At 40.1% G+C, this 288,358-nt stretch overlaps 4 protein-coding genes and 1 non-coding gene across 15 annotated transcripts; 3 read left to right on the top strand and 2 right to left on the bottom strand.

The window, feature by feature from the left end:
- Window positions 1-26,675: 26,675 nt before the first annotated feature.
- On the top strand, window positions 26,676-85,353 carry LOC106834224 (trophinin). The gene is given in 17 exon segments (XM_070501749.1): window positions 26,676-26,732; window positions 33,691-33,996; window positions 70,996-71,338; window positions 71,341-72,090; window positions 72,093-72,181; window positions 72,848-72,949; window positions 73,065-73,131; window positions 73,392-73,471; window positions 74,000-74,051; window positions 74,054-74,090; window positions 74,802-74,881; window positions 74,975-75,017; window positions 75,431-75,493; window positions 82,851-82,900; window positions 82,903-82,964; window positions 83,760-84,735; window positions 84,738-85,353. Coding segments are annotated over 17 exon segments (3,618 nt in total). The 3' UTR covers window positions 85,199-85,353.
- Window positions 82,483-82,616, top strand: LOC123282783 (small nucleolar RNA SNORA11). The gene has a single exon (XR_006523021.1). It is a non-coding gene; the product is annotated as a small nucleolar RNA SNORA11 (small nucleolar RNA).
- Window positions 85,354-85,523: 170 nt separating the features above from the next.
- PFKFB1 (6-phosphofructo-2-kinase/fructose-2,6-biphosphatase 1) lies at window positions 85,524-160,165 on the bottom strand. 9 transcript variants are annotated; one of them, XM_070502884.1, is made up of 15 exons: window positions 159,930-160,165; window positions 114,564-114,729; window positions 113,906-114,031; window positions 110,435-110,528; window positions 109,142-109,208; window positions 108,160-108,234; window positions 107,324-107,380; window positions 105,193-105,314; window positions 100,891-101,098; window positions 97,914-98,060; window positions 93,956-94,060; window positions 90,726-90,855; window positions 87,995-88,057; window positions 87,067-87,131; window positions 85,524-86,750 (listed from the first exon to the last, which is right to left on the bottom strand). In XM_070502884.1, exons 2-15 carry the CDS (start codon window positions 114,691-114,693, stop codon window positions 86,691-86,693), a joined length of 1,449 nt encoding a protein of 482 aa, XP_070358985.1. In that variant the 5' UTR covers window positions 114,694-114,729; window positions 159,930-160,165; the 3' UTR covers window positions 85,524-86,690. The 9 variants fall into 9 exon arrangements, with proteins under 9 accessions (XP_070358985.1, XP_044619286.1, XP_070358988.1 ...); XM_044763351.2 differs by lacking the exon at window positions 114,564-114,729 and adding an exon at window positions 155,599-155,788 and having other exon boundaries at window positions 159,930-160,162; XM_070502887.1 differs by lacking the exon at window positions 110,435-110,528 and having other exon boundaries at window positions 159,930-160,164.
- A 1,643-nt stretch (window positions 160,166-161,808) lies between these two features.
- Window positions 161,809-169,494, top strand: APEX2 (apurinic/apyrimidinic endodeoxyribonuclease 2). 3 transcript variants are annotated; one of them, XM_070502537.1, is made up of 6 exons: window positions 161,814-162,090; window positions 163,112-163,195; window positions 163,917-164,097; window positions 164,656-164,802; window positions 165,522-165,591; window positions 168,205-169,494. In XM_070502537.1, exons 1-6 carry the CDS (start codon window positions 161,937-161,939, stop codon window positions 169,105-169,107), a joined length of 1,539 nt encoding a protein of 512 aa, XP_070358638.1. In that variant the 5' UTR covers window positions 161,814-161,936; the 3' UTR covers window positions 169,108-169,494. The 3 variants fall into 3 exon arrangements, with proteins under 3 accessions (XP_070358641.1, XP_070358638.1, XP_070358640.1); XM_070502540.1 differs by lacking the exon at window positions 163,917-164,097 and having other exon boundaries at window positions 161,809-162,090; XM_070502539.1 differs by lacking the exons at window positions 163,112-163,195; window positions 163,917-164,097 and having other exon boundaries at window positions 161,854-162,090.
- A 959-nt stretch (window positions 169,495-170,453) lies between these two features.
- Window positions 170,454-194,015, bottom strand: ALAS2 (5'-aminolevulinate synthase 2). Its single transcript, XM_070502336.1, has 11 exons — window positions 193,884-194,015; window positions 188,663-188,858; window positions 187,884-188,006; window positions 186,708-186,818; window positions 184,085-184,307; window positions 183,341-183,525; window positions 180,316-180,495; window positions 177,400-177,564; window positions 176,579-176,847; window positions 175,083-175,245; window positions 170,454-170,744 (listed from the first exon to the last, which is right to left on the bottom strand). Exons 2-11 carry the CDS (start codon window positions 188,841-188,843, stop codon window positions 170,581-170,583), a joined length of 1,764 nt encoding a protein of 587 aa, XP_070358437.1. The 5' UTR covers window positions 188,844-188,858; window positions 193,884-194,015; the 3' UTR covers window positions 170,454-170,580.
- Window positions 194,016-288,358: the final 94,343 nt, after the last annotated feature.

The raw sequence follows: 288,358 nt of genomic DNA on the forward strand, positions 1-288,358 counted from the left end.
AGCCTAATCATCCCTTTTGCCCTCCCCCCTCCCCCTTTCCCAATGGTAACCACCAATACAATCTCCAATGCTATGTGTGTTTTTTTGTCGTTTTTATCTTCTACTTATGAGTGAGATCATATGGTATTTGACTTTCTCCCTCTGACTTATTTCACTCAGCATAATACCCTCAAAGTCCATCCATGTTGTCACAAAGGGCTGGATTTCGTCATTTCTTATGGCTGAGTAGTAGTCCATCGTGTATAAATCCCACATCTTCTTTATCCATGTGTCCCTTGATGGGCACCTAGGGTGCTTCCAAGTCTTGGCTATTGTGTATAATGCTGCAATGAACATAGGGGTGCAAGTATCTTTATGCCTTTGTGTTTTCAAGTTCTTTGGATAAATACCCAGCAGTGGGATAGCTGGATCATGTGGTAGATCTATTCTTAATTTTCTCAGGATACTCCATACTGCTTTCCATAGTGGCTGCACAAGTTTTCACTGCCACCAGCAGTGAACAAGGGTTCCCTTCTCTCCACATCCTCTCCAACCCTTGTTGTTTCCTGTCTTGTTAAGTATAGCCATTCTGACCAGAGTGAGGTGATACCTCACTGTAGTTTTGATTTGCATTTCCCCAATAGCTAATGATGTTGAGCATCTTTTCATATGCCTGTTGGCCATCCGTATATCTTCTTTGGAGAAATCTCTGTTCAGATCTTTTGCCCATTTTCTAATTGGATTGTTGGTTTTGTTGTTGTTGAGCTATATGAGTTCTTTGTATATTTTGGATATTAACCCCTTATCTGATATATGGTTTGCAAATATCTTCTCCCAATTGTTAGGTTGTCTTTTCATTTTGTTGATGGTTTCCTTTGCTGTGCAGCAGCTTTTTAGTTTGATGTAGTCCCATTTGTTCATTTTTTCTTTTGTTTCCCTTGCCGGCTCAGACATGGGACTTGAAAATATGCTGCTCAGACCAATTTCATGGAGCGTACTGCCTATGTTTTCTTCTAGAAGACTCATGGCTTCGGGTCTTACATTCAAGTCTTTAATCCATTTTGAATTGATTTTTGTGCATGGTGTAAGGGAGTGGTATACTTTAATTCTTTTGCATGTGGCTGTCCAGTTTTGCCAACACCATTTATTGAAGAGACTCTCCTTTCTCCATCGTATCCTCTTGGCTCCCTTGTCGAATATTAGCTGTCCAAAAACGTGTGGGTTTACTTCTGGGCTCTCGATTCTGTTCCATTGATCTGTGTGTCTGTTTTTGTGCCAGTACCATGCTGTTTTGGTTGCTATGGCTTTATAGTATATTTTGAAATGAGGGAGTGTGATCCCTCCAGCTTTGTTCTTTTTTCTCAGGAATCCTTTGGCTATTCGGGGTCTTTTGTTGTTCCATATAAATTTTGGGATTCTTTGTTCTATTTCTGTAAAAAATGTTGTTGGAACTTTGATAGGGATTGCATTGAATCTATAGATTGCTTTAGGAAGTATGGACATTTTAACGATGTTAATTCTTCCAATCCAAGAGCACGGAATATCTTTCCATTTCTTTGTGTCTTCTTCAGTTTCTTTCAACAATGTTTTATAGTTTTCGGTGTACAGGTCTTTCACCTCTTTGGCTGACTTTATTCCTAGGTATTTTATTCTGTTTCTTGCAATTGTAAATGGGATTGTATTCTTAATTTCTCTTTCTGCTACGTCATTGTTAGTGTCTAGAAATGCAACTGATTTTTGTACATTGATTTTATATCCCGTGACTTGACTGTATTCCTTTATTATTTCTAAAACGTTTTTAGTGGACTCTTTAGGGTTTTCTAGATATAAAATCATGTTGTCTGCAAAGAGTGACAGTTTCACTTCTTGTTTTCCAATGTGAATCCCATTTATTTTTTTCTTGCTTGATTGCTCTGGCTAGGACTTCCAATACTATGTTAAATAAGAGTGGTGACAGTGGGCATCCTTGTCAGGTTCTTGTTCTTAGAGAGATACCTTTCAGTTTTTCTCCATTGAGAATGATATTTGCTGTGGGTTTGTCATATATGGTGTTTATTATGTTGAGGTATTTTCCTTCCATACTCATTTTATTTAGAGTTTTTATCATAAATGGATGCTGTATCTTGTCAAATGCTTTCTCTACATCTATTGAGATGATCATGTGATTTTTATTCTTCATTTTGTTAATGTGGTGTATCACATTGATCGATTTGCGGATGTTGAACCATCCCTGCATCCCTGGAATGAAACCCACTTGATCATGATGTATGATCTTTTTGATGTATTGTTGTATTCGATTTGGTAGTATTTTGTTGAGGATTTTTGCATCAATGTTCATCAGTGATATTGGCCTGTAATTTTCTTTTTTTGTGTTGTCCTTGCCTGGTTTTGGAATCAGGATAGTATTGGCTTCGTAGAAGGAGTTAGGAAGCCTCCCCTCCTCTTCAATTTTTTGGAAGAGTTTCAGAAGAATAGGTATGAAGTCTTCTTTGAATGTTTGGTAGAATTCACCAGGGAAGCCATCTTTATTTTTTTGGAGGTTTTTGATTGCCATTTCGATCTCCTTACCAGTGATCTGTCTATTCAGATTTTCTACATCTTCTTGGTCCAGATTTGGAAGGTTGTATGTTTCTAATAATTTATCCATTTCTTCTAGATTATCCAATTTGTTGGCGTACAGCTTTTCATAGTATTGTCTTATAATGTTTTCTATTTGTGAGGTGTCCGTTGTAATCTCTCCTCTTTCATTTCTGATTTTATTTACTTTAGCCTTCTCTCTTTTTTTCTTGGTGAGTCTAGCTAAGGGTTTGTCAATTTTGTTTATCTTTTCAAAGAACTAGCTCTTGGTTTCATTCATTTTTTCTATTGTTTTTGTAGTCTCTACTTCGTTTATTTCTGCTGTGATTTTTATTATTTCCTTCCTTCTGCTGATTTTGGGTTTTGTTTGTTGTTCTTTTCCCAGTACCTTTAGGTGTGCTTTTAGATTGTCTATTTGGGATTTTTCTTGTTTGTTGAGGTAGGCCTGAATTGCTGTAAACTTCCCTCGTAGAACCTCTTTTGCTGTATGCCACAGATTTTGGCATGTCGTGTTTTCATTTTCATTTGTCTCCAGGAAGTTTTTGATTTCTCCTTTGATTTCTTCATTTACCCAATCATTGTTCAGTAGCATTTTGTTCAATCTCCACATTTTTGTGGCTTTTCTGTTTTTCTTTCTGTAGTTGATTTCCAGTTTCATACCTTTGTGGTCAGAAAAGATGCATGGTATTATTTCGATCTTCTTAAATTTATTGAGACTTGTTTTGTGGCCTAATATGTGATCAATCCTGGAGACTTTCCATGGGCATTTGAAAAGAATGTGTATTCTGTGATTTTTGGATGGAATGTTCTGTATATATCTACTAAATCCATCTGTTCTAATGTGTCCTTTAAGGCCAGTGTATCCGTATTGATCTTCTGCTTGGATGAACTATCCAGTGGTGTAAGTGGAGTGTTAAAGTCCCCTACTATTATTGTGTTACTGTCTATTTCTCCTCTTAAGTCTGTTAATAATCACTTGATATATTTAGATGCTCCTATGTTGTTTGCATAGATATTTATAAGTGTTATATTTTCTTGTTGGATTGTTCCCTGTATCATTATGTAGTGCCCGTCTTTGTCTCTTATTACAGTTTTTGATTTAAAGTCTATTTTCTCTGGTATAAGTGTTACTACCCCCACTTTCTTTTCTTTGCCATTTTCATGGAATATCTTTTCCCATCCTTTCACTTTCAGTTTGTGAGTGTCTTTAGGTCTGAAGTGTGTCTCTTGTATGTGGCATATACATGGGTCTTGCTTTTTTATCCAATTGGCCATCGTATGGCATTTGATTGGAGCAGTTAGTCCATTGACATTTAAAGTAGCTATTGATAAATATGTATTTATTGCCATTTTGTCACTTTTTTTTTCTGGGTGTTTTAGCAGTTCTTCTCTGTTCCTGTCTTTTTCTCTTGCTCTCTTCCCTTGTGGTTTGATGGCTATCTTTAGTAATATGTTTGATTTCTTTTGTCTTACTTTTTTTCCTGCTTTTCATAGGTTTCTGATTTGTGGTTACCATGAGGATCCTACTTAATATACTATGCATATAGCAGTCTATATTGAGTTGATAGACTCTTTAGCTTGACCTCTTTCTAAAAGCTCTACTTTTTCACTCCCCTCCTACCACATTTTATGTTTTTCACATCATATATTGTCTATTGTTAGTGTGTGTCTATCCATTACCCTCTTATCATTGAAATAGGTGACTTTAGTACATTTGTCTTTTAACCTTCCTATTATCTTCACAGGTAGTTGATCTGTTGCCTTTACTATACTTTTACCTTACAAGTGATTTTATTGCCTGTTTTTTGTTGTTGTTGTTGTTTTGTGTTTTTTTGATAATTTTTTATCTCTATTTGTGGTCATTGCTTTCCCACTTAAATAAGTCCCTTCAGCATTTCTTGTAGAACTGGTTTCTTGGTGATAAACTCCTTTAATTTTTGCTTGTGTGGGAAGCTCTTTATCTCTCCCTCCATTCTGAATGACAACCTTGATGGATAGAGTATTCTTGGTTGTAGGTTTTTTCCTTTTAGTACTTTAAATATGTCGTGCCATTCTCTTCTCACCTGTAGGGTCTCAACTGAGAAGTCCACTGATAGCCTGATGGGCTTCCCTTTATATGTCACTTGTGGCCTTTCTCTTGCTGCTTTTAGGATTCTCTCTTTGTCTTTAATTTTGGACATTCTGATTATAATATGTCTTGGTGTGGACCTCTTTGGGCTTCTCTTGTTTGGAGATCTCTGTGTTTCCTGAACTTGGATGTCTGTTTCCTTCCTCAGGTTAGGAAAATTTTCCTCTATTATTTCTACAAATAAATTTTCTGCCCCTTTGTCTCTCTCTTCCCCTTCTGGGACCCATATAATACGAATGTTAGCATGCTTGATATTGTCCCCGAGTTCCCTTACACTGTTCTCATTCTGTCTAATTCTTTTTTCTCTTTTCTGTTCTGCTTGTGTGATTTCCTCTAGTCTGTCGTCTAGCTCGCTGATCCGTTCTTCTGCTTCCTCTACTCTGCTATTGAGTCCCTCTAGTGAATTTCTCATTTCGAGTATTGTATACTTCATTTCTGATTTTTTTTTATATCTTCCAGTTCTTTGCTGATGTGCTCACTGTGTTCATCCATTCTTCTCCGCATATCTGTGAGCATCCTTGTGACATTTTGTTTGAATTCTTTGTCGAGTAGGTTGCTAGTTTCTGTTTCACTTAGTCCTTTTTCTGGGGTTTTGTACTGTTCCCTTGCTTGGAAAGTATTCCTTTGTCTCCTCATTATGCCTCTTTCTCTGTGCTATTTTCTTTGTATTAGGTGAGTCAGCTATGTCTCCTGATGATGGAGAAGTGGCCTTATGTATGAGATGTCTTATGAGGCTCACCAGCGTGCTTCCCACTCATCACCAGTCCATAAGAACAAGGAGTGACCACTTTGTGGGCTACTTGTGTCCTTCTGCTGTGGCAGGGTTGCTCTTACTGCAGGTACCCAGGGAGTCTGATCTTTCCTTCCCTGGCCAGCTGTTTGTAAATCCGGTTCTGGGAGCCTCAGTACTGTTGGCTACAAAGTCTATCAGCACACTCTTATTGCAGTTGTCCTCTTAATTGAGTTGGTACCCAGTGTAGCTGGTTGCTAGGCTCAGGGGCATACAGTTGTGATAGGCCTCCGGCCAGCAAGGCCGTTGTCAGTTCTCTTAGGAGTGCAGCTGAGTGGGGCTAGCCTTTGGCATGGGGGCACTCAATTGTTTCAGGCTTTGGAAGGTGGGGCTGATCATTTTTACAGCTATATGTGAAGCACAAGACTTCTGCCACTGATAAGCCTCACTCCCCACAGGACCACATACACTGTGAACACAGTCCTGGTCTGTGCACACTTCTCAACCCCCTGGAACATACCCCAATGCCACACTCCAGAGGCCCCCTTGTCTCCCCCAGTGCCTCCCACAGTTCCCCTGGTCCTCACACAGGCCCTGCCCCACAGAGGCAGACACCCTTGCCTGCCTGTAGAGGATCAAGGCACCCAGTCAATGCAGGCTGATGAGTAGCCTGAGGGCTTGCTGTTAGGTGGGGCCAGTCCTTAGGGCAGGTTGCCTGCCCTTGCTGAACTGGATTAAATCTGTGCTCTAGTGGATGTGGCAGACCCCTGGGCTAACAGCCCAAGGGATGCACCTTAATAGCCCCCACCAGTGTTGGTATCAGCACGCCTGGACCAGCTCAGAACAATGGCCCCCACCAATGTCTCAGTCTCCAGAGAGGTCCCTCCTCTCACCAAGATGCCCCCAGAGCCCACCAGGTGAGTCTCATTTCACCAAAGGACTGTCAGCCTTCTCTCTGGTGATTTTAGGTTGCTGCAATGAGTGAGTTTGTCCGTGGGCCCTTTAAGACCCGGGTCTTTTCAGCTTTCTGCCAATAGCTTTTCTGGGGGTATCCTCGCTGCAGTTAATAGCCAGCAAAGCCAGACCGTAAGACCCCCACCTCAGTTGGGCTGAGTCCAAAGGATGCTTATAGCAGTATTGCCCCCTCTCTGGACCTCACTCCTCCAGGGAGGGCTCATAACTTAGGGTGTCTCCTGCCTGGCCAGCTGAGAATCTCTGCTGCTCCCAAAGGTGGCTTTTTTCCTCTCTGGCCAGAATTCCTGCCTCTTCTGCCTTCTTCAGGACTGTCCCTTGTCGTGGGCATTCTTTTTATCCAGTTTTCAGTTTTCAATCCAGGGTAATTCTTCCAAAACTTGTTGTAACCTGGTTGTGTTCATGGGAGGAGGCGAGTTCAACATCTGCTCACACCGCCATCTTGATGAGATCTCCTCTAATGTCTTGTTGAATTTGAGTTGCTAATATTTTGTTGAGGATTTTTGCATCTATATTCATCAGTGATACTGGTCTGTAATTTTCCTTTTTTGTGTTGTCTTGTCTGGTTCTGATATCAGGGTAGCATTGGCCTAGTAGAATGAGTTAGGAAGTGTCCTCTCCTCTTCAATATTTCAGAATATTTTGAGAAGGATAGGTATTAAATCTTCTTTGAATGTTTGATTGAATTCTCCAGAAAAGCCATCTGGTTCTGGACTTTTGCTTTTTGGAAGGTTTTTCTTTTCCTCTTTCCCCTCCCTCCCTTTTTTTTTTTTTTTTTGAGGAAGATTAGCCCTGAGCTAACTGCTGCCAATCCTCCTCTTTTTGCTGAGGAAGACTGGCCCTGAGCTAACATCTGTGCCCATCTTTCTCTACTTTATATGTGGGATGCCTACCACAGCATGGCGTGCCAAGCAGTGCCATCTCTGCACCTGGGATCTGAACTGATGTACCCTGGGCTGCCGAAGCGGAACATACGCACTTAACTGCTGTGCCACTAGGCCAGCACCCTGGGAGGTTTTTGATTACTCTTTCACTCTCTTCGCTTGTGATTGGTCTGTTCAAATTCTCTATTTCTTCTTGATTTAGTGGTGGGAGGTTATATGATTCTAAGAATTTATCCATTTCTTCTAGATTATCCAGTTTGTTGGCATATAGCTTTTCATAGTTTTATCTTATAATCCTTTATTTTTCTGTGGTGTCCATTGTAATTTATCCTCTTTCATTTCTGACTTTATTTATATGAGTCTTCTTTTTTTTTTTCTTAGTGAGTCTGGTAAGGGTTTTCTATTTTGTTTATCTTCTCAAATAACCAGTTCTTAGTTTCATTGATTCTTTCTGTTGTTTGTCAGTCTGTATTTCATTTATTTTTACTCTGATTTTTATTATTTTCTCCTTCTACTGACTTTGGGCTTTGTTTGTTCTTCTTTTTATAGTTCCTTTAGATGTATTTTAAGATTGCTCATTTGAGATTTTTCTTGTTTGTTGTGGTAGGCCTGTATTGCTATAAATTTCCCTCTTAGTACTGTTTTTGATGCATCCCTTAAAAGTTGGTATGTTGTGTTTTCTTTTTCATTTGTCTCCAGGTATTTTTTGATTTCTCCTTTGATGTCTTCATTGAGCCAATGGTTCTTTCGTAGCATGTTGTTTAGTCTCCACATATTTGTGACTGTCCAAGCTTTTTTCTTGCAGTTGATTTCCAGTTTCATAGCATTATGGTCAGAAAAGATGCTTGACATGACTTCAGTCTTCTTAAATTTATTGAAGCTTGCCTTCTTTCCCAGCATATGGTCTATCTTTGAGAATGTTCCACGTGCACTTGAGAAGAATGTGTATTCTGCTGTTTTTGGATAGAATGTTCTATATATATCTATTAAGTCCATCTGATCTAGTGTTTCATTAAGGCTGATGTTTTCTTGTTGACTTTCTGTCTGGATGATCTATCCATAGACATAAGTGGGGTGTTCAGGTCCCCCACTATTATTGCGTTGCTGTCAATTTCTCCATTTAATTTTATTAGTAGTTGCTTTATATACTGTGGTGCTCCCGTGTTATGTGCATATATATTAATAGATGTTATGTCTTCTTGGTGGAATGTCCCTTTTATCATTGTATAGTGCCTGTCTTTGTCTTTCATTGTCTTTTTTATCTTGAAGACTGCTTTGTCTAAGTACGGATACACCCACTTTCTTTTGCTTGCTGTTTGCTTGGAACATCATCTTCCATTACTTCACTTTGAGCCTGTTTACTTTTAGAGCTGAGATGTATTTCCTGGAGGCAGCATATTGTTGGGTCTTGTTTTTTAATCCATCCAGCCATTCTGTGTCTTTTGATTGGTGAATCCGATCCATTTACATTTGGAGTGATTATTGATATATGAAGGCTTAGTATTGCCCTTTCATTCCTTGTTTTCTGGTTTTTCTTTATTTCCATTGTTTCTTTTTCCTTGTATTTCTGTCTGCCATTTCAGTTTGGTGGATTTCTATTGTGGTTTTCTCAGTTTTCTCTTTATTTGCTCTGATTTTGTTTTGTGGTTACCATGAGATTTGTATTAAAGATCTCCATAGTTGAGATAGTCCTTTTTCTGATAATCTCTTATCTCCATTAGCATATGCATGTTCCAACCCTTTTTTCTTCCCCTTCTACGTTTTTGTTGTCACAAATTATTTGTCTTGTGAGTTTGTGGTCAGACTGAAGTGTTTATAACTATTTTTTGTGCTTTCTTTCCCTTTATCTTTTATGTTATAATTGTTTGCTAAGCTATTCTGATATAGAGCTCCAATTTTCTGATTTTGTCTATCTCCTTGCTCGAAGCTTTGTAAACCTTTGTCCTTTTTTTTTTTTTTTTTTTGCTGAAGGAGATTTTCTCTGAGCTAACATCTGTTGCCAATCTTCCTCTTTTTTGTGTGTGAGCCACCACCACAGCATGGCCACTGACAAATGAGAGGTGTAGGTCTGCACTGGGAACTGAACCAAGGCCACTGAAGCAGAGCATGCTGAACTTAGTCACTAGGTCGTTGGGGCAGGCTCTAAACTTTTGCTTTTTTGTTTCAGATAGGAAGACTCCCTTCAACATTTCTTGTAAGGCAGCTCTAGTGGCAATGAACTCCCTCAGCTTTTGTTTGTCTGGGAGAGCTTTTATTTCTCCTACATATCTGAAGGATATTTTCACTGGATAGAGTAATCTTGGCAGCAAGCTTTCGTTTTTCAGTATTTTGAATATATCATTCCACTCTCTCCTAGCCTGTAAGGTGTCTGCTGAGAGATCTGCTGAAAGCCTGCTAGGGGTTTCTTTGTAGGTTATTTTCTTCCATCTTGCTGCCCATAAGAGTTTTTCTTTGTCATTGACTTTTGTCAGTTTTAATATTATATGCTTTGGAGAAGGTCTTTCTGCATTGATGTAATTAGAAGTTCTATTAGCTTCTTGTAGCTGCATTTCCTGTTCTTTCCCCAGGTTTGGGAAGTTCTCAGCTATTATTTGAACAAGCTCTCTGCTCCTTTCTCCTTCTCTTCTCCCTCTGGGATACCTATAATCCTTATGTCACTTTTCCTAATTGAGTCAGATATTTCCCAAAGATATTTCTTCTTTTTTAAAAATCTTGGTTCTCTCCCCTTCCACTTGAATCATTTTATCTTTTTATCTTTGTAGTCATTAATTCTCTCCTCCATAAGGTCTGCCCTATTTTTTTACGCTATCTACATTATTTTTTTGTCACATTAATTGTGTCCTTCATCTCCAGAATTTCTGTTTGGTTTTATTTTAGATCTTCAATCTCTTTGGTGAAGTATTACTTCTGTTCATTAATTTTATTCATGAGCTCACTGAACTGTCTTTCTGAGTTTGCTTGTAGCTCATTGAGTTTCTTCATGACTGCTATTTTGAATTTTCTGTCAGTTAAATTGTAAACTTCTGTGACTTCAGATTTGATTTCTGGAGATTTGTCATTTTCTTTCTGTTCTGCAGTGTTACTGTAGTTCCTCATGGCGTTTGATGAATTGATCCTCTGTGGAGCATTTGTGGTCATAATTGCATTCTCCTGTTTGGGTAAGGCTTTGGTTGCTTTGTTTCTGGTCACCTGGGTCTCGTGTTCCTCCACTGGCTCTCCATGGGCACAGATGCTGTTGTCTTGTGAACCACCTGTGTTGCTGTTCCCCAGTTGTCTGGTGGTGAGGGTTGCACCACTGTCAGGGGTGCTGGGTTCAAGGGTGTCACTGTCTCTGGTGGGGGCCTAGGGACCTGGAGACTTGTATGCAGCCCCTGCTGCTGGTGGAGTGGGTGTTTGGCATGCCTCCACTGGTGGCTGGATACTCCCACCCTGTATGTTCACAGTTGTGTTGATCAGGCTGCTGCCCCTGCTGCTGCTCCACTGACTGAAGCCTGGGTTCACAGAAGCCCACTGGGAGCCTAGTGACAGGGAAGATGGCTGGTGTGGGTATGGACTGGTAGCCTGGGTTCATAGAAGCCTGTTGGGAGCCTGGGGTCACAGGAGCCTACTGAGGCTGTGGCAGCAAGCCAGAGGCCTGGGTTTTCAAGAGATCTGTGGGAGGCTGGAGCTAAGGAAGCCACCTAAAGCACACAAACTTCCTGGGGTCACTGGAACCAACAGGCATAGGGGTGAGCTGAGGTCTTGGGTTGCAGGAGCCCACCAGGAGCCTGGTGCCATGAGAGCCACCTGGGGCCACTGGAGCCAGCAGGAATCAGGGTGAGCTAGGGCCTGTATTCACAGGAGCTTGTTGGGAGCCTGGTGCTGTGGAAGCTGTCTGGGTGCATGAATGTTGCCTAGGGTTGCTGGAATTGAAAGGCACTAGGATGAGCTGCATGCCTGGGTTCATGAGAGCCCACTAGGACCCTGGTGCCACAGGAGCTGCCTGGGGCTAGTGGAATCAGCAGGTCCCAGGGTGAGGTGGGCACCTGTGTTCACAGGAGCCTGCCAGGAACCTGGGGCCATGGCAGCTGTCTGGGGCCTCTGGAGCTGGCAGGCACTGGGTTTAGATGGTGGCTTGGGTTCACAAGGTGCTGAGGAAGCTGCCTGGGGCCATGTGGGCTACCTGGAGCTGACAGTCACCAGGGTGAGTGAGGGGCCTGATTTTGTAGGAGCCCACTGGAAGCCTGGTGTCACAGGAGCTGTCTAAGGCCACAGGAAACTCCTAGGGCCACTGGAGCTGCCAGGCACAGGGGTAAGATAGAGGCCTGAGTTCTCAGAAACCTGCAGGGATCCTGGTGCCAAGGTCATTGCCTGAGACCACAGGAGCCAGCAGGCACTGGGGTGAACTGGGTGCCTGGATTCCTGGGAGCTTGCAGGGAGCCTAGCACTATTGAAACCAGCAGATGCTGAGGTGAGCCAGGGGCCTGTATTCATAGGAGCCTGCCAGAAGCCTGGTGCCAAGGTCACCAGCTAGGGCTGCAGGCACTGCCTGGGGTTGATGGAGCTGCCTGGGGCTGCTGGAGCTGGCAGACACCGGGCAAGCTGGGGGCTTGGATTCTGGGAGTCTGCCAGGAACTTGGTGTTACAGGAGCTGCCTGGGGCTTCTGGAACTGGCAAGCACTGGAGTGAGACATAGGCCAAGGTTCCCAGGAAAGTGTGGGGAACCTGGTTCCATGGGATCTATCGGAGTTTGCCAGAGCCAGTAAGTACCTGGGTGAACCAAGGGCCTTGGTTTGTGGGAGCCCACTGGAAGCCCTGCTGTGGAAGCTGCTTGGGCAGCGAGAGCTTCCTGGGACCAGTGGTGTAGGCAGGTGCTGAAGTGAGCCAGGGTCTAGATTCATGGGAACCAGCTTGGAGCCATCTGGGTGCATGAGAGTTTGCCTGGTGCTGGGGCGGGCCAGCTCTGGTGTCCACAGTGAAGTGGTGCACTCACTTTACTCTGCTTTTCCTACGGGGAAGGTTTCTCTGTCTGTACTGGTATGCCCACGCTTGGGGTAGGGTTGATGGGGTTAGTGTGAATCTACCTTTGCTATCATCCTCAATGTATCTTATTTCTGTGCTTCACCCAGGTGTTGTAATCCCTCCCCTTATCCTTGGCTCTTGTGAAGGCACTTTTGTGTGCAGACGGTTGTTCAAATCAATGTTTCTGGAGGGGAACAAGTGGTAGAAATTCCTATGCTGCTGCTTTGCTGACATCACTACTCCAATTCCCCATTCTGCTTTTATCTTACCTATTTCTTTATATCAAAGTAAGGTTTTTGCAGACAGTATATATTTTGGTCTATTTAAAAAAATCCAACCTGGCAAAGTTTGTCTTATAATTGGTGTACTTAGACCATTTGCATGTTTACTAGTCTTGTTCCTGATCTCAGGGGGAAAGGATTCAGTCTTTGACTATCATGTATAATGTTAGCTGTGGACTTTCCATAGATGCCTTTTATAACGTTGAGGAAATTCCCTTCTATTCTTAGTTAATTTAGTAGTTTTAGTTGTGAAAGAGTATTGGATTTCATCAAATGCTTTTTTTATGTCTATTGAGGTGATGGTTTTTATTTTTGCTTTTATTATATTAGTATGAAGTATTAATTGATTATCGGATGATAAATCAACCTTGCATTCTTGGGGTAAATCTCACTTGGTCAGGGTGTATAATTCTGGTTTTTTTTTTTTTTTTTGCTTGAGGAAGATTAGCCCTGAGCTAACATCTGTGTCAATCTTCCTCTATTTTTTGTATGTGGGGTGCCACCACAGCATGGCTGATGAGTGGAGTAGGTCCGCACCTGAGATCCAAACTCATTAACCTGGGCCACGGAAGCAGAGCACATGGAACTTTAACCACTCGGCCACAGTGCCAGCCCCTATAATTCTTTTTATATGCTGCTGCATTTGGTTTGCTAGTATTTTACTGAGGATTTTTGCATTCATATTCATAAGAAATATTGGTCTGTAGTTTTCTTCTGATGTCTTTGTCTAGTTTTGGTATTAGAATAATACTGGCCTCATAGAATGAGTTGTAGTGGTCCTTCCTCTTCTATTTTTTTTTGGAAAAGCTTAGGAAATATTGATAGTACTTCTTTTAAAAATGCTTGATAAAATTCAGTGGTGAAGCCATGTTGGCCTGGAATCTTTTGTGGGTATTTTTTCATTTATTAGTTCAATCTCTTGGCTTGTTATATGTTGATTTAAATTGTCTATTTCCTCTTGATTCAATTTCAGTAGTTTATGTCTTGGTAGTAATTTATTCATTTTATCTAAATTATCTAATTTATTGGCATATAATAGTTCATTGCATTCCTTTATAATCCTTTTTATTTCTGTAATATTGGTAGCAATGTCATCTCTTTCATTTATTATTCTAGTAATTCGATGCTTCTCTCATTTTGTCTTGATCAATCTAGCTAAAGGATTGTCAATTTTGTTGACTTTTTCAGAGAACTAGGTTTTGGTTTCATTGATTTTTACGTGCTGTTTTATTATTCTCTACTTTATTAATTTCTGCTCTAATCATTATTATTTCCTTCCTTCTCCTTGCTTTAGGTTTAGTTTACTCTTCTTTTTCCAGTACCTTAGTTAAGCCAGAAAGTTAGGTTATTGATTTGAGGTCTTTCTTCTTTCTTGATATGGGCATGGATAGCTATAATTCTCCCTCTGAGGACTACTTTAGCTGCATGCCATGTTTTGGTGTGTGGTTTCTTCATTTTCGTTCACCTCCAATATTTTCTGATTTCCTTTTGATTTCTTCTTTGACTCACTGGTTACTTAAAACTGTGTTTTTTGATGTTCACATATTTATATGTTCCCCTTTTTTCTTTCTGTTAATAGGCTTTTAATTGCATTCCATTGTGGTTGGAGAATATGCTTTGTATTATTTCTGTCCTTCTAAATCTATTGAGATTTGTTTTATGGAGTAGCTATGGCCTATCCTGGAGAATGTTCCATGGGCACTTGAGAAGAAAGTATATTCTGTTGTTTTGGGTGGAATGTTCTATAGATATCTGCTAGGTCTCATCAGCTTATAGTAATGTTTGCATCTTCTTCCCTTTTCTGTCTGGTTATTCTATCAATTACTGAAAGTGGGGATTGAAGTTTCTAGCTGTTATTGTAGAACCATCTGTTATTCCTTTCATTTATATCAGTTTTTGCTTCATATATTTTAGTGCTTTGTTGTTAGGTGTGTAAATGTTTATAATATTATATCTTCCAAATGAATCGACCATTTTATTATTATAAAATGTTCCTCTCTATTTCTAGCAACATTTTTTAATTTTAATGTCTATTTTGTCTGATATTAGTATAGTCATTCCGACTTTCCTGTGGTTGCTCTTTGCATTATATATCTATCTCTATTTCTATCCTTTTACTTACTTTGAATCTAAAATGTCTCCTGGGGACAACATATAGTTGGATCTTAATTTTTTATCCTATCTGGCAATCTCTGCCTTTTGAATGGTTTGTTTAATTAATTCACTTTAATGTTATTATTGGTATATTTGGATTTACACCTGCCATTTTGCTTTTTGTGTTCTATGTCTCATGTCATTTTGGTTCCTTCATTCCTCCTTCATTATTATCTTTTGCATTAGGTGAATGTGTCCTAATAAAGCATTTAAATTTCTTTAGTTCTTTCTTTCACTATCTATTTTTGAGGGGTTTTTTTTTATTAGTGGTTGCACTAGGGTTTACCATGTGCATTTTATCAGAATCAGCTTCAGATTTATGTTTATTTAATTCCAATAAAATATAGAACCTTACTCCTATATAGCTCTATTTCCTTTTTCCCCTCTTCATGGTATTATTGTCACACATATTATATCTATTAATGTTACAAACCAAACAATACATTGTTATCGTTTACTTTATATAATTTTATATGTTTCAGTGAAGCTAAGAAAAGAAGAGCAAGCATATATTATAGCTTTTGTTATATTAGCCTTCTTATTTATCATTTCTGGTTATCTTTGTTCTTGTGGATTTGAGTTACCATCTGGAGTCATTTCTGTAGCCCAGTACAATTTTGCTCTCACTCACTTCTTTTGTGCTATTTTTGGCAAATATATTACAGTCCTATATGTTATTAGCCCAACAATACATTATGTACATATTATTTATACAATTAATTTTAAAGTTGATTAAGAGAAGAAAGGAGAAAAAGTATTTTATGTGTGATGTAGTCCCATTTACTTTTGCTTTTGTTGCCGTTGTGTGAGGAGATATATCCAAAAAAATACTGCTAAGACCAATGTCAAAGAATTTACTGCCCATTTTCCTCCAGAAGTTTTATGGTTTTAGGTCTTGCATTTAAGTTTTTAATCCATTTTGAGTTTATTTTTGTCTGTTGTGTAGTAAATGGTCCAGTTTCACTCTTTTGCATGTAGCTATCCTGTTTTCCCAACATCATTTATTGAAGAGACTGTCTTGTTCCCATTGTATATTCTTGCCTCCTTTGACATAGATTAATTGACCATATAAGGGAGCATTTATTTCTGGGATGTCTGTTCTTTTCCATTGATCTATTTGTTTTTGTGCCAGAACCATACAGTTTTGAATACTATAGCTTTGTAGTATAGTTTGAAATCAGGGAGTGTGATTCCTCCACCTTGTTCTTCTTTCTCAAGATTGCTTTAACTATTCAGTGTCTTTTGTGGTTCCATACAAGTTTTAGAATGATTTGTTCCAGTTCTTTGAAAAATGTCATTGGTATTTTGATAGGAGTTGCATTGAATCTCTAGACTGCTTTGGGTAATATGAACATTTTAACAATATTAATTCTTCCAATCCAAGAGCATGGTATATCTTTCCATTTATTTGTATCATCTTCAGTTTCTTTCATCAATGTCTTAAAGTTTTCAGAGTACAGATCTTTCACCTCCCTGGTTAAGTCTATTCCTAGTATTTTATTCTTTTTGATGCAACTGTAAATGGGATTGTTTTGTTAATTACTCTTTCAGATAGTTTGTTATTAGTGTATAGAAATGCAACAGATTTCTGTATATTGATTTTGTATCCTGGAATTTTACTGAATTCATTTATTAGTTCTAATATTTTCTTGGTAGAGTCTTCAGGGTTTTCTATATATAGCATCATATCCTCTGCAAATAGTGACAGTTTTACTTCTTCATTTCCACTTTGGATGCCTTTTATTTCTTTTTCTTGTCTTATTATTATAGCTAGGACTTCCAATACTGTGTTGAATAAAAGTGGTGAATGTGGGCATCCTTGTCTTGTACTTGATCTTAGAGGAAAAGCTTTCAGCTTTTCACCATTGAGTGCGATGTTAGCTGAGGGTTTGTTATATATTACCTTTATTATGTTGAGGTTCATTCCCTCTATACCCACTTTTTGAGAATTTTTATCATAAGTGGTTCTTGAATTTTGCCAAATACTTTTTCTACATCAATTGAGATCATCATACAATTTTTGTCCTTCATTTTGTTAATGTGGTGTGTTACATTGATTGATTTGTGGATGTTGAACCCTCCATCCTTGGAATAAATCCCACTTGATCATGGTGTGTGATCCTTTTAATGTATTGTTGAATTCAGTTAACTAATATTTTGTTGATGATTTTTGCATCTATGTTCATCAGTGATATTGGCCTGTAATTTTTTTTTTTTTGTAGTGTTTTTTCTGGTTTTGTTTTCAGGGTAATGCTGGCCTTGTAGAACTAGTTTGGAAGCATTCCTTCCTCTTCAATTTTTTGGAGTAGTTTGAGAAGGATAGATCTCATCTCTTCTTTAAATATTTGGTAGAATTCACCTGTGAAGTCATCTGGTCTTGGTCTTCTGTTTGTTGGGAGTTTTTGATTACTGACTCAATTTCATTGCTAGTAGTCAGTTTATTCAGATTTTCTATTTCTTTCTGATTCAGTCTTGGGAGATTGTATGTTTATAGGAATTTATCCATTTCTTCTAGGTTGTCCAATTTGTTGACATATAATTTTTTTGCAGTAATCTCTCATGATACTTTGTATTTCTGTGGTATCAGTTGTAGCTTATCCTCTTTAATTTCTGATTTTATTTATTTGGGCCTTCTTTTTTTCTTGATGAGTCTGGGTAAAGGTCTATCAATTTTGTTTCTCTTTTCAAAGAACCAACTCTGAGTTTCATTGATCTTTATTTATTTTTTTAGTTTCTCTTTCATTTATTTTTGCTCTGAACTTTATTATTTCTTCCCTAATACTAACTTTGGGCTTTGTTTATTCTTCTTCTAATTCGTTTAGGTGTAAATTTAGATTGTTTATTTGAGATTTTTCTTGTTTCCTGAGATAGGCCTCTATTGCTGTAAGCTTCCCTCTTAGAACTGCTTTTGCTGTGTCCCATAGATTTTGGAACATTGTGTTGCCATTTTCATTTGTCTTAAGGGTTTCTTTAATTTCCTCTTTAATTTCTTCATTGATCCATTGGTTGTTTAGTAGCATGTTGTTTAGCCTCCATGTGTTTGTGTTTTTTCCAGTTTTCTTCTTGTAATTGATGTTTAGTTTCGTATTGTTGTGATTGGAAAAGATGCTTGATATTTCAATCTTCTTAAATTTGTTGAGACATTTTTTGTGGCCTAACATGTTATCTATCCTGGAGAATGTTCCATGTGCACTTGAAAAGAATGTGTATTCTGCTGTTTTTGATGGAATATTCTTTATATATCTATTAAGTCCATCTCGTCTAATGTGTCATTTAAGGCTGATATTTCCTTATTGGTTTTCTGTCTAGATGATCTATCCATTGCTATAAGTGGGGGGTTAAAGTCCTCTACTATTATTGCGTGACTGTAAATTTCTCCTTTTATGCCTGTTAATATTTGGTTTATATATTTAGGTGCTTCTATAGTGGGTGCTTAGATATTTACAAGTGTTATATCTTCTTCTTGTATTGATTCCTTTATTATTAAGCAATACCCTTCTTTGTCTCTTGTTATACACTTTGTTTTAAAGTCTATTTTTCTGATACAAGTATTGCTATCCCAAATTTCTTTTTGTTTCTATTTTCATGGAGTATCTTTTTTCATTCCTTCACTTTCTCTCTGTGTCTTTAGATCTGAAGTAAGTCTCTTGTAGGCAGCATATATATGAATCTTGTTTTTTTAATCCATCCAGTCTTCTGATTGGTGATTTTAGTCTATTTACATTTCAAGTAATTATTGATAGGTATGTACTTATTGCTATTCTGTTAATTGCTTTCTGGTTATTTTTGTTGTTCTTTCCCTTTTCCTTTCTTCTCTTCCTCTCTTCCCTTGCGATTTGGTGACTTTTTTAGTGTTATTTTTTTATTCTTTTCTCTTTAATTTTTCTGTAGCTATTATGGGTTTTTGGTTTGTTGTTATCATGAAGTTTATTTATAACAACTTACGTATATAACACTCTATTTTAAAAAGCTAGTCCCATCCGAGGTTGCCTGCCAGGTGAGGCAGGGCCAAAGCCACTTTGGAGGGGTGCCAGTCCCACCTAAGGCTTCCTGCCATGTGTGATGGGGCAAGAGCTGCTTTGTTGGAGGGGTGCCACTCCTGGCCGAGGCCATGTGCTGGGTGGGTGGAGTAGGAGCTGCTTTGGAGGGGCACTGGCCAGGGTGGATCCTCAAGAGAACATTGGAATGAGGCAAATGGTGCTAGCAAGGTAGATGGAGAGTGTCAGAAATGGTGCTCACCAGTGCTGGGTCTGCTAGGTAGCAGGAGAGTGAAAAAAATGGAACCTTCCAGCACTTCTGCCCTCAGAGAAAGTTTCAACAGATCCCAGCCCCTCTGGCACATGCCCTAAAATTAGACAATGAATCTCCTTCATGTATGACCCAGGAGCTTTCCAAACTGCTGCTTCTGTGCTGGGACTCAGAGTGAGTAAGTTTGTGTGTACACCCTGTAAGAGTTGAATCTCAGTTTCCTATAGGTCTCCAGCTCTCCTGTATGTAAACCATGCTGGTTTTCAAAGCCAGACATTATAGGTGCTTGTCTTCCCAGTGCTACTCCCCCAGGCTAGGGAGCCTGATGTGGAGCTCAAACCTGTTGTTCATCCAGGAAGACCTCTGTAGTTGTGATATCCTTCCTGCCTGTGAGTCACCATGTTGGGGGTATGGGTCCTGCCTAGACTATGTGTCCATCCCTCCTACCCATCTCTATATGGCTTTTCCTTTGTGTCTTTAGTTGTGGAAAATCTGTTCTGTTAGTCTTCAGGTTGTTCTCAGCAATAGTTGTTCTATATGTAGGTTGTAGTTTTGGTGTGTCCATGGGAGGAGGTAAGCTAAGAATCTTCCTGTTTTTATATTTAAAGTGGATTTGTAGTAGACAACATATAGTTGGTTCTTGTTTCTTGATCCACTGACAATCTCTGTCTTTTGATTGATGCATTTAGACCACTGATGTTCAAGGTGATTATTAATATAGTTGGATTAACATCTACCACATCTGTTACTGTTTTCTATTTGTTGCCTTTGTTCTGTGTTTCAATTTTTGTCTTCCACTCTTTTTCTACCTTTCATGGTTTTAACTGAGTATTTTATATGATTCTATTTTTTCTCCTTTCTTAGTCTATAAGTTACACTTTTTAAAAAAACATTTTTAGTGGTTGCCCTAGAGTTTGCAATATAGATTTACAACTAATCCAAATCCACATTCAAATAACACTGTACCACTTCACAGGTAGTGGGAGTAGCTTGTAACAACAAAATAATCCTAATTCCTCACTCCTGTCCCTTGTATCATTGATTTCATTCATTTCACTTATACACAGCATACATATATAAGTAAGCATACATAATCAAATATGTCATTGCTGTTATTATTTTGAACAAATTATTATCTGTGAGATCAATTAAGAATAATAAAAGTTTTTATTTTACCTTCATTATCCCTTCTCCAATGCTCTTCCTTTCTTTTTGCAGATCTAAGTTTCTGATGTTTATGATTTTTCTTCTCTCTGAAGAACTTTTAACATTTTTTACAAGGAAGGCCTTCTGGCAGCAAATTCCCTCAATTTTTGTTTCTCTGAGAAAAAACCTTTATTTCTCTTTCATCTTTGAAAGACAATTTCTTAGGATGCAGAATTCTAGGTTGGTAGGTTTTTTCCCCCTCAACTGTTATTTTACTCTACTCTCTTCTTGCTTGCATGATTTCTGATGTAACTCTTATTTTTGCTGTTATATATATAAGGTATTTTTTTCCTCTGGTTTCTTTTAAAATTTCTTATTTATCTTTGATCATTGTTTTAAATTCCTGGTATGATAAATCCAGTATCCCTGCCATGTCTTGTTCAGGTGCTTGTTCTATCTCTTCAGATTGTGCTCTTTGCCTTCTTGGTAAGCCTTGTAATTTTTCATTGATAGGTGGACATGATGTACTGGGCAAAAGGAAGAGCTGTAAATAGGCCTTTAGTGATGTGATCACATGTGGGGGTAGAGAAAGCATTCTATAGTCCTATGATTATGTCTCAGTCTTTTAGAGCCTATGCTTCTAGACTGTGAACTCCACAACTGTTTCTTATTTTTTTCTCCTGCCTTAAGTGGGACAGGATAGCTAGAGTTGGCTGGAGTTGGGTATTTTCTTTCTCCCACATGGAAGGCTAGAGCTGACTAATGTTAGGCTCTGTTAATACCCCAGGAACTTAGGCTCTGGTTAATTAGCTTCCCCTGGGGGGAAGACCTCATTAAGAAGAACAGAGTGCTTTATCATATTTCAAAATGGTTCCTTTCTCTGTCCCCTGCCAGAAACGTAAGGGAATTTTTATCCAATATTTACTGTGAGAACCTGGACAAGCTCTTGGAAGTAGATCTCACAAAATTGTGGGGTCTCCCCTATGACTGGGTCCTCTTGGAGATTTTAACTCTCAGAGTTGCCCACACTGAGCATCTAGCAATCCATCAATTGAAGTTCAAGTTTTCCTACCCTGGGACTAGCTCCTGTGGCAGTTACCACTTGTGAGTGTCTGCTTTAGTAAGCTGTGACTCCTTATATTCACCTATCTCATCAATCTTGGGGACAGAGGTTTGCCTTGTGTCCTCCTCTTATGGATCCTAGAAGAATTGTTGATTTTTCAGTCTGTTCAGCTTTTTACTTGTTTTTAGGATGGAGTGGCAACTTTCAACCTCCTTACATGCAGAACTGGAGCTCAGAAGTACCCCACTTTGTGTAGATCTGTAACTCCATATGGTATCATTTTTCTTGTGCCCAAAGAATGATCTTTAACATTTATTGTAGTGAACATCTGCTGGTGTTGAATTATTTCAATTATCATATGCCTGAAAATGTCTTGATTCATCTTCATTTTTGAAAGACATTTTCACGGAGTATAGAATTCTAGGTTGACGGTATTTTTCTTTTAGTGCTGTTAGTATGTTGCTCCACTATCTTATTGCTTGCAATGTTTCTCATGAGAACTATGCTGTAGTCTTTATCTTTGTTTCTCTGTATATATCCTTTTTCTTTGGCTGCTTTTAAGATTTTCTCTTTATCATTGGTTTTGAACAATTTGATCATGATTACTTCAGTGTAGTTTCTTCATCTTTCTTGTGCTAATGTGCTTGGGGTTTGTAAGATTCTTGAAACTTTAGATTTATAGTTTTCATCAAATTTGGAAAAATTTTGTGTATTACTCCTTCAAATGTTTTCCCTGTGCCCTCCTCTTCCTTCTACTCTCCAAGAACTCAGATTACTTGTGTATTAGGCCATTTAAAGTGTCCCAAAGCTTAATCGTTCTTTGTCCATTTCTTTAAAATACCTTTTTTCTTTGTTTCATTTTGTTTTAACTTTATTGATCTTCTCACTGCAATGTTTAATCGGCCAGCAATCTTATTCAATGTATCTTCCACGTGACACATAGTTATCATCTCTAGAAGTTCTTTTTGGTTATTTTGTATACCTTTTACATGTCTAATTGATTTTTTAACATATGGAATATGGTTACAATAGCTATTTTAATGTCTTTGTTAATTGCAACATATTTGACAGTTTGGAATCAGTTTCCATTGATCGATTTTTCTCTTCATTGTTGCTCCGTATGCTCCTTCTTTGCATGCCTGAAAATTTTTTATCAGTTCTGAGACATTGTAAATTTTACCTTGTTGAGTGCTGATTGTTTTTGTATTTCTATATATATCTTTTTTCTTTGTTCTGGCACACAGTTAAGTTACTAGGAAACTGTTTAATCCTTTCAGTTCTTGCTTTTATGTTTTGTTAGGCAGGACTGGAGCAGTTCTCAGTCAGTCTCAGATAATTATTCCCAAATATTGAGGCAAATCCTTTCTGTGTACTCTAACCAATGCCTCATGGGTCATAAGATTTTACAGATGGCTGATAGGGACAGACACTTTTCCACTTTTGCTGAGTCTCAGGTATTCTTCCCTTCAAAATTTTGAAGTTATTCTTTCCCTGGCCTCCGATAGCTTCCTCACATGCATGCACTGATCAGCACTCAACTGAATACTTGAGGAGAACCCTCTGTGCAGGTCTCTGGAGTTTTTACTCTGTGCAGCTCTCTCATCTTCTTACTCTGTTCTGTGAACTCTATCTGCCTTGGCCTCATTCACTTTCAGTTCCATCTTCTCAACTTAGGGAGTCTTGTGGGTTCCACCTGAGATCTACCTCCCTGTGCCTCAAGGTAGTAAGCTGGGGCAATTGCAGATCTCACCTTATTTGTTACCCATTTCTCAGGCATCATTATCCTTTGTTCCCTGATATCCAGGATCTTCAAATCAGTTGTTTCATAAATTTTGTCCTTATTTTGGTTTCTTAAATATGAGAGAGTAAATTCAGTTCTTGTTCCTACATCTCTTCCAGAAGCAGCAATTGTGAGCATGTACTCTTAAGCCCTAAGCTATAAATAGCAATTACCTCTAGCCCTTTCTCCTTAAAAGTTAAAAACAGAGGATAGATCCAATTCTGTGGGGATAAAACAGAATGAAGACCTCTGAGAGGAAGGAATCCAAGAAAATGTTTGTAATCAGGGGCTTCAGAGAAAATTGGGGCTCTGTTTGCCCCTAAGCTTCCTGACAGCTATAGCAGGAAGGGGAGGGGAGCAGAATTCCCAAGTTTCCATTTTCTGTAAAGTAGGAGGCATAGAGACTAAATAGACTAAAATGTCTAAATGGACTGAAATTACAGAGGAGTTGGTCTTGTGGCCAGTTAAACAAACATCCAGGATCAGGAATTCATCTGCGATTTCATGAGGTGCTAAAAGGCTTATTCCCACATGTGATTCTGAGAGTTAGAAGGCAGCAGGGGAAGAGAACACATGAAATTCCATCCCAGAGGAGAACCTTGCTAGACTGCAATTTCCCACAGCAGTAAGGAATCCATGTCTGGATCTCTCCACAACACATACCACATGGCCTTTCTGGGAGGAGACCCAGGCTCCTGGTCGACCTGGGAATGTGACACTCCTCCAGAGACTGGGCCCCAGGACAGATGGCAAGTGAGCCAGGGTGAGGTCTTGAGTGAGGGTCAGACCACCAGAGCCTGGGAGCTGAGGGGAGGCCTGGGTCTGTCAGGCTGGGCTGGAAGAGGCAGAGCATGAGGAGGTGGTTGTAGGGTTTCAGGAGGAGCATGGCATTGGGGCAAGTGGAAGGGCATTGTAGGCAGGAGGAGCAGCAGTTGGTGCGGGGGTTATTTCTCACCCTCACCAGATATTGCCCCTTTTGAGGTCCCTTTACCTGGTTTCCTGTCTGGAAAGCCCTCTGTCTTAGTCCATTTGGGCTGCTATAATAAAATACCACAGACTGGGTACCTTATAAACAACAGAAATTTATTTCGCACAGTTCTGGAGGTTGGATGTCCAAAATCAAGGTGCTGGTATGGTCGCCTTCTGGTGAGGGCTTTCTTTCTGGTTCATAGCTGGTGTCTTCTCTCTGTGTCTTCATATGGTGGGAGCAGAGATTCCCGTGGGGTCTCTTTTATAAGGCACTAACCCCATTCATGAGGGCTCCACCCTCATGACTTAAGCACCTCCCAAAGGACCCACCTCTTAGTATTGTCATCTTTGGGGATTAGGACTTCAACATATGAATTTTGGGTAGACAAAATATTCAGACCAAAATACCATCCATGCTACCCCACCCTGTCCATACAGGTGAAGCTGACTTGCTCCCATCCACCAAGATTGAAAAGTGAAAAGCCAATATCTGTATCATCTTCTACTCATCACTGCAAGGCCAGTCTGCCTTCTCTAGCTCAAGCATCATGGCAGACTTTATGATCCAATATAATGTGACCATGGAGGACATCATTGGACATGTGAAGATAAGGGGGCCTAGTAAGTAGAAAGATAATGGGCTTTGGAATTGACGTTTGTTTTTCTACTTCCTAGCTGTGTAAGAGTAGCTAAATTCCTTTATCTCTTTAAGATTCAATTTGCTCTGATAATTGACTTGTTAAGAAGTTTGAGTTGATGTGGGAAACCCCTTCTCTGCCCCGCCTCAAATATTTCTGTAGGAAACTCTGGGTATTTTTCTGCTCCCTAATCTCACAAGTGAGTGGAGCACATGACATTAAAAGAAAGCAGAAATAGCTACATTAGTGTTAGATAAAGTGAAATTTAAGTTTGAATTCCCTAAATAAGATAGAGAGGGTCATCAATAATACAAGCCATTGTTCCTGAAGGAGTCATAGCACATAGGAGCTAAATACCTACCATCAAAATGATTAGAGTGGGAAATGGAAACATATTTATAATAGAGATTTCAATTCTCTTATTGTTTCAAAATGAAGCATGATCAGTAGAAAAAAGTTAAAAGAGTAATTAAATAAAACCTTAAAAATTGAATATATGTATATATATTTATACACTTTTCGGATAGAAGATATTGATTTTTTCCTCCATATAGCCAAGAAACATGCCATCAAACAGTTCCTGAGCTTTCATACTCTGTGTTTGTCCTCTGTTTTGTGATTTTGGGACTGCAAGGTTAGTCAAACCTAGCTTCATGCCTTGAATCAGCTAACAGTCTTTTAGAAAGCAGATGTGGGAACAAATAACGGTAAGAAATTGGTCTAGATGTTATGTAGACATATGTACCAACTTATTGGAACGCAAAGAAAGGAGAGGTTATTTTCACTTCTGCTGATGGTGGGGCACCAGCAACGGGAGGACAGGAAAAGCTTCATAGAGAAAGGAATACTTGAATTGAAACATAAAACGTAAATGGGACCTCACCTTCATCAGGTGGACAAGGTGTGGGGAAAGACGGTTCTAGCCAGAGGGGATGGTATGTGTAGAAATATAAGGGTATGAAACACCCTGGAACGTAGGAAGAAAGCATTTCATTCACTCAGAAGTGAAGGAAGCCTCCCCTTTAAAGTGCACTGCCACTAGGTGGCAGTAGGAGCCTTAGTCTTGTCTTCTGGGGCATGGATGTGGTTACTTAGAAATTTGTTATTTTTTTCCACTTAAAACTATTTCTAAACTTACCTATATTAATAGAACAAAACCAAGTCCACCAACTTAGGGGTTTAAGAAATGTTACTTTCTTTTTTTTCTAACACTTATCTTTTCTTTTTCATCTCCATCACACCAGAATGGTAGAAACTTGATTTCAGCTATTTAAGGACTCCTTCACCTTTGACCCTCCACTTTTCACCAGGGTTGTATTTATGCTCTAGAGGGAGGATGCAGATTTAGGTATCTAATACTCTATGCTTTTATATATCCATATTGAGATATATTCTTGTGTGGCCTCTGGTAATTTGTCCATGCCAGTCAGTGATAGATCTTCCTTGTTATGATCACAAAATCACTTCAACTTTCTTGCCTGGGAAATATTTCATTGCTTTTGCACTGCTCTTGACTACAGAAAATTATGAGCAGGTCTATTTGCCTAGATACTACACAGACCTTTCTTCTTTCTTCTTGCAAACTGTGATACACCAGGGAATTCTGGGACTTTGCCAGGTACCTGTCCTCTACACTAGGGAGGGAAAACACCATTTAATTCTCTTTTTCAATATTCAGACTAATCTAGGAGTTCTGGAGTCTCAGCCCATGTTTTAGCAAGCTATAGGCTCCGTTCTCAAAGTTTACAGTGGTATCTAAGCTTTATTTGCTTTATCTTTGAGACTTTCCCCCTCTTTTTATATTAAGAAAATTCAATCTAGTCTGAAAGGAGAAACTGACTCTGACTGTTCACTTAGGATTCTGGAAGAGTTTGCCTTATGGCCAGATCAAGGATTTTCAAAGTCAAAAGCCAAGAACTGATTTTTCTATTTTCTTACTTTGGCGATGACTTCATGCCCCAGATGCAGTGAAGGCAGCATGCCTTCTAAAGGTGGGTGTGTCTAAATAGGGGTATGTATTTGGGTGATACAAAGAGGGGTGGAAGAGAGAAGTAAAGGTTTAGAATGGCCATTGAGGGGACTATGAGAGATTGCTGAGCAGCGACTCGCCTATACATTCTCGGACATGATCGTGGGGCCCAAGGAAAGGCTGGGACCATGGAGTTGGAGTCACTCCAAGCAGGTGAGTGATTTTACCAGAACGCTCCTCAGTTTCCTAGGCATGTGATCATAGGGGGCTAGCTGGGGAACTAGTCCAGGCTTGGCTGTTGCTGGGGATTTCCCAAGCCCATGGGGAGTATTGCTAAAACTATTAGACTGGGGACACAGAAGAATATAATGTATTTATCTTCAAAATAATGAGCCATTTTTAGATTCAGACTGCTTGTTATTTATATAGACAACAAAAGGAAGAGTAGCTAAAAGTGCCATTTTCCTAGGTCCTCATCTCACGAACTAAAAATGATGACAACAAAATAAAAGAGGCAGATGACTGCAGTGTGAGTTGTGGATACCTAAGTGCTGAGGAGCCAACTCTAAACTTCAGCTAAGTGGTTTTATATTCTTCAGCTTTATTCTGAAGGAGATGAGACAGGAAGCCCCATACCTCATCAGAACCCAGGAGCCAATGAGAAATTGTCTTATGACAGTCTCTTAGGGGAGATAGGCAGGAAAGTTGGAGATGGCCTTATGGAAGTTTGTCATAGGCCTCCCATCAGCTTATGTTATTGGGGGACCAAAGGCGTTTAACCAAGATTCAGATTAGCTGCTGTTGAAGCCTTTGCCTACATGGCCAATGTAGATACATGCAAGGTGGCTAGTGTGCCATGGCAGAGACTTTTCTACTGTCTTCTCATTTTCCCTTTCCCCCTGAGAAAGGAGAAAGTGTGTCCAGCCTTGTGATCAGAGAGTGCCTGAAGAGAAGAGAGGGATAAGGTGGTTACCCCAGAAAAGAATGTGCTTTATGCTTCAGGGGAGCACAGACCCTCAGCAAGCTTTCCTAGATTGAGCTGACACTTGTCCTGGGGACCCTCCTAGTCCTCCCCTTCCCTCAAGCCCCAAGCTCTGCAGAGGGAGAGATGGAGTATGGGAAAAAGAGGTGAGCAGCCAATCACATCCCTGACAGCCCAAGGCATCTGCACTTGGTCTAACCAATCATCTCTGAACAAACAGCTCACTCAGTCTTTGCTTCCTTCTGTCCTCCCTTCTTTGCCCAGCAACAACAGAAAGGAGGTTTAAGAAGGAGAGGGAGGCCCTGCAAACTCCCAACTTCTGGCTGAGAATGGAACAAGGCTCTAGGCTCACTTTATAGAGGAAGGAACACATATACTGGTAGCTCCCGGAGTTCACTATCACTGTGATTAAATATCTATGAAAACATTCCAGTGTATTCCTGAGCCTGATATCTTACAGGATAGAGGTGAAGGGGAGCAAAATATGCCATTTCAAAATATGCTACTTGGGCATATTAATTATTGTGAATTAAAGTTACTGGAGAGACAGCTGGTGTAAGAAGGACACTCTGATCCTCCTTCCTCCCCCTGAAATCTCCCGTGTGAAGGGACCCTCTCTGTACTAGGAAGGTAGAAGGCAGCCTTATCACCAGGAGTAGAGAATTTAGGGCCAAGACAGCTGTATAAACAAAACCTGTTACTTCTTCACTAATTTACTACCTCGAGTCCAAACCCATTTGTCTTGTCAATTCTTCACAAATTTACTCTGTCTTTGTCTAAAAGGTATAAAAGCTTCCTACTTTGGTCACTTCTTTGAGTCTTATATTTTTATGGGGCTCCTTTACATATAAAATTAAATTTGTTTTGATCCTGTTAATCTGTTTTATGTCAATTTAATTATTAGGCCTATGAAAGAAGCTAGAAGGGAAGAAGGAAAAATTTTTCTTCCCCTACAGGGTAAGGAATGTCTGGGAAAGTGAAGGCTACAAGAAATCTATATCAAATGTCTGGTGGTCTCAACTTAGCCTGAGAAACAAGAGTCTGTGATTGGAGAGGGAGATATTGAGTTCCCAGCTCTAGCCCCTGTCCCACCTCCTCAGAAATCACAACCCCTCCCGTTACTACAATGACCTGGACATATGGTCTCTTTCCGCCACTGTAACCTGAGCCTGGATTTATAATGGAGGACATGAGTGTTCAGGTGATGAGATAGTCATCCATGGTCAGATTGACTGGTTTGTTCAGTTGGCACCACTAGGCTATCAGGGACAATAAAACCTTCTCTTGTACCACAGAGATAGCTTCTGAAAAACTATTTAGCTCCTGGGCAACAAAGTACCAGAATAGAAGCCTGGACACAGGACTAGGAAAATGCTTTTCAGGTTAATGTGGGGAAAAAGAAACCAATTGAAATTCTAGACTGTATGATTGTGTGGACCTTGCTATTATGGCAGGAGGTCCTCCAAATTATCCATGAGAGAAAATTTCTTTCACTACCAAAACATAATAGGACTGGCTGTAGTAGGGATCCTGCTGTAGTAGCATCCTGGCTGTAGTAGGGAAGGATCCCTGGCCAGCTTTGGCATTTACTGTGGACAAACAGGAGGAGGATCAAGCAAACCTTGCTGAAGTTTGTGCTGTTCAAATTAGTGTTGATACATCAACTCCAATACCACCTCTGTATCCAGACTTGCCCTTTTCAAGAGCAAACAGAAGTAGGCCAAAGGCCAGGGTCGCTTCTTCCCTAAGAGGGACTGAAGGCCTTGTTCACTGGTCAAGGTGTATTGGGGACTTGTTGGCAACGAAGGTTGCCAAACCTTTTCACCTCTTTTGGATGCTGGGACACAAGTCACTCTGGTGCTGGGCAGCACCCATGGACATATTTGAAAAGTTACTTTAACTGGATTTGGAAATAACTCTCAGATGGTACAACTGACTGATGTAATTTGTGAGTGGACCCTTTTGGGCCAGTACATAGTCACATGGTTGTAACTGATACTGCTGAATGCATTGTGGGAATATATGTGTTAAGTATGTGTAATATTTGTCTTGCTTATAAGGGACATTCCCAGTGGGGTAAATCTCACAATTAGAACAGTGGTAGTGGGACAAGTATGCAACCGGGAGCCCACCTGGCTCCCCTAGCCCAGCCATGTGGTATCAGTAGAACAGTATAGGATACGAGAGAAAGGGAAAGGGGTAGAAAGGAAGATCTCTGTCCTGATTAAAGAGGTAGTATAAACAGGAGCGTTTAAAGAAACTATCCCACAAGCTGTATAGACTACCTTTCCACTTGGGCCAGTCAACCGTAAGGAGCCTTTTGTGCTACAAGTATCAGTGGTTGACAATTATACAAACTGGAAACTGTGAAAGAAAGATGTGGCCACTAGACAACAAGTTTTACACACAGGGCTTGCCTGATATGAACACCTGGTATACCCCATTTGAGAGACTATTACTGGCTTGTTATTGGACACTGGTAGACTCTGAGAGACTAACAAAGTGACAGCAGAGTCGTTACATCCTGCTATCCCTACCATGGGATGGGTCAGAAATGAGAACACCAACAAAGTGGATATTGCCCAACAAACATCCACTATTAAATGGAAGTGATATATTTACAGGAAAAGTAAGCTAGGCATTTTACATGTTACATGAAAAAGTGGCTGGCTTCCCTCCAGATGAGGCCGTCTCAGATGTGGGGGCTGTGCTACCACCTTAGGCTTCTTGGGGGCTTCAGTAAACCTCACTCTACCTTTTTTCCTTGCACTCCCATCCCTGGGAAACAGGGTTACTGGAATTTTTGAGCAGCAAAGAAGAATTGCAGGAGGAGGGCTGAGTGATTCTAAGTAGTGCTTCTATGGCTGGTCAGCTATGCTTGTTGGATTTGGGCAATTATGGATAATGATTATAATGATCATAAATATGAAGTTACCACTCCTAAGGTTGTCCTCATGGCATGGCCCATGTGTCAGGGAGTAGATGTTCTAGGAATGTATGAAGAATATAAAAAAGAAAACCGCTGAGCCACATAGGCACAAGATCAGGGATATGATTTAAGACATTGAGGGGACTGGAAAAATGGTGAAATGATTGCTGCAGGAACTGGTCATACTGATAATGTGGCTGTGGAAAGAGAACAACCGTGGATGGTAGGGAGAGAATACCTTTGACCCTGGATGGTCAAGGGTGGGGAGAGAGACCATTAATTCTCTCTTTCTCTCTCTCTTTCTCAGTTCTTGTCCACTGAGCATCTGGCCAATTGACCCCAGGCTGCATTCATTACTCACAACTTAACTTCTGACCAAGAAAAAAATCTTGAACTAAGAACTCTCAGGAAGTTCACAATATCTGCTGACTCCAGAAAGGAACAGTCTCCACTTGAAACAACAGAACAAGATTGACATTCTGGACACTGATCTGATTCCCTTTAGCCTTATCCTGTTATTGTTGGACACTTTTGCTTATTTTTCACAGACTCCTTATTGTTTTAAACTCTGTAGCCTGATTGATAATGGACAATTTTAATCCCCAGGACTTACTGACAGTCATTCAAGGTGGGGTAGGTGTTATTTCCAACACTTCTTGCTGCACCCGGATGACATATTTAACAGACTTGGCTCTGGAAGGGGAGCCTCACTGTGGTCTATCCTCCAAGTAGGCGTGATAACCTTCTGAGAGTCATAATGGGGTGGCCTATGTTGCTAAAATGAATTCTTAGATGCATATGAGAAAGGTTGGAAGATAGAGTCATAGAGGAGCTGTTCTGTCTTGGTGCCCTGATGATCTTACCTTTATTTGCACAGGCCATACAGGCAAAGGCTTGAACCATAGCTTAGGAATCTTGACTGAATACCTTGTGATCCTCCCAGAACATGAGATGATGGAGACCTACAACTTCTACAAGATCATCTCCTATTTGCCTCTCTGTCTCTCCTGGGAGGTTGTAATGAGAGAGTTTTTTTTCTTTTATCGCCTCTGGGGTTCTGAAGAGGTATAAGGCTTTCTGCTTCATTCCCTTAAAAATAGAGCTTCGGAATATGAACCAATTAGCTGTAGTCTTGAGTTGGCTTCTCAGCACTGGGATATCCCACAACTCATGTTCCAGTCATCTGGCCCCTTTGTTTTGATGTCATCCTTTTTGGTGTGTGGGACAATGACTATGAGAGCTGGAAACTTTGGCTACTCCTCTTCCATTTGCTGTTTGTATAAGAAATAAACTGTGTAAATCTTGAAGTAGCTCATTCTATCTACTGGCCAAATCAGTCAGGACTTTGCTTTAGTTCTGTCCTGACTTGTGTGTGCATGGCAAGAGATTTTAAGGGAATCTCTGCTCTCTTGGTCATCATGTACACAGCACCAAAGGATTAGGGGCCCCTCAAGGATTGACAGGTGGTTCTTTATCAGATTATACCATACCAGTATTTTCTCCAGCTATTGCTGGCTTTTGTATGTCCTTGTCTTGGACCGCCAGCACTGTATATTTACATCCTGGTGAGATGTTGCACACCTACAGCCTTTAAGTTCTGCATAACTTTCAGTTGGAGATAGCCAAGTAAGTTTGCGAATGACAGATCTAGCCTATTCACCTCAGCAGAGAAGTAAGGAAATAGAATCTGGAAGTTATACATGATAGCAGAGGAACTCATCCACCTCACAAGAACATTGTGAGATCATATACAACGAATGCAAAATACCTGGTACAAAATAACAACAGAATGACAATAACAAGAAACATTTGAACCAGCAATTCCTATGAACCAGCAATTCCATTCCTAAGTCCATGCAATAGAAATGTGTTCACATGTGCCTCAGAGAAAACCATAGCGAGAAGAATACCATAGCAGTATTATTTTGTAAAAGCAGAGAGCAATCCAAATGTCCATTAACACTAGAATGGGTACATACAATGTGGTATATTCATATAATTGAATACTATATGGCAATGAAAATGAACAACCAGGACTATATGCAACAACATAGGTAAACCTCATAAATGTAAGGTTGAATGAAAGAAGCCAAAGATAAAAGAGCACATACTGCATTATTTCATTTATGTGAAGTGCAAGAAGAGGCAAGATTAATCTATGCTGTTAGACAGCAGGGTAGTGGTCAACGTGGGGTGGGGAGATAGTGCTTGGGAGAGAAAATGAGGGGTTTCCTTGGATGGTGGTAATGTTCACTTTTTTTACCTCAGTAGTGGTTTCATGGGTTCAATTTGTAAAAATTCATTGAATTGTACGTATATGATTCTGTGCACTTTTCCATATGTATATTTCAATAAAATGTTTATTAAAGGTAGTAGCTAAAATTCATTGAGCATTTACTAACTTCCTAAGCAAAAATTTGTAGTGGGAGATCATGTGTATTGCATATCTATGATGAGCAAGAGACTTTGCAGACTGCTTCGCATAAATAATTTCATGTAGTTTTCAAATTTCCCCAGGAATTTCAAATCCTACTGGTGTTCAAATCTCTAAGAATTATAAGGTCTGCTCTGGGGTATGTAAGGTTTGTGGTGTATGTACAGTTTAAAGATTTTTAAGATCTTTAATAATATCACGTATCCAAATACATATTTCTGCAGGAATAATGCATATGTGAGAGCAAATTAAACCCAGCTTGCAATTTCTATAATTTTTAAAAAATAAACTTTTTATTTTGAGATAATTTTACATTTATACAAAACTTGCAAAGATATATTACTGTGGTATGTTTGTCAAAATTAAGAAATCAACATTGGTACACAATGTTTTTTATTGAAGTATAATTGACATATACTATTATATTAGTTTCAAGTGTACTCATTAATGATTCAATGTTTGTATATATTACAAAATGATCACCACAATAAGTCTAGTTAACAGCCTAGTTTAACATACACAATTAAGAATTTTTTTTTCTTGTCATGAGAACTTTTAAGATCTACTCTCTTAGCAACTTTCAAATATGCAATACAGTTTTATTACTATTGTCATTATGCTGTACATTACATCCCCATGACTTATTTATTTCATAACATGAAGGTTGTACCTTTTGATTCCCTTCAGCCATTTTGCCTACCCTCGCCCCTCACCTTTGACAACCACCAATCTGTTCTCTGTATCTATGAGATCAATTTTTTTCTTAAGATTTTGCATGTAAGTAAGATCATGTGGTATTTGTCTTTGTCTGACTTATTTCACTTAGCATTATGTATACACTCAACGCTGGGCACAGGAGGACCTGCTGGAGGAGCAGAAGGACGGGGCCCGGGCAGCAGCCGTGGCTGACAAGAAGAAAGGCCTCATGGGGCCACTGACTGAACTGGACACTAAAGATGTGGATGCCCTGCTGAAGAAGTCTGAGGCCCAGCATGAGCAGCCAGAAGATGGGTGCCCCTTTGGTGCTCTGACGCAGCGCCTCCTGCAGGCCCTGGTGGAGGAAAATATCATTTCCCCAATGGAGGACTCTCCTATTCCCGACATGTCTGGGAAAGAATCGCGGGCTGATGGCGCAAGCACCTCTCAAGGTCTAACCATGTTGTCACAAAAGGCAGGATTTCCTTTTTTTATGGCTAAATAATATTCCATTGTATATATGCACCGCCTTTTCTTTATCCATTCATCCATCCATGGATGCTTAGGTTCTTTCCATATCTTGGCTATTGTAAATAATGATGCAATGAACATCAGGATGCATGTATCTTTTTGGTTTAGTATTTTCATTTTCTTCAGATAAATACCCAGAAGTGGAATTGGTGGACCATATGGTAGTTCTATTTTTAATTTTTAGAAGAACCTCCATGCTATTTTCCATAGTGGCTGCTCCAATTTACATTCTCACCAATAGTGAGCAAGAGTCCCCTTTTCTCAGCATCCTCACCAAGACTTATTTCTTGTCTTCTTGATAATAGGCCATTCTAACAGGTGTGAGGTGATATCTCATTGTGGTTTTGATTTGCATTTCCTGAATGATTAGTGATGTTGAGCATCTTTTCATGTATCTGTTGGCCATCTGTATGTCTTCATTGGAAAAATGTCTATTCAGATCCTCTGCCCATTTTTTAATTGTATTTTTTGTTTTTTTGCTATTGGGTTGTATGAGTTCTTTGTATACGTTGGATATTAACTCCTTGTCAGATATATTATTTGCAATATTTTCTCCCATTCAGTAGGTTGCCTTTTCATTTCGTTGATGGTTTTCTTTGCTGTGAAGAAGCTTTTTAGTTGATGTAGTCCCACTTGCTTATTATTCCATTTGTTGCCTTTGCTTTTGTTGTCAAATCCCAAAATTCATTGCCAGCACTGAGATCAAGGAGCTTACTGTCTATGTTTCCTTCTAGGAATTTTATGCTTTCAGGTCTTACATTCTAGTCTTTAATCCATTTTGAGTTAATTTTTGTGTGTGGTGTAAGATAGTGGTCCGGTTTCATTCTTTTGGATGTTGCTGTCTAGATTTCCCACCATCATTTATTGAAGAGACTGTTCTTTCCCCATTGTATATACTTGGCTCCTTTGTTGTAAATTAATTGACCTTATATGAATAGGTTTATTGGCTCTTTATTCAGTTGCATTGATTTATGTGTCTATTTTTATACCATACCAATACCATACTGCTTTTATTACTATAGCTTTGTAATATACTCTGGAATCAGGGAGCATGATGCCTCCAGCTTTGTTCTTCTTCCTCAAGATTGCTTCAGCTATTCAGGGTCTTTTGTTGTTTCATACAAATTTCAGAGTTATTTGTTCTACTTCTGTGAAAAATGCTATTGGAATTTTAATAGGAATTGTGTCAAATTTATGGATTTCTTTGGGTAGTATGGCCATTTTAATAATGTTAATTCTTCCAATCCATAAGTGTGGAATATTTTTCCATTTATTTGTGTCTTCTTTAATTTCTTTCATCAATGTCTTATAGCTTCCAGTGTACAGATCTTTCATCTTTTTGGTTAAATTTATTCCTAGGTATTTTATTCTTTTTGATACAATTGTAAATGAGATTGTTTTCTTAATTTCTTTTTCTGATAGTTTGTTATTAGTGTATAGAAATGCAACAGATTTTTATATATTGATTTTTGTATCCTGGAATGTTACTGAATTCATTTAGTAGTTATAACATTTCTTGTGGAGTCTTTAGAGTTTTCTATATGTAATGTCATGCCACCTGCAAATAGTGACAACTTTATTCTTCCTTTCTGATTTGGATGACTTTTATTTCTTTTTCTTGCCTAATTACTCTGGCTAAGACTTCCAATACTATGTTGCGTATAAGTGGCAAGAGTGGACATCCTTGTCATCTTCCTGATCTTAGAGGAAACGCTCACCTTTTCACCACTGAGTATGATGTCAGCAGTGGGCTTGTCACATATGGCCTTTATTATATTGAAGTTTGTTCCCTCTATATGTGATTTGTTGAGAGTTTTTATCATAAGTGGATGTTAAAATTTGTCAAATGTGTTTTCTGCATCTATTGAATGAACATATGATTTTCATCCTTCATTTTGTTAATGTGGTTTATCTCAATGATTGATTTGCATACGTTAAATCATCCTTACATCTCTAGAATAAATATCACTTGGTCATGGTGTCTGATCCTTTTAATGTAATATTGAATTCAATTTGCTAACATTTTGTAGAGGATTTTTGGATGTATGTTCATCAGGAATATTAGCCAGTAATTTTCTTTTCTTGTGGCATGCTTGTCTGGTTTTGGTTTCAGTGTAATACTGGCCTCATAAAATGAGTTTGTAAGTGTTCCCCCTCTTCTATTTTTTGGAAGAGTTTGAGAAGGATTGGCATTAATTCTTTAGATGTTTGGTGGAATTCACCAGTGAAGCTGTCTGGTTCAGGACTTTTGTTGGGAGGTTTTTTGATTACTAATTCAATCTCCTTACTATTAATAAGTCTGTTCAGATTTTCTATTTCTTCGTCATTTAGTCTTGGAAGGTTGTATGTTTCCAGGAATTTATCCATTTCTTCTAGGTTGTCCAATTTGTTGGTGTATAATTGTTCATTGTAGTCTCTTATGATCCTTTGTATTTCTGTAGTATCAGTTGTAATGTCTCCTCTTTTATTTCTGATTTTATTTATTTGAGTACTCTCTTTTTTTCTTGGCGAGTCTTGCTAAAGGTTTATCAATTTTGTTTGTCTCTTTGAAGAACCAGCTCTTAGTTTCACTGATCTTGTCTAATGTCGTTTTAGTCTCTATTTCATATATTTCTGCTCTGGTCTTTATTGTTTCCTTCCTTCTGATAACTTTGGTATTTTTTTTATTCTTCCTTTTCTAATTCCTTGAAGTGTAAAGTTAGATTGTTTATTTGAAATGTTTCTTGCTTCCTTTTTTTTTAATTTTTATTTTTTTTTGGATGTACATCATATTTCAAATTCTGGATACATTACATCATGTTCACCATCTGAACACTAATTATAGTGTATCCCCTCACATGTGACCCTAATCACCCCTTTTGCCCCTTCCCCAATGGTAGCCACCAGTCCAATCTCCAATGCTATGTGTTTTGTGGGTTTTTTTTTTGTCGTTTTTATCTTCTACTTATGAGTGAGATCATATGGTATTTGACTTTCTCCCTCTGACTTATTTCACTCAGCATAATACCTTCAAGGTCCATCCATGTTGTCACAAATGGCTGGATTTCGTCATTTCTTACGGCTGAGTAGTAGTCCATCGTGTGTAAATACCACATCTTCTTTATCCATGTGTCCCTTGATGGGCACCTAGGTTGCTTCCAAGTCTTGGCTATTGTGTATAATGCCGCAATGAACATAGGGGTGCAAGTATCTTTATGCCTTTGTCTTTTCAAGTTCTTTGGATAAATACCCAGCAGTGGAATAGCTGGATCATATAGTAGATCAATTCTTAATTTTCTGAGGATACTCCATACTGCTTTCCATAGTAGCTGCACCAGTTTGCACTGCCACCATCAGTGAACAAGCGTCCCCTTCTCTCCACACCATCTCCAACATTTGTTGTTTCCTGTCTTGTTAATTATAGCCATTCTGAGCGGAGTGAGGTGATCCCTCATTGTAGTTTTGATTTCCATTTCCCTGATAGCTAATGATGTTGAGCATCTTTTCATGTGCCTGTTGGCCATCTGTATTTCTTCTTTGGAGAAATCTCTGTTCAGATCTTTTGCCCATTTTCTAATTGGATTGTTGGGTTTTTTTGTGCTTGAGCTGTATGAGTTCTTTGTATATTTTGGATATTAACCCCTTATCTGATATATGGTTTCCAAATATCTTCTCCCAATTGTTAGGTTGTCTTTTCATTTTGTTGATGGTTTCCTTTGCTGTGAAGAAACTTTTTAGTTTGATGTAGTCCCATTTGTTCATTTTTTCTTTTGTTTCCCTTGCCGGGTCAGACATGGGACTTGAAAATATGCTGCTCAGACCAGTGTCATAGAGCGTACTGCCTATGGTTTCTTCCAGAAGTCTCATGGTTTCGGGTCTTACATTCAAGTCTTTAATCCATTTTGAGTTGATTTTTGTGCATGGTGTAAGGGAATGGTCTACTTTCATTCCTTTGCATGTGGCTGTCCAGTTTTGCCAACACCTTTTATTGAAGAGACTCTCCTTTCTCCATCGTATGCTCTTGGCTCCCTTGTTGAATATTAGCTGTCCATAAATGTGTGGGTTTACTTCTGGGCTCTCAGTTTTGTTCCATTGATCTGTGTGTCTGTTTTTGTGCCAATGCCATGCTGTTTTGGTTACTATGGCTTTGTAGTATAATTTGAAATCAGGGAGTGTGATACCTCCAGCTTTGTTCTTGTTTCTCAGGAATCCTTTGGCTATTCAGGGTCTTTTGTTGTTTCTTGCTTCTTGATGTATGCGTTTATAGCTACAAACTTCCGTCTTAGAACTGCTTTTGCTGCATCCCATAAGTTTTGATATATTGCATTTCCCTTTTCATTTGTCTCCAGATATTTTTGATTTCTCTTTTTACTTCTTCTTTGACCTATTGATCGTTCAGTAGCATGTTTTGTAACCTCCACATATGTGTGAATTTTCCAGTTTTCTTCTTATAATTGATTTCTAGTTTTACACCATTGTGGTTGGAAAAGGTGCATGATATGATTTCAATATTCTTAAATTTATTAAGACTTTTTTTGTGGCTTAACATATGATCTATCTTGGAGAATGTTCCATGTGCACATGAGAAGAATGTGTATTCTGTTGCTTTTGGTAGGAATGTTCTGTATATATCTGTTAGGTCCTCCTAGTCTAAAGTGTCATTTAAGGCTGGCATTTCATTATTGACTTTCTGTCTTGATGATCTATCCATTGATGTAAGTGGGGTATTAAAGTCCCCACTGGATGTCATCAAGATGGCGGAGTAAGCAGACTCTGAACTCATCTCTTCTCACAAACACAACCAGGTTAAGAGTATTGTTGGAAAAATTACCCCAGATAGAAAGGTGGATAAAAAGAGCCACCACAACAAGTGATAGCCCTGACTAAGGCAGAAGAGGCAGAAATTCCCGCTGGAGAGGAAAAAAATCCACATTTGGGAGCAGCAGAGCTTCTCACCTGGCCACGCAGGAGACATCCTAAGCTACGCAGCCCTCTCTCAAAGAGTGAGGTCCAGAGCAGGAGCTGATACTGCTATAAGCATCCTTCAGACTCAGCCCAGCTGAGATGGGAGTCTTACTGTCTGGCTTTGCTGGCTATTAACTGCAGCGAGGATACCCCCGGAAAAGCTATCAGCCGAAAGCCAAAAAGACCCAGGTCTTAAAGGGCCCACGCACAAACTCATTCATTGCAGCAACCTAAAATCACCAGAGAGAAGGCTGATAGTCCTTTGTGGAAACGAGACTCACCTGGTGGGTTCTGGGGGCATCCTGGTGAGAGGAGGGACCTCTCCGGAGACTGAGACATTGGTGGGGGCCATTGTTCTGAACTGGTCCAGACATGCTGACACAGACCCTGGTGGGCACCATTGAGGTTCATCCCTTGGCCTGTTAGCCCAGGGGTCTGCCATGCCCACTAGAGCACAGATTGAATCCAGTTCAGCCAGAGCAGGCAACCCACCCTAGGGACTGGCCCCACCTAACAGCAAGCCCTCAGGCTACTTTTCAGCCTGCATTGACTGTGTGCCTTGATCCTCTACAGGCAGGCAAGGGTGTCTGCCTCTGTGGGGTAGGACATGTGTGAGGACCAGGGCAACTGTAGGGGGCACTGGTGGAGAAGTGGGGGCCTCTGCAGTGCCGTGTCAGGGTACACTCCAGGGGGTTGAGAAGTGTGCATGGACCAGGACTGTGTTGGATGGTGTGTGTGGTCCTGTAAGGGGTGAGGCTTATCAGCAACAGAAGACCTGTGCTTCACAAATAGCCATAAAAAGGATCAGCCCCACCTTCCAAAGCCTGAAATAATTGAGTGCTCCTGAGGCTAGGGCCAGCCACACGCAGCAGCACTCCTAAGAGAACTGACAACAGCCTTGTAGGCCTGAGGCCTACAGTAACTGCAAGCCCCGGAGCCTAGCAACCGGCTACACTGGGTACCAACCCAAGTAAGAGGAAAAATGCAATAGGAGTTTTCTGATAGACTTTGTAGCCAATGGTGCTGAAGCTCCTCAAACCAGATTTACAAAGAACTGGCCAGGGTAGGAAAGACTAGACTCCCTGTGTACCCACAGTGGGAGCAACCCTGCCAGAGCAGAAGGACACAAGTAGCCCACAAAGGGGTCACTCCTGGATCTTCTGAACTGTTGACGAGTGGGAAGCACACTGCTGGGCCTCATAAGGCATCTCATACATAAGACCACTTCTCCATCATCAGGAGACATAGTTGACTCAATTAATACATAGAAATAAGCACAGAGAAAGAGGAAGAATGAGGAGACCAAGGAATACTTTCCAAGCAAGGGAACAGAACAAAACCCCAGAAAAAAGGGCTAAATAAAACAGAAAAAAGTGATGTACTTGACAAAGAGTTCAAACAAAATGTCATGAGGATGCTCACCGATATTGGGAGAAGACTGGATGAACAAAGTGAGCACATCTGCAAAGAACTGGAAGATATAAAACAAAACAATTGGAAATGAAGAATACAATACTGGAAATGAAAATTTCACTAGAGGGACTCAATAGTAGAGCAGAGGATGCAGAAGAACGGATCAGCGAGTTAGACGAAAGACTAGAGGAAATCACCCAAGCAGAATGGAAAAAAGAAAAAACAATTAGACAGACGAGAACAGTCTAAGGGAACTCTGGGACAATATCAAGTGTGCTAACATTCGGATTATAGGTGTCCCAGAAGGAGAAGAGAGAGACAAAGGGGCAGAAAATTTATTTGTAGAAATAATAGAGGAAAATTTTTCTAACCTGACGAAGGAAACAGACATCCAAATTCAGAAAGCACAGAGAGCTCCAAACAAGATAAGCCCAAAGAGGCCCACACCAAGACATATTATAATTAAGATGTCCAAAATTAAAGACAAAGAGAGAATCCTAAAAGCAGCAAGAGAAATGCCACAAGTGACATACAAAGGGAAGCCCATCAAGCTATCAGTGGACTTCTCAACCAAGACCCTACAGGTGAGAAGAGTATTACATGACATATTTAAAGTGCTAAAAGGAAAACACCTACAGCCAAGAATACTCTATCTATGAAGGTTATCATTCAGAATGGAAGGAGAGATAAAGAGCTTTCCAGACAAACAAAAATTAAAGGAGCACAAGGACCCACAATGAAGAATATACAACTATGTACCGGGGGCTTTGGGGAGAAAAAGGAAAAAAATAAAATCTTTAAAAAAAAATTAAAGGAGTGCATCACAAAGAAACTAGTTCTACAAGAAATGCTGAAGGGACTTAATTAAGTGGGAAAGACATGACCAAAAATAGAGATAAAGAAAAATTATCATAAAACCAAAACAACAACCAAAAACAGGCAATAAAATCACTTGTAAAGATAAAAATATAGTAAAGGTAGCAGATCAACTACCTGTGAAGATAATAGGAAGGTTAAAAGACAAATGTACTAAAATCACCTATTTCAATGATAAGAGGGTAATGGATAGACACACACTAACAATAGACTATATATGATTTGAAAAACATAAAATGTGGGAGGAGGGAAGTGAAAAAGTAGAGGTTTTAATAAGAGGTCAAGCTGAAGAGTCTATAAGCACAAGGTAGACTGTTATATACGTAGAATATTGAATAGGATCCTCATGGTAATCACAAATCAGAAACCTATAACCAGCAAGAAAAAAACTAAGACAGAAATCAAACATATTACTAAAGATAGCCATCAAAACTCAAGGGAAGAGAGCAAGAGAAAAAGACAGGAACAGAGAAGAACTACTAAAACACCCAGAGAAAAAAGAGTAACAAAATGGCAATAAATACATATTTATCAATAGGTACTTTAAACGTCAATGGACTAAATGCTCCAATCAAAAGGCGTAGGGTGGCCAATTGGAAAAAAAAACAAGACCCATGTATATGCCACATACAAGAGACACAGTTCAGACCTAAAGGCACTCACAAACTGAAAGTGAAAGGATGGGAAAAGATATTCCATGCAAATGGCAAAGAAAAGAAAGCAGGGGTAGCAATACTTATATCAGACAAAATAGACATTATAACAAAAACTATAACAAGAGACAAAGACAGACACTACATAATGATAAAGGGAACAATCCAACAAGAAAATATAACACTTGTAAATATCTATGTACCCAACATAGGAGAACCTACATATATAAAGCAATTATTACCAGACATAAAAGGAGAAATAGACAGAAACACAATAATAGTAGGGGACTTTAACACTCCACTTACACCAATGGATAGATCATCCAAACAGAAGATCAATAAGGAAACACTGGCCTTAAAGGACACATTCGACCAAATGGACTTAGTAGATATATACAGAACATTGCATCCAAAAACCACAGAATACACATTCTTTTCAAATGCCCATGGAATATTCTCCAGGATTAATCACGTATTAGGCCACAAAACAAGTCTCAATAAATTTAAGAAAATCGAAATTATAGCATGCATCTTTTCTAACCACAAAGGTATGAAACCAGAAATCAACTACAGGAAGAAAACCAGAAAACCCACAAAAACGTGGAGACTAAACAAAATGCTACTGAACAACGATTGGGTAAATGAAGAAATCAAAGGAGAAATCAAAAAAATTCCTGGAGACAAATGAAAATGAAAATATGACAAGCCATAATCTGTGGGATACAGCAAAAGCAGTTCTAAGAGGGAAGTTTATAGCAATTCAGGCCTACCTCAACAAACAAGAAAAATCCCAAATAAACAATCTAACAATGCATCTAAAGTTACTGGAATAAGAAGAACAAACAAAGCCCAAAATCAGCAGAAGGAAGGAAATAATAAAAATGAGAGCAGAAATAAATGAAACAGAGACTAAAAAACCAATAGCACAAAATTAATGAAACCAAGAGCTGGTTCTTTGAAAAGATAAACAAAATTGACAAACCCTTAGCTAGACTCACCAAGAAAAAAAGAGAGAAGGCTCAAATAAATAAAATCAGAAATGAAAGAGGAGAGATTACAACGGACACCTCACAAATACAAAAGATTATAAGAGAATACTATGAAAAGCTATACGCCAACAAATTGGATAATCTAGAAGAAATGGATAAATTCTTAGAAACATACAACCTTCCAAAACTGGACCAAGAAGAAGTAGAAAATTTGAATAGACCAGTAAGGAGGTCGAAACAGCCATCAAAAACCTCCCAAAAATAAAAGCTCAGGACCAGATGGCTTCCCTGGTGAATTCTACCAAACATTCAAAGCAGACTTCATACCTATCCTTCTGAAACTCTTCCAAAAAACTGAAGAGGAGGGGAGGATTCCTGACATTCTACGAAGCCAACGTTATCCTGTTAATGAAACCAGACAAGGACAACACAAAAAAAGAAAATTACAGGCCAATATCACTGGGCAACATCAATGCAAAAATCCTCAAGAAAATACTAGCAAATCGAATACAACAATACATTAAAAAGATCATACATCATGATCAAGTGGGTTTCATTCCAGGGATGCAGGGATGGTTCAACATCCGCAAATCTATCAACATGATACACCACATTAACAAAATGAAGAATAAAATCACATGATCATCTCAATAGATACAGAGAATGCATTTGACAAGATACAGCATCCATTTATGATAAAAACTCTAAATAAAATGGGTATAGAAGGAAAATACCTCAACATAATAAAGGCCATATATGACAAACCCACAGCAAATATCATTCTCAATGGAGAAAAACATAAAGGTATCCCTCTAAGAACAGGAACCTGACAAGGATCCCCACTGTCACCACTCTTATTTAACATAGTATTGGAAGTCCTCACCAGAGAAATCCGGGAAGAAAAAGAAATAAATGGGATCCGCATTGGAAAAGAAGAAGTGAAACTGTCACTCTTTGCAGACCACATGATTTTATATATAGAAAACTCTAAAGAATCCATTAAAAAACTTTTAGAAACACTAAAGGAATACAGTCAAGTCACAGGATACAAAATCAACGTAGAAAAATTGGTTGCATTTCTATACACTAACAACGAAGTAGCAGAAAGAGAAATTAAGAATACAATCTCATTTCTGAGGATACTCCATACTGCTTTCCATAGTGGCTGCACCAATTTGCACTCCCACCAGCAGTGTACAAGGGTTCCCATCTCTCCACATCCTCTCCAACATTTGTTGTTTCCTGTGTTGTTATTATAGCCATTCTGACCGGAGTGAGGTGATACCTCATTGTAGTTTTGATTTGCATTTCCCTGATAGCTAATGATCCAGCTATCCCACTGCTGGGTATTTATCCAAAGAACTTGATAATGCAAAGGCATAAAGATACCTGCACCCCTATGTTCATTGCAGCATCATACACAATAGCTAAGACTTGGAAGCAACCTAGGTGCCCATCAAGGGACGAATGGATAAAGAAGATGTGGTATACATACACAAGGGAATACTACTCAGCCATAAGAAATGATGAAATCCAGCCATTTGTGACAACATGGATGGACCGTGAGGGTATCAGGCTGAGTGAAATAAGTCAGAGGGGAAAGTCAAATACCGTATGACCTCACTCATAGGTAGAAGATAAAAACAACGACAAACAAACACATAGCAACAGATTGGATTGGTGGTTACCATAAGGGAAGGCAGGAGGGCAAAATGGGTGGTTAGGCTCACATGTGAGGGGATGGACTGTAGTTAGTTTTTGGGTGGTGAACATGATGTAATCTACACAGAATTCGAAATATATTATCATGTACATCCGGAAGCTATATAATGTTATAATCCAATGTTACTGCAATTAAAAATAATAGTAATAAATTCGCCTACTATTATTGTATTGCTGTCTATATCTCCCTTTAGATCTGTTAATATTTGCTCTATATATTTAGGTACTCCTACGTTGGGTGGATAAATATTTCCAAATGTTATATCCTCTTGTTGTATTCCCCCCCGCCTTCATTATGTATTGGTCTTCTTTGTCTCTTATTTAGCTGTTGTCTTCAAGTCTGTTTTGTCTGAGATAAGTATAGCTATCCCAGATTTTTTTCAGTTTCCATTTCGTGGAATATCTTTTTCCATCCCTTCTCTTTCAGGCTTGGTGTGTCCTTATATCTGAAGTGTGTCTCTTATAGGCAGCATATAGATGGGTCTTGTTTTTCTTATCCATTCAGCCACACTGTGTCTTTCGATTATAGAATTTAGTCCATTTACACTTAAAGTTATTATTGAAAGGTATATATTTATTGCCATTTTGTTACTTGTTTTCTGTTTTGTAATCCCTCTGCTTTCTTCTTTTCTTGCTCTCTTTTTTTGTGATTTGATAATTTTCTGTGGTGGTATGCTTAGATTCTTTTCTGTTTATCTTTTGTATATCTACTATAGGTGTTTGTTTTGTGGTTACCCTGAGGCTTACATAAAACAAGTTATATTTATAACTTTCTATTTTAAATTTTTAACAGCTTAAGTTTGAATGCATTCTAAAGCTCTATATTTTTACTCCCCTGCTCATTTTATGTTTTTCATGTCACAATTTACATCTTTTTCTCTTGTGTATCCCTTAGCAAATTATTGTAGTTATCAGATTTTTTTACTACTTTTGTGTTTTAACTTTTATATTAGCTTAACAAGTGATTAACCTACCACCTTTACAACATTAGATTATTCCGAATTTTATTATTTGTTTACTGTTACCAATGAAATTTATACTTTAATATGTTTTCCTATTACTAATTACCACCCTTTCATCTCAGGTTACATAAGTCCCTTTAACATTTCCTGTAAGGCCAGTCTAGTGGTGATGAACTCTTAGCTTTTGCATGTCTGGAAAACTCTTTATTTCCTTTTCAATTTTGAATGACAACATTGCTGGATAAAGTATTCTTGTTTGGCAGTTTTTATCTTTGAGCACTTTGAATATATTGTACTACTCACTTCTGGCCTGCAAAGTTTCTGATGAAAAACTTGCTGATAATCTTATGGGGGTTCCTTTATATGTAACAAGTTGTTTTTCTCTTGCTGTTTTTAGGATTCTTTCCTTGTCTTTAACTTTTGACACCTTAATTATAATGTGTCTTGGTGTAGGTTTCTTTGGGGTCATCTTATTTAGAACTCTCTGGACTTCCTGGATCTGGATGACTGTTTCCTTCCCCAGGTTATGGAAGTTTTCAACCATTCGTTTTTCAAGCAAGGTGTCTGCCCATTTCTCTCTCTCTTTTCCTTCTGGGACTCCTATAATGAGAATATTGATCCACTTGGGGTTATGCTATAAATCCCTTAAACTATCTTAACTTTTTTTCATTCTTTTTTCTTTGTCTGCTCTGATTGGTTGAATTCTACTGTCCTATCCTTGAGTTTACTGATCCTTTTTTCTGCTTCATCTAGTCTGCTATTGAACCTCTCTGGTGTATTTTTTTGGTCAGTTATTATATTCTTCATCTTTGTGACTTCTATTTGGTATTTTCCATTATTTTCTATCTTTTTGCTGTTTCTTCATCCTTTCTTCTCTTGAGCTCAGTGAGCATGATTATGACCATTATTTCAAACTCTTCCTCAGGTAAATTACTTATCTCCATTGCATTAAAGTCTTTTTTTTCTGAGGTTTTATCTTGTTATTTCATTGGGAACATATTCCTTTGTTTCTTCATTTTCCTTAACTCTCTGTGTTGGTTTCTATGCATTAAATAAAGCAGTCACATCTCCCAGTCTTGAAGGAGTGGCTTTGTGTAGGAGATGAACCTAACTGCTCACCCCTACCTTAACTCTTATTTGTCTCTCAAGCCTTTGTGATTGTCCAAACAGCCTACTTTATTTTTCGTGGCTCCCAGTATTTGAGGGTGTGCCAAGACCTGTTAGTGTCCCAAAGACAAGGATCTCACTCAACACCTAAACTCAGGCTGATTTGAAGCCAGACCATCAGGCAGCAAATGTACCTCTTTCAGGGGAATACTGGGAGATGGGCATTTCTATCTGCTCCCTCTGCAGTGAGCCATGGAATGATAGCCAGCTAGGAACTGTTTCTTTCTTTGCTGCCATTGCATTGAACTCATGAACACAAGCCCTGCTGGCCACCAGAGCTAGGTGATCAAGGTTCTTCCCCTGGGTGGCAGGCACAAAAACTGGGGCACCAGATGCATGTACAAGCTCCCCTCTTGGAGTTACTGGTGACTAGAGCATGACAGAGGGAGAGCATGAAGCTAGCTCTTGCCCTCTGAAGTTTTTGGAGAGGATAATAGTTGGTCTTTATATGTGTTTCATTAGAAGTTTGCCCCTCAGGCTGCAGCTATAAAGATAAACTAATAGACCACTTTCACAGAGACTGGGAACCTTAGTCTGTTGCTTCTCTGCTGTGCCCTGGGGGCGACAGATGGTTAGAAACTCTGTCTCCATTTGTTCAGTCCTGTGGGAGCCATGAGCATAAGCCCCACTAGCCACCAGAGACAGGCAATCTAGAGGTGTCCCCTGGGTGGCAGCTGCAAAAATCAGGGCATCAGATGAGGGTACAAGCTTCTTTCTTGGAGATACCAGTAAGCTGGAGCAAGGCAGAGGAAGAGTGCAAATATAGTGCCTGCTAGCCTCCACTTTTGGAGAGTATTTCAGTAGGCCCTTAGATGTGTGTTATATTAGATGCCTGTCCCTCAGGCCAATGCTTTAAGATTAAGCAAATAAGCCTCTTTCACAAAAAGTCTGGGTGTTCTTTAGTCAGCTACCTCTGCTGTGGCTCCTGGAGCAGGTAAGTCTGGGCACGGTAGCCCTAAAAGAACTTTGTCAAGTTTGCTATAGCCTTATGGGTCTCATGAATACAAGCCCTGTTGACTTTCGAAGCTGGACATTTTGGGGGCTTATCTCTCATGTGCAGATTTTAAAAGTTAGGATGTCCAATGTGGGCTTCAAACCCTTTGCTCCTGAGGGAGAATCTTAGGATTTTGTGTTCCCTCCTGATTGTGGGTCACCTTGCCAGAGGTCAAGTTTATGGCAAGATTGTGTTTCAGCCTCTTCTACTCACTTTGATGTGGGTTTTTTTCTCGTTTGCCCAGTATGTAGGAGTTGCTCAGCTAGATTTCGTTTTTTTTCAGAGGAAATTGTTTCACACATAGCTGTAGATTTGGTGTGTCTGGGGGAAGAGGTGAGTTCAGGGTCTTTTCTACACTGCAATCTTGAACTGGAACCAATGCCATAGATTTTTGTGGACACTATCAAGTTGAGGAAATTCTTCTTTATTGCTAATTTGTCAAGACTTTTTGTAATGAATAGATGTTCAATTTTATCAAATTTTTTTATTATGAATAGATATCATGTTTTCTTCTTCAGCCTGTTGACATGGTGGAATACACAAATTGATCTTTGAATGATGAACCAGACTCATATACTTGGAATAAATCCCCACTTGATCATTGTGTATAATTCTTTCTATACATTGCTGGATTCAATTTGCTAATATTTTGTTGAGAATTTTTGAATCAATGCTCATGAAATATATTGGTCTGTAGGATGTTTTTTGTCTAGTTTTGTTATCAGGGTAATACTAGCTTTGTAAAGTGAGGGGGAAATGTTCTCTCCTTTATATTTTCTGGAAGAGATGTGTAAAATTACTGTGAATTGTCCTTTAATGTTTGGTAGAATTTTCCAGTAAAATTATCTTGGCTTTGAGAATTCTTTTTTGGGAACTTTTCAAATGCTTTAATGGTAATAGGACTATTGATATGGTCTATTTCACCTTAGTTGAGTTGTGGTAGCTTGTGGTTTTAGGACTTCTTCCATTTCTTCTAGATTATCAAAGATATAAGTTGATCATAGTATTCCTTTGTTATCTTTTTAATGGCTACAAGATTATATATGTATAAAAGTGATATGTAATTAAATGGATGCTGAATCTTGTCAAATGCTTTCTCTTTGTCTACTGAGATGATCATGTGATTTTTATTCTTCATTTTGTTAATGTGGTGTATCATGTTAATTGATTGGTGGATATTGAACCATCCTTGCATCCCTCAACTAAATCCCACTTGATCATGGTGTATGATCCTTTTAATGTATTAATGTATTCAATTTGCTAATATTTTCTTGAGAATTTTTGCATCTGCATTCATCAGCAATTTTGGCCTATAATTGTCTTTTTTTGTGTTGTCCTTCTCTGGTTTTGGTATCAGGGTAATGTTGGCCTCATAAAATGTTAGAAAGTGTTCTTTCTCTTCAACTTTTTGGAAGAGTATGAGAAGTATAGGTATTAAATCTTTTTTGAATGTTTGATAGAATTCACCAGGGAAGCAACCTTGTCCTGGGCTTTTGTTTTTGGGGATATTTTTAATGATTGTTTCAGTCTCCTTACTATTGATCAATCTATTCAGATTCTCTATTTCTTCTTGATTCAGTTTTTGGAGTTTGTATAAGTCTGAGAATGTATCCATTTCTTCTAGGTATCCAATTTGTTGTTGTACAGCTTTTCATAGTATTCTCCTATAATCCTTTGTATTTCTGTGTTACCCATTGTAATTTCACCTCTTTCATTTCTGATTTTATTTATTTGACCCTTCTGTCTTATTTTTTAGGGAGTCTGGCTAAGGGTGTGTCAATTTTGTTTATCTTCTCAAAGAACCAGCTCTTTGTATCATTGATCTTTTCTTTTATCTTTTTAGTCTCTATTTTATTTATTTCTTCTCTGATTTTTATCATTTACTTTCTTCTACTGACTTTGGGCTTTGTTCTTATTTTTCTAGTTCCTTTAGGTGTAGTATTAGATTGTTTATTTGAGATTTTTCTTGTTTGTTCAGTAGGCCTGTATTGTTATAAACTTCCCTCTTTGTACTACTTTTGCTGCATCCCATAGGTTTTGGTATGTTATGTCTCCGTTTTCATTTGTCTCCAGGTATTTTTAAATTTTTCCTTTGATTTCTCCATTGATCCAATAGTCGTTCAGCAGTATGTTGTTCAGTCTCCACATATTTGTGACTTTTCCAGCTTTCTTCTTGTAGTTGATTTCTAGTTTCATGCTATTGTGGTCAGAAATGATGCTTGATAAGATTTTGATCTGTTTAAACTTATTGAGACTTGTCTTGTTTTTTAACATATGGTCTTTGAAAATGTTTGTTTGCACTTGAGAAGAATGTGTATTCTGCTACTTTGGATGGAATGTTGTACATATATCATATAAGTCTATCTGGTCTAATGTTTCATTTAAGGGCAACATTTCCTTGTGGACTTTCCATATGGGTGATCTATCCGTTGATGTAAGTGGGGTATTAAAGTCCCCTATTATTATTGTGTTGCTGTCAATTTCTCCCTTTGGGCCTGTTAATTGCTTTATATATTTTGCTGCTCTTATGTTAGGTGCATATATATTACTAAATGTTATGTCTTCTTGGTGGATTATCCCCTTTATCATTATATAATGTCCATCTTTGTCTCTTGTTATCTTTTTTTGGTTTGAAGTCTGTTTTGTTTGATATAAGTATGGCTACACCCACTTTTTCTTGGTTGCCATGTGCTTTGAATATCATCTCCCATCCCTTCACTTTGAGCATATGTTTGTCTTTAGAGCTGAGATGAGTCTCATGGGGGGAGCATTTGTTGGGTCTTGTTTTTTAATCCATCCAGCTACTCTGTGAATTTTGATTGGTGAATTCAATCCATTTATGTTTAGAGTGATTATTCATAAATGAGGACTTAATACTGCCATTTTATGTTTTACTTTCTGGTTGCTCTATGTTTCCATTGATTCTTTTTCCTTGTGTTTCTGTCTGCCATTTCAGTTTGGTAGTTTCCTTGGTATTTTTCTTAGTTTCCTCTTTTTTTATGTTTCATGTCTCTGCTCTGAGTTTTTGTTTTGTGGTTACCATGGGTTTGGGAAAAAGGTCTTATACATAAGACAGTCCTTTTTCTGCTGATGGCATCTTATCTCCATTTGCCTATGCAGGTTCCATCCTTAATCTTTTCCACTTTTGTGTTTTTGTTGTCACAAATTATCCCTTTTTGTATTGTGAGTTCATTAGCAAGTTGAAATGGTTATAGTTATTTTTAATGCTTCATTCCCCTTTAGCCTGTATATTATGATTGTGTTTACAAAACTGTACTGATTTAGATTGCAATTTTCAGATTCTGTCTGTCTATTTATCACCTTTCTCAAAACTTTCTGTACCTTTGCCTTTTTGTTTCAGGCACAAGAGCTCCTTTCAACATTTCTTTCAAGGCAAGTATACGGGCAATTAACTCCTTCAGCTTTTGTTTGTCTAGGAAATCCTTTATTTCTCTTTCATATCTGAAAGATAACTTTGCTGGATAGAATATTCTTGGCTGACTGTTTCTTAATTTTTATTTTTTACTGCAGTAACATTGGATTATAACACTATATAATTTCAGAAGTACACCATAATATACTTCAAATTCTGGGTAGATTACATCATGTTCACCACCCAAAGACTAATTAAAATCCATCACCACACGTGTGTCTAATCCCTCCTTTTGCCATCACCCCTACCCTCTTCCCCTATAGTGACCACCAATCCACTCTATGTTGCTATGTGTTCGTTTGTCATTGTTTTTTTCTTCTACATATGAGTGAGATCATATGGTATTTGACTTTCTCCTTCTGACTTATTTCACTTAGCATAATACCATCAAGGTCCATCCATGTTGTCACAAATGGCTGGATTTCATAATTTCTTATGGCTGAGGAGTATTTCATTATGTATATATACCACATCTTTCTTATCCATTTCTCCCATCATGGGCACCTAGGTTGCTTCCAAGTCTTGGTTATTGTGTATAATGATGCGATGAACATAGGGGTGCATGTATCTTTATTTGTTTGTGTTTTCCAGATCTTTGGATAAATACCCAGCAGTGGAATAGCTGGATCATATGGAAAATCTATTCTTAAGGTTCTGAGGATACTCCATACTGTGGTCCATAGTGGCTGCACCAGTTTGCACTCCCACCAGCAGTGTACGAGGGTTCCCTTCTCTCCATATCGTCTCCAACACTTGTTACTTCCTGCCTTGTTAATTATAGCCTTTCTGACGGGAGTGAGGTGATACTTCGTTGTAGTTTTAATTTGCATTTCCCTGATAACTAATGATGTTGAACATCTTTTCTTTTTTTTATATAATTTATTTTTTTAATTGAGTTAATGATAGGTTACAATCTTGTAAAATTTCAGTTGTACATTAATGTTTGTCATTCGTGTTGTAGGTGCACCACTTCACCCTTTGTGCCCACCCCCCACCCCACCTTTCCCCTGGTATCCACTAAACTGTTCTCTTAGTCCACATTTTTAAATTCCTCATATGAGTGGAGTCATACACAGATTATCCTTCTCTCACTGGCTTATTTCACTTAACATAATTCCCTCAAGGTCCATCCATGTTATTGCAAATGGAATGATTTTGTTCTGTTTTACGGCTGAGTACTATTCCATTGTATATATCTACCACATCTTCTTTATCCATTCGTCTGTTGATGGGCACTTAGGTTGCTTCCATGTCTTGGATATTGTAAATAATGCTGCAGTGAACATTGGGGTACATAGGACTTTTGGGATTGCTGACTTCAAGCTCTTTGGATAAATACCCAGTAGTGGGATGGCTGGATCGTATGGTAGTTCTATTTTTAGTTTTTTGAGGAATCTCCATACTGTTTTCCATAGTGGCTGCACCAGTTTGCATTCCCACCAGCAGTGTATGAGGGTTCCTTATTCTCCACAACCTCTCCAACATTTGTTACTATTAGTTTTAGATATTTTTGTCATTCTAATGGGTGTAAGGTGATATCTTCGTGTAGTTTTGATTTGCATTTCCCTGATGCTCAGCGATGATGAGCATCTTTTCATGTGCCTATTGGCCATCCGTATAGCTTCTTTGGAGAAATGTCTGTTCATGTCTCCAGCCCATTTTTTGAATGGGTTGTTTGATTTTTTGTTGTTGAGTTGTGAGAGTTCTTTATATATTATGGATATTAAGCCTTTGTCAGATATATGACTTGCAAATACTTTTTCCCAGTTAGTGGGTTGGTTTTTGCTTCAATCTTGTTTTCATTTGCCTTGAAGAAGCTCTTTAGTCTGATGAAGTCCCATTTGTTTATTCTTTCTATTGTTTCCCTTCTCTGAGAAGACATGGTGTCCAAAAAGATCCTTTTAATACTGATGTCAAAGAGTGTACTGCCTACCTTTTCTTCCGGAAGCCTTATGGTTTCAGGTCTCACCTTTAGGTCTTTGATCCATTTTGAGTTTATTTTGGTGAATGGTGAAAAAGAATGGTCAATTTTCATTCTTTTACATGTGGCTTTCTAGTTTTCCCAGCACCATTTGTTGAAAAGACTTTCTTTTCTCCATTGTATGCCCTCAGCTCCTTTGTCGAAGATAAGGTGTCCATAGATGTGTGGTTTCATTTCTGGGCTTTCAATTCTGTTCCATTGATCTGTGCACCTGTTTTTGTACCAGTACCATGCTGTTTTGATTACTGTAGCTTTGTAGTATGTTTTGAAGTCAGGGATTGTGATGCCTCCCGTTTTGTTCTTTTTTCTCAGGATTGCTTTAGAAATTTGTGGTCTTTTGTTGCCCCATATGAATTTTAGGATTCTTTGTTCTAATTCTGTAAAGAACGTCATTGGGATTCTGATTGGGATGGCGTTGAATCTGTAGATTGCTTTAGGTAGAAAGGACATTTTAACTATGTTTATTCTTCCAATCCATGTACATGGAATGTCTTTCCATCTCCTTATGTCATCATCCAATTCTCTCAGAAAGGCCTTGTAATTTTCATTATATAGGCCCTTCACTTCCTTAGTTAAATTTACCCTAAGGTATTTTATTCTTTTTGTTGCGATTGTGAATGGTATTGTGTTCTTGAGTTCTTTTTCTGTTAGTTCATTATTAGAGTATAGAAATGCTACTGATTTATGCAAATTGATTTTGTACCCTGCAGCTTTGCTGTAGTTGTTGATTACTTCTAAGAGTTTTCCAATGGATTCTTTGGGGTTTTCTATATATAAGATCATGTCGTCTGCAAACAGCGAGAGTTTCACTTCTTCCCTCCCTATTTGGATTCCTTTTATTCCTTTTTCTTGCCTGATTGCTCTGGCCAGGACCTCCAGTACTATGTTAAATAAGAGTGGTGATAGAGGGCATCTTTGTCTAGTTCCTGTTTTCAGGGGGATGGCGTTCAGTTTTTGCCCATGGAGTATGATGTTGGCTATGGGTTTGTCATATATGGCGTTTATTATGTTGAGGTAGTTTCCTTCTAAGCCCATTTTGTTCAGAGTTTTTATCATAAATGGCTGTTGGATCTTGCCAAATGCCTTCTCTGCATCTGTTGAGATGATCATGTGGTTTTTATTCCTCAGTTTGTTGATGTGGTGTATCACGTTGATTGATTTGCGGATGTTGAACCATCCCTGTGTCCCTGGTATGAATCCCACCTGATCATGATGTATGATCCTTTTGATGAATTGCTGAATTCTGGTTGCCAAAATTTTGTTTAGAATTTTTGCATGTATGTTCATCAGTGATATTGGCCTGTAGTTCTCTTTTTTCGTGGTGTCCTTGTCAGGTTTTGGTATCAGCGTGATGTTGGCCTCATAGAATGTGTTAGGAAGTGTTCCATCTTCCCTAATTTTTTGGAATAGCTTGAAAAGGATAGGTATTAAATCCTCTCTGAAAGTTTGGTAGAATTCTCCAGGAAAGCCATCTGGTCCTGGGGTTTTATTCTTTGGGAAGTTTTTGATTGGTGTTTCAATCTCTTTCCTTGTGATTGGTCTGTTCAAATTGTCTGCCTCTTCTTGAGTGAGCTTTGGGAGATTGTAGGAGTCCAAGAATGTATCCATTTCCTCTACGTTATCCATTCTGTTGGCATATAGTTTTTTGTAGTATTCTCTTATAATCTGTTGTATTTCTGCAGAGTCTGTTGTTATTTCTCCTCTTTCATTTCTGATTTTGTTTATTTGAGCTTTCTCCCTTCCCTTTTTTTCTTTGTAAGTCTGGCTAGTGGTTTGTGAATTTTATTTATTTTCTCAAAAAATCAGCTCTTTGTTTCATTGATCCTTTCTACTGCCTTTTTTGTTTCAATAGTATTTATTTCTGCTCTGATTTTTATTATTTCTTTCCTTCTGCTGACTTTGGGCTTTATTTGTTCTTTTTTCTCTAGTTCAGTTAGGTGTACTTTAAGATTGCTTATTTGGGATTTTTCTTGTTTGTTAAGATGTGCCTGTATTGCGATGAATTTTCCTCTTAATACAGCTTTTGCTGTATCCCACATGAGTTGGTATGGCATGCTATCATTTTCATTTGTTTCCAGGTATTTTTTGATTCCTTCTTTAATTTCTTCAATGATCCATTGCTTGTTCATTAGTGTGTTGTTTAGTCTCCACATCTTTGTGCCTTTCTCAGCTTTTTTCTTGTAATTAATTTCTAGCCTTATAGCACTATGATCAGAGAAGATGCTTGTCATTATTTCAATTTTTTTAAATTTGTAGAGGCTTACCTTGTTTCCCAACATATGGTCTATCCTTGAGAATGTTCCATATGCACTTGAGAAGAATGTGTATTCAGCTCTTTTAGGGTGAAGTGATCTATATATGTCTATTGAGTCCAATTGTTTTAGTTTTTCATTTAGCTCCACTATTTCCTTGTTGATTTTCTGTCTGGATGATCTGTCCATTGATGTGAGTGGGGTGTTGAGGTCCCCTACTATTATTGTGTTGGTTTTGACATCTTCCTTTAGGTCTTTTAATAGTTGGTTTATGAATCTTGGTGCTCCTGTGTTGGGTGCATAGATATTTATAAGTGTTATTTCTTCTTGATGAAGTGTCCCTTTGATCATTATATATTGTCCCTCTGTGTTTCTCTTTACCTGTCTTATTTTGAAATCCACTTGGTCTGATATAAGAATTGCAACCCCTGCCTTTTTTTGCTTGCTATTAGCTTGAAGTATTGTCCTCCACCCCTTCACCCTGAGTCTGTGTTTGTCCTTGGGGCTGAGGTGTGTTTCTTGGAGGCAACAAATTGTTGGATCGTGTTCCTTAATCCATTTTGCCACTCTGTGTCTTTTTATTGGAGAGTTCAATCCGTTTACATTGAGAGTGATTATTGATGCATGTGGACTTAATGCCTTCAATCTGTCACTCATTATCTTGTTTTCCTGCATTTCTTTTCCTGTGTGCTTTAGACTACCCATTTAATACTGCAATTTCTTATGCTGGGTTTCTTAGATTTTTCCTTATTTATGATTTGTGACTCTGTTCTGTACTTTATTTTAGTGTCTACCTTGAAGTTTGTATTTAGAATCTCGTGTATAATATAGTCTACTCTCTGGTGGTCTCTTACTTACTTGACCAATATTAATTTAAACCCTTTGCTCTTCCCCTCCTAAATAATTATTTTCATTTCTTATTCCAACTCATGTTATGAATTTGTAGTTAGAGTGATAAGATCGTCCTTGCTTTGGTAGTTTCCTTACCTTTACCCTAATGCTATAGTTGAATATTTGCTATCCTGTTCTGGTTCTATCCATTGGTCTCCCTAGTCTGTGGATTGTGACCCCTTTCTCCCTTTTTTCTTTTTTCAGGTATGAGAGCCTTCTTGAGGATTTCTTGTAGTGGAGGGCTTTTAGTTACAAATTCCCTTAACTTTTGTTTGTCTGGAAAAGATTTAATTTCTCCTTCATATCTGAAGGTAATTCTTGCTGGATAGAGTATTCTTGCCTGAAGATTTTTATCTTTTAAAGCTTTGAATATGTCACTCCATTCTCTCCTAGCTTATAAGGTTTCTGTAGAGAAATCCGCTGACAGTCTGATAGGGGCTCCTTTATAGGTTATTCTCTTCTTTTTTCTTACTTCCCTGAGTATTCTTTCCTTATCTTTCCTTCTTGCCAATTTTACTACTATGTGCCTTGCAGTAGGTCTTTTTACATTGACAAATCTAGGAGATCTGAAAGCTTCCTCTACACACATTTCTCCGTCAATCCCTAGATTTGGGAAGTTCTCTTCAATAATTTCATTAAGCACACTTTCTGCTCCATTTTCCTTTTGTACATTCTCGGGAATTCCTATGATCCTTATATTCTTACTCCTCATTGAATCCACTATCTCTCAGAGATTTTCCTAGTTTTTTTAATTCTTAGTTCTCTTTCTTCGTCTGTCTGGAGCCATTTAGCCTGTCTATCTTCAATTATGTTAATTTGCTCTTCTATGGTGTCTACACGGGCATTCAGGGAATCTGTATTCTGTTTTATCTGGTCCATTGTGTTTTTCATCTTTAGTAATTCTGTTTAATTCTTCTTTATGATTTCAATCTCTTTTGTGAAGTAACTCCAGAACTCGGCTTGTTTCTCTATCTTTCTCTCTACCTCATTGAGATTTTTGATTATAGCTGCTCTGAACTCATTATCACTTAGTTTACCTAATTCCAAGTCCTCAGGACTTAATTCTATGTTTTTATTGTTTTCCTTCTGGTCTGTGGCTTTTATAAATTGCTGGATGGTAGAGGAGCGGTTTTTTTGCATGGTGGTAGAATTCGGTTGCAGTTACAGCCTGTCGCCACTAGATGGGGGGGTCAAGAACCACATGTTGTGAGCTCTCCACCTTCGGGCAAGATGGCTGCGCCCAGTGGCTTCGCCGGCAGGGAGGGGCTGCTATTCTTGCCCACCCATCTGGATTCAAATCAGTTCTGTTCTCTGGTCTCCCGAGGCCCTGGGTTTATGGGGTCCCTGCAGACAGAAGCTTTCACCCCATCAGCGGGTTTCCACTGAACCAGCAGCAGGAGTCCTGGATGATCCCCCGGTCACGCAGTCCCTCCCCCACTCCTTCCCAACCCACGCAGCAGTGATTGCAGACTCTAGGGGAGGAAGCGATGTTCTCTCCTACCGTTCCAGCACCTCCAAGGCCGTAAGTAAGATTTATGATCTCCGCCTTCTTGGTATTGTAGGTATCTAACATGTTGGCATTAGATTTATTCTCTGAAATTCAGTTTTTCCAATCCTTTGTTGTATTTTGGAGGGGAGAGAATCCCGGGTCAGCTCACCCTGCCATTTTGCTCCGCCCCTCTCTGAACATCTTTTCATGTGCCTTTTGGCCATCCATATATCTTTGGAGCAATCTGGGTTCAGATCTTTTTCCCATTTTTTAATTGGATTGTTGGGTTTTTTGTGGTTGAGCTGTATTAGTTCTTTGTATATTTTGGATATTCATCCCCTATCTGATATATGGTTTGCAAATATCTTCTCCCAATTGTTAGGTTGTCTTTTCATTTTGTTGATAATTTCCCTTGCTGTGCAGAAGCTTGTTAGTTTCATGTAGTCCCATTTGTTCATTTTTCCTTTTGTTCCCCTTGCCCATTCAGACATGGTACTTGAATATATGCCACTAAGACCGATGTCAAAGAGCGTACTGCCTATGTTTTCTTCTAGAAGTTTCATGGTTTTGGGTCTTACATTCAAGTCTTTAATCCATTTTGAGTTGATTTTTGTGCATGGTGTAAGATAATGGTCTACTTTCATTCTTTTGCATGTGGCTGTCCAGTTCTCCCAACACCATTTATTGAAGAGATTCTCCTTTCTCCATCGTATGCTCTTGGCTCCCTTGTCGAATATTAGCTGTCCATAAATGTGTGGGTTTACTTCTGGGCTCTCGATTCTGTTCCATTGATCTGTGTGTCTGTTTTTGTGCCAGTACCATGCTGTTTTAGTTTCTATGGCTTTGCAGTATATTTTGAAATCGGGGAGTGTGATACCTCTAGCTTTGTTCTTTTTCCTCAGGATTCCTTTGGGTATTCAGGGTCTTTTGTTGTTCCATATAAATTTTAGGATTCTTTGTTCTATTTCTGTAAAAACTGTGGTTGGAACTTTGAGAGGGATTGCGTTGAATCTATAGATAGCTTTAGGAAGTATGGACATTTTAAGTATGTCAGTTCTTCCAGTCCAAGAGCACAGGATATCTTTCCATTTCTTTGTATCTTCTTCAATTTCTTTCAACAATGTTTTATAGTTTTTGGTGTACAGCTCTTTCACCTCTTTGGTTAAGTTTATTCCTAGGTATTTTATTCTTTTTGTTGCAATAGTAAATGGGTTTGTATTCTTAATTTCTCTTTTGGCTACTTTGTTGTTAGTGTATAGAAATGCAACCCATTTTTGTATGTTGATTTTGTATCCTGCAACTTGACTGTATTCACTTATTATTTCTAAAAGTTTTTCTGAGGATTCTTTAGGGTTGTCTACATATAAATCAGGTCGTCTGTGAATAATGACTGTTTCAGTTCTTCTTTTCTAATTTGGATCCCATTTATTTCTTTTTCTTTTCTGATTGCTCTGGCTAGGACTTCCAACACTATGTTAAATAAGAGTGGTGAAAGTGGGCATCCTTGTCTGGTTCCTGTTCTTAGAGGGATAGCTTTTAGTTTTTCTCCTTTGAGTATGATATTTGCTGTGGGTTTGCCGTATATGGCCTTTGATATGTTGAGGCATTTTCCTTCTACACCCATTTAATTTAGAGTTTTTATCATAAATGGATGCTGTATCTTGTTAAATGCTTTCTCTGCATCTATTGAGATGATCATGTGATTTTTATTCTTCATTTTGTTAATGTGGTGTATCACATTGATAGATTTGCAGATGTTGAAACATCCCTGCATCCCTAGAATAAAACCCACTTTAATCATCATGTATGATCTTTTTAATGTATTGTTGTATTCGATTTGCTAGTATTTTGCTGAGGATTTTTGCAGCGATGTTCATCAGTGATATTAGCCTGTAATTTTCTTTTTTGTGTTGTCCTTGTCTGGTTTTGGTATCAGGATAATGCTGGCTTCATAGAATGAGTTAGGAAGCCTCCCCTCCTCTTCAATTTTTAGGAAGAGTTTGAGAAGGATAGATACTAAGCCTTCTTTGAGTGTTTGATAGAATTCACCAGGGAAGCCACCTGGTTCTGGACTTTTATTTTGGGGGGGGGGTTGATTAGTATTTCAATCTCCTTACTGGTGATTGGTCTATTCAAATTCTGTACTTCTTCTCGGTCCAGTTTTGGAAGGTTATATTTTTCTAAGAATTTATCCATTTCTTCCAGATTATCCAATTTGTTGGTGTATAGCTTTTCATAGCATTCGCTTATTATCTTTTGTATTTCTGAGGTGTCCATTGTAATTTCTCCACTTTCATTTGTGATTTTATTTATTTGAGCCTTCTCTCTTTTTTCTTGGTGAGTCTAGCTAAGGGTTTTGTTAATTTTGTTTATCTTTACAAAGAACCAACTCTTAGTTTCTTTAATTTTTTCTATTGTATTTTTAGTCTCTATTTTGTTTATTTCTGCTCTGATCTTTATTATTTCCTTCCTTCTGCTGATTTCGGGCTTTGTTTGTTGTTCTTTTTCCACTTCTTTTAGATGCACTGTTAGATCGTTTATTTGTAATTTTTCTTGTTTCTTGAGGTAGGCATGAATTGCCATAAACTTCCCTCGTAGAACCGCTTTTGCGATGTGCCACAGATTTTGGCATGTCGTGTTTTCATTTTCATTTGTCTCCAGGAATTTTTTGATTTCTCCTTTGATTTCTTCATTGACCCAATCATTGTTCAGTAGCATTTTGTTTAATCTCCACATTTTTGTGGCTTTCTTCCTGTAGTTGACTTCTAGTTTCATACTTTTGTGGTCAGAAGGGATACATGGTATTATTTCAATCTCCTTAACTTTATTGAGACCTGTTTTGTGGCCTAATATGTGATCAATCCTGGAGAATGTTCCATGTGCATTTGAAAAGAATGTGTATTCTGTTGTTTTTGGATGGAATGTTCTATATATGTATCTACTAAGTCCATCTGGTCAAATGTGTCTTTTGTGGCCAGTCTTTCCTTATTGATCTTCTGTTTGAATGATCCATCCATTGGTGTAAGCAGAGTGTTAAAGTCTCCTACTATTATTGTGTTACTGTTTCTTCTTTTATGTCTGTGAATAATTGCTTTACATATTTAGGTGCTCCTATGTTGGGTGCATAGACGTTTACAAGTGTTATATCTTCCTGGTGGTTTGTTCCCTTTATCATTGTGTAGTGCCCTTCTTTGTCTCTTATTATTATTATTATTATTATTACAATTTTTGTTTCAATGTCTTTTTTGTCTGATATAAGTATTGCTACCCCTGCTTTCTTTTCTTTGCCATTTGCATGGAATATCTTTTCCCATCCTTTCACTGTCAGTTTGTGAGTGTCTTTAAGTCTGAAGTGTGTCTCTCGTATGCAGCATATACATGGGTCTTGTTTTTTTTTTTCCAATTGGCCACCCTACGCCTTTTGATTGGAGCATTTAGTCCATTGACATTTAAAGTTGCTATTGATAAATACGTATTTATTGCCATTTTGTTACTTTTTTTTCTGGTTGTTTTAGTAGTTCTTCTCTGTTCCTGTCTTTTTCTCCTGCTTTCTTCCCTTGTGGTTTGATGGCTTTCTTTAGTAATATGCTTGATTTCTTTCATCTTACTGATTTGTTTACTTATTATAAGTTTCTGGTTTGTGATTACCATGAGGATTCTATACAATATTCTATGCAGATAGCACTCTATATTGAGCTTATAGACTCTTTAGCTTGACCTCTTCCTAAAAGCTCTGCTTTTTCACTCCCCTCCTACCCCATTTTATGTTTTTAAAATCATATCTAATCTCTTATTTTGTTTCTGTCTATCCATTACCCTCTTATCATTTAAATAGGTGATTTTAGTACTGTTATCTTTTAACCTTCATGTTATCTTCATAGGTGATTGTCTACTACCTTTACAATATTTTTACCTTTACCAGGGTGTTTATTGCCTGGTTCTTTTTTGGGGGGTGATAATTTTCTTATCCCTATTTGTGGTCATGTCTTTCCCACTTAAATAAGTTCCTTCAGCATTTCTTGTAGAACTGGTTTCTTGGTTATAAGCTCCTTTAATTTTTGCTTGTCTGGACAGCTCTTTATCTTTCCTTCCATTCTGAATGACAACCTTGATGGATAGAGTATTCTTGGCTGTAGGTTTTTTCCTTTCAGCACTTTAAATATGTCAAGCCATTCTCTTCTAGCCTATAGGGTTTGGGCTGAGAAGTCTGCTGATAGTCTTATGGGATTTCCTTTGTATGTAACTTGTGGCCTTTCTCTTGCTGCTTTTAGGATTCTCTTTATCTTTAATTTTGGACATTTTAATTATAATGTGTCTTGGTGTGGGTCTCTTTGGGCTTATCTTGTTTGGAGCTCTCTGTGCTTCCTATACTTGGATGCTGTCTTCCTTCCTTAGGTTAGGAAAGTTTTCAGCTATTATTTCTTCAAATAGATTCTCTTCCCCTTTGTCTCTCTCTTCTCCTTCTGAGACACCTATAATCCAAATGTTAGCATGCTTGATGTTGTCCCAGAGTTCCCTTAGACTGTTCTCATTCTACCTCTTTTTTCTTTTATCTGTTCAGCTCGGATGATTTCCTCTAGTCTTTCTTCTCATTCACTGATCCATTCTTCTGTATCATCTACTCTGCTATTGAGCGCGTCTAGTGAATTTTTCATTTACAGTATTGTGTTCTTTGTTTCTGATTGGTTCTTTTTTATATTTTCCAATTCTTTGTTGACATTCTCACTGTGTTCATCCAGTCTTCTCCCAATATCTGTGAGCATCCTTATGACTTTTTGTTTGAACTCTTTGTCAGGTTGATTACTTATTTCTGTTTCATTTAGTTCTTTTTCTGGGGTTTTGTCTTGTTCCCTTGCTTGGAATCTATTCCTTTGTTTCCTCATTATGCCTCTTTCTCTGTGCTTATATCTGTGTACTACATGAGTCAGCTATGTCTCCTGACCTTGGAGGAGTGGCCGTATATAAGCAATGCCTTTTGAGGCCCAGCAGTGTGCTTCCCTTTCATCACCAGTCCAAATGATTCATCCATGACCCCTTTGTGGGCTACTTGTGTCCTTCTGCTGCAGCAGGGCTGCTCTTAATGCAGGTATCCAGGGAGTCCAGTCTTTCCCTCCCTGGCCAGCTGTTTGTAAATCTGGTTCGGGGAGCCTCAGCACCATTGCCTACAACACCTAATAGCACACTCCTGTTGCAGTTTTCCTGTTAATTGGGTAGGTACCCAGTGTAGCTGGTTGCTAGGCTCTGGGGCTTACAGTTGCTGTAGGCCTCAGGCCTGCAACGCTGTTGTCAGTTCTCTTAGGAATGCAGCTCAGTTGGGCTGGCCCTAGGCATGGGAACACCCAATTGTTTCAGGCTTTGGAAAGTGGAGCCAATCCCTTTTATGGCTATTTGTGAAGCACAGGTCTTCTGCTGCTGCTAAGCCCCACTCTCCACAGGTACACACACACTGTCAACACAGTCCTGGTCTGTGCACACTTCCTGACCCCCTGAAGCATACTCCAATGCCCCACCGTAGAGGCCCTCACCTCTCCACCAATGCCTCCCACAGTTCACCTGGTCCTCACACAGGCCCTGTCCCACAGAGGTGGACACACTCACCTTCCTGTAGAGGATCAAAGCACCCAGTCCATGCAGGCCAACAAGTAGCCTGAGGGCTTACTGTTGGGTGGGGCCAGTCTATAGGGTGGGCTGCATGCCCTACCTGAACTGGATTAAATCTGCACTCTTGTGGGTGTGGCAGACCCCAGGGCTAACAGGCCAGGGAAAGAACTTCAATGGCGTCTGCCAGCATCTGTGTCAGCACGCTTGTATTAGGTGACAACAATGGCCACCACCAATGTCTCAGTCACCAGAGAGGTCTCACCTCTCACCAAGATGCACCCAGAGCCTACCATGTGAGTCTCTTTGCACCGAAGGACTGTCAGCCTTCTTTATGGTGATTTTAGGTTGTTATCTGAGATGGGTGAATATTTGTGTGGGCCCTTTAAGACTCAGGTGTCCGGCATCCTTCCAATAACTTTTCTTGGGGGATTCCCTGCTGCAGTTAGTAGCCAGCGAAACCAGATAGTAAGACCCTCATCTCAGTTGTGCTGTCTGAAGTATGCTTATTGCAGTGATGGGCCCCTGCTCAGGAACTCACTCCTCCAGGGAGTGCTGCGTACCTTAGGGTGGCTCCTACCTGGCCAGCTGTGAAGCTCCATTGATTGTGAAGGTGGCTTTTTTTCTCTCTAGAAGGAATTTCTGCCTCTTCTGCCTCCATCAGGACTGTCCCTTGTTGTGGGGGTTCTTTTTATCCAGTTTTCAGTTTTCTCTCCTGGATGATTTTTCCAAAAATAATTGTAACCTGGTTGTGTTCGTGGGAGGAGGTGAGTTCAGTGTCTGCCTATGCCACTATCTTGACAAGATCCTCTGACTGACAGTTTTTATCTTTCAACATTTTGAATATATCATTCCACTCCCTCCTGGCCTATAGAGTTTCTGCCAAGAAAGCTGCTGATATCCTAATGGGGGTTCCCTTGTAAGTTATTGTTTTTTTCCCCCAACTGCGTTTAATATTCTTTGTCACCGACTTTTGACAATTTTATTATCAAGTTCTTGGAGAAGGTCTTTTTGCATTGAAATAATTGGGTCTTCTGTTAGCTTCATGAACTCCTATACCCAGTTCATTACCCACGTTTGTGAAGTTCTCAATCTCTCACGTTTTAGAGTTTAAATCTCTCTGATAATGCATTACTTGTGTTCATTGGTTTTATTCCTGAGCTCAATGATCTGTGCTTCTCAGTTTTCTTGTAGCTATTGAGCTTCTTCATGACAGCCATTTTGAATTCTTTATCAGACCACAGTCTTCCATGACTTTATTATTGGTTTCTGGAGAATTATTTTCTTTTTGCGATGCTATTTTACTGTGGCTTTTCATGGTGCTTGCTGAGTTGTTTCTCTGCTGGCACGTTTGTCGTAGCAAATACTTGTCTTATTTAGGTATAACTTTGCTTGTTTTGATTCATACTTTTCAACCGATTGAAGATTAGAGGCCTTCCTTTTGTTTTTTAGTAGGTGGTCCTATAGTGCTAGTTTTATTATTTCTCTTTCCTGAGCTGTCTCTGGCTATCTTTGAGGATAAGCATCCTCCAGCCTCCATGACCTCTATTCAGGGTGTCCTGCCAGGCACTCTTGTTGTCACCTCCTATGTCTCTAGGGGTCACTGATGCCTGACTCTTGCCAGTGTTGCTGCAGTCATTGGCTTCACTGCCAGGGGTACAGAGATGGCTGACACATTAGTCATGTCACCTGGGTCAGAAACTCTGCTGCTATGGCAAGGGGAGGCCGAAGGGGAGGAGGGAGCCATGGCAGTTCTTGGGGGGCACTGCCTCTGCTGTTTCTTGTTACCTTGTGGCCTCAGGCACTGCTGCAGTTGGGATGTTAGAGCCATGTGCATGCCCCTGCTGCTGCTATCAGGCTCTGAGCCTTGACCAGGGCCTCAGAATCACAGAGCATTGCCTCTGCTGTTGGCTCTGCTCCCCATAGCTGCAGGTGCCACCAAAGTTGGCTGGCTGGAGTGCACACATGCTTCTACTGTTGCTTACCATGTTCTCTGCCTGGCTTAGCCACTACGACTAGGAGTCCAGGATCCTGGGCACCACCTCTGCTCTTCCTCTATTTCACCTCCTCTATATGCTCCAATCCACCCACCTTCATATCTAACAATTTGCGGATCTCGGGTGTGTTGGGACACCACAGCTTTTGTTGGGTTATGGATGTTTTACTCTCTGTAGACCAAGGGATACTTTCATGCCTCCATGATGATGATGTCTCTCTCTATATATCTTAGAATTAGTTTGTCTAGTTTCCCCTTCAAAAAAAATTCTTGCTGGGATTTTAGCTGAGATGGCACTCAATTTATAGATAAATCTGGGAGATAGTGAAATTTTTATAGTGTTAAATCATCTTATCCATAAATGTGATTTATCTCTCCATGTGCTCAGGTCATCAGGTCTTTTTATAGAATATTAGGCTTTATTATAAAATATTTAAGATGCATTAATGTGCAGATTATAACATAACAAACACTTGTCAACACACTATCCATACCTATCAAATCCTAACTTTTTTTAAGGCTTACAGAGGTCATATTACAAAATATTTAACAATTTGTACGGTATGGACACCAACTAACGAGAAAGATCCCTGGCTACCAGTTTCTTTCACCTCAATGCCTACCAAGCTTTGCTTGATTTATATATATTTTAAATACATATAATATTTTAGATAGATTTAAAGATACTTGTGTACCTTTTTCCAAAACCCATTGCCCCTTCCTTCCCTATGCATATTTTATATTGTTACTATATACGTATTTATCCATAAATAATGTATAGTGTAGTTTTGCATGTTTTCAAACTTCGTATCAATGGTATGCTACTAAACATACCAGTAGGTAAATATCCATTGTGATACATATTTTAACTGTTGTATAGTATCCCGTTGAAAGAATATGCCACAATTTACTTATCAAATTGCCTGTTTCTTTTTTAAATTTTGGGTAGCCTTCTAATTCTGTCCTATTACAAAGAATGCTGCAATAAACATTGATTTTCATGGATCCTTAGGAATCCATGATGCTCTTGGATACTACCTAGTAGTGGAATTTTGGATTATAGGTTATACTCATCTGTAATTTTACTAGATAAGATAGTGGCACAACTGTGTGTACCCCCACATATATTGAATGATAGTGTCTATATTCTAACACTCTCCCAACCATTATGGACTATCAACCTTTCTTTTTTTAGATTTTTAGGATTTTTTAGTTTTTACTAACTTGATAGAGAAAAGTGGTATCTTATTTTATGGTAATTTGAATTTCCATAATTATATGCTTATTGGTTTTCATTCTAGCCAGTCTCAAATTCAGCTTATTCCTTTTTCACAGAAACTTTTTTGAGGGGCCCTAGATGTAGCCAACACACCCTGATACTTTATAATTTTCTAACTGTCTCCTCTGCTGCAGTCTCTACCTGTAACAAGTTGGTACCAAGTTCTGTATAGGTATGCTTTTGGATGCAAACAAGAGAAAATCCATCCACACTGAAATAAATGGAATGGGTTATATCATGTATTAGGAAAGTTTAAGGATAGCACTGGATGTAGGCATGGGTTAATGCAAAAACTCAAAAAATGACAATGTGAGAAAAAAGGAAATAAAGGGAGGAGAGAGGCAATAAATGGCTGAAGAGGAAGTGAAGAAGAAGAGGTAATATAATATTTCACACTTATTCCTACTCTGAAGCAGGATGAGTTCTAGGGTGTCAGAGTTGACCAGGTCTGCATGATGGGGCCCCAAGGAGCTCACAATCCAGCAGGTAGGACTGAGAGTAAACCAGTAAACAGAGAGCTCCAACCCAGTTTGTTAAGTGCTCTGACAGAGCCATGCAAAGAAGTAAGGAGGAAGGAAGAACTAATTAAACTTGGGGTGATCTGAGGTGGTTTCTTGGAGAAAGTAGCACTTGAACCAGTCCTTTTAGGGAGGCGGGCCTTTCACAGTCAGGAGAGAGGCATGGACATGGGGAACAAAGACACCCCAGGCAGAGGACCAGCTTGAGCAAAGGTATGACGTTGGCAGAAGGCAGAACATGTTTGGGGGATGATGAGTCACCCACTGTGACTGAGGCCTGGGGGACTGGCAGGGGCTGGTTGTGGAGGGCCTTGAATGACAGGCAATGGAGCTTGGATTTAAACCTGCAGGCTGTTTAAATGTAAACTTGGAGGCTGTAGGTATGGTCAGCTTTGTGCTTTGAAATATGACTCTGAGGGCCTCTGTGAGAAGGGACTGGAGTGGAGCAGATGGGAAGCAGACTCATCAGAGCAGAGACCCATCCACCCCTGTCCCATGTGCCCCTACACTCAGCAAAGGCTCCTCAGAGCCTGCAGTCCTCCGTGAGAACTGTTCCCTCTCCTCTCTTCTGCCAATGTTCTACTCCTCCCGCAGGACCTGGATCAAACATACTCTATCTGGAAGCTTTAACTCCCTTCCAGTTAGTGATTTTCCCCATGAGCCCTCTCAGCAGGCTGCTCTGGGATTCCTAGGTAACATAGGTATTAGGCATCCCAGCAAGATGGAGATCTCTTCAAGGACAGGGTGTGAACTCACCCATTTTCGCATGTCCAATGCCTAGCATGGATTGTGGCACATGGGAAACCATTGGCAAACTCTTCACCAGTGAATTAGAGAAAGAGAAAGTACATGAAAGGAAAGAAGAAATGAGAGAAAGAGAAGAGAAGCCTTGGAGAGAAGGAGGGGGGGGGGAAGAGAGATAGGGTGTTGGGATGGGCAAGAGAAAGGAGGGGAAGAGAACGGAGAAATGGAGAGTACAGGGCCATTGTGGGGCTCTTTTCTCTTCCCATCAGTAGAGCCGAGAAGCAGACCTGTCACAGTGAGTGTCAGGCTTTGGAATCAACCGGATGTGGGTTTATATCCTGTTCCATCACTTACTGGCCACATGCCTTTCAACAAGGCACTTCACCTCTTGGGCATTAATTTCATCAACTGTGAAATGATGATAGTACTAGTTCCTCCTTCATGGGTGTCTTAGAACTTAAGAATGGCTGTGAGTTTTCTTGGAGGACAGGCATCCTATCTTACTTGTCTTTCTTTGTCCATCATCCAGCAACGGCCTTGGCACGGCTGTGTGCTCAACAAATCATTAACAAGCGACTACATAAATCAGTGCCCAAGGAGAACTGTTTTCTGCACTGGGGAGCAGTGCTCCATTTCACAAGACAGAGTCTAAGTACTTGCTCAGTGCACCAGTAAAAGAGAAACATGGGCCCAATAAAATTTTTCAGATAAGTTGATATTCTTCAAAAGCATCAATATAGTCATCAGGGGATAAACAAAAACCTGTGGTAGACTTTCTTACATTTGCTGTTTTTATTCTGAATTACGTATGATGTGGGGGCACCCTATCTTTTAGTGTTTAGAGCCTCTAAATGTCTTGATCTGATCATACTGGAGAGACAGAAATGAACGTGACCCAGTCCCCTGCCCCCAGACCAGCTCCTGGGGAGAGAGACCCAGACATACACGGCAACAACACACTATGTAATTAGTGTTGGCATGGGGGGGGCAGTAGGGAGAGCTGGCTTGGGAGCTCAGAGAAGCACAGTCCTCCTAGGAGGAACAGAGGAATCAAATAGAAACGGGGATACAGGGTGGGGGAATTGAGAAATCAAATGGAGAATAGAAGGGAATGATAGCTGCATAAGGGGTAGTAAGCAGAAAAAAGACCACATTGAGGAGAATGGAAAGTTGGAAGGAGGGAGCTGGGGAGGAGGTTGACAAGCTGGGAGGGAGACCCCTCTGGAGGCGGAAAGGAGGCAGGACCACTTCTGGCCATGGAGAGGGAGCGGACAGGCTCAGATCTAAGGAGAGGTTTGGAGAGAGTGGAAGCTTTCTGGACTTGGGAGGACGAGGTGAACTCAGGTATCCAGCTGTAGAGAATACCCTGTGGGGGTCTCTAGACTGGGGCTTCAACGTGCTTGACTCCACATGCCCCTAGGGTTTGAAGAAAACCTGTTAGGGTTTCGGGAGTTAACTATATGGAAGTGGTCGGGTTTAGAGGTGCCTGGACCTGGTTCGTTGGGGAGAAAGGAAGGGGCAGAATCCCCTTCAGAGCACAAGCGGGAGAGAACTGGACTCGGTTGGGGCCGCAGAAAGGAGGGATGTCGACCTGGTGGGACCCCAGAAAGAAGAGAGTGAAAAATTCAGGCACTAGAAAGAAAGGAGTAGGACAGAGCTCGAGAGGTAGAGAGGCGATGGCAGGACTCCGTTAGGCTGCAAAAAGGGGTCAGGACTTGGTTTGGACCACAGAAAGCAGGGATCAGCACCCGAAGAAAGGAAGGGGCAGAATACCTTTTGAACAGCTGTAATGTCCCAGCTCAGAGCGGAGAAAAGAAGGGCTAAGACCCAGTTGATTCTAGTTTAAAAAAAGAAGGGACAGCACCAGGTAGGGTTCAGGAACAAGGAGTACACAAAAGCGTAATACCGTTTATTTGTGGGTGGGGTACCCACGGTGCAGAAAGGGCGGGACCGGTCACTCGCAGACATGGAAGTCGGGGAGCGGTGTTGAGGAAGCGGTGGTGCAAGGACGGTACTTCAGAGCAGAGGGAGGGGGCGTATTAAGGCAAGAGGAAGTGCAGAGAAGTACTGCAGAGCAGAAGGAAGGGGCGTATCGGGAAGGGGCGGTGCGTGGTTGTACTGCCAGGAAGAAGTGGGCGATGTTGGGGAAGGGGCGGTGCGAAGAGATACTGCAGAGCGGAGGGAGGGGGCTGATGTTGGGGGAAGGGTTGGACCAAGATGTGATGCAGTTAGAGTGGGCCAGGGGTGGGGCCCAGATGTTCTACTGCTTTGGGAGCATTGGTCGTTTGTGCAATTGAGGTGGCCAGAGTGTGCAGCACACCAAAATCATGCGAACCTAGTGCCTGAGATGGGGGCGCCCGGGTTGGTGCGCATGCGCAATGCGCACTATCGAGTTGCAGTAGGGGGCGTGTGAGGGTAAAGGGGCGGGGTCGTAGAACTGACTTGTGGTTTCTTGGAGGCAAAAGAAGCTAAGGTTTGGAAACCAGACCGTCTGTGTTTCTAGATGTGAGAACCCAGTAGGTGAAGAGTTTGGGGCCCAAGGTTAGATGGGATCCTCCCTCTAGGATAGGCGGGATGTCTAATGAATCTCCTCCTCCCTGTCATTCTCCCTTAACTCAGGCCCCTTCCTCTCAGGCTCAGCTGTTACTCTGCCTCTCAGAAAAATGGATAGGAAAAGTGAATACGGTTATAGAATGCCTGCGTTCCAGGTGAGGCCTCTCTGCATTCCTGCCAGGCCATCTACCCCGTCCTGAGTTCACTTACTACTCTTGATTCCTCTACCACTCTGTAGTTGGGTAATTCCCTGCCTAACCTGTCTCACTCCTCCCCTGCATGGGAGAGGAGGAGGAGAGGAAAACCTACCCTACTCTGTCTCCTCCTCCCTGCCTCTTCCCTCACCCTCCCCTTCAATCAATCATTGCTCAGAGTAACGGGAGGCCTTCTGGAAAGGGTGGGCTGTAGGGAGGCCAGATGGCTCAGCAGATCATAATCCTAAGTGTGTAGAGCCCTCTGCCTCCCCCTGGGAGCCTAGGGCTTCACTTCCCTCCAGATGTCCAGGCAGAAACCACAGAAGAGGACAGTGTCTTGCTGATGCATACCCTCTTTGCGGCAACCAAGGAACCCCTGGCCATGGACCCACCAGCTGCCAACCAGCCAAAGAAAAGCAAAACCAAGAAGGCTTCTGTTAAGGCTATTACTAAGACCATAACTGCTGCCCATCCAGTTCCATCTGCCAATGCAATTACCATGAACAAACTTAAAATAACTTTGCAGGTTTAAAAACTGCCGATCATCCCCCAGATCAACCAGGCTTCAGCTACCACTGAGACAGCCAAAACTCAGGCTTCTTCACTGCTCAGCCTAAGAAAGCCAACAAGACAAAAAGAGTTACCGCTAAGGTAGCCCAAAGCTCCCAATCTCCAGCTGGCAGTGAGAGTGTCACTACACAGATCAAGTCACCCTTGCAGGCCCTAAACCTACCAGTCATCCCACATATTATCCAAGCTCCAGCTGCCAGTGAATCAGCAAATTCCCAGGCCTTGATAGCCTATACCAAGCCTAAGAAAGCTTCCAAGTTTAAGAAGGCTGCCAATAAGGCCATAGCTACTGCCACTGAGATGTCGTTGGTTCTAACCATCACCCACATAGCTACTACCCAAGGCCAAATTGCCAATGAGATAGCCAACACCCAGTCCACAGCAGCCTCCATACGAACTAAGAAAGCCTCCAAAGCCAAAAAGGCAAATGTTAAGGGTGCACCTACTGATACTGAGCTGCTAGAGACCCCAAAGTCTGCTGAGACAGCTACCAGGCAGATTGAGGCCTCAGCAATAACGATCTGGCCCCAAAAATTCAAGGGCGAGAAGGCTGCCAATAAGGGCCCAAATTCTGCCTATGAGATCTGTGAGGCCCCACCTACCACTCAAATGGTCACAAACCAAGGCCTAGCAGCCACCCTCTGGGTCAGGAGAGGGTCCAGGGCTCAGAAGGCTGCCACTAAGGGCCAGGCAGTTGAAAGGCAGCCTCAAATTGTTGACCAAGGGGCCCAGGTCAAGATGGGCATCTGTCAGACCAACATAAGTGCCCTTGAGACTCAGGTTTTGCTGATGTCCAGGCCCTAGCAGATGACTGCCTGGCTCAGTTGAGTCTGGAGCCCACAAACAGGACCTGGGTCAAGAGGAACTGAAAGGTGAGATCTCTGACATCACCATCCTTAACTTTGCACTTCTTTTCCATCCCTATCCTCCTAGTTTGTTCATGTGTTCTGTAAAAGTTTACTGAGCCTTTTTACTCTGAGCCAGTCCCTATGTTCAGATAGGCTGTGACAGATGCTGAGAAGAATGTGATGTAGAACTCCCTGGCAGTTCACAAATTGATGGGGAAATAAGACAGCCATACACTTCGCTACAATCTGGATATAACTCAACTTGCATTTACACGGTAGTTACCATGAGCCAGGCTTTGTTTTGGGTACAATCACACAGGTTATGTCTTTATGTTTTGAAAGTAACTCTTACCAGCTAGGGATCATTTGTTCCAGTTTTACAGATAAGAAAACTGAGTTCTAGAGAGATGAAGTGACTTGTTCAAGGGGTACAGCCAGAAGAATCAATGAGGGCCAAAAGAAAAGAAGGAACCCCAGGCCCTGCCCTTACATTGCTTCTGTCCTGGTAGGGAAATTAAACTCCTGCCTAGAAGACAGTGAAAGACAAGTTTAGGGCTCAGGGTGGCCAATGGTAAGGTCAGGACCCACACAGGGAGGGTTTAGGGGACTTTCAGAAGGAGGCAGGGTAAGGAGACAGAGTCATCTCTTTAACCTGGTGACTCTGGACCTTCCTTATTTCTGATGATGCAGTCCAAACATCTGAAAGGGGATGAGAGAGGTGGCAGTAATTAGAGGAGGATCCTGTGGGGCTGGAGGCCTCCGCCACCCCGAGATGTGGCCATTTTGCAAGAAAAGGTAAGAATCCAGTGCTGCCCAGTCTCTTCTCTTCTTCACCTGTCCTCTTCTCTGTGATCCTTTCAAGTTTTCTGTAAACTTATTAAGATCTCCCCATGTATTCCTCTTCTCCCGGGCAAATAAGTTGGTGAAATACCTGTTGGTTAAGGACGAGACAGAGATCCCCATCAAGTGCTCAGGTAGAGTCATAGCAATCCTCTTGCCTGAGCTCTCTTCTTCATTCCTTTTTCCCTCATGCCCTGAGGATAGCCATTTATCTTTATGGCCTCCTCATTGTCTCACATGTCTTCCTCTGCCCTCCTCACACCCTGCCATAGCTGGCACCTCCCATTAACGCTGTTCAGGACTCAGAATGTACTGACTCCACAGGGCTGGCAAAAGGGCTGCTGCTCTGTGGCCCCTGCTCAGCCCAGCTGCTCCCACGTCTGCTTTCCTGCAGACATGCTGAAGGATTTCATCCAAGAATATGATGAATATTTCCCAGAGATCGTTGAACGAGCAAGCTACGCTCTGGAGAAGGTGAAGAGGCAGCTCTGGGGCATGGGCACAATGGGGATGCCTTGAATTGAACAAAGGTGTACATGTCCCTTCTTGGGGGAACACAGAGACTCACTCATCTAATCCCGTCTCTGTGCAGATGAGCATATGGTGGCCCAGGGAGGAGTACAGACTAGCCCAGGGTCACAGAGCAAGTCAGGGGTAAAAGCACAGCTTGGACCCAAGCCGTCCGACTTAGTTCCGGCTTCTGTCCACTGCTGGACACGTCCTGTAATGTATTTCAGATGCTCACCTCTCCCTTCCATTCCCCATTCTCTGTCTCCCTAGGTTCCCACTAATCATGAAGATGATGTTGATAACAATAGTACATTTGTTACCTGTTTGCTGTGTGCTGGCCACTTAGCTAAGTGCTTTACATGCATTATCTCACTGATTTCACTCACACACACACACACCCCTAGGTACACGGGGAACTGTGGGATGCTCAGGAAGCTCACTGTTGCCTAAGCTGAATTTTGTGATCTCATAGGCTATTGTTTTACTTGGCAGATGTTTCAAGTCAATCTGAAAGAAATTGATAAGCAAAGTAGCTTGTATATTCTCTCAGCACTCAAGAATCCTCTGCCGGCGTACTGGGAACGTAAGCTGGGAAAGGGCTGGGGTGGGAGGGAGGCTTCTGCTCTTTTCCATGGTACTACCCCATCCCTGTTCTCTCTCCCCACATCCCCTTAGAGAGCCAGGAAAGACGGCCTATAAAGCTCCTGTTGCAGCTCCCGACTGTAGTTGGAGCCCTGCACACAATGGTGGTACCTGATTTATGATTGGCTGAAAGGCATAGAAGCCTGAGGTGGGGCATTCCTACTGTCAGGTTTTCTGTTTCTCTAGAAGTTTCCCAGACAACCTGTTGTTGCTTGTCTCTTCCTACTAGCCTTGGTTGAGTGGTTCTCAAGGGAGGGCTTTCTGGTGTGGGTGTATCATGATGCTCAAAGGGCAGGGGCATCAGTACCTAGAATTCTGTGCCTAGAATTCTCTTGGGGCTGAGGGATGTGGGAGAGAAAGAAGGGAGTCACATTGACTAAGTGCCTGGGTTGTACCAGGTTGAGAGAATTCTTCCATTCTCTTGGCAACCCAGGGAGGGGAGGATGTGATTTTCCCATTCTACTGAATAGGAGGCTGAGGCTCAAGAGTCTACGTGCTTTGCCCAGGGTCACATAGAGCTTGAAGCATAGACTGGGCAGAAGTCTCCCTTATCTGAGGAATCTGGAGAGGCCAGTCTACTGAAGCTGGCTGGTGTGTCTTTTGCAGATAGCTACTGGATGTAAACCTTCTCTGTGTCCTAATATTCCCCTAGGACCAAGGACACACTCAAACTAGGTCTCCTCATGGTGCTTCTTAGCATCATCTTCATGAATGGAAATCGGTCCAGTGAGGGTGAGTGGCTGGGTGCACAGCTGAGTGGGTGGCCATGGTCAGAATTCCATGTGTTCATTTTCTGTCCCTGTCTCCTCTTGCCTCCCCTTGCAGCTGTCATCTGGGAGGTGCTGCACAAGTTGGGGCTGCGCCCTGGGTATGATTGGGCTCTCTCTGCACTTGCTGTCCATGTTCTCCTTTGGCAAGAGAGGATGGTCTCAGGATTGCATCAGCCCAGTGGTCTGGTGGAGTGGGCGGGAGTGCTGGACTGGGTAGAGGGCCCAGAGTTCTGACCTGGTGGATGGGGAAATGGTCCTGAACTCTCTGCTCCCTGTCTCACCTATGCCCTCTGTCTGTTCTCAGCTGAGATATAAGATTGACCTTCAGGGCATCTTTAACAAAGAACCACCGGCCTCAACCATTTGTTTCTAGTGGCCATGTGTTCACTTTTTCCTGGCTTCGTTGAGATAGTCTCATGTGCTAGAGAGGTTTCTTCCACGTAGGGGAATACGTCTGCCCTCATCTGGGAACTTCTGACATCTACCCATTCATTAATTTTCCCGTTGTCAGGGTGAGGCACTCACCCTTTGGGGAAGTAAGGACGCTCATCACAGATGAGTTTGCGAAGCAGAAGTAAGTGGTGTTTTGGGGCTTTGTCAGGCCCTGAAGTGTTTTGGGTGTGCTGGTCTGGTTCTAAAAGTAGTTACTCAGCCCTTTTCTTTTTTTCCCATTTATTTGTGTATTTTTGGATGTACATCATAATATATTTTGAATTCTGTGTAGATTACATTATGTTCACCACCCAAAAACTAATTATACTCCATCCCCTTACATGTGAGCTTAATCACCCCTCCCTGTTGCCCTCCTCCCCCCTTCCCCTATGGTAACCACCAATTCAATCTCCAATGCTATGTGTTTGTTTGTCATTGTTTTTATCTTTACTTGTGAGTGAGATCGTATGGTATTTGACTTTCTCCCTCTGGCTTATTTCACTCAGCAAAATAGCCTCAAGGTCCATCCATGTTGTCACAAATGGCTGGATTTCATCATTTCTTACGGCTGAGTAGCAGTCCGTCGTGTATAAATACCACATCTTCTTTATCCATTCGTCCCTTGATGGGCACCTAGGTTGCTTCCAAGTCTTGGCTATTGTGTATAATGCTGCAATGAACATAGGGGTGCAAGTATCCTTATGCCTTTGTGTTTTCAAGTTCTTTGGATAAATACCCAGCAGTGGGATAGCTAGATCATATGATAGATCTATCCTTAATTTTCTGAGGATACTCCATACTGCTTTCCATAGTGGTTGCACCAGTTTGCAATCCCATCAGCAGTGAACAAGGGTTCCCTTCTCTCCCCATCCTCTCCAACATTTGTTGTTTCCTGTCTTGTTAATTATAGCCATTGTGACTGGAGTGAGGTGATAACCTCATTGTAGTTTTAATTTGCATTTCCCTGATAGCTAATGATGCTGAACATCTTTTCATATGCCTGTTGGCCATCCGTATATCTTCTTTGGGGAAATCTCTGTTCAGATCTTTTGCCCATTTTCTAATTGGATTGTTGGGTTTTTTTGTGGTTGAGCTGTGTGAGTTCTTTGCATATGTTGGATATTAACCCATTATCTGATATATGGTTTGAAAATATCTTCTCCCAATTGTTAGGTTGTCTTTTTGTTTTGTTGCTGGTTTCCTTTGCTGTGCAGAAGTTTTTTAGTTTGATGTAGTCCCATTTGTTCAGTTTTTCTTTTGTTTCCCTTGCAGGGTCAGACATGGGACTTGAAAATATGCTGCTCAGACCGATGTCAAAGAGCATACTGCATATGTTTTTTTCTAGAAGTTTCACGGTTTGGGGTCTTACGTTCAAGTCTTTAATCCACTTTGAGTTGATTTTTGTGCATGGTGTAAGGTAATGGTCTACTTTCATTCTTTTGCATGTGGCTGTCCAGTTTTGCCAACACCATTTATTGAAGAGACTCTCCTTTCTCCATCGTATGCTCTTGGCTCCCTTGTCGAATATTAGCCGTCCATAAATGTGTGGGTTTACTTCTGGGCTCTCAATTCTGTTCCATTGATCTGTGTGTCTGTTTTTGTGCCAGCACCATGCTGTTTTGGTTACTATGGCTTTGTAGTATATTTTGAAATCAGGGAGTGTGATCCCTCCAGCTTTGTTCTTTTTTCTCAGGAATCCTTTGGCTATTTGGGGTCTTTCGTTGTTCCATATAAATTTTAGGATTCTTTGTTCTATTTCTGTGAAAAATGTTGTTGGAACTTTGGTAGGGATTGCGTTCAATCTATAGATTGCTTTAGGAAGTATGGACATTTTAACTATGTGAATTCTTCTAATCCAAGAGCACAGAACAGCGTTCCATTTCTTTGTGTCTTCTTCATTTCTTTCAACAATGTTTTATAGTTTTTGGTGTACAGATCTTTCACCTCTTTGGTTAAATTTATTCCTAGGTATTTTATTCTTTTTGTTGCAATTGTAAATGGGATAGTATTCTTAAATTTCTCTTTCTGCTACTTCGTTGTTAGTGTATAAAAACGTAACCGCCTTTTGCACGTTGATTTTGTATCCCGTGACTTGACTGTATTCCTTTATTGTTTCTAAAGGTTTTTTAGTGGAATCTTTAGGGTTTTCTAGATATAAAATCATGTCATCTGCAAAGAGTGACAGTTTCACTTCTTGTTTTCCAATGTGGATCCCATTTATTTCTTTTTCTTCCCTGATTTCTCTGGCGAGGACTTCCAATACCATGTTAAATAAGAGTGGTAACAGTGGGCATCCTTGTCTGTTTCCTGTTCTATGAGGGATAGCTTTCAGTTTTTCTCCTCTGAGAATTATATTAGCTGTGGGTTTGTCATATATGGCCTGTATTATGTTGAGGCATTTTCCTTCTATACTCATTTTATTTAGAGTTTTTATCATAAATGGATGCTGTATCTTGTCAAATGCTTTCTCTTTGTCTACTGAGATGATCATGTGATTTTTATTCTTCATTTTGTTAATGTGGTGTATCACATTGATAGATTTGCAGATGTTGAACCGTCCCTGCATCCCTGGAATGAAACCCACTTGATCATGATGTATGATCTTTTTAATGTATTGCTGTATTCGATTTGCTAGTATTTTCTTGAGGATTTTTGCATCAATGTTCAACAGTGATATTGACCTGTAATTTTCTTTTTTTGTGTTGTCCTTGTCTGGTTTTCAGTATCAGGATAATGTTGGCTTCATAGAATGAATTAGGAAGCCTCTCCTCCTCTTCAATTTTTTAGAAGAGTTTGAGAAGGATAGGTATTAAATCTCCTTTGAATGTTTTGTAGAATTCACCAGGGAAGCCATCTGGTCCTGGACTTTTATTTTTTGGGAGGTTTTTGATTTCTGTTTCGATCTCCTTACTGGTGATCGGTCTATTCAAATTTTCTACTTCTTCTTGGTCCAGTTTTGGAAGGTTGTATGTTTCTAAGAATCTATCTATTTCTGCTAGATTATCCAATTTGTTGGCATATAGCTTTTCATAGTATTCTCTTATAATCTTTTCTATTTCTGAGGTGTCCGTTGTAATTTCTCCTCTTTCATTTCTGATTTTATTTATTTGAGCCTTCACTCAAAGTGAATCTAGAAAGTGAGTCTAGCTAAGGGTTTTGCTAATTCTTGTTTGTTGAGGAAGGCCTGAATTGCTGTAAACTTCCCTCTTAGAACGGCTTTTGCTGCATTCCGCAGATTTTGGCATGTCGTGTTTTCATTTTCATTTGTCTCCAGGAATTTTTTGATTTCTTCTTTGATTTCTTCATTGACCCAATTGTTCTTCAGTAGCATTTTGTTTAATCTCCACATTTTTTTGGCTCTTCTAGTTTTCTTCCTGTAGTTGATTTCTAGTTTCATACCTTTGTGGTCAGAAAAGATGCAGGGTATTATTTTGATCTTCTTAAATTTATTGAGACTTGTTTTGTGGCCTAATATGTGATCATTCCTGCAGACTTTCTATGGGCATTTGAAAAGAATGTGTATTCTGTGGTTTTTGGTTGGAATGTTCTGTATATATCTACTAAGTCCATCTGGTCGAATGTGTCCTTTAAGGCCAGTGTTTCCTTATTGATCTTCTGATTGGATGAACTATCCATTGGTGAAAGTGGAGTGTTAAAGTCCCCTACTATTATTGTGTTGCTGTCTGTTTTTCCTATGTCTGTTAATAATTGCTTTATATATTTAGGTGCTCCTATGTTGGGTGCATAGATATTTACAAGTGTTATATTTTCTTGTTGGGTTGTTGCCTTTATCATTATATAGTGCCCGTCTTTGTCTCTTGTTACAGTTTTTGTTGTAAAGTCTATTTTGTCTAATATATGTATTGCTACCCCTGCTTTCTTTTCCTTGCTATTTGCATGGAACATCTTTTTCCATCCTTTCACTTTCAGTTTGAGTGTCTTTAGGTCTGAAGTTTGTCTCTTGTATGCAGCATATACATGGGTCTTCCTTTTTTATCCAATTGGCCACCCTATGGCATTGGATTGGAGCATTTAGACCATTGACATTTAAAATAGGTATTGATAAATATGTATTTATTGCCATTTTGTCACTTTTTTTTCTGGGTGTTTTAGCAGTTCTTCTCTGTTCCTTTCTTTGTCTCTTGCTCTCTTCCCTTGTGGTTTGATGGCTATCTTTAGTAATATGTTTGATTTCTTTTGTCTTATTTTTTTTCTTGCTTGTTATAGGTTTCTGATTTGTGATTACCATGAGGATCCTATTTAATATACTATGCATATAACAGTCTATATTGAGTTGATAGACTCTTTAGCTTGACCTTTTTCTAAAAGCTCTACTTTTTCACTCCCCTCCTCCCACATTATATGTTTTTCAAACCATATATAGTCTCATCTTTAGTGTGTGTCTATCCATTACCCTCTTATCATTGAAATAGGTGACTTTAGTACATTTGTCTTTTAACCTTCCTATTATCTTCACAGGTAGTTGATCTGTTGCCTTTACTATATTTTTACCTTACAAGTGATTTTATTGCTTGGTTTTTTGTTTTTGTTGTTTTGTGTTTTTTTGATAATGTTTTTATCTCTATTTGTGGTCATTGCTTTCTCACTTAAATAAGTCCCTTCAGCATTTCTCGTAGAACTGGTTTCTTGTTGATAAACTCCTTTAATTTTTGCTTGTCTGGGAAGCATGTTCTCTCTCCTTCCATTCTCAATGATGACCTTGATGGACAGAGTATTCTTGGCTGTAGGTTTTTTCCTTTTAGCACTTTAAATACATAGTGCCATTCTCTTCTCGCCTGTAGGGTCTCAACTGAGAAGTCCGCTGATAGCCTGGTGGGCTTCCCTTTATGTGTCACTTGTGGCCTTTCTCTTGCTGCTTTTAGGATTCTCTCTTTGTCTTTAATTTTGGACATTTTAATTATAATATGTCTTGGTGTGGGCCTCTTTGGGCTTATCTTGTTTGGAGCTCTCTGTGCTTCCTGAACTTGGATGTCTGTTTCCTTCCACAGGTTAGGAAAATTTTCATCTATTATTTCTACAAATAAATTTTCTGCCCCTTTGTCTCTCTCTTCTTCTTCTGGGACACCTATAATCTGAATACTGGCACCCTTGATATTGTCCCAGAGTTCCCTTAGACTGTTTTCATTCTGTCTAATACTTTTTTATCTTTTCTGTTCTGCTTGGGTGATTTCCTCTAGTCTTTTGTCTAGCTCACTGATCCATTCTTCTGCTTCCTCTGCTCTGCTAAATTCTAGTGAATTTCTCATTTCCAATATTGTATTCTTCATTTCTGACTGTTTTTTTCATATCTTCCAGTTCTCTGCTGATGTGCTCACTTTGTTCATCCATCTTTCTCCCCATATCTGTGCGCATCCTCATGATATTTTGTTTGAACTCTTTATCGAGTAGGTCACTAGTTTCTGTTTCATTTAGTCCTTTTTCTGGGGTTTTGTCCTGTTCCCTTGCTTGGAAAGTATTCCTTTGTCTCCTCATTATGCCTCTTTCTCTGTGCTTATTTCTATGTATTAGGTGAGTGGGCTATGTCCTCTGAAGTTGGAGGAGTGGCCTTATGTATGAGATGCCTTATGAGGCCCAGCAGTGTGCTTCCCTCTCATCACCAGACCATAAGAACCAGGAGTGACCTCTTTGTGCACTACTTGTGTTCTTCTGCTGTGGCAGGGTTGCTCCCACTGCAGGTACCCAGGGAGTCTAGTCTTTCCTTCCCTGGCCAGCTGTTTGTAAATCCGGTTTGGGGAGCCTCAGCACTGTTTGCTACAAAGACTATCAGCACACTCCTATTGCAGTTTTCCTCTTACTTGGGTTGGTACCCAGTATAGCCGGTTGCTAGGTTCAGGGGCGTACAGTTGTGATAGGCCTCAGGCCTACAAGGCTGTTGTCAGTTCTCTTAGGAGTGCTGCTGAGTGGGGCTGGCCCTAGGCCCGAGGGCCCTCAATTGTTTCAGGCTTTGGAAGATGGGGCAATCCTTTTTATGGCTATTTGTGAAGCATTTGTCTTCTGCCACTGATAAGCCTCACCCCCCCACAGGACCACATACACTGTCAACACAGTCCTGGTCATGCACACTTGTCAAACCCCTGGAGCATACCCTGACACCACACTGCAGGGGCTCCCACTTCTCCACCAGTGCTTCCCACATTTCACCTGGTCCTCACACAGGCCCTGCCCCACAGAGGCAGATACCCTTGCATGCCTGTAGAGGATCAAGGCACCCAGTCAATGCAGGCTGAAGAGTAGCCTGAGAGCTTGCCCTTAGGTGGGGTCAGACCCTAGGGCGGGTTGTCTGCCCTGGCTGAACTGGATTCAATCTGTGCTCTAGTGGGCATGGCAGACCCCTGGGCTAAGAGGCCAAGGGATGAACCTCAGTGGCACCCACGGGGGTCTGTGTCAGCACACCTGGACCAGCTCAGATCAATGGCCCCCACCAATGTCTCAGTCTCTGGAGAGGTGCCTCCTCTCACCAAGATGCCCCCAGAGCCCACCAGGTGAGTCTCGTTTCACTGAAGGACTGTCAGCCTTCTCTCTGGTGATTTTAGGTTGCTGCAATGAGTGAGTGGGCCCTTTAAGACCCAGGTCTTTTCTGCTTTTGTCTGATAGCTTTTCTGGGGGTGTCCCCATTGCAGTCAATAGCCAGCAAAGCCAGACAGTAAGACCCCCGTCTCAGTTTGGCTGAATCTGAAGTATGCTTATAGCAGTATCGCCCCGTCTCTGGACCTAACTCCTCCAGGGAGGACTGCGTACCTTAGGGTGTCTCCCGCCTGGCCAGTTGAGAATCTCTGCTGCTCCCAAAGGTGGGTTTTTCCTCTCTTGCAGGAACTACTGCCTCTTCTGCCTTCGTCAGGACTGTCCCTTGTTGTGCAGGTTCTTTTTATCCAGTTTTCAGTTTTCAATCCAGAGTAATTTTTCCAAAAATTGTTGTAACTTGGCTGTGTTTGTAGGAGGAGGCGAGTTCAATGTCTCTCACACCGCCATCTTGACAAGATCCTTCAGCCCTTTTCTTATACTAGCTTTAGAAGTATGGGTATCCTGTGCCCTAGAACTGAGTTCTGTTCACAATTCCCATGGGTGGACCATTCTAGGGCTGGGCCAGACCAAATACAAGACCCTTGCTATGCGGTGTGCTCAGAGCAGAGTGCCTGAAGACTGGCTCCTATGTTTAAAACACACCCAACAGAAACTTGGGTTTACTCCTCACGGGTGGCAGGATACTTTGGCCTTCCTGTGACATGACATCATGACCTATACTTGCCTCCCCTCTGGCACCAAGTGACTGCTTTGCACAGGGCCAGTGGGAAATTGCTCAATATTGCAGGCCAAGACCATGAACTGTGTTTGGGAGTGAGTCTGGGGAAAGAAGGTCTTGGAAATCTTTCTCAAGGAGCTGAGTTTAGTATTTGTTTGGAGGAGTCTGCCACCTGGTGCTCGGTGCTTAGACAACAGGTTTGCTTGGTTAGAAGCAAGTTTCATTTCCTTTCTCCAAGGTACCTGGAGTACAAGAGGCTTCCCAGTAGCAGACCACCTGAATATGAGTTCTCTGGGGCTTGCGCTCCTATCATGAGACTAGCAAGACGAAAGTCCTCAAGTTTGCGTGCAAGGTAATAGGAGAGCTGCCCTGACTTGGCGTATTAAAGATACGGGATGCCCCTGGCTGGAGCAGGCTATGTGCAGGGATGGGCAGGTACAGAGCAGCCTGCACTTCATATATAAATTTATGGAACTTTATTTATGTTCCAGAATGCTGCTGGACTTAAAGTTTACATTGTTTCATTCATTCTTCTTACTTTGTATTAGTCTGCTCAGACTGCCATAACAAAAATACCATAGACTGGGCAGCTTAAACAACAAAAATTTATTTTCTCACATTCCTGGAGGCTAGAAGTTCAAGATCGAGGTCCAGCAGGGTCAGTTTCTGGTGAAGCCTCTCTTCCTGGCTTGCACACGATGTCTTCTTGCTCTGTCCTCACATGGTGGAGAGAGAGCTTCTTTTTATAAAGACACTAATCCTATTGGATCAGGGCCCCACCATTATGACCTCATTTAACTTTACCTCCATTTAGGCCCTATCTCTAAATACAGTCACAGTGGGGGTTGGTGCCTCAACATATGAATTTAGGAGGAACAAAAGCATTTAACCCATAACATACTCTCTTATTTCCCATATTATAGATGAAGACACTTAGGCTTAGTGAGGTTAAGTAACTTGTCCAAGGTCACTCAGCACCTAAGTTGTCAGAGCTGAAATCAAATCTCAGGACTGGCCCATGATAGAGCCCCAGTAACTAAGAATTTTAAAAAATACTGCTATTAGTTTTATATAAAGCCCATAGTATGTACTTAATACATAATTACAAATGTTATTTTCTTTATAATGATTATTGTTTCCATTTCAGGTGCAGAAGAAAGACCCCAAGGACTGGGCAAGAGCCCAAATGAGGATTGGAGAGGAAGCTGTGGCTGGGCCCTGGAATTAGGATGACATGGATATCGACTGCCTAACAAGGGAAGAGTTAGGTGATGATGCTCAGTCCTGGAGCAGATTTTCATTTGAAATTCAGGCCGGAGCCCAAGAAAATGCAGATGCCAGCACCAACGTCGACTTCAGCCAAGGAGATAGTATCAGGGCTAGCTTCACTGATGGTGCTAGTATTAGCTTCAGTAGTGCACCCAGCCCCAGTGGTGGCTTTGGTGGTAGAGCTGGCATTAACTTTGGTGGCACACCCAGCAGCAGTGCCAGCTTCAGTAGTACAGCCAGCATTTCTTTTGGTGGCACACCCAGCACTAGCACTAGTTTAAGTGGTGGAGCCAGCTGTAGCTCCAGTGGTACAGCCAGTACTAGCTCTAGTTTCAGCAGAGAAGCTAGCATTAGCTTTGGTGGCATACCTTGTACCAGTGCCAGCTTTGGTGGTGGGGTCAGTTCTAGTTTCAGTGGCCTGCTCAATACCGGTACCAGTTTCATTGGTGGAGCTAGCTCTGGCTTTGGAGGCACATTCAGCACCACTGCTGGCTTCAGTGGTACACTCATTACCAGCACCAGCTTTGGCAGTGCACTCAGCACCAGTGCAGTCTTTAGTGGTGCACTTAGCACCAGCACTGGTTTTGGTGGCACACTCAGCACTAGTGTCTACTTTGGAGGCTATCCCAGCTCTGGTGCCAGCTTTGGTGGCACACTCAGTGCCAGTATCTGCTTTGGTGGCCCTCCTAGCACTGGCACCTGCTTTAGTGGTGCTACCAGTGCCAGTTTTGGTGATGGACCCAGCACCAGTGCTGGTTTCAGCTTTGGCAATGGGCTAAGCACCAATGCTGGATTTGGTGGTGGACTGAGCACAAGTCTTGGCTTTGGTGGTGGACTAGGCACCAGTGCTGGCTTTGTGGTGGACTGAGCACCAGTGCTGGCTTTGGTGATGGACTGAGCACCAGCGCTGGCTTTGGTGGCAGACTGATTTCTGGTGATGGCTTTGGTGGTAGACTGGGCACCAATGCTGGCTTTGGCAGCACACTTGGCCCCAGTGTTGGTTTTAATGGTGGCCTCAGCATCAGTGATGGCTTTAGCGGTGGGCCTAACACCAGCTTCAATGGAGGAATGAGCACCATAATTGGCTTTGGCAGTGGTTCCAACACCAGCACTGGCTTTACTGGCGAACCTAGCACCAGCACCAGCTTCAATGGTGGACCCAGTTCTATTGTTGGCTTCGGCAGTGGACTGAGCACCAGTGCTGGCTTCAGCTGTGGACCAAGCAGTGGTGCTGGCTTTGGCAATGGACCGAGCAACGGTGCTGGCTTTGGTGGTGGAGCCACCAGCCTTGGTGCCTGTAGCTTCTCCTATGGCTAGTGAGGTTTTAGATAATTACAACATTTCCACAGCCAAGGCCCATGGGGGTGGGTATAAGATCTGGGAGATGTTAAAGAAACCCCAAGGCAGGAGGGCAAGGTGGGGAAATGAGGACAATGAAGGAAGTATGAGAAAATAGTATATTTGGTGCCAAAATGTGTTACTGTTTGGTGTTTTTTTTTCAGGCTTATTACCCATGTTTACAGATACCACTAATAAATTACAGCAGTCCTTTCCATGGAGCCAAGGTACATCCCTGGAATCTTTGTCTATGCAGCAGTCTAAGCAGATACTACCAGCTGAGATTGACATGCTATGAAAAATCTGTTTGCCAATCCTGCTTTATTGTTTGCTTTTTGTGTGCTGTTGTATTTTGGTATCAGAGTTACATTAAATTTGCAAAATGAATTGGAGCTTTTTTCTGTCTTTTAATGTGCTTGGGTTGTTGTGAGTGACATTTTGGGTTCATAGAAGAGCTAGATATCAGCATAGCTTTTTACAGAAGGTGGGCTCAAGCCTGAGGCTAAAAAGGCAAGTATGACTTCAATAGGATAGAGACCAGGGGAAAGCATGGCAGACAAGGGGTAATAGCTTGAGCAAAGATATAGAAGGGGAACGCCTTGAACAGAAGGTGAGGGAGGGTTCTGGACAGTAAGAATAGATTCATTTTGAGATGTTTGTGTAAGAATGGAGGATAGAAAGGAAGGTAACTAGAGGTAGACATGGGAACAAGGGAGTTTTCTTGAGATAGAAGAGAGAAACCTGAGCGTGTTGCATAGACTGTGGGGGCAAAAGCTAATAGAGGGCAGGGGACAGATATGGAATAGTCAGGAATTGACTGAAGTAGCCCATCCCTGAGAAGGTGGGACGGGATGGATGCCAGAGAATACAGAGTGACCCTGACTTTGAACAGGATTTAAGGGTGGCTGTGGAAACAGATAAATGTAGATTTACTTCAAGCAGTGATCAGCACCTCTGTAGCAGATGCAAACAAAAAAGGTGATGTGGATTAGACAAGGTTTGGGTCTTGCTGAGTGGTTATGATGGAAGGACAAAGGAACAAAGATAGTAAGCGTATGAGTCTCTTCACCACTGGGTCACTGGTACCTGCTCATAGTAGGTGTATGGAGAGTGGCTAAAGAGATGGAACATAGGATCCAAGCTGGCTAGGGATGGAAGAACAATGAGGAGGAAGAGTGCTGATGGATTGGGAGATAATGGAGGAATCAGTAAGTAGGCAGTAAGAGAAGTCTTTATTGATCAGAGAATAGGAATTAAGAAAGAAAAATTTTCATATAGAGCTAGACTGCACTCCTTGATTATAGCTAAAAATTGAAACCTGTTTTGGAGCTGCTGAGGGCCCCTTCACTGGAAGCAGGGCTCTTCCAGTGAGGCCAAGTCTAGAGTCTTCTCAGGGTAGGAGAAGAGCAAGGATAGGAGCTCCTAAAGGTAGAAGACAGTGAGGAGAGGCAGTTTAACTCTTGGAAAGGCCTCAGTAGTGGTCAGGGACAGTGTCCAGGGCTTCCTCAGGTTCTCGGGTGATGTCCACATTCTGAGAGGAGAAAGCCCAGGATTAATAGGAAGAAGGCAGTAATGTGGATCCCCAGCCCTTCCCCTGCCTCTTGCCCTCTCGGCTTCTCAGGCAAGTCTCGGGGGAATCAGTCTGAGGCCTTTTCAACAGGGGTTACTCTAGCCCTGCACCTCTATGGTGCCTTGCTTGGGTCTGGGCTCCAGTTCCACATTTCTGGGTGCTGATTATTCTACCTATTGGTGCACAACACCCAAGCTCTATGGGACTGGAGCGGCCTTTCTGTGGGGAAGGGTGCTTTTACCATGTGCCAGCTTAGGTCACGGAGTCCCTCACCTACCTCAGGCTTCTCCCGGTGTGTGTTTACAGCCTCCACGTTCAGGTAAATGGACTCCACTTTGCAGCCTTTGAAATGAACAACGCATCCATCCATAAGCCCCCAAGGTAAGCCCAGGTCTTCCCTGAGGTGTCATTTCCTCCCTCACCCATCACCACCCACACTCCCCTCCACACTGTGTGCAGATTGTGACTTCCCTGTAGGGAGGGGAATTTAGACCAGCTGCGTGATGTGTGGGGTAGACACCAGGTCTCAGGGGAGCCAAGGGGGTGTTCTGCCAGCTCTGCCCCTAACAGTCTGAGTTCTCTGAGCCTCAGTTGCTCGGTCGGGAATGGGAAGGAGATGAGAAGAGATGATCTCTGGGGCCTCGCCCAAGTCTTGTGGTCTGTGAGATAGCAAACTAATCTATATAATAATGATGGAGCCCTGTGGATCCTCTGGGCTATGTTAGGTGCTGAAGTGGTGGAAGAGTCCTGGGGCCACTGCCTTAGGGTGATCAGTTCCAGGTAAACTTTATTTATAGGACAATGGCGACACCAGAGGTGTGGAAGGACAGAAGGGAGTTCTGAGGAACCAATGGCCCAAGAGAGAGTCTGAACTGCCCAGGCTGGTCTTTGAGCCCTTCCTTCAATTTGGCCCCAACCTACACTTATTCCTCTGGTCCCCTTTGGGGATCTCTCCTCCTAGAGCTTGCCACTCTATGCTCAGTGCTCTAGTAGAGACAAAGAAAGTTGGGGCCAGGCTTCAGATTTAGAGGTCATCCTCATCCTTCCCCATTCTCATCTTACTACCACCAGTTCCACCTCTACCAGGACACCCAATTACGTACCCAGAGAAACTCCCCCAGGTCTTTGCTGGGCAAATGGTAGGCACTGGAGGCTTGCTCATGGCCTCTATGTTCCTTTCCCCAGATGGGGGAGGGGGCACTCACCATAAGCCACAGGTGTGAGTTTGAGCACTGTGTGCAGAGGGCACTTGAGATATGGCAGCTCATCTGGAAAGGAGGAGAAAGCAGCCTTCAGAGACAGGGTGCTGGGGAGGGCACCACCTCCCCAGGCCTCCAGGCTTGCAGCACTCTCCCCGCCCATCTCTCCTTCCCCATGGTCTTCCTCACCAGGGACCCACTCCCCCACACTCTGCAGGGGGCAGTGCTGAGAGCAAGGTGGGCAGGGAGGAAGAGAGCAGAGAGGTGGCCTTGGGAGCAGGGAGGGAGGAGGGCCCTGGGGAATGCAGGCAGACTGTGGGTGCCCCAGGGGGTTAGTCTGGTCACCTAGGAGGCGGCCTGCCTCCTCACTCACAGGGCAGACGTGACACCGAGGCAGGCCTCCCTCCCGCCCCCAGCCTCGGGCCTTCCACAGGCTCCCCGACCACAAAGGCTCACACTGCGTCTCAGCAAGTGTTTTTCGAGACCCTACTATGCGCCAGGGCCCTTGGATGAGGTGTGCCTGCACCTTGGCAGCTCCCACAGCTTTCTCCCCAGCCCGGGCCTGCACTCTCTGACTCCTCTCACGCTTGTTGATGGACAAGCATTCCTCGATTCACTTGTTTCTAGTTATTGACTATTATGCATAAAGTGGTTCTAAATATTCATGTACAATTTCTTGTACCGGCCTAGTTGTTATTAGCCAGACAGCTCTGGGGTGAGTGGCACCCTCTCAGAGGCCTGTACCATGGATAAGGACACTGAGGCTCCAAGACCCTTGTTGTAAGCCACACAGCCAGAAAGTGGCTGCGCTGGTCCTTGAGCCCAGGACCCTTTGAGGTCAAACGTGTGCTCTGCCCACTGCAGTCAGCTGCCACTGCCTTCGAGGGCCTCACGGTGTCGTGGGGGCGACACACCCACCTGTCACCCCTCTCTGCAGAAGCCCACCCTCCTGCCCACCCAGTCTGCCCCTACGGCTCCCCATCTCCCTTCATGGAGCCAGAACCCCACCCCTCACGGCTTCGCTGCCCCTGAGGCTTATCCTAGGCTTTTAGGACCTGCCACCACTCTCCCAGGCTCCTGAGACATCAGGTTTGGCGGTATCCTGGGCATCCCTCCTGCTCCTCCTCCTCGTCTTTGTCATCATCGTGGTCAGGTCCTGGGCCTGGCGCTCTTGGTGCACCGTTTCCTTCCATCCTCACCGATACCCTGCGGGGGTTACTGCTGCTCACTGCACACGTGATGGAACACTCAGAGAAGGGAAGCGACTCGCCTGAGGTCTCTGGCCCAGCTCTGCCACCACCTGGACAAGTGACCTAGGCCCCGCCTTTTACTCTCTGGCCCTCAGTGCTCCCATCTCTCGCAGCACAGGATTGGACTAGATGTACTCGGAGGGGGCCCTGTGGGTCTGTATTCTTAGTCACATCATCTCTCTGGGCCTCAGTTTCCTCACCCGAGTAACAGGAGTAGGAGCAAATGCCCAGCCCTGCCTGGCCCTGTTCCCCGGGCAGCTGTGAGCAGCTGGAGTGGCCTGTGCACGAAAGCGGGTAAGACGTGGGTAAAGCAGTGTGCAAACGGGAGGTGCATGTGCCCCCCACGCAGCCCAGGTGTGTCTGAGAGGGGAGGGCCTCTGAAATGCACCTGAGATCAACGCCTCTCACTGCCCCTCTGAGCCCCGTGACCTTGGGGAGGTCGCTTCACCTCTGAGAACCTCCATTTCCTCATCTGCTCAGTTGGGGTTACAGGGCCCACCTCGCAGTTTCAAGAAAGACAGCATCGTGCAGTTGAGACGCGGACGGTATCAGAAATGCAGCGAGGACCCCAGCCCAACCCCCAGCACCTTTTCGCAGTGAGGAGGCTCAGGACCAGGCAGAGGGAATGACTTGTCCAACGTCAAGGTCTCGAGTTCCCTGGGTCCCAAATCTGGATGAGTCCATGTTACAAGTGCTCTTTTTTCTTTTTTGAAACCAGCATTGTACAACAGATCCAAGTCTGCAGGACATTGTCCCCTTCACATATGACTTCGCACTGTCCTCACACACCCTCACAGTCTCCCGGAGACGCCAACGCTTCAGCGTCCACATCAGAAATGGACTCTCGCACCTCAAGGTGACACAGCAGTCCCTTGCCAGGCCACCTGCCCTAGTATGTGGTTCAGCATATGTAGTCAGTATATAGATACTCTGTAAATTACATCTAGATTTTTTTACAAAAAGAAATTACCATTTAAAAAATTTTAAATGGAAACATCACTATCTTGGGGAAATAATCCCTACAGCAAAGACAGAAATCTATAATTAGGATCACGAGGCCATGAAAGGTCCCATTACCATCTGGTGACTGCACGCTTCGGAGAAATACTGGCTCAGCTTTTTCAGGTTGAGGCAGACTGTTAAGGTCGGCTTTGTAAACATTAGCTCAGAATAAATACTAATACTAATAACAGTGGCTAACACTTATATAGCCCATACTATGTGTGCTGAACTGTTCTAAGCTCTTTACACATGTTGAATTTAAACTTTAGCACTATTCTCCCCATTTTACAGATGAGGAAACTGAGGCCAGAGAGGTTAAAGCAATTTCCCAAAGCTAGTATGTGACAGAGCAAGAACTGGAACTCAGGAATCCTTGTTCTAGATACTGTGCTCTCAGCTACTAAGATATAGACCACCAATTGCTTGTGTCAAGATCTTAAATCACATCCAGTGCCCCACAACAGGAACAGAGAGGAGAGTGGTACCTGAACTCTTATCCAGGAAGTAGGCCAGGAGGCACCGCATGACAGCCTGGTGGCAGATCACCAGTACATTTTCCTGCCGTTCTAGCTCCATTATAACTGGCTCCAGACGCTGAACCAGATCCTCATAGGACTAAAAGTGAGAGAAATGCTTGGGTAAGAAAGGGAGATGAGGCACATTTGCCCAGAGGAGAATTCTAGGCTGGGAATCAGGAAAATTTCATTCTGGCACCAGTTCAGTTGTTGACTCAGAAGTATGACCTTGGGCAACACACTTTCTTTTTTGGGTCTTAGTTTCTCATCTATTAAATGGGGTCAATCAATATAGTGGACTAGATAACAACAGCAATAATAAAACTTCCCACTAAAAAAAATTCCTAGTAAAGGTATATAAAATAAATGTCTGTACTGCTGACCTTTCAAGAAGATGAATGGAACATTATAAATATAAGGTTCCAAAATGGAGAACAACTTGGAAAAAAAGAGTAATCTGTGGATGTAGAAGCCACAACTTCCCTGAGGACATTTGCCAATCACAGTATCCAAGAGGCTTGAGTTTTTGAAACCTTATAGAGACAGGAGACAAGGCTTTAGGTGTGTACAAAGTAGCGAGTTGAGACTGAGAGTCTCACATAAATCTGAGATCATCAAAGGGTTACATCATCAGTAAAAGTGTAGGTTAGAAAAAAGCATATCCACAGGCAAAGGGAAATAATAAGAACATGTATCTGTCTCTGCTTGACTCTTGGTGGAAAAAAAATAGGAAAAGCCTCCTGTAAGAATGTATAACTACAAGCCTGAGAGTTTAATAAAAATTGATTTCAAGTCATTAGTTCCCAGTAGTGTCTGGAAGAAGCAAATAGAAATTCTCTCAACTCAGGCTACATGGAATTCTCACAGATAAATTTTTGCCACACTGAAGCTCACATAACATGCAAGGAAAATAAACTACCATGAGTGAAAATAAGCAGAAACAACAAGAGGAGAATCCTAAAAACTTAAAATAAAGGATCCACAATATAAAATAAACATATTTGAAATTTTTAAAGAAATAAAGCATGGAATAAAAAATGTAATGAAGAGACAAGATGCTATCAAATATATGATGTAGATTTGAAAAAGAACTAAAATTTTCTAGAAACAAAAAAATATATTCATTAAAATTGAAAACCCAATGGACAGAATAAATAGCAGATTAGATACAATTTAAGAAATAGCAATTTGGAAGATAGAGCCGAAGAAATTACTCAGAATGCAGCAAAGAGATTGAAAATAAGAAGAAGTTAGGAGACATAAAGGATAGAGACAGGATTAAAACACATCCAATTGTATTTCCAGAAGAAGATAACAGACAGAATGTGAGAGAAGAATAAAGATATAATGTCTCAGAGTTTTGTAAAATTGATGAAGAATCCCAATCCTCAGATTCAGGAAACCCAGCTAATCCCAGTCAAGACAAATGAAATGAAATTAATATTTAGACGTATCAGAGTGGACCTTAAAAGCAATAAAGATACAAAGACCTTAAAATCAGTCAGAGAGAAAAGAAACAGCAATTAGACAGGAGACTTAGCCACATTAGAAGCCAGAAGACAGTGGGGGTAATATCTTCAAAGTGAGAGAAAAAACTGTCAACCTAGAGTTTTATACCAAGCCAAGTATCATCTAGGACTGAGCCCCCTCAAGAAACTTTTAGACAAAAAGAAAGGTGAGTTTACTACCAACAGATCCTCACTAAAGAAACTTGTAAAGGAAGATGGAAATTGAACTCAGAAGGAAAACCTGAGATACAAGGAGAAAGAATGATCAAAGGAATTGGCAAAGATATGGTTAAATCTAAATAAACACTGAGTGTATACAATAATAAGTTTAATAATAGCAATAAAAATGTATTTGGGGATTAAAACACAAGGTTGAACTAAAATATAAAACAACAATCAACATGTAAGGGGAAAATGACCAGAGTTTTAAAGTTCTTAAATTGTTTTAGGGCGAGGGTAGAGATATTGATTTTATATTTTGTTAATCATGCATATTAAAATGTTAAGAGTAACCTCTAAAAAAGAAACAGAGTACATAGCTCAAATATAGATGTCAAACTCTATAAATTCTAAAGAAGGAAGGAAAAGAGAAAAAGAAATTAGGCATAGAGAGCTCAAAACAAGAGAAAAGAAATAAGCTCAAATAAATCAGCAATTACAATAAATATATCAAGTTTACCCATTCAAAGGACATATATTTTCAGTTTGTATTGAAAACAACAAAAGCCAACTATAGGCTGTTTACAAGAGACACAAAACAAAAATACACAGAGCAGTTGAATGTAAATGGGCAGATAAAGATGAACTAGGCAAATACTAACCAGAAGAAATGTTGTATAGCTATATTAATATAAGAAAAAGTACACGTTTGGGCAAAAGCAGTATTAGGGGAAAAGAGGTTTGCTCACTACGTAATAACAAAATATACAATTCACTAAGAAGATATAATTGCTTTAAATTTGTATCTCTCTAATAACATAGCCTCAAAATATACAAAGGAAAATGAAAGCAAATTCAGACTGACTTTATAATGTCATTCTGAGGATGAAGACAAAAATGTGAAAGTGCTTTGTAACACAAGATAGCTGTTGTTTTATCTTCCTTGATGTCCTGCTTTTCTGTCAATTATTCCCAGGAATTTGTATCAGAAATGGAGCGTGACTAATAAATACTCTAAAATGTGGAACTGACTAAATAGAGGTTGGGTTGAAAGCAATGAGGCTTCACCTCATATGGGGATAGGGAACTGATGGCCTTGTTCATGCGGTGGCGAAGAAGTTGGTTAAACTATTAGTCATTGAGGCTTGGAACTCCAACGTACTGCCCAGAGAGGCTGGAGCTTTAGACAATTTGGAAATAAAACATCAGGAAATTTGAGTATGTTGAACTATTTTAAGTGCCTTTAGTGAGAGGATACCAGAGACAAAGTCTAGAATAAAGTAAGCCCTTCCAGAAACAAAGGAAACAAGCACGCAAGTATGCATCTTTTAAAAAAAGAGGAATCTGTTGCTTATAGCCATGAATCTGAGACAGCCAAGGGCCAGATAATCATGTTCCTTGTGGGATGGCAGCTGCTGCAAAATATGCTTTACCCTGTTTCTAAAGCTGTCTAGGAAACTATGGAATCCTGGAGATTGGAATGGAGATACTGGGGAGGAGTCTTAGGAGGCGGGCCACCCCTCCAAACCTTACCTCTCCCTTGGGATAGCGGTAGCGATATTTATCTTGGTCTCGTAGTGCAAATTCTTCAGGATAGTGTTCCTGAATTTCTTCATAGGTCATTTCCTCACAGACACCCTGAGAAAATCATTTGGGAACAAAAGTTATCATAGTTCTGAGGCCAATGATTGTGGAACAGTAGCACATGAGCACCTGGTTTCCTGTGAACACAGCCCTAGGTTTATGCCTGTTGTCTGAGTCTGTATGTGTTTGTGTGCATGAAGCGTGTGACTGTGTGTATGTGAGAGTGAGTGAATGTGTACAGGCGTGTTCAAGCTGAATGTATAGTGGGTATCTGTGGTGTTTCTCTATGATTATCCCAATAGGTTTGTAGATGTACATTGTACATATAAGTATTTTTATAAATATGTGGGTTTAAGGGTTTGTGACTGTGTTTGCATGTATGTGGGTACACATCATAAGATGTGTACCTATGGTATGTTTAAAGATCTGTGCCTTGTATTTGTGTATTTGTCTAGGCATATGTAGTGTGTTTGTGTGAGTGTGTGTGTACAGGGTGTCTGAGCATCTGAGGATGTGCCCATGCGGGTATCTCTGTGGTTTGTCTCTCCATGTGGGTCTTAGTGTGTCTGTGGCATGTCTATCTGTGGGTGTGCATATTCCTGACTATGTCTCTAGTGTATATGTGAGTATCTGTGTGCCTATGTCTGAGGTCTGTGTGAATTTGTGGTAATATGCTTAGGGCTATGTGTCTGCATGCATGTCCGTGGTATTCCTCTCTGTGTCCATGTGATGTAGATATATGCAAAAACTGCATGTGTGTCTATGGTGAGTGTGTCCTTATGTATCTCTGGTCTGTCTGTCTGTAAGTGTGTATGTGTGTATCATGTGGATGTGATTGGTAGATGTGTTTGAGAGGGAGCCTGTGTCTGACTAGTGGGTCCATGTGTCCATGAAGTCTGCGAGTGTAAGCATACTTGTAGTGGGTGTCTGTGACTGTGTATGCAAGTGCATATGTGTGTGCACATCCTCGGCAGTGCTGTCCCATTTTATATCATTTTCCAACCCTTCTGCCCCTGCTTTGCTCCAGGACCCCTGGCAGATAAAGAAACAGGTATCCACAAACATCTCAGAAGGCAAGAATTAGTAAATTCCTAACGGTTTCAGAGTGGGCCTTTGTGAGCTACACTCTTTTCACCTAAAGAAGGAATTGAGGGCTCAGAGAATGAGTTCCTCGGGAGGACATGAGAGCTTCCCATGTCCACTGAGAAATCCCCATAAGTGAGGTGGCTGCTGGCAGGGATGAGATGTGATGTTGTGTTTATACAACTTCCTTCTGGTTGTGTGGATTCCAATTAGACGTTCCTTTAGGGGGAGCAGCAGGCTCTGGTTGTTGTCTTTTGAGCCATCTACCAGGCTTCCCTTAGGGGTGAGGTTCACCATTGCCCCAGCCCAAAAACAGCTCTGCAGTGTCAAACATCTCCAACTGACGCTGCCCATGGGAGAAAGTGCATCCTACTGGATACATAAGTTCTTTCCAGATTGGCTTTGACTTTCTATTCTGAGGCATTCTGGGGGCCTGTTGTCTGTGGAAATGGCTACTGACTCCTTACTGACTTAAGGCAAATTGCCTAACTTCTTTGAATTTTATTTTCCTCATCTGCAAAATGAGGAGAATCACAACTACCTCACAAAATTGCAAACTACCTCATAAGAGTGTTTTTAATATTAGAGATAATATATGTAGAACAAACTAGTACAGGATGTACAAGGCACCTTTTAAAGACTTAGTCAATGGACCTAATTATTAGTATATTATTGATCATGAAAAATAAACCAGAAACTTAGGCATCACTCTAAATTCTTGCTTCTTCCTCATCTACCCCCTCATAGCTGATTCCTGAGATTCCACCTCCTAAATTTCTCTCAAATCGATTCCTTTTTCCTCCCTCTCCATGTCCACTGCTACAACCTTAGCAGTTCTACAAATATACAATACTCTCTTTGCTTATGCTGCCCTCTCAGCCTGACATACCATTTCTGATCCTCTCTACCTGGCTCACTGTTCCTCAACCCTTAGGCTTCAGCTAGGCATCATTTCCTTCTGGCAGATCATGGCTGTGTCAGATGCCCTGCATCAACATCTGTGTGTGCACAGTCTAGCCTATCAGAGCCTGTGTCGCACACGCTGTTTTGTATTCCTCTATGCTGGTTAGCCTGAAAATTCACTGAAGACGGGAACCAATCTCCATCTCTAGCACCACCCCAGAGCCTGAACAAAGTAGGTAACCAATAAATGTTTAAACCACATGTGGGCCAGAAAAAAACAGTAACTGAACTCTTATGATGAAGAGTTTACATATTTGCTTGCATGTATTTTATAGGAAATATATATGTGACATGTAGAACAATGCTGTATATCCCTTTTCTAAAAAGGTAGTTAAGTACATATGTATGTATGTACACACACACATACTTCTCTGTATTTATAGAAGTATATCTAGCAAGCAAGTTAACCTACCTATACGCAAGTTATCTACACCTGTGGTGAAGCTTTTACTTTGGAGTCTAACAATCACAACCTGTGGGCTGCTACTGATGTCAGTGTACCTATAGTGCAGATGAGACAATGGAGAGGAAACAACGCCTTCTCAAAGAACTCATGGGAAAACCTGATCCTGAAAAGAGACCACCATGTCATGAGGGACAGATGAAATATTCTCCAAGTCCTTCTTTGTTCCATCTCCAATGTAACTGCTCTGGTCCATCACACCCTCACATCCTGCTTGGACTAATGCAGCCATCTCCACACTGGTCTACATGCCCATTATGACCCTCTTCCCACCTAGTCTTCACACATGGCCAGAATGGTCTTTTTTAAAAAAAAGTGTGTGGGGGGGGGCGGGCCCGTGGCCAAGTGGTTAAGTTCGTGTGCTCTGCTTTGGTGGCCCAGTGTTTTGCCGGTTTGGATCCTGGGCGCGGACCTAGCACCACTCATCAAGCAGTGTCCCACTTTAAATCTTTAAAAAATAAATGTTAATCACATTCAGGCCACTCCTTCTTAACTTAGACCACATCAGTGGCTTCTGATTTTTTTTTTAAGATTGGCACCTGAGCTAACAACTGTTGCCAATCTTTTTTTTTTCCTGCTTTTTCTCCCCAAGTCCCCCCCAGTACTTAGTTGTATATTTTAGTTGTGGGTCCTTCTAATTGTAGCATGCGGGACACCGCCTCAAAGTGGCCAGACGAGCAGTGCCATGTCTGTGCCCAGGATCCAAAGCAGCAAAACCCTGGGCCGCCGAAGCGGAGCACGCAAACTTAACCACTCAGCCATGGGGCCAGCCCCAGTGGCTTCTGATTTTTAAGGCAGCATCCAAATCCTTCAACATGAACTATAAAGTCCTATGAGCTGCCTTCCTTTCCAACCTCATCTCCCTTTTCTCTAGACCTCACAATCACTGTCTCAGCCTGTCTGCTACTCTTGCCTCAGTTCCCTGAACATGCCATGCTCTCTTGTTACCTCTGGGCCTTCGTATGAGCTTTTCCCTGTTCTTGGAACTAAATTTATTCCCTCACTTCAAGTCCATTTTGCCTGCTTCTTATCTAATCTCCAGCTTCATCCAGAAAACTTTCCAGATAAACCTCCCACCACAAAGTCTTGCCAGGAGCACCCTCACCTTCTGAGCCTCTATAGTCCCTTGTACTTTCCCCATCACAACACTTTGTCACATGAGATGCAATGTCTCATTTACTGTCTGCCTTTGGGTTCCATGAGGGCAGAGACCTTGTCTGTTCTGGCCTTCACTAGATCCCAAAGCCACAGAATAGTATCTGGTACAGAGCTGGTTGTTGAGAAACGTTTGTTGAATTGATTAGGTTCCCCATAGGAACCAGAGCAGAGGCAAGCAAGACAACAAGCCCAGGGTCAAGTCCCACCACCCACCAGGAAATCCATCCCCCTCCATCTCACCGCATCAATCTCATTCAGGGCCTTCCACTGCTCATACGGGACACCCAAGGCCTCAGCTGTCTGGATAGTCCTCTTCATGTGGCTGGTCCACACCTTCAGAGAGCTGATGCCCTGGGACTGAATGAAATTGGCCAGGGCATAGGCATACTGGAGAGTAGGAGTGCAAAGGATGAGAGGAGGGGAGAAAGAGAGATAAAACAAGACAGGGTGGCCATGAGAACAAGCTCAGATCTGCTACAAATGGTGGAACGATGATGAACAAACAAGAGTGCAGGGTTTAAATGTTTCCAATTTATGAAAAGTCATACTCTTGCCCATCTGACTAAAGATCAAGGTAATAGAAAAGAGTATGTGTGTTTATATGTGTATATGTTTGCCCCTGTGTGTGTGTGTGTGTGTGTGTGTGTATTATTGCTTGCTCACTGAACCTCTTATTTGGTTATTCATTCATTCAAACAGCCCACCTCTAACATTATGGAGCTTGGGACAAGAGTACAAACGGAGGCACTCCACCCATAGTCCACCTCCATTCTCTTCCCTTTTCTGCCCCCATCCTGCACTCCGAGGTGCCTTGAGTACATGTTTGTGGATAATGTAATCACATGACTAAGTTCTGTCCATACCATATCTCTACAGACCCCCATGATCCACAAACAGTGACCTCTTGGCCACCCTTTCTTCTAGGGGTGAACCCCTGTGATGTGGCCTGCTCTCAGGTGGACAGACTCTGGGGATAAGCCCATACAGACACTGGAAGCAGACTCCAGGTCACAAGGGCAGGGAACCCTAGGGTTCTGAGTATTGAGAGTGTGATCTAGAAGTGAGGGGGTGGGATTTGGGGGACATTTCTCTTTGACCCTATGAATTATCATTGCTTGAGCAGGGGTCCTGGTACCCAGGTTCTAAGGGCATTCAAAAATGTACAGAGTGTGTATGGCCATATGCTGGATACCGAGGTGGCCTGTTCTCAAGACACAGCCAGACCAGTGAGGGAAACAATGACAGTGCTAAGAGGAGCCAGAAAAGGCTGGAGGATGAGCAAGTGATTTGCTCTTCTTCTACATAGAGCCATGTTATTTACCACAGATGGTGTGTGAGGAATATCTGCACAAATGTGTAGATACAGGCACGCTATTTTATGTACAAACACAGACATTTCATACACACATTCTAATTATGGATTATGAGTCAGCAGTCAGTGTGAGCACCAGTTATGATGAGCGCGAGTGCTCTGGTGGAAGGAACCCTTGACTAAGAGGTAGGCAAGAGGGGTTAAACTGCCCCAGCTCCTTTACATGGTCCCTCTGTATCCCGGGACAAGCCCTTGCCCCTCTCTGGCCCCATCTCCTGCCTGTAAGATGCGAACAGCATTAGCTCACCCAGCCTGGTCTCTCTGAATGTCACGTTAGATAGCGGATGGAGAGCACCCAGAGTGCTCCCTGGCACAAAGTAGGTGAGAGCTATTTTGATTGATTGTGGGTTACAGTCAGTGGGAAAGTGCTTTGTAAACCATGCATGTTGCACTGTGCTCATGAGTGTGAAGGTTGGAGCCAGGCATGAGTGTGTAAATGTGCACATTTGTGTGCAAGGGAGGCCTGCCATGTGGAGATGGCCACATTTTCAAACTGGCCACTGAGCTGTGCGGGCAGGGCTGTGACCAGCCCCAACGGGGAGACCCCTGGCTGCAGGTGGTGCCATGGGGAGGGGGTCACACCTCCAGCGGCCTCTGACCCTGCTCTGAGGAGCAAGAGAAGTGGAAGTCAGAGGTCAGAGTCCACCCCGAGAGCAGGCTGCCAGTCTGAAGGTAACAGAAAGGGAGCCACAAGAACCGGGCCTTCCAGCGGGCTGCCTTGCCTGGAACTCCACCACCTCCGCAGTGGGGGATGCTGAGGGGCATCAGGAAGGCCTGGTTTTCAGTCCTGGCTCTGTCCTTTACCGGCTGTGTGACCTGGGGCCACCTTCTCCTCCTGTCTTGGCCTCAGCTTCCCCATCCATAAATTGGTGACGGTAATACCCACCCCTCAGAGCTATTGTGAAGATTAAATGAGGCACACATGTGGAAGCAGATGGTGCCATGACTGTGCACAGATGTCCAATAAATGAGGGTGCTCCTTCCCGCCTGCACCCCATTTCCCACTTGTCTCACTGCAAGCCATCCTCCCAGAAAGAACAATACCTGTACTAACAAGCCCAGGCACAGGGCCAAACACAGGGGAAAATGTGTCCCTTTGTTTAGCCAGGACCCACAATGTGCAGGTTACTATGTTTGGCTGAAGAGAAGAGACCCATGCCATAGAGTCAGAGAGGGACCAGAACTGGGAGAGATGGAGCCCAGGGTATGATGACCTGCCTGGGAGGGCAGGAGAGGACAGGGGAAGGCTTCCTGGACCAGACCGTGGAGCAGGAGGAGCTGGGCCCCTGAAAGGTGTGGGGAGGGGGGCAGGAAAGAAGCCGCAACTGCTGGGGGACGAGTGCTGACACCATGATGACCTGCAGTCGGGGTTGGGGGGTGTAGCATCAGCCCTGAGTAAGGGAGGAAATGGTGGATTCAAGGGTGGGGCGCCTCAGGGCAGCTGTCTGTGCAAGTGTTGCCCACCAGCTGACAGAGGAGGCCAGCCTAGGTGCGGGAAACCGCGCAAGCAAAGGCACAGAGTTGTGAGAAAGATGAGGGGACCAGTCAGGCACGGGCGAAGGGTGCTCACTATAATGCAGCTGAAGGGGCAGCCAGATCTGGGCAGGCCTGGAGTGCCAGGACCAAGTTATCAGACTTGGAGATGCTGTTGGCACACGGGAGCCATTCAAGGACAGGCTAAGACTGAGTGGCTGATGGGGTGGAAGAGCAGGCGTGACCAGAACCTGCTCTTACCCTTTTGGTGAGTCCCCCCATCCGCAGGGCCCATGTAGTGGCCACCCAGCCAACTGCGGCCCACCTGGGCCAGCTCCACCAACACCTCTGGGTACATGGGACCCTCCCTACCTGCTTGCCTCGAGCTGAGAGGCCAGAGTCACCTCCAATGCGGCCTCTGAGGTTGAGTTCACTCTCACCGTGCCGGCATAGGTAGATGGAGCGGGGTGTGACGTGGATGTTCATGAGATAGTAGACTGTGCGACTCTGGATGTGGTCCTGCACTCGATTCACCATGTAGCGTGTGCCCACGTCGAAGATCTTGATGTAGGATAGGTGGCTGGGCCGGCCCAAGCAGGAGCAAGGGCAGCTCAGGGGCTAAAGGTGGAGAGGCTAATCCCAAGAGAATGCCCCAACCACACCCCCTGCTTTCAAACCTCCTCCACAGTCCAGCCCTCACCTACCTTCCCTCTAACAAGATACCAGGGCTTTCTCTGTTCTAGATACCTAGAAGACTAGAGAACCTTCTAAAACCTAGAAGAAGTTCTAGAGACTTGGTTCCTGGCCACCCTGAGGAGCTCACTGCCTGCTACCGTCTCCCTCTCTCTCCATTGCTCAATCTCAGCTTGAGCCAGACTGTCTTTTCATCTTCACTTATGACACTCCAGGCATCAGGGGTTCTCTCCTTTGTGGTTCACACTCCTGACATACTCAGAGAAGCAGTAATCCTCTGTGTCCCTGGCTTCCTCCAACATCTCACTGGCAGCTTCTGACTTGTCCACTTCCTCACCCTTTCAAATCTCAAGCCTACCCCTGTGTTCTTTGAGCCTCTGCTATGATATATTGTGCTTGACACTCCACAGGCCGCTACCAGATTGTGTGCGCTTGTGTTTGTACGTCTCTCTTCTCACTCAGAAAGGAGAGTGGGTTAGGTTCTTTCCCTATCTGCCATGCAGTCAAAAAATACATGCTTCTCTGTTCTAAGTATTGTGCTTTGGGTGGGAACTCAGCATCTGCCCTTTGGGAGCTCTTAGACCAGTCAAAAACATATACTTAGAAACACATTATCAATGCTCAACACCCACTCCACAAATAGCCACTCAATCTAAGATGTGCCAAGTACAGGGGCATGGGGATACAGAGGTGGTCCGCAGCATCATTGGGGAACTTGTGGTTCTTGCTTGAAGCCTCTATGTTATCCCCTCAATTCTGTGCTCTATCATGAACTAATAACTATACACAGAGTGATAATCAAACTTATTCAACAACACGTCTGCAAAGGAGCTGGGAATGGGGGACACTGACTAATCAGAAGACTAGAACCATGGAGCAAGACTTCCGAGGTCCTGCTATGTCAGGCATTAATCCTTTAGTTGTTGGATTGTAGGGAGATCAGGGTAATCCCTGGGAAGAAGAGGGGAAGTCTGGGGCAATGGGGTGACACATCAGCAACCCTGGGTACACAGTAACAAAACCAAGTGAATGGAAACAGCTGCACTAACCCAAGGCAGGTAAGGCAGTGGTTGATGGGTTTGGTTTCAGAAAGCCTCTCCTCTGCTCTTACTAGAGAAAGCCTTTCTATCTGCACCATACTTATCATTCCCAGCCCTGTCATCCATGTCTAATGGTTCCCATACGGCACTTGCACTTGCTGAGCATTATTTGTGCAGATGGCGGCGAGTGGGGACTTTAAAGTACATGAATCCTCATAACTATCCTAGGAAGCAGAGATCATTCTCTCTCTTTTACAGGTGAGAAAACTGAAACAGTGAGAGGAAGTGATTTGCCTAAGGTCATCCTCTCCAACCATCTTGTGTAGGATTCTCAGACCCTAGGGGTAGAAAATATCTGAGGTAGCCTTGTTTCCTGGTTACTGTCTGTTCCTGACACTAGGTCCTGGGTGGCTCTAGGAGAACTTCCAAATTCCTCAGTTTAGTCTGACATTCTAGGTGTCTTCACACACTGACCCACTTGGCCTCGTCTTACTGTCCCATGCCTATGCTCATAACTTCTCTGTTTCGTTCTAGCCTTCATGCTTTTGCTGGAATATTCTCTGTACTCTTCTACTTTTATTCAAATTTAACTAGGCCATTACAAAGTGCTGTTCTCTTTGCTTGAAAAGACGTTCCTTGTCTGATTTCCAAAGTTGAGCTCCTATGCATCCATCCTTCAAGAGGCAGTACATTCACTCTCTCTAGGAAGTCTTCTTTGAGCCCAGAATCATATGAAGTCATTTAGAAGTGTTTTGTGCCACCAGTATTATAGTAGCTAATGCCCCCCCCAACCAAGTGGAATTCAAAATAAAAATTATAAACTATATTATAATATGAGGAGGTTTTACCAGGTTCTGATTTTATTTTTTTTTTAAGATTTTATTTTTCCTTTTTTCTCCCCAAAGCCCCCTGATACATAGTTGTGTATTTTTAGTTGTGGGCCCCTCTAGTTGTGGCATGTGGGATGCTGCCACAGCATGGCCCAACAAGCGGTGCCATGTCCACGTCCAGGATCCAAACCAGTGAAACCCTGGGCCGCCGAAGCGGAGCGCATGAACTTAACCACTCGGCCACAGGGCCGGCCCCATGATTTTATTTTTTTAAATTTTGACTTCTTAATCCTGTTTTTGAAATACAAAATATTAAAAGCTTCCAAGATTATTTTCTTCTTATTTTTGGTAGCCTCTACTTGCTGGTACGCTGAACACATGTCTAGTCTACCTACTGGGTAAATCTGCTCTTCCAGACCTCTTCCTCCAAGCTGGGCTGGGTTCCCTCCTCTGTGTTCCTCCAGCCCACTTGGTTTACCATCCCCACAATTATGATCAACTGCATACTCACTGTCTTCCTCAACCAAGTGAGTATTCTATCAGAGCAGGAACAGCCCTTGCCTGCTTGGGTTCCTAGGGCACAGCTTAGGGCTGGGCCCCGATGTATGGACTGTTAACGTCTGTTGATGAAAAAGTGATTAAATAAAGCCAACCTTCAGAATCAGTTGTCTTCAGGGCCAAATTGATTCATCAAACACTAATTGAGCACCTGCAGGAGTCTAGACTGAAGGCTGGGGGCTTTCTCAATGCTGTTCTTTTACTTCAGCTTCCCTCCTTCAAACTTCTTTCACCATATGTGGCTAGTCCATATGGTGCCTTTGTGGAAATGTGAAAAAGTTACACTTTCCTCAAGGTAGACACAGTCTCACTCCAGAACACATGCTTTGATGAGAAAAATTAGTGTACCCTTCACATGGTTGTCATTGCACAGTGAACAATCTTCACAATTGTATGTAAAGTCCTGCCCCTTTTGCACTGAGTGTCTAAGCCTCATGTGACACTTTTTATGATATAGGGATGTGGGAGGGGGAGAAGCAGGCTGGAAGTTTGAAAATAAGGGTTTGAATTCTGCTACTGACTTGCATGGCCTCAGGTAAGCCCTTTCCCTGCTCTAGGTCTGTTTCCCCATCTAAGGTGTGAGGCAGTGACAATTCTCACCTCTTAGGACTTCAGTTGGACAAAGCTGGAAGAATGTTCTTTAGACTTCTTTGGATGGTAATGACTACTTGAGGTCTTATATTTCTCACTTGGGACCCAAAGGGTCTGAGTGACCAGGATCTCTTCTCATCACAACCCATTTTTAAAGAAAGTGGGGTTCTGGGAACACCCTATGTCTAAAACTCACATCTTCCCTGTAGTGCCAGCTAACACCTCTTTAAGCTTTAGCTTGTATTATGAATGAAAGTTTCATATTTTTCATATGTCTTCCCCTATGTCAAGGCATTATGGAAGCTACCTGAGGAAAGAACCTACCTCTCTTGCCCTTATTTTGCACCCACTGTGTACATCACAGCCCAAAAACTCCGTATACTTATTGATTGAAGAGATGCCTGGGCATTGTGAAAGGAGACATCACTAGGAGACAGAATATGTGGTTAAAATCCTAGCTCTAACCTTGACTTGTGGTGGGAGCTTGGACAAGTGGTTTCATCTCTCTAAGACTCAATTTCCTCTTCTTGAAAATATATGATCATAAGACTTACTTTGGTCTCCTTCACAGGCGTGCTGAGGGCATTCAATGAAACAAAGAAGATGAACATGTTTGGAAACTGAAGTGTCATACATGTGTGAAGAATACTTTTGGGAAAATAATAGCAACAACCACAGGAAGGAGGCATTTGTTCCCAGAGATCAGGGTCCTGATCTGTCCATATTGCTCAGGAAAGCACTACCTCAATCCTCTCGTAAACACCTTACACATCAAGGAATCACCACCTCATGGATAATTAGAGCTGGGAAGGGTCCTTGAAGACAGATCATCAAGTCCAGCTCACAGATGTTACAGATAGAGAAGTTGAGGCCCAGAGAGGAAGGACATTTCCCGAGGTCCTACAGGACATCAAAACAGGGCTAAGAATCCAGACCTGGACTTTGGGGTTTTGGGCTCTTACCTGTCCAGTTCATCATCCAAGGGTTGGTAGTTGACCTTATAGCACTCAATTCTCTTCAGAAAATCTTCCAGAACTTTTTCCCGGTCACAGTCTACGTAATCAGGGCTGCCGAGTTTCACTTGCTGGGAGAAGTAAAGACAGGGGGACCATGGGAGACAAACACTCTGACAGTGCCCTTGGGAAGAGCCCTTAGAGATCATTGAGTACAATATCCTTCATAATAAAGATGCGACTTGGAGAAAGGGTCTTGCCCAAGTTTACGAAATCAGTTAAGTGAAGAGAATCTGGACTGTGTGACTCCTTATTCCTTATCTGTATGTGGTCAAACAAAGTCTATTATATTATATTCAGTTGTAGAGCATACACTGTTTAAGAGGAACATTTATAAGAGGACTAGAAATTGTGATGTGAAAAATGATTAAAGAAGAGGGTCAGGAGATCTTGGCCAGGGGTCATAATGGCTTACATGTATCAAGTGTTTACAGGGAGAACATGGCATCTTGGCTTTAGATTGCTAAAGGACTGACATCTTCTAATTCCCCAACATATACCTTCTCCGTCTACATTCTGCATCTCAGTGAATGGTATTATCATCCACTCAGTCACCTGAGCCTAAAATAAATCTGGGAGTCATCCTAGATGTGTCTCTTTCTATCATCTCCCACCTCTCAGCAGGTGCCAAATCTTCTCCACTCTATCTCCTAAATATCTCTCAGTTGGCTTCCATTCTCTCTTGCCTGGATGTTCACTATAGCTTTGTGACTGATTACTTTGTATACAGTCTTGTTACTTCTTATATATTCCCCATACAATCAGCCAGAAGGATATTTCTAGCATGCATATCTGACCATGGCATTCTTTTGCTTAAAATCCTTCATAATTTCCTCATATTTTTTAGGACAAAGTATGAACTATTTTAGTGAGTGACTCATGGTTTTTCATGATTGGTCCCCAAATGATTTCTTTATCCTCATTTCCCATTGCTCCCCTATTCCTCCACTTTGCTTTAGCCAACCTTAGCTACTTATAGTTCTCTGGAGATGCCAAACTTAGTATATGCTATTCCCTTATTTCCAATTCTTTACCTGCTGAATTCCTATGCCTTCTTCAAGGTGCAGATCAGCTATTACCTTCATTGAGAAGCCTTCCCTGATACACCCCTACCCCTCCTATGCAAGGTTAGGTCCTCAACACTATGCACCCACAGCCTCCTTTTTCCCCTTGTCTCAGCACTGACCTCACAGAGTTATGTCTATAAACTTATCGCTCTCTCTTACTAGACTGTGAGCTCAAAAGAGGACTCTCTATCTGTTTCTATGTCTCTAATACCCAGCCCAGGTGTACAGATTCTATCTTTGTCAAATCAATAAATGGATAGATAGAAGGATGGATGAGGAGGAAAGAGAGAGATTAGACATGTTCTAAGCCCCAAGAGGCAAAAAAGAGGACCAATGAGCAGAAACTTCAGGGGGACGGATTTCAGCTTGATTGAGCTGCATTTGATGAAGGCAATAAGCCTCTTGTCACTGGAGGTATGAAGAGAAAATGCAGACAAATATTTAGCTGAGATTTCAAGTATCTGATGGAGAGTTGAAGGAGGTGACCTTTAAGGTCTCTTCTGTGCCTGAGCTCCAGTAATTTGATGAAATAGGGAACAATAAAATGTGGTGAGTGATCTACTTCTAGATCACATGCCTAGAATACAAGAGCAGTGATAGTTCTGATACAAATTGTGAGGCAGAATAAAGAGCTTTCCAGGCAGACAGCTAAGCCTGAGGTCCAGTCTTAGGTCTACCTCTTTCCGGCTATATTAACCCTTGACAACTCACTTCTCCTCTTGGAACCTCAGTTTCCTCTCTCCAACACTGAAATGATACCTAACATACAGGTTTGTTGTGAAAAATCAGTGAGAATCAAGCTTGGTACCTGGTGCATATTAAGCACTCTCTCTATATTGGCTTCATTTAATTTCTTAGGATCATTATATGCCAGGATGGTCAGGGAATGCTTCCTACAGGAAGTGCAAGGAGAAGCTTGGGGAAGAATACCTCCTTTAACCTAATATATGTCTTTTTAGGCATGATCTGAGTCTGAGGCAAAGTATGGAGGAAAGGTAACTGGTGCTCCTTACCCTGATGTTTTCTGCAATGATGCCAGGGTCATTACAGATGGACTCAATGAAAAAGACCTACAAGAGAAACAGAAGAGAGATTTCCAGCAGGGAATTCTGTTTGGTAGGAGGCAAACACAGCTTGACCCCTTCTCTATGGCTCTCAGTCATCCCTAGAGGCATCTCTGACAGCATAATTTCATACAGCGGTGTTTCAGGATTCTGAGTTTTATGAGGCATATTGGCTCTACATTGAATGGCCCCAGATTGTTGTTTTGTGTTTTCACTTGTTTTCAGTTCTTATGTGGTGATTCTCTCCCCTCTTTCCTCAGCCCCACCTCCCCAGTGTCAACCTGTCAGAAATCATCTTTTGTTGCCTAATGTGGCACCTCTCTTTTCCTGTTCTAGAAGTTTTGCTGCTTCTGTGACCTGGAAAGCCATACAACCAAATTAAAATGTCGAGCCTGGGGTAACTGATTTGGCATCTCGGCATCCCCTGATTTGCTTTTCTTTGGGGTTTGCGCTCGATAAGTAGACTCTAGATAAGAGTGAGAGTATCACAAGTGGAAGATAAAAACAGCAACAACAACAACAAACAAACACATAGATATAGAGATTAGATTGGTGGCTACAAGAGAGGAAAGAGGAAGAGGGAGGGCTAAAGGAGTAAAACGGCACATGTGTGTGGTGACAGATTGTAATTAGTTTCTGGGTTTGGTAAACATGATGTAGTCTGCGCAGACATTGAAATATAATGATGTACACCTGACATTTATATCGTGTTATAAACCAATGTTACCTCAGTAAAAAATAAATAAATAAAACAAAAGCAATAAAGAGTGGAAATGTCCTTGTACCTTGTAACCATGTTCTTTAGCAAACTGCAGAATCAGTGACCGACGTTCTCTGGTAGTGTTGGTGGCATCAAAAACCTAAAAGCAGATGATGATATTGGTTTACTCTGAATCTGGTGCTGATAGAAAGCCTACTCTTTTACTATCCCTGTGCTAAGTGGAGGACTTCCAGGAGGGGATAGAACTTGAACAGGGTCTTGAAGGATAGCAAAGATTTGGAATTGGCTTATGTCAATTTCTCAAGCACTCACTGAGCCCTTACTGTCTTTCCAGAAATGTAGCAGACTCTGTAGGTACAATAAGGCAAGAGGAAAATTGTGGGGTTTTATTAGGGTCATTTTACAGGTGAAGTAGTTGAGATTTAGAAGAAAGACTTGCCTTAACCATGGTCACTGAGAGTTGCTGACAGAGCAGGGCTAGAACTGCTTTTCTCAGCTCCTAGGTGAGGCTTCTTCCTTCCTTATTACTTTGGAGCTCTTCAAGAACAGGAAACAATGCCCTATCTTCAGCACATTAAATGGGACCATTTGCATACTTGAGGATCTCTTCCCCTTTTAGAATTTGTAAATCCTATCCCAAGGGTCTATGAGAGTCAATTGACTAGATGTTTAGGTAAATCTATAGAACTCAAAAATGTTTGTACCGTAGTTTTAAATTCTAGTGTAGTCCTGGCAAATTCTTAGGAGTGGAGTGGTAGAACATGGTGGTTAAGAATGTAGATTCTGGAGCTATACAACCTGGATTCCAGTTCTGGCCCTGCCACATACACACTGTACCACTTTGGAAAACTATTTAATCTCTCTGTGTGCCATACTTCTGGGCTATAAAATGGTATATGATAACAATACCTGTCTCATGGAGGAGAAGGAATTAAATTAATATTGCAAAGTACTTAGAATAATGTATGGAATATAGTAAATGCTCAATACATATTAACTGTTCTCCATCCCAGTAGAAACCTGAGGGAAAGTGCAGATTTTTTTACCGCAACGTGACCTTCCTCATGGCTGAGATAGTCATGGACATCTTTCAGGGCTGCCAGGGCACACTGCCTGAAAAAGATGGAGAAAGAAACAGAGACAATCCCTATCCCCAAGATGGGTTCCTTTCTAATTTTCTGCATTATCTTTTGCACCATGTCTCAGATGTCCTACATTAAATTATTTATCTATAGAACATCTATACAAGGTGTCCTATGTTCTAGGCACCATGACAAGCACAGAGCAGTCACACAGTTGTAAGTGGCTCTCTGTGCACATCTTAGGGGCAGGTATAAAGTCACATACCCAGGAAACATGGACTAATGATAGAAGCAATAATATCAAGGGCTCCAACTCTTGAAGTAATAGAGCTCAAGCTGAACTGGTTCTTGATCCCAGGTAGAACCTGAGTATATGATCTCTGAAGTAGAAGGCATTCTTGGCATGGATAACAGTGCAAGCACAAGTATGATGGTAGCAATGTATTTATGCTTTCCGCAAAAATCTATTTAGTGATTATTCTTTGCTGGATTCTATTATGAAGGCGTGGTTCAATAAATGAGACCCAGGCTCTATTCTAGCTAGCCACAGTGGTTTACTGGTTAAGATTTGGTGCTCTCACCAGTACGGCCTGGGTTCATTTCCTGGTCAGGGAACCACACCAGACCAGTATGTCAGTTGTCATACTCTGGTGGCTGTATGTTGCTGTAATGTGACAGCTATGCCACAGGTATTTCAAATACCAGCAGGTCATCCATGGTGGACAGGTTTCAGCAGAGCTTCCAGACTAAGACACACTAAGAAGGAGGACCTGGCTACCTACTTCCAAGAAAATTGGCCATGAAAACCCTACAAACAGCAGTGGAGCGATGCAAAAAGACTGGGCAGGATTCTGCTCTGCTGTACACAGGGTCACTAGGAGTTGGAATCAACTTGATGGCACTAATGACAAGGCTCTATTCTGGAAGTGCTCAGTCTTATAGAGGAGAGAGACCTTGAGGTTGAATGAATGAGACTGGGGCAGGCCTAGCTATTGAAATTCTTGTCTCAAATGCTAGGCTGAGAAGTTTCTACTCTCCTGTCAGAAGTAGGAGGCTGTTAGATTTCTTAAGTAGGAGACGGTTATGACCAGAAATAGGTTTTGGGTAGGATGGTAAAAGGACTGTCTCAACCACCCTTTGAGAGTCTAGAGGGATTCCTCGCTAACCCAAGTTGTTCTGCTCCACTCCCCCATCATCTGAACAAAGTCCTCCCTCAGCCAGGATGCAGCACAGGTCCCTAAAATGTTAAGTACTTACTTCCTGATAAGTAGGGCCTCCATGTTGTCTGGGAGAAAGAATTCGTAGTTCTTGTAGCTCACTGCTTCTCGTCGATACTGGCCTAAATTAAACACTGAAAGCAGGGAGCCCTGGTGAAGAGGTTGGGAAGATCCCAGTGGCAAAAAAAAAAAAAATGTACTTGCGAGGGATCTCAGAGGTAGAAGAAGGTATAATTTGTAGCTATATAATATGCTTATAAAGCTTCAAATTATGACTACCAGCTCATTTAGTCCTTACAACAACCCTATAGAGTACGAATCACCATTCCTATCTTACAAACGAGAAAACTGAAATTCAGATAGAGGAAATACCTTTCTCAGTTAAGAAGCGGGGAGCTGGGATTCAAACTCAGGTCTGCTTGATTCCAAAGCTGGTAGTCTTTCCACTATTCTATTTTATCAAAACCTCAAGCTGTTTTAATGCCCTATTGCATTAGAAAGATAAACTGAGATGAAAGGAGTAAAATCAATCACCAAGGGTCAGTGAGTAAGCTGGCGACAGAACTAGATTGAGCCTTCTGAATCCTAGTTCAACATTATTACATTTTTCCATATCATGACAGAGAATCTAAATTTATGGCCCTCTCTAGGCTATACTTTCTCATTTATAATTGTGAAAAGCTAGAGAGGAGGCAAGGAAAGGAAAAGAAACTGGATAATAGCTGAAGAGGCAATGTAATAATTCATTTATTCATCCAATAAATACTTTCTGATGTCACCTCTGTGAAGCAGGACACATGCTCTGGGGTGTCAGAGATGAACCAAATCTGCGTGATGGGGCCCCAAGGAGCTCATAATCCAGGAGGTAGGACTGAGAGTAAACCAGTAAACAGAGAGCTCCAACCCAGTTTGTTAAGTGCTCCGACAGAGCCATGCAAAGGAGTAAAGAGGAAGGAAAGACTAATTAAACTTGGGGTGATCTGAGGTGGTTTCTTGGAGAAAGTAGCACTTGAACCAGTCCTTTTAGGAAGGCGGGCCTTTCACAGTCATGAGAGAGGCATGGACGTGGGGAACAAAGACACCCCATGCAGAGGACCAGCTTGAGCAAAGGTATGACGTTGGCAGAAGGCAGAACATGTTTGGTGGATGATGAGTCATCCATCGTGACTGAGACCTGGGGGACTGGCAGGGGCTGGTTGTGGAGGGCCTTGAATGACAGGCAATGGAGCTTGGATTTAAACCTGCAGGCTGTTTAAATGTAAACTTGGAGGCTGTAGGTATGGTCAGCTTTGTGCTTTGAAATATGACTCTGAGGGCCTCTGTGAGAAGGGACTGGAGTGGAGCAGATGGGAAGCAGGCTCATCAGAGCAGAGACCCATCCACCCCTGTCCCATGTGCCCCTACACTCAGCAAAGGCTCCTCAAAGCCAGCAGTCCTCCATGAGAACTGTTCCCTCTCCTCTCTTCTGCCAATGTTCTACTCCTCCCGCAGGACCCAGCTCAAACATACTCTATCTGTAAGCTTTCACTCCCTTCCAGTTGGTGATTTCCCCCATGAGCCCTCTCAGCACCCTGTTCTGGGACTCTTAGGTAACATGTATTATGCATCCCAGCCAGATGGAGAACTCTTCAAGGACAGGGTGTGAACTCACCCATTTTTGCATGTCCAATGGCTAGCATGGATTGTGGCACATGGGAAACCATTGGGAAACTCTTCACCAGTGAATTAGAGAAAGAGAAAGTACATGAAAGGAAAGAAGAAATGAGAGAAAGAGAAGAGAAGCCTTGGAGAGAAGGAGGGGAGGGGGAAGAGAGATAGGGTGTTGGGATGGGCAAGAGAAAGGAGGGGAAGAGAATGGAGAAATGGAGAGTACAGGGCCATTGTGGGGCTCTTTTCTCTTCCCATCAGTAGAGCCAAGAATCATACCTGTCACAGTGAGTGTCAGGCTTTGGAATCAACTGGATGTGGGTTTATATCCTGTTCCATCACTTACTGGCCACGTGCCTTTCGACAAGGCACTTCACCTCTTGGGCTTTAATTTCATCAACTGTGAAATGATGATAGTACTAGTTCCTCCTTCATGGGTGTCTTAGAACTTAAGAATGGCTGTGAGTTTTCTTGGAGGACAGGCATCCTATCTTACTTGTCTTTCTTTGTCCATCATCCAGCAACAGCCTTGGCACGGCTGTGTGCTCAACAAATCATTAACAAGCGACTACATAAATCAGTGCCCAAGGAGAACTGTTTTCTGCACTGGGGAGCAGTGCTCCATTTCACAAGACAGAGTCTAAGTACTTGCTCAGTGCACCAGTAAAAGAGAAACATGGGCCCAATAAAATTTTTCAGATAAGTTGATATTCTTCAAAAGCATCAATATAGTCATCAGGCGATAAACAAAAACCTGTGGTAGACTTTCTTACATTTGCTGTTTTTATTCTGAATTACGTATGATGTGGGGGCACCCTATCTTTTAGTGTTTAGAGCCTCTAAATGTCTTGATCTGATCATACTGGAGAGACAGAAATGAACGTGACCCAGTCCCCTGCCCCCAGATCAGCTCCTGGGGAGAGAGACCCAGACATACACTGCAACAACACACTATGTAATTAGTGTTGGCATGGGGGGGGGCAGTAGGGAGAGCTGGCTTGGGAGCTCAGAGAAGCACAGTCCTCCTAGGAGGAACAGAGGAATCAAATAGAAACGGGGATACAGGGTGGGGGAATTGAGAAATCAAATGGAGAATAGAAGGGAATGATAGCTGCATAAGGGGTAGTAAGCAGAAAAAAGACCACATTGAGAAGAATGGAAAGTTGGAAGGAGGGAGCTGGGGAGGAGGTTGACAAGCTGGGAGGGAGACCCCTCTGGAGGCGGAAAGGAGGCAGGACCACTTCTGGCCATGGAGGGGGAGCGGACAGGCTCAGATCTAAGGAGAGGTTTGGAGAGAGTGGAAACCTTCCAGACTCGGGAGGACGAGGTGAACTCAGGTATCCAACTGTAGAGAAGACCCTGCGGGGGTCTCTGGGCTGCGGCTTCAGTGTGCTTCAACATGCCCTTAAGGTTTTTTGAAAACCGTACGATTACGAAGAAATGGTAATGCTAATAAAAATAATAACATTGGCATTGTAATAATAGACATGGTAATAGAAATAGTCTGTTATTCATAGAGTTGTTTTGAGGTTTTGAAATATTAGAGTTCCCTGAGAACAGACATTTAATCTTACTAATGTTCCTATATGAAGCACCTGGCATCGCGTTGGACAGAGTATGTGCTCAAGAAATTATAAAATTTATGAGTGTAGTGGTAGTGGTGGTGGTAGTAGTACTAGTAGTATTAGCAGTAGTAGTAACAGTAGTACCAGAAATAGTAGTACTAATAGTCCTGATACTGGTAATAATGGCTTGAGACATTTCTGGTATTGAGGGCTTTGTCTCTTCTGCCACCTGCTATCTTACTCTGTTTTCAGCCAATGGCCTGAAGGATGCTTTGGAACAAAGGGTTTCAGACACATACCTTTTGTTGGTGTTCCTATCCAGTTGAGATATCTCGTGAGCTTTGTGGAGATGTAGGTCTTTCCTCGAGCTGGTAAGCCCACCATGATCACCATTGTGGGGGAATTGGTAAACTGGGGTATGGATGCTGGAAGACAAATAGAGCCTCAGGATCTCATCAAGATGGTGGCATAAGCAGACTCTGAACTCATCTCCTCCCATGAACACAACCAGGTTACATCTATTTTTGGAAAAATTACCCTGGAGAGAAAAGTGAAAACTGGATAAAAAGAAACCCCACAACAAGGGACAGTCCTGACTTAGGCAGAAGAGGCAGAAATTCCTGCTGGAGAGGAAAAAAGTCACATTTGGGAGCAGCGAAGCTTCTCAGCTGGCCAGGCAGTAGACACCCTAAGGTACGCAGCCCTCCCTGGAGGAGTGAGGTCTGGAGTGGGGTCAATACTGCTATAAGCATCCTTCAGACTCAGCCCAACTGAGATGGGGGTCTTACTGTCTGGCTTTGCTGGCGATTAACTGCAGTGAGGATACCCCCAGAAAAGCCATCAGCCCAAAGCTGAAAAGACCTGGGTCATTAAGGGCCCACACACAAACTCACTCATTGCAGCAACCTAAAATCACCAGAAAGAAGGCTGATAGTCTTTTTTGGAAACGAGACTCACCTGGTGGGTTCTGGGGGCATCTTGGTGAGAGGAGGGACCTCTCCGGAGACTGAGACATTGGTGGGGGCCATTGTTCTGAACTGGTCCAGACATGCTGACACAGACCTCGGTGGGCACCATTGAGGATCATCCCTTGGCCTGTTAGCCTAGGGGTCTGCCACGCCCACTAGAGCACAGATCGAATCCAGTTCAGCCAGGGAAGGCAACCCACCCTAGGGTCTGGCCCCACCTAAGGGCAAGCTCTCAGGCTACTTTTTAGCCTGCATTGACTGGGTGCCTTGATCCTCTACAGGCAGGCAAGGGTGTCTGCCTCTGTGGGACAGGGACTGTGTGAGGACCAGGTGAACTGTGGGGGGCATTGGTAGAGAGGTGGGGGTCTCTGCAGTGCGGCATCCAGGTACGCTCCAGGGTGTTGAGAAGTTTGCATGAACCAGGACTGTGTTGGACAGTGTGTGTGTCCTATGGGGGGGTGAGCCTTATCAGCAGCAGAAGACCTGTGCTTCACAAATAGCCATAAAAAGGATCAGCCCCACCTTCCAAAGCCTGAAACAATTGAGTGCTCCCACACCTAGGGCTAGCCCCATTCACTCACTTAGCTGCACTCCTAAGAGAACTGACAACAGCCTTGTAGGCCTGAGGCCTATAGCAACTGCAAGCCCCTGAGCCTAGCAACCAGCTGCACTGGGTACCAACCCAATTAAGAGAAAAACTGCAATAGGAGTGTGCTGATAGACTGTAGCCAATGGTGCTGAGCCACCCCAAACTGGATTTACAAACAGCGGGCCAGGGAAGGAAAGACTAGACTCCCTGGGTACCTACACTGGGAGCAGCCCTGCCACAGCAGGACACAAATAGCCCACCAAGGGGTCACTCCTGGATCTTCTGGACTGGTGACGAGAGGGAAGCACACTGCTGGGCCTCATAAGGCATCTCATACATAAGGCCACTCCTCCACCATCAGGGGACATAGCTGACTCACCTAATACATAGAAATAAGCACAGAGAAAGAGGCATAATGAGGAGGCAAAGGAATACTTTCCAAGCAAGGGAACAGGACAAAACCCCAGAAAAATGACTGAATGAAACAGAAACAATAGAACTACTTGACAAAGAGCTCAAACAAAATATCATGAGGATGCTCACAGATATTGGGAGAAGACTGGATGAACAAAGTGAGCACATCAGCAAAGAACGGGAAGATATTTTAAAAAGTCAGAAAGAAGAATACAATACTGAAAATGAGAAAACCACTAGGGGGACTCAATGGCAGAGTAGAGGATGCAGAAGAACACATCAACAAGCTAGACAAAAGACTAGAGGAAATCACCCAAGCCGAACAGAAAAAAGAATTAGACAGACGAGAACAGTCTAAGGGAACTCTGGGGCAATATCAAGCATGCTAACATTTGGATTATAAGTGTCCAAGAAGGAGAAGAGAGAGACAAAGGGGAAGAGAATTTATTTGAAAAAATAATAGACAAAAATTTTCCTAACCTGTGGAAGGAAACAGACATCCAAGTTCAGGAAGCACAGAGAGCTCCAAACAAGATAAGCACAAAGAGGCCCACACCGAGACATATTACAATTAAAATGTCCAAAATTAAAGATAAAGAGAGAATCCTAAAAGCAGCAAGAGAAAGGCCACAAGTGACATATAAAGGGAAGCCCATCAGCCTATCAGTGGTCTTCTCAGCCAGACCCTACAGGTTAGAAGGGAATGGCACAATATATTTAAAGTGCTAAAAGGAAAAAAACCTACAGCCAAGAATACTCGATCCATCAAGGTTGTCATTCAGAATGGAAGCAGCGATAAAGAGCTTCCCTGAAGCAAAAATTAAAGGAGTTTATCACCAAGAAACCAGTTCTACAAGAAATGCTGAAGGGACTTATTTCAGTGGGAAAGCAATGACCACAAATAGAGATTAAAAAAAAAATTATTATCCAAAAGACAAAACAACAACAAAAAACAGGCAATAAAACCACTTGCAAAGGTAAAAATATAGTAAATCTAGGATATTAACTACCTGTGAAGATAATATGAATGTTAAAAGACAAATGTACTAAAATCACCTGTTTCAATGATAAGAGGGTAATTGATGGACACCCACTAAACAAGAGACTATATATGATTTGAAAAACCTCAAATGTGGGAGGAGGAGAGTGAAAAAGTAGAGCTTTTAGAAAGAGGTCAAGCTAAAGAGTCTATCAACTCAATATAGACTGTTATATGCATAGTATATTAAATAGGATCCTCATGGTAATCACAAATCAGAAACCTATAACAAGCAAGAAAAAAAGTAAGACAAAAGAAATCAAACATATTACTAAAGATAGCCATCAAACCACAAGGGAAGAGAGCAAGAGAAAAAGACAGGAAGTATTAAAACACTCAGAAAAAAAAGTTACAAAATTTAAATAAATACATATTTATCAATAGCTACTTTAAAAATCAATGGACTAAATGCTCAAATCAATGGCATAGGGTGGCCAGTTGGATAACAAAACAAGTCCCATGTATATGCTGCATACAAGAGACACAGTTCAGATTTAAAGACATTCACAAACTGAAAGTGAAAGAATGGAAAAAGATATTCCATGCAAATAGCAAAGAAAAGAAAGTGGGGGTAGCAATACTTATATCAGACAAAATAGACTTTAAAACAAAACCTGTAACAAGAGTCAAAGATGGGCACTACATAATGATAAAGGGAACAATCCAACAAGAAAATAGAACACATGTAAATATCTATGCACCCAACATAGGAGCTCCTACATATATAAAGCAATTATTAACAGACATAAAAGGAGAAATAGTAACACAATAATAGTAGGGGACTTTAACACTCCGCTTACACCAATGGATAGATCATCCAAACAGAAGATCAACAGGGAAACACTGGCCTTAAAGGACACATTAAACCAGATGGACTTAGTAGATATACACAGAACATTCCATCCAAAACCCACAGAATGCACATTCTTTTCAAATGCCCAAGGAACATTCTCCAGGATGGATCACATATTAGGCCACCAAAAAAGTCTCAATAAATTTAAGATCGAAATAATACCATGCATTTTTTTCTGACCACAAAGGTATGAAACTAGAAATCAACTACAGGAAGAAAACTGGAAAAGCCACAAAAATGTGGAGATTAAACAAAATGCTACTGAACAATGATTGGGTCAATGAAGAAGTCAAAGGAGAAATAAAAAAATTCCTGGAGACAAATGAAAATGAAAACAAGACATGCCAAAATCTGTGGGATACAGCAAAAGGGGTTGTAAGAGTGAAGTTTATAGCTAGTCAGGCCTACCTCAACAAACAAGAAAAATCCCAAATAAACAATCTAAAAGCACATCTAAAGGTACAGGAAAAAGAACAACAAAGCCCGAAATCAGCAGAAGGAAGTAAATAATAAAAGTCAGAGCAGAAATAAACGAGATAGAGACGAAAAAAACAATAGAAAAAATTCATGAAACCAAGAGTTGGTTCTTTGAAAAGATAAACAAAATTGACAAATCCTTAGCTAGACTCACCAAGAAAAAAAGAGAGAAGGCTCAAATAAATAAAATCAGAATTGAAAGAGGAGAGATTACAATGGACACCTCAGAAATACAAAAGATAATAAGAGAATACTATGAAAACCTATACACCAACAAATTGGATAATCTAGAAGAAACGGATAAATTATTACAAACATACAACCTTCCAAACCTGGACCAAGGATAAGTACAGAATTTGAATAGACCAATCACCAGTAAGGAGATTGAAGCAGCAATCAAAAACCTCCCACAAAATAAAAGTCCATGACCAGATGGCTTAGCTGGTGAATTCTACCAAACATTCAAAGGAGAATTAATACCTATCCTTCTCAAACTCTTCCAAAAAATTGAAGAGGAGGGGAGGCTTCATTCTATGAAGCCAACATTATCCTGATACCGAAAACCAGACAAGGACAAGACAAAAAAAGAAAATTACAGGCCAATATCACTGTTGAACATTGATGCAAAAATCCTCAACAAAATACTAGCAAATCAAATACAACAATACATTAAAGACATCATACATCATGATCAAGTGGGTTTCATTCCAGGGATGCAAGGATGGTTCAACATCCGCAAATCTATCAATGTGACACACCACATTAAGAAAATGAAGAATAAAAATCACATGATCATCTCAATAGACGCAGAGAATGCATTTGACAAGATACAGCATCCATTTATGATAAAAAGTCAAAATAAAATGTGTATAAAAGGAAAATACCTCAACATAATAAAGGCCATATATGACAAACCCACAGCTAATATCATTCTCAATGGAGAAAAACACAAACATATTCTTCTAAGAACAGGAACCAGACAAGGATGCCCACTGTCACCACTCTTATTTAACATAGTATTGGAAGTCCTCAGCAGAGAAATCAGGGAAGAAAAGGAAATAAATGGGATTCACATTGGAAAAGAAGTGAAACTGTCACTCTTAGCAGATGACACGATTTTATATCTAGAAAACCCTAAAGAATCCACTAAAATATTTTAGAAACAATAAAGGAATACAGTCAAGTTGCGGGACACAAAATCAACGTAGAAAAATCGGTTGTGTTTCTATACACTAACAATGAAGTAGCAGAAAAAGACATTAAGTATACAATCCCATTTACAATTGCAACAAAAAGAATAAAATACCTAGGAATAAATTTAACCAAAGAGGTGAAAGATCTGTACACTGAAATCTATAAAACATTGTTGAAAGAAATTGAAGAAAACACAAAGAAATGGAAAGATATTCTGTGCTCTTGGATTGGAAGAATTAACATTGTTAAAATGTCCATACTTCCTAAAGCAATCTACAGATTGAACGCAATGCCTATCAAAGTTCCAACAACACTTTTCACAGAAATAGAACAAAGAATCCTAAAACTTACGTGGAACAACAAAAGACCCCAAATGGAGAAAGGATTCCTGAGAAACAAGAACAAAGCTGGAGGTATCACACTCCCTGATTTCAAATTATACTACAAAGCCATAGTAACCAAAACAGCATGGTACTGGCACAAAAACAGACGCACAGATCAATGGAACAGAATTGAGAGCCCAGAAGTAAACCCACACATTTATGGTGGGTTTATATGCTAATATTCGACAAGGGAGCCAAGAGCATACGATGGAGAAAGGAGAATCTCTTCAATAAATGGTATTGGGAAAACTGGACAGCCACGTGCAAAAGAATGAAAGTAGACCATTCCCTTACACCATGCACAAAAATCAGCTCAAAGTGGATTAAAGACTTGAATGTAAGACCTGAAAACATGAAACTTCTAGAAGACAACATAGGCAGTATGCTCTTTGACATCGGTCTTAGCAGCATATTTTCAAGTCCCATGTCTGACCGGGCAAGGGAAATAAAAGAAAAAATGAACAAATGGGACTACATGAAACTAAAAAGCTTCTGCACAGCAAAGGAAACCACCAACAAAACGAAAAGACAACCTAACAAATGGGAGAACATATTTTCAAACCATATATCAGATAAGGGGTTAATATCCAAAATATACAAAGAACTCATACAACTCAACAACAAAAAAACCAACAGTCCAATTAGAAAATGGGCAAAAGATCTGAACAGAGATTTCTCCAAAGAAGATATACGGATGGCCAACAGGCATATGAAAAGATGTTCAGCATCATTAGCTATCAGGGAAATGCAAATCAAAAGTACAATGAGGTTATCACCTCACTCCAGTCACAATGGCTATAATTAACAATACAGGAAACAACAAATGTTGGAGAGAATGTGGAGAGTTGGGAACCCTTGTACACCGCTGGTGGGAGTGCAAACTGGTGCAGCCACTATGGAAAGCAGTATGGAGTATCCTCAGAAAGTTAAGAATTGATCTACCATATGATCCAGCTATCCCACTGCTGGGTATTTATCCAAAGAACTTGAAAACGCAAAGGCATAAAGATACCTGCACCCCTATGTTCATTGCAGCATTATACACAATAGCCAAGACTTGGAAGCAACCTAGGTGCCCATCAAGGGACACATGGATAAAGAAGATGTGGTATTTATACACAATGGAATACTATTCAGCCATAAGAAATGATACAATCCAGCCATTTGTGACAACATGGATGGTCCTTGAGGGTATCATGCTGAGTGAAATAAGTCAGAGGGAGAAAGTCAAATACCATATGATCTCACTCATAAGTAGAAGATAAAAACAACGAGAAACAAATACATAGCAGTGGAGATTGGATTGGTGGTTACCATGGGGGAAGGGAGGGAGGGCAAAAGGGATGATAAGTCTCACGTGAGGGGATGGAATATAATTAGTTTTTGGGTGGTGAACATGATGTAATCTACACAGCATTCGAAATATATTATGATGTGCATCCAAAAGCTATATAATGTTATAATCCAATGTTACTGCAATTAAAAATACATAAATAAAATTTTAAAAATAGAGCCTCAAAAGCTTATCCTGAAGTTCACATGACCTTCTGGTATTCCCTCAGAGATGTAGCATTGGAAAGAACATCTCTCTCATCATTATAACAAGAATAAAAACCCTGGAAAATTGCAAACTGACTTCTCTTGAATTCATCATAAAACTGAGATTGCAGTGCAAACAGCTAACCCAAAATCTGTAGAGACAGGCATCTGCAGGGAGTAACAGGAGTCAGGTATTTGCTTATTGTTTTGCAGATACTACTGAACAACATATATACTCATAAGATTCAGTTAAAATTGTTAATGACAATTAACAATGCTGACAGGGAAGACCAAGAATGCTGAGAAAGATATCTTTATGGTTCTGGCTTGGGGAGGGGTACAGAACAGCAGCCATTGCTGAAACTGCCCAGATCATTCTACCTATATACCCTATGGAACAAAAGCCTTAATCTTCTTGGGGCAGGGCAATAAAACTATAGCTTGAGAACACTGGTGAAAATTCACTGTAGCTGACAGAGAGGAATGACCAACACCACTGAAACTCTTCCCAGACCAATCTACTCTTTCTCCCCTAAGGAAAATGAGCCTTAATCTGCTGAAGAAGGGACAACAGGAACTGACGGCATTGGTGGAAACTCAGTACAGTTGGAGAAGAAAAACATAAAAAATGCTCTAATCCGGGAGGGGAAGGAATATGTGCTAGGCCCACCACTGTATTTAGAGGAGGAGCAGGAACACTTCTGAAGGTCATGCCTCCAAGACTCAGGATAAGCCTGCCTAAGACTGAGACTTAATCAGAACAGCATGGAATGTCCTTAGTCCCCTATTTCCCATTACTAGGCTGAAAAAACATCAAGTAAGATAATAGCACTCTACATTTTTAAGGGATGCAAGAGATAAATTGTCTCCAGGTAGCAGCACAAAGGTAAGAATCAATGTAAAAAATAAAGCAGCATGAAGAGACAAAGAAATCATCAGGACCAGACTCAGTTATGACACACATGTTGGAATTATCGGACAGGGAATTTAAAATAGTTTTAATATGTTAAAGCCTTTATTGGAAAAGGCAGGCAACACGCAAGATTAGATTGGTAATTTCAGCAGTGGGATGGAAAGTATAAGAAAGAATCAAACGTAAACACAAGAGAAAAAACACAATAACTGATCTGAAGAATGCCTTCAATGTGCTAATCAGTGGACTTGACACAACTGAGGAATCAGTGAACTTCAAAATAGATCAATAAAAATTACACAAACTGAAATGCAGAGAGAAAAAAGAGTAAAAAAAGAAAACAAGACAAAATATTCAAGAACTTTAGCACACTATCAAACAGTGCAATATATATGTAATTAGAATATCAGAAAGAGAAGAGAGAGAATGAGGAAGAAATACTTGAAAAAATAATTGCCAAAATTTTCCAAAATTAGTGACTGATACCAAACCACACATCCAAGTGTCTCAGAGAACACCAAGATGAGTAAATAAAATTTTAAAAAGAACCACACCACACCAAGAGATATCAAACTCAAACTGCACAAAATCAGGCAAAAAATAAAATCTTGAAGGCAGCCAGGTAAAAGGGGTGGGAGGAACACCTTACCTACAGAGGAATAAAGAGAAAAATTACTCTAGACTTCCTGTCAGAAGCCACAAAAGCAAAAAAGACAACAGAAATAAATCTTTAAAGTATGGAAAGTAAGAGAAAAAATCTGTTGATCCAGAATTCTAAATTCAGCAAAAATGTCCTTCAAAAATGAAGGCAAAACAAAAACTTTTCTTCAGACAAAAAAAGGGAAGAAATTCATCATCATCAAACCTGTTTTATGAGAAATATTAAAAGACATTATTTAGGCAAAAGTGGTATGTTGTAGGTAAGAAAACTGGATCTCCATAATTAAAGGAAGAGCTTTGGAAATAGGAATAAATGAAGGCAAAATGTATCTTTTTGTTTTTCATATTCTTAATTGTTCCAAACGATAACTGACTATTTAAAGCAATAATAATAACAATGTATTGGGTGTTTATAGCATATGTATAAATGAAATGAATACAACAATGACACAAGGAAAGGGTGGAATAAATTGAGAATATTCTGTCATAAGGTACTCAGACTACACATGAAGCAATATAGTGTTATTTGAAGGTGAACCCAAAGTACTTTAAAATGTACATTGTAAACCCTAGGGAAACCACCAAAAAGTAAAAACAAAAGGACATAAATTGCAAGTAAATACAGCAGATAAAATGGAATTATAAAAAATGCTCAAATAAAATGAGAAAAAGCAAAAAGAGAGAGAGAAAAGAAAAAAGAACACAGGCAATGAATAGAAAACAGCAAGATGGTAAACTTTAATCCAATGACATCAATAACCACTTTAAATGTGAATTGTCTAAACATACCAATTAAAAGACAGAGACTGTTAGATTCAATAAAAAAGCAAGACCCAAATATATGCTTTCTACAAAACACATAGAGCTGGGTCCAGTTCTAGACCTTCTTTTATCTCACTAACTCAAATATAAAATCTTCATGGAGTGGATGGACACCTATCTGAAAACTAAAAAGTAAATATAGGCAGGTGGATTGGGGGAGAATATCAGAGTTTGAAATACAACCTAAACAGTTGTAAGTTCAACATTATTTTTTTTCCTTCCAGCATCTTGAGACTGAATTGAACATGACATGAAACCCAAAAGTGAGGATTATTTAGTAGACACAGGAGAAGCCTTGAAGTTTTGGCCCAAGGAGTGGAAAAGAGAGCTGCTAAAGTTCAGAAAGAATGTGGGAAATCTCTCAGGTTTTTATTTACTCTACTTGTTCTTTGGTCCCACAGTGGGGGTAGTGACCTCAAAGGCAGCCCAGAAGGAAGTAGTCCATATTGGGAACCTCCAGGAATCAAAACTCTAAGGGATGAGGCCCTTTCTCTAGATGGAGGCAGAACATCAAGAGAACGAAACTAAACTTCAAACTAATTTTTTCTCTATCTCTCCTGACAGTTGCTTATGCAAGTGACACAACCAAGAAAGTGGGTAGTTTCTGAACAGAGGACAGAAAATGGAAGCCTAGAAAATTGAAAAGTACTGAAAAAATAAAGGAGAGGGAGCAGTTTAGAAAGGCAATTGTATGAAGCTGTTTTGAACCCCTGGGCTCACTTCTGACCTGTGAATGCTTTGATCATATCCTAATTAGCATAACAGATATTTGGAAACTGAACTAGCAAGAAAACCTTCACCCAAGTCCCAGACTGATCACTAAGTGGTGTACATGCAGGACTGATCTAAATAGTGCTGCAAAAGTTTTGAAAACTGAACTGATGTTGGAACCACAACACATAGAGGGTAAAACAAAAATATCAACTTCCATAAGATATAAACAAGATTCTGGGTCTCAAACAATGTTCACAATGTCCAAGATACAAACTAAAACCAATCATCATGCAAATAACCATGAAATCTCAACTCACCTGGAAAAAGACCATCAAAAGACATGAATGATGAGATGACACAGATGTTGGAATTGTCTTAAATTATCTATTAAGAACGCTTGAATGAGAAATAACAAACAATCTTGAAACAAATATTAAAATAGACATAGCAAAGAAATAGAAGACATAAAGAAGAATCAAGTCGAAATTTTAAAACCGAAAAGTACAATAACCAAAATTTTAAAAACTCACTGAATGGACTCAGTGGCAGAATAGAAATGATACAGAAAAGAGTCAGTAAACTCAAAGATTCACCAATAGAAATCATCTAATATGAACAACAGAGAGACAAAATATTGAAAAAAAAACCCCAGAGATTCAGGTACTTGTGTACCAAAGCAACAACAAACGAGACTAATATTCATGTTATTGGAGTTCCAGATAGAAATGATAAATAGGAGGGCCTGAAAAAGTATTTGAGAAAATTATGACTGAAAATTTCCCGTGTTGATGAAAAACATAAACTGAGAGATTCAAGAAGCTAAGCAAATTCTAAATGGGGTAAAACCATGAAATCCCATCAAGATACATCATAATCAAACTGCTGAAAACTAAGGAAAAGGAAATAATCTTAAAAGTAACTGGAAAAAAAGTATATGTTACCTATAAGGGAACAACAATGATTCAAATGACTGCAGATTTGTTTTCAGAAACCACAGAGGCCAGAGCAAAGTGGCACAAAATTTTTAAAGTAATGAAAGAAAAGAATTGTCAACCTAGAATTTTATATCCAGCTAAAATATCTATGATTTGAGATGGTGAAATAAAAACATTTTTTTAAGATTGGCACCTGAGCTAACAACTGTTGTCGATCTTTTTTTTTTTTTATGCTTTATCTCCCCAAATCCCCTTGGTATGTAGTTGTATATCTTAGTTGCAGGATCTTCTAGTTGTGACATGTGGGACGCCACCTCAACTTGGCCTGACAAGCAGTGCCATGTCCATGCCCAGGATCTGAACCAGCGAAACCCTGGGCCACCGCAGAGGAGCACACAAACTTAACCACTCAGCCACAGGGCCGGCCCCCAAAAGCTTTCTTAGTGAAGGAAAACTAAGAGAATATGTAACTGGCAGACCTTCACTAAAAGAAATGCTAAGATAAGTTCTTCAGACAGAAAGAAAATGAAAAGAGTGACATCAGCATCATGGTAGAGTGAGTTTCTCCCTTTGTCTCTCCCCTCTAAGTTACAACCAGTAGGACATCCATAGACCAACAAAGGACTCTTAGCACAGCATGTCAGAATGCCTGGAAAATCTATACATCTGTATATCTGAAGGTGGGTGGACTGGCCCTCCTGGAGGTGGTGGAACAAGGGGTGCAGTGACAGCAGCTCCCAAGAGCAGAGGTTCCAGGAACTGTGACTGTGCCCATGATCAGAGGTCTCAGGAACTTAAGTAATGCCCACAAATGGAGGCCCCAGGAATCCAAGCAGCCCACACTCCCAGAGGTGCCAAGAATCACTGTGGAGATCATGACTGGAGGATCTTGGAACTGCAACAATACCTGTGACCCAGTCCCCTCTCCTTCCCCCAGTGGCAGTGCTTCTGACACTGGTGCTTCCACTCGGGGGAGCTGCATTCAAGACCCCAATACCCATAGCAGCAGTGGTGGTGCCCATGACCTGAGTTTCCAAGTATTGCCCTGGAGGCCAAGACCAGAAGATGTGGGAACTGCAGCAGCACTTTCAACTCAGCCCCTCCCCTTGCCTGAGCAGTGGTGGGTGGAACTCATGACCTGAGGCTTCAGGAACTGCAGTGATATCCATGATCCAGCTCCCAGTGGTGGCACCCCCAAAACTGGCCCTGCCAGCAGCAGGGGCTGCATACAAGATGGACCCCCAGCAGAGGCAGCAGTGCCCCTGACCTGGGGGTACCAGGAACCATGCAGGCACTGGAGAATAGAGGCTTCAGGAACCCTAGCACCACTCATGACCCAGGTACCCCTCCCCCTGTGGCAGTGGCAGTGTCACCCATGACCCAAGCACACCCAGAAGTGGTGGTGACACCTACAGACCCAGCTCCCCCAGCAGCAGCATTGCCAGCACTCCCAAATAACCTAAAAGCAGCAGTGCATACAGCACACATGGCAGCAGTACACAAGGCTGTAGAGAGCCTGGTAACAGTGACAGCAGACCCATGACCCTGGTTACCCCCAGCTGCAGGGGCACCTGGAACTTTGCCTCCCCATCCATATAATGGCACTTGCAGACCCAACAAACCCAGATATGCCAGAGGTGCCCATGACCCCAGCTCTTGTCCCACTCTCCCCCTCCACATGCCACAGTGGGGGATACTGTGACCCAGGCAACCATAGAAAGCAGCAGAAATTCTCATTATCCAGGTGACCCAGGGTGACATGTGTGACTGCAGCAACACTTAAGCAGCAAACCACTAGCAACCTCAGAGGCACAAGCAGCACAACCAAGGCACTGACAATACGTCTGGCAGAAGCAGTGGAGGGTGGAAAGCACAGGCTCACAAATACAACCAGAAGAAGCTCAGAATCAAAGTAAACAAAGCCTTATTTACCCAAATAAGAAAGATATTTGCTACCAAAAATGCACTAGCAGAGGAATAACTCATCAAGCACCTTGAAGAACTACAGTAACATGGTACCACAAAAAAGAAATTGATGACTCTCCAGGAACCAAACTTGAAGTCACAGAAGATAGTGAACTAACAGAGAATTCCAAATAGCTGTCATGAAGAAACTCAATGAATTACAAGAAAACTCAGAAAGATAGTTCAATGAGCTCAGGATTAAAATTAATGAACAGAAAGAGTGCTTCACAAAAGAGACTGAAACTCTAAAAAAGACCCAAAAAGAAAATCTGGAGCTGAAGAACTCAATAAATGAGCTGAAGAATAAAGTAGAAAGCATTGAAAATAGAGCAGACCATAAGGAAGAGAGAATTAGGGAGCTCAAAGATAGAAATCTAGAAATGATTCAGGTGAAAGAGGAGAGAGAACTAAGATTTTTTTTTAAAATGGTGAAATTGTACAAGAAATATCCAACACAATTAGGAAAAGCAACATAAGGATAATGAGTATCCCAGAAAGAGAAGAAAAGGAGAAGAGAGCTGAGAGCTTATTTAAGGAAATAATAGCTGAGACCCTCCCAAACCTGGGAAAGGAAGTGGATATACAAATACATGAAGACAATAAAACACCCAGTTATCTCAATGCAAAAAAATCTTCTCCAAGGCACACTGTATGAAAACTACCAAAAGTCAATGACAAAGAAAGAATATTAATGGTGGCCAAAGAGAAGAAAACAATGCCCTACAAAGGACCCCCCCCCCCCATTAAGCTACCAACAGATTTCTCAGCAGAAACTCCACAGGCCAGAAGAGAGAGAAACAATATATTCAAAATATTAAAATATAAAAACTGTCAGTCAAGAATACTCTATCCAGCAAATGTACCTTTCAAACCTGAAGGTGAAATAAAGGCTGTCCCAGACAAACAAAAGCTCAGGTAGTTCATTGCCACTTGACCTGCCTTAGAAGAAATCTTGAAAAAAGCTCTCCTGGGGCCAGCCCCATGGCCGAGTGGTTAAGTTTGTGTGCTCCACTTCCTGCAGCTCAGGTTTTGCTGGCTTGGATCCCGGGTGCGGACATGGCACCACTTGTCAGGCCATGTTGAGGCAGTGTCCCACATGCCACAACTAGAAGGACCTACAACTAAAAATACACAACTATGTGCTGAGGGGATTCAGGGAGAAAAAAAGCAGAAAGAAAAAAGAAGATTGGCAACAGTTGTTAGCTCAGGTGCCAATCTTTAGGGGGAAAAAAAGGAAAGAGCTCTCCTACATGAAACAAAAAGGCAAAGGTACACAAAGCTTTAAGCAAGGTGATAGATAAATAGATGGAATCAGAAAATTGCAACTCTATACCAGACTACTTTAGTAAACGCTTAATTATAACATAAAGGTTAAAGGGAAAGAAAGCACTAAATGACTATAACCACTTCAATTTGGTAAGAAACTCACAATACAAAAAGAGATGATTTGTGACAACAAAAACATAGAGGGGAAGAGGAAAAGGATGGAACTTGCATAGGCTAATGGAGATAAGATGCTATCAGCAGAAAAAAGACCATCTCATCTATGAGATCTTATATAAAAAACTCATGGTAACCCCCCAAAAAATTTTAGCGCAGAGTCACATAACATAAAAAAGAGGAAACTGAGAAATACATCATGGAAAACCACCAAAATGAAATGGCAGACAGAAATACAAGGAAAAAGAAACAATGCAAATGTAGAACAATGAGAAAACAAAAGATAAAATGACAGTATTAAGCCCTCATATAACAATAATCACTCTAAATGTAAATGGAGTGAATTCACCAGTCAAAAGACACAGAGTGGCTGAATGGATTAAAAAACAAGACCCAACAATATGCTGCCTCCAGGAAATACATCTCATCTCTAAAGACAAACATAGGCTCAGAGTGAAGGGATGGAAGATGATACCCCAAGCAAATGGCACCCAAAAGAAAGCAAGTGTAGCCATACTTATATCAGACAAAATAGACTTAAAGCCAGAAAAGATAACAAGAGACAAGGATGGACATTACATGATGATAAATGGAATAATCCACAAAAAAGACATAACATTTATTAATATATGTGCACCTAACATAGGAGCACCAAAGTACATAAAGCAACCATTAACACACCTAAAGGGAGAAGTTAATAGCAACACAATAATAGTGGGGGACTTTAAAACCCCACTAACATCAATAGATCATCCAGAGAGCAACAAGGAAACATTGGCCTTAAATAAAATACTAGATCAGTTGAACTTAATATATATAGAACATTCCATCCAAAAGCAGCAGAATACAGAATCTTCTCAAGTGCACATGGAACATTCTCAAAGATAGACCATATGTTTGGAAACAAGACAAATTTAATAAATTTAAGAAGACTGAAATCATAGCAAGCACCTTTTCTGACCACAATGGCATGAAACTAGAAATCAAATACAAGAAGAAAGCTGGAAAATTTACAAATCCATGGAGACTAAACAACATGCTACTGAACAGCTATTGGATCAATGAGGAAACCAAAGGAAAAATCAAAAAGGTTTGGAGACAAATGAAAAAGAAAACACAACACACCAAAACTTACATGATGCAGCAAAAGTGGTACTAAAAGGGAAGTTTATAGCAATACAGGCATACATCAAGAAACAAGAAAAATCTCAAGTAAACAATATAATATTATACTTAAAGGAAAAATGAAAATAAGAACAAAGCTCAAAGTCAGTAGAAGGCAGTAAATAATAATCATCAGAGTATAAATAAATAAAATAGAGACTAAAAAGACAATAGAGGGGCTGGCCCCATGGCTGAGTGGCTAAGTTCACATGTTCCACTTAACCCTGTCTCCAGCAGCCCAGCATTTTGCTGGTTTGGATCCTGGGCGTGGACATGGCACTGCTCATCAGGCCATACTGGGGCGGTGTCCCACATGGCAGAACTAGAAGGACCTACAACTAGAACATGCAACTATGTACTGGGGGGCTTTGGGGAGAAGAAGAAGAAAAAAACAATTGGGAACAGATGTTAGCTCAGGTGCCAATCTTAAAAATAAAGACAATAGAAATGATCAATGAAACTAAGAGCTGGTCCTATGAAAACCTAAACAAAATTGACAAACCATTAGCCAGACTTACTAAAAGAAAAAAAGAGAAGACTCAAATAAATAAAATCAGAAATGAAAGAGGATAAATTACAATGGATACCATAGAAACACAAAGGATTATAAAAGAATATTCTGAAAAGCTATACATCAACAAGTTGGATAACATAGAAGAAATGGATAAATTCTTAGAATCATAAAACCTCCCAAAACTGAAAAAGGAAGAAATAGAAAAACTGAACATACCAATCACTAGTAAAAATATTGAAACAGTAATCAAAAACCTCCCCTAAAACAAAAGTCCAGGACCAGGCAGCTTCCCTGGTGAATTCTACCAAACATTCAAAGAGGATTTAAACCTATACTTCTCAAACTCTTCTAAAAAGTTGAAGAGGATGGAGTGTTTTGTAACTCATTTTATGAGGCCAACATTATGCTGACACCAAAACCAGGCAAGGACAGCACAAAAAAGAAAATTACAGGCCAATATTGCTGATGAACATAGATGCAAAAATCCTAAAAAAAAAATTAGTAAACCAAATAGAACAATACATTAAAAGGATCATACACTACAATCAAGTGGAATGTATTCCAGGAATGCAGAGGTTTTTCAATATCCACAAATCAATTAACAAGATATAACACATCAACGAAATGAAAAATAAAAATCACGTGGTCATCTCAACAGATGCAGAGAAAGCATTTGACAAGATTCAACATTCACTTATGATAAAAACTCTGAATAAAATGGGTATAGAAAGAAAGTATCTCAACATAATAAAGGTCATACACAACAAACCCACAGCTAACATCATACTCCATGGTGAAAAACTGAAAGCTATCCCTCAAAGAAGAGGAACAAGACAAGGATACCCACTCTCACCAATTTTATTCAACGTAGTATTGGAAGTCCTAGCCAGAGCAATTAGACAAGAAAAAGAAATAAAAGTTATCCAAATTGGAAAGGATGAAGTAAAACTGTGACTATTTGTGGATGACATGATTCTCTATATAGAAAACCCTGAAGAATCCACCAAAAAAGCATTATAAATAATTAACAAATACAGTAAAATTGTGGAGTACAAAATCAACATACAAAAATTAGTCATGTTTCTACACACTAACAGCAAACTAGAAGAAAGAGAAATCAAGAAAACAATCCCATTTACAATCTCAGCAAAAAGAATAAAATACCTAGGAATAAATTTAACCAAGGAGGTGAAAGACCTGTACACTGAAAACTGTAACACATTGAGGAAACAAACTGAAGAAGACACAAAGAAATGGAAAGATATTATGTGTTCATGAATTGGAAGAATTAACATGGTAAATGTCAATATTACCTAAAGCAATGTACCGGTTCTACGTAATCTCAATCAGAGTCACAAAGACATTTTTCATGGAAATAGAAGAATCCTAAAATTTATATGAACAACAAAAGACTCTGAATAGCCAAAGCAATTCTGAGAAAAAAGAACAAAGGTAGAGCTATCACACTCTCTGATTTCAAAATATAATACAAAGCTATAGTAACCAAAATAGCACAGAACTGGCACAAAAAAAGACACACAGATCAATGAAACAGAATTGAGAGCCCAGAAACAAATTCACATACTTATGGACAGCTAATTTTTGACAGAGGAGTGAAGAGAATACAATGGAGAAAGGAAAGTCTCTTCAATAAATGGTGTTGGTAAAAGTGCACAGACACATGCAAAAGAATGAAAGCAGACCCTTATCTTACACCACACACAAAAATTAACTCAAAATGGATTAACGACTTGAATGTAAGACCTGAAACCATAAAACTTCTAGAATTAAACATAGGCAGTAGGCTCTTCTACACCAGTCTTAGCAGTATCTTTTTGAATAAGTCTCCTCTGGCAAGGGAAACAAAAGAAAAAATAAACAAATGGACTACATCAAACTAAAAACCTTCTGCACAGCAAAGGAAACCATCAACAAAACAAAAAGACAACCTAGCAATCGGGAGAAGATATTTGTAAAACATATCTCCAATAAGAGGTTAATGTCCAAAAAATATAAAGAACTCATACAACTCAACAACAACAAAAAGCCAAACAATCTAATCAAAAACTGGGCAGAGGGTCTGAATAGACATTTTTCCAAGCAAGATATACAGATGGCCAACAGGCACATGAAAAGATGTTCAACATCACTAATTATTAGGGAAATACAAATCAAAACCATAATGAGCTATCACTTCATGCCTGTCAGAATGAGTCTTATTAAAAAGACAAGAAATAACAAGTGTTGGAGAGGATGTGGAGAAAAAGGAACCCTCATACACTGCTGGTGTGAATGTAAATTGACGTAGCCATTATGGAAAACAGTATGGAGCTTCCTCAAAAAATTAAAAATAGAAATACCATATGACCCAGCTATCTCACTTCTGTGTATTTGTCCAAAGAACATGAAAAGATCAATTTGAAAAGATATATGCATCTCTACGTTCTTTGCAGCATTTTTCACAATAGCCAAGATTTGGAAGCAACTTAAGTGTCCATCAGTGGATAAACGGATAAAGAAGATGTAGTATATATATACAATGGAATACTACTCAGCCATAATAGAAGTGAAATCTTGCCCATTTGTGACAACATGAGTGAACCTTAAGTGCATTATGCTAAACCAAATTAAGTCAGGTGGGGAAAGACAATTACCATATGAGTTCACTTATATGTGGAAGATAAACAAGCAAACACACAGATATGGAAACAGATCGCTGTTTATGAAAGGGGAAGAAGTGGGGGAGTGCGAAGGGGTAAATGGGTACTTGTGTACAGTGACAGATGGCAACTAGACTTTCGGTGCTGAACATGATACAGTCTATACAGAAGTTGATATATAATCAGGTACGCCTGAAATTTATAGACTATTATAAGCCAATGTTACCTCAATAAAAATCAAATTTAAAAATCTAAAAAGAATGAAAATGATCTCTGAAGGAAGCTAACAATGTCAGGAATAAGGGAACTGCAACAGAAATGTTAAATATCTGGACAAATAGATATTTTTACATTTTGATGTCCTTTAAAACATGTTGGATGTTAGAAAGCAAAAAATATAACATTGTGTAACACTGAATGATGTGATCCTCAATGCATGTATATGTAACATATAAGACAAATATAGCACGAAGACAGAAGCATAAAGTTACATATATGGTGGTAAAGTTTATACATTCATATTGAAGTAGTAACAGATTGATTCTACACAGATGGAGAAGTGTGTATTTTGCAGTCCCTGAGAGACTACTAAAAATTATGCCAAGACAAATAGTAAAAATCACAATAGAGAAAGGAAAATTAAATACTAAAAATTGTTCAAATAAACCAAAAGAAAATAGGAAAGGGGGGGGGAATGAACCAAAAAAAAAAGAGGGAACAAATAGAAAACATATAAGAAAATACTACATCTAAATCTAAATAGAGACAATTCCCCTTATAATGGTTCAACTTACTATTTTTTTAATTTAGATGGTGGGTTCCAGCATGGGAGCTCAATCTATTGTTGAATTGCGTGCGCAACTCTTGAGGGATTCATCTTACTTCAAAGATTTACTGAAGGATGAATATGTCTACATTGTAATGGACTGTTACATTTTTTTTTCATTTTTTTAACTTTTGAAATACATAGACACACACACTTCAATAAATCATCTTGTGAAATGACACTGTGTGTGCATGTGTGTGTAAAAGTTTCTACTGCTTTAAAAAATCTTTGAAAACTGTTGATCTTGTTCAACTTAATGCATTTTTGACATGATATTTTCAACTTAATGATAGGTTTATTGGGACATAATCCCACCATAAATCGAGGAAGATCTGTATACCGACAATTATATTAAAGGTAAGTGGTATAAGTACATCAGTTAGGAGAGAGCCAAATACACTTGGGATTAAAAATCTTATTACCCAAATATAGGCTGTAAATTCTACACAATATCTTCAGGAAACAGGAGGACAGGAAAACATTTCTCAACTTATTTTATGAGGCCAGCATTACCTTGACACCAAAACCAGAAAAAAAATGGTACAAGAAAGAAAAATAAAAACCAATATCATTCATGAACATAGACACAAAAATCCTCAAAAATACTGGTAAATCAAATTTTACCATATAAAAAATAAATAATAATACACCACAACCAAGCACAGTTTATTCCAGAAATGCAAAGGTGGTTCAATACATGAAAATTAATCAGAGTAAAGAAGCAAAACCCCATATTATATCAAGAGATGAAAAAATAACTTTCAACATGGGGCTGGCCCCGTGGCTGAGTGGTTAAGCTCGCGCGCTCCGCTGCAGGCGGCCCAGTGTTTCGTTGGTTCGAATCCTGGGCGCAGACATGGCACTGCTCATCAAACCACGCTGAGGCAGCGTCCCACATGCCACAACTAGAAGGACCCACAACGAAGAATATACAACTATGTACCGGGGGGCTTTGGGGAGAAAAAGGAAAAAAAAAAAATCTTTAAAAAAAATAAAAATAAAAATAACTTTCAACAAAATACAACATCCATTCTTGATGAAAACCCTCAGCAAACTAAGACTAGAAGGGAACTTCCTCAACCAGATAAAGAACATCTACAGGAGCCGGCCCCGGGGCCAAGCGGTTAAGTTCACGTGCTCCGCTTTGGTGGCCCAGGGTTTCGCCAGTTCAGATCCTGGGCGCAGACATGGCACCAACTCGTTAGGTCATGCGGAGGCAGCATCCCACATGCCAGAACTTGAAGGACCCACAACTAAAAAATTACACAGCTATATACTGGGGGGATTTGAGGAGAAAAAGCAGAAGAAAAAAAGAAGATTGGCAACAGTTGTCAGCTCAGGTGCCAATCTTTAAAAAAAAAAGAATAAAAAAGAATATCTACAAAAAAACTCCTACAGCTAACATCATACTTTATGTTGATAGACTGAATGCCTTCCTAATAACAGGGACAAGGCAAGGATGTCCACTCCCACCACTCCTACAGAACTCCTAGTCAATAATATAAACTAATATTATAAACTAATAAGTGAGTTTATCAAGTCCACAGGATACAATGTCAACACGCAAAAGTCAGTCATGTTCCTATAAACAAGCAGTGAACTATTCAAAGCCAAAATTAAAAAAAAAATTAAAATAGCTCTAACAAGATAAAATACTTAGGTGTAATATATATAGGATCTATATGCTAAAAACTACAAAATGCAAAATTGGAAGTCCATATGCAAAAAATGAACTTCAGCACATACCTTTACTTTATGCCAAAAGTAACTCAAAATGGATCATTGGCTTAAATGTAAAATGTGAAGCTATAAAACTTCTAAAAGAAAACATAGGAGACAATTTGCATAATATTAGGTTTGGCCATGAGTTGTTAGTTATGTCACAAAAGGCACTATCCATGAAAAAAAATAATAAATTGGACTACAAAAATTTTAAATGTTTATCTGTGAAAGACACTGTTAATAGAACAAAAAGAAATGCTATAGATTTGGAGAACACATTTACAGATTACATATCTGGTGTATTCAGAATATATAAAGAACACTTAAAATTAGAGAAAATCTAATTTCAAAAATTGGCAAAAGATATAAACAAACATTCCACCGACCCAAATATACAAATGGTAAAGAAGCATATTAAAAGATATTCAATAGCATCAATCACTAAGGAAATGCAAATTAAAACTACAATGAAATACACATTGAGACATAACTATTAGAATAGTTAAAATTCAATATATATATCATATATATATTATATATATAATATGTATAAATACGACAATGCCAAATGCTGGTGAGTATATAGAGCAAAAGGAACTCTCATTCATTGCTAGTGGAAATGTAAAATGGTTGAGGCATTTTGGAAAATAGTTTGGCAGTTACTTATAAAGTTTAACATATACTTAACACATGACCCACCACTTCCACTCCTAGATATATAGGAAAGTGAGTTAAAAAATTAAATTTACACAAAAATGTACATGAGAATGCTTATAGAGATTTATTAAAAATCACTAAACACTAGGGGGCTGGCTCCGCGGCTGAGTGGTTGGGGTCGCACTCTCCGCTGCAGGCGGCCTGGTGTTTCGTTGGTTCAAGTCCTGGGCGCGGACATGGCACTGCTCATCAAACCATGCTGAGGCAGCATCCCACATGCCACAACTAGAAGGACCCACAACGAAGAATATACAACTATGTACTGGGGGGCTTTGGGGAGAAAAAGGAAAAAATAAAAATCTTAAAAAAAAAATCACTAAACACTAGTAACAACTAAGATATACTTCAAGCAGTGAATGGACAAACTGTGATACGTTCACAAAATAGAATAGTATTCAGCAATTAAGGAACCAATGATTCGCACAACTAGGGTAATCTCAAATGTATTATGCTAAGAGAAAGAAGTCAGATCCAAGAGCTAACATATCATGTAATTCCGTTTATATAACGTCCTGGAAAAGGCAAAATTATAGGAACTGAGAACAAATCAGTAGTTGTCAGGGGTTGGAGGAGGTCAGAAAAGTTGGCTATAATGGGCTGTACAAGAGAATTTTTAGGATGATGGAATTGTTCTGTATGGTACTGTGGAAGTGGATACCTGATTCTGTGTATTTGTCCTAAACCCATAGAACTGAATTTTGCTGTATTAAAATTTTAAAAAATCAGCCAAGATATCTAGGTAACCCAGTACTGAATACAGTTTGTGCCAAATGACTCTAACTGCATTACAAATGTATAGCATAACCTCACTGAATGGGGTGGAGATAGAAAACCTGAAATAAGTAACTATGGAAAATGGTGTTTTGACTGGATACTGTAAGACTAATGACAGAGAATAAACTGTACGTAGATACTGTACTCTAGTTGGTAAATTTGCTTCTCACAGGGGTACGAGCTAACAATTCTGAAACTGCTACTGTTGAATGAATAAATAAATTGTAGCTATTGGGAGCCAGATATCTCACTGTCTGAGAAGCTACAAATAAAGGAGAAAGTCTAGAATGAACCTTGCAGTGCTGGACTAAGGTCAGAAATATCAGTATTAACCCCTTTTTATTTTAATGTATACACAGATAGATTTGGAAATATAGATATGTGTATGCATATGTTGGTATGCCTTCATTTATTTCCTAGCTCTGTCTGCCGAGAGGACTAGAAGCAGTGACACTCCAATAATAAAAAGCACATCTGGCACCCAGATCTTGGTTTCTAAATACCATTCTTCAATGAAAAGAACCATGAATCCTCGGAGAAATGGCTAGGGTATCTTGTAGTTTGAGAAATTAAGGAAGTGCTTAAAAAGAGGGGAATGAATGAGAGCATGTCAAAAGGATACAGAAGTTAACCTGAAAGAGCTCCTGAAGGCCAAAGCTGGAAAAAGTTGAGCAAGAAAGTAAATAAGTACAGTATTGAGTTATAACCCAAAGGATAAACAAAATAGTTATGATTCCATACAGTTATATATAAATAATTGAATAAAGAAACAAATGGGTGAGAAGGGACAAAGCTTCTTCACAGAAAGATTCCAAATAAATGTAGAAGGAATGAAGGAAACAGAAAATCACCATTAGAACACCACTGCAATAATTGCTACAGGCACGATCCACCGATGAATGCTAAAATTGGTGTGTGAAAACTTGAGTATCTGGATATTTGTACAGCCTCAAAGAATTTTTTCCCAAATTACCGTGGTGGTTTTAATATGTTTCTACAAATTATTTAGTGCTCCTCCCTCCAGGAGGTGGTGTTTGATTCCTCTCCTCTTGAGCATGGGCTAGACTTAGTGACTCACTTCCAAAGAATGGAGTATGGAAAGGAAAAATAGTAACTGGGAAGACTCCACTTAATCCAAGTACGTAATATCATCAGAAATAAGTCCTATTTATATCATGTTCCTCCTGATATGTGATGAGAAGGGCATTTCACCTCTATGGTATTCCTCCGAAAACCCATAACTCTAGTCTAAACATGAGAAAATATCAGACAATCTCAAGCTGAGGGTCATTCTACAAAATATCAGACCAAAATTGTCAAGGTCATGAAAAATAAGCAAAGACTGAAAAACTGTCACAGATTTGAGGATTCTAAGGAGATATGACAACTAACCCAACGTGGTATGCTAGATTGGATCTTGGAACATAAAAAAAGACATTAGTGGAGGGGCTGGCCCCGTGGCCGAGTGGTTGGGTCTGTGCGCTCCGCTGCAGGCGGCCCAGTGTTTCGTTGGTTCGAATCCTGGGCGCGGACATGGCACTGCTCATCAAGCCACGCTGAGGCAGCGTCCCACATGCCACAACTAGAGGGACTCACAGCGAAGAGTATACAACTATGTACTGGGGGGCTTTGGGGAGAAAAAGGAAAAAATAAAATCTTTAAAAAAAAGACATTAGTGGAAATATTAAAGAAAGCTGAATAACTTCTATAGTTTTGTTAATAGTAATCACCAATGTTGATTTCTTAGTTTTGATAAATGTATTATGCTTATGTAAAGTGCTAACATCAGTGGAAGCTGGATGAAGGGTGCAGAGGAACTCTGTAAATCTAAACATTATTTCAAAATAAAAAGTTAAAAAATAAACAGCTTACTCCTAGAACTGACTTATGTGGCCATCCATTTCCTGAACTCCTTTTCTACCTATCTAGTCATTTCAGCTGGATAAAACTCTTATTTTTCCCACGATCAAATCTTGTTCTTAGGAAAGGATCATGACAATCAGTTACATTCTCCCCAAGCTCTTCTGCAAGCTTCCAGATAATTTTAAGTAGTACAATATTTTACTCAAGTTGTATATGGGAGATATTTCCATTTCTGGCAATATTTTGGACTAGATTTGTAAAGAACCCTTCTCAGTACGAAACACCTGCAAATACTGGATTTAAAACAAATTAAACACGTCTGTGGGGCCAGCCAGGTGGCACAGCAGTTAAGTGCACACATTCTGCTTTGGTTGTCCAGGGTTCACTGGTTCGGATCCCAGGTACAGACCTATGCATTGCTTGTCAAGCCATGCTGTGGCAGGCACCCCACATAAAATGGAGGGTGATTGGCACGGATGTTAGCTCAGGGCCAGTCTTCCTCAGCAAAAAGAGGAGGATTGGCAGCAGATGTTAGCTCAGGGGTAATCTTCTTCTTCAAAAAAAAAAAAATTGCTGAGCTGGTGTGAAATTAATGTAAATCCCCAGAGGCCAGAAATGAGAAAAAAGTACAGATCTGAGAAATAAACAAGCACTAAAATCCATGTTTACCCTGGTAGCCTGGAGCAATGTTTAACAAGCCATGGATCATGACCCCATCAGTAGGCCATGAAATCAATGTAGTGGACACAATAGGCAGCATATAATACGTACCCTAATGCTTTCTATCTCTTGTTATTCATGCCATTGTGTAGTCACTTCTGCTTGAGTGTGGGCTGAGTCTAGTGACTTGCTTTTAACCGATAGAATAGGGCAAAATTGACATGGGATATCACTTCTGAGATTTTATCACAGAAAGACTCTGGCCTCTATCTTATTGGTACTCTCTTGCTGTCTCACTGGTTTGCTGTGATGGAAGCCAGCTGTTATACTGTGAGCTGCCCTAGGGAGAGGCCCATGCAGCAAAGAGCTGAAGGTAGTCTCTGGCCAACAGCCAGTGAGAAACTGAGGGCCTCATTTCAACAGATGTTGAGGAACTGAATCTTGCCAACAACCACGTGAATGAGCTTGGAAGTGGATCCTTCCACAAAAAATCCTTGAGATGAGTGTAGTCAATACCTGATTGTAGCCTTGTAAGAGATCCTGAGCCAGAGGACTCAGCTAAGTTGCACACTGATCTCTGACACACACACAGACTGTGAGATAATAGATGTTTGCTGTTTTAAGCCACTAAGTTTTGGGGTAATTTATTACAGAGCAATAGACAAATAATATGGGGGGTCATAAAAAGCTTTTTTCTTCCTACATATATATACATATGTGTGTGTGTGTTCATTGAGTGAGAAGGCACATATTTCTTCTGTGAGTCACCATCAAAGATTGAAAAGTTCCTGGGTTAGAACTTGAGCTTTAAGAGACAGCATGTACAGGAGATACTAAACAAAACTCTGGGCTCAAATTGGGAAGCTGGATCGGAGATTCTGCCTGAAGTCAGGACCCAACGAAGGTGACAATCAGTGAATGAAGAAAAAGCACTCAACTGAGAAAGACCATCTCAATCTTTTCTTTGTGAAGGGAAACAAAAGTATAAATAAATATTCCTGAGATTTCTTAACCCAAGCCTGCATTCATGTAGGTTTGGGTTTGGAATGTACACTGCCTCTGTGGAAAAAAAATATCAAGCCAACACATGCACACACACACCAGGAAGAAAAAATCTGTATGAACAAGATTCCACAGGAACAACAAATTGAAGAATCAGAATTACAAAAACTGCAATTGGAATTATCTGATGCATACTATAAAATAAGTATGTGTGATATGTTTAAAGAAATGGAAAAAGGTATTAAAAATATATCAAAGAAATATGAGACTATCAAAAAAGACCACATGAATTTTTAAAAGAATCAAATAAAACATAAAAACTAAAAATAAAAGCATTCAAATTAAAAACAAAATGTATGGATTAAACAGCAAATTAAACAGAGGTGAAGAGAATTAGTGAATTGGAAGATAAATCTGAAGAATTTATAGATAATGTACTACAGGAAAAAGAAGATATGAAAATATGAAATAGAAATTAAAAGACATGAATAGAATGAAAAAGTCTACCATGGGTTTAATTGCAGTTCCAGAAGGAAAGGAGAGAGATAATGTGGGAAAAGAAATATTTAAATAAATTATATGTGAGAGAATTTTTCAGAATGGATGAAAGACACTAGGTGAGGTGAAGAAAGCCCAATTCAAAAAAATAAAAATGAAAAGAAGCAACATGTAGGAAAATCAAATAAAATTTCAGAACACTAAAGTCAAATAGATTTTAAAAGCAATCAGAGAAAAAGACAGATTACCTAATAAGAGTAACAATTAGATTTGCAGTTGACTTCTCAATGAAAACCAGAGATAGTGGAATAATATCACCAAATTCCTGTGAGAAAATAACTATTAACCCTGAATTGTGTATTCATTGAAGCTCTCTTCAAGAATGAGGATGAAATAAATACATTTTCAAGCAGACAATGAGAGAATTTATTATCAACAGACCTTCAATATGAGGGGTTCTATGGAATGTCTTACAGGAAGAAGAAAAATGGTCCCAGAAGGAAGGGCTAAGAGGCAAGAAGGAATGGCGAGCAAGTAAAATGGTAAATATGGGAAAATTAAGCCAATATTGACTTAGGAAAGAACAATAATAAAAATATCTAATTTGTGGGTTTATAAAACAAACAAAGGACTTTTAGTTCCAACAGCTTGGAAGTTGTTGATCTTGTCTTTACAACAACAGAAATCTGGTCAAACTGAAAATCAATGACTTTTCTTGGACCTATCAGAGAACTGAGGTCATGCAGAAAACTGCCACCCTGAAATCGGAAGAGTCAGGCACTTCTAGAGACAGACAGCATCTGAGATTTATTTACCTGGAACAGAAAGCACTTGATGTCAGAAACTAGTAAGAACACTTAAATAGTAATTTTGACAAAATGCTGGAGACTGTGTGAACTAGCGTGAGAGTGGGAAGTTCTGGAGGGCTACAGTTTTAAGGGTCTCCACACTTTTGCAAGATTTTCTTTCAAGAATTCCACAAGGTTTTCACTGAGAGAATACAAGAAAGCTCCCCATGTGACACAGGCAGGAGGAGGGCAAGAGTAGCCATTGTGAACCCCTCCTAGGCCCTTCTCCCAAACGAAGGCCTAAATTCCAAAAGGAAGGACTTCGCAATTCTGAAGTTTTACAATAGCTGGGGGAAGAAAGATCTGTCCCACACCAACCTGCTCCAGCATTCATATCTTACCCTAAGGAGAAAAATAAAAGCCATAGTCAATAGAAGAGAGGGTTTCAAGAAAATAGGCTGGGAATGCTGTAGCCAGAGATGGATAGAAATAATTCTGACGGACACAGGCCCACTGTGCAATCCAAAGACTGAAACAATCAGAAGACTAGAGAATGTACCCCTGCTAGGTGAAATAAGCCAGTCACAGAAGTACAAAAACTGCATGATTCCACTTATATGAGGTATCTAAAATAGTCAAACTCATTGAAGCAGAAAGTAAAATGGTTATTGCGAGGAAATGGAAAGCTGTTGTTCAACAGGTACAGAGTTTGAGTTATACAAGATGACTAGGTTCTAGGGATCTACTGTACATTGTGCCTATAATTAACAATATTGTATTGTGCACTTAAAAATTTGTTAAGAGGGTAGATTTCATGTTAAGTGTTCTTGAAACAATCAAAAAGAAATTACCAGTTGCCTAATTTTGTTATAATACCAAAGAAAAATATAATTACCTAAAAACAAAGGCTATTAGCTAGCATACTGCTGTTTTTCCCAGGTACTGTACGTGAGGATGAATTTTTCTCCATATATTTCAACCAAGATAACACATTGAAACAGACTGAATGCAGAAGATATGAGAATACGTTTATCTTCTATTAAGCCAGGCATAAAAGAGATTTGCAAATATGCAAAACAATTTTTCCTTCCCATTAAAAAAAAGTTATTTTTAATGAAAATATGCAATTTATGTTAATGTGTAATGGGTTTATTATTTTCATGTTTAAATGAGTTAATAAATGCATATTTTAGATAAAACAGAAAAAGATATACCATGCAATCATTAATTTTCAAAAAGCAAGAGTGGCTATATTAATATTCAGTAAATCAGGCTTCAGTGCAAAACAATTACTACATACAATGGGAGACATTACATAATGATAAAAGGAGCAATCTCCTAGGAAGGTATAACAATCCAAAATGTATGCGCACCAGACAACAGAGCTTCAAAATAAATGAAGCAAAAACTAATGGAGCTGAAAGGGGAAAGAGACACATCCACAAGTATATTCGAGGACTCCAACACACACTCTCAGCAACTGATAGAATTATTAGAGAATCAGGAAGAATACAGAAGAACTAAACAGCACACTAAATCAGCAGTATCTAGTTGACATATATAAAACACTATACCCAGAAACATCAAAGTAAGTATTTTGTTCAAGTGCCTATGGGATGTTCACCATGTTCATGTTTACACTCAGTAAATTGAAAATTATTGAAATTATACATAATGTATTCTCTGATCATAATGGAATCAAACTAAAAATCAATAAAAGAAAGAAGACAGGAAAGTCTCTAAACACTTGGAAATTAAAGAACGTACTTCTAAATAATCCCTGATTAAAAAAAGAAGTCTCAAAAAATTTAAAAAATATGCACAGAACTGATTGAAAGTAAAAATACAACTTACCAAAATATGAGAGATAGTACAGCTAAAGCACTACTATTTAGGGGACTTTATAACACCACATGCTTATATTGGAAACAAGGAAAAGCGTCAGATGCCTCAAACCAATAATCCAAGATCCCACTTCAAAAAACTGGAAAAATAAGAGCAAAGTAAACAAAAGCAAGCAGAAGGAAGGAAATAATAGATGAAAGCAGAAATCAATGACTTTGAAAATAGAAAAACAATAGAGAAAATGAATTAAACAAAAATGCTGATTACTAAAAAGACTCAATGACATGGATAAACCTCTAGGCAAGATTGACAAATATAAAGAGAGAAGACATAAATCACTAATTTCAGAAATAAAAAAGAGGATATCACCACATATCCTGCAGTCATTAAGAAGCTAATAAGGGAATACTACAAATAATTCTACACTTATGAATCTGACTACTTAAACTATATGGACCAATTTCTTGAAAACCACAACCTCCTACAACTCAACCAAGATAAAACAGGCAATCTGAATAGTCCTATAACCATTAAAGTAATTGAAGTAAAAATAAAATCTCCAGAAATAGACATCTCTAGGCCCAGATGTATTCATTTGAGAAGTCCACACCACATTTAAAGAAGAATTAACACAACATCTTCAAGAACACAAGAAGAAGAGGAAGTACTCCCATCTAATTTTATGAGGCTAGAATTACCCTGATACCAAAACAAGACCAATAGAGTACCAAATAAAAAGCCTATAGTCCAATATCTCTCATGACTTAAATGCAAAAATCCTCAAGAAAACATTGGCAAATAGTATCCAACATTGCATAAAAAGAATTATATGCAATGATTAAGTGGGATTCAGTTCAGGTATGCGAGGCTAGATGAACATTCAAAAAATCAATCATGTAGTACACAATACTGACAAGCAAAGAAGAAAAATATATCAATTCACACAGAAAAAACACTTCATAAATTAAATACTCATTAATAATAAATATTATCAGCAAGTTAGGAATAGAGGTGAATTGCTTAAACTTGGTAAAGAACCTCTAGAACAAAAACCTATCATCATCATTATCCTTAAAAGTGAAAGATTGAATGCTTTCCCCCTAAGATCAGAACCTGTGTAAGGATGTTCACTCTTTCCACTCTTTTGACATAGTACTGGAAGTTCTAACCACTGCAATAAGGCAGTGAAAGGAAAGAAAAGGCATAGAGTTTGGAAAAGAATAAATAAAATATTCCCTATTTGCAATGTCATGATTATCTACATAGAAATCCCCCAAAACTATAAAAATTCCTAGAACTAACAAGTGAGTTCAGCAAAGTTGCAAGATACAAGATCAACGCACAAAAAAATCAATTATGAGATTTTTCACTTCCATCATTAGGAGTTCTGCATACCCACTCCGCAATGAAACAAGCAAAGCTGGCAAATACTGCAAGAAAACAACCTTTTAAAATCTGGAAATTGTCCTAATGGAATACAGCACATGAAGAAGCATTTATTCAAGAAAATCTACTAAAATTCAGTAAGAACAATGTGAGTCTGTGGCATTTGTGCCATGACCCTCACTATTTCCCCTCATGCTTAGCTTGATGGAACCTCCACTCGAGGTATGTGTGGCCAAGAAGGTGGGGTTCCCTTTATCCTCAGAGAGATCATCCAATCAAATTATGTGGCATCTCACTGGGAGAGGCAGACAACCAGCACTTCATATCCCTTTCAGCTCCAAGTTTCAGTGGCAAGTGTGGTTAACAGGTTGGAGATTCCCTTCCTCCACCCAGCCCCCACACATAGCATGAAGGCTATACCCTAGATGCAGCAGGCTGAGAATACTGGGGTCCTGATCACTCTCACTCCAATTTGCTCATAGGCCAGAGGTTCCACATCAGTATAGGCAAACAAGGAAGATCAGAGGCCACTGTCCCATCTAGTACCCATAGTAGTGGCTCAGAAAGTTTGCCCATGGAGAGAGGCAATCCACAAGACAAGAGAGCTCTGAAACTCTCCCCAAAGGCCTTGACTTTATTTGAAACAGAGTGCAGGGAAGCCCAAGCCTCAGGATGCTCTCAAAAACGACAGATCCACTTAATTAAGAGCAACAAGCTAAACCATAGGCCAGCTAGTTCACCAGAGAAAACCAGAGAAAGAGCCAGTTAAGAAGACCCTTCCAGGGTCTGAACAAATCTCAAAGATTGACTTCAAAAACTACCTTTTCCAGAGTTTAACTGGATAACACTGTTAAGCAATGTATGCCTCAGGGCACTGTAAAAAAAAAAAAAAATGGAGCAATCAGCTAGTAGTTAGTGGAGCCTAGAGTGTAATGCCAAATGAGGCTTACAGCTTAATAGAGAGATCAGGGAAAGATATAGTCAAAGTGAGCCCAAAGCCTATGTCCTCCAAGAAGTAACACCAAACACTTCACACTGCAGGGAAATAGATTGCACTAAGATAGCATATCCAAGTCACAAAGCAGCACACATCACACAAAAAGTTACAGGCATGCATCACTTAATGCGAGATGCATTCTGAGAAATGCATCATTGGGTGATTTCATCATTGTACAAACATCATTGAGTGTATTTACACAAAGCTAGATGGTATAACCTACTACACACCTGGGCTATATGGTACTAATCTTATGGGACCACCATTGTATATGCGGTCTGTCATTGACCAAAACATTGTTATGTGGCACATGACTGTATATTGGAGTGAGGAAATGGCACAAAAAGGTAATTCAAACCCACAGGAACAAATGAACAGAACCAGACAGTAAATATAAAAAACTTTATAAATATATACATGCTCTCCACAATTTTCTCAGCTTCTTTAAAACATAAAGTAACAATTATAACAATACATTGTTGGTTTTTTAGCATATAGAGATATGATATGTATGAAATAATAGCACAAAAAGGAGAAGATGGAATAGAGCTATATAGGGGTAACATTTCTAGATCTCACTGGAATTAAGTTAGTATAAATCTGAAGTAGATTCTGATAGTTAAGGTGTATATGGAAAGCCCTAGAGCAACCACTAAGAAAATGCCTCGAAAATATATAGTGAAAAAAATCATTAAAGGAATTAAATATTAAATGAGATAACATTTACTTAATGCAAAAGAAAGTAGTAAAAGAGGAATAAAAGGAAAAAAAGACATGACATACAAAAAAATAAAAGAAAAATGGCACATTAAAATCCAACTACATCCATAATAACATTAAATGTGAATTGATTAAGCAATCCAATCAAAAGGTGAAAATGTCTGATAGGGTTTAAAAAAACAAGATCCAACTGTATGCTGCCTATGGATGATACACTTCAGATTCAAAGATACAAATCTGTTGAAAGTAAAGAATGTAAAGCATATATCATGCAAACAGGAACCAGAAGGAAGTTGGAGTGGCTATACAAATATCAGATGAAATAGGTGCTAAAAAACATTGCTAGAGATATGTAGGGACATTTTATAAAGACAAAAGGATCAATCAATATGGAATATGGAATAATTATAAATATATATGCCTAAGAACAGAGCCCCAAAATACATGGAGAAAAAACTGACAGAATTAAAGGGAGAAATAGACAATTCAATGACAGTGGTTGGAGAATCCAATACTCTGCTTTCAATAATGAATAGAATAACAGAGAAATAGAAGACTCGAACAATACTATACACAAGCCAGTCCTACCAGACATCTATAAAACAATCCACTCAAAACCAGCAGAATACATATTCTTCTCAAGTATATACTGAACATTCTCTAGGATAGATCATATTATAAGCCATAAACAAGCTTCAATAAATTCAAAAGGATTGAAATCATATAAAGTATGTTCTCCAATCATAATGGAATGAAATTAGAAATTAATATCAGAAGGAACTTTGAGAAATTTATAAATATGTGAACCAGAAAGAAGGATATAATAATTAAATAGAGAATAGGAAAGCCTTAGAGAAAATCAACAAAACCAAAACTAGGTTCTATGAAAAGTTTAACAAACTCAACAAACCTTTAGCTAGATTGACCAAGAAAAAAAGAGAGAAAATTCCAATTAATAAATTCAGGAATGAAAGAGAAGTTATTATTACTTATAGAAATAAAAAGAATTATGAAGGAATACTATGAGCAACCGCATGCCAACACAACAGATGAGTTAGATGAAACAGACAAATTATTAGAATGATACAAACTCCTAAAACTGACTCAAGAAGAAAGGAAAGCCGAATTGATCAGTAAAGAGATTGAATAGGTAATCAACATACTTGCCACAAAGAAAAGTCCAGAATTAGATGGCTTCGCTCATGAATTCTACCAAATGTTTAAAGAATTAACACCAATTCTTCAGAAGCTCTTTCAAAAGATAGAAGAGGAGGAAATATTTCCCAGCTCATTCCTTGAGGCAACTATTTCTGTGATACCAAAGACAGACAGAGGTATCAGAGGGAAAGAAAATTATAGGGTATAGAGGGAAAGAAAATTCAATATGTTATGAATATGGATGCAAAAGTCCTCAACAAGATACTAGTAAATTGAATCCAGCAAAGTACAAAAAAGATTATATGTTGCCAAGTTAACTTTATTACAGGAATGAAAGGTTAGTTAGACTTCTGAAAATCAAGTAATGTAACATACCACGTCAGTACAATAAAGGACAAAAACCACGTGATCATCTCAACAGCCACAGAAAAGGCATTTGAAAAATTAAACATTACTTCATGATAAAACCTAAGAACAGAAGGGAAGTTCTTCAAGTTGATAAAGGACATCTATGAAAATATTGGCTAACATTGCACTTACTGGTGAAAGATTGAATATTATCCCCCTAAATTCAGGAACAAGAAAAGGAGGTCTCTTCTCACTTCACCTTTACAACATTGTACTAGAGGTTCTAGTCAGGGTAAGTAGGAAAGAAAAAGAAAATAAAAGGCGTCCAGATTGGAAAAGAAGAAATAAAACTATATTTGCAGATGACATGATCTTACATATAGGGAATTTCAAGTTTTTTAAAAAAACTATTAGGACTAATAAGTGAGTTCTGCAATGTTGCAAGATACAAGATCAATATATAAAAATCAATTATATTTCCATGCAGGAGCAAAAGCAAACAAAATGAAATAAGAAAAATAATTCAATTTATAATAGCATCAAAAAATACTTAGAAGTACATAAAAGAAATACAAAACTTATACTCTGAAAACTACAAAACACTGTTGAAAAAATTAAAGAGGACCTAAATGAATGGAACATCTCAGGTTCATGGACCTAAGACTTAATATTGTTAAGATGTTAATACTCTCCAATTGGTCTACAGATTCAACACAATCCCTATCAAAATCTCAGCTGACTTCTTTGCAGAAAGTGACAAGTCGATCCGAAAGTTCATATGGAAATTCAAGGAGTTTAGAAGAGCCAAAATAATCTTGGAAAAGAAGGACAAAGTTGGAGGATTCACATTTCCCAATTTTAAAACAATTAAAAAGCTATAGTAATAAAGACAATATGGCACTGGCATAAGGCTAGATATACAAACCAATGGAATAGGACATCATAAACTCTCAAATTTATGGTCAATTGATTTTCATCAAGGATACCAAAAAAATTCAGTGGAGGAAAGAAGAGTCTTTTCAACAAATGGTGCTGGGACAACTGGATATCCACATGCAGAAAATGAAGCTGGACTCCTACCTCAAATCATATGTAAAAATTAACTCAAAATGGATAAAAGACCTAAATGTAAGAGCTAAAATTATAAAACTCTTAGAGGGCATAAATCTTTGTGACCTTGGGTTAGACAATGGTTCCTGGGACATGACACCTAAAGCAAAAGCAACAAAAGAAAAAATAGGTGATTTGGACTTAATCAAAATTAAAAACTTTTGTACTTCAAAAGACACTATCAAGAAAATGAAAAGACAGGGCTGGCCCGGTGGTGCAGCGGTTAAGTTCCCACTTTCTGCTTCAGCAGCCTGGGGTTTGCCGGTTCGGATCCTGAGTGCAGACACGGCGCCGCTTGGCAAGCCGTGCTGTGGTAGGCGTCCCACATATAAAGTAGAGGAAGATGGACATGGATGTTAGCTCAGGGCCAATCTTCTTGAGCAAAAAGAGGAGGATTGGCAGCAGATGTTAGCTCAGGGCTAATCTTCCTCAGCAAAAAGAGGAGGATTGGTGGCAGATGTTAGCTCAGGGCTAATCTTCCTCAAAAAAAAAAAAAAAAAGTGAAAAGACAACAGAATGGGAGTAAATATTTGCAAATCACATATCTGATAAGAGTCTAGTTTCCAGAATATATAAAGAACTCTTACAAATCAACTCAATAAAAACACAAATAAGCTAATTAAAAAAAGGGCAAAGAATTTGAATAGACATTTCTCCAAAGAAGATATACAAAAGGCCAATAAGTACGTGAAAAGATGCTCAATATCATTAGTCTTCAGTGAAACACAAATGAGAATCACAATGAGATATAATTTGATACCCACTTAGGATGGCTATAATAAAAAAATGAAAATAACACATATTAATGAGGACAGAGAGAAATTGGAACCCTCATATGTTGTTTTTGGGAATGTAAAATGGTGAAGCCACTTAGAAAAACATTTTGGCAGTTCCTCAAAGCATTATAGATAGAGTTACAAGAAGACTCAGCAATTCCACTCTTAGGTATATATGCAAGAGAAATGAAAACATATGTCCACACAAAAACCTGTACAAGAATGTTCATGGCAGCATTATTCATAATAGCCCAAAGTGGAAACAACCCAAATGTCCATCAATTCACGAATGGGTAAACAAAATGTGGTATATCCGTACAATGGAATAGTATTTAGCTTTAAAAAGGAATGAAGTACCTACACGTGGATTAACCTTGAAACAGTATGCCCAATGAAAGAAGCCAGATACAGAAGGCCACATATTGTATGATTCCATTTACATGAAATGTCCAGAATAGGCAAATCTATACAGACAATAAATAGATTAGTGGTTGCCAGAGGCTGAGAGGAGGAGAGAATCCGGAATGACTCTAAAGGGTATGGGGTTTCTTTTGGGGGTGATGAAAATATTCTGGAATTGGTGGTGACAGTACACAACCACGTGAATATACTAAAAACCACTAAGTTGTACACTTTAAAATAGTGAATTTCATGGTATGTGAATTATATCTCTAGCAAAAACAATTTTTAAAAAAGTACAGGAAAAGATATACTAGGCAAATATTAAGCTAAATAAATCATATATATTAATATCAGGAAAAAAATGATTGTAGGGCAAAATGCCAATGATACTAGATTCCCAGAAATAATTTCCTCATACATTGATAAAACATTCAATTCTCCAGGAAGACACAGCAATTCTAAATTTGTTTGTAACTATTTACAAAGCTTCAAAATTGACATAGTTATAAGGGGACATTAACAAATTTTCTATATCAATAAGCTAAATAAGATAAAATAATAGATAATAAGATAGATAATAGATAATAAAGATAATAAGATAAAACCCCAGAAGACTATAGGGCATGTAAGCCAGATTAACAAACACGACTTAATTGAAGTATATACTACACTAAACTCAACTGTAAAATGTACCTGTTGTCAAGTCCTCATGGAACATTTACCAAAAATGCCCATATGTTGGTCCATAAAGGAAATCTCAATAGATTTCAAAGAACTGAAATCATACAAAATTTGTTCTCTGATGAGAATGGAATCAAACTAGAAAGGCAAGGGCACTGATCTCTCAAAATAGAAATTGGCCCAAGGGCTGGCACCAATTACTGGAGGCCTCCTGCTGTGCCAGGTATTAACCAGTTAGCTGCTAAATGGTAATCAGCAGGTCCTGGGAAAGGGACTGAGGAGGCCAGGACAACTGGGTAACTGATGGAGAAACTAAGAAAGCCCAGCGCCTATTTACCAAACGGTCTAGAAATATTTAAAATATTCGTATGTCCATATAATTGTGCATCTGTGGAATATCAGCCCTGTTTAGTAGGCAAATTATAACATTGAAATATAGCTTATATTCAAAACGAATAAAGTCTGAAAATTAATGAGCTGAGCATCCAACTCCAGAAGTGAAACAAAGAACAACAGAATGAATCCAAAGAAAGTGAAACAAATAGAATAATGATAAGAAAAATAGTTACATAGAGAACAAAAACATAACAGAAAGAATCAAAAAGCCAAAAGTTGATTATGTAAAAAAACTTATAAAAGTGATAAACTTCTGGCAAGATTGATGAAGAGAAAAAAAGAGAAGGTACAAATAAACAATATTAGAACAAAAGAGAGGATGTAACTACAAATGCAACAGAGATTTTAAAAATCTGAAGATGAAAACTTTACATAAACAAATTTAAAAAGTGATGTGAAAGACAAAAACTCCTAGGAAACTGTAACTTCACAAAACTGACAAATAGAAACAGCAAACTGGGTTCTATAACTATTTGAAAGATTGCATCAGTTAAAATTTTCTTACAAAGAAGACACCAGGCCCAGATGGTTTTACCTGGAAGTTGTGCCAAATATTTAAAGAACAGATAGTTCCTCGGACAACCTCTGTCGGAAAATAGAATGAAAGGAAATAGTTCCCACTTCATCTTATGACACTAAAATCAAACCGGGAAACATGAGAAGGGAAAAATATTACAGACCAATCATTTATGAACAAAATGTCAAATTCTTAAACAAAATATTAATGAACTAAATCCAGTAGTTTTTATTTTCCTAGGACTGCAAGGTTTGATCAACACAAAAAAAATCTCTAATGTAATTCACATTCACAGATTAAAATAGAAAATCAACACAGCATCTCAGTGGATACAGAAATATGTTTAATAAAATTCAACACCTACTCATCTTAAAAAAAATCCTATTGGCAAACTAAGAATACACTAGAAGTTCCTTAACCTGTTAAAGGATATCTACAAAAAAACTACAGCAAACTTATTCAATGGTGATACTTTAAAAGCAATCCTTTTAAAATTAGGATAAACATAAAAATGCACACTATTCAACATTGTACTGAAAATGGTGTGTGTTTTGGAGGTAGGAGGTCCTAGCATTGCAGTGATATAAGAAAAAGAGATAAAAAATATAGGGATTGGAGGGGAAAAAAGAAAACTGTCATTTACATACAAATTATCAAAATTAATAAGAAAGTTTATCAGGTTTGCTACTTACAATATACAAAAAAACACAATTATGTTTGTATACATTAGCAATAAACTGCTATAAAATGTACTTTTTTAAACAGATATTGTTTACAATAGCAATAAAAAATAAGCAAAAAAAATTTCTTACAATGATGTGCAAACCCTTTTAAATCATAAAACTTTACTCAAATAATATGAAAAAAGTCTAAATAGATGGAGAGACATACCATGTTTACAGAAGACTCAATATCACACAGATGTTAACTCTCCTTAAACTGATCTACAGATTGAATGTAATTCCAACCAAAACCCCAAGTTTTGCCATGAGTGTGCGCGCGTGTGTGTTTGTAACTTGAAAAGTTGATTCCAAAATTTATGGGGAGAAAAATTTTCATTGCAGTATTGTTCATAGCCATAAACTAGAAACTACCTACATGCTCATCCAGAGTAAAATGGATAAGTAAACTGTGGGATATTCACAAAATGTACTCTCAAACGGCAAGGAGAATAAGTAAGCTACAACTGCATGCAACAATAATGTAGATGGCGTACAAAGCATAATGTTGAATTAGAAAAACAAGTCACAGATGAATACAGATAGCTGTTCAAGCACTTTACACACGTTAACGAATTTAATCCCCAGAACAATGTCACTAAGTGATTGTGTGCCTCCCCTCCCCAACTGACCCCTTTGGGGCCAGGCAGGTCTAGAGAGGATGCTCCAAGCAAAAGTTAATTTGGATCTTTCTGGGGTGAATAGCCTGGCCTTTCCAGCAGGGAAGGTGAAGCAGACATTGCCCAGGGCAGGACTTGGCAACCACTATTTAAGTTTATCACATCTGTGGTCTGACATAATTCAGTTAATCACTAATGAGTGACCGTCCTGTGCACACAGAGCCCCACGCTTGCCTATGGTGAGTGGTAGAGTGGAAGTAGCACAGAGTGACCATTTACTGAGTATCTGCTATTGCCTGGCTCCAGGCTTGATGCTGGGGATTTGATGGGCAAAAAGATTACACACCCACCTTCTTGTTTAAACAATAATAAAAACTAACATTTATTGAGTGCTTACAATGAACTGGACACTCTTCTAAGAATTTTATATGCTTTGGTTCTCTAATCTTCACAATAATACTATTATTGACTTCATTTTACAGATGAGGAAATGGAAGCACAGAGAGCTTAAGAGACTTGTCCAAGGTCACAGCAGCAGGAGGTGGCAGAGCTGGAGTTCAAAAATAGGCAGTCTGGGGGCTGGCCCCGTGGCCGAGTGGTTAAGTTCGCACGCTCCACTGCAGGCGGCCCAGTGGTTCGTCGGTTTGAGTCCTGGGCGCGGACATGGCACCGCTCATCGAGCCATGCTGAGGCGGCGTCCCACATGCCACAACTAGAAGGACCCACAACTAAGAACATACAACTATGTACTGGGGGGCTTTGGGGAGAAAAAGGAAAAAATAAAATCTTTTTAAAAAAATAGGCAGTCTGGATCCAGAACCTGTGAATCACTGAATCACCCCAACAATATGGAAGGTAGTTATTAATCCTGTTTTACAGCTGACGAAAGAGAGACTCAGAATTAAAGTGAGCACATATTTATCTTGCACCCTCTATGTGACAGAGACTATACTGGGTAATTTATGTGCATTATTTCTCCAACCTGAAAGAGAGAGTTCCCAGGAATATTAGGGTCCTAACTCTGGAGGACTCATGTATGCAGAGAATGGCTTGCCGGCTTGCCTGCTTGCCATCTAAACCCAACAGCCCCTTGGAAAGGACAAAGAGTGGCTGGGTGAGTGGGGGTGGGATATAATTCTCTCAGTCTCATCCAGGCTCCCTAGATCTCCAGATGAGTGAGTGAAACTGCAGGTGGAGAGGAGGAAAAACAGGAAGCTGGATTTTTCCCCCTCTTCCTTTTCTTCCTCCATCCATACCCTACATCCTCCATCTTCCTGGCTCCTCTAAGCAATTACCTCTCCCCCCACTAGCCTTGAGCCTGGACCTCCTCTAGCATTAGCATGGTGTAAACTTGGTCAGCTGGTCCTTGAAATGTCTGGGTTCCACAGTCCACAGCTGTCTTGTCTTTGCCCACCTTATGGCTCCTCAGGCCATAATCCTTGGCCTGGAAGCACCTTTGTCCACAACTGTCCCCTGTTATCTATGGGAAAAGGTATACTCCAGTTTTTAAAAAAAATATTTACAGATTTTGTCTGCTTCTCCTTTGCTCCTACTCTTTCTGAAATTTTCAAAGTGACCATTACATCAGCAGGCTGTCCCTGAGAGACTGAATGTCTTCTCCCTCAAATCCCCAGAGCAGAAAAAGTGTCCACATGTGCCAAGAAGGCAATGCAGGTGACAGGACACCCAGCCTTTCCCGACCCAGTCAAGTATGGACTTATTAGAAGAGGCTTGAGAAAGGGGAGGAGTAAAAGTGACCAAGGACAGGGTACTGTTGCGTACCCAGCACCTGTCCCCTGAGAAACGATGCCAGGAACCATCACCTTATTTCAAACGGGACCAATTTCCAGACGCTACACTAAGGTTGCCAAAATGAAACATTCTAGGCTTGCAATGAAGAGTTCCAAACTAGAAATGTCAAATTTTAAACAAGAGCCATTCTAAATAAGCTCTGGATAAGAAAGAAAAAGTTCCTAGTCAAAAATCCCTCTGATTAAGATGGTCTTTACCTAATCCTCATTTTTTCTCTATCTTCATCTCTCTCTCTTTCTCATTCTTTCTTTACCTTTCCTGACATTAGCCTCTTATCCTACAGCTGTTTCACCTTACTCATCTATTCCAACTTTCAGGTTGGGGTGGGAGTGGATAGGGGGCATGTCCTTTGCTCTTCTTCTACACCCACTCTACTGCCACCTTGAAGCCCACAGAAGCAAACCCCACTTACAGCCCCTCCTCCGTTGCAGCCCGCTGCTGCCGCTGCTGTGTGGAATCCAGATCTTCTGCAACCTGGTTTGGGTGAGCTCTCCCATCTCTTGAGACATCTTAGGCGTTGCGGCTAATGACACCACTGTCCACAAGGTACCGGGCCTCACTTCCTGTCTTACTAGCTGTCTCTTCTGTTGCTGTGGCCACAGCTGCAGGAGGACAGAGTTGGGACAGAGAGGTGCACTGGGCTTCTGAGCTCTCTGGCAGCCTGTCTCCAGGCCCCTCTCCTTTTTCCTAGTCCTTGCCTGCCTTGCCTGCCTCTGCTCCTGTGTGTACCGGTGGGGGCTTGGGTGCAGAGAGGGAGAGGTTGGGCAGAGGTGAGCAGAGGCCTCTGAACTCCAAGGGCTGTGTACATAGGAGATAAGTTAGAGCCCAGCAAGGAAGGCAGCCAGCAAGACAACCCAGGTCTGGCCAGTCACTTCCCTCCAATGAAGACAGGACTAGTAAGAGTATGCAAATAAAAGACCAAACATCATGTGCTTAAATCCTGTGTGGGGTGGGGAGGCAAAGGTGATGGAGGCAGGTCTTAGCAGCTTTATCAGCTTTGAAATAAAAAATGAGCCCAAGTAGAATGTCAAGTTCCAGCCCAGAAACAGATACACAAATCAGAAATGCAAGGTTCCCAAGTACAAACACACAAACACGGAGTCCCTACTGAAAACTGCAATGTTTTGAGCAATCAAAGACTCGGACTGGAAGTGGAAGATTCACTGCCTCACTGCCCCACCCTCCCCCACAAGATGGCATTGCAACTCTTGTCTTTGCCTGAATTCTGCTGCCTTTCCTGCCACAGGGCCTCTGCCTCCTAAAATGTGCTGGCTGGGCCACTCCTGGAGAGATGGGCACTATCCAATCATCTATACGCTTTCTCCAGCCAGGGCTAAAGAAATCAGAGTAAACCTGACACCTCGGGAAGAGGGGTAAATGTAGCCATTGCTGGGGGAAGAGATGGTAAGCACTGCCCACATGGCTGCCGGCTGCCATCAGGTGCCCTGAGGAGAAAGGCATCGTGATCTGATCCAGGAGCTGGCTAAAGTTCCTTATGCCAAGCCATGGGAATGGAGGCTTAGGCTGGAGGCTGCAGCAGGCAGAGTGTGGGGAGCAGGGAGCAATGGCCTGAAAGTAGGACAAGTCCATAAGCCAGAGCCATGCCACTTAGATGTCTCTGTTTACCCTCGCCTTACCCTGGTTGTTTTGAGGCTTTTATGTGTGGAACTCATCTAATGGCACAGCTCACTGGAAGATGTCCAAGTGTGCTCTTAATACATTATTTTGCAACCTTCCCACCCCCTGATGAACCTCCAGTCATTGGCTACGAGGAAACTCAACCTTCTTCCACTGAGCTGAGCTACACAGGGGCAATCTCCAGGGGACAGAAATCTCCAATCCCTGCCCTCCAAGGCTCTCAGTTCCACGTTACCTTTTAAGAAGTTCCCTAAAATACATTCTCAGTGTCTTAGTCTACATAAGGGTTAGATTACCTCCAGCTGTTGTGTATAAATCATACCCAACTTTCAATACATTTCAGAGCCTGTCCATCTAAATGAATCTATGAGGCAGTGGATCACAGTGGTTAAGAACAATGGGCTCTGGAGCCATACTACCGGAGTGGAATCCTACCTCTGCCTCTTGCTATGAGACCCTGGGGAGAAGACTTTTCAGTGCCTCAGTTTTTTCATCTGATTAGAGTACCTACCCTCTTAGGGTTGTTGAACATTCAACGTGTTAATACACGTAAATAAACCTGGGAAATGCTCAAAATATACTACCTAACACTGATTCCCTTTGTGAAGTAAATGATCAATCACCTCTTTAGCTAATCTGCAACTTCTAATGTAGTGCTGAGCATTCAGGAAACACTCAGCAAATGAAACTTCTAATATTATGACAAAGGGTTACCCTTTCTAATAAATAAAGAGTTCCTGCCAATCAATTAGAAAGATGAATTCACTGTTACTTTTTCAGTTTTGTGATAAACACTCTAGAAATTGTTTCATCCAACACTCTCAGCTAAGAAAATGGAGGCCTAGTGAGGGGAAGGAAGTATTTTCCTAATGTCCTATAGCAAATAAGTCACCAAGTCAGAAGTAGAACACTAGGGACCTGATTTCTCCTAGTCCAGGGCTCAGCTTTGGTTAATTGATCAATCAAGCTTGATTTAAGAATGTGGTCTTCCAGATTAGCTCAGAAATTTTAGAGTCTCAGAACTAGACTTTGGAAGAAATAAAACTCTCTTAACCCTAATAAGTCTCCTAACTGGTATCACCCTGATAATGGTAATAATCTTAATACTAACACTTTACATGTATATTTTCCATGGCCCACAAAGCAACAACATACTCCTTACCCTAGCGCAGCTTACAAACATTCTCATTAGCCTCACAGGGAAACTGAAGTCTAGGGAGGGAAAGTGGCTTGTCCAAGGTAACTGAGCCAGTCACATGAACCTCTCTTCTATGTTTACAATTTTGTCCTCATGACCCTCCCAAGAGGCAAAAAGATAATTTTAGCAGCAGGAAATCTGAGACAGGAGGCTAGCGAGCTTTTGGCAAGGTCTGCAAGGGTAAACCTGGGGCCCAGGGTTAAAAACCCAACTTAAAACTGCCTGGAACTAGTTTCTTTTTTTTAACCTCTGTTATCAGTTTTGATACTAGAAGCAGGAGAACTAAACAAGCTTGATGGGAAGACCTCAGCCTGGGCCTCAAAACATACTGTGTACTTTTTTCCGTCTGGGCCTTTGCTCAGCCTGGAATGCCTTCTCTTCCCTTCCATTCTCAATCAAAACTGTCTCACTCTTCTAGGCCTGGTTCAATATTTGCCCCCTCTGGGAAGCCTTCCCTGCATCCTTGGGATAGGCTTTGTCTTTGGTTCTCATATTGCCTATATGCTTCTGTCTATCTGAGTAAGTATCCACCAGTGTTTTACTGGTCCACTTCCCTACTAGACTGTGAGCTGCTTGAGGATGGGGACTGGATCTCAGTTATCTGTGATCTGTGTTTCCAGTGTCCAGCTCAGGCCCTGACACAGAGGAGACATTTGCTCAATGCATGTTTGTACAATCTACATCTCTCTCCCCTAGATGACAAACATGTGCACAAACAATCATTCAACAAGGTAAATGTTATAAAAGACAGCTATGCAGGGAACTGGGTGGGGGAACTAACTTGGTCTGAAGGTAGAAGGTGGCATCTAGAAAGTTTCTCAACCTTGAATGGGCAGAACAGAATAGACAAAAGAATAAAGTCTCCCCTGAAAAGGTCCAATTAACTAGTTGCAGAAAAAGGGTTCACTCAGTATCAGAGACTCACTCAAGACCAAGAGCTGAGCCACAAATTCTAAAATGGGATTAACTCTAGGGAGGAAAAGCATACAGTGTGACTTCCTGAGACCTACAGATCCTGACCATCCTCTCAAAGCACAAGGTATGTAGGAGAATCTTGTTAAAAGCACTATCAAGACAGTACTGATGGGTAACAGAATCACAAATGTGGTCTCCCTATTGGTAATTCTTGGAGTGTGTGGATGTGAATGCATCTGTGGGGGGTTAGCATGTGGAGGGGAGATGAGCCACATGCTCACAGGTCAGGTGCCTACGCATGAGCAACAGGCCTTCTGTGGCAGCAGCCTAGGATTCACTTCTGAGCCACCGCCCTGGCCTACCATCCCCCCACTATTTTCAGCCCCATGCCTGGGGCCCAAGGCTCACTGCATCCTAGTCCTAGAGTGGCTCTCCACAGACCACAGTCACTTAAGGAACAGAGCAGCTGGAAGGTTGTGAGTGGTATTGCCTGGGGAGGCTACAGAAAAAGCAGGATCAGTAATCTCACACAGAGCATAGAAGTCCTGAAATATTTCCGAAGAGCTTTGATTCCTGTCCTCCCACTCCTCTCCACCTTGAGACAGCCCTCTGAGGGAAGTAGGCTAGGGACTTCAATTTCCATTTTAGTGAGAAGGCTATTAAAGCCCACAGAAGCTAAAAAGCTTGTTCAAAGTGGCACAGCAAACCAGCCCTACTTTATTCAGCCAGCTCATGCAAAACTGGATAGACCATGTTAGAGAGACTTCCAAAGTTGCTAGAGAGCTGCCTTTTGGGCCAGTGTCCCACAAAGACAGGTCAGAATAGATAATAGACAGATAATTAGATATAGATTTCATCTTTTTCCAAATTCTCCCATACCCTTTAAGGTACACTTTAATTGACCACCTATGCAAAGAAAACTTTCCAGAGGGCCTGAAGAATGGATTTGGATTTGTGTAACTCCTATCTATGTCTCCTTCTGTCTCACCTACCTGTTCTCCTAGAAGTTTTTTCTTCCATCGCTAGTTATCCGACACACAGCTCTCTCGCATTTAGACCCCCAAAGCAGGTCCAGTGGGTGGCGTCAAAGAGGGAGCCTGGAGCTTTTCGTTGGTTCCCTGGGAAAACTTGAGAAGTACCCTTAGTAAGGGAGGGGTGTGTGCTCTGTTGAAATATCAGCTGTTGCAGTTGCCAAAGAAGTTCCTGAGCCACCCAGACGGAGCCTTTTCTCTTCAGGCCAACCATGTGTTCACCTTGCCCCAAAGGTCAGAACTAATATTAACAAGCCACTGCAGAATGGGGAAATTAAAACCAGCAATGGAGACAGGCAAGATCTGGATTTCCTTGGGACTAAGTTTCAGATTGGTCTTCAGTGTAAATGGGCATGATCCCTTACTGAAAAGCGATCTGGCAATATGAAGCAAGAGCAATAAAAATGTTCATTTCCTTTGTCCTAGTTATACCACTCCTGGGATTCAATCCTGAGCCAATAACCACCAAAGCACGAAAAAGCTCAAAGCACCAAAATTTTTATTTTAATTGAAGAGCTATTTTCTGATGGCAACAACTTGAAGATAACCTTTAAGTCCTTCAGGAGGAAAAGGAGTTCATTGGGTCTTTTCTGCGGACATTGAGGATGATGGCTCTAAGGCTATGGAATTCTGGGGGGAAAATAACTATGCTACAATTGTGGGTGAGGCACCTATGGATGCAAAGTTATTCTCTTCCCTGGACATTGACCATGTCTATTTTTTTTATTTTTGTGTTCTCAAAAACCAGTCACTAACCTATTGATGTTCTTGCTATTGCCGTTTGTTCATTCATTCAACAAATATTTATTGACTCATAATACATGCTATGACCTATATTAGGGAATGGGGCTAACAAGATGAATCAGATATGGTCATCGCTCTCAAGTTGCTGGCAGTCTAGTGACAGAAACAGAAATCAATGGTAGCTGTGCATTGTGATAAGTGCTATGACAGAATGGACCATAGGGTGCTGGGTGGGCCCAGAGGAAAAGATCTAACTGGGGAGGTGCGTGGTTAGGAAAAACTCTTAGGAAAGTATTCCTTGAGCTGTTTAAGACAGGGTTTGAATCCTGGCTCTACCACTTCTGTGAGACTAGGGTGAATCCATTCAACCTCTCTTAGTTAACCTTAACGCCCTTTACAGGCTTGTTCTCAGAATGACATCAGATAATGCATATGGAAAAGCCATGGGCTACACTGGGAGATAGTGCTGCTCTGGAGCTTGGGTAGCCCACTTAAATTTTCTGGGCCTCGATTTTACTTATCCCAGAAATAGAGCTAAGAAAAAGCATGTGTCGGGCCACGTCCTTAGGGATATTATAAAGCCCAAGACAAACAATGGCTACAGAGTGGGCCTAAGACAGCCTCCTCTCTCCCTCTCCCTCGAAAGCCGGAGGCCCTCTCCCTAAGTCTTATTCCATCACAGCGCTTCTTACTGCTCCCTCCTGCAGCTGCAAAGGTCCCTTTGAGCCCCTCACTCCCACGCAAACAGTTACGGGAGCTACTCTCACGGCGCTCGCGGCATCGGCGCACTGGGGAGGCTGTCTGGCGCACTGGGGGCGGGGCTTCGGCCGCGCGGCGGTTCCATTGCTTAAAAAGTGGTGAAATCCGATTTGTAAGTAATCGGAAGCACCAAGATGACTTTTGAGCAGAGCAGAAACGCAGTCAGACTAAGGTTTTTGGGCCAGTGTGCAGTGAGAGCAGCAAGACTGCAACTGGAGGCCTTTGTCTCGCTATTCCTTCCGTCTTGGCAGCCGCACCAACCTGTTTGGCATCCGCCCCTCCCGCCAATGAAAACTAACGGGCTCGAAGCCCCGCCCCATGTGCGTCCGACCCTTTCGTAGCACGCAGGAGAACGCCTGCGCAAATGCGCGCGGAAGGCTGGGCCTGGCCGGCGTGGGGGCCTCTGGGAGTTCGCCTGCGCCTAGGTTTGGCGCCAGCTGGAAGGCGTTGCGATTCAGTGTCAAGATGTTGCGCGTAGTAAGCTGGAATATCAATGGGATCCGGAGACCCCTACAAGGGGTATGCGAGGAGCCCAGCAACTGTACCGCCATGGCCATGGGGCGCGTTTTGGACAAGCTGGATGCCGACATCGTCTGTCTTCAGGAGACCAAAGTGACCAGTGAGGGCTCAAGAATCCAGGACCCCTACCATACTCTCCCTTTTCCACTGACTTTTCCACCTTGCTGCATCTCATTTCACTTTCCCATTTCTCTATCCTTAGAGACCTCCCCTTAGACCCAGTTCAGTATCCTGATCCCCCTCCCCTTTAAATTCCGATTTCTCACTCCAGCTAGGTCTGCTAATTCCCACTTCACCTCCTGTCCTCAGCAGAGCCTAAATCCCCTTCCCCTTGCAACCTCCATCCTCGTTCAGATCCTGTAATTCTCTCTTCTTATCCCGCCCCGGCTCAATCCTCCCATTCCCCCCCCCCCCACCACCACCACTGCATGGTACTAATCTCCCACTCCCAAGCCAGACCTCCTAATTCCCCCTTCCTGCCCCCAGCTCGGATCCTTTAATACCAACCCCATCTTTGCCCTCAGCTCAGACTTCCTAATTTCCTCCTTTTACACCTCCATCTGAGATCCTCAGTTCCCCTATCTCTGCCCCCATCTTTCCTCCCTTGCTCAGAACCTCTCATCTTGCATACCTCATGTCCCACCCCAAGCTTAGACCCACTGATTCCCTCTCCCACCCCTCTCCTACCCCCAGCTCAATCCCGATTCCTTCTTCCCTGTCCCGGTCACCCCCCTCTTAGACCCCTTAACAACTTTTCCCTCGATCCTCAGTTCAGATCCTCTAATTCCCTCTCCTACCCCCAGCTCAGATTCCCAGTTCTCTCTCCCATATTCCCGTTTTCCCACCCACAGCACCCTGCAGTCACCTAGTCACCCAGCCTCCTCCCTCCTTATTCTTCACCTCTCATTACATAGTCTCCCCCCTCCTTCTAATTCTGATATCAATTCGCTTTCTAGTCCCCGCCTTTCTAGCTCCTCCTCTACTCGTAGATACTTCCTTTTTCCTCCCAACTTTGGCTCTGATGTGTGCAAGGAATTATTAGCCTACAACTGTAATTCCAGGCCTTTGTGTGTCCTGGGTCCTAGTTTTATATCTGACATAATCTTACATCTCTTTTCCAGGGGATGTGCTGACGGAGCCCCTGGCTATCATTGAGGGCTATAACTCCTATTTCAGCTTCAGCCGCAACCGTAGTGGCTATTCTGGTAACTAGGGCTTTCTGGGGACTTTAAATTAGTGATGGAAGCAGGAACAGCAAAGGGTTTCCAATATTTGATGAGAAGGTAATAAGAAACTTAGGCTTTTAGTCCATGGAGCTAAGGCCACATACTATGCGAAGGATAATTTTTATGTTTAGAATTATCCTTTTGGAACTCAGAAGCACAATCGAATGCTGGTTAATTGTACGAAGTGTGGAGCCAGACTGCCTGGGTTTGAATCCTAGCTTACTTCCTAGCTGTGTACCCTCCGGCAAGTTACTTAACCTCTTTATGCCTCAGGTTCCTCAGCTGGAAAATGGGAATAATGCCCACCTCCAAGGGCTATTATAAGGATTAAGTGAATTAGTCCATGTGATAATAATAATAGCTAACACTTTTTGAGTACTTACCATGTATCCATGTAAAACACTTAGAATATTAGCTGTTTTATTCTGTGGCTTTTTAATTTTTATTATTATACATATCTATATTTTTTGAGGTCACATTGGTTTATAACTTCTGTGGCTTTTTTAGATGAAAGAACTGAGACTCCAGGGTTTGAGTAGAGTTGTCCCAGGCTCTAGGGAGCCATTCATGGCCCTTGAGTTGGGAGAACCCTCAATAGAGCCACACTTGATGAAGATGACTCAGGTGACCGTGAAGGCAACAGGCTGTGCAACAGGTTGTTGGCTGCCAGGCCTGCTTAGAGTACCCTGTCTGTCTCCAGGTGTAGCCACCTTCTGTAAGGACAGTGCTACTCCAGTGGCTGCCGAAGAAGGCCTGAGTGGCCTACTTGCCACTCACAATGGGGACGTGGGTTGCTATGGAAACATGGATGAGTTCACCCAAGAAGAGCTTCGGGCTCTGGATAGTGAGGGCCGGGCCCTCCTCACACAGCACAAGATCCGGTAATAGCCCACATCCCCCTGTCACTGAGCACTGCTGGTTCTACTCTGTGAGTGTGGTGATTCTGAGGCTCCCCTTATGAACATGCATTCACCATGGGAAACTTCCCAAACTTGTCTTTCCTGGACTCTCGTCCTGTCTGGGCTACTCACTATGTGACCCTGGGCAAATCCTGTTCCCCTCTGAGTCTTGAGTTCCCCGTCTCTACAGTGGGGGGGGGGGGGGGGTGCCTGGGAGGTCCGGCTCTCTTATTACCACAGGTAACTCAAAAGCAACTTAGCCAATGCTGAACTGATTGCCCCAAGTTGCTCTCTTTCTGGGTGTCCTATCTTTGCAAATGGCAGCACCATCACCACGTACCTGAGTGTCGTTAGATGCCCCTCGTTCTGCCTCACCTGTAGTCAGCCCCTAGGTCCTGTGTATGCCAACTTATTGTCTCTTTATCCCCTTCCTTCACATCCATTCCACAGATAACCATTAGTGGAAGCCACATGGTGTGGGGAGGGGAGGGGAGGATTGAAAATGACCCCCGTTTGTTGAGGGAGTTCTTTTCTCCCCAGCACAAGTGAAGGGAAGGAGAAGACCTTGACCCTAATCAACGTGTACTGCCCTCACGCGGACCCTGGGAAGCCTGAGCGGCTGGCCTTTAAGATGCGCTTCTATCGCTTGCTGCAGACCCGAGCAGAAGCCCTCCTGGCAGCTGGCAGGTACTGTAAGCCTGGACAGCAAGACTTCTTTTGAGTTTGTCCTGGGTGTCCAGCCCTCTGTCAAGCTCCATTGGGAGGAATATGGGGTCTTTGTCTTTTGAGTTCCTTCGCAGCCCAGTTGCAGACACCAGCATAGACCCTGTTTTCTAAGAGCTGTGAGGACCACGTAAAGTGACACAAATATGGGTTTTGTGCTCAGATACCTCTGAGCATCTATCTTGGTTCCTCCTTTTACTCACTGTGAGCCCCAAGGCTAGCCTTGTCTCTGTTTTCCCTTTTGTCAGATGAGTGTATGAATCCCTACCTCACAGAATAGTTTTAAGGATGAAAGGGGTTAAAGAAGGTAAAGTGCCTTGGAGCAAAAGAAAAAGATCTTGTCCCAGGGAAGGACAGAAAAGGGTGGGTTAGAGTAATCAAGGGATGCTTCCTAGAGGAAGTGGTACCTGAGCTCAACTTTGAAGGACCGGAAAGATGCCATTAGATAGAGATCAGTGAGACAGTCGTATCACACAGGGAATGATTTCACCTTCCGACATCAGAATTGGGTTGGTTGTAAAAGGCAGCAAGGTTATGGTAATATTGGAAAGGTAGGCTACCATGAGTTGCTGTTGGCTCCCACTTTGGCCTCAGTGTAGAAGGGCCCAGGAGGAGGTAGGTAGGCCAGGACTACTGCTTCCCTTTCTTGAATGTCCAGTTGACAGTGCCACCTTGTTTTTCAGCCATGTGATCATTCTGGGTGACCTGAATACAGCCCACCGCCCCATTGACCACTGGGACGCAGTCAACCTGGTAAGGCTTCTTCTATGCCCCTGGCCTCATGCCTGACTGTAGTTCTGTTCAGCTAGCGAACCTGTGCTCTTTTTTGGCCCAGGTGCAGCATCCTTCATGGAAGAGCAGAGCTTAGTTTGCAATACTCCTCTCAAAGCACTGAGGATTGTTCATTCCTTGAGTAGACATTACTGACTGTGACCTTGGACTGGCCCTAAGCCACGTGCTGGGGACTCAGTTACTAGTGAGTTCTGGCTCTTGGCCCCTCAGAGCTTTCAGCATGGTGATGGACTATGGACATGTGATCAGCCCATTATGGAATGGTGTCTTCAGGGCTGAGGCAGAGATGGCAGCCCAGGAGGTTAGAGGAACCCAGAAATGGGGTTCCTGGGCCAGCCTGGATATCAGGGGAGGCATCTGAAAATGGCTGAATCTTAAAAAATGAATAGAACAGAGCTTTGGGGTGGGCGGAGCAAGGCATTCTAGCGTGAACAAAGGCTGCAAGCTGAGAATTGGCCTCATGTGCATGGAAAACTGCAAGTCCCATTCTTGTTAGGGAGTGACATAGGGAGGGAGGTGAGTGGCAGGAGATGGGGCTGGAGAGTCCTTTGGCGGCCAGATTTTGAGGGCGTTGAACTCCACATTGCCTTGATCATTTCCCTAATTCACGATTTCCTGCTCATGAACCTTTAATACCTCCCTGTTACCTCTGTGATGCAGAGAAAACATCTAGGCCTGGCATTCCAGGCTCTTTCTGGTCTGTGCCCAGTCTCCATTTTCATCCTGAGTACTGCTACACACTGTGTCCACTCCAGCCGAGTCATCTCCTCTCTGCCTATTGCAAAAGTTATTCTCATTTTGGCTTTTCTCACTGTACCCTGAATTGGTGGGCATGTGCTCCCTTCTCTCTCTTTTTCTTGTATGAACTTCTCATTTCTGAGTCCCTCTAGGCCAATGGTTCTCAACTCCTGACAGCATATTAGAACAAGGAGCTTTTACAAAAATATCAATACCTTGGTGCCGCCCCAGACCAAGTAAATCAGAATGTGTTGAGTGTGGGGCCAGTGTGGCAGTATCTTTTAAAAGCTCCCAGGCTGATTTTATTGTACAGTCATGCTTGAGAACCACTGCCCTAGAATCTCTAAGCCAGTTCTCATCTTGGCTTGCCTCGTGAGGGGAGGGGTCAATAATTTTTGCAGCTTAGCACTGGCTTGACTCAAGAGGGGCTGTAGGAAGATTCCTTTATGAGTTTGCTGAAGAGCCACATAAACATAGATGTAGATCCCAGCTGGGAAAATGAGCAGAAATGAGAGAATGGTGATGGTAATGTGGTGGAGAAGGGAGTGTACACTAGAAAGAGTAAGCCTTCGGTCCCTCTCTACCTTATTGCTCATCAAGCATTTACTCAGTCTCTTCGTTCTGCTTCCTGTGATAGCGTCATGTACCTTTATGCCTTCTCTCCTTAGTTCAGAACTATCCTAGGTCTCTCAAGTGCACCTCTTACGTTCTTCCTTGCAGGAAAATAGAATTAATAGTACAGGTCACATGATAGATACAGTCTTTCCAAAATAGCAGAATACGTCTACTTCCTACGAGACTGGCTCTTCTAGTCTTCTTTAAACGGCACCATCATCCTCTTGGTTACTTCAGCCAGAATCCTGGGAATTGTGTTAGTGTTGTCCTTCTTCTCTACCCCCACCTTCCCACATTCAGTCAGTCAGCGAGTACTGTTGATTCTAGCTCCAAATCATCTCTTAATTTCATTTTTCTCTGTCTCCTCTGGTGCCATCCTGGTCTAAGTGACCATCATCTCTTGCTTGCGTGGACTACATAGTCATTTCCTGCTGATATCCTGGCCCCTAGTCTGGTTTCCCCCTCAAGTCTTTTGGGTACAATGCCCCTTCCTTTCACAGGCCCTTTACACAGGCTGTTCTCTCAACTTGTAACACCCAGCCTTCACTTCTCAGCTTCAGATCATCTCCTGAAAGGAAGCCTCGTTGGTCCCCAGGATGAGATCAGGTTCCCACTTTGTCCCTAGCATCATGTATGGTATATAATCAGTGTTCTTTGAAGGTTGTTACATTGAATGAGTGGGTGGGTGGTTTGGATGGATGAATGAATTGGGGATCATAGCCAAAGGAAGTATTCAGACATAGATCCCTGGAGTGCCTCAACTCAAGAGGGAGGGGTGGTCAGTGAGGGTTTTGACAAACACAAGATAAGCCAAATAGTGCCAGAGGGTTTAAATGAAAAGGCAACAGTCTTCTTAACTCTTCACTCCAGCCCTATTTCCTAGAGGTAACCACTTTTAACTTCCTATTTTCCATTATTTTGGTGAGCAGTTCCAAGAATTGCTTTGATTAAGCAAACAACAAACTTCCAGATTTGGCATTCATGGACTGGTGCAGTGCAATTGTAGCCCGATACAGAGGAAAAAACAAGCCTGGGTGTTTAAATCAGTAAGGATGGAAATTGAATCCCAGCTCTGCCAGTTCTGGACTGTGTCACCTTGAGCAGTAATCTTCTTTGGAACAACCACATTTTCTTTCTGTAAAATGAAGCAGTTAGTCTAAGTCCCTTTCAGTTTAGGCATCTAGTTATGCCTCTCTCTTCATCTCTTTTCTTCTTCCCCAGGAATGCTTTGAAGACGACCCAGGGCGCAAATGGATGGACAGCTTGCTCAGTAACCCGGGGTGCCAGGCTGAGTCCCATGTAGGGCCCTTCATTGATAGCTATCGCTGCTTCCAGCCAAAGCAGGAGGGGGCCTTCACCTGCTGGTCAGTAGTCAGTGGTGCCCGCCCTCTGAACTATGGCTGCCGGCTTGACTATGTGCTGGGGGACAGGACCTTGGTCATAGACACCTTCCAGGCCTCCTTTCTGCTACCTGAGGTGATGGGCTCTGACCACTGCCCCGTGGGTGCAGTCTTGAGTGTGTCCTCTGTGCCTGCCAAACAGTGCCCACCTCTGTGCACCCGCTTCCTCCCTGAATTTGCAGGCACCCAGCTCAAGATCCTTCGCTTCCTGGTTCGTCTCGAACAAGATCCTGTGTTCAGGCAGTCGGCGCTGCAGCTCAGCGATCAAACCCAGGTACAGATGCGCCAAAACAAAGCCCGTGTGCGCTCAGCCCGGCCTCGGCCAAGTCAGGCTGGCTCCAGCAGAGGCCAGAAAAACCTGAGGAGCTACTTCCAGCCATCCTCCAGCCATCCCCAAGCTTCTCCTAACTTGGAGCTTCCTAGCCTGGGCATGACCCCAAAGACCCAAGAAGAGGAGGTGATGGCCAAAGTGGTAGAGGAGCAGGCCAAGGCTTCAGAGGCCAAGGATGAGAAGGAGCTACGGACCTCATTCTGGAAGTCTGTGCTTGGGGGGCCCTCGCCCATGCCCCTCTGCGGGGGCCACGGGGAGCCATGTGTGATGCGAACTGTGAAGAAGCCAGGACCCAACCTAGGCCGCCACTTCTACATGTGTGCCAGGCCCCGTGGTCCTCCCACTGACCCCGCCTCCCGCTGTAACTTCTTCCTCTGGAGCAGGCCCAGCTAAACCAACGCAGGCCCAAGGATGTCTGTCATGGTCAACTCTGTACATGATCTGAGGCCAGCTCCCTCCTATGCTGCCTCTGTCTCCTCCAAGGCCTTCTTCCCCTCCTCTTCCTCCACCTCCTCCTCCTCCACCTTCCCCAAGGACCCCTCCCTTTCCTCTTTCTCTTCCTCCTCTAAGGCCTCTCTTCCTCTCTCTTCTTTCTGCCTAGCTCTAATCATTGGTGAGCTTCTTGTGCCTTAATGCTGCGACCTAGACCCTACCCCACTTCCCACCTTCCTGTCAGAAGTACACAGGAACCAGTTGCCTCAGGAAGTTGTGATTTCAAACCCCTTCCTTCCTTGCTGGGAAATGTATCTGTGCCTAAATAAAGTTTGTGTCTTTGTTTTAGTGTACCGTGTCATGCGGACGTCCTAGATGTGTTCCATGAAGTTGAGTCAGAGAGGTTATCTCAATAACTGAGTTTGCCAACTGCCTGTAGCCTGATGATATGACTCCCAGGGAGAGGGGAGGGAGGAGTGGTGCTCACCGTAAAGAGCTCTGCTGAGTTGTAGGGGTTCCCTGCACTGCTAAGGTTGGATCAGCAAGGGAGGTGCATGTGGTGTGACAGAAAGCACCTTGTGTAGCCTTAAACCAGTGCTTCCCGACTGATGTGTCCCACAGCTGCCACAAATGAGTTGCAGGGTGGAAAGAAATGGGCCCCTCAGCCCTAGAGTTGCCAGACAGGGCCAGGAATTGCACAGGTGTCAGGAAAGATTGCCTCTTAGGCAAGTCGTATCTTTAGTTCACCCAAGTGTGCCATGCAAGTGTTTTTTGTGCACTGTGACCTGGAAAGGTTGGGAGGATTGCCTTGAACAAGTTGCTTGCTATAGCCCAGCCTCTTTCTCACTTTGGAAAACAGGGTTGGTAAGTCCTGTTCTATAAGGTACCGTGGGAAGGAAAGAGGATAATGGATTGAGGAGAACATCCATTCTCTTTGCTGGAAAATACCTCCAAAGTCCTCCAGGCAGTTTGGTTAGGGCTGACTCCAACTCCTGGCTTCAGGGGATACCTGGGGCCTGGGTTCTAGGTCTGCCGGTGAGGAGTCAATTCCTGGATTTTTGTTGAAACTATTGGGAAAGAGCCATTTCAAATAAACCTGCCAAGTGTCCTAGCTGTTTGTGCAACTCACTGTGTAGTTTTTGGCAATCTCCTTCCTCTTGCTGGATTTCAGTTTCTCTATCAGTAAAATGGGATGGTCTGACCAACAAGTGATCTGTGATTTCTTCATGGTTCTGCCACTTGTCTGAGGGAGTCAGATACAGTGCAGTTGTCTGTATTCTCTCAAAAAAAAAAATGGGCTACAAAGGCTGCAGTTTGCTCTTTATTTATTTTCAGACTCAAGTCAGCTAGAGCTACACAACAAAGCAGAGGACAGAAGGAGGCCCAGCCCTAGGTGAAGTGCAAGTGGAATGGGGATCCGAGGCAGCTGGCTTCTCAGGCATAGGTGGTGACATACTGGGGCCCCATGTTCCCAAAGTAGGAACGTTCCCATTCACTCATGAGCTCAAAGTGCACAGGCCGGCGACAGAAATTGCAGGCAGCCATAGACACATCCTGGAGGGGCAGCCCCACCTCAGTCCAGGCTTCCAGCAGCTTCTCTGAAGGTGGTGGGGGGAGGAGAGGGAAAGAATTGGTTAGATTAGATCTTAATCCCTATGTCACAGTACAGATATGCCAAGATATTGATCCCTTCAACCCTTCGAGATGTCTTGGAAATAAAAGTACCCTCCTTTGTTTCCTCCATTGTGTGCTATGAATGTTACCATTTGTGTATGGGTGCTGTGACGTATAAAAGATTGGCAAGCACTCATCTGACACAATTGAAGCTGTACTGGCCTGGCCTGGACCACTCCCTAAGTACAGGACATACTGTGGCCCAAGAAGTGAATCCATCTGCTTGGAAATTCCTAACTTAGAGAGGAAGGTGACACTGACAGTAACCACACAATGTCATCAGTGTTGTGACCTGGGAGCCTGGGGCGAGGGGTGTTCCTTGAGGGGGTGAGAACCCAGAGAGAACCTGACCCCACTGTCGGAAGTGCCTCAGATGTGTGCCAGGTCTCTGTCCTTCGCTTTTTTTTTTTTTTTTTTGAGGAAGATTAGCCCTGAGCTAACTACTGCCAGTCCTCCTCTTTTTGCTGAGGAAGACTGGCCCTGAGCTAACATCCATGCCCATCTTCCTCTACTTTATATGTGGGACACCTACCACAGCATGGCTTGCCAAGAGGTGCCATGTCTGCACCTGGGATCCAAACTGGCAAACCCTGGACCACCGAGAAGCGGAACGTGTGAACTTAACCACTGTGCCACTGGGCTGGCCCCTGTCCTTGGCTTTTTTAATGCTCACTCCCTGGGTGATCTCATCTAGTCTCATGGCTGTTAAGCACTATCTATATGCTGATGGTGTGAAATTTTCATCTCCAGCCCGACTCCTCTCCTGAATTCTAGACTTGTATATCCAACTGCTTTTTGGTATTTCCACTTGGATGTCTAATAGACTTCTCTAACTTAACATGAGCACAACTGAGCTACTAATCTCCCTACCCTCCACCAAGCCTACTCTGCGTTCAGCCTTACCCATCTCAGTTCATGGCAATTCCAGTTGCTCAGTCCAAAACTTTTAGAGCCATCCTTTATTTTCCTCTTTTTCTCCTACCACATATCCAATCTATCAGCAGATACCATTGGCTCCGCCTTCACAATCTGACCACTTCTCATCACCTCCAATGTCTGAACCACCATCATCTCTTACCTGGAAGGAATATTACAGTAGCCCCTTAACGGATCTTACAGCGTCCACTCCTTCTCCCTTTCAGTCTATTCTCAACATAGAAGTTGGAGCAGTTCTGTTAAAACCTGAGTCAAATATGTCACTCCTCTGCTCAAGTCCTTCAAAAGGCTTTCTATTTCAGAGTTAAAGCCCAAATCCTTCCAATAGCCTACAATACCCTACACAATCTGGCTCCACATTGCCCCTCTCTCCTCAATTTTCCACGTCTTTCCCTCTTGCTTACACCAGTCCATCCACATTCATCTTTTTATTGTTCCTCAAATACAAAAAGAATTCTCCTGTGCTGTGGTCTTCTCTGTTTTAGGCTGTTCCTTCTGCCTGGGATGCCCTTCCCTTAGATATATGCCCAGCTAACTCCTTTACCTCCTTCACATCTTTGTTCGTGTCACCTCAACGGTCTCTACCCTTAACACTATTTAATGCTGCAACTCTCCTCCAAACTAGCCCCTGCCCCACCCCCAGCACTTCCTATCCCCCTTATCCTGCTCTATTTTTTCCATACTGCTTAGAACTACCAGGTTATATAATGTGCTTATTTTTTTTTTAAAGATTTTATATTTTCCTTTTTCTCCCCAAAGCCCCCCGGTACATAGTTGTGTATTCTTCGTTGTGGGTCCTTCTAGTTGTGGCATGTGGGACGCTGCCTCAGCGTGGTTTGACGAGCAGTGCCATGTCCGCGCCCAGGATTAGAACCAACGAAACACTGGGCCGCCTGCAGCAGAGTGCGCGAACTTAACCACTCGGCCACAGGGCCAGCCCCAGATGTGCTTATTTTTAAAGTGTTTTTTGGCTATCTCCCTTCACTGGAACGTAAGCTCCAGAAGGATAGTAATTTTGTGTCTGTTTTGTTTACTACTAGGTCCCCAGCACCTGGAACAGTGTCTAGCACACATTAGGCACTCAATAAGTATTTGTTGAAATAATGAATGAAAGGATGCCTAAGTCTAGAAGATGAAAGAAAGTAAGCCAGGGGAAGGGGTGAGGGAGGACATTCCAATCAGAAGGGAGCGTCATTAGCAGTCCCAGAGGTAAGAGAGTAGGGCAAAATGAGAGAACTGCAAGTCATTCAGTGTAGCTGGAGAAATAACATGAATGTGGGGAAGAGATGAGAACATAGAGATCACCATGTTGAAGGCATTAAATGCCATGCCAAAGAGCTTCAACTGTTCTGCAGGCCAGTGATCTCTGAATTTTGAACTATACATTCCTATCAGCACAAACATTTCAGCATGTACCTCCAATCTATGTATGTTTATATGCTATATACATATATCATTGTCAGTCTATATATTAAAGATCAATATTGGTAATGCTTAACTTTCTATGTTTTAAGATAAAAAGTAAACATAAAATTCTAATAAATCCCCTCACCCTGTATATCATCTTGCATGCCTCACATTGGAGACCACTGCTCTAGTCTATACAATAGGGAAACAAGAAGAGGTTTAAGCAAGGGAGCTATATGGTCAGAGTTTTAGAGAAATCTCTCTGGTGGTCAGTATGGAGAAGGGATTAGAAGGAAGCAAGAGAGAAGCAGGAAAATTAGGAAGAAATCACACTGACATGGATTAAAGTGGTGGTGGAGGAAATTGAGAGATTGTTGAGAACATTTGCGGTATTTCAGGATGGGTTGTCTGTGGGGTTGAAGGACTGGTGGAGTCATAGTGGATGCCTCTCATTTATTTCCTGCCTTTGCATAAATGGACACTCAGAGAACTGAGAGTACCGAGAGCTCTGTAATTGAAGCCCAGCGCAACTGAGAGGACTGAGAAAAAGGTTCAGAAGTCTGGCTCATCAGCTCAGAGAGGTAGTAGACCTAGCGGTTATGACCGTGGAGGTAGAGACAGACTCCCCAGTTCAAATCTAGTAGCCGTGTGACCTTGGACCAGTTACTATATATTTTTATGCCTCAATTTCCACATATATAAAATGGAACTGCTGATAACAGCATCTCTACACCATGAGGATTAGATGAGTGAATACATGTAACATGTTTAGAACAGTGCTTGTCACATAGTAAGTACTTAATAAATGTTGGCTAGTGTTATATGATGTTTTTAAATGAATGAATGAATGAATGGCATCTACCTATCTTGTCTTCCTTGAACTCTGATACTACCTATGCTCCAGACAAACAGAGCGACTGTTGCCAATACATGCTCTCTGTTTTCCTATCACTAGGTCATTGCTCATGGAATTCCCTTATTCTGGAATGTCCTTCCACCATACCACATGTACTTCAAGATGCAGCACAAGGACTTCCTCATCCACAATGCCTCCCTAATTTCACCCTTCCTACCCTCTCTAGCCATAAATGAGCAACTCCTTCCAGCTCCCAGAGCACTGAAGCTCATGACACCGGACCAGTACCATTCAAGTCTATGTCTCTCCTCTACTAGACCATCAACTGCCTACATGTCTTTCACCCCATCTGGAATGAGCACCAGCTCTATGCCGGGCCCTGTGCTAAAAACTGTACCCAACAGGAATCCAGTAAACTTTAGGTGAATTGACTAAGTTGGCATCTTTCAGGATAAAACCTAGGCTACTCAGTCAGCTCTATAAGCCTGTCAATCCAGTCCCTGTCTTGTGTTGTCTTTGTAGATTCATAGATTGGCACTCCCCTCCCCCACTCCATTCCTACTACCTACCCTACATTTCAGTAGCATCTGCTTATTGTTCTTGAAATATCCCAGGCTGCTTCTCACCCTCCACCTTGCCTTTCTTTACCCTTTGCCCTCTACTAAGAATACCCCTTCCACAACCTCTTTCTTCTCTTGCTTTAATATCATTCACCTTGCAAGACTGAGCTCAGGTGTCACCTTCACTAGGAAGCCTGTCTTGAATCCCACAGGTTGGGTCAGGCCTCTCCTCTCTGCTCCCTCAACTCCCCCATGCACTGTCTTTGCTTAACTTTGATCACCCCTTGAAGTCATTGTGTCTGCTATGGCCTCTACAACCAAACTGGAGGCCTATAAGTCTAGGGACTGTTTCTCATTCATTTATGATCCCAGTATAGGGTCTGGTACAAAATTATGTACCAGAAATATATTTTTAGACTGAATGCAATCCATTCTCTCAACTTTTTCAGATCCTGGAGCTGAAAGGAGGGCGAGTGCTGTAGGCATCCATGCTGAGGACTTACCCACAAAGTCTTCCATCATCTGAGGGCTGTGGTGGGGGGAAGGTGCAAGGCGCAGCAGCTCCTCACCCCGGGGGACAGTTGGGTAGTTGATGGCCTGCACGTAGATGCCGTGCTTGGAGAGCAGGAGATCACAGATCTTGCTGTTCAGTGCTGCATCACCCACCTGGCTCAGGAGAAAAGCCTGTAAGTATCTACCACTCTGGCCGTACTATTACTAGCTCCCTTAAGCAGGTGGAGGGAACCAGATCGAGGAACGCCACTGAATTTGGGGACAGACTTTTTCATAAGGGGCTTGGTCAGGGGAAGTTCCAGAATTTCTATCAAGGAGTTGCTTAGATGCAACAATCAATTTGAAAGGGGTGGGGTGGAAGTGGTGCTAGGGACCTTGTCTTGAAGCTATTTGCAGAGCAAGGACACTGGTTTTAGTTAGGTAGTATGTTAATTTGGGCTGGTTCTGGTAAGAGGATAAACCTCCCAAGCCACCTCTGGGGTGCTGTCACTGGGTTAATTAAAACATATTTATAAAAGCAGTTTTTCAAGGGAATATTCAGTTAGCCCAAAGAGCAGTGACTATTTCTTTCTCATCCATAAAACAGTCACAAAAAGGGTCATTCCCACACCCCAACTTGCTGACACACACAAATAGATGTCATTTAAGAAAGAAGTAGCAGTTCATTTTTTAAAGGCAGTAAACACTCAAACATAGTTGCAAATCCAAAATAGCAGCTAGTCAATGGCTTTTGATTTTATAGTTTCTGACTTCAATTCTCAGTAAGAAATAACATCTCACACCATGACTATACTATACACATACACACATGTGCATACACACATGTAAAAAACAAATAAATTTCTCATAAAATGATACACTTACTATAGGTGATATATGACATTTTCTATTCTATTTCTTTTTTGAAGAAGAAGAAGAAGATTAGCTCTGAGCTAACATCTGCTGCCAATCCTCCTCTTTTTGCTCAAGAAGATTGGCCCTGAGCTAACATCCATGCCCATCTTCCTCTACTTTATATGTGGGATGCCTGCCACAGCGTGGCTTGATAAGCAGTGCGTAGGTCAGCACCTTGGATCCAAACCAGGGAACCCCAGGCCACCGAAGCCCAGCATGCAAACTTAACCAGTATGCCACCAGGCCGGCCCCTCTTCTATTTTTTAATGCTAGTCATAACCCACTAAACTGATTTTGTGACTCACTAATGGTCTTGATCCACAGTTTGAAAAAAACTGAATTATAGGCCATGGGTACTCAATATTGTGTGGGTCAGTGCAGTCTAATAAGCATGACATAATAGCTAATGCAAAAAAATACTGGTTAATCCAGAATGGCTGATAATTTTTCAAAGGTAACAAAGCTGGCGATAAGTAGGATGGTTAACAGGAAAGCAAAGAATTGATGACAGGAGCAGGCGTTGGTTTGCTGGGTGCAGGAGAGCTCCGAGAAGAGATAGATGGGAGGGCAATGGGCAAGGTGGGGCTCTCACCCTGATGGGGATGATGTGGCTGGGGCAGGGGATGACAGGAAGGCCCCTGTCCATTAGTAGCTGGCGCATATGCTTGACATTGCGCTGGTGGGCTCGCCTCAGGGCTTGTCCCTCCTCTCCCTTGAGCAGCCGCACAGATTCCAGAGCCCCAGAGAGCACCATGGGAGGCAGTGAAGTGGTGAAGATAAAGCCGGCAGCATAGGAGCGCACCATGTCCACCAAGTCACGAGTGCTGGCGATGTAGCCGCCCACACAGCCAAAGGCCTTGCCTAGAGACAGGGAAGAGGAGGAGGGTACGCACAGAGGAACAGGATTATGCCCCAGATAACACAAGGAGGTGCACCAGAAACTGGAACTCCAGACTCCCTTTCCAGGCCTCTGCTCATCTCTCCTGTCCATGACAAGGCAGACAGAGCTGATAATTCTGCTACTTTGAGATAGGACTTTCAAGTCCTGCCATATGCAATGACTAGATAGGCAGGGACTGGGTGGGGACCTTCAGCTGGTTAGGCCGAAAAGTGGAGGTAAGATGAAGCTTTGGGCTGGGGTGGGGCAGGAGTTTAGGACCATAGCTCTCCACTTATTGAGTTGAACCCAGCTATTTGGCTCAGCTCAGGGGTCTTCTCAAAAAACCCTCCCAGGCTTTCTCAGCAGTTCTGCAGTAGGGTGGGAGTGGAAGGAGGGAATCCACGAGTTCTGCAGCCTGGGGCTGTGAATTCTACCCAAATAGCTCCTGCAGCTTTGGAGAGGAGGAGGAAAAGGGTCTTGCAGAGGCCTCCTTTTCGGATTGTATATAAGGGCAGCCCAAGACACTCACTCACCGAGAGTTCCAGAGATGATGTCCATCTTGTGCATAATTCCATCACGCTCCCCAATCCCAGCACCCCGGGACCCATACAGTCCTACAGCATGAACCTCATCTACGAAGGTCAGAGCTCCATACTGATGGGCCACATCACACAACTCTTCAAGGGGACAGATGGCACCTGAGCAAAGCCAAGGAATCGATGTTGGAGATCATAACCCTTCCCCAGCTCCATTTCCAGCATAGAATTCATGACCCCTAACTACTTTGGATTGGAAAAGGGGGAAGATGTGCACCGTCACTTGGGACTGTGCCAAACCTCTTTATATGTGTTAACTGCCTTCACCTCACTCCCACCCAGGCTGTATGTGTGTGTGTGTATGTATGTGTTTTCCCCAGCCTGTGATCAAGGCGTGCCTCTTGTTCTTTCTGTTTTTACTTCATTCTGACAATATCTGTCCTCTTGTATATGCCATTTTCCAGCCTCTCTCTGCTTCCGTTGTTTTTTCCTGCAAGTCTATGTATTTCCATGTAGGGTTGGCACCAGCCTATATGATGCCTTTATTTAAATAAATTGAAAGAAGTTACCTTTTGCTCCCGGTTAATGCAGTCCTGATTTCAGATCCCAGTCAGCCCCTCAGCCAGGTGCTGTTGGCAGCCCTGTCAATATCTTCACTAGTCCTCCCTATTTCTATCTTTCTGGCTTTCTGTCATTATCTCTTTTTGTGGCCATCTCCATCTTTATGTCTATGTCTCTATTTTTCTGTCTCTGCCTTTGTTTTTCTCTCTCCTTTCCCCTTCCTCCCTCTCTGTCGCTGTCGCCCTCCTCCCCTCCCTTCCTCACCTGACGCTTTCTGTCTACCTCTCTGACAATCTGTCTGCTTCAGACTTTCTTTCTCTGTACCTTTGTGTCTCTGTGTTTCTTTGTGCCTCTGTCTCTTTGTCTTTTCTATGTCTCTGTGGCAGTGTATTTCTCTCTCATCTCTTTCAATGTTGTTGTTACCTGAGGTCACCCTCCCACAGGCTCAGTCTCAGTCTATTGAATGAAAGTGAATTAGAAGTAATCTGTATGTTCCTCTCCATTTCCCACACAGATTTATCATTGTTTCAAGGTTATTCTAGACATCTTCTATGCTGATAGTTGTTTATAAGGTCTTCAAATGGCTGTGTATTATATAGATTTTGTGGCCACTCTGCATATACAAGAACCCACACCTTCTGCCATTCCCTATCCCTGGAAACTACTAGGTGCAGTGAGTTGGAATACAGAAGAAACTTCTTCAGGTGGAAACAGGGGCTCCAGGCCAGGATTAAAGAATGTGAGTAACTGGTAGGACAACATGAAGGGAGACAACCACAAGAGGTGGAGCTCCAGACAAAGAGGACAGTGTGATGGCTCAGGCATTATTTCAGTGGGAGAAATTCAGCTTTAGGACAGACAGTTTAGGCAGAATTTCCACCAAAAAAAAATAAGGAACCATTTATTTGCAAATGTAAGGAAGTAGAATAGTCCCAACATGGTTTCCACTAGAGAAATAATGAACTAGTGTAGTCTCAGTGGTAGAAACATAATCAAGGGATGGTTTTACTTTCTTGCTAGTTTTAGAACGTGGGAGTGGGAAGGACAATAAGTTATTCACATATATTAACTCATTTAATTCTCAAAACTATCATTATCACCTCCATTTTTCAAATAAGGCAACTGAGACACAAAGCAATTAAGAAACTTGCTCAAGCTAGTAAGTTGTCGTGCTGGGATTTGAACATGGATAGTCTGGTTCCGCAGTCTGTGCATCATCATTACATGATGCTGATTGCATTTATATTGGCTAAATCAGAGAATACTATGGACTCTCAATGTTTCGTAAAAGTGACAAATAAATAAAAATAAATGGAATAAAGTGAAGACCTCTTTCCTTTAATAAATTCAGAAGATGATGCCTGAAACATGATTTCTGTTCAAGAGCAATAGAATGATTTGGGCATTGTTTTAGTTGGGGGAGGAAACAAGGTAGGAGGGTAAAGGTCATTTATTTCTACTTAGAACATAATGAATGGAATGGCTTCCATCATCTTTAATTCTTTTTTTCTGGTTTTGAAGATTGGCCCTGAGCTAACATCCGTGCTCATATTCCTCTACTTTATATGTGGGGCACCTGCCACAGCAGGGCTTGCATAGGTCCATGTCTGGGATCTGAACCAGCGAACTCCGGGCTGCTGAAGTGGGGCATGCGAATGTGACCGCTATACCACTTGGGGTGGCCCCCATCATCTCTAATTCTTACAACCAGATATTTTGCCTTGGGGAGAACTGAGATTTGGAGAGTTAAATATTATCCAAGGTCATAGAGTCAGTTAGTGCCAGAGGAGGGATTTGAACTCAGGTCTGTCTAACTTCAAAACCTATTTTGATTCCAATGCTTCATACTGGACCTTGAAAAAACTCCCAGGCCATGGTTTGTAAAATTTTCCATTGCAGAGACCAGACACAGGATGATTGATTTGCACATTATTTCTAATGGAAGGAACGTCATGTGAGGGAATTGAAATCATATGTTCGAGGGTGCAAAGGCTCACTCTGGCACCAATTTACAGAGCTACCCAAGACAAATTGGGTGCTGTCTCTGAACTTTAGTTTCTTAACCTGTAAGATCAGTATAACAGCTGCCTCCATCCTTTGTCATTTACTGGCTGTGTGACCTTAGGCAAGTTACTTAACTTGTTTGCTTCTCAGTTTCCTCATGTAAATAAATAGAAATAATAATAGCACCTACCTCGTAGAATTGTGAAGATTAAATGAATTAATACATGTAAAATACTAATAAATTTGCTTGGCACATAATAAGTACTCTATAAATGTTAGCTGTTATCATTAACATCATGGTTTTTGTGAGACTAGTGTTAGTAAACATAATCTCACACATATACACACCATCCATGGAGTGAACAGTCTCGAAGGCCACAATTTTGGGTGTCTCAGGGTTGGACTTCTCTAGAAGTTTCTTCAGGTGGTCAGGGTCATTGTGCCTGAAGACAAACTTGGCTGCTCCACTGTTGCGGATACCTTGGATCATTGAAGCATGGTTGCCCGCATCTGAGTAAATCTCACACCCTGAGGAACCAGATGCATAATTCTTAAGCTTATGTCCTGGTATTCCCACTTCAACCTCAGGACTGACCTGGCAGAGGCAGACAGCCAACCCTCCCCTCCCTCTGAAGATCCTGTTCTGTTTCTCTCTCCTCAGGAAGCTCTTGTGACACGTCTTTCTCCCTTTGGAGAACTCCCTTGCCCTGAAATTCTGACCCCTACACCCTTCTCTCAATTATTTCTAACCCTAGTCTGGCCTCTGACTATCTTGGGGTGGAGGAAATTTTAATTTCCCAAGAAGTTCTAGAGTTTTCAGAGGACAAAGACTAGGTTCATTCTCACAGGCACAAGACCAAGCCTTGGAAAAGAGTTTATCTCAGATAATGTTTGTTGACTTGGTCTTTTGCTAGATTCTTTCTGGTCTAGATGAAATCCCACCTCTTCCAGGTAGCATCCCTCTGCTTGTAGTTACAGAGTGGATACTTATCGGACTTTCACAGTTTAAATCATAAGCTCGTGGCATGTCATAGCTTGAAGGACCATTAGTGACCATGGAATCCAGTCCCCTTACTGTACAAGTGAGGAAGCTAAGGTCCAGAGAGGGGAAGACTTTTCTCTAGGACCTGAAGAATGCAGGGCTTTTTACTGGGCAGTGCTGAGAGGGCAGGTGGGAAATTGGTGGAAGGAGTTGATTCCTGCCTCCCAAAATTGCAGTGACACCAAAGAACTGTAGTCTTTCATTAGAGTAAGGGATCACTTCTACCTGAGAAAATCAGGCATGACTTCCTGGTGGACCTACCTTGAACGACAAGTAGACTGGGAGTTTTTTGAGAGCAAAAAACCACATCTTTTTATCTTTTTGTCTCTGGTACCCAGTATAAAGGTAAGTACAATGAATGGATGAATAAGTAAATAACTGATTTATAAGTGAGTGAGTGAATATATGAATGAATGTATTACTGAATGAAAAACTGAGAGGAGAGGTGTCAAAAGATGAGACTGATGAGGTAGGTAGAGACCAGATTATTGAAGGCTTTATAAGCCAAGATAAAGAGTTTGGATTTGGTCCTAGGGGCAATTGGGATCCATTAGAGGGTCTTGGACAGGGGAGTAACAAAGATAAGCTTGTATTTTAAAAATATCATTCTGATCACTGTGAAGAGTAGATTGTAGGAGGGCAAAGGTGAAATCAAGAAAATGATGTTGGTCTACGCTAGGATTGGAGGCAGTGGAAACTGAAAGAAGTTGAATTCTAACAGTCGAAGAGGGAGTTCAATTGAAAAAATTCCCAAAGATGTTGGATTTAGTTGGATTTATGTGTGACCTCAGAAAAAGTTTCCAAGAAGCAGTGGTGATGTTTATAGTGTGCTGAAGAATCAGCAGGAAGTGAGGAAGTAGATAGCAAGTGTGGAGACTTCTCTCAAGCACATTGCCTACTATAGGGAGGGGAGAGATAGGGCAGTAGCTACAGAGTGATGAGGAGAAATGGTTTTTTGAGATGCAAGAGACTTAAACATGTTTAAAGAGAGGGAGAGGCTGAAGATACAGTAGAGAGAGAGGAAACTGATAGATCAAAGTTCCTGAGGAGGTAAAGGGGAATGGGACACAGCACCAACAGAAGGATTAGTCAACAAGAAAAAGTTCACCTCTTCCACTGTGACAGGAGAGAAGGACTGAGGAGAGGACATGTGGGGATGCTCGTGAATTTGTAGGTAGTTCGTGGCAAGGAGTTGAGGACATTGCTACCTGAGGTCTTCTATTTTCAGTGTGGTAGGAGGTGAAGTCATCTGCTATGCGTGAGGGTGAGGTGGAGGTATGGGGAGGCTGAGGAGAATGGAGGTTTGGCAAAGCTGCCCTGGAGACTTGGAGAGCTGACCATGGAAATGGGATTGCCAGACAGCATAGAGGACCTGATACAGGTTGAGGATCATGAAATTTTAGTGGCTTCCATCTGAGAAATTATATAAGTCCAGGATTGACATAGGGAAGGCAGAGAGTTATATTCATCTGGGGGTTGGAGCTTTGATGAAAGGATGACAGGCATATGTGTTGTGGACATTATTGGCTAGAGAGTGGGAGAGTGAGAAGATGGGATCCAGGTGGAATCCAGTGTACAACTGATGGAATTGGTTTTAGGCAGAAGGAGAGATGCACCTTCAAATTGTAAAAGGAAAGAATGAAAGGAGGGTAGATGAACAATCAGATAAGCTTGTAGGTTTGGTGGCTATAAGTTAAAGGAGTTCCTGTTTGGTGGCTTCTGTTTTCTTTCTGATGTAAGATGTGAGGTTATTTGCTAACAGTGAAGGAAGAGGTAGTCACAGGTTTTAGAAGGGAGAAGAAAGTTTGAAAAAGTTGATGTAGGGACATAGAAGGACTTTTTTTTTTTTTTTTTGCTAAGGAAGATTTTCCCTGAGCTAACATCTTTTGCTAATCTTCTCCTTTTTGTATGTGAGTCACTGCCACAGCATGGCCACTGATAGATGAGTGGTGTAGGTCTGCGCCCAGGAACTGAACTCATGCTGCCCAAGTGGAACACACCGAACTTAACCACTAGGGCACTGGAGCTGGCCTTATAAGGACTATTTTTGAGAGTTAAGAGCCAAGTTGAATTGGGAGGTGACAAATTTATGGTGTTACCCTTCTATGAATTTGGGCAATGTTCCTCAGTAGTGGTCTTCAGCCTATGTGCAGAAGGAGAGAAAGGAGAGGGATATGGTCATCCAGTGTTGAGGATATGCAAGATGGGTAAGAAGGAAGGGCAATGGGAGCAAGTGAAGTCAGGATAGAGGGAAGGAGTGATGGAGGCAGTGAGACTGGATGCTATATTGCAGGATACCAGCCCTGAACAAAGCTAAGGCCTCAGACTTACCTGGAAGGATCTTGGCCAAGGTGAAGAGAGTAGAGTCATTGGCCACAAAGCAGGAAGAGAAGAGCAGGGCTGAGTCCTTTTGGTGTAGCTCAGCCAGCTCCTGCTCCAGCTCCACATGAAACTTACTGGTACCTGAGATGTTGCGTGTGCCACCGGCTCCAGCTCCATGACGCTGCAGGGTCTCCCTGGCCAGGAGAAAACAGGGGAGACAAGGAAAGAAGAAACTCTTGTCAGACAGTGAGGAACTAGGTAGGTTTCTCTTCCTTGATGGGGGTCAATGTTGATTTAGTGATGCTGTATGACCTGTGTCCTATGTGACCAAGTAGGGGGCAGGATGAGGACAATGGGGAGACATAGACTCTCCTTCTCAGGCTGAAGGCACTCGGGAATGAGGGGAGAAGCTAGGTTGAGCTTGAGAAGCTTGGCAGACCTTCTAGAGGAGGTCACACACCATCTCTGGCAATACTCATTCCTCAGCCATAGTAAGAGCTTATGGAGAGTGGACCTTGCTTGGTCTTCCATCCTTTCCTCCACAGCATTGAACAACCAAGAGTTTGAAAAACATGATTTGTTGACTGACTTAGTTCATATCTGAGGATTAGATGTACTAGAGGACCTTGGACAAAAGGGGTGGTGGATGGAAGTCAGGTTTCCACTGCCAGCTCGGCCTTTTCCTTCCATGTGTGGCTTTGGCTCTTCTCTGAATGCATCTCCAAAGCTCATGGCTCAGACCCTACTACTCACTGTGTGGCTTGCAAGACCCGAGGATGCCGGCTCATGCCCAAGTAGTCATTACTGCACCAGACAGACACATCCTTTGAGGCCACAGATGCCTCAAAGAAGTGTTGGGCAAAAGGGTATGCATCAGCCCAACGGTTCACAGTCTTGAACACACGGTAGGTGTGGTCCTGTTTCTTCTCCATGATCTTGTCCCTGAAAAACTGGTCATAACCAAAGACATGGTTTCCTGCAGGAGTAGAAATGGGGATGAGAAGAATTCATTTTAAATCACCTCCCAGCTAGTCCATATTTTATTCATGCTGTTGATTTTGAGTTCTTCAATTCTCTTTCCATTTATTCATTTATTTGTTCAGTCATTAACTTACTGGACTACGTTGACTCTCCACTACTTCTTTCAACCATCCTTTTACTCACTCACTCGCTCATTGACTCAGTAATTTATTCATATATTCACTCAGGCTTCCTAGCCCTGGCAGGGCCTCATCTCTTTTCTTGAGGTTAGTGTGGTAGCCTCCTTACTGGAATCACTACTTCCAGTTTCAGTGAAAAGAGTATTGACAGATCTAGTTTCCAGTCATCACTCTGCTACTTCCTAGTTATGTGACCTCGGGCAAGTCATGAATCTTCTCTCTTAGTTTTAATTTCCTCGTCTGTAGAATGGGACTAATAATACCTTCCTTGCAGAATTGTGAGCATCTGATGACAAATGGAATGCAGTACACTCAAACTAATGTCTGGCACATAGTAGTATTATTATAACTATAGTAATAGTAGTAGGAGTAATAATAATAGCTAATATTTAATATTATTATAACCAACATTGAAAAAGTGCCCATTAAATTTAATGCCTTCTCTTAGGAACTTTATAGATATTATTTCATTTATTCCTCACAACAACCATATGTGGAAAGTTCTATGGGGATCTCCATTTTTCAGATGAGAAAACTGAGGCATAGAGCGGGTAGGTAACTTGATCAAGGTCGTGCAGCAAGAAAGTGGCCTAGAATCCACTTTAACCACTACCACTACAAAATGGAGCAACCCTATTCTCAGGATAAATTGAAATAATATATGCCAAAGGGCTTGTTAAACTCTAAAACTCTATTACATGAGACAGAAATCATGATTGTTGCAGATGGCAACTTATGTGGCAGGGGTACAAATTGGTAACATCTTTGTTGCAAGGATCTTTGGAAATATGTATGAAGAGTTTTTAAAATGCACATACTGACATACCTAGAGAAATAATTGCAGCATGTTTAACAGAAAAATGATTGATATCCAGAATTTATTTTTTAAAAATTCTGAAAAATTACTATGAAAAAATGTCACCCCAGTGGAAAAATGAGCAAAGAATATAAACAGACAATTCAATAAATGTAGAAAAAGATACTTAATCAGGGAAAATCAAACTGCAAGAACAAATTTTTATCTATCAAATTGATAAAGATTTAAAAGTTTGATAATATCGAGTGCTGTAGAGAGTGTGAGAACATGAATGCTCTCTTTGATAACTGGCACACCACTTTGGAGGACTAATTGGCAATATTTATTAATATTGAAAACGTACACACCCTTACACCCTGAGAATTTCTATCTCTTACTGTCTATCCTAGAGAAACACTTACCTATGTGCACTAGGAGGTACATTCAAGGATGTTTCCTGCACCACTGTTTGTGATTAGGAAAAATTGGAAGCAACCCAATAGAGGAATGGCTAAATAATTTCTAGTATATCCATACTAAGTCTAAGATAATACTATATGTATTTTTGGGGTACATTTAAATGCAAGTAAAACCAATATACAATATAAACTGGAAGAATACGCACAAAAAATTTGGAAACAATAACCTGAATTATAGGTACTTGATTAACTGAATTACATTGCATCCATGCTACAGAACACACTTCAACCATTAATAATTATTATGCAGCTCTATATTTAGGGACATGGAATGATGCCCATGACATATTGTTAAGTGAACAACGCAAAATAACAAACTCCAGGTAGAATGAGATCACATTTTTAATAAAAACATGTGTGTGGAGGGGAGCATACGAGGGGTGTGTGTGTGTGTTTAGTCATAGGAAAATATCTGGAAGAAAATATAATAAAAAGTTGATGTATGGTGGAACTCTGAGTGACTTAAATTAACCTCTTTATGCCTTCCTGTATCTGTTGAAAAATATTTTACAATGAATCATATTCCTTTTATATTAGGAAAATAAGGCAAATTCCACTATGAAAAATGAATATAAACACATACAAGACAGGGAAAAAGGCTCTGTATGAAGGATAAGAGTTTTTGAGGCAAGCGTGGAGAAGAAACAATAGGAATAAACTAAATATTTAATAAGCCCTCATAAGAATCTATGAACACTTCCATAAATGTAATTTTATTTCCTCTTCATTAAAACCTGTTGAGGCAGGTATTAAAATCCCACTGAAGGGAAATGACTTACTTGCCAAAACACACAGATCCAGCAAGAACCAGCATTCAAATTTGAACAAAGACTCCCTTTGGTTCCAAAGCACTTCCTTACCATTTCTTCTACTGTGTCAGAAGCCCTTTCAGCATTCCTTCCATATTCCTACTCCCTTTATTTCTACCTAAGCAAACTCACCAGCCATGTTGTTCTGAATCAGATGTGTGACCTTCTCTGAAGTTTGCTCTGGCTCCTGGGGACTGGAAAATGGCTCCCTCAGGCTGGTTGAGGTCAAGGAACTGGGCAGGTCTGAGAAGGAGTGTGAGATTCATTGGCCATGAAGAGAGGAGGAAAAAAGAAAGCGTGTATCATCCTCTTTAAACTCGATATAACATGTGAAAATTCAAATTCATGAAGTGGGGAAGCTTTCTGCAGAGAGAAGCTTTCTGCAAAGCAAGCCCCTACTCATCTCCCTAATGGAGATTCCCGTGTCAAGAAACCTTGCATAAGGTGAATCACACTTCTCCCCACTAGGACTTTCCCTTGGGTGAGGTAACTGGGGCAACCACCTTGGCTCTTACACTTGAAAGGTAGATGCATGGCAGTGTACCTTCTTTTTCTTTTTTTTTTGTTTTAAATATTTTATTTTTTCCTTTTTCTCCCCAAAGCCTCCCAGTACATAGTTGTGTATTTTTAGTTGTGGGTCCTTCTAGTTGTGGCATGTGGGACACTGCCTCAGCATGGCTTGATGAGTGATGCCATGCCTGCGCCCAGGATCCAAACCAACGAAACTCTGGGCCGCTGAAGCATAGCACCCAAACTTAATCACTCGGCTATGGGGCCAGCCCCTATTCTTCTTTTTTGAATGTCATTAAAATTCTATTTTGAAGTTTTTATTCTTATTGATATCCCAAAATGGCCTATGAAAGATGTCAACAGTGTGGCCATCTATCAAATGGATTATCTTGAGTGGTCTGCACCAGTTGAGTTGCCCCGGGCTCCATACCCTTCTAAAGGATGTACCTGCTTCCAATACTTACTGTTTCATGCAAATACAGATTGTCATAGATTGATATTGCTTAAATGTTGGAGCCCAGCCTTTTGGGATCCATTTAGCCACTTGTGAGAGAGAAGGCAGAACTCTACAGGGCTAATTTTAGGCTAATGGCTAAAAGTTACAGGAGTCTGTGCACATATGTGTGCATTTCAGTGCACAGTCTAAGCTATTGCCTACCATGGTTCTCCTAGAAAAGATTGGACTTCCCGTGGTGGGATGTGTACTAGCTGACCTTGAATTAGCCTACTTCAGGACTGTGATGAAGTGAGTTCGGACATTAGGAGTAGAGGTTGGAGAAGGTAGAACTTGACTCCAACCTGTCTTGAAAGTCTTCACATCTTCCTGGACTTCTGGGGCCGCTTTCTGTACAATCTTGCTCTTCCCATCCTGGAGTTCTGACAGCATGAAGGGACAGTGGCTTTTAGCCCAAGATGGAGAGTCTATACAAAGGTAAAAGAGTACATGGCAGTGCATTTCTAGTCATAAGTTCAGTTTAACAATGATTACTAAGACCTACGATATTCCAAAACTCCATCTCAGGCTATGGTAGAGACACAGATATGGATGAATCTGGTCACTGTACTACGGAAGCTCCTAAGCTGGTGGGAATGGCATACACTGAAGACACACTATGAACAGTGCTGAGATGAGGGGAAGGACATGGGCTATGGAAGGCTAGAAGAGGGAGGAGACATGACCCAAAATCGAAATTGCACAGGCTAAAGGTCTAGGTGGGCTTCACAAAGGAGATAAAATCTCTCACAAGAAGTACGACATACTCTGGTAAGTGTCAAAGGAAAGGGTTATTTGATAGGAGCAAAGCCACAGAAGCTTGAGACAACAGAGTTGATCCAGGCAATTTTAAGTAGTTTCAGCATGACTGGAGTATATAGAGTGTGACACGCATGAGAGTGCAACTCTTTTTAGAGACACTGGCAGAAGTCAGATGCCAGGTGTATTGTTAGGCCAGCTCATTCTGCCTTGATACTTTTCACATGAACCCTCCCAATTATTAGGAAATGATGGCCAATATGACCTGGAACCTTGTCTCCAGGACCCAGACATTCTCCCCCATTTACCAGCAGCCTCTTCTTACCTCCTCCAGCCTTTGTCGCCTTAAGGTGGATTTGAGAACAGATTGGTTCATGCGTAGCCAGGATGGGACAGCGTCCAATACCAAACAGGAACTGGTGAGTCTTAATCACCTTGCCCAGGATGCCTGTGGGGCCTCGGGCAAGCACTGGGCAGCGCTGTAGCAATATGGCTGCTGCCACCATCTTGAGCCCGAAGTCCTGCAGAGGATGTGGAAGAAATGAGAATCCATCAGGAAGTTCTGGCCAAAAGCCAAGGGTCATTCCTGTGTTTGGTTGCCTTTAGCTTCCTACCCAATGCTCGTTACCCTCCCCAGAGAAACCCTTATTGTCTTTCGAGGGTAGGAATTTTCCCAATGTTAAAATGTACCAATAGAGTAGCAGAGAGAAAGAAATAGGAAACTGACCATTAGACAAAAGGGTAAAGGAAAGAGTTCCAACTGGAGGTCAGAAAGCCTGAATTCTGATTCAGACTCTACTGAATGATGCTTCAATGATGGTGAGGATCATTGAAGTGTGATTGTGTGTGGCAGGATGAGAGTTGACAATCCACCAACCCTTTGATCAACACTTAAGGCTAAGAAGCTTTCTAAGAATATTGGCCTCATCCAAGTAAACATTCAGCCTACTAATGCAGACAGATGCCATTGACCAGGGCTCCTGATGTTTCCTGAGCATGCCCAGCCAGAGAGGGAGAAGAAGCTTGAAGCCACAAGTACCAACTTAAGTAGATTCAGGGAACAGGATGAAAGGGCAGGCCTTAGGCCATACAGACCATGTGCCACCAGGCAGGTATTTCACTCTTTGGATTTGCTCTTGGCTTTTTAGGAAAGCACAGATAGAGAAGAGGATGAAAGAAAGACCCAAGTAGTCTGAGAAACAAGTCTGTGGGTGAATGAAAGAGGCAGAGGCTAAGACAGAGGAGAGAAAGGGAACAGTGAGAAGATCAGAAAAAAAATAGAAAACAAATACACATAGTAGGCATTCAATAAATATTTGTTGAATTTGGGAGTAAATTAGTGAATGAACAGGGACTCAAATGGAGGAAAGAGTAGGATAGTACAGAAAGAGTCAGAAGAAAATAAAAATTAAGAAAGATAAAAGGAGAAAAGTGAGAGAGAACAAAGGTACAGTGGTAGTGGTGGAGTTAGAAGAACAGAAATTGTGGGAGAGAAAGAGATCAAAGCCAGAAGGAAAGGGAACAGGGTAGAGATAAGAACAAGAAGAGGAGGAGTGATCCAGAAAAACAGAGGACAAGAGGATGATAGGAAATACAAAAGGATAGGGAAAGAGACTGAGATGAGAGAAAGAAGGTAAAAGACAGAAGAGAGGGAGATTGAGTGACAGAACAGTGGTAGAGGCAGAGACGGATAGACAAAGGGACACAAAAAGGACATGAGGAGAGATCAAGGAGCATAGAGGAATATACAAAGACCCAGAAAACTGAGAGCAGGAGAGAAGAGAATCCAGCAGGGTCAGAGAGTCAGTCAAGCACAAAGATAAAGGAGAAATGCTGTCAGAGGTTGGGGTTGGGAGAGAGAAACAAAGAAGAGTTAGAAGAAGAACTCGACCCTACCAAGGGAGATGAGAGAAAGACTGAGAGGCAGAGATAAGGGAGTAGAGATAAGATCAACGGATAGAGACAGAGAGGTGGCTAAGGTGGGTTGAGGGTTGGGATGAGGGAAGGCTGAGAGATACAAAGAGAAAGACAGCTGGAGAGAGCAAGAAAGAGAAACAGATTAAAAGAAAAAGGGCAAACTGGAAATCCAGCATCAGAGGGTGAGACAAGATATGGGACAGGACAATGGGAGAGATGCAGAGGAATGTGGAAAGACTAAGGTCCTAGCACCAGCAAGAGAGCTATTGAGTAGAATCTAACAGCACCTCTGGTATATAGGGCTTTATGTTGTGAAGGACAAGTGAACATGAGGAGTTTTGGCCCTGTCCTCATACTGCAACCTCCTTCACCTCTTATACAGCAACACCCCTCCATTCCAGATCTCACAGAGCAAGCACCCTCTCCCTAACTCACAAAACAATCTCTTCCCCTTGTTTCACCCTGGAGCATCCTCCTTCCAACTTTCACAGATTATCATAGGTTGGTATGTGGGGCAGGGCTTGTGGGCCCTGAAATTGGGAAAGGCAAAGGGGTGTTGACAGGACCAAATGAAACTCATGTTAAGCCTTTAGGACAGCACCTGGCACATAGTAAGTTTTCAATAAATGTTAGAACTTTTAATTTCAATTCCAACTCCCCAACTCTCTGTTGGACATTCTTAGAAAGTCACTTCCCCTCTCTGGGTCTCAGCTTTCATCAGCTGTCAAATGTAAGTTATTTATGCCTCCCTCATATAGTAAGTAATGAATTGGATCCAATGCCTACCTCGTATCTGGAGATATGAGTTTCCCTTCCCTTGCCTGCCTGCCAAGGCTAAAGTGCTCAGGACTGAGTCTGCAGACCATAGATAAAGCTCCGAGAGTTTATCACCACTGGGGTCCAACCACTCCCCAAGCTGAGATCAGGGTGTGGGAGAGAAGAGGAGCTCCTTTCTAGAATCACATCTGAGCATCTGGCTGGGGATGACCCTGGCTTTCAGTGGTGAGGAGGGGTGGATGGCCCAGGGAGAGGCAGGCAAGGCAGATGGCCAAGTTCCAGGCTCCCGCAAACTCCTTTCCCCAATATCAACACTGACAACAATAATGACAACAACACTGGGATACATAATGGAAAGGAAAGCCCCCAAGATTGGAAGCAAAGTCCAGTCCTCCCTGGGGATGATGGTGGATTAAGGCCTACTCCTGCCCCCATGTATAAAACAGAAGTTGAATACATTCGTCATCTCTGAGGGGCTTTTGGCCATGATATTCTCAGGGACCTGGGAAAATATAGACCACTTCCTGGAATTTGTTGAATTATCAAGTTCTTTCAAACTTCAGTTGCAATTTCTCTGTTCTGAGACTCCTTTCCTGGAATTGGCCCTACCTTGCTCAGCCTGTCCATCTTTATGACCCATAACTTTGTAGCCTAGTTACCTTGAGCTCTGTTTCCATTGCATCCCACTACCTATCATTAGATTGGAGTGAGTAAAATTGAATCAAGGAAGTATTTTAGGCAATTTAGGGTATTAAGATCACAGCCTACTTGGTATTAAGAGTCAGACTACTTGGGTTTGATTCCTGGTTCCACCATTCACTAGCTCTGGGACCTTAGAAAAGTCACATCTCAGCTCTATGTCTTATATCTATAAAATTTAGATAATAACAAGGACAATCTATTTCACAGAGATGTTGTGAAGATTCGGTAAGATAATCTATATGAATTATATAGAAGAGTGCCTATCCCAGAGTAAATACTGAAAAAAGTGTTAGCTATTATTTTTAATTTCTACATTTTCTATGTAGGGAAAGTGAAGGTACAACCTAGGGAAGACACGTCATGAATACACCAGACCATGTCTGAAAAGCTGATTCTTCTCTCAATCCTGCTTCTTGTCCTTATCCTGTTACAACTTACTATGTGAACTTGGGCTCTGTGCTTTTCCTCTCTGGGCCTCAGTTTTTCCACAGACAACTGGATAACTTCATAGATTTCATCTGGTTCTAATAATCAAAAACAAAGTACTCACTGTACCAAACCCTATGGTAAATGCTTCACATGCATTGACTTTTGTAATCCTCATGACAACTCTGTGAGGTAGACACTATTATCAACTTTATTTCAAAAGTGAGGAAACTGAGGCCCAAAAAGATTAAGTAACCTGTCCAGTACCAGAGCTAGTAAGTAAGAGAACCAGGGTTTAAACCTAGGCAATCTGGCTCCAGAGCCTACTAACTTAACCACTATGGATCTATGATTCAAATGTTACTACATATTTTCTTGACTGAGAACCTGACTGTAGACATTAATTTGCTCTGCTGCACTAACAGGCCCCTTTCTGGGGCATTTGATTTTGAGCTGTGACCTCTACCAAAAGAACAGATTTCTAACTGAAGTGGAATTTCAGGCACTGGTAAACACTCATTCATTCATTCATTTCACCATTTAGCAACATGTGTACCCATTGTGCGGCAATCTTTGCCAGGGGTCTTCTTAAAACAATGCTTTCACCCAAAGAGATAATGGTGAAATTTGGGGCCAAGTGACAGATCATTACTAGTAGGTTTTCCCTGCACCTTAAAATCCTCTCATGTCAGCAGCCAACCTGTAGTCCCAGAGATCAGAAGGGCTAACCAGAATTGTACCCCAGCAGAGAGCCAGAAACCACTCATTGTAACATTCCTTGTCTCTTTTCTCCCCTTTGTGGCCTACTTTTCAAGGATCAGTTAGGTCTGGAGGGGATGTGATCACTTCTTTTCAAGAGTTGGAAGCACCTGACCTTACTTCCTTTCCTAACACCCTCTTCTTGTCACGGAAGAATCACAGAGAATTTTAGATAACTGGAATCAGAGAATCAGAAATTCTTACAAACAGAAAAATTAGAAGACCACAAAATCAAAATAAGAAGAGGCCATGGAAATCATAGGCCAAGCTCTTTTTTCAGAGGGTAACTGACTTGCCTAGGATCTCACAGTGAATCTGAGTGAAAATACAAATCTATTGATTTTCAATGATACAATATTCCTCTCACCTTCTCCTCTTATTTATGTTAATTATTTATCTCTCAATTTCTTTAAATCTCTCCCTACCCAATTCATCATTCCCATTGTCCCCACATTCCCTCAGTTTCCTCTCCCTACCTCTGGCCTCCTAGGCTCTGACCCATTGAGCTCTGCTGTCAGCTAAGCAGAGAGAAGGGGTCAAAGTAAGGGAGGACCGGAGAACTGCAGGAAAAGATATCAAGACATCTTCCTGGACGACAGAGAAAGAGTGGAACAGAGAGAGACAGAAAGAGAGAGACTGAGACACACAGAGTAGAAGAGAGTTGGAAAAGGAGAAAAAGAGATTTAGAAAAAAAAGATGTAGACAGAACTCAGACGAAAGGAAAATAAGAGAAAGCTAGAGTGTCAGAGATGGAGTGATCTTGAAAAGTAACAAAGGCGAGGAAACAAGGGGAAAAAAGACAAAGGGAAAGACAGGAAGAGGCATGGGGTATGGGGGAAGAAAATGACAGAGAGGTAGATTCTAAGAAACAAAGTCAGATCTAGTCAGGCCAGAGAGTCAGCTGTGCAGCGGTGAGGTGGGCAGGCAGACCAGAAAGAGGGCACCAGGCTGAAAGCAACTCTTACCTGTTGCCCTGCACTGAGGACGAACGAACGACGGTGGGTGCTGTGGGTCAGGACCTAACATTTATTCCTTCCCCCTCGGCTCAGCTCCACCCACCCCGCCTTCAGCTGGCCTGGCCCTGCATTGGCCCCAAAGGTATCTCAGGCCCTTGCTAGAGATAAAACCCAGTGTAGTCCCCTTTCCCCTCCTCCCTCCTCCAGCACTGGCTCTCCCCTCTCTATTTTCTTCCTCTTCTCCCTCTGGAGCAGTAAAATGAGCTCACTGAACTTTGGAATCAGACTATCCGTATATAGCTAGAGCACCTTGACAAAAACCACCTCTCTGACCCTTGGTTTACTCAATTATAAAAGGAGAGCAATACCCAGTAGTGGGATGGCTGGGTCATAAGGTATTTCTAGTTTTAATTTTTTGAGAAATCTCCATACTGTTTTCCATAGTGGCTGCACCAGTTTGCATTCCCACCAGCAGTGTATGAGGGTTCCCTTTTCTCCACATCCTCTCCAACATTTGTTACTTTTTGTCTTTGTAATGATAGCAATTCTGACAGGTGTAAAGTGAAAGGGGTAAAGGGGCACATATGTATGGTGACAGATAAAAATTAGACTACTGGTGGTGAGCACGATGCAGTCTATACAGAAACTGATAAATTATAATGTACACCTGAAATTACAAAATGTTATAAACCATTATGATCTCAATAAAATAATTGGGAAAAAAAAGGAGAGCAATAAAATTCAGAGGCAACTGTAGCACAAGTGGGAAGGGCTTTCTAACAGTCAGCTGCCATAGAGGACATCTAGGTCATTGTAACAGTTCAATAACATCATGTACAGAAAACACTTAGCGCAGTGCCTGGTCCAAAGAAATGACAGCTAATGTTGACTGAGTGCTTAATATGCGCTAGACCCTTCATTAAGTGCTTTACATGGATTAATTTAGCCCATTCTCATAAGGACCTTAGAGATAGGTACTATTATCCCCATGTTACAGATAAAGAAACTGAGGCTCAGCCAGGTGAGGTAAATAACTGATAATTACGCAGCTGGTAAGTACAGAGCCCAACTATGTACCCAGGCAGTCTGGTTCCAGAACCCACACTCTTTAAGCACTACTCTCCCTTTTTAACTATGCAGTTAAAAATTTGAAGTTCTCTATTTTCTCTTTTCTATTACCCTCTCCTTATCCCATTTTAATTTTTCTTTTCCTCTTCTCACTGTCTTCTTCTCCTTCCCTTCTCAGTCCTGGGGTAGCAAAACTATGCCATAACCAGGCCATTTCATCTGTGGAGCAGATTTTCATCAATATTATATTTACATAAATGGGGTCATACTCTACATATTCATCTGTAATTTCCTTTTTTTTTCCATTTGACCATATGCCAATATGCCACATAGGTCTTTCCATATAAATTTCTTCTGTTTAGTGGAGTTATAATATTCTGGAATTTGGATGTTACCTTAATTTATTTAAACACTCCCTTATTGACAGAAATTTAGGCTGCTTCCAGGGATTTTCCTCCTCCATTATGAATAATATTTCAGTAGACATCTTTGGGCATATGTGAGAATATTTTTTATAGGGTAGCATCCAAAACAAAGAATTCCTACGTCAAAGGCTATATAGGTATTTAAAATTTTGATAATGACAATTTGCCTTATATAGTATGTGTTGCTTAATGATGGGGATACATACTGAGAAATGTGTTGTTAGGTGATTTCATCATTGTGCAAACATCCTGGAGTGTACTTACATAAACCTAGATGGTATAGCCTAGGCTATACCGTACTAATCTTATGGGATCACCATCGCATGTGGTCCGTTGCTAACCGAAATGTGGCGCATGACTGTACATATGCTATATGTCCCTGCTAATGGTGCATAAGACTGTGTGTGTCTGTTCTCTCACCAAATCAGCAACACCATTTGGTTTTTTATCAATTTTAAAAATCTTTGTTAATCTGATAAGCACTAGAAGTGGTATCTCAGTGTTATTTTGATTTGATTTTTAATAAGATTAAGCATCTTTTCATATGTTTCTTGGTTATTTGCCTATTTCCTCTTGTGAATTGCCCGATCTAGTTCTTTGCCCATTTTGGGGATGAGTTGCCAGTAAAGGGTAATGGGCTAGAAGTGTGAGCTCTGGAGTCAGACTCACTCAAGTTATCTTACTCAGTAACCGTGTGGTTCTCTAAGCTTCAAATTCCTCTCTGTAAAATGGAAAATCATAGAATCTACCCTGTAGGATTGTTGTGAGGACGAGATGTAGCTATTATTATTGTCGTAGCTTCCCTTTTGAGTTGGAGGAAACCCTAGGATAGTATGGATATTAACTCTTTTTCTGTGATATTTGTTGCTCCGCCTGGATTCATTCATTCATTCAACAAATATTTGAGTGCTTACAGTGTGTCAGGCACTGTGCCAGGTGCTTGAGGTACAGCTGCATAGAACTGGAGAATATGAGAATAGCATGGTGTCCTTAACCGTTTTTGTTTTTTAAATTGAAGATTATCTCCAGTTCTTCTAAAAAGTATTTCAAATAGACCTGCAATAACTGTGACCTCCAATTCTTTAGCTGGCTAACCATTTGTCACTTTGGAAACTGAGCTCAGATATCATCACCTCTGGGAAGCCTTCCCTAACCCCCACACTGGATCTGGTCCCCTCTTCGGGCTTCCATCTCCCTGCCAGCATTTATTACACTGTAGTATCAGTATCTTGTTTTATGTTTTCCTCCCCCATCAGACCTTGAACAACTTGAAGATAGGGATCTGGAACTATTGGCAGGAGGGGCTCTCCAAAATACTTGCTGCATTCAACTGCATTTTCTCTTATTCTCCCACCTGTTCTGTCCATACCCAGGAAAGGAACTGGGAGATAAAACCCTCCAAGGGTGGTAGCAGACCTCCAAACTCTCCTTGAGAACCTCATGAAGTGCCCTGAAAGTGTCGGGGGCTTCCTACGTCATTGGGATTGATGCTTAGTTTGAGCTTCTCTGTCCTATTCTTGGTTCAGGTGAGTGCGTGAGAGTGGGTGGCTGTGGTTGTGCCTGAGATCCACTCTCCTTTGCGGGAAAATGTTTCCCTTTCTCTTTGAGTGGTAGTTGTGTGGGTCTGGCCTCCATGAGAGGCATTGCAATCTGGAGGGAGTGAGTTCCAGTCCCAGGTTCTCATGTGGCACCTCCTCAGGGAACACTTACTTCCCTGATCCTCCTCTCCACAGTTTCCTCTTTCCCTGCATTGATTTGTTCCATCTTGCCTGACTTTTACCTGCTTGGGAATTCTTCTGTGGTTCAGAGTCTAGATCTGATCCATTTCTGCATGCTTACTATCAACCTGGCAATGAGTAGATATTCAGATGATATTTGATTGAATAGACTTCAGTGATTTAGGTCTTTCAACTTTTCAATTTGCAGTTGTACTACAATTAACATCACAGTGCTTAAAGCTTTGTCTGCATCTTAGCATTCATTTTCTAAAAGTTTTATTGAGGTAAGATTTATATACCATAGAATTCACCCATTTTCACTGTACAATTCAAAGATTATTAGCATATTTACAGAATTGTGCAACTATCGCTTTAATCAAATATTAGTATTCATTTTTAGAAATGGAATTACTTGATCAAATGATGTGAACCTTTTAAATATGTTCTCATGTATATTATCAAATATCTGTCTAAAAGGCTGCTCCAGTTAATGATGGGCCCAACCATCTGTGAGAAGTCAGAGTTGAGGAACATACACAGAGTTTTGTTGGGTTACTCCTGGAAGGGTCACTCTCATTATCAGCATCTCTCTCCTCCATTAGCTATCCCTCCTACCCAGATTTTGGAGTGAACCTCAGAGGGCAGCCTATATCCTCATGAGTTTTGATAGCCATGTTCCGGATGGTTTTGTGGATATTCCAGATGCCCAGATGTGCTATAGTTCCTTCTTCTTGTAACATTGGTTTGTGGTTTCTCATTTAATTTAAATAGCACATCTGTTCTGTAAGATTTGGTAGAACCAGCCAGTATGATTATCTGGGCCCATTGCCATTTGGTGGTGGTGGTTGGGCTGTTGTTTGACAACTTTTCCAATGGTTTTCATGGTTATTTTTCTTGATGTGTTTTTAACTTCTTCTGTTATCAATTTTAGTAAATGATGTTTTTAAAAAACAGCATAGAGTAACACACAGAATTCTGTTATAATTTTTGGCTAGGTATAAAATTCCAAAGTCCAGCCCTTACTCCCTCAGAGTATTATAAATATTATTTCATGGTTTTCTAACATTTAGTATTGGAGCAAGATGTTCAATATCAGGCTCATATTCTTTCTTTTGTAAATATTCTATATGCTTAATAGGAATATCTTCCTAACATGAGAATTCAGAAATGTCCTGGGCTATATCCTAATACAGGTAGTGTTTCATTAATCCTACTTAACACTGTCAAATGTTCAACAAAATCTCACATATTCTCATACTAAATTTTAGCACATTTTGGAACAATGCCTAAACTTGTTTTTGGTTTTTTTGTTTTTAAATTCTAGATAAAGCTCTATTCTCTATCACTGTTTAATTAAGGAATGTCCTGAGATTGCAAAGTGGGCTATTAAAAATGGTTACATTTGGCCTTTTTAGTATGACTAGAATAATTGGTCTAGCAACAAGAATTTACACTGCAGCATTGTTTATCAGAGCAAAAAGTATGCATCTGTATTTTATAAAGTCCCGTTTTATGACATGTAATATGTAACAGCATGTGAGTTATATGATAGTACTATATGTTTCTCTGTTGTCCAAAGAAATGTTTCCTTTGGTTTCCATAAAATGACTTCTTAAGGCCTTATGCAGGTACATGTTTACAGCTTTCTGCCTTTTGGTAAAGAAGGATGTGTTTTCTTTCTCAGCTCCCTATTCAGCAAGCAGAGGGAGCAATAGGAACAAAAGGAAAGAAGTTTGAAAGTGCTTAGTGTGTTTCAGGAAATACTACAGAGAACAGATGACATTTTAAATCGGTTATGAAGCATGAGTTTATCAGGCAGAGGAGAGAGAGGGGGGCAATCCAGGCAAAGGGTACAATATCAACAAAATCAGAGAAGTTCAAAAGTGTTTACTGCACTTCAGGAACAATGAGTTCCCTAGATGGTGAGGGAAAACAAAAAGAGTCGGAATTATTTGCTCAGTTACTTTCTGGAGGATGAGATCTCACCCTGGTGCTTGGTTCTTCTGGGTCACTGCCAGAATGAATAGTGGTTAAGAACATGGGCTCTGGAGCCAGACTGCCTGGGTTCTGCCATTCATTAACTATGTGAACTTGGGTATATTACTTAACCTCTCTGAGCTTCAATTTCCTTGTCTATAATATGGAAATACTGATACTATCTATTTGATAGTGTTTTTGTGAGGTATAAATGAGTAAATACATGCAAAACTTATTATAATGCCTGACACATAGGCAGCTGTCAGCAAATGTCCTGTTCATTGTTTCAATTTTATGTCTTTTATTAATTCCTTTTCTCTCTCCCAAAGATCAATGTCTCAGTTCAGGCTTCATAACCTGCATCCTTCCCACTGGCTGATGGCATAATCTGTCTATCCCCAAAATCAGAACATGTCACTCTGCTGTTTAGACTCCCTCAATGGCTTCCCACAGTTGCCAAGAAAAAGAACAGAGTCCTTTTACAGGGCCTAAAAAGCCCTTCATGATATCTTCTGCTTACATCTTGTGTCTTATCTGTTGACACTTCCGTGTAAGTTTTCCTTATTCCACCTATACTCTCTTTCTCTCTGGTCTTTATACTCTTCTCTCTGCCTCGAATTACCTTCTCCAGTCTGCCTTTTGTTGTTGTTGTATTGATCTAGTGTAATAGCTCCTGCTTGTCCTTTAAGATCCAACTCAGATATCACCTGCCCCAGAAGCCTTCTTTAATTTGTCTCCTTCTGATAGTGACAGATGTCCCTCCTCTGTGCTTCCTTGATTCCACTTCTGTGCCTGTCTCTCCTACAAGACTGAGTTCTTCAAGGTCAGGCAGGGTTCTTATGTTATTTGACTTTATTTGTATCTCTAGTAACCTAAAATAGATCTTGAAATGTAGTAGACATTTAACAAATTTTTGTTGAAGAAATGTATGAAAAAGGAACATAAAATGATTTTCTCTGTTTCTTCGTTTTTCTTGTTCTCAAACAGTTGGGGCACTGGTTAGCTTTCTGGGTTGGCAGAATTCACGGGGCTTCCTGGAGGTGACACTGCCTAGGTGTCCCAGACTTGGGACTCTTTCTTCATTCTCCATACATGTGCTCCTGTCCCTGAGGATTCCCATCCTCTCAGCTTCCTGAGAAGCTGTTTTTTAGTTCTCAGAAGTTCCCTAGTGTGTATTTTTCCTGGAAATTCTCCTGTATGGACAAGGCTGAGTTCTAAGAGGGTTCGCTGTACCAAAGCCAATTGTCACATGTGCCTATTAATTTTTTCAGATAGTGAGACTGACAGCAAGAATTCTATTTCAAAGCAGGGTATGCCAGTCATAGAGGAACTCCTGGGGATGTTATCAGCAGGGTTATTCTCCAGGCCCCCAACTCTGAAAAAATTTCTGAGTATTAAAGCACGTTAGAGTGGCAGCTGGGACAGAACCTGATATGTGCTTCTTTCAAAAAAAATCAGTTATATCATTAAACAGCCATTTCTTAATGAGTATAAGTGTAATAAGCAATATATGCATAGAAAATCTATGCTGGGAACAGACTTTAGGAAAGGATGTCAGTTGGTGAAATAAATATAATATAATGTTTGTCATTTTAACCATTTTTAGGTGTACAGTTCAGTGGCATTAAGTACATTTACATTCTTTTTTCTTTTTAATTTTTTTTTTTTGAGGAAGATTAGCCCTGAGCTAACTACTGCCAATCCTCGTCTTTTTGCTGAGGAAGCCTGGCCCTGAGCTAACAACCGTGCCCATCTTGCTCTACTTTATATGTGGGACGCCTTCCACAGCATGGCGTGCCAAGCGGTGCCATGTCCGCACCCGGGATCCGAGCCGGTGAACCCCGGGCCGCTGAGAAGCAGAACGTGCGAACTTAACTGCTGCGCCACCGGGCCGGCCCCTACATTTACATTTTTGTACAACCATCACAACCATTCATCTCCAGAACTTTTTTATCTTCCTAAACAGAAACTCTGTACCCATTAACAGTAACTGCCCATTCCCCCACTCCCCCAGACTCTGCCAACCACCGTTCCACTTTCTGTATATGAATTGGACTGCTCTAGGTACCTCATATAAGTAGAACCATACAATATTTGTCCTTTCGTGATTGGCTTATTTCACTTAGCATAATGTCTTCAAGGTTTATCCATGTTGTAGCATGCATCAGAATTTTCTTCCTTTTAAAGCTAAATAATATTCTCTTGTAGGTATATACCATATTTTGTTTATCTGTTCATCCTTCAATGGACCTTTCGCTGTTGTGAATAATGCAGCTATGATATTACTTTTTAAATATATCTCAGTTCCATTCACTTCTGTCCCTCTTTGTTGCTACCTCTCTAATCCAGGCTACCATTAGCTCATACATGAAGTACTGAAACAAATTTCTTAATCATAAGCTAACTAATTTTTTAGATACTAAATATAAGAATTCAAATATCTACTATTAAATCTAAGTACATTTGAAGCATCATACCTAGTAAATTATTAAATAATAAAAACTTCAGAAAATTTGACTCCATTTAAAAAGTAATCATCAAGTGTAAGTTGACAATTTGATTATCTCCAATAACACAGTATCTCACTGAATGTGTGCTAGATCTGACAGTGGTTAGCCTATTACTTCAGGGAGAGTAAATAAAAGAGCATATTTATGCTTTACACCTGGATGAGATCACTGATGTTTCCAACCCAGCCAGTTTAACTTGATCAGTCTCCAACCCATACAGGATGGGTACTTTAAAAATTTCTTTGTTGAGAAATGAAGATTTTTTTCAGACATAAAGTAAATATCATGCACCACCTACTAAATGGAGAAAGGAAAAATTAGTCTTTATATATTACAAATATGTAAATTGCATGAGTAGAGAGCAAAGTTGGATAAGATTTCTCCTTTCCAGATTTTCTTCTTTGGGCTGGGAAGCATCTACTGGGGATAGGAAGAGGAAGGGGATGGAATTTAGGGGGATAGGGGTCATCTTATGGCTTTTAATCAGGTTCCCCCTTTCCCTAATTACCCTTCTCATACTCCCAAATTAAATCTGCTAAATGAAAATCAAAGAAATTAGAAGTTGCAAACTCAAGAGTGGATTCTTGCACTGGTGAGGAGGGGGAGCTCAGAGCACCCCTGAGGTGCCAAAGAGTGGCCCTAACCTAGTGAGGAAGCCCCACCTGACAAGGACAGTCCATACAAGTGCCTGAACATATCCCAGGCTGGGACAAGCACCCATAATATCCCCACAGCTTCCAGCAGAAAGAATGGGGCCAGAAACAGTGCTCCTGCTCCCCTCTAGTGGTAACAGGGGGTAACAGGGGGAATCTGCATCCTAAGAATACCACAAATGCCCACACAAAAGATTAGTTCATCAAATACCATGAGAAACTGCAGCAACAATTCAGAGCAGAAGGAAAGTGACAATTCTCCAGAAACCAACACTGAAGACACAGAAATATACAACCTAAATGACAGAGAATTCAAAATAGCTGTCATAAGGAAACTCAACGACTTACAAGAAAACATGGAAAGGCAATTCAAGGAGCTCAGCAATGAAATGAACCTCTTCACCAAAGAGATTTAAACGATAAAAAAAAAATCAAGCAGAAATTCTAGATGTGAAAAACACAATTAATGAAATAAATAATAATCTGGAATCATTAAGAAATAGAATTGATCTTATGGAGGAAAGAATTAGTCTTCTTAAGGATAAAAATGTAGAAATCCTACAGGTGGAGGAGGAGACAGAACTAAGATTTAAAAGAACGAAGGAATTCTTTGAGAAATATCCAATTCAATTAGGAAAAGCAACATAAGGATTATAAGTATGCAAGAGGGAGAAGAGGGGGAGAAAGGAGCAGAGAGCTTGTTCAAAGAAATAATTGCTGAGAACCTTCCAAACATGGCGATGGTTTCAGATCTACAGATAAACGAAGTTAATTGAACACCCAACTTTATCAACATGAAAAGACCCTCGCCAAGGCATATAATAGTAAAAATGGCAAAAGTTTGGGATAAAGAAAGAATATTAGGAGAAGCAAGGCAGAAGAAAATAACCTAGAAAGGAAACCCTATCAGGCTTTCAGTGGATTTCTCGGCAGAAACCCTACAGGCTAGGAGAGAATGGAATGATATATTCAAAATACTGAAAGACAAAAACTTTCAGCCAAGAATACTCTATCCAGCAATACTTTCCTTCAGTTATTATGGAGAAATAAAAGCCTTCTCAGAAACAAAAGCTGAGAGAGTTCGTCACCACTAGACCTCACCTACAAGAAATAAAGATGCCCTCACACCAGTAACAGAAATGCAAAGGTCTACAAAGCTCTGAGCAAGGAGATAAATAGACAGACATGGTCAGAAACCTGCAGCTGTCTACTAGAAGAGGGAGGCAAATGCTCAATTACAACTTAAAAGAGAAAGAGAAAGAAAGCATCAAAAGTAATGATAAACACTTCAACTTAGCCACAAACTCACAAAATTAAAAACAGAACAATATGTAACAGCAATTACTCAGAAGGGGAGAGGAAAGGGAAAGAATCTGCTTAGGTTAATGGAGATAAGAGGCTATAAGAAAATGGACTATCTCATCTCCAATATCTTTCATACAAACCTTATGGTAACCACTAAACAAAAAATCAGATTAGAGCCACGATTCAGAAAAAGAGAGAGAACTGAAAAATCCCTCTCAGAAAACTAACAAAATGAGATGGTAGTCAGAAATACAAAGGAAAAGAAACAGTGGAAACATAGAACAACCAGAAAACAAGAGATAAAATGACAACATTAAGCCCTCATATAACAATAATCTCGCTAAATGTAAAGGACTGAACTCTCCAATCAAAAGACACAGAGTAGCTGGATGGATTAAAAAAACAAGACCCAAGAATATGCGGCCTCCAGGAAATGCACCTCAGCTACAAAGACAAACATAGGTTTGAAGTGAAGGGATGGAAGACAATACCTCAAGCTAATGGCCAACAAAAGAAAGAAGAGTTGCCATACTTTTATCAGACAAAGTAGACTTCAAGCTAAAAAGACAACAAGAGACAAAGAGGGGCAGTATTTATTGATGAAAGGGACATTCCTCCAAGAAGACATAACACTTATTAATATATATGCACCTAACACAGGGGCACCAAAGTACATAAAGCAATTATTAACAGACCTAAAGGGAGAAATTAACAGCAACACAATAATAGTAGGGGACCTCAACACCCCACTTACTTCAATGGACAGATCATCCAAACAAAAAGTCAACAAGGAAACAGTAGATTTAAATGGAACACTTGACCAGACGGACTTAATAGACATATATAGAGCATTACATCCAAATACAGCAGAATATACATTCTTCTCAAGTACCCATGGAACATTCTCAAAGACAGACTATATGTTGGGTAACAAGGCAAGCCTCAATAAATTCAAGAAGAATGAAATCATCCCAACCATGTTTTCTGACCACAATGCTATGAAGCTAGAAATTAACCACAAAACTGGGAAAGTCAGAAATATGTGGAGGCTAAACAACATGGTATTGAACAACCATTGGATCATTAAAGAAATCAAAGAGGAAATTAAAAAATACCTGGAGACAAACAAAAATGAAAATACAACATACTAACTTTTATGGGAAGCAGAAGAAGCAGTCATAAGAGGGAAATTCATAACAATACAGGCTCACCTCAACAAGCAAGAAAAATCTCAAATAAGTAATCTTAAAATGCACCTAACAGAGCTAGAAAAAGGAGAATAGACAAAGCCCAAAGTCAGCAGGAGGGAAATAATAAAAAATCAGAGCAGAAACAAATGAACTAGAGACTAGAAAAACAATAAAAAGGATGAATGAAACTAAGAGCTGATTCTTTGAGAAGATAAACAAAGTTGACAAACCTTTAGCTAGACTCACCAAGAAAAAGAGAGAGAAGGCTCAAATAAACAAAATTAGAAATGAAAGAGGAGAAATTACAACAGATACTGCAGAAATACAAAGGATTATAAGAGAATACTATGAACAACTATATGCCCACCTAGAAGAAACGGATGAATTCCTAGACTCATACAACCTCGCAAAACTGAATCAAGAAGAAACAGAGAATGTGAAAAAACCAATCACAAGTAAAGAGATTGAAACAGTAATCAGAAATCTCCCCAAAAACAAAAGTCCAGGACCAGATGGCTTCTCTGGAGAATTCTACCAAACAGTCAAAGAAGATTTAGTACCTATTCTTCTCAACCTATTCTAAAAAATTGAAGAAGGTGGAACACTTACTAACACATTCTATGAGGCTAACATTGCCCTGATGCCAAAATCAGACAAGGACAACACGAAGAAGGAAAACTACAGGCCAATATCACTGATGAACTTAGATGCAAAAATCCTCAATAAAATATTGGCAAACCGAATACAGCAATACATTAAAAGAGTCATACACCATGATCAAGTGGGATTCATTCCAGGGACACAGGGATGGTTTAACATCCACAAATCAATCAATATAATACATCACATTAACAAAATGAGGAATAAAAATCACATGATCATCTCAATAGATGCAAATAAAGCATTTGGCAAGATCCAACATCCATTTGAGATAAAAAAAAAAACTCTCAATAAAATTGGTATTGAAGGAAAGTACCTCAACATAATAAAGGCCATATATGACAAACCCACAGCCAAAATCATACTTAATGGCAAGAAAATGAAAACCATCCCTCTGAGAACAGGAACAAGACAAGGGTGCCCACTCTCACCACTCATATTCAATATAGTACTGGAGGTATTGGCCAGAGCAATTAGGCAAGAAAAAGTAACAAGAGGAATCCAAATTGGAAAGGAAGAAGTGAAACTTATGCTATTTGCAGATGATATGATTCCATATACAGAAAACCCTAAAGAATCCACCAGAAAACTACTAGAAATAATCAACAACTGCAGCAAAGTTGCAGGATGCAAAATCAATTTAAAAAATCAGTTGCATTCCTATACACTAACAATGAACTAGTGGAAAAAGAAATCAAGACTATAATCCCATCTACAATTCCAAAAAAAAAAAGAATAAAATACCTAGGAATAAACTTAACCAAAGAGGTGAAAGACCTGTACACTGAAAACTATAAGTCATTACTGAAAGAAATTGAGGAACACATAAAGAAATGGAAAGATATTCCATATTCATGGGTCAGAAGAACAAACATAGCCAAAGTGTCCATACTACCCAAAGCAATCTACAGGTTCAACGCAATCCCAATCAGAATCCCAGTGACATTCTTCACAGAAATAGAACAAAGAATCCAAAAATTTATATGGAACAAAAGACCCCAAATTGCCAAAGCAATCCTGAGAAAAAGGAACAAAGCTGGTGGCATCACAATCCCTGACTTCAAAACATGCTACAAAGCTATAGTAATCAAGATAGCATTGGTACTGGTTCAAAAACCGGCACACAGATCAATGGATCAGAATTGAAAGTCCAGAGATAAAACCACACATCTATGGGCAGTTAATCTCTGACAACGGAGCCAAGAACATACAATGGAGAAAGGAAAGTCTCTTCAATAAATGATATTGGGAAAATTGGACAGCTGGATGCAAAAGAATGAAAGTAGACCATTACCTTGCATCATACACAAAAATTAACTCCAAATGGATTAAAGATTTGAATGTAAGAACTGAAACTATAAAAATCCTAGAAGAATATATAAGCAGTACACTCTTTGACATTGGTCTTAGCCACATCTTTTCACACACCATGTCTACTCAGGTAAGGGAAACAAAAGAAAAAGTTAACGAATGAGACTGCATCAGACTAAAAAGCTACAAAGCAAAGGAAGCCATCAACAAAATGGAAAGACAACCCACCAAATGGGAGAAAATATTTGCAACTCATTTATCAGACAAGGGGTTGATATCCAAAGTATATAAAGAGCTCACACAACTCAAAAAAAAAAAAACCCAAACAACCCGATCGAAAAATGGGCAGAGGATACGAACAGACATTTTTCAAAGGAAGATATACAGATGGCCAACAGGCACATGAAAAGATGCTCAACATCACTAATCATTAGGGAAATGCAAATCAAAACTACAATGAGCTATCACCTACACCAGTCAGAATGGCTGTATTTACCAAGACGAAAAACAACAAATGTTGGAAAGGATGTGGAGAAAAAGGAATGCTCATACACTGCTGGTGAGAATGCAAACTGGTGTAGCCACTATGGAAAACAGTATGGAAATTTCTCAAAAAACTAAAAATAGAAATACCATATGACCCAGCTTTCCCACTATTGGGTATCTACCCAAATAACTTGAAAGCAACAATCCAGTCACATATGTCCCTATACATTCATTAAAACACTATTCACAATAGCGAAGACATGGAAATAATCCAACTGCGCATCAACCGATGATTGGATAAAGAAGATGTGATATATATACACAATGAATACTACTCAGCCATAAAAAAGACAAAATAATCCCATTTTCAACAACATGGATGGACCTGGAGGGTACCATGCTAAGTGAAATAAGCCAGACTGAGAAAGACAGACACCATATGATTTCACTTATATGCTGAATATAAACAAACGCATGGATGAAGAAAATAGTTCAGTGGTTACCAGGGGAAAGGGGTGGAGGGTGAGCACGGGGGTGAAGGGGAGCACTTATGTGGTGACAGATAAGAAATAATGTACAACTGAAATTTCACAGTGATGTAAACTATTATGAATCTCAATTAAAAAAATAAAAAGAGAAAAAAAAGAATTGTATTTTCTTTCTCAACTCCAGATTCTTCCTCTGTGAAAGTGGAATAATAACCTAACTCACAGGGCAGTTATGAGAATTAAAGGAGAAAGTCCTTGTAAAGTGCTAAGCAAAATGCCTGACATATATTAAATGATCAATAAATATTAGTTATTACTATTGTCATTGTTTATGTTACTAGTGATCATCACTTTCCAGATCAGCATTATTGCCTTCATCACAGTAACCCAGGTCTCAGGAAGATTGTTTCAAGGAGGGGTTGTTGTTAAGTTGGGGGAGGGAGGGGGAGGTGTCACGGGGTGGTGAGGCTAGTCTAGTGATTCTCATGGTTCCCTGCCGTGTTTCCCCTCCATTTCCTATTTTTGTGGTAAAATATGCATAACATAAAATTTAACATTTTAGCCATTTTTTAAGTATAGAGTTTAGAATGTGCCATGTACTTTGTAAACTTTGAAGTACTATGCAATTTTGATGTATTTTTATTATACCAAATCTTCCTTGTATTTCTAATAGGACTTAACTATTTTTAAGTGTACAATTTGGTGGCATTGAGTATTTCACAATGTCGTGCAACCATAGCCACTATCTACTCCAGAACTTTTTCACCATCCCAAACAGAAACTCTTTGCCCATTAAATAAGAAATCTTCACCCCCTAGCCACTAGTAATCTCTATTGTACTGTTTCTATGAATTTACCTATTCTAGGTACCTAATATAAATGCAGACATAATATTTGTCTTTTTGTGTCTGACATTTCACTTAGCATAATGTCTTCAAGGTTTATCCATGTTGTAGAATTTATTAGAATTTAATTCCTTTTTAAGGTTGAATAATATTCCATTGTATGTATATACCACATCTTGGTTATCCACTTATCTGTTGACAGGCATTTGGGTTGTTTCCACCTTTTGGCTACTGTGAATAATGCTGCTATAAACATTGGTGTACAAATATCTATTTGAGTCCCTGCTTTCAAGTCATTTGGGTATATACCCAGTAGTGAAACTGATGAATGATATGGTAATTCTATATTTAACTTTTTGAGGAACAGCCATGCTGTTTTTCATAGTGGCTGCACAATTACATTCCCACTAGCAATGCAGCAAGTTTCCAGCTTCTCCACACCCACACAGATACTTATTTTTCATTTTTTAAAACCATAACTATCCTACTAGATGTGAAGTGGCATCTCATTGTGGTTTTGATTTGCATTTCCCTAATGACTAGTGATGTTGAGCATCTTTTCTTGTGCTTCTTAGTCATTTGTACAACTTCTTTGGAGAAATGTCTATTCAAGTCCTTTGCCCAGTTTTGTAATGGGTTGTTATTTGTTGAGTTTTAGGAGTTCTTATATATTCTGGACATAAATCTCTTATCAGATATATGATTTGCAAATATTCTCTCTCATTCTGTGTGTTACTTTTGTGCTTTCTTGACAGTGTTCTTTGATGCACAAAAGTTTTTCATTTTGATGAAGTCCAACTTATATATTTTTCCTTTTTATTGCCTGTGCCTATGGTATCATATCCAAGAAATCACTGCCAAATCCAATGTCATGAAGACTTTCCCTAAGAGTTTTATAGTTATAGCTCTTATGTTTAGGTCTTTGATCCATTTTGAGTTAATTTTTATATATGTGTAAAGTAGGGTCCAACTTCGTTCTTTTGCATGTGGATATCCGATTTTCCCATATAAGATCACATCGTCTGCAAACAGACATAATTTTACTTCTTTTCCAATTTTGATGCCTTTTATTTCCTTTTCTTGACTACTTAGTCTGGCTGGAACTTCCAATAATATGTTAAATAAAAGTGACATATGTTAAATAAAAGTGACATAAGGGCATCCTTGTCTTGGATTTTATAAGGTTAAAAAACAAAACACATGACAATTCTGATCTGGAGATATGGTGTAGAATTATAGCTCTCTGATACTCCTTTTTACTGTAATACTGGGAACTATAAAACCTGGGAATAATACAAGAGGCAACCAAAGAGAATCATGTAAGGTATGAAGAGGAAGTCAGACTCATTAGGGAACTCAAGACTTGAGGAACAACACATTAACAGGGCCCCATTAAGCTCACCTCTCCCCCAAAAAAGATAACCCTGGGCCTCACATTACCTGACTCCCAAACTGGTAACAGAAGGCAGCCCAGGTAGACTCATTCTTTCCCTGGATCAAACAGGAGTCCCACTGACAACAGTAGTTGAGCTCGGCAGCGTGTGTCAGGGGGATCAACAGAGAGAAGCTTTGACAATAAGTGGCCAGTAGAAGTGTCATCTTATCCACCAGACCTGAGATTTTTCTTCTTCACTAAAGGAGATTGGGTGACTCTGGAAAAGGGTATCCTTCTACAAAAAGTACCTAACCTAGGAAGTCTCTTTGTCCCTGTATGCCCAAGACAGTTTCCTCCCTCCCCAGAGACAATGGGAAGCTAGCGGGCACTGGCAAGGGGGATCCTATGACAACAAGCGTCTGGCCCAAGAAGTGCTCTTCATCTCTTGTGGGAAGAGGAGATTCTGCCACAAATGGCCAGCTCAGAAAGTAATTTTGTCCACGCAGGCCTCAGATTTTCTTCTGCCACCAAGAGACACTGAGCAACCAGTCTATAGCAGCAAGGTGTATCCCACCACTAAAAGTGACTTAGTCTGTGAAGGTGCTCTGTTCCTGTGCTCCTGAGACCTCCCTCCCTCACCAAGAGACCCTGGTTCACAGGAAATCACTGGGAAGGAAAATCCTACCATAAGCATCTGGCACTCTCCATCCCCCATAGGGGGGGAGGATCTCATTACAACAAGCAGCCAACACCTTTGTCCTAATGGGATGGACACTCTCTGCCTCCAAGTAGCAACAACCAAGTTGCCCAGCCTGAGAAAGCTCTTTCCACTACTTTAGGCAGAACCAGTGGGGACTCCATTAGCACCAGATAAACCAAGAATACAAAGTAGCAAAGCCTCTGAAAATTAAACTGCTATTGGAACCACAGCCCACAAAAAAAGTCCAGGACCTACATGTTAAATCTAAATAAGGTGACTGTTTTTTAAAATAAAAGATTTAAGTTGGACCTAGAAACCTCTTACAGAAGAGGCAAAATGTCCAGGATAGAATTAAAAATCACCCATTATATGGGTGGTTAAAACACAGCCACCTATTTTTCTTGGAAACCAGAAAATCACAACTTGAATGAAAAAACTTGTTCAACTGATGTTAACAGTGAGATGAATTCGATGTTGGAATTTTTTAGCAAAGATTTTAAAGTATGTATCATAAAAAATGCTTCAACAAGCTAAATCAAAATTTCTCTTGAAACAAACAAAAAAGTAGAAAACCTTAGCAAGGAAATAGAAGTTAAAAACAGAAATAGAGAGGAATGACACTAGCATCATGGTGGAGCGAGTTGTTCCCTTTGTCTCTCCCCTCCAAGTTACAACTAAAGGGACATTCATTAACCAACAGAGTATCCCCTACACAACACAACAGGATGCCTGAGAGATCCACTGGACCTCTGGGAAGCAGTGGAACTGGGTGAGCAGACCCTTCTCCCTCCCCAGCGGCAGCGACCCAGGTCACAGATCCTCACACAGCATCCAACATGGTAGTGAGTGGAGGCAGGGGCAGCCTGGCTCACACATGAATACTTTTGGAGTTGTAGCCCAGCCCATAGGAGCACCCACCTACTGAGGCGGCCCCACTCATGTGAACACTCCCTACTAGTTGGCAGTGTCTCAGCCCACAGGAAAGCCAGCTGAGCACAAAGGCTGGGCCCACGTGAAAACACCCCTCCCACCTAGTGCAGCAGCCAGACTGGCCTGCTGAGTGAAGTGGCCCCACCTGCATGAACACAACCTACCAGCTTAACACAGAGGTCAAGCCTACATGAAAGCACCCCTCCCACCTAGTGCAGCAGCTCAATTGGTCCTGCATGCTGAATGCAGTGGCCTTGCCTGTGGAGGTGCAACCTGCCTGCTTAGCACAAAGGGCCCACCGAAGTAAGCAAAACCTGCTGAGTGTCTGTGGCCAGCCTATGTGAACACAGAGTGGCCTGGCTGGCACCACCACCAGCAAACTGAAATGGCAGTCAAAATACAAGGGAAAAGAAACAATGGAAATATAGAACAACTGGAAAACAAGAAATAAAATGGCAGTATTAAGCCCTCATATATCAATAATCACTCTAAATGTAAGTGGATTGGATACGCCAATCAAAAGACACAGATTGGCTTGATAGATTAAAAAACAAGACCCAACAATGTATTACCTCCAGGAAACACATCTCAGCTCTAAAGACAAACATAGGCTGAGAGTGAAGGGATGGAAGATGAAACTCCAAGCAAATGGCATGCAGAAGGAAGTGGATGTAGCCATGTGTATATCAGGCAAAGCTGACTTCAAGATAAAAAAGATAATGACAGACAAAGAGGGACAGTATGTAATGATAAAACGGACATTCCACCAAGAGGATATAATATTTATTAATATATATGCACGTAATGCAGGAGTACCAAAGCATATAAAGCAAATATTAAGAGACCTAAAAGGAGAAATTGACAGCAGCACAATAATAGTAGGAGATCTGAACACCTCACTTACATCAATGAGTAGATTATTCAGACAGAAAGTCAACAAGGAAACAGTGACCTTAAACGAAACACTAGAACAGATGGATTTAATAGATATGTATAGAACATGCTATCCAAAAACAGCAAAATACACATTCTTCTCAAGTGTACGTGAATAATTCTCAAAGATAGACCATATGTTGGGAAATAAGGTAAACCTCAATAAATTTAAGAAGACTGAAATCATAGCAAGCATCTTTTCCAACCACAATACTATGAAACTAGAAATCAACTACAGGAAAAAAACTGGGAAAGTCAAAAATATGTGGAGACTAAACAACATGCTACTGAGCAACCATTGGATCAATGAAGAAATCAAAGGAGAAATAAAAAAAAATACCTGGAGACAAATCAAAATAAAAATGCAACATGCCAACTCTTGTGGGATGCAGCAAAAGTGGTAATAAGAGGGAAATTTACAGCAATACAGGTTTACTTCAACAAACAAGAAAAATCTCAAATAAATAGTCTTAAACCACACCTAACAGAATGAGAAAAAGAAGAAACAAAGCCCCAAATCAGCAGAAGGAGGGAAATAATAAAAATTAGTGCAGAAATAAATGAAATGGAGACCAAAAAAACATTAGAAAGCATCAATGAAACTAAGAGCTGGTTCTTTGAGAAGATAAACAAAGTTGACAAACCCTTAGGCAGACTCACCAAGAAAAAAGGAGAAAAGTCTCAAACAAATAAAATTGATATGAAAAAGGAGAAATTACAACCAATACCACAGAAATACAAACTATTTGCCAACAAATTGGATAACCTAGAAGAAATGGATAAATTCTTACAATCCTAAAAACCCAAAACTGAATTGAGAAGAAATAGAAAATCTGAATACACAAATCACAAGCAAAGAAATTGAAACAGTAATCCAAAACTTTCCAAAAAACAAAAGTCCAGGACCAGATGGCTTCTCTGGAGAAGCTATAGTAATCAAAACAGCATGGTACTGGTGCAAAACAGACACACAGATCAGTAGAACAAAACTGAAAGCCCAGGAGTAAAACCACCCATCCATGGACTGCTACCTTTCAACAAAGGAGCCAAGAGCATAGAATGGAGAAAGGAAAGTCTCTTCAATAAATGGTGCTTGGAAAATTGACAGCCACATGCAAAAGAAGGAAAGACCATTATCTTACACCATACTCAAAAATTAACTCAAATTGGATCAAAGACTTGAATATAAGACCTGAAACCATAAAATTCCTAGAAGAAAACATAGGCAGTACCCTCTTTGACATCAGTCTTAGCAGTATCTTTTTTAAATACTATGTCTCCTCAGGCAAGGGAAACAAAAGAAAAAATAAACAAATGGGACTACATTAGATTAAAAAGCTTCTGCAAGGGAAAAAACCTTTCAACAAAGTGAAAAGACAACCTACACTTGGTGAGAATGCAAGCTGGTGCAGCACTATGGAAAACGGTATGGAGATTCTCAAAAAATTAAAAATAGAAATATCATATGATCCAGCTATCCCACTACTGGGTATTTATTCAAAGAACATGAAATCAACAATAGAAGGAGATTTACGCACCCGTATGTTCATTGCAGCATTATTCACAATATCCACGATGTGGAAGCAACCCAAGTGCTCACCAACTGATGAACGGATAAAGAAGATGTGGTATATATATACAATGGAATACTACTCAGCCTTAATAAAGACAAAATCCTCCCATTTGCAACAACATGGAGAGACTTTGAGGGTATGATGTTAAGCAAAATAAGCCAGGCAGAGAAAGATGAATATCGTATGATTTCACTCACATGTGGAAGGTAAACAAACGCATGGATAAGGAGAACAGATTAGTGGTTACCAGATGGGAAGGGAGTGGAGGGGAGGGTGAAAGGGGTAGAAGGGCACATATGTATGGTGATGGATAAAAACTAGACTATTGGGAGTGAGCAAGATGCAGTCTATACAGAAACTGATATGATAATATACACCTGAAATCACACTATGTTATAAACCAATAAATAAAAGAAATAGACATTTCCATTTCTGATCCATATAAGGATCTTGAAAGTTGCCACTACCATCCTCACAAGAAAAAAGCTGAGCAAACTGAAAATCAGAAACTCTTTTTAGATCCATCAGAGTATTGAGGTCACAGGGCAAATTGATGCCCCCCAAATTGGAAAGACATACAGGTAGATACAGAGAATCACAATTTATTTACTACAGCAGAAATCTCCCTAGGAAGCAATATCAGGGCAGGAAAATTTAAACTGTAATTGATGAGTTTCTGGGGGCTCAGTGTGGATAAGTTTGAAAGCCAACAGTTTCAGGGGGCTCAGTCTTAGAGAAGCCCCCATACTTTTGTTTGTTTTATTTCCAGGAGCCCTATCAGGTTCTCACAGTGAAGATAAGAGAAAAATGCCCTCATGCTTATAGCAGGGGGAGGGGAAAAATAGCCATTTTGAAATATGCTCAGAGCATTCTGTCCTTAAGGGCTGTCCTAAAGAGAAGACATTTTATCAGAGCCTAATTGACTGAGGTTTTACCAGAGCTTCACCATCCTGGGGGAATGGAAATACCAAACTTCAAATTGCTTTGGATTTCAATGTGTGGGAAGAGAAATGCCTAATTCTAGCCTTTTCTAGCCCTTTCTAGCCCTCTATGTTGGTGAAAGGAAATTATCAATTCCAATCCACTCTGGCCTTCAACATGTGGGAGGAAATACTCAAATCCAGCCCCCTCCAGCTTTCCTGTCTGACTTAAGAGGGAAAACAAACAAAATGGAGAAGCACTTGATAAAGTTACAATGCAGAGGCAAAGGCTCACTAAAAGACTGAGACATAATCATAATACCATAGAATGCTTCACCTCCTCCAACACTTTACCATCACACCAACATGGCTCCTGTATAAGAATAGCAGAATATAACTAGGAATTTTCATAATTTATTTAAGAAGTCTCTAGGGAACCTCAAAGACAACAGGGGAGACAAAACCAAGGACATCAGAAAAAATTTAACCTCTGACACTATATAGTTATAGCAAATAGTAAACACGGCCTAAACTTCAGCCAGATCAACATAAAACTTCACACTAAAGGCCTACTGACCTCAGTACTTTTACCCAGTACATCATGTCTGGATTTCAACAAAAATTAAAAGGCGTGCTACCAGATTAAAAATGCAATTTGAAGAGACAGATCAATTATCAGAACCAAAGTCAGATGTGGCAGGAATGTCAGAATTATCAGACTAAAAATATAAAATAACTATGATTATTATGCTAAAGCCTCTAATGGACAAAGTGGACAGCATGCAAGAACAGATGGGTAATGTAGCAAGCAGAGTGTTGGGAAGTCTAAGAAAGAATCAAAAGGAAATGCTAGAAATAAAAAAACACTGTAACAGAATAGAAGAATGCCTTTGATGGACTCATCAATACACTGGATGTGGCCAGGGAAAGAACCAGTGACCTTGAATAAATGTCAATAGAAACTTCCAAAACTGGAGAAAAAAAAAGAGAAAAAAGACAGAGAAAATACTGAAATGGAATACCCAAGGACTGTAGGACAATTTAAAAGGGTGTAACATATGAAGGAGAATAAATAAAGAAATGAACAGAAGAAATATTTGAAACAATAATGACTAAGAATTTCCCCAAATTGATGTCAGATACCAAATCACAAAACTGAAAAGCTCAGAGATCACCAAGCATGATAAATACCAGAAAGACTACATCCATGCATATCATATTTAAACTAGAGAAAATCAAAGATAATGAAAAATCTTGAAAGTAGCCAGAGGAAAAAGACAACTTACCTATAGAGAAACAAAGATAGGAATTACATATGACTTCTCCTCAGTAACCATGCAAATAGAAAGAGAGTGGAGTGAAATATTTAAAGCGTTGAGGGAAAAAAATCAACATAGAATTCTATATCCTGCAAAACTGCCCTTCAAAAGTGAAGGAGAAATAAAGACTTTCTCAGACAAACAAAAATTGAAGGAATTTGTTGCCAGTAGACCTACCTTGCAAGAAATATTAAAAGAAGCTCTTCAGAAAGAGGGAAATTATATAGATCAGAAACTAAAGAACGGAAGGTCATTAGAGACAGAATAAGTGAAAAAACTCTAATTATCTGCAATCAATTGATATAATAGATAAGAGTTTGTTCAAAATAATAATAGCAACAATGTATTCAATTATTATAGCTTATGTCTAAGTGAAATCAATGACAACATTGATATGAAGGACAAGAGAGAAATTAGTAATACTTTGTTTGAAGGTACTTGAGCTACACATGAAGCGGTATAGTGTTATGTGAAAGTACACTTAGATTAGTTGTAAATACGTATTGAAAACTCTAGGAAAAGCAATAAAGAAAACAATTACATTCACAATAGCATCAAAAACAATAAAGTACTTAGGAATAAATTTAACCAAGAAGTTAAAAGATCTGTACACTGAAAACTACAAGACTTTGATGAAAGAAATTGAAAAAGACACAAACAAATGGAAAGATATCCCATGTCCATGGATCAGAAGAATTAATATTGTGAAAATGTCTATACTACCAAAAGCCATCTACAGATTCAACGCAATCCCTATAAAATTCCAATGGAACTTTCTACAGAAATACAAAAAACAATTACAAAATTTGTATGGAACCACAAAAGATCCCAAATAGCCAAAGAATCCTGAGAAAGAAAATAAAGTCAGAGGCATCACACTTCCCAATTTCAAACTATACTACTAAGCTATAGTAATTTAAAAGGTATGGTACTGGCATAAAAATAGACACATACACCAATGGAACAGAATCAAGAGCCCAGAAATAAACCCTCACATACAAAATCAACTAACATTTGACAAAAGAGCCAAGAACATGCAATGGGTAAAGGATAGTTTCTTCAATAAATGGTGTTGGGAAACTGGATAACCACATATAGGAAAATGAAATTGGACCCCGATCTCACACCGCTTACAAAAATTAACCTGAAATGGATTAAAGACTTAAACTAAAACCTGAAATGATAAAACTCCTAGAATAAAACATAGGGGAAAAGCTCCTTGACATTGGTCTTGGCATTTTTTGGATATGACCCCAAAGGCACAAGTAACAAAAGAAAAAATAAACAAGTGAGACCACATCAAACAGAAAAGCTTCTGCATAGCAAAAGAAATAATCAATAAAATAAAATGACAACCTACAGAATGGGTGAAGATATTTGCAAATTAAATATCTTACAAGGGACTAGTATCCAAAATATATAAATAACTCATGCAACTCAATTGCAAAAAAAAAAAAAACTCTGACTAAAAAATGGGCAGAGGAACTGAATAGACCTCTTTCTAAAGAAGATATCCAAATGGCCAACAGGCACATGAAAAGATGTTCAACACCACTAATTATTAGGGAAATGCAAATCAAAACTACAACGAGCTATTACCTCACATCTGTTAAAATGGCTATCAGCAAAAAGACAAGAGATAAGTGTTGGCAAGCAGAAAAGGGAACTCTTGTGCACTGTTGGTGGGAATGTAAACAAGTATGGCCATTATGGAATACAGTATGGAGGTCCCTCAAAAAATTTTAAAAAGAACTACTACATGATCCAGCAATCCCAATTCTGAGTATGTATATGAAGGTAATGAAATTGCTGTCTCAGAGCTGCACCCCATATTCATTGCAAAATCATTCACATTAATGTTAGCCAGAACATGGAAACAACCCAAATGTCCATCAACAAATGAACTGATAAAGAAGATATGGTATATAAACAATGGTATATTATTCAGCCATGAGAAAGAAAGAACCTTGCCATTTGTGACAAAATGGATTGCCCTTGAGGGCAACATGCTAAGTGAAATAAATTAGCAAAAGACAAATACTGTATGATGTCACTTATATGTGGAATCTATAAAAAGCCAAATTCATAGAAACAGAATAGAAAGATGATTAATAGGAGCTGGGAGCTGGAGGAAGTGGGGAGATGTTAGTCAAAGAATACAAACTTTCAGTTATAAGATAAGTTCTGGGGATTTAATGTATACCATGGTGATCATAGCTAGTAATACTGTATTATGTACTTGAAAGTTGCTAAGAGAGTAGATCTTAAATGTTTTTACCACAAAAGGTCAATGGTAATTATGTCACATGATGGAGGTGTTAGCAAATATTCTAGTGGTAATCATTTTGCAATATATGTGTATCAAATCAAAACACTGTACACCTTAAGCCTACACAAGGATATATGTCAATTACATATCAATAAAGCTGATAAAGAAGAAAAATATAGGACAACCACTAAAAAAATGATAGTTAATATGTTAAGAAAGGAGAGAAAATTGAATTGTATAAAATGCCCAACAAAAAACAGAGAAGGCAAGAAAAAAGTGGAAGACAAAAAAAGAAACAAACAAGGACAATGGATAGAAACCATTAATAAGTATGGTAGATATTGATCCAACTATATAAATACTGAATTTAAATGTCGGTGGTCCAAATGCAACAATTAAAAGACAAAGACTGTCAGTGTGGTTAAAAAAAGACCCAATTACATGTTGATTACAGGAAAGGTTGTAGGATACAAAATTAATATACAAAATCAATTACTTTCTAAACACCATCAATGAACAAATGTAATTTAAATTAAAACTACAATACCATTCTTGTTAGCACCCCCCAAAACTAAATACTTGGGTGTAAATCTAACAAAATATGTGCGAGATCTATATGACAAAAACTACAAAATTCTGACGAATAAAATCAAAGAACTGAATAAATAGATATTCCATGTTCACGGATATGAAGACTCAATATTGTCAAGATGTCAGTTATTCCAAACTTGTTATATAGATTCAATGCAATCCTAATAAAAATTACAGCAAGTTATTTTGTGGATATCAATAAACTAATTCTAAAGTATATATGGAGAAACAAAAGACCCAGAATAGCCAACAGAATATCGAAGGAAAAAAACAAAGTCACAGGACTGATATTACCTGATTTGAAGCTTTAATATAAAGTTAAAGTAGTCAAAAAAGTGTGATATTGGCAAAAGAACAAATAATTCAATGGAACAGAGTAGAAGCCCAGAAACAAACCCACACAAGTATAGTCAACTGATCTTTGACAAACGAGCAAAGGCAATATAGTGGCCAAAAGATTCTCTTCTACAAATTGTGCTGGAATGACTGGATACCCACAGGCAGAAAAAATTAATCTAGACATAGACCTTACATCCCTCATAAAATTAACTTAGAATGGATCTTAGACCTAAACATAAAATGCAAAACTGTAAAACTTCTGGAAGATAACATAGGAGAAAATCTAGGTGACCTTGTGTTTAGTGATGACTATTTAGATAAAACACCAAAGGCACAATCCGTGAAAAAATTAATTGATAAGATGGACTTCATTAAAATTAAAAACTTGTATTCTGAGAAAGACATTGTCAAGAGAATGAGAAAACAAGCCACAGATAGGGAGAGATATTTGCAAAAGACATACCTGATTAAGGACTGTATCCAAAATATACAAAGAACTCTTAAAATTCAACAATTAAAAAATGAACATCTTGATTTAGGAAAGGGGAAATATCTGATTAGAGAGCTCACTATAGATTTACAGATGACAAATAAGCACATAAAAAATTCTCAATGTCATATGTCATTAGGGAATTGCAAATTAAAACAACAGCAAGATACCACTACACACATATTAGAATGAGTAAAATCTAAAACACTGACAACATCAAATGCTGGAAAGGACGTGGAGCAATAGAAACTCTCATTAATTGCTGGTGGGAATGCAAAATGGTACAGCCACCTTGGAAGAGAGTTTGGCAATTTTTTGCAAAGTTAAATACACTCTTACTATACAATCCAGCAGTAGTGCTCCCTGGTATTTACCCAAATGGGTTGAAAATTTATGTCCACATGAAAACCTGCACATGGATATTTATAGCAGTTTTATTCATAATTGGCAAAACTTAGACGCAACTGAAATATCCTTCAATAGATGAATGGATAAAAAAAAAACCTCTGGTACATCCACACAATGGAATATTATTCACCTATACAGGAAATGAGCTATCATGCTACAAAAAGACATGGAAGATTGCTTCCACGTCTTGGCTATTGTAAATAATGCTGCGATGAACATAGGGGTGCATGGGACTTTTGGAATTGCTGATTTCAAGTTCTTTGGATAGATACCCAGTAGCCATAAAAAAGGATAAAATCGTCCCATTCACAACAACATGGATGGACCTTGAGGGTATTATGCTAAGTGAAATAAGCCAGATAGACAAAGACGAACTCTCTATGACTCCACTCATGGGTGGAAGTTAAACGTATACACGAAGAGAATTGACTGGTGGTTACCAGGGGAAAGGGGGGAAGGGCACAAAGGGTGAAGTGGTGCACCCACAACATGACTAACAATAATGTACAGCTGAAATTTCACAAGGTTGTTATCTATCATAATTTTAATAAAAAGTTAAAAAGAAAAAGACATGGAAGAACCTTAAGTGCACACTGCTAAGTGAAAGAAGTCAATATGAAAAGGTTCCATATTTTATTATTCCAACTATGTGACATTATAGAAAAGATAAAACTATGGAGACAACAATAATCAGGGATTTTAGAGGAGGGAGGCATGAATCAGTCATGCACAGGGGATTTTTGAGGCAATAAAACTATTTTGTATGACACTGTAATGGTGAATACATGTCATTACATATTTGTCAAAACCCATAAAATAGACAACATAAAGAGGAAACCCTAATGCAAACTATAGGATTTAATTAATGATAGCATATCAATATTGGCTCAATTGTAACAAAAATGCCACACTAATACAAGATGTTCATAATAGAGTAACTCAGGGGTTGAGGGGGTATATGGGAACTACCTTCACTTTCTACTCAATTTTTCAGTAAAGTTAAATCTGCTGAAAGCATAGTCTATAGATTTTTGAAAAAATAGCATTAAGGAAATAGAAAGGCAAGCCTAGACTAGATGAAGTGATTCACACAGTACATATATTTTAGAAAGAACTTGTATCCAAGATATAAAAAGAGCTATTATAACTCAGTAATAAGAAGATAAATAATCCAATTAAAAGTCACTCTGGAGCCAGCCCTGATGACCTAGTAGTTAAAGTTTGGTGCACTCTGTTTCAGTGGCCCGGGTTCAGTTCCCAAGTGTGGAACCACATCACTCATCTGTCAGTAGCCATGCTGTGGTGGCAGCTCACATAGAAAAACTAGAAGGACTTAGAGCTATATACAACTATGTGCTGGGGGTTTGGGGAGAGAAAAAAAAGAGAGGAAGATTGGCAACAGATGTTAGCTCAGGGCGAATCTTTCCCAGCAAAAACAAACAAACAAACAAAAAAGTGACTCTGACTTTTTGATTTCAAACTTACTACAAAGCTAGAATAATTAAAACAGTGTGGTGTTGTAATAAGGAGAGATATATAGTCGATGGAATAGAACTAAGAATTCAGAAATAAACTCATATATTTATAGTCAATAGATTTTTGATGACTTCCAAGATCATTCGATGGGAAAGGATTAGTCTCTTCAACAAATTGTGCAGGAAAACTAGCCATCCACATGCAAAAAAATGAAACTAGATCCTTACCTCACATCATATACAAAAATTAAATACAAATGGATCAAACATCTAAATATAAGAGCTGAAACTATAAAACTCTTACAAGAGATCATAGGGGTAAATCTTCATGATCTTGGATGTGGCAATGATTTCTTAGATTTGACACCTAAAGCACAAGCAACAAAGAAAAAATAGATAAACTGGAGTTTATCAAAATTATAAAGACTTTTGCACATCAAAGGACATTATTGAGAAAGAACAAAGAGATAACCCATGGAATGGGAGAAAATATTTGCATATCATATACTTGATAAGGGTCTAGTGTCCAGATTATATGAAGAGTTCTTACAACTCAACATCAAAAAGACAAACAACATAATTAAAAATATGCAAAGGACTTAAATAGACCTTTCTACAAGGAAGACATACAAATGGCCAACAAACACTTGAAAAGAAACTCAACATCAATCATTAGGGAAATGCTCATCAAAACCACAGTGAAGTATCATTTTGCACCGACTAGAATAACTGTAATAAAAGATGAAAAAAATATCAATGAGGATGTGGAGCAATTGGAACCCTTGTACCTTGCTGATGGGAATGTCAAATGACGCAACCAGTTTGGAAAACAGTTTGGAGTTTCCTCATAAATTTAAACGTAGAATTATCATATGATCCAGCAATTCCATTTCTAAGCATATACCAAAAAAATTGAAAACAAGGTTTCTAACAAAAATTTGTGCACAAATGTTCATAGCAACACTAGTCATTATCCAAATGTGGAGCCAAATGTCCACAAACCGATGAATGGATAAACAAAATGTGCTATATCCATATGATGGAATCTTATTCAGCCACAAAAAGTAGTTGTACATGGTACAACTAAGATGAACCTTGAAACCATATGCTAAGTGAAAGAAGCCAGACACAAAAGGTCATCTACTGCATGATTCCATTTATATGAAGTATCCATAATAGTTAAATTCATAGAGACACACATCAGTGGTTGCTAGGGGGAGGGGGAGGGATAAATGGAGGATGTTTAATGGGTATCGGTTTTCCTTTTGCAGTTATGAAAATGTTTTGAAAGTAGATGAAGGTAGTGGTTGCACAACATTGTGAATAGACTAAACGCCACTGATTTGTACACTTTAAAGTTGTTAATTTTATACTGTGTAAATTTTATCTCAACAATAAACACTACTAAAAATCAAGATGGATTGTTAAAAAGTATTCAAGTGACCCAGGAGAAGGCAAGAAAACAGAACCATGGGGATAAGAACTAGAAGGAAAAACAGAAAACAAATAATAAATGGCAGACTTTATTGCTAACATATCAATAACTACCTTTAAGGTAAATGGTATAAATGCACCTATCGAAAAGCAGAGATTTTCTAACTAAATAAAAATATAAGAACACAGCTCAACTATATGTTATTTGTAAGAAACACTTCAAATGTAATCACATAAGGAATATTGAAAGTAGAAGGGTGGGTAAATACATATTATGCAAATATTAATTAAAAAGAAGCATAACTATACTAATATCAGATAAAGTCAATTTCAGAGGAAAGTCTATTAGTAGATACAAAGAAGGATAATCACAAAAGAATCAATACAGCGGGAAGACATAATGACCTTATATGTGTGGGCACCAAACAACAGAGCCTCTCAATACATGAATTAAAAGCTGATAGTGCTTAAGGAGAAATAGATAATTTTGCCATTGTAGTTGAGGACTTCAACACATGCCTTTGAGCATTTGATAGACAACAAGACAGAAAATCAGCAAGCATATAGAAGTGAACAGCGCAATCAGCCAATAGGATCTAATTGCTGTATATAGAGAACACTCCATCCATCATTAGCAAAATAAACATTTTGTAAGCATCCATGGAACGTTCACCAAAATAGACAATATCTTGGTCCGTAAAATTAACCTCAACAAATTTAAAAGAATAGAAATCATATAGAGTATGTTCTCTGACATAATAAAACAAACTAAAAATAAATAACAGAAAGACAACAGGAATATTTCTAAACATGTGGAAGTTAAATACACTTCTAAATACTCCAGTGGTCCAAGAAAAAAATCTCACAATAAATGAAAAAGCATGTAGAACTGAATGGAAATGAAACTACAACAAACTGAAATATTTGGGATGTACTCAAAGTAGTTCTGAAAGGGAAATTTATGGTACAAAATGCTTATATTAGAAAAGAGAAAAAGTCTCAAATAAATAGTCTAAGATACTAACTTAAGAAATTGGGAAAAGAAAAAAAAGCAACATAAACATAAACCCAAAGCAGACAGAAGAAAAAAATAATGAAGATAGCAGTAGAAATCAATGAAACTGAATACGACAACAGTAGATCAAAGCCAAATAAAAACCTAGTTCTTGAAAAAAATCAATAATCAATGATCCTCTACCAAGACTGATGTAAATGAGAGAAGTCACAAACCACCAATAGCAAGAAAAAAATAGGAAGCTACTTCAGATCTTGCAATCATTACAAGGATAGAGAATAGCATGATACACTTTTCAATCATAAATTTTACAACCTAGAAGAATAAAATAAATTCCTGAGACACAAACTTTCAAAACTCAAAGATGAAGCAAATAATTTGAATAGTCCTATACCACTAAATAAATTCAATTTATAATTACACAGCTGCCAACAAAGAAATCTCCGAGATTAGATGGTTTTACTGTAGAATTATGTCAAGCTTTAAAGGAAGAATTAATGTCAATTTTACACAATCTCTTCAAGAAAATAAGAGGGGCAGGCCCAGTGGCGCAGCAGTTAAGTTCGCACGTTCCACTTCTCGACGGCCCCGGGGTTCGCTGGTTCGGATCCCGGGTGCGGACATGGCACCGCTTGGCACGCCATGTTGTGGTAGGCGTCCCACGTGTAAAGTAGAGGAAGATGGGCACGATGTTAGCTCAGGGTCAGGCTTCCTCAGCAAAAAGAGGAGGACTGGCAGTAGTTAGCTCAGGGCTAATCTTCCTCAAAATAAAAAGAAAATAAGAAAGTAGGAAACATCTCTAAGTTATTTTATGAGGACACCTTTACCAAAACCTGGCAAAGTCAGTACAACAAAAGAAAACCACAGACCAATATCTATCATAAACATAAGATGTAAAATTATTATTAATATATTAGCATATCAAATCACTCTATAAAAAGAATTATACACCAAGTCCAAGTGGGATTTATTCCTTGTACGCAAGCCTGATTTAGTATTCAGAAACCAATCAATGTGATCCACCATATCAACAGACCGAAGAAGTAAAGCCATATGATTCTATTAATTGATGCAAAAGAATTTGACAAAATCTAATACCCATTCCTAACAAAAACTCTGAGCAATCTAAGAATAGAAGGGAACTACCTTACCTTGATAAAGAGCATATACAACAAAAAAAGCTAAAGTCATATTTAATGGTAAGTGACTCAATGTTTTCCCCCTAATTTCATGAACAAAGCAAGGATATCTGCTCTTACCACTCTTATTTAACATATTATTTAAATTCTAGCCACTACAATAAGGCTAAATAAATAAATGGCATAAAGATTAGAAAAGAAATAAAACTGCTCCTATTTGCACTTGACATAATTATCTATGCACAAAATTCAAAGGAATGTAAAACACTCCTAATAAGTGAGTTCTACAAGTTCACGACATACAAGATTCTCACTCCAAAAACAACCACATTTCTATACTAACAATGAATATGTGAAAAACAAAATTAAAAACACAATGTCATTTCCATTCACTCCAAAGGAAATGAAATACTTAGGTATACACTTAACAAACATGTAAAGGATCTGCATATGGAAAATTATAAAGTACTAATGAAAGAAATCAAAGAAGACCTAAATAATTGGAGAGACCTACCATGTTCATGGTAGACTGGAAACTGTAAAGACAATTTTCTCCAAATTAATCTCTTGATTTAATCCAATTCTTTTCAAAACTCCAGAAAACTTTTTGATAGACATAAACAAGCTTATTCTAAAATTTATATGGAAGGACACAGGCTCTGGAATAACTAAAACAATATTGAAAAAGTAGAATAAAGTGGGAGGAATTCCTCTACCCATTATTAATGCCTGCTTTGTAGCTACAATAATCAAGACATTGTGGTATCGGCAGAGGGATAGACACATAAATCAATGGAACACAATAGAGAACCTAGAAATAGACTCACACAAATATGCCCAACTGATTTTGATAAAGTTGTGAAAATAATTCAATGGGAGAAGGATAACCTTTTCAACAAATGGAATTGGAGTAATTTGACATCCATAGGCAAACAATGAACATTAACCTAAATCCTACACCTTGTACAAAAATTTATTCAATATGGATCATGGACTTAAATGTATAATGTAAAAGTATAAAAGTTTTAGAAAAACTCATAGGAGAAAATCTTTGGGGTGTAAGACTTCTCAGACTAGGCATCAAAAACGTGATCCATGACAGGAAAGAAGGATATATTGTCCCTAGTCAAAATTAAATACTTTTGCTTTGTGATAGATCCTATGGAGAGGATGAAAAGACGTTCTAAAGACTTGGAGAAAATATTTGCAAACCACGTGTTCAACAATGGAAGAACTCTCAGAACTCAACAGTAAAAGATACCCAAAAAACAAAAAGAAAAAGAACCCAACACACCACTTCAAAATAGGCAAAATATGTGAGCAGGCACTTCAGAATAGAGAATGTACAAATAAATAATTAGCACATGAAAAGATGTTCAATGTCATTAGCAATTAGGGAAAGACAAATTAAAACCACAATGGCATATCACTACACATTCATCAGAAATGTTAAAAAAAATAGCAATAACTCTAAGTGGTAGACAGAGTGTAGAGAAACTGGATCACTCATACATTGTTGGTGGGTGTGTAAAATGGAAGATAGTTTCACAGTTTCTTATAAAACTAAATATGCAATTAAGATATGACTTGGCAATTCACTTTTGGGAATTTATCCCAGAGAAATGGAAGCTTATGTTTACTCAAAAACAAGTACACAAATGTTCACAGTAGCTTTATTTATTATATTATATTTATTATAGCCCCAAACTGGAAACAACTCAGATGTCCTTCAATAGGTGAATAGTGTAACAAACTGGTACATCTATACCATGAAACATGACTTAGCAATAAAAAAGAAAGAATTATTTAAGACATGCAAAAACTTGAATGAGCCTCCATCTGGAATTATGCTGAGTGAAAAATACTAATCCAAAAATGTAACAAATGGTATCATTCTATTTATATAACATTTTTTAAATGACAAAATTATAGAAATGGAGAACAAATTTGTTATTACCAGGGTTTGCAGAGGGTTGAAGGGAGATGGGTGAGATACAACCTTACTTTAAATTAAAAAAAGCATTGTGAGGAATCTTTGTGATGATAGTACTGCTCTGTATCTTGACTGTGGTGGTGAACACAACCTATACGTGTGATAAAATTGCATGAACTAAACATATGAATGCTCATACAAAAGTTCATGTAAAACTGTTGAAATTTGAATAAAATCAATGGAGTATATCAATGTTAATATTTTTGTTGTTATTTTTCTATAGTTTTGTAAGCTGTTACCACTGGGAGAAACTGCATAAAGAGTATACCTGACCTCTATAGAAGAGTACACTCCATCTCTCTCTACTTTTTTTATGACACTGCACATTATTTTTTTTTATTTTCTCAAAATAGGTTTAATTAAAAATAAAGAAATCCAGGTTAACGTTGTACTCAATGGTGAAATACTGAAAGCTTTTTCCATAAGATCAGGAACAGGTCAAGGATGCCTGCTTTTGCTAGTTGTATTCAAAATAATATTGGAAGTTCCAGTTAGAGCCACAAGGTAAGAAAAAGAAATGAAAGACATGCATATTGGAAAAGAAGTAAAATGACCTCTGGTCATAGAGGACATGATCTGATATGTAGAAAATTCTATAGATTTCAAAATATATAAAGAACTCAGACAACTTTATAGCATTTAGACAAATAACTCGATTCAAAAATGGGCAAAAACCTGAATAGACATTTTTACAAAGAAGACATACAAATGGCCAACAGATACATGAAAAGATGCTGAATATCACTAGTCATCAGGGAAATGCAAATCAAAACCACAATATCACCTCACACCTTTTAGGGTAGCTGTTATCAAAAAGATAAGAGAGAAGTGTTGGCAAGGAAGTGGAGCAAATGGAACCCTTGTGCACTGTTGGATGGAATGTAAATTGGTACGGCCATTATAGAAAATAGTACGGAGGGTCTTCAAAAGATTGAAAATAGAACTACCACTATATGATTCAGCAATCCCGCCTCTGGGTATATATCCAAAGGAAAGAAGATCAGTTATGTCAAAGAAATATCTGCATCCCCATGTTTATTGCAGTATTATTCAGAACAGCCAAGCCATGGAAACTATATATACAAAATGGAATATTATTCAGCCATAAAAAGAAGAAAATTCTGCCATTTGCAACAACATGGATGAACCTGGAGGACATTATGCAAAGTGAAATAAGCTAGAGACAGAAAGACAAATACTGTATGATCTCAGTTATATGTGGAATCTAAAGAAGTTGAACTGATAGAACCAGAGAGTAGAACAGTAGTTGCCAGGGGCTGTGGGGTGGGGGAAATGAAGAAATGTTTGTCAAAGGGTACAAATTTTCAGTTATAAGATGAACAAGTTTTGGGCATCTAAAGTACAGCATGGTGACTATAGTTAACAATACTATATTGTATACTTGAAAGTTGCTAAGAGAGTAGATCTTAAGTGTTGTCACCACGAAAAGAGGTAACTATGTGAGATATTCCGAGATAATTAACTTGATTGTGGTAATCATTTCACAATGTATACATACAATAAATGATCACATTGCACACTCTAAATATATATAATTTTTATTTATCAATTATACCTCAATAAAACTAAAGAAAAATAAACCTCGAAAAAAGTTAAACATAGAATTGTCATATGATGAATCAATTCCACTGCTGGCTATGTACTGAAAAGAACTGAGTGCGGGGACTCGAATAGATATTTCTAAACAGTGTTTGTAGCAGCATGTTCATAACTGCCAAAAGGTGAAACCAACCCAAATGTCTACTGATGGATGAATAGGTAAACAAAATGTGGTATATACATACAGTAGCATACTATCCAGTCTTAAAAAATAATGAAAGTGTGACACATGCTACAACATGTATGACCCTTGAAGACATTATGCTAAGTGAAATAATCCAGACACAAAAGGACAAATTCTTATGATTCTAGTTTATGAGGTATGTGGATTAGCCAAATTCATAGATACAGGAAGAAAAACAGTGGTTGCCAAGGACTGGAGGGAAGAAACGGAGAGTTATTGTCAATGGGTTCAGCGTTTCATTTTGGGAAAATGAAGAAGTTCTTGAGATAGATGGTAGCAATGGTTGCACAAGAATATGAATGTACTTAATGTCACTGAACAGTACACCTAAAAATGGTTAAAATGGTAAACTTTATGTTATGTGTATTTCACCATAATAAAAAGTGAAAAAAATACTTAAAAGGAAAATTTATGACAAGAATAACAAAAAATTAGGAGGGTGTAAATGGAAGTACATTATTTTAAGGTTCCAATGCTATGTGTGAAATGGTTTAATATTTACTTGAAAGGAGACTGTGAGAAGTTAAAGATGTATATTATGAACTTTAAAACAGTGGTTCTTAATGGGGGATAATATGCCCTCTTCCCAGGGGACATTTGGTAATGTAGGCAGATATTTTTAGTTGCCGTAACTGTGGGTGGGTATTCTAATGACATCTAGTGGGTAGAGGCCAGGCATGCTGCTAAACATCTGACAATGCACAAGACTTCCTACCCCCTCACAAAGAATTGTCCATCCCTAAAGATCAGTCTTGCTGAGGCTGAGAAACCCTGTCATAAAGCAGTCATTAATATAAAAAAAATAAAGAATGATAGTTAATACACCAACAAAGGAGATAAGATATAATAAAAAACTCAATTAAAACAAAAAAGACAGAAAAACAGCAAAAGAGGACAAAAAATGTATTGAATAAACAGAAAACAAATAGCAAGATAGTAGATTCAAATCTATTATCAATAATGATATGAAATATAAATGTTCTGAATACCCCAATTGAAAGGTAGAGATTGCTAGATTAAATAAAAAAGCACAACTCAAACTTATGCTGCCTATGAGAAACAAATTTTATGTATAAAGACACAAATAGGTTAAAAGCAAAAGGATGAAAGAAGATATGCTAATACTAATCAAATAGATCTGACTCTGTCACTATCAGAAAAAGTAGAGCTCAGAGTAAAGAATATGAACCATAAAGACAGTGATAATGATAAAGGGATTAACTAACCAATATGATATAAAAATTCTAAACATTTATGAACAAAAGAATTTCAAAATATAAACTCAAAAAGGAGAAATAGACAAACCCACAATTATCTCCGAGATTTCAATACCTCTCTTTCAATAAGGGCCAGAAAAAGCAGGTAGAAAATCAGCAAGGTTATAGTAAACTTGAACAACATTATCAACCTGTTTAATCTGATTGATATTTATAGAGCACTTCACTCAAGAACAGCAAGTGTCCCTGGAACATTTACCAACAGAAGATATATTCTGAGATATAAAATAAGCCTTAATAAATTTAAAATAACCCAAGTCATATAAAGTATGTTATATTACCAGATTTTACAGATATTAAGAGGACAAAAAGAGAATATTTTGTACAATTTTAGGTCAATAAATTCAACATCTTAGAGGAAGTGAACAAATTCCTTGAAGGACAAAAACTACCAGAGCTTACTCAAGAAAAATTACAGAACCTAAATAGCCCCTGTACCTATTAAATAAATTGAAATTGTACTTAAAAACCTGTCCACAAAAAAACCCTCCAGGCCTAAATGGCTTCCCTGTTAAATTCTACCAAATATTTAAGGAAGAAATATTACCAATTCTATATAAAATCTTACAAAAATTGAAGAGGAGGGGCTACTTCCCAACTCATATGAGGCTAGTATTACCCTGATTCCAAAATCTGATAAAGACATTCCAGGAAAAAGAAAACTGCAGACCAATATTGAGCATGAATTTGTTGCAAAAATTCTAAACAGAGCTTAGGAATTTGAATCCAAGAATATATTAAAATAATCATCCATTATTACCAAGTGATGTTTATCCCAGAAATGCAGGCTAGATTTAACATTTTAAAATCAATTGAGGTTCTTCTGGAATGACAGAGTGAAGATCTCTGGACAAATCTTGTCCACCCAGAAGAATCATAAAACTGGCAAAATTATTAAAAACAACCATTCCAGACCTCTGGGAATGCACTACAATGCATACACAAACATTTATTCAATAAAAGCTACTAAACTTCATTAAAAATATCAGGGAGTGGAGGCTGGCCCCATGGTGTAGTGGTTAAGTTCAGCATGTTGTGCTTTGGCAGTCCAAGTTCACAGGTTTGGATCCTGGTCACAGACCTACACCACTTGTCAGCTATGCTGTGGTGGTGGCCCATATATTAAGTGGAGAAAGATTGGCAAAGATATTAGCTCAGGGCTAATCTTCCTTAAGAAAAAAGAGGGATTGGCAACAGATGTTAGCTCAGGGCTAAGCTTCCTCAGCAAAAACAAAAACCAAAAAGCACACCAGGGAGTCTGGCATTTTAACTTGAGTTTCCCAGTTTCCATCTCTTCCTTCACTATTGTGGTATGCTTATACAGAGTGATGAACTGATTTGGAACTCTGCCAAAATAACCCATGCTCAGAGGCATTGTCAAAGACCATAGTGATTGATGGAAAACAATTGGGAAAGACCAATATGGCAGTTACATAAATGTTAGATACCTATTTAAGCAAACAAGACACAAACCAAAAGTCTAATAGGCAGATCTGGGGAATGAGACAGCCATTATGATCTTTGAAAATCTCTGATTTGTTCCTAGGGATCTGGGAGGATGCCATGTGCAGGGCTGTGCCATACACTTGATAGAAAATCAGAGATGGCCTCACTACTCAACCCTGGCTGACCTTGAAGCCCTACTCAAGTAGAAAGTGAAAGCCAAAGCAGACTTGTAAAAATTCTGAATTTTGAATTCCTGTTACAACCCCAAACCATATCCTCTTGGGAAAGTATGGAAGACTTAGTGATTCAAGTTTTCAAGGCAAATATCTGAGCAATTGTTCACCGACCACTAAACTGTGCTGATCTAGGAGTAATCTCTAGGAAGTCAGGCTTAACATAAAAAGAAGAAAAAAATGAGGGGAGATTTCAAAGTCTACATACTGCAGGAACGACAGACTGTACAGAATTAATACATGTAAGTCACCAAGCAAGAAAACAAAAACCAGTAAAAAGAACAACTCCACAGAGATTGCAATCCAGTTTCTACAATAGATTATACAAAATGTCTCGCTTACAACAAAAGTTATGAGGTGTACAAAGAAACAAGAAAGTGTGGCCCATATAGAGGAAAAAATAGCAGTCAATAGACAGCACAAGACAGAAAGAGTCCAGATTCTGGACAGTCAGCTATTATTAATAAGTTTAAAGAACTAAAGTAAACCATGTTTAAAGAATTAATGGAAAGTATGTTGAAAATGACTCACTAATTAGACATTATCAATAAAAACATGGAAATTACACAAATAAGTAAATAGAAATTCTGAGGTTGAAAACTACAACACATTAAAGGAAAAAAATCATAGGCCTCAACAGCAGATGTGAGCTGGCAGGGGGAAAAAATCAGAAAACTTGAAGATAGAGCAATAGAGATTACTTAGTTTGAAGAACAGAAAGATCGAATAAAAATGAAGAGAGCCTTAGAGACATGTGGGTCAATATATGTGAAATTGGAGTTGTAGAAGGAGGGGTGAGACAGAAAGAGGAAGAAAAATATTTGAAGAAAATAATTGCTAAAATTTCCCAAATTTTATGAAAGACATTAATCTACACATCCAAGAAGCTTAATGAAGTTCAAGTAGGATAAATTCAAAAAGACCCACACCTATACACATCATAACTGTTGTTGTAGTTTTGCCATTTGACAGTTTTGACGGTGAGATTGGGGTTCAAAGACAGCTACTGAAGATTCCGGGGATGGCTCCTAGATGCACGTGAAAGTACCCTTTCGTTTTGCTGCCTCTTTGGCTGCTCTCAGGGATCTCTGGTAAACTTCTCTTGGATTGAGCTCTGCTTATTCTGCGTTCTGAGCTCTTTGAGTTTGTTTGTCCTAATCCTTCTGGATGGAAAATTGGAGTGTGAGATACTCCAGATTTTTCAGTGTGGAAAACTGGGGAGTAAGAGACTCCAGGTTTTTCACAGTGAAACTTAGTGGGCTGTGATATTTGCATTTGTAGCTGACCTCAACTACAAATTAAAGGCCTTTGGTAAGTGCTGACAGGTCTCAGGAACTGTGCACAGGCAGTCAGAAACATTAAGTCTGGTTGAATTAAAGATTATTTTAACAAGGGAAAATAACAGATTCTCCTCAATCTAAAGAAAGCAAGATGGCAGCCATTAGGTGGCTTACAAAGGCCTCAAGGTTAGTCCACAGCATAAACCACTGGGGGACTTAGAAAAATAATTTAAGACAAGAAATTTAGATTTTTTTGACCAATGGCACATCAAAATCTAAGCCAGACTATTAAAAGCCATTAGAGCATACACCAATGTAAAGAAATTTCATGAAAGGAATAACAGATCTATTGCTAATGGGAATCTCAGAAGCCAAAGCTTCAAATTTGGTGGGCATGTGTTGAGCACTTAAAAGCTGTTAAAGTACTCACAACCTAACTGTTAAGACTCCCATGCTAGGATGTGTTTGCCACAGAACAGGTTAGATCAGCACAAGGTATCCCACCAGTCTCAAGAAAATTTTTATGCAATGAATTACACCGTAAAACATCAAAAAATCCCCAACCCAGTGACATATTCCTCTTAGGTATTAATTTGGCTCTGAGAGACCCAAAGCTTAGCTAAAAAATGGAATCCTCAAGTTTCAAAGAATCAAGTGTGTCACCTTCCAGAACACCTGCTTATTTTATGTCTAAGAACTGTGGTCCCAGAAGCCGTAGATAGCTAAAAAAATGGAAAAATCTTACTAAGACAACCTAGGATTACAATGGCCACTATGGAGAATGTTCCAATTATACAAGATTATTTATTTAAGTAGTGTGATTGAAAGCAAAGTTTCCCAAATCAACAGACAAAACAGGATATCTATTTTAATTGGCATGCAGAAGCTTCCAAAAGACTTCAAGATTCCAAAATAGCTCTTCATTGCAAAAGGCTAATAAAAACTAAAGACACAGAGACACCTAAAACAGAAGACTATAAGACAGACATGACTCCTATTATTCCCCTCTATCCTCATTTACGTGAGTACTCACAGTTTACTAATCCTCTATTTGAAATGCCTTTTCACTCTAAAGAGAATACAAGACCATAAACCAAAGTCCACCAAGTTAGTGGCCTTACAGTTTCAACAGCTCTAAGACCAGAAACATTACACAACACCTGGGCCTCCCCTGTTTCACCCTCCTAGGGGGTCTGTCATCAAAACACTGGTACAAAAATTGGTACCTTATTTGCAATCAAATGGGACACTGGAGGAAACGTTGTCCTTTAAGGATTTATGTATATCCTTCGAAACCAACTTGAATGTCCCCATATCTATCCTCAAAGGAGGGTCCCCATATAGGCCTCTACCAGGGTTGATGGGACTCTGAGAGATTCTCTGGTAAACTGCTACTAGTTATTCTCTTAAACAGCCAAGGGTAAACTAAAATTAGAATTAATGGAAAACCTTGCCAAATTCTGGTAGATACTGAGGCTACACTCTCTACTTTAAACCCTATTCACTCCAGAGCCTGCAGATGGAATTCTGGGAAAACTGGAAGAAGCCAGCAAAGAGTGAGAATTCTTACCCAAATCAGCTCTCCTGGATCTCTGTAGTGCCAGGTCAAAAGAGGATGGTAAAATTTCATATTGTCCCTTTCTTTCCATAGTCAGACCCTTGTGAATTTGGTTTTGGGGTACCCATTGATTATTGATCCTTTCTTTCCCAGAGACAGCTAATGCCTTCTTGTCTTATTTTGTGTCCTGAGAACTTGGCTTAGATTTCTGCCCTCCTAGGACACATAGGTTGTTGGTTCTTGCATATGCAGGCAACTCAACCATTGGCCTGGGGCCCAAAAATATGGCCATACATAAATGTGGGTTGAACTCCATTTGTGGCTAGAGTCCCACCAACTGTTGACAGCTCTTTAATGTCTCTTGTGTCCAAGAGATCGTTCAATATTACCAGGAATATTTACTGTTTGCCCCAGTTGAAACTTGACAAGATATTTGAGAGGATTTTTTTATTGAGTTCATAATAGTTTACATCAATGTGAGATTTCAATTGGACATTATTTCTTGTCTGTCACCACATAAGTGCTCCCCTTCCCCACCTCTGCCCACCCCAAGCCCCCTTCCCCTGGTAACCACTGAGCTGTTTTCTTTGTCCATGTATTTGTTTATATTCCACATATGAGTGAAATCATCTGGTGTTTATCTTTCTCAGATTGGCTTATTTCCCTTACCATGATTCCCTCCAGGTCCTTCCATGTTATTGCAAATGAGATGAATTTGTCATTTTTATGGCTGAGTAGTATTTCATTCTATATATATATATCACATCTTCTTTATCCAATCATCAGTCAATGGCCACTTGGATTCTTTCCATGTCTTGGCTATTGTGAATAGTGCTGCAATGAACATAAGGGTGCATATGCTAATTTGGATTGTTGATTTCAAATTGTTTGAGTAAATATCCAAAAGTGGGACAGCTGGGTCGTATGGTAGTTCTATTTTTAGCTTTTTGAGGAATCTCCATACTGTTTTCCACAATGGCTGCACCAGTTTTCATTCCCATCAGCAGTGTATAAGGGTTCCCTTTTCTCCACACCCTCGCCAACATATGTTATTTTTAGTCTTAGTGATTATAGCCATTTTAACAGGCATAAAGTGGTATCTTAGTGTAGTTTCTTTTTTTGGCTTTAAACAGCAGAAATTCATTGTCTTACAGTTCTGGAGGCTAGAGGTCCAAAATCAAAGTGTCAGCAGGGTCATGCTCTCACCGAAGGATCCAGGGAAGGACCCTTCCTTGTCTCCTCCTAGATTCTGGAGGTCTTGGCATTCTATGGCTTGTAGATCCATCACTCCAGTGTCTGCCTCCATCTTCACGTGGTGGTCTTCCCTCTGTGTGTGGCTGTCTCTGCGTCTCTTCTCCTCTTCTTGTAAGGATGCTAGCCATTGGATTAGGGGCCTCCCTCATCCAGTGTGACCTCATCTTAACTTGATTACATCTGCAAAGACTCTATTTCCAAACAAGTTTACAATCAGAAGTACTGGAGATTAGGACTTGAACATATCATTTTGGAGGACACATGAAAAATTGGGGTCATTAATATCATCATCTTACCATAGTCCTCCCTCTAGTCACACTTATTCACGGCCCTCCCACATACAAAATAATTATACTCCATCCCAGGATATCCAAAAGTCTCATCCAACCACAGCATCAGACTGAGAGTCTAGGATGTTGTGACCCACAACAGGACCAAAAATGCAGCTCCCTAAATGTGGCTCCTCTTGATCCAGAGATTTATTAACTAAAAGAACAAGTTGGCTCTGGTCTGGCTGATCTGGTGTGGTGGTGGGAACCACAGTTGTTTAGAATATTTACATTTAATATGATTATTGATATGGTTAGTTTATTAGTTTGCTTAGGCTGTCATAACAAAGTACCACAAATCGAGTGGCTTAAATAACAGAAATTTATTTTCTCACAAGTCTAGAGACTTGAAGTCCAAGATCAAGGTGCCAGCAGGTTTGGTTTCTTCTGAGCCCTCTCTCCTTGGCTTGTAGATGGCTCTCTTCTCTCTGTGTCTTCACATTGTCTTCCCTCTTGTGTGTGATTGTGTCCCAAATTCCTCTTCTTATAGGACATCTGTCATATTGGATTAGAGACCAGACTAACAATCTCATTTTAACTTAATTACCTCTTTAAAGAGCCTATCACCAAACACAGTCACATTCTGAGGTACTGGGAGTTAGGAAATCAACATATGAATTTGTGGGGGGAATACAACTCAGCCCATCATAACAGTTAGGTTTGAAGCTACCCTCATGCTATTTATTTTCTATTTGTCCCATCTGTCCTTTGTTCCTTTTTCTCTCATTTTCTTCCTTCTTTTGGATTGAGTGTTTTTCATTATTTCATTTTATCCCCTTTGTTAGCTTATTAGCTATTCTTCTGTTTCATATTTTCAGTGGTTGCTATAGAGTTTATAATATACATCTTTAACTTATCTTAGTCTGCCTTCAAGTAACATTGTAACACTTTATGCCTAGTATAAAAGACACAACAGTATCCTTCCATTTCCTCTCTCTCAGCCTTTGTGCTGTTGTTGTCATAAATTTTACTTCTACATATGGCAGAAATCTCACAATATGTTGTTACTTGTTTGCCTTAAACAGTCATCATTTGAAGAGATTTTTAAAATAAGAAAAAAGTTACAGTTTCATAAATAACATTTTTGGTCCTTTTCATCCTTTTGTGTAGATCCAGATTGCTTTGTGGTATAATTTTCCTTCTGCCTAAAGTATTTTCTTTAACATTTCTGTAGTTCTGTTATGTTGGTGATGATTCCTTCAAGTTTGTTTGAAAAAATCTTTATATTGTCTTCCTTTTTGAAAGATATTTTGCTGGGTATAGAATCCTAGGTTGATAGTGTTTTTCTTTCACTACTTTAAAGATGTTGCTCCACTGTCTTCTGGCTCACATTATTTCTGAGATAAAGTCAGCTGTAATTCTTATCTTTTTTCTTCCATGTGTGACATGTCTTTATATGTTTGCTACTGTTAAGATTTTCTTTTTATTACTAGTTTTAAGCAATTTGATTATGATATGTCTCAGTGTCGTTTTCATCATGTTTCTTGTCTTTGGGATTCATTGGGCTTCTTGGATCTGTGGGTTTATAATTTTCACTGAATTTGGAAATTTTTCAGCTATTATTTCTTCAAATAGTTTTCTCATCCCTATTTCTGGGACTCCAATTACACATATTTTAGGTTGCTTTAAGTTGTTCTTTTGTTCTTTCTTTTTTAATTTTTATTCTCATTTTTATCCCTCTCCTCATCCTCCTCCTCCTTCTGGTTTTCCTTTTCCTCTCTGTGTGTTTTATTTTGGATAGTTTATATTGCCATGTCTTCAAAGTCATAATCTTTTCTTCTGCTGTATCTAATCTGCTGTTAATCTAACCCAAGAATTTTTTGAGGAAGATTATCCCTGAGCTAACATCTGCTGCCAATCCTCCTCTTTTTGCTGAGGAAGATTGGCCCTGAGCTAATATTGGTGCCCATCTTCCTCTACTTTGTATGTGGATGCCTGCCACAGCAGGGCTTGACAAGCAGTGCATAGATTCAAACCTGGGATCTGAACTGGCGAACCCTGGGCAGCCAAATGGAACGTGTGAACTTAACTGCTGTGCCACTGGGCTTGCCCCTCACCCAAGATATTTTTTATCTCAGACATTTTATTTTTATAGAAGTTCAAATTGGGGCTTTATAAAAAAAAAAAGAAACCCACCATTATCTCTCCTTGATATGCTTATGTTTTTCTCTACTTTGTTGAACACATGAAATATAGTTATAAATGCTATTAATGTCCTTGTCTAATACTCGTGTCATTACACAGAATTACATCTTTGTAATTCTGGGTCTGTTTTCATTGACTGATTGGTTTTTCTTTACATTATGTTTGTATTCTCTGACTTACTTTTTAAAAATTTTTCTTATTGAGTTCATAATAGTTTACATCAATGTGAGATTTCAGTTGTACATTATTTCTTGACTGTCACCACATAAGTGCTCCCCTTCACCCCCAGTGCCCCCCCACCCTCTTCCCCTGGTAACCACTGAACTGTTTTCTTTGTCCCAGTACTTCTTTATATTCCACAAATGAGTGAAATCATATGGTGTATGTCTTTCTCAGTCTGCCTTATTTCACTTAGCATAATTCCCTCTAGGTCCTTCCATGTTATTGCAAATGGGATGGATTTACCTTTTTTTCTGGCTGAGCAGTATTCCATTGTATATATATACCACATCTTCTTTATCCAATGATTGGTCGATAGGCACTTGGGTTGCTTCCATGTCTTGGCTATTGTGAAAAGTGCTGCAATGAACATAGGAGTGCATATGTTACTTTGGATTTCTGATTTCAAGTTGTTTGAGTGGATACCCAGTAGTGGGAAATCTGGGTCATATGGTAGATCTATTTTTAGTCTTTTGAGGAATCTCCATACTGTTTTCCATAGTGGTTGCACCAGTTTGCATTCCCACCAGCAGTGTGTGAGGGTTCCCTTTTCTCCACACCCTCTCCAACATTTACTTTTAGTCTTAGTGATTATAGCCATTTTAACAGGCATAAGGTGGTATATTAGTGTATTTTGATTTGCATTTCCCCGATGATTAGTGATGTTGAACATCTTTTCATGTGTTTATTGGCCATCTGTATATCTTCTTTGGAAAAATGTATGTTCATCTCCTCTGCCCACTTTTTGATGGGGTGATTGCTTTTTTATTGTTCATTTGTGTGAGTTCCTTATATATTATGGAGATTAATCCCTTGTCAGACATATAATTTGCAAATATTTTCTCCCAATTGATGGATTGTCTCTTTGTTTTCATCCCAGTTTCTTTTGCATTGCAGAAGCTCTTTAGTCTGATGAATTCCCACTTATTTTTTCTTTTGTTTCCCTTGTCTGAGAGGACATGGTATTTGAAAAGATACTTTTTAGTTCAATGTCAAATAGTGTACTGCCAATATTATCTGCCAGGAGTTTTATAGTTTCAGGTAGTATCTTCAAGTCTTTGATCCATTTTGAGTTTATTCACATGTATGGTGTGAGATAGTGGTCTACCTCAATTCTCTTGCATGTGGCTGTCCAGTTTTCCCAACACCATTTATTGAAGAGACGATCTTTTCTCCATTGTATGTTCCTGGCACCTTTGTTGAAGGTGTGTGCTGTCTGTAGATGTGAGGTTTTATTTCTGGGCTTTCAATTCTGTTCCATGGATCTGTGTGCCTGTTTTTGTACCAGTACCATGCCATTTTCATCTCTATGGGTTTGTAGTATATTTTGAAGTTAGGGATTGTGATGCCTCCATCTTTGTTCTTTTTTCTCAGGATTGCCTTAGCAATTCGGGGTCTTTGGTTGCCCCATATGAATTTTAGGATTCTTTGCTCTATTTCCATGAAGAATGTCATTGGGATTCTGATAGGGATTGCATTGAATCTGTAGATTGCTTTGTGTAGTATGGACATTTTAACTATGTTTGTTTTTCCAATCCATGAACAAGGAATCTCATTCCATCTCTTCAAGTCACTATCAATTTCTCGCAGTAATGTCTTATAGTTTTCTTTGTATAAATCCTTCACCTCCTTGGTTAAATTTCTTCCTAGGTACTTTAGTTTTTTAGTTGTGATTCCAAATGGAATTATATTTTTGAATTCTCTTTCTGTAATTTCGTTACTGGAGTATAGAAAAGCAAGTGATTTTTGTAAGTTGACTCTGTACCCTGCAACTTTACTGTAGTTGTTAATTATTTCTATTAGTTTTCCAATGGATTTTCTGGGATTTTCTATGTATAAGATCATGTCATCTGCAAACAGCCAGACTTTCACTTTTTAGTCCCTTTTTGGATTCCTTTTATTCCTTTCTCTTGCCTAATTGCTCCGGCCAAAACCTCCAGTACTATGTTGAATAAGAGTGGTGATAGTGGACATCCTTGTCTTGTTCCCGTTCTCAGGGAGATGGCATTCAGTTTTTATTCATTGAGTATGATGTTTACTGTGGGTTTGTCATACATGGCCTTTATTGTGTTGAGGTAATTTCCTTATATCCCCATTTTGTTAACAGTTTTTATCATAAATGGCTGTTGGATCTTGTCAAATGCTTTCTGTGCATCTATTGAGATGATCATGTGGTTTTTATTCCTCAGTTTGTTGATGTGGTGTATCATGTTGATTGATTTGCAGATATTGAACCATCCCTGTGTCCCTGGTATGAATCCCACTTGATCATGATGCATGATCCTTTTAATGGATTGCTGAATTCGGGTTGCCAAAATTTTGTTGAGAATTTTGCATCTATGTTCATCAGCGATATTGGCCTGTAGTTTTCCTTTTTTGCACTGTCCTTGTCAGGCTTTGGTATCACAGTGGTGCTGGCCTCGTAGAATGTGTTAGGAAGTGTTCCATCCTCCCTAATTTTTTGAAATAGATTGAAAAGGATAGGTATTAAATCTGCTCTTAAAGTTTGGTAGAATTCCCCAGGACAGCCATCTGGTCCTGGGGTTTTATTCTTTGGGATGCATTTGATTGCTGTTTCAATCTCTTTCCTTGTGATTGGTCTGTTCAGATTGTTTGTTTCTTCTTGACTCAGGTTTGGGAGGTTGTAAGTGTCTAAGAATTTATCCCTTTACTTTAGGTTATCCATTTTGTTGGCATATAGTTTTTTGTACTGTTCTCTTATTCTGTTGTATTTCTGTGGAGTCTGTTGTTATTTCTCCTTGTCCATTTCTGATTTTGTTTATTTGACCTTTCTGTCTCTTTTTATTGTAAGTCTGGCTAGGGGTTTGTCAATTTTATTTATCTTCTCAAAGAACCAGCTCTTTGTTTCATTGATCCTTTCTACTTCCTTTTTTGTTTCAATAGCATTTATTTCTGCTCTGACATTTTTTATTTCTCTCCTCCTGCTGACTTTGGGCTTTGTTTGTTCTTCTTTTTCTAATTCAGTTAGGTGTAACTTGAGATTGCTTATTTGGGATTTTTCTCATCTGTTAAGGTGTGCCTGTATTTCGATGTGTTTCCCTCTTTCTTTTTTTACCTTTTTTTCAACTAAGGTTATGAAAGTTAACATCCTTGTGAAATTACAGTTGTACATCATTATTAGTCTTGTTGTAGATACACCACTTCACCCCTAGTGCCCTCCCCCCACCCCCCTTTCCCCTGGCAACCGCCGATCAGTTCTCTTTGTCCATATGTTAACTACCACATATGAGTGGAGTCATACAGAGTTCGTCTTTCTCTGTCTGGCTTATTTCACTCAACATAAAACCCTCAAGGTCTATCCATGTTGTTGTCAATGGGACGACTTTGTCCTTTTTTATGGCTGAGTAGTATTCCATTGTATATATATACCAAATCTTCTTTATCCAATCATCAGTTGCTGGGCACTTAGGTTGGTTCCATGACTTGGCTATTGTGAATAATGCTGCGATGAACATGGGGGTGCATGGAACTTTTGGAATTGCTGATTTTAGGTTCTTGGGATAGATACCCAGTAGTGGGATGGCTGGGTCATAAGGTATTTCTATTCTTAACTTTTTGAGGAATCTCCATACTGTTTTCCATAGTGGCTGCACCAGTTTGCATTCCCACCAACAGTGTATGAGGGTTCCCTTTTCTCCACAGCCTCTCCAACATTTGTCACTCTTGGTTTTGGATATTTTTGCCATTCTAACAGGTGTAAGGTGATATCTTAGTGTAGTTTTGATTTGCATTTCCCTGATGATTAGTGATGATGAGCATCTTTTCATGTGTCTATTGGCCATCCATATATCTTCTTTGGAGAAATGTCTGTTCATGCCCCCTGCCCATTTTGTAATTGGGTTGTTTGATTTTTTTGTTGTTGAGCTGTGTGAGTTCTTTGTATATAATGAAGATTAACCCTTTGTCGGATAAATAAATTGTGAATATCTTTTCCCAATTAGTGGGCTGTTTTTTTGTTTCAATCCTGTTTTGTCTTGCCTTGAAGAAGCTCTTTAGTCTGATGAAGTCCCATTTGTTTATTCTTTCTATTGTTTCCCTCATGTGAGGGGTTATGGTGTCCAAAAAGATTCTTTTGAAGCTGATGTCAAAGAGTGTACTGCCGATATTCTCTTCTAGAAGACTTATTGTTTCAGGCGTAATCTTTAGGTCTTTGATCCATTTTGAGTTTATTTTAGTAAATGGTGAAAAAGAATGGTTGATTTTCATTCTTTCACATGTGGCTGTCCAGTTTTCCCAGCACCATTTGTTGAAGAGACTTTCTTTCCTCCATTGTAGGCCCTCAGCTCCTTTGTCAAAGATTAGCTGTCCACAGATGTGTGGTTTTATTTCTGGGCTTTCAATTCTGTTCCATTGATCTGTGCATCTGTTTTTGTACCAGTACCATGCCGCTTTCATTACTGTAGCTTTGTAGTATCTTTTGAAGTCAGGGATTGTGATGCCAACAGCTTCGTTCTTCTTTCTCAGGATTGCTTTAGCAATTCTGGATCTTTTGTTGCCCCATATGAATTTGTGGATTCTTTGTTCAATTTCTGTAAAGAATGACATTGGAATTCTGATTGAGATAGCATTGAATCTGTAGATTGCTTTAGGTAGTATGGACATTTTAACTATGTTTATTCTTCCAATCCATGTGCATGGAATGTCTTTCCATCTCTTTATGTCATCGTCAATTTCTTTCAAGAAGGTCTTGTAGTTTTTGTTGTATAGCTCTTTCACTTCCTTGGTTAAATTTATCCCAAGGTATTTTATTCTTTTTGTTGCGATCGTGAATGTGATTGAGTTCTTGAGATCTTTTTCTGTTAGTTCATTGTCAGCATATAGAAATGCTACTGATTTATGAATGTTGATTTTATACCCTGCAACTTTGCTGTAGTTGTTGATTGTTTCTAATAGTTTTTCTATGGATTCTTTGGGGTTTTCTATATATAAGATCATGTCGTCTGCAAACAGCGAGAGTTTTACTTCTTCGTTGCCTGTTTGGATTCCTTTTATTTCTTTCTCATGCCGAATTGCTCTGGCCAAAACCTCCAGTACTATGTTGAATAAGAGTGGTGAAAGTGGGCACCCTTGTGTTGTTCCTGTTCTGAGAGGGATGGGTTTCAGTATTTGTCCGTTGAGTATGATGTTGGCTGTGGGTTTGTCATATATGGCCTTTATTATGTTAAGGTACTTTCCTTCTATATCTATTTTATTGAGGGTTTTTATCATAAATGGATGTTGGATCTTGTCAAATGCTTTCTCTGCATCTAGTGAGATGATCATGTGGTTTTTGTTTCTCGTTTTGTTAATGTAGTGAATCACACTGATTGACTTTTGCGGATGTTGAGCCATCCCTGTGTCCCTGGTATAAATCCCACTTGATCATGGTGTATAATCTTTTTGATGTATTGATGTATTCGGTTTGCCAAAATTTTGTTGAGGATTTTTGCATCTATGTTCATCAGTGATATTGGCCTGTAGTTTTCCCTCTTTGCATTGTCCTTGTCAGAGTTGGGGATCAGGGTGATGTTGGCTTCATAGAATGTATTAGGGAGTGCTCCATCTTCCTCTATTTTCTGGAATAGTTTGAGAAGGATAGGTATTAAATCTTCTTTGAATGTTTGGTAGAATTCTCCAGAGAAGGCGTCTGGCCCTGACCTCTTATTTTTGGGGAGGTTTTTGATTACTGTTTCTATTTCTTTACTTGTGATTGGTCTATTCAGATTCTCTATTTCTTCCTGATTCAGTTTGGGGAGGTTGTATGAGTCTAGGAATTTACCCATTTCTTCTAGGTTGTTCAATTTTTTGGCATATAGTTTTTCATAGTATTCTCTTATGATCCTTTGTATTTCTTCGGTATCTGTTGTGATTTCTCCTCTCTCCTTCCTAATTTTATTTATTCGAGACTTCCCTCTTTTTTTTTAGTGAGTCTGGCTAAGGGTTTGTCGATTTTGTTAATTTTTTTGAAGAACCAACTCTTTGTTTCATTGATCCTTTCTACTGTCTTTTTTCTTTCAATATCATTTATTTCTGCTCTAATTTTTATTATTTCCCTCCTTCTACTGACTTTGGGCTTTGTTTGTTCTTGTTTTTCTAATTCCGTTAGGTGTCATTTGAGGTTGTTTATGTAAGATTTTTCTTGCCTATTGAGGTGAGCCTGTGTTGCAATGAATTTCCCTCTTAGGACTGTCTTTGCTGCGTTCCAAATAATTTGGTATGGTGTGTTTTCATTTTCATTTGTCTCCAGATAATATTTGATTTCTTCTTTAATTTCTTCAATAATCCATTGTTTGTTCAGTAGCATGTTGTTTAGTCTCCACATTTTTGGCCCTTTCCCAGCTTTATTCTTGTAGTTGATTTCTAGTTTCATAGCATTATGATCAGAAAAGATGCTTGATATTATTTCAACCCTCTTGAACTTATTGATGCTTGCTTTGTTTCCCAGGATATGGTCTATCCTTGAGAATGTTCCATGCGTGCTTGAGAAGAATGTGTAACCTGCTGTTTTGGGATGAAGTGTCCTATATATATCTATTAGGTCCATCTGATCTAATTTTTCATTTGATTCTATAATTTCCTTGTTCATTTTCTGTCTGCATGATCTGTCCATTGGTGTTAACGGGGTGTTGAGGTCCCCTAGTATTATTGTATTGCTGTTGATGTCTCCTTTTAGTTTTGTTAATAGTTTCCTTATGAATTTTGGTGCTCCTGTGTTAGGTGCATATATATTTGTAACTGTTATGTCATCTTGGTGGAGAGTCCCTTTTATCATTATATACTGTCCCTCTTTGTCTTTCTTTATCTGTTTCGCTTTGAAGTCTACTTTGTCTGATATAAGTATGGCAACACCTGCTTTCTTTTGTTCATTATTAGCTTGGAGTATTATCTTCTATCCCTTCACTTTGAGTCTGTGTTTGTCTTTGTGGCTGAGGTGTGTTTTCTGGAGGCAGCATATTGTTGGATCTTGTTCTTTGATCCATCCTGCCACTCTGTGCCTTTTGAGTGGAGAGTTCAATCCATTCATGTTTAGAGTGATTATTGGAACGTGGGGGCCTACTTTTGCCATTTTATCACTTGTTTTCTGGTTCTTTTGCATTTTGTCCTGATGGAGAGCTGTTACTTTGTGTTATTGTCCTTCTGCTTATCTCCTTTGTTCTGGATTTTGTAGCCCCTTTCCTTTTTTTGATTTTTCAGGAATGAGGTTCTTCCTGAGCAATTCTTGAAGAGGAGGTTTTGTGGTGATGAACTCCCTTAACTTTTGTTTATCTGGGAAAGTTTGTATTTCTCCATCGTATTTGAAGGATATTTTCACTGGGTAGAGTATTCTTGGCTGCAGGTTTTTTTCTTCAGAGTTTTGAATATTTCATTCCAATCTCTTCTAGCCTGTAAGGTCTCTCATGAAAAATCTGCTGATAGGCTTATGGGGTTTCCTTTGTAAGTTATTTTCTTCTGCCTGGCTGCCCTTAGTATTTTCTCTTTGTCATTGACTTTTGCTAGTTTCACTACTATATGCCTTGGGGTTGGTCTTCTTGCGTTGGTAAAGTTTGGAGATCTATTGACTTCTGTCACATGAAGTTCCATCTCTCTTCCCAAGTTTGGAAAGTTCTCAGCTATTATTTCTTTGAACAGGCCTTCTGCCCCCTTCTCCTTCTCTTCTCCCTCTGGTATACCTGTAATCCTTATGTTGTATCTCCTAATTGAGTTGGATAATTCTCAGAGAATTTCTTCATTTCTTTTTAGTCTTAGTTCTCTCTCCTCCTCTGTCTGCAGCATTTCTATATTCCTACCCTCCAAATTGCTAATTCTGTCCTCCATATTATCTACCCTACTGTCCAGAGAGTCCAGATTTTTCTTAATCTCCTCCATTGTGTTCTTCATCTCCAGTATTTCTAATTGGTTCTTCTTTATAGTGTCAAGCTCTTTTGTGACATAGCTCCTGAACTCATTGAGTTGTCTATCTGAATTCTCTTTTAACTCCTTGAGTTTTTTCATAATGGCTGTTTTGAAATCATCGTCATTTAGGTTATAGATTTCATTGTCTTTGGGATTGTTTTCTGGGTGCTTATCATTTTCCTTCTGTTCTGGACATTTAATATATTTTTTCATACTGCTTGATGGTGTGGATTTGTGCCTCCGCAGAGAGATAGAGTTTAGTCACTGCTTCCACTTGTTGCGATTGGTGGGGGGGTAGAGCTGTTTAGACTGCACCAACCAGGAGCCCTGTCAACTGTTACTGACTGGACCTGGACCCCTCCTCGTAGTCACAGTGGTCCTGTGGGGTTCCTCATTGGTTGTGGGGGCAATCGCAAGGGGGCCTCAGGCTGCTGGTGCCTACTGCTGCAGCCCACTTAGATGCGCTCCTTCCTTGTGGTCTGCAGCGGTGTTGTGGGCTTTCCCAGCAGCCAGTAGCAGGATCACCTATAATCACCACTTTGTCCCTAACAGAGCCCACAAGATCACACTTGTCCACTACAGGTCCCAGCAGAGCTATAGGTATCTTCTGCAGTCTGTCGTTAGCTCACCTAGCTGTGCTATTTTTGCCCCAGGGCCTTCCCGCCTTGCAATTGCCAGTCAGGACCTCTCCACTAGTGCTGTGCACAGGCTTTTGCTGAGGCTGCTGTAGGAACCTGGAGTTCCCCCCTGGGCTGTGTAGCCATTTAACCGGAGCTCCACTCTGCCCCACTCCACTCTCACCGGATCTCTGGGAGCCCTTTGCCTCGTCTGGGACATGGCCAGAGTCCGTGGGCCTGGCGGTGGCTTGTAAGCTGCTGCCTTGCGGGGAATTCTGCTTTAGGGAGCTTCCTGGTGTTCCGAATGCTGGGCGGGGCCTCCCTGCCAATGGTGAGCAGAGGCCCTCCCTGCTGGGGGGGTGCAGGACGCTGGAGCATTCCCCCAGGCCACAGAGCCGGGTGTTGGAGCTCCACCCAGTCCCCAAGCACGTCCAGGGGAAGTCTGGGCACCCCCTGCACTGACCCATGCCCCGGAGGCCATGGGCCCAGCAGCAGCTTGCAGTCTGGTGCCGTGCCGAGCAATCTGCCCACCTGGAGCTTCCCTTTGTCCTGGATTCTGGGCAGGGCCTCCCTGCTAATGGCGAGTAGAGGCTTTCCCTGCCAGGGAGGTGCGGGACCCCAGAGCCTCCCCCCAGGCCGCAGAGCCAGGCACTGGAGCTCCAACTGTGTCCCCAAGCAAATCTACAGGAAGTCCAGGTGCCCCCTGCACTGACCCGTGCGCCAGAGACCGGGAGCCCAGCAGCAGCTTGTGGACTGGTACCGTGCTGGGGAATCCGCCCACTGGGAGGTTCCCTTTCTTCTGGATTCTGGGCGGGGCCTCCCTGCTAATGGGGAGCAGAGGCCTTCCCTGCTGGTGGGTGCGGGACCCTGGGGATTCCCCCTGGGCTTAGGTGTAATCGTGGGGGGCTTGGGTAGGGCTGTTGTCACCTGTTTCCACCGTCGCTCCACTGGTGAGTGCACACTCCCACCCTTGGTGTGTGGCGATGCTATGGGAGAGTCCACTGGCAGAGAGCCTCCTGCAGGAACTAGGCTGTCCAGGGGTCGGGGGTTGGAGAGTTTTCACCTATTTCCACCTCCTCCCAGGGGGAAGTCCGTCCGCCTTCTGATGTATAGTAGCATGAGACTCTTAGGCGTCTTGAGATGCTATCTGGATATCCTTTATTAATTGGTGAATGTCCCATTAGTTGTGGATTCGACAGGGGAGAGACAAAGAAGACCGCTCACTCCACCATCTTGGTCCATCTCAATGTGTTTCCCTCTTAATACAGCTTTTGCTGCATGTCTTGGTATGGCATGTTATTTTCATTTGTCTCTAGATATTTTTTGATTTCTTCTTTAATTTCTGCAGTGATCCATTGCTTCTTCGATAGCATATTCTTTAGTCTCCACATCTTTGTCCCTTTCTATGCTTTTTTCTTGTAATTAATTTCTAGCTTTAAGGCATTATGATTAGAGAAGATGCCTGTTATTATTTCAATTTTTTTAATTTATAGAGGCTTTCCTTATTTCCTAATATATGGTCTATCCTTGAGAATGTTCCATGCATGCTTGAAAAGAATGTGTATTCTACTGTTTTTGGATGCAGTGTTCTATATAGTTCTATTAAGTCCAATGGTTTTAGCTTTTCATTTAATTCCACTGTTTCCTTGTTGATTTCCTGTCTGGATCGTCTGTCCAATCATGTGAGTAGGGTGTTGAGGTCCCCTACTACTATTGTGTTATTTTTAATATCTTCTTTTAGATTTGTTAATAGTTGCTTTATGAACTTTAGTGCTCCTGTGTTGGGTGCATAGATATTTATAAGTGTTATTTCTTCTTGATGGAGTGTCCCTTTGATCATTATATATTGCCCCTCTTTGTCTCTCTTTTCCTGCCTTATCTTGATGTCTACTTTGTCTGATGTAAGTATTGCAACAACTGCTTCCTTTAGTTTGCCATTACCTTGGAGTATCGTCTTCCACCCCTTCACTAGGATCCTGTGTTTGTCATTGGAGCTGAGATGTGATTCCTGGAGGCAGCAAATTGTTGGGTCTTATTCTTTAATCCATCTCACCATTCTGTGTCATTTTATTTGTAAGATTCAATCCATTTACATTTAGGGTGATTATTGATGTATGAGGGCTTAATGCTGTCATTATATCACTCTTTTTTCGGTTTTCTTGCATTTCCTTTGCTTCTTGTCCTGTGTGTTTTGGTCTACCCATTGAGTTATGCAGTTTTTATGCTGTGTTTCTTCATTTTTTCCTTATTTATTTTTTGTGCCTCTGTTCTGCTTTTTTGTTTAGTGGTTACCCTCAGGTTTGTATTCAGAATCTCGTGTATAAGTTAACCCATTTCTGATGGTCTGTTATTTCCTTAGTCTAAGTTGATTCAGTCCCTTTCCTCCTCTGTTCCTAAGTTGTTTTTCTCATATCTTATTCCAACTTGTGTTGTGAGTTTGTGGTTAAAGTGGCAAGATTGTCTTTGTTTTTGGTGTTTTCCAAATTTCCCTTTAGCCTAATGCTATAGTTGATTATTTGCTATCCTATTCTGATTCTGTCTATGTATTTGTCTCCATACACTGTGTTTTGTGACCCCTTTCTCCCTTTTTTTCTTTTTTCAGGTATGAGGACCTTCTTGAGGATTTCTTGTTGGGGGGGAGGTCTTGTGGCTACAAAGTCCCTTAGCTTTTGTTTGTCTGGGAAAGATTTAATTTCTCCCTCATATCTGAAGGATATTTTTGCTGGATAGAGTATTCTTGGCTGAAGATTCTTGTCTTTTAATGATTTGAATGTGTCATTCCATTCTCTCCTAGCTTGTAAGGTTTCTGCAGAGAAATCCTCTGAAAGCCTAACAGGGGGTCCTTTGTACGTCATTTTCTTCTGCCTTGCTGCTGAAAGGATTTTTTAAAGTAGCTCTATGGTCAGAAGTTGGCCAAATTGGAAGCTGATAGTCAGAGCCTGATTGGAACTTGTTTTTAGGCCATCTCCCCTTAGCTGAGTAAAACTGTGTACCCAGAGGGAAAGAAAAATTATTCCAAAGACCAATAGCTTTAACTCTAGAATCTAGGAATCTTTTGGTTTCCATCTTGGTTGAGGATCAAGCAAATTGAAGATATCTTAGTTGGATAGGTGACTCAGGGGCTTGATGTCATTCGGATTGCAACCCAATTCTTTGAGGAATTAAAAACAACTGTCCTGGGCTGGCCCTGGGCTCTAGTGGTTAAGTTCACACTCTCAACTTCAGTGGTCCAGGGTTCACCAGTTCAGATCCTGGCCAAAGACCTACACACCATGCCATGCTGTGGCAGCATCCCACATAGAAGAATTAGAATGACTTACAAATAGGATATACAACTATGTACTGGGGCTTTGGGGAGAAACAAAACAGGAAGATTGGCAACAGATGTTAGCTCAGGGCCAATCTTCCTCAAAAAAAAGAACTGTCCTTTTTTTATATATAAATTGAGACTTTCAAGAACAGAAATTCAGCTCTAGAAGCAATTCAAAGCCCACTTGTCCTTTTCACCACTCCCAAAATCTATTAATCTCAAAGGGCTTGTAGATATTGTAAAAGATCTGGACTTGGGGAGCAAATGTCCTTCTTGGTGGAACTTTCTTTCTCTGTGCCTTTTGAGATGTAAATGTTCTACCTGGCCTTCTCTAGGAACCGAGGTAGTTATTATCAGAAGGAAAAAAAGACAGAAAGGCTTTTTGAAAACTAGGCCTATGACAAAAAAATTAAAACTTTCACTAATTAAAATATTAGTGAAAATTTTAATCCATCTGAACAGATAACCTTAACTTATTCCATCTGCCAGAAACACGATTTGCATCTAACTATGCTTTTATAAACTACTGAGTTTTGTATTATCGCACCTGCCTCATGGCTAGAATTTTAAAACAAAAGCTATGAGATCTCTGTTTGAATCTGTCTGTATGTTTATGTATGTCTATGTATTTATATTATAAATGTGTAATATTTTCTACCTCCAAATGGCATTATTTATAAAGAGCTCTATTCATGTTCACATGATCTAGGATAATGTTTGATAATTAAAAGCTAGTTTAAGTTTGTTGGTTTAATTAAGACATGCATGTCTTTAGAGCTATTAATATTCAATATAATGCAGACATACTTTTATTCTACCTATGTTTACTAAAAGTCCAATAAGCTCATGTTATCTCTGTTATAGAGTTTGTCAGCAAGAAAGATAACTTAAGATGATAGCTGTTTAATGTCTCATGAAATTTTCTTGAGTAATCTAAACATAATTATTAACAAGTAAATTAAGTAGATAGATGTAAATAAGATAAAAGCTTATAAATGCAATTTTTAACAATAATACTTTATTGTATGTCTACTTAAAATCTCTTTGGTAACTTGAAATCTTAAAGTTATACTGAGATAAGTTAAGTGATGGATATTCATTGAATATCTAGATCATTTTCAGATAGGATAAAATACTGAAACATTAATTACTGAACATAAGTTTTGGCTTCTTTTTACATAGGAACTAAAGGTATTTGGGTCTATTAGTAAACATGCTTTGTGCCACAGTGAAAAATTTACTATGGGGAAGAACATACTTATAAAAATCATTAAAAGTGTTTATAAATTTGCCAATCCATGGAATGCTAGTGTAACAGACAGTCCATAATTGCTTACTTCTTAGTTTTCACTAGGAATTAAGAATTCTAAAGGTTAAGAATTCTAATCAATATACTTAATTAAAACTGCTTAGAAATAATGAGTGAAGGGAAACAATTGTGTATGAAAGGCAGGTAAAAAAAGTAGAACGACTGTTTGTTCCAGAATGAGAAAGGGAAAAAACATAAAACACAACCTGAATGGATAGAAAAATGTTGTAGAATGTTTGTGGAAAAGCAATATTGAGAAAGGAATTTTATGTGTGGTCAAACTGGCTAAGATTGAAATGGATTTAAGTTTTAAAAAGTGTGTTTCAATATCAAAAATACACTGGTGCAAAATTAGAATTTGGTTTTCTCTGTTAAAAGGACAAAGTTTTCTTAGATTGCTGGTCTGCTCTTAATAAGAAATTGTAAACAAAAGTTTTTCTTTATCTTCAAAGTAATCTGCCTGGAAAGCAAAGATTTTGTATCTAACCACAATAATTGACTGTGCTTCACACTGTCTTTATCAGGTCTTTGATTAGTCAGGAAAACCAAGTCTTCTCAATATTAAAAGAGCTGAGGTTTCCTTTCTTTTTTTTTTACAACTATGTAATTTCCTGTATTTGCCTTCAAAGTCTTTAATTGTCACTTTGGTTAAATGGATATTTTTGACAAATGTCCCCAAAATCAAATTCTAAATGAAGTCTTTTTGACCACAAACTAACTTTGAAATTTTCCAGAGGGTCCCTGGAGAATCTCAAAGGATTTGTTTCTCACCTGATGTTAAACTACTTAGGTTTATTTATCATCGAGTGAGAATCATTCCAGGAGTTCAAGGGTGTTTTAACATTGAAAAATCCATTAATGTAATGTACCATATTAATGGAATAAAGGACAAGATCCACGTGATCATCTCAACATGCTGCAATAGCAGATGGCAAAATCACACATCTGTTTGTGATAAATACCCTTAATATACTTTCCGTTAAGGAGATTTCCCCAACCTGATGAAAGACTTCTAAGAAAGACCTACAGCTAACACCACACATAATGGTGAAAGGCTGAATATTTTCCACCTAATATTGAGAAGAAGATGAGGATGTGTATTCTCATCTCTGCTATTCAACATTATACTAGAGGCTTTAATTAACGCAGTCAGGCAAGAAAATGAAATAAAAGGCATCCACATTAGACAGGAAAAAGTAAAACTTTTTATTCACAGACAACATCGTCACGTAAGTGGAAAATTCCAAGGAATAAAAAGGAACTATGAGAACTAACAAACAAGTTAAATAATGTCACAGGATAAAAGATCAATATGCAAAGACCACCATTTTTTCTATATACTAACAATGAACATCTGAAAGTGTAATTAAGAAAGCAATTCTATTTACAATAGCATAAAGAATGAAATTATTAGAAATAAATTTAATAAAAAGTGCAAAATTTGTATGTTAAAAATTACAAAACATCACTAAGAGAAACTAAAGAAGATCCAAATAAATGGGAAGGTACTCTATGTTCATGGATTAGAGGACTCAATATTGTTAAGATGGCACTTCTCTCCAAATTGTTCTATAGATTCAATACAGTTCTTATCAGAATTCCAGCAGCCTTTTTCTTTTTGGTAGCAGTTGACAAGCTGATTCTAAAATTCATATGGAAATGCAAAAAATTCAGAATAGCCAAAGTAATTTTGAAAAATAAGAATGTTGGAACACTTTCACTTTCCAATTTCAAAAGTTACTCTAGAGCTACAGTAATCAAGACAATGTGGTACTGGCACAGGAATAGATAGGCCAATGGAAGAATATTGAGAATCCAAAATGTTTTGGTCATTGACTTTTCACTAAGATTCAAAGGCAATTCTATGGGAAAATGAGGGCCTTGTCAACAAATTTTGCTGGGTCAATTGAATATCCTGATGTGAAAGATAAACATAGACACTCGCTTTAAATAATAGAAAAAATTACATTGATATGAAACAAAGAATTAAATGTAACAAATGAAGGTATAATGCTTTTAGAATAAAACTCTATCCCCAGGATTTTTATAGAAAAACAACCAGTAGCAATTGTTCAACAACACAGATGCCAGAGGTGGTGTTACCAGGTGGGACAAGCAAAAACCTAGACAGAAAACTTCAAAGAAATATTTGAAAATGAAATGTCCATAAGGGATTTTGAAAAGCTCTGAAAAGTTCCTGGAGATCTAGAAGGCCACGTGCATGTGCACTGCTGTGCACATGCCCAAGAAATCCCTGAAAAGGCATTAATCACTTACCTATAGCTACCTTTGAGGCCCTGCATAAGCAGGAAGTGAAAGTTAAAGCAGAGTTGTAAATTACTGGAGGATTGAAGACATGCCTCAAACACACTCTCACACACCTTTGCAAAGGTTGGGAGACTTACTGGTTCAAGACATTTAAGAAAATCTCTGTCCTGTCATTGGTTGGCCACCAAGAAAATCAAGCAGAGATTTCAGGGACCACACACAATGGGGAATACAGACTTTACGGAATTAGTCCAGAAGAGTCACTAACAAACGAACAGCAAAACGACAACAACAGCAAAGGAAATATTTGTCCAACCAAAGATGTATATATGAAGATTCACATCAGTTTTATCTCTATTATCCAAAACTCGGCAATAACCCAAATATTTATCAACAAGTGCATGATTAAACAAATTATGCATTTCCACATAATAGAATTCCACTCGGCAATAAAAAGAAATGAGCTTGAGGCTGGCTCGGTGGTGTAGTGGTTACATTTGTGTGCTCCACTTCGGTGGCCCAGGTTTCATGGGTTCAGATCCCAGGTACCAATCTACACACTGCTCGTCAAGCCATGCTGTGGAGGCATCCCACATACAAAATAGAGGAAGATTGCAATGGATGTTAGCTCAGGGCCAATCTTCCTCACAACAACAAAAAAAGAAGAAGAAATGAGCATAGCAACATGGATGAATCTCAAAATAATTATGCTAGTGAAATAAGTCAGAACAAGTACATACTATATGTATTTAAATAAATGAACTTAAGCAAATAAATCTAACTAAAACTTTAGAAAATGTGTATTAATCTATAATGGCAGAAATCATATTATCAGTTGGTTAGGGATGGTGGATCAGGGCAGGAAGAAGGGATTGCAAGGAAGCAAAAGTCGAGGAAAGTTTTGTGAGTGATGGCTATACCTACTGTCTGGATTGACATAATGGTTTCATAGATGTGCATGTATGTCAAAACTTAAAAACAATACACATAAATAAGTGCATATTTTATATGTCATTTATACCTTAATAAAGGTGTTACAAAAAATCATGTCAACTTGTTACTTTTAAAAGGTATTTAACAGAGGTCTCTTGGGAAGAGGATATGTGTCCCTTCTACTCCTGCTTCTTACCTTGTCTACACTTCTATGAGTACCGTGCCCCTTTGTCTTGCTTCCTTGTGGCCCAGGACATGTCAAAAGCATGAAAGAGTGTGGCAGTCAACAGAAGCTTGATTTTCCTTACATTATTTATCCTCATCAGTCCTTCTTGAGGAGACACTCATCCTGGACATCAAGAGATTAGATGCCAAGGAGGCAGGTTTGAGAGCAATTCTTGATTCTTTAGTGAGGACTGTGGAAAATAGAGAAGCAGCAAGTATGTGGATCCTCAGGAGTAGACCTGAGGCAAGTCCCTTTTGACAACCAGAAGAGATGTCTCAAAAAAGACCCTTGAGATCAGGAGTGAAGGCTAACACTTGGCTTCCACCAGGTCTTGGTCAGAGCTCAGACAGTTGGTTGCTGAACTTTTGAATTTGGGGGGGACACAAGCATAGGAAATGGTAGGCAGTTGGCCCCTAGAAGGGAGGGTTGGGCTGGACAAACTGACTGGCAGAAACATCCAGGAATTCTGGGGATGAGAGGAAGGAAGTTAGAGACATGCTCTCCCCTCTTTCCTCCCTTTCCTCACATATATATCTCCTAGGAGGACTCAGGTCCTGCTTGACTCAACATTGATTCAGTATTGACATAGGGAAGTCAAAGCAGTCAGGGGGTAATGCTTTGGCAGAAAGCTGAATGCCAGTACTGCAGAGCCAGTCTGGCGGTAATGTATCTGAGGTCTGGCTGGGATTGGACGACATTGCAGAAAGTTGAGACTACAAGAATTCCCTTCTTTTAGGAACCAAGGGGATGGGATATTGGAAACAGGATGGATACCTGGAACTAAGTCCAGGTGGCATGGTGGCAGAATGAAGGGTTGAACATCAGTAGACTAGAGGACTGGAGAGCTGGGTCCCTGCTGTAAACAATAGTAGATATGGTTGTAGGGAGTGCCTAGGAGCTTTGATTGAGAAATTGTAACAATATAGGGATTTCAGAAGTATCTTGTCTCATTTTCTTCTCTATCTTCACTTCTAAAGCATGTCAAAGTTGAAGGGGTTAAGGAAAAAATAATGTAAATCTTTTTGATTGACAATCAGGGACAAGGGTACTTCAGAGGCAGAGTTGGGGGAAGTGGAAAGAGCTCTATTCTGCGAAGCTTTCCAAGTATCTATATCCATTGCCATAGTGACCATGGATTAAAGCTCAAATTGATAAAGTGGCTACCCAAGTGCAACACTGAGCAGAAATGGGGTGCTTGGAGAGTTCAGAGAAGTCTTATGGAAATCACGCCAAAAAAAGTCCTAGGAGTCTGTTGTTAAAGTGTCAGTTCTCTTGGAAATGCTGTTCTCAGCCCAGCCATAGTCTTAGTCACCATATGGGATCGTGGTTAAGGGAATGGAGAGATGGTAAAAAAAAATGGAGGAGGAATGGAGAACAATTCTTACTCTACCTTTCTCTGCCTTCTTCTTTTCTGTTCAACCAGAAGTCTACAAGTGGAGGTTGATGAGAGGGAAATCGAAGTTGAGTCTGTGTGATTCACCAGGTTCTGAGATAAGAACATTATCTTAAATTGCAAACTTTCATGGAAGATAGATTATACCAAAGCTCCCACATAAAGAGATTTCTGATTCTACACAAATTTAACTATGTGTGTGATTATTAAACATATATTCTATGAAGGATTCATACTCCTAAGCAGATATTTACAGTGACTCAGTATAGATGGGGAATGGGGTTCCTGTGGGAGAGATATGGTCAAGATCATGAAATGGTTAGAATTTACCTGGTTGGGAAATCAAGGAAAGGGATTTATTTTCTCAGACTTGTTGAGAGACAGGCTGGGGAGAGGGTAGCAGTTGTGGAGAATCCAAAGGAAAACATCTTGGAAGTACGGCAGGCAAAGTGAGGAGACTGATGTGCGATTCCAGGATGGAGGCAAAGGTCATCTGTGGATCCCATGGGTCTCCCTACCTACCTCACTCCTCATCATGTGACCCAGAAAGCAGAGTAGGCACTGTACAACGCATCCACCCTTAGTTTGTCCAGCTCAGTAAATCAGGCCTCTCTAGAATGAACCTTGACAGAAGCCCCAGTCCAGATGTATGGCAGAAGTGTCCTCCTTGCCAGAAGCTAGGCAGAATTCCTCAAACACGACCTCTGGAAGGTCACTCTTTTTTGCCCTCTTACTTTGTTCCCTTTCTGTCTGCTTCTCTCTCTCTCATACTATTTCCTGCCTTTCTTCCTCTATCCCTTTTCTTCTATATCCTACATCCCTTCTTTCCTCCTCCTCCTCCTTCTTCTCCCTTTTCCCATTCTTTCGCACAATCTTGCCATGTTCCCTACTCCCACTCTCTAGTCTTGATCCTCTTTCTTTTTCCTCCCTTAATCTCACTTCCTCTTACACCGTCCTTCACTCTCCTTTCTCTCCCTTTTCTCATCTATACATTTTCTTTTCCATCTCCCTCATATCCTTCTGCTGCTCCTCCTCTCTTCATTTCCCTTGACAATCCTCTTTTGCTCACATCTCTTTTTTCCCCATAATTTCAGTTTCACTTTTGCCTTGTTTCCTCTTCCTCATCCATGTTTTCAGAGAAACAAGCTCACATCTGGTCACTGTTGGAGAAACTATAAATTCAGTTATTCCTTCAACAAGCATTAATGTTTCAAGTACTATGGACATAGATGTAAAGAATATAATTTGAGCCTTAGTCTTTATGGGTACTTATATTCTAGTTGGGCAACAGGCACTGGACAAATAGTATCAGAAGTATATTGTACAATTATAAATTGTGCTACATGATAAGAAAGCAAAGTACAGGAAGCTATAAAAGCGTCTAGCAGATAAGTTAATTTAGCACTGAGAGCTAGTTTAGATGGAGAATATCAAGACATGAGGGATGAGTCAGAGTTAGCCAGGAGAAGCCAGAGGGAAACAAGATTCTAGAGAAAGAAGGGCTCAACCTGTCTGAGAAAGAGTCTAGATCCTTGTGGGGACAGAAAGGAATGGCTGAAGCGGAGTAAGGAAAGTAAACAGTGTCGCAAGGTGAGAGCTGAGAGGTAGGCAATAGCCAAATCAGGCAAGATCAATTAAGAGTCTCTTCAAGGGATCTTGAATTGTTCCTAGGAGCCTTGGGAAGGTTTGAAGCAAAATAAGAATAGATTCTGATTTATTTGAGTCATCTTTTGAAGTGACTGGATTGAGTGGAAGACAAAGGTAGATACAGGAAGATCTGTTGTAGTAGCCTATGATAGATCATAGTGGCTTGAATCAGAGAGGTGGCAGCCAAGATGGAGTGATGTCATTGGATCTCTGGTATATTTACAGTGTAAGATCAACAGGTTATATCCATGGATTAGACAAATATGTGACTTAAGGAAATTATTGGCTCATGGTGCCACTTACTGTGATAGGGAAGACTTAAGAAGGAACACATTGACAAAACGTTATAAGTTTTTATAAGGAACATAGTAAGTTTGGGACAAGTTAATTTTGGGAAAACTAAATCATCCAAGTGGAGATGGCAGGTAGGCAGTTAGTTTGATAAGTGTGGTCCTCACAAGAGACATCTGGGTTAGAGACATTGGTTTTGGATTTGTTAGTATATTGAAGATATTTTTGAACCTCTTCCTAGGTCTGATCACATCACACTGCTGATATATTACAGAGAAAGCGCTGAAGAAAAATATGCAGCAGACAAGGGAGGGTGCTATCCAACAGATGAGGAAAGTCATCCAGCCAGTCAGAATTGATGTTCGCCTTTGGTGACCAAATGCTGAAGTTCCTCCTAGCATTAGTTTCCTTTCCTATGCAGACTCCTGGCAGGAGCGATGCCAGAACAATTGTGAAATGAAGAAGGGTTTGCTTTGGATTTTGGAAAAGTGTCAGTCAAATTTGTGTCACCTCACATCTGTATATCATTTTCTGCTTTTTTTAGTTTCTCCAGTCATCCTGGAATCATAGCAGCATGTGTGTATTTGGGTAGGACCCCAGTAAGTGCTCCTTGCACTTTCCATTTTGCATATTGAGAAATCAAGCTCAAAGAAATCCAGTGACCTGAGCAGGCACATGCAGCTAGTGATAGACTGGCCTGGCACTCTATCTCAGGAATTCTGAAGTCCAGTCCAGCTTCCTTCTGCAGGACCATAGCTTCTTCAGGCCTCAGCCCGGGAAGGAGCCTGGGCAAATATTTACTCTGAATCAGGGCTTGACATGGCTTAAACACACAAGTGCTACATTGTCCTGGTCACCCCAGCAGGCACCAAGAAGGTCTCAGGGGCAGCGTGTTTGTGTGGTTATTTGGTTTTTTGCTCCACTGTGTTGCTCTGGATTCTTAATTGGACTCTTGAGGCCTTCCAGGGCTATTTTCATTCATAGATATCTGTCTAATTGTTATTTTTTGTGGGAAGACAAAGGCTGGTATCTACTACTCTGCCATCTTGCTGGTGTCACTCTTTTCTTTTTTAATGAAGGCATTTATAGCTATAAATTTCCCTCTGAGCATTGCTTTTGCTCTATACCTTAAGTTTTGGAATGCTGTTGTGTTCATTTTCTTTCTTCTGTGATTCTTTCTATTAGCTTTTTAGTACTGCAATATTTTATTTCCACATATTTGAATATTCCAAATTTCTTTCTATTATATTCTAATTTTATTCCATTGTGATCAGAAGACATACTTTCCTCTTAAATGTATTGAGGTTTGTTTTATGGCCCAGCAATTGTTCTATCCTTGAGAATATTTCACGTGAACTTGAGGAAAGTGTATTCTCGTATTGTTGGGTGGAATGTTTCATATATCCCTGTTAGAATTATTTTGTGTAAAATGCTTCTGAAGTATACTGCTCCCTTGTTCATCTTCTGCTAGTTGTTCTATCCATTATTGAAAGTGAGTATTGAAATCTCTACTATTATTTCCCCCTCAATTCTGCTAGCCTGTGCTTGACATAGATTTTTGGCCTCTTGTTAGGTACACACCTGTTTATAATAGTTATTTCTTATTTATGGGTTGGCCCTTTTATCATTATATAACATCCTTCTTTGTGTCTAGTAACAGTTTTGTTTTCAAGTCTATTTTGTCTGATATTAGTGTAACCACTCCAGATTTCTTATGGCTGTTGTTTGTGTAATATATCTTTTTACAACCTTTCAATTTTAATTTATTTGTATCATTGAACATAAAGTGGCTCTCCTGTAAACAGAATATAATTGAATTCATATTTTTTATCCTGCCTGACAGGATAAAATTTTTATTAAATTGTTTAATCCATCCACATTTAATTCTATTTTTGATGTAGCTGGATTTACGTCTGCCATTTTACTTTTTGTTTTCTATGTGTCATGTGTTCTTTTTTCCCTCTGCTCCTCCTTTACTGATTTCTTTTGCATTAATTGAATATTTTCTAGTGTAGTTTTTTAATTCACTTAATGATTTTTCACTATTATAGTGAAAAATATTTTTGACATATTTTCTTAAGGGTTTCCCTAAGGCTTACCATATACATCTTAACTTACCAGAATGTACTTTGGATTTATATTAACTTAATTCCAATGAGTAAAATAAATATTACTCCCATATAGCTCTATTCCCTCTTACACCTTTTTGTGAAATTATTGTTATACATATTACATCTATATGTTTCTTTTTTTTGAAGTTTTATAACTTTATTTGACAATCAGCAGTTATTTCTCATCTACATTGACTATCTGTAGACTTTTGAAAGTGGCGAGAAGTACATAGATAACCAATATATGGAGCTTATTTGGTGGATTTTCATCCTCATTACATTTTCTGGACAACTTACACGAATGCAGCATGGGACATTCCTTATTTCTTTAGCCTGGGTGGTTTTGTTAAGTTTGGTGTCAATGTGCACATCTGGAGTTCCTATGTCCTTCATGGAAAATTTTTGGATCTCTTTGAGTGCCCGAGGGGCAGCTTCTTGAAGTTCACTTCATGGATGTGCTTGTGAATGTTGATGGTATATTTTATGGTCACTACCTTGTTGGTGGCAGAACGGCTCTTCTTTGTAGGAGCCATTCTGCCAGGCTCAGGTTGAAAAGGAAGCTATCTATATGTTTTAAACTAAATGATTCATTTTTATAATTATTTCTGTATATAATTTTATGTCTATTAAAGAATGTGAGAAAAAAAGAGCAAGTATATATTTATAGAGTTTGTTATATTTACCTTCTTTTTGCTAGCTTTATTGAGATATAATTGAGAAATAAAAATTATATATATTTAAGAAGTACAATTTGATGATTTGCTATATGTGTACATTGTGAAGTAATCACCAAAATCAAGCTAATTAATATATTCATCACCTCACATAGTTACCATATTATTTTTCCTTTATGTTTTGTGATGAGAACACAAGATTTGCCCTCTTAGCAAATTTCAAGTATACAATACAGCATTGTTAACAACAGTTACATTGATGTACATCAGGTCTCCAGAACGTATTCGTCTTGCATAACTGAAATTGTGACACCATTACTGCTGTCTTTTGTCCACCACAGGCCTCTGTCATTTCCTCATTTTCGTGTCCTTCTTGTCCTGACCTGGAGGCTTTTTCAGGACTGCTGTCTCAAACTTAGCTGTTTCTTGATTTCCCATCAAAAGGAATAAGAAACTCTTGAATGCTTTCCCATACCAAGCTGGAATACACAGAACTTGGGAAGTGTATTAGTTTTCTATTATGGCATAACATATTATTACTAACTTAATAGCTTAAAACGACACACAATCATTACCTTACTGTTTCTGTGGATCAGGAGTCCAGACATGTCACAGGTGGTTTATCTGCTCAGGATCTCACATGGCTGAAGGTATTGGTCAGAATGCATTCTCTTAGATATCTCCGAGTCCTCTTCCACGCTCATTCAGTTTGTTGGCAGAATTCAGTTCCTTGCAGTTGTAGGACAGAGACTCAACTCATAGAGGTTGATCCTTTCTAGAGGCAATTCATGGCATAAATATGTGTTTCTTCAAGGTCATCAGGAAAGTGTCTCCGCTGCTTTGAGTCTCTTACTTTAAAGAAGGCCTCTTTTAAAGAGCTTGCATGATTAGATCAGGTCCACCCAGGATAATCTTCCTTCTCATTAACTGAAAGCCAAATGATTATAATTATATCTGCACAATTCCTTCATAATTGCCATATTCCTTTGGTTGGAATCATCTCACAAGTTCTGCCCTCAAGGGCAGAATCATCCACCCTCAAGGGGAGGGGATTACATAAATGTGTGTATACCAGGGCATAGGACTCATGGGACCATCTTAGAATTCTGCCTACCGCAGCTGCCTAATATGTGGCTTAGCCATCGCTGCTCCACTCGTCAGAGGTGTTAGACCCAGCACTTTCTCCTCAACTTTCTCCTCAAGTTCTAGCCCTATAAGTGAGGCAATGGGACCTTCTGCTATGGGATTCTGTCACACTAATCTAGGATATCAGTATAGGTCGCCATAATCTGAATCTACTTGTTCTCAGTGCAGGGAATGTGGAACACTGTGATCCTTGTCAGGGATCCATCATCTAGCTAAGCTTCAGTCAGGCTAAAGTTATCCATCTCCTGTCACCTATTTGAATATTTTTATCCTGTTGGTTCTCAAAAATTGCTCTTGCATCATCATACCTTCTTCCCCTTTATATTGTTTGTGGTATGAAACTAAATGCTCAGGTTCTTAGCCTTTTGTCACTCAACACTCTTCCATTTTTTCCTCTCAAAGAAGCCCTGTTCTTGTGATCTGAAGCCTTGATTATCAAGATCATTTCTAATTTGAGTTTTAGGATTCTTTTTTAGAATTTAAAGCGGATAATTCAAGTCATGATTCTAAGCTGCATTTTTCCCTTTACTGACAGCAGTGCATATAGAACATAATGTCTGCTATATGAAATATGAGGAAATGGTACTCAGCCCAAGGAAGCACAGGGGGAATAAAACCTGAGTTTAAATCTTCAAACACTTTCTGCTTTAAATGTATTTCTAAAAACATGATTTTAAGAGATGCATAGTATTCCTTTTGGTGAATTGACATATTCGTAGAAGTTGACTGTTTTTTATTATTGCTATTTTAAAGAATACTTGCATAAATAATGCATTCGCAAACATTTTTATAAGTTAATATATTTTTAAAATTATTTTATTGAGGTCACATTGGTTTATAACATTGTGTAATTTTCAGGTGTACATCGTTAGACTTCAGCCCCTGTGTAGACTGCATCATGCTCACTGCCAATAGTCTAGATTTTATCCATCACCATACATGTGTGCTCCCCACCCCCCTCACTTTCTCCCCACCCCCTTCCCCTCTGGTAACCACCAATCTGTTCTCCTTATCTATGTGTTTATCTTCCACATATGAGTGAAATCATATGGTGTTTGTCTTCCTTTGTCTGGCTTATTTCACTTAGCATAATACCTTCCAGGTCCATCCATGTTGTCACAAATGGCAAGGTTTTGTCTTTAATATGGCTGAGTAGTATTCCATTGTACATATATACCACATTTTCCTTATCCATTCATCCATTGATGGGCACTAGGGTTGCTTTCAAGTCTTGGCTATTGTGAAGAATGCATCAATAAACATGGGAGTGTGTATATCTTTTGGAAGTAGTGTTTTCATGTACTTGGGATAAATACCTAAAATAGAATAGCCGGATTGTATGGTATTTTTATGTTTTGAGAAATCTCCATACTGTTTTCCATAGTGGCTGCACCAGTTTGGAAATTTTAGCCAGAGCAATTAGGCAAGAAAAAGAAATAAAAGGCATCCAAATTGAAAAGGAATAAGTAAAACTGTCACTATTTGTGAATGACATGATTCTATATTTAGAAAACCTTAAAGAATCCACAAAACAACTATTAGTAATAAATAAGGAATACAGTAAAGTTGCAGGGTACAAAATCAACATCTGAAAATCAGTTGCATTTCTATACACTAGTAAAAAACTAGCAGAAAGAGAAATCACTAATACAATCCCACTTACAACCACAACCAAAGGAATAAAATACTTAGGAATAAATTTAACCAAGGAGGTGAAACACCTATATACTGAAAAGTAAAAGGCATTATTGAAAGAAATTGAAGAAGACATAAAGAAATGGAGAGATATTCCATGCTCATGGATTGGAAGAATAAACATAGTTACAATGTCCATATTACCTACAACAATCTACAGATTCAATGTAATTTCAATCAGAATCCCAACCACATTCTTCACAGAAATAGAACAAAGAATCCTGAAATTTATATGAACAACAAAAGACCCTGAATATTGAAAACAATCCTGAGAAAAAAGAACAAACCTGGACATACCACATTCCCTGATCTCAAAATAAACTACAAAGCTGTAGTAATCAAAACAGCATGGTACTGGCAGAAAAACAGACACACAGATAAAAGGAACAGAATTGAGAGCCCAGAAATAAACCTACATTTATAGACATTTATAGATCCGATAAGGGGTTAATTTCCAAAATATGTAAAGAATTCATACAACTCAACAACAAAAAAGCGAACAACCCGATCAAAAACTGAGCAGAGGACGAGAACAGAGATTTTTCCAAAGAAGATATACGGATGGCCAACAGGCCCATGAAAAGACATTCAACATCACTAATTGTTAGGGAAATGCAAATCAAAACCAGAGTGAGATATTACCTCATGTCTGTCAGAGTGGCTATAGTTAAAAAGACAAGAAATATAAATTAATATTTTGTATTTGAATTAAATTTATAGAAGTGGAATAATCTGTGAAAATAATCTACATGTATTTCAAAGTTTGTACATACACATATTGCCAAGTTGCCCCACACAAATAGTTGCAGTGGTTAATAATACCACCAGTATCGGGAAGATAAAAACTATTTCACTAAATCCTCACCAACATCCTTCATAAACAGGAAAATGTTTTCAGAAAAAATGCCTTTTCTGGGAAAAAAATACATAATCACATAATATGTACAGATCAGAAATATGAGTTTCTCTTTTTACATGTGGGAAGCAACTTCCAATCAGCAAAGTGCCTACTGGAATTCCATATCATTTAAAAAAGTTATTATGAAAATTCTTGATAATTTAAAAATCATATTGTTTTTAATCTTTTCTAGATTGGCCAGAAAAGTAATGTCTTGTTTTTATTTTCAGATAGGTAAATTCAATTAGTAGGTAAATTCAATATTTTTAATAATTTATCGGTTGTATTGTCACCTTTATTAATTAATCACTGATTTAAACTATCTGCACGTTTTTCTTTTGAGGTGTTTTTATGCTTATTAATTTTTAGTAGCCCTTTAAAAAATTCATGATTTTTATGTTTTGTATTTCCAAAATGTGGCAAATATTTTTTAGTTTGTTATTGCAGTTTACATATACTTACATTATTTAGAAAATCCTTTTTATTGAAGTATAATGTACATAGAAAGTGCACAAGTTATAAATGTACAGGTCAACACATTTTCACACATTCAGCATACTTGTGTAACCAGCATGCAGATATAATAACATAATATTGCCATTATCCCAAGAATTCCACTCCTTGTCCATTTTTGACTATTATCCTCTCCCCTATCTTGATTTCTAAGGTCATGAATTAGTTTTGCCTGTGTTTGGACTGTATATAAGCAAAATCATGTAGAATGTACTTATTCTTTTGTATCTGCTTTTTTTTAGCTCAAAATTATGTTTATGAAATTCTTCCTGGTTGTTGTCTGTAGTTTCTTTCATTCTCATTGCAACATAGTTTTCTATTATGTAAACATACTACATTTTATTTATCTATTCTATTATTGATGGATATTTGAGGAGTTTCCAGCTTAGGGCTGTTAGTAATTGTATGGCTTGAATATTCATGTACACATCTTTTAATGAACACGTATACATTCTTGTTAGGTGTATGTCTGGGAGGTGAATTGCTGGGTCATATGATATGTATATTCTCAAATTGAGTGGGTCCTGGCAGACACTTTTTCAAAGAGGCTGTACCGATTTACATTCCCCTCGGCAGTGTATAAGAGTTTTGGTTGCTTTGCATCCTCAGCACTACTTACAAAATCAAATTGATCAATAACTTCCATTGTGGTTTATTTCTTTTTTAATGAATTCTTATCTGGTCAGATGCACATTCTGCTATATTGTCATTTAGTTATTTCTTTATTTTTAAAAATTTCTGAATACGATAGATGGCTTTTTTGGTATATCACATGACAGAATTACTGAAAGAGTTTCTTCCAAATAGTTAACACTTGTTTTCCCATTTACTGAGCCAAAGATTGCTGCTATTTTCTTTACTGTTAATTCTTTTTTTGCCTTTCTCAGGCTTTCTTGCTGAACAATTTTGAAACTTTGGCTTATTTTTAGCTTCTTTTGGTTAAAAGGAAAACACTTGAAGATATAAATTAGCCTAGTATAAACTTGGATGTTTTCTTTAACACTAGATATATAATATTTTTACTGGTGCCAGTTCAAACTAGCATATAATTGGATTTGTGAAATTTCACCTTTACCCTAAGCTGATTTAGGACAGGTTTATTGTTGTTTTTAATCTGTGGCTATGGGTGAAGGCAGCTGATGTGGAGTGGACTCTAGGGTCCCAGCATCAGTGTAGGAATATGGACAGCTGAGTCTCTGAGAGGGAAGCCAGGGATGGGACTCGTATGAGGAATCCTTGAGTCATTCATAATGTAGGGGGAAGTTTGAGACATGTCCTTAGCTCTTCAAGTCCTTTCCTTACAATTTACCCTCTGGTTCTCTCCTTTAGTTGCTCTGTGTTCCACAGGGAGGATATTGGCTGTGATATCCTTAACCTGCATCCTCCCTGAGGCCCTCTGGGGGCTGGGGCTGGGAAAGCTGGGGGCAAGAAATGATAAGGGAGGAGTAGGAGAGAATGTGGAAGCCTTGAAATCCTGTCCCTATAAGGGGGAGGAGTCCTTAAGGTCAAGGAAGAGAAGACTTTAGTGTTTCCTTGAACCCTGTGGCAACTAAGAACCAGAATCCAGATATGGAGAATCTTGAGGCCAGAACTGCAAAGCCAGTCTGAGGGCAGGTATTTGGGGCTTGTTAGCATTGAAGGTTATCCCAGATAGTTGGATTTTTAGGAAGCTGCTTCAGGATGTGGTAAGGGCCACAGAATGGGTAATTATAGGAGGGTTTGTAGGAGAGGTTGGGAATAGGAAGGGTGGCATGGATTACCAATGGGGGTGATTTAGAATGAGAACACAATGCTGGATTGGAGAAGACGGAGGCAGGGCTCCAGCAAGAAGCTTTCATTTAGATGCAATGTGAATGCAATGATGGGAGTGCCTAGGAATCTGGGTTCTGGAATAGTTGCCATGTAGGAATTCCAGGAGTAGTGTTGGTCCCTGTCTCTTCCATGGGTGAACTTTCTTCTCTGCTTTCACTGTATTTCAGAATCAGAGGGAGGCAAGAAGGAGTAGAAAGAAATGTGTCTATTCTGCCAAGTGTTCTTAGTCTCTGGATCTCTTGTCAAGATATTCTTAGATTTAATCCCAGATGGGTAAATTGACCAGTCCAGTACCAAATGGATACAGAGGTGAGGGCAAGGGGGTTGAAGCTTTACAAGTGGGATTAATCTCACTCAACCTCACCAACAGACTTGGTTCACTTTTGGTGGAAGATGGATGGAGAGGTAGAGAATTAGACTGTGGTAGGGAAGAGTAAGAGGAATAAGATATAACATTTTCTAGCCCTCGCTCCCCCATTCTGTGTTTTTCCTTTTCTTTCTTCTCATAACCAGAAGTCTAGACAGGAAGCAGAGGTTGGTTACCAAGGAAACTGAAGCTGAACACACTTGATTTATGAGCTTGTGAGATAAAAACAAAATTGGTATTCAAAATGCAACAGTTTATGGAGGATGGGTGCTAACCAAACACGCACAGATACATTCATCCTTATAATTCTTTTACATACATATATAAATTCACAAAGATAAACACAGAGATTTTCCTAGAAGTTTAGTTCAGAATCACTCTATGGAATAGCCTTGAATCCGCCCTTGCGGCCTTCCACTTTCTCTCTTAGCTCCATGCTGCCAGTCTCATGCCTTGTGTCTGAGTCTGACGGAGTCCTGCCCATCGCTCTGTCAGCTAGAGGGAAAGGAACTGAGAGAAAAAGAAGGCATCATTTCACCTAGCTTTGAAAGCAACAAAAGTACAAACCACCCTAATCAAAATCTTCCCCTAGAGGTCCTCATAAATCCCAGAAAATCTAATCAAAGTATCAGTCTTTCAATGTCTAAATAATATGTATTTGTTTTTGATCAAATACCAGAGTCTGATGGAAATGTAGGCAGACTACATTCCCATTCCTTATACGTTGCTGCCTCTAGTGTAACAAATGTAGACCACACTCTCGACAGCTATGGGCAGCTCAGAGCAGTTTTTACATTTGAATGCTGTATAAAGGACTTTAGACATATCTGTGCTTTTCAAGATGTACAGATGAATAAATCTGTTCATCTTTTTTATTATAGAGGGCTGAAACGGGTAGTCTACCACTGGCCATAACATTCTTCTGATGATAAAATAGATTCTGTAATCAAAATTGCTTTTTGCTGCAGTCTCCATTGTTAAATTTTAATAAAATCCATCTTCTGCTTGCATATTCTGAAATGATTTCAGAAAGTTCATGTCGATGTTAACTGGATTCTAATCATGTGATCTCCACAGAGGCTTTAGAAATTAAAATGAATCTGCCTTTAAAGGAGGAAGTAAAAAGGTAGTGTTCATATCTGTTTGTCTGTAATCTCTTCTAAGACTGGAGGATTTTCCCTAAAAAACAGAAAACTTAGATTTGAGTAGGATTTTAGTGTGTGTGCACATGTAGAGGAGATAAGTGGCAGAGATAGTGTGTCTGTACGTAGGGTGAAAAGAATTGGTATGTACCTGTATTTTTTGAACCCTATTAAGTGTGAGATAATTTGCGTTGCTTATTTCATCTGCGAATTACTACCATGCAATAGGTTGGGTATCTGGTGCCGTTACTGAGACTTTCACAGACCATGTCTTAATTCTATGAGGCTAATTGCTTGTGGATGGCAGGGTGAACAACAATGTTATCGGTACTAAGATTTTCCCACCACTTTAAGTTGCCATAACCCTTTGTAGTTTGAAAGATGTTCTAATAGGGAAATTAATACTCATGGATCAGGTCTTCTTTCCATGCAATACATCATATAACCCTTCCCATGAACCCCCTGGTATATTTACTATTATTATCCTTAATTTACAAATGAGATACTTGGTGATGAGAATGGCCCAAACTCAGGTTTTCATGATTCTGAAGCCTGTGCTCTGAAATCAGTCCATATCTTGCCTACTTGTCACATTCTTCTGTATCTTTCATGTAATAAAACTGGAGAACAGTCTAGACTTTTAATCTCAGAAAGTTTTAATTTATAAAAGGAAAGTTTTATCGAGGCTATGTACAAGGTTTACCTGAAACAACAGGGAGGCCCGGAAACATCTCAATCCTTCCTCAAAAGAGACTATTTTATATATAAATTAAGTTAACCACCCTCCACGCACTAACTGCACACTCATTTCTCCATTTAGTCCTCTCTTCACTAAAAAAAAAAAAAAGATTTATCAAATGCCCACTATAGAGCCAAGATTCACAAGCTAAATTTGATGAAAAGCTGGGACATTAGCATGGTATATTAGTTTGCCAAGGCTGCCACAACAAAATGCCACAGGCTGGGTAGCTTAAACAAGAGAAATCTCATTTTCTCATAGTACTGGAGGGTAGAAGTCTCAGATCAAGGTGTTGGCAGGTTTGATTCCTTCTGAGACTTCTTTCTCCTTGGCTTTCAGATGGCTGCCTTCTCACTGTGTCTTCACATGGTCTTTCCTCTGTGTGTGCACATCCCTGGTGCCTCCCTGTGTGTCCACACTTCCCTTTCTGATAAGAACACAGTCAGATTGGATTAGGGCCCACCCTAACAGCCTCATTTTAACTTAATAACCCCTTTAAAGTCCCTATCTCCAAATACAGCCACATTCTGAGGTACTGGGGGTTAGGGCTTCAATATATGAATTTAGGGGCAACAAAATTCATCCTATAAAACATGGGATATGTGGAAAATCAGTCAGAAAATATTATACTCCTAAGTTGGAGATATTTGTTTTCTATTGACTTTATCGCCTCCTTGTGGATGTTTGGCATTTTGTGACATATATCACCTGCATATGAACACAAATTTTCAGATGTGTTCATATTCTTTAGATATCTTGCCACACAACGTATTATTCAGGACTTTCTCCCAGATCATCATCAGTAATACCAAAATTGCATAAATGCCATATGCCCACAAGAACAATTATTCTCAAATCCTTTTTCTGCTATCAACAAAATTCAGGTGTTAAGACACACTCATAGTAGTAACAGTAGTTCAACTCAGCTGTGATTATCAGTATCAAGGGGGTGGTAGGGGCAAGAAATGGCAGTTTGAAAGAACACACATGTCATGTGTAGTTGGATAAAGCTCCTGTTTTTGTCAGATCCAGGGAAGACTTACTGAAACATAAACAAAGGAAAAAGCATTCTAAGAGACTATGGTGCCCAGGTTATTAACAAATGGCTTTATAAAATAAATCGGGGCACTAGAGACTGTAAAATGGCATAATACTGGGTAGAACATAACCATAAAATTGCAGAGTTGATGCTAGACTCCTGCCTCTTAATTGAGAAGCTACTTATAATTTCCACGATTCATCCCCTTACAAGAGCTTTGCGCATTGGAAGCTCACTTGATCTCTCCTGTACTTCCAAATGCTCATTTTGCTGCCCCGAATCATCTCAAATTGTCTCAAGGCAGATGTTCCATAGATCCATCTGGGTTTTATGAATAATTAAAGTGAATCTCTAGAAAGGCTTGAGATGACAGTCTGAGCACAGGCTCTAGACATTTTATTCCAGCCCTAAACAACTAGAAATGATAAGAAGAATATACCTTTTAAAAATATAGAATGGTGCCAGAAAACAAGAAGGGGGGTCCTGGTGGGCCAGAAATCACGAGGAATCCCAGAAACACAGAAGGCTTATGAACTATGAATGACAAAATCATACCTCAAACCAGTCATAGGGGAGAACTTCTGTAAAAGTTGGGACTGTCTGACAAACCTGGGAGTTGCCCAAAGGTTGCTTTGAGCTTGAAGGTGTAGGACATAAGAGCAAGGACTAAGCCTTGGCAACAGAATTAGGTCACTAGTTGCGATGCTGCAATAGGAAGAGCAATTGAAGCACGCAGTACAGGCATTTCTCTCCACGTAGGAAGCAGTCTCTTGTCCACAGTGTGAGATTCTGAGTGTTGGTGCTGGTGCCCCTGGCTTAGGGGCCCCAGGTGTCATTCTTTGTTGTCTGATGCCCCTCTTGTGGTGAGTGTCAACAGCAATCTCATGCCTGCTGCAAGGGTTACAGGACATCATTGTGTCATTTGAAAATGTTGTCAAGTTTAAGATGTTTTCTTGTTTTCCATGACAACCTCTTGTGTACCCTGAAGGGACCTCAGAATGTGTAAGTTAATGTGATCATAGTCCCTCCCTTTTGATACTATCAAAGAGCGTGAGCGTTAAAATGACCTTACCAGGTTTGTCTCAGAATTCAGTGGAGTGGACAAAAGAAAAATGTTTCTTACCTGTAACGCAAAGGCCTTATATTGAATAGGGGACTCAGTGTGTGTGTGTTTGTATGTGTGCGTGCGCATGTGCACACACACATGTGAGAATGATCCAGAACTCTTCTGAACATTTCATGCTTCATTTGATCACCCCCAATAACTCTGTATTGCAGGTCTCATATCCCCTCTTAACAAATAGGGAAATGAGGACCAAGGTCACAAAGTTAGTGAGCAGAATTGCTTGGATATAAACCCAAGCAGTTTAGCTCCAGAGCCCACTCTCCTAACGGCTTCACCCACCTCTCATGCTCTGAGAGATGGAAGTCAAGTGCTAAGAATAGGTCCAATTTGTCCCTGTACTACAACCACCCAGAATTTACATTTACTACCTCATATAATCCTCATTACAGTGCTATTAGATGTGAGCATATACTTATCCCCATTTTGCAGAGGGATCTCAGGGATCTCACAGCTTGCAATGTGGTGGGGAATAAAATAAAGCCCTTCACTGAACCAATATTTCCCCCGCATCAAGATTGGGTGTCAACATGTTAGTCCAGTAGCCACACTGAGGTCAGCCAGTCAACTATCCTTGACTCTTTTCTCTGCAAATCCCACACGAAGTGTGCCTAAGTCTATTCTGATATTTGTGGGGAAGATGGGAGAAACAGAAGATCATCCAGCCCCTGTACTTAGGGAGTAAAAGTTTGGTTCGGGGACAGAATCTAATCATACACAAGCGTATTAAAGAGCACATTAGATGCTCCATAATAGGAAATAAATTATAGGAGTTCAGAAAAAATACATGAAATGCTCAAAATAGGTCAAACCGTTAGATATATTATTGCTTATCTAGTGATTTTTATGCCGAGTAACACTTAGAAATAATCTTTCCTTTGCATTGTGGACTTTACCTTAACCCTCCAACATCAAATAATGATAAAATAATTACAATATGTATTGGGAACTTCCATATCCAGTATTTCAAACAGCAAAGGATATTTTCATGGACTTTATGTGTTAGTGTAGGGTCTGTATATGAGCGTGCACCAGGCCCGTCTCCATGTGACTTATGATCAGGTACATTTTTAATATGCTTTGTGTTTCCTGAATTATTTTATACTAACTTAGACAATTTTGCCAATAATTTAGCAAGTTATATATATACAATATTTGGAGAAGAGGATCCTTGGTTGCCCTGTTTGCTGGAATGGAGCCAATACGAGAAATGGAATTACACTATAGTTATCAATCTGGTTATATGATCAATCAGTGATGTTCATTTTCATTTCAGATACAATTTTTCCTGTGAATTTAAACCCATAATGCGGGATAGAATTTCTTTGGAAGAGGGTGTGTGAAAAACCAATGTTATTCACCTTGACTGGATATGTGAATGTACTAGAAATCAAGAAAGATAAAAGAATACTTGATAAGAAATAAAAATATACGGGCACTTCCAGTTTCCAGTCAGGTACGTAAGGAGCCTGGAAGTTGTCACTCCATCCTAACAAGAAGTAAAAAGTTGAACAAACTGAAAAATCAACAACTCTTTTTAATCTGAAAGAGAACTGAGGTCACAGGGCAAACTGCTGCTCCCTAAATTGGAGAGACAGACAGGGAGATACAGTGAATCACAGCTTAACGGAGCAGAAATCCATGAGCAGAAACCTCTGTGGGGACCAGTACTGGGGTAGAAAACCTGAAGTTTAATTGGTGAATTGCTGGAGACTCAGCATGGACAAGTGTCAGAGTTGAAAGTCCAAGTATGAAAGTTGAAACTTCAGTCATAGGGAGGCCCCACACTTTTGTGAGTTTCACCTCCAGGTCTTCACAGTGAAGAGCGGAGAACAATCCCCTCAGACTTCTGGAAGGAGGAGGGGAAAAGTAAAAATGCTTAAATATGTCACAGAATTCTCTTCTTCTTAACAAGGTCTGTCCTCAAGAGCAGTCATTTTACCAGAAACAGACCTATTGGGGTTTTCTCAGAGCAAATCTGTACCACTTGAGGGAGTAAGAAAAAAGAAAAAACCGAGAAGTGCTTGTGAAGTTCACAATGTTTGATGATTACTGTTTATGTATAAGAGAAATGAATGACAGCAATGATACAAGGAAAGGACAGAAGAATTAAGAAAGGTATATTTTGTTATTATAAACTATTCACACTACTTATGATGTGGCATAATGTTATTTGAAAGTGGACATGGATTAGTTTTAAATGTATATTACATGTAAATACAAACTCTAAGGCAACCACTGAAAAAAGTAAACAAAAAGAAGTAAAAATGATATGCTAAGAAAGGAGAGAAAATAAAATCATATAAATGCTCGATTAAAGTCACAAAAGGCAAAAAAGGGTGAAAGACAAAAAGTAGGAACAACAAGAACAAGAGTAAAAAATAGAATCCAATAACAAATATGGTGGATATATTATTTCATCTATATCAATAATCACTTTAAATATTAATGGTGTAAATACGTCAATTAAAAGAGAGAAATTGTGAGAGTGTATCAAAAACAAAACCCAATTACACAGGACGCATGTTAGGGTCTCCACAAAACCACTTTAAATATAAATATGTATAGATTAAAAGTAAAAGGATAGGGGCCAGCCCAGTGGCATAGTGGTTAAATTCGCATGCTACGCTTTGGCAGCCTGGGGTTCATGGATTTGGATCCCCGGCATAGACCTGCATACTGCTCATCAAGCTATGCTGCAGCAGTGTCCCATATACAAAGTGGAGGAAGACTGGCACAGATGTTAGCTCAGAGCCAATCTTCCTCTCCAAAAAAAAAAAAAAAGGTAAAGGGATGGAGGAAGGTATACCATGCTAATGATAATCCAAAGAAAGCTGGAAAAGGTGTATATTTATTTCAGACAAAAAAGATTTAAAAGCTAGGAAAATTCTACTCACAAAGAGAGGCATTACATAATAATAAAGAGGTCAATTCTTCAGGAATACATAACAATCTTTAACATGTATGCACAGAACAACAGAGAATCAAAGTACATGAGGAAAAAACTGAAAAAGTCCTATCCAAATGCTGAGCATAGCCACCAGTTCCACCTGACCAGGCAACCTGGCCTGAGATGTCAAACTACCCTAGAGTATATCTTATGGCCCACTAGGGCAGGGAAGCAAGGCAGCAGCCTGACTCAACTGCTGAGCATAGCCTCCAGGCCTGCTCAACCAGGAAGCTTCACTAGAGAACTCAGGCAGTTGCAGAGCACATCCTACAACCCTACTCGGGTAGGGAGGTTGTCCAACTGTTAGCATAGCCTCTAACCTTGAGTGACCAGGGAACCTGAACAGTGACCCTGGGCAGCCTCAGACCCCAGCCTATGGTATTGCCTAGCCATGAAGCCCAACCTACGGCCCTGCCCAATTGCTGAGCACAGCCAGTAGCCTTACCCAGAAAAACAGCCCAGCCAGTGGTCCTGCTTAATTTTGGCTTACAGCCTGTAGCCCCACCTGACCAGAGAGCCCATACAGCAACACTGCCAGACCAGAGAGCACAATCTCCAGCCCCACCCAAATGTGTGGTACAGGGGAGGGTCCCAGATAACCAGGGAGCCTGACCAGTGACCTCCCTCAACAGTGGGTGCCAGCCTGCAACCTTGCCCAATTTCAGGGCACAGCCTGTCAAACTTTCTGATTGCAGAGCACAGCCTGAGACTCCAAGTGACTGTGAAACACTGTCAATGGCCCTGCTTGAATGTGAAGTCAAACAAGCAACACCATTAAGTTGAGGAGCACAAAATGAGGCCTCATCCAACCAGGAGAGATTGCAGAGCCTGGCTTGCAGTTCTGCCCAATCACAGAGTCAAACCAGTGCCACTGTGCTGCCAGGGAACACAACCTGTGACCCTGACTGACCAGAGGTTATGATGGGACCCAGATAACGGCCCTACATGACTACAGAGCACAGATAGCAGTCCATCTGACTGTGGAGCCTAGCTAGCAGCACTCTGCTGACCTAAGAGTACAAGCACTGGCCTTGTCCAACTAGAGATCTTGATAACAAGCCCCACCTGCCCTCAGATGCTACGAGCTGACCTGTCCAGAACCCCAAGCAGAGCTGACTGGTGAAGGTCTTTCCCTGTTGAGGTAAGCCTATAAAGTCCAGAAGAGGAGACAGCTTCCTCAAATGTGCATATACCAATGCAAGACTACAAAGATCGTAAGAATTAGGTAAACAAGATGCCTCCAAAGTAAACTAATAAAGCTCCAACAACTGACCCTATAAAAGTGGAGATCTATGGACTGTTTAACAAAGAATTCAGAATAATTTTCTTAAAGAAGTTCAGTGAACTATAAGAAAGCACAAGCAATCGAATGAAATTAGGAAACCAATGCATAAATAAAATGACAAGTTCAACAAAGAAATAAAAACAATTAAAAAAATCACAGAGATCCTAGAGCTGAAGAATACAAAGTTCGAAGAACTTGATAGAGAGTTTCAACATCAAACTCAATCAAGCTTGAAATAGGATATTATAACTAAATATTTTTATGTAAACATCATGGTACCCACAAAGGAAAAACCTGTAGTAGATATACAAAATATTATGATAACAGAATCAAAGCACATCACCACAAAAATCATTAAATCACAAAGAGAGACAGCAAGAGAGGAAGAAAGGAACAAGGAAACTACAAAACAGAAAAAATGGCAATAGTACGTCCTAACCCATTAATAATTACTTGAAACATAAATGAATTAAATTCTTCAATAGAAACCTAGAATGGCTGAAAAAATAAAGAAGAAATCAATGATATGATGCCTATAAGAGACTCACTTTAGCATTAAAGTGAGCCATATTTATTTCAGATGAAATAGACTTTAAGCCAAAAATGGTCATAAGAGACAAAGAAGGTCATTATAGAATAATAAAGAGGTCATTTCATCAAGAAGATATAACAATTACAAATATTTATGCGTACAACATTTGGACACTTAAATATAAAAGGCAAATGTTAACAGAAATAAAAAGAGAAATAAACAGCAATACAATAATGGTTGAAGATTTTAATGCCCCATTCTCAACAATGGATGGGTCATCCAGGCAGAGAATCAGCAAGGAAACAGAGGATATGAATAACACTATATACCAAATGGACCTAACAGACATATACAGAACATTCCATCCAACAGCAGATATACATTCTTCTCAAGCACACATGGCACATTCTCCAGGATAGATCATATGTTAGGTTACAAAAAAGTCTTAACAATAACATAAAAATTATATGAAGTATCTTTCCCAACCACAATGGTATAAAACTAGAAATCATCAACAAGAGAAAAGCTGGAAATGAAAATTGAACAACACACTCCTGAACAGCCAATGGATAAAAGAAGAAATCAAAAGTTATCTTGAGACTAATGAAAACGGAAACACAACATACCAAAATGTATGGGATGCAGCAAAAACAGTTCTAAGAGAAAAGTTTATAGCTTAAACACATACATTAAGAAAAAAGAAAGATCTCAAATAAACAACTTAACATCATACTTCAGGGAACTAGAGAAAAAGGACAAACTAAGCCCAGAAAGAAAGAAAACAATAAAACTATAGCAGAAATAAATGAAATTGAGAATAGGAAAAGAATAGAAAAGAGTAACAAAACTAACAGTTCTTTAAAAAAAATAAACAAAATTAAGAAACCTTTAGCTAGGGTAACCAAAATGTTAATTTTGCATCCTGCAACTTTACTGAATTCATTTATTAGTTCTAACATTCTTTGGTAAAAAGTTCTTTGGTAGAGTCATGAGGATTTTCTATATATAAAATCATGTCATCTGCAAACAGATACTTTTACTTCTCCCTTTCTAACGTGGATACCTTTTATTTCTTTTTCTTGCCTAATACTCTTGCTAGGACTTCCTTATTCTGTTGAATAGAAGTGGTAAAAGTGGTAATCCTTATCTTGCTCCTGATGGTAGACAGAAAGCTTTCAGCTTTCAATGTTGTGTATGGTGTTAGCTGTGGGCTTATCTTATATGGCTTTTTACCACATATTTACAATGGCACCAAAGCCAAAAAGTTCTTGGGAATAAATTTAACCAAGGAGATGAAAAATCTGTACACTGAAAATTATAAGATATTGATGAAAGAAATTGAAGAAAACAGAAATAAATGGAAAGATATCCCATGTTCGTGGATCCAAAGAATTAACAGTGTTAAAATTTCCATACTGTCCAAAGTCATGTATAGATTCAATGTAATCACTATCAAAATTCCAATGGCATTTTTCACAGAAATAGAACAAACAATCTCTAAATTCATATAGAACCACAAAGGACTCTGAACAGCCATAACAATCCTAAGACTAAAGTCAAGCATTACATCTCCTGACTTCAAACTATATTATGAAGTTATAGTAATAAAAACAGTATGATGCTGGCATAAAAAGAGACACATAGAACAATGGAACAGAACCAAAATCCCAGAAATAAACCCACACATAGACAGTCAACTAATATTTGACAAGGGAGCTATGTGTTAGAGCCTGACAATTAGCTTTTTTATTGTAATGTAAATGCCTGATATTAAGCTTTTGATTGCTGAGGCATCCACTCCAAAGACATCCATCTTGAATAAACATGTTGCCAGCTACACAACTAGAAAAAGACCCAGGCTGCCCTACCCATGAAGTTCCCCTTTCTGGAAAGCTCTGACTGACCTAGATAACTGACTGCTTGACTGATTGCTTGCTTTTCCCTTCCCATGCTTAAATTCCTGCTCTTATGTTTTAAACTCATCAATAAAGAGTGGACCCATGAAAGCCTAGGCACCCCACCGTTGATCCCAATAAAGGCAGAATCCCAGGTCTGTGCTCTCTTTCTCTCTCTCCCCATGACCTTGCTGTGTGGCCTCTGGCATGCTGTGTACATTCCAGGACCTGTGAGTAATAAATCTTGGATTTTCAAAATTCCCTGATGGTTGTTGCTGAGGTGCATTTTGCAATCACAATAAGAACCATACAGGCCAGTCCAGATACAACATTGACTTCGAAAGGGGAAAAGTCTGTGAGAGCTTGCCACAAGTAGTATGGGCCCAGGTGAGGGCCCCCAGGAATTTCTAGCTGATAGCATCATTATCAAAAGGCCAAGATTGACCCAAAACGGGAGCCAAGAAGACTCAATGGAGAAAGGGTAGACTTCAATAAATGGTGCTGGGAAAACAGGATATTCACATGCAAAAGAAAGAAATTGGACCCCTATCATATACCACTCATAAAAATTAACTCAAAATGCATTAAAGACTTAAACATAAGACTTGAAACTGTAAAAATCCAAGAAGAAAATATAAGGAAAAACATCCTTAACATTGGTCTTGGTAATAATTTTTTGGATATGACATGAAAAGCTCAAGCAGAAATGAACAAGTGACAGTATAGCAAACTAAGAATTTCCCTCACAGTAAAAGAAACAATCAAAAAAAGTGAAAAGGCACTCTAAGGAAGGAGAAAATGTTTGTAAACCATACATCTGATAAAGGGTTAATATCCAAAATATATAAGGTTCTCGTACAACTCAATAGCAAAAAAAGGAATAATCCAATTAAAAAATGGTCAAAGGACCTGAAAAAAATAAATTCCAAAGGAGATATACAAATGATCAAGAGATACATGAAAAGGTGTCCAACATCACTAACCATCAGGGAAACACAAATCAAAATCATGATGAGATGTCGCCTCACACCTGTTAAGATGGCTATTATCAAAAAGCAAGAGATAACAAGTTCTGGTGAGGATGTGGAGAAAAAGGAACACTTGTGCACTCTTGGTGGGAATGGAAATTGGTGCAGCTACTATGGGAAACAATATGGAGGTTCCTCAAAAAATTAAAAATATAACTACCATATAACACAGCAGTCTCAGTTCTAGGTATTTATCTTAAGGAAATGAAATTACTATCTCAAAAAAATTATCTGCACTCCCCATGTTCATTGCAATATTATTTACAATAGCCAAGACATGGAAACAACCTAAGCGTCTGTCAATAGATAGTTAATGAAAATGTGGCTTATGTATACAACAGAATATTATTCAGCCAAAAAAAAGAAGAAAAATCTTGCCATTTATAACAACATGGATGACCCCTTAGGGCATTATGGTAAGTGAAATAAGTCAGAAAGAGAAAGATAAACACTGTATGATCTCACTTATACGTAGAATCTAAAATACTGAACTCAAAGAAACAGAGAGTAGCTTAGTGGTTGCCAGGGGCATGGGAGGTGGAGGAAATGGGTGGAGGTTGTCAATGGACACAAATTTTCAGTTATAAAATAAATAAATTTTGAGGATCTAATGTACAACATGGTGACTATAGTTGACAATACTGTATTGTATACTTGAAAGTTGCTGAGAGAGTAGATCTTAAAAGTTCTCACCACAAAAAAAGTAACTATGTGAAGTGATGGATGTGTTAACTAACCTTATTGTGGTAACCATTTGGCAGTATATGCATATATCAAATCATCATGTTGTATGCCTTAAATTTACACAATGTTATACATCAATAATATATCAATAAAACTGGAAAAAAGAAAAAAGACTGATAATAATAGAACTACAAGGAGAAATAGATGAATCTATTATTCTACTTGAAGACTTCCATACTCCTGTATCAGAAATGGAAAATCCAGTAGGCAGTAAATTAGTAAGGACACAGTTGATCTCAACAGCACCTTTGGTCGACTGGATATAGTGGACAACTATAGACTACTTCATCCAATATACGTTCTTCTCAAGCTCATATTGAACAGACCACATTCTGGGACATAAAACACTCCTTCACAAATTTAAAAGAATAGAAATAATATAACGCAACCTTTCAGATCACAATGGAATTAAAGTAGAAATCAATAACAGAAAAAAAGTTTGCAAAAAATCCCCAAATAGTTGGAGACTCAACAACACATTTCTAAATAACACATGGGTCAAAGAACAAATCTCAGGAGAAATACTTTGAAAAAATATCTCTAGCTCATTTTCTAACTGAGTTAGTTTTTTTCTATTCAGTTGTAGGATATCCTAACACATTTTGGAGATTGACCCCTTTTCAGATATATGGTTTGCAAATATTTTCTCACATTTTGTATGCTGCCTTTTCATTTGTTGATTGTTTCCTTTGCTGTGCTGAAGCATTTTAGTTTACTGTCTAGTCTCGCTTGTTTATTTTTACTTTTGTTGTCTGTGCTTTTGATGTGACTAAGAACTTGAATAGACAGTTTTCCAAAGAAGGCATACAAATAGCCAACAGGTAAATGAAAGAAAATGTTCAACATCGCTAATAATTGGGGAAATGCAAGTCAAAACTATAATGAGCTAGCAACACACACCTGTCAGGGTGGCTACTATAAAAAAAGTGTTGGTGAGCATGTGGCGAAATTGGAACCTTTGCACACTGTTGGTGGGAATGCAAAATGGTGCAGTTGCTATGGAAACCAGTATGGAGGTTTCTCAAAAAATTAAAAATAGAGCTACCGTATGATCCAGCAACTCTGCTTCTGGATATTTACCCAAAAGATTAATAGCAGAATCTAAAAGTGATATTAGCATTCCTATGCTCATTTCAGCACCATTAACAATAGCCAAGATGTGAAAACAACCTAAATGTTTATTGACGGATGAATGTATAAAGAAAATGTGGCATATACATACAATAGAATATTATTCAGCCTTAAAAGAGAATGAAATATGTGACAACATGGATGAATCTCGTGGACATTATGCTAAATGAAATAAGTAAGTCCCAGAAAGATAAATACTGCCTGATTCCACTTACATAAAGCATCTAATGTTGTCGAATTCAGAGACTCAAAGAGTGTAATGGTGGTTCCAGAGGCTAGAGAGAGGGTGGACTGGGGAGTTACTATTCAATAGGCACAATGTTTCAGTCAAGCAAGATGAATAAGTTCTAGAAATCTGCTGTACAACAACTATACATCAACAATAATATATTGTACACTAAAAATTTGTTAAGAGGATATATCTCACGTTAAATGTTCTTTCCACAATAAAGTAAAATAAAAAAATAATGTACAAAAAAATTAAAAATAAAATACTTTGAACTAAACCAAAGTGGAAATACCACTTCACGAATTTTGTGAGATGCAGTGAAATCAGTGAGATCCAGTATCAAAACTGAACAGAGTCACATTGTAAGAAATGGGGAAGCAACAGAGGAAATTTCTGATCATATGGTAACATGCTGTTACATTTGTGCTCTTAGATATTAACCATATCATTTAACATCCTTGAAGTCTATTAACTCACTTGTAAAATAAGAAGATTTTTGTGAAGTGTTGTTAAAACCAATAAAGCAGATATGAATTATTTGTTACAATGAATTTTTGCATCCATGTTTACGAGAGATATGGATCCATAGTTTTATTTTCTTGTAATGTCTTTGTCTGGTCTTGATACTAGGGTAATTCTGGCCCATAGAATGAGTTAGGAAGTACTACCTCTGCTTCTATCTTTTGGAAGAAATTGTAGGGAATTAGTATAATTTCTTCCTTAAATGTTTGGCAGAATTCACCAGTGAACCCTTCCAGGCTGGGTGCTTTCTGTTTTCAAAGTTTATTAATTATTGATTCAATTTATTAATACATACAGTATGATTCAGATTGCCTATTTCTTTTTTGTGAGTTTTTACAGATTGTGTCTTTTAAGGAGTTGGTCCGTTTCATTCAGATTATTGAGTTTCTTTATTACCCTTTTGATATCCATGGGATTTGTAGTGATTTCCCGACTTTTATTTCTGATATTAGTCATTTGTGTCCTCTTTATTTTTTTCTTAGTTAACCTGGGTAGAGGCCTAGTGATTTTATTGATTTTTTTCTATGAACCAGCTTTTGTTTTCATTGATTTTTGTCTATTGATTTTCTGTGTTCAATTTCATTGATTTTATGCTCTAATTTTTATTATTTCTTTTCGTCTGCTTAATTTGGACTTAATTTGCTCTTCTTTTTCTGGTTTCTGAAGGTGGAAGCTTAGATTATTGATTTTAGACGTTTTTAGATCATTCTTCTTTTTAATATATGCATTCAATGCCATAAATTTCTCTCTAAGTACTGCTTTCACTGCATCTCAAAAAATTTGATAAATTGTATTTTTATTATCATTTAGTTCAAAGTAGTTTTTAGTTTTTCCTGAGATTTATTCTTTGAGTCATGTGTTATTTAGAAGTGTTTTGTTTAATCTCCAAGTATTTTGGGATTCTTTTTTCCAATTACCTTTCTGTTGTTTATTTCTTGTGGTCTGAGAGCATACATTGTATGATTTCCATTCTTTCAAATTCAGTAAGGTGTGTTTTATAAGCTAGTATGTGGTCTATTTTGGTGAATTATCTATCTGAACCTGAAAAGAATGTATATTCTGCTATTGGTGGGTGAATGAGTCTACAGATGTCCATTATATCCAGTTGACATATGGTGCTGTTGAGTTCAATCGTGTTCTTATTTTCTGCCTGCTGGATCTTTCCATTTCTGATAGACGGGTATTGAGGAATCATCTATTTCTCCTTGAAGTTCTATCAGGTTTTTTCCCACATATTTTGACACTCCATTGATTGGCACATACACGTTAAGGATTATCATGTCTTCTTGGAAAATTGACCTCTTTATATCATTATGTAATGCTCTTCTTTATCTCTTGGATTTTCCTTGCTCTGAAATCTTTTTTGTCTGAAATTGATATAGCTGCTGCAGCTTTATTTAGATTAGAGCTAGCATGGCATATCTTTCTCCACCACTTTGTCTTTAATATACATGCTTCTTTATATTTAAATGTGTTTCTTGTAGACAACATATAGTTGGATCTTGTTTTTTGGTCCACTCTGACAATCTATCTCTTAACTGGTATCCTTAGGCCATTGACATTTAAAGTGATTATTGAGAGGTGGTCCAAGATCAAAACATAGGAAAATCCTGAACTCCCCTCCTCCCACAGACTTACTGACTCTACAGTTACATGTGGATAAATTTCCTCTGAAAACTAGCTGAGCAACTCCTTCACATTGGTAAATAAGAAAAGGGCCACATTGAGGTGAGTAGGAGAGGCTGAGATGCAGTCTTACCATAAACCTCACCCCTGGCACAATGACCTATGATCAAGAGGGAACTCACAAATGCAGAGCTTCTTCCTGAGGAGAAAAGGTTTCATATCCCACATTAAGTACCCCAACTTTTAGGTCCTGCACCTAAAAAACAAGCTCCCCAAACTTCTGGCTTTAAAAACCAATGGGGGTTGCATCCACAAGACCCAAAGGGCTGTAGCAACCTGAGAAATGCCTCTTAGAGGGCTTGCAGGCCGACTCACTCACCCCAGGGCCCAACAGAAGCAGCCATTTGAAGATCACCCAGCATTTATGTGAAAAAGATTCATTTGCTAATCTTAAAACATTGGCCTGAGGGGCAAGGGTCTGGTGGGATACTCTCTGGGTATGGAGGTGCTGGCGGGCACCATTTTTGCATTCCTCTTCTACCTGGCTAAAGCCAACAGGTGCCATTTTGTTCTAGACTATTTTTTTCTTGGTGAGTGCCATCTTTACCCTCCAAACAATGGGTGCAATCTTTGCACCCCGCCACTGCCTGCTAAAGCAGGTGGGTGCCGTCTTTTTTTTTCTTTTTCCTAGGAGAGTACCATTTTCATGCTCTTTCTCTGCCATTCTCGACAGCACCAGTATCTCCCAAAGGGGAGCTTTTTTTTTTTTTTTCCTTTTTCTCCCCAAAGCCCCCCGGTACATAGTTGTATATTCTTCGTTGTGGGTCCTTCTAGTTGTGGCATGTGGGACGCTGCCTCAGCGTGGTTTGATGAGCAGTGCCATGTCCACGCCCAGGATTCGAACCAACGAAACACTGGGTCGCCTGCAGCAGAGTGCGCGAACTTAACCACTCAGCCACGGGGCCAGCCCCCCAAAGGGGAGCTTTTACATGCGTCTAGTGCCCTGATTTTTGTGGCTGCAGCCCAGGGGATGACCCTTGATTGCCTGGCTCTGGAGGCCATGGGGGCTTGTGTTCCTGGGTCCCATGGGACTGTAACAATTGGAGAGACAGTTCTTAGGAGACTATCACCCCCAGGGCACTGAACTGATAGCAGACTAAAACACAGCCCCAGTCTTTCTGAGAAAGAGGCCTGTTTGCTTGTCCAGGAGCTTTGCCTAAAGGGAAAGCTTCTGCTCTGCTACACTTTTAGAGGCCATTGGAGGTGCTCTCAGGGAACAGACGCTGGTGGACACAATCTTTGTGGTTTCCCTCTGCCTTGCTCCATCTTGCTGATATCTATGAAAAAGGATCTTATACAATTGTCTAGCAACCCAATTTTTGCAGCTGTTGCCAGCAGACACCTCTATATAGCCTAGTTCTGGATGACAGCAGAGCTTATGCTCGTGGGTCCCTCAGGACTATAATAACAGAGAAAGAGTTCTCAAAAAGGTAACACCCTCAGGCCATAATAAGAAGCCACAGAATCAGTAGCTCAGTATTTCTGTGAAAGAGACCTATAAGCTTATCATCATAGCTGCAGCCTGAGGGGCAGCTTCTAATTAAAGACAAATCTAAGGGTTGAATGTAAAACCTTTCCAGTGACTTTGGAAAACAGGTGATATCTTCATGCTCTCCCTCTGCCATGCTCCAGAAAACCAGTACCTCTCAGAGGGGAGCTCTTACACATGTCTGGTGCCCCAGTTTTTATGTCTGGTGCTCCAATTTTTGTGGCTACTGCCCAGGGGATGCCCATTGAATGCCTGGCTATGGTGCCCCTTGGATGCCTGGCTATGATGTTGGGGGGTGTGTAACAATCAGAAAGACAGTCCTTGGCAGGCTACCACCCCCAGGGCACTGCACAGACAGCAGACTTAAATACACCTTCAATTTTTCTGTGAAAGAGGCCTATTTACTTGTCCTGGAGCTTTGGAGTGAGAGGCAGGCTTCAGGATTGGCACACATTTAGAGGCCTACAGAGGTGTCTCAGGAAACATAGCCAGGGAATGCCATCTTAATGTTCTCCTTCTGTCTCAATACAGCTTGCTGGTATCTCCCAGAAAGAAGCTTATACACTCATCTATAGCCTTGATTTTTGTGACTGTTGCCCAGGGTGCACCTCCATTGTCTGCTCTGATGGCTTGCAGGGTTTACACTTGTAGTCCCCCAGACTGTCATACTTTAAAAGCTGCTGCTTGAGGGTCTGGCTTCCAATCAGCCTGAATCTAGGTGCTGACTGAGATCCTCAACTTTGGAACACTGACAGGTCTTGGAACACCCTCAACAACTGGGAGCTATTAAAAATAAAGTTAGCTGTGTGGAAAATCACAAAGGTTTGACAGACAACCAAGGGCTAGCACAAGGTTGAATGATAAGGTTGATTTCCTACAAGGTCACTCCTTCAAGAGTGGGAGAAGTGGCTTTTTCATATAATACATAGAAACAGACTCAGAGAGTCAAACAAAAGAGGAAACAAAGGAATACGTTCCAAATAGAAAAACAAGTTAAAACCTCAGGAAAAAAATTACTGAAACAGATAAATAATTTACCTTATAAAGAGTTCAAAGTAATTGTCATAAAGATTCTCACTAAACTTTAGAGAAGAATGGAAAAACACAATGATAACTTCAAAAAAGAGATAGAAAATGTAAGAAAGTACCAAATAGAAGTCACAGGGCTAAAGAATACATCCTTCCAAAGCTGATTCAAGAAGAAATAAGGAATATGAATAGGCCGATAACTACTAAGGAGATTGAAACAGTAATCAAAAGCTTCCCAAAAAACAGAAGTTCAGGATGAGATGACTTCTCTGGTGTATTCTACCAAACATTCAAAGATTTAATACCTATTCTTCTCAAATGCTTCCAAACAATTGAAGAGGAGGCAATGCTTCCTAACTCATTTTATGAGGCTGGCATTACCCTGATGCCAAAAGCAGAGAAGGACAAAAAAAAAAAAAAAAAAAGAAAATTACAGAGCTAGCCCTGATGGTCTAGAGTTTAAAGTTCAGCATGCTCTGCTTCAGGAGCCCAGGTTCAGTTCCCAGGCATGGAACCACAACACTCATCTGTCAGTAGCCATGCTGTGGTGGTGGCCCAAATAGAAGGACTTACAGCTATAATATACAACTATGTACTGGCTCTTTGGGGAAGAAAACAAAAAGACAAAGATTGACAACAGATGTTAGCTCAGGGTGAATCTTTCCCAGCAAAAACAGAAAATTACAGGCTAATATCACCAATGAACATAGATGTAAAAGTCCTAAACAAAATATTAGCTAACTGAATAAAACAATATATTAAAATGATCATAAACAACAATCAAGTGGGATGTATTCCAGGGGTGCAAGGATGGTTTAACATATGCAAATCAATCAACATGATATACCACATTGACAAAATAATAAAAATCATATGATCATCTCTATGGATGCAGAGAAAGCATTTGACGGGATTCAATATCCATTTATGATTAAAAAAAAACTCTCAATAAAATGGGTATAGAAAGTACCTCAATATAATAAAGGCCATATATGACAAACCCACAGCTAACATAATCAAAGGTGAAAAACTGAAAGCTATTCCTCTAAGAACAGGAACAAGATAAGGATGCCCACTTTCACCACTCTTACTCAATATAGTCTTGGAAGTCCTACTCAGAGAAATTTGGCAAGAAAAAGAAATAAAAGCTCTTCAAATTGGAAAGGAAGAAGTAAAACTGTCACTATTTGCAGGTGACATAATTCTATATGTAGAAAACCTCAAAGAATCTACCAAAAAACTATTAGAAATAATTAACAAATACGGTAAAGTTGGGGGTACAAAGTCAACATACAAAGATCAGTTGCACTTCTATGTGATAACAAGGAAGTAGTAGAAAGAGAAATCTAGAATACAATCTTATGTAAAACTGCAACAAAAGGAATAAAATATCAAGGAATAAATTTAACCAAGGAAGTGAAAGACGCATATACTGAAAACTATAAGATATTGTTTAAAGAAATTGAAGAAGACATAAAGAAATGGAAAGGTCTTCCACAATCATGGATTGAAGTTAACCATAATTAAAATGTCTATATTACCTAAAGTAATCTACAGATTCAATGCAATCCCAATCAGAATCCCAATGACATTTTTTATGGAAATAGAACAAAGAATCCTAAAATTTATAAGGAAGAACAAAGGATTCTGAGTAGCAAAAGCAATCCTGAGAAAAAACAACAAAGCTGGAGGTATCACACTCCCTAATTTGAAAACATCATTATACTGACAGA

Source organism: Equus asinus, chromosome X (assembly GCF_041296235.1).
Source record: "Equus asinus isolate D_3611 breed Donkey chromosome X, EquAss-T2T_v2, whole genome shotgun sequence".
In the NCBI taxonomy this organism is placed as follows: domain Eukaryota; kingdom Metazoa; phylum Chordata; class Mammalia; order Perissodactyla; family Equidae; genus Equus; species Equus asinus.

Coding starts and splice junctions, on each gene's coding strand:
- PFKFB1 (XM_070502884.1), bottom strand. CDS start 114,693: ATGATCCTCAATGGTGCCCACCGAGGTCTGTGTCAGCATGTCTGGACC. Junction 110,529..113,905: donor GATAGGAACACCAACAAAAG/GTATGTGTCTGA, acceptor CCCTGCTTTCAG/TGTTTAATTTAGGCCAGTAT. Junction 98,061..100,890: donor TCTCAGCTCGAGGCAAGCAG/GTAGGGAGGGTC, acceptor CCTACTCTCCAG/TATGCCTATGCCCTGGCCAA.
- APEX2 (XM_070502537.1), top strand. CDS start 161,937: ATGTTGCGCGTAGTAAGCTGGAATATCAATGGGATCCGGAGACCCCTA. Junction 164,098..164,655: donor CTCACACAGCACAAGATCCG/GTAATAGCCCAC, acceptor TTTTCTCCCCAG/CACAAGTGAAGGGAAGGAGA. Junction 165,592..168,204: donor ACTGGGACGCAGTCAACCTG/GTAAGGCTTCTT, acceptor CTTCTTCCCCAG/GAATGCTTTGAAGACGACCC.
- ALAS2 (XM_070502336.1), bottom strand. CDS start 188,843: ATGGTGGCAGCAGCCATATTGCTACAGCGCTGCCCAGTGCTTGCCCGA. Junction 188,007..188,662: donor GGCGACAAAGGCTGGAGGAG/GTAAGAAGAGGC, acceptor ACCTTTGTATAG/ACTCTCCATCTTGGGCTAAA. Junction 175,246..176,578: donor GCCACATCATCCCCATCAGG/GTGAGAGCCCCA, acceptor CTCCTGAGCCAG/GTGGGTGATGCAGCACTGAA.